The 269374-nt window shown below is 35.9% G+C and overlaps 3 protein-coding genes and 1 non-coding gene across 9 annotated transcripts; 3 read left to right on the top strand and 1 right to left on the bottom strand.

Annotated features, from left to right (window-relative positions):
• The first annotated feature begins 28165 nt into the window (after window positions 1-28165).
• LOC106668794 lies at window positions 28166-31993 on the top strand. Its single transcript, XM_014397895.2, has 3 exons — window positions 28166-28518; window positions 28685-28867; window positions 29235-31993. Exons 1-3 carry the CDS (start codon window positions 28439-28441, stop codon window positions 29362-29364), a joined length of 393 nt encoding a protein of 130 aa, XP_014253381.1. The 5' UTR covers window positions 28166-28438; the 3' UTR covers window positions 29365-31993.
• A 6198-nt stretch (window positions 31994-38191) lies between these two features.
• LOC106668793 (serine/threonine-protein phosphatase 6 regulatory ankyrin repeat subunit B-like) lies at window positions 38192-52990 on the bottom strand. 4 transcript variants are annotated; one of them, XM_014397891.2, is made up of 9 exons: window positions 52507-52990; window positions 47408-47469; window positions 43600-43970; window positions 43137-43344; window positions 42289-42615; window positions 41971-42225; window positions 41724-41899; window positions 40824-40954; window positions 38192-40773 (listed from the first exon to the last, which is right to left on the bottom strand). In XM_014397891.2, exons 3-9 carry the CDS (start codon window positions 43900-43902, stop codon window positions 40467-40469), a joined length of 1707 nt encoding a protein of 568 aa, XP_014253377.1. In that variant the 5' UTR covers window positions 43903-43970; window positions 47408-47469; window positions 52507-52990; the 3' UTR covers window positions 38192-40466. The 4 variants fall into 4 exon arrangements, with proteins under 4 accessions (XP_014253377.1, XP_014253375.1, XP_014253378.1 ...); XM_014397889.2 differs by lacking the exon at window positions 52507-52990 and adding an exon at window positions 47555-47745; XM_014397890.2 differs by lacking the exon at window positions 52507-52990 and adding an exon at window positions 47555-47744 and having other exon boundaries at window positions 40437-40764.
• Window positions 52991-87044: 34054 nt separating this feature from the next.
• LOC106668828 (lachesin-like) lies at window positions 87045-266318 on the top strand. 3 transcript variants are annotated; one of them, XM_014397961.2, is made up of 9 exons: window positions 87045-87084; window positions 203816-203922; window positions 244067-244182; window positions 245083-245268; window positions 245817-246006; window positions 260724-260855; window positions 261009-261128; window positions 265097-265267; window positions 265329-266318. In XM_014397961.2, exons 2-9 carry the CDS (start codon window positions 203862-203864, stop codon window positions 265622-265624), a joined length of 1272 nt encoding a protein of 423 aa, XP_014253447.1. In that variant the 5' UTR covers window positions 87045-87084; window positions 203816-203861; the 3' UTR covers window positions 265625-266318. The 3 variants fall into 3 exon arrangements, with proteins under 3 accessions (XP_014253447.1, XP_024082122.1, XP_024082123.1); XM_024226354.1 differs by lacking the exon at window positions 87045-87084 and adding an exon at window positions 171923-171992; XM_024226355.1 differs by lacking the exons at window positions 87045-87084; window positions 203816-203922 and adding an exon at window positions 236680-236831.
• Trnah-aug lies at window positions 93073-93145 on the top strand. Its single transcript has one exon. It is a non-coding gene; the product is annotated as a tRNA-His (tRNA).
• Window positions 266319-269374: the final 3056 nt, after the last annotated feature.

Here is a 269374-nt window from a genome sequence, read left to right as displayed (position 1 = left end):
TTGTTGTTGTTGTTGTTCGGATATTGGCTGAGCGTGTTCAAACGAATCTTCCTTCCTCTTATTCCTCTCGAAAGATTTTTTATTTTTTGTAAGTAGATTTTAATTTTTATTGTTTTATTCTGGACACATACATCAAAGTTTATTTTTCGTTCAATTCAAATTGTTATTTTTTTATCAATAAAGAGTGTACCGTTTTTATTTTGATTATCTTTTATTTTGGTCTCGTCACAACTTCCTAACTGAAAATTATGGGTAAATCGGTTTTTTGGCTCTCCTGAAAAGTGGAGAAATCCATATTCGTCACTTTAACATGGTGTCAACGATATTGTCACCGCATATCGTCAATTTACCGACATTCTCGGAGCCATTCGCGCCAGATGGTTTGAGTGTCAACATAGTCAACCCTCCCCGACCGCTACTACGCCACTTACTTCCTCCGGAAATTCATTTTCCCTGCCACTCATCACTCTCCCGGACTTTCACGGAAATCTTGAGGAATGGCCGAAATTCAAATATCGCTACGACTCCCTTGTGCATTCTAACTTTTCATTATCGGATACTCAAAAACTTCATTATCTACGATCGTGCCTCCATGGAGAGGCTCTATCCGTTTTCGCTGGTTTTGAAACTGACCCGCTCATGTATTCCGCTGCGTATTTTGCATTAAATAAAAGATATCAAAACCCCCGGCGCATCGCTTCTATGTATGTCCAACAACTTTGTGACTGCCCTTCAGTTAACGCCAAATCGGTCTCTACCATCAAACATCTCGTCAATATAGTCACAACTTCATTAAGCGCGTTGAACACATTAAATATCCCAAATCTAGCTGACTTCTTCGCCCTTTGCATTACTTTAAATCGTTTAGATTCTTCCTTGATAACCGCCTTTGAATCTCAATACACATCGTCCGAACTTCCTACTACCGCCCTTCTCTTGGCTTTCCTTAACCGGCAAATTGATATCGCCGAATCCCATCCTTCTTCCGCCTCTTCTAATGTTCGTCTTACTTCCTCGTCCGCGTCTTCTTCACGCGCGCCACGCTTCAAACCCTCCCCGCCATCATCCCGCCGTACTTCTCCTAGAACTTCGCCAGGCTCTAACATGCATTATAAACCACTTTCATCATCGTCTAAATGCGTTCATTGTCAGCTAGATGATCACACTATTCGCCAATGTTCCATGTTCAGAAGACTCCGTTCCGCTGACCGCCACCGCCGAGTTATCATTATGTTCCAATTGTCTCAGTTCTGGCCACACTTCCCTCTTCTGCCGGTCCGTCAATCGCTACCGTGTGTGCCAACAGTCTCATCATACGCTACTTCATTTAAAGAACCCATCTTCCAGACCTATCGCCCCATCAAGGTCTCCCCCGTCCTCGGACAGTCGCCCTCCTCTTACCTCTTCTAAACCCCCTTCACCCTCAATTCCCTCCTCACCTTCGCTACTACCGCTCATGGTTAGGGAGGTTAGGGATGCATTTACCAACCCTTAAGCGGACTTGGCAACGTTAACTTACCATCGGTTCGTCGCGTGATTCACACCGCCATCCACCATGATCAGGATCCCCCCCCCCGAATCAATGTCCGACCCCTTGTAGTACCAACTATCACCTCTGTTCAACCTATGCGTCGACTTCCGCACGAGCAATGGCCCCATCTACATAAACTTAATCTCGCTGACCCGCACTATCATCAACTAGGTCCCATTGATGTTCTCATGGGAATTGATGTATTCCCTTATCTCCTAAAATCTGGCCTCCTATCATCTCCACATCAATCTCCAGTAGCCTTCAACTCCACGTTAGGTTGGATTATTGCCAGCCCTTATGGCCTTCCCCGACACGTAACATTCGCCTCCGTCGTTACGAATAATGAGGGGAAGACCGTACGTCGCCAACGCCGTCATCTCCACGTATCATTTGACCCAACCGTTACGGACAATGAAGGGAAGACTGTACGTCGCAAACACCGTCACCGCCATAAATCAGACTCATGTGAGTCGATACTCATAAAACCCACTCCTGATGAATCTCCGCACTCGCCAGCCATTCTCGAATCTAATAACTAAACATCGCCTGTAGAGGCCCCGCACGACATTTCCCAGTTGCATACGTCCGCTGTTGTTCCATCCTCGCCTGTCCGCAAATCGATGGATGTCTCCTCAGATTTATATGTTATCATCTCCCGCTTATGGGAATTAGACAAAATTTCCAATACTACCATCTTATCACCCGCAGAAAAGAAATGCGAAGAACTATACGTCGCCTCGATTACTCGCCTTGAGAATGGTCGATACTCACTAGCTCTTCCTTTATCATCCACCGCTTTGGGAAAATCCTATAATGTCGCTCTTCGTCGTTTCTATCGCCTTGAAGCCACTCTACGCCGATCTACTGAAAAACATGAAGCCTACGTCCGATTTATGGACGACTATCTCCAACCTGGACACATGGAACCAGTTGAGCATTCCGATCGCCTTACTTATGAGCCCGGAGCTTATAGTCCACTCTATCCTTTTCTTCTACATATAATTTTCTATCAATCATCCTCATTCAATCAGGAATCTCTCATTCCCGTTGGTGCCGAAATCATTTATTTTCAACTCCTTACAAATTCAATCCCTTTATTCTCGGTGGTGTTCGTCGGCGCCATTTTGGTTTTGGTTGCTGGCGAACAATAGTAAAGCCAATAACAAATATTTACGCAATTTTAATCCTGAAGAAGACAGTAAATTTATTCAATATTTTGACGTGACAAATCTCTATGGTTGGGCAATGTGCGATCCACTTCCATGCGGTGGATTTCAGTATAAATACCCTCGATGAAAACGTGGATTTTGGTTATTTTTTTCAAGTGTCCTTGAATTACCCCACATCATTACACGATGAACATTGCGATTTTCCACTTCTCCCTACAAATTCTATACCACCAGGGGGAAACATAAAAAACTGTTGACCATATTAAATGATAAAGATGATTATGTAATTCATTACAAGTTACTAAAACAGGCTCTTTCTTTGTTTAAAGACTAAGAAAATCCATAAAGTACTTCAGTTCAAACAATCCTGTTGGTTGAAGCCATATATCGAGTTAAATGTCGAGAAAAGAAAACGGGCCTCTAACGAATTTGAAAAATCATTCTTCAAATTGATGATAAATGCAATTTTTGAAAGTCGATGGAGAATATGCGAAAAAGAATAAAAATTGAGTTAGTAAACTCGGAGAGGCGGATAAAAAAAACTTGTAGCAAAACCCACTCTTAAAGACCGCACCATACTCGGAAAATTTGTCAGCTGTTCATTTAGATTTTGATTATATCAACTTAAATAAACCCATATACGTTGGAATGGCGATATTAGACATATCAAAAACGTTAATGAACGATTTTCATTTCAATACAATGAAACCCTATTATCGGGAAAATCTAAAACTGCTGTATATGGATACTGATTCGTTCATTTACGAAATAAAATCACACGACTTTTAGACTCCCTATTAGACGATCATTTTTAACATATTTATTTTAAAAGTTTCTTTTTTCACAATATAACTTTTAATTTAAAGCTTTTTATTTTTTACGCAATATTAAAAAAAAATTCAGAAGAAAACTTTTTCGTTACAAAAGATAAAATGGATTATTTTGTTATAATTTTTTTTTTTTTTAAATTTGAAATGATTTTCGTGTAATAGCATGTGTGTTTATATGGTCACTGGCGAGGTGGTAAAATACCCGTAAACCTGTATTGATGAGAAATATTATATAAATATTACAGTGAAATTTATTTCAAACAAACCTCCTTGATGTATCTACACTTTGACGTAGTGAGGGGGCTTAAACACTAAGAGAGATACGAAGTTATAAAAAAAAAAAAAATATATATATATATTAAACACAACTATTGCTTTGTAAGGGAGTACTGACCATCTATGTTAAAAACCCCAGTGGATCAGGCAGGGATCGAACCCGCGACCGTCAACGAAAAAGTGGTACCTCTCACCTCAGCGACCCCACGATATTATTTTAATGCGATAACAAAGAAACTTCTACGAGTTCAGAAATCCATCCAAGCGAGAAGATGGTTTTCGACCCCTAATAACAGTATATTCCCTATAGGTTAAAATATGGAATTTATTTTATTTAACATTAGCTATTCTTTAATTTAAATTAGATGCCATTTATTAAAATTAATAGTGAAAATTTCTAAAAGAGTTGAAAAATTCAGTCAGAGTTGGCGATCATGTGGTTTGTGTATAGAGGGAGCGACGAGCGCAAAAAAAAAAGGAGTCGGGATTGGCAGGTAAAGGGGGGGGGGTGACGAAATAACTTGTATGATCATGCGTGTCCCCCATGACTCACTATAACAACGACTTTCGAAGTGCGTACACACACCTATAAGTAAGCATTCACTTATTAACACCTTACAATAGTAGAGTTAATAATATTTTTCTATAAATTATCTTATTGTTTATAGGAAAGATCAACAATATATTTAAAAAAAGACAACAACGAGATGCTTTCCTCCCTTTCATCATATTTGTCGACAATTGCGAAAAAAGACAACAACATTGGTAAAATTTCTCAGTTGCGAATTGGAATTGAGATAGACAAATTCCAACGAATAAACACCAAATACGGCAATACCGTCACTGCACATGTAGAATACATTGGACCTTATTCACTGTAAGAAGAGTATCCGAGAAAAATTTTTCTCCCCAGCAGGATCGTCGAAGCCATCACAGATGTCATGATCGATGAATACGAGCATTCACACAGAAAGATTAATATAATATACAATGGGTTTGAAAATAAAATATATAATATAGATTTTGTTAGATAAATTTTAAGTTTGTTATGATGTAATTGTGTTCGGGCGTGTCGCGCTTACGAAGACGCCCGATTTCTGATGCGCTCATCTGTTCTGCTTGCTACCGCCCGGATTATCATCTACGATGCCTATGGATACCCTCACAACATTCGAGCACTCCTTGATTCTGGCAGCTACTCTAGTTTTATCACTGGCAACCTTGTTAAGGCCTTACGAATTACACCTGACCGCATTTACCAACACATAAGCGGCCTTGGCAACATCAACTTACCATCGGCTCGTCGCGATACACACCACCATCCATCATGATCAGGATCCCCCCAGAATCAATGTCCGACTCCTTGTAGTACCAACTATCACCTCTGTTCAACCTATGCGTCGACTTCCGCACGAGCAATGGCCCCATCTACATAAACTTAATCTCGCTGACCCGCACTATCATCAACTAGGTCCCATTGATGTTCTCATGGGAATTGATGTATTCCCTTATCTCCTAAAATCTGGCCTCCTATCATCTCAACATCAATCTCCACTAGCCTTCAACTCCACGTTAGGTTGGATTATTGCCGGCCCTTATGGCCGTCCCCGACGCTCCCGACACGTAACATTCGCCTCCGATTACGGAAGGCCGGGACACACAACCGCACCGAGCCCGTGCCAACATACGGCCGAGTGTTGGACGTGCTACGGCGAGAAAGAAAAACAAAACATTTTAACGTGTAGGGACACATACCACCGCACCGCGTCAGCATCGTCGCCGTGCTTGCATACCGCGCTGAGCTCGCACCGTGACAGACTAGCTCAGTTTACTTTTTAACGGTGACGGTGCGGCCTCGTGCAACATGGAAAGCGAAAAACTCATTGAAGAAGTGCGAAAATTTCCTGTTCTGTACGATCAGAGTGATGCCAAATATCGTCATGTCGAATACAACATGAACACAATACTCGCCTTGAGAATGGTCGACACTCACTAGCTCTTCCTTTATCATCCGCCGCTTTGGGAAAATCCTATAATGTCGCTCTTCGTCTTTTCTATCGCCTTGAAGCCACTCTACGCCGATCTACTGAAAAACGTGAAGCCTACGTCCGATTTATGGACGACTATCTCCAATCTGGACACATGGAACAGTTGAGCATTCCGATCGCCTTACTTATGAGCCCTATTACATTCCGCATCACAGCGTTCACAAGGCCGATGACCAGCCGTCAAAAATCCGAGTGGTTTTCGACTCTTCCTGTCAAACCTCATCCGGAGCTTCCTTGAAAGACATTCTTCTCTGTTTACAAGGCATTGAATTTAAAGTTATAACCGATTGTAACGCATTAAAACAAACACTTACAAAGAAAGATGTATACCCTAGAATATCCAGGTGGCTCACTTTTTTCCAAAACTTCAGTTTCGAAATTGAGCATCGTGTATCTGAACGAATGAAGCATTTTGGTGCATTAAGTCGAAGTGTATTGGTAATTGAAAATGAGTTAGACGTTGCTTTGCAACTTAAGCAACTCGCAGATCCAGAAATATCTAAAATTCAAGATTAACTGGAAACTCAAGAGGGTTCCTCTTATGAACAGAATCTCAACCCGACAGGCAAGTGGAGTCAGCTCCTTGAATGTCAACTGTTGTTACCCCACAAGTGGCTTTTAATAGACTTGTCGCCAGCGTCCCAAAGACCACCGAAATGCGGGGGTATAAAGTCCACTTTATACCGTTTGGGTGGAGGTGATATTAAATTCATGCTTTTGACATCAGTGGAAAAAGGTCCACGGTGTTTACTACATACTTCTGCAGTTAAGATGTGAACTCATTTTCGGACGCACGTATTGGCCAATTGGATTCATAAAACAAGTTACTAGAAAAGTTACAAATTTCAGTTTTGTTAACTCATTCTTTTTCACTTATTTATATTCGTTAAATTTTTTTCATTTTATATTCTTAAAAGTATGAAATAATTTCGTTCNGACTATATCTTTCACCACAGCCCCCTTTGAGCTAGTGGACCCCGTCAGACTTCATGAGGCGGTCCCAGATGTCGATAGTGACGTCACAAGAGCAGGCAATTTTCACATATCTGCACCTCCGAATGCATTGACTATATCTTTCACCACAGCCCCCTTTGAGCTAGTGGACCCCGTCAGACTTCATGAGGCGGTCCCAGGAAATTGGACTTTGACCCTGCGCCAGAACTGTCATTTTCTATCTACTAACGTAATTAATAATGATACGACTTGTGAACCGATCGTTACGAAGGATCCGCCTGAAAGCAATCATGCAAAAATTTGTGAAGAAGCGCACGAATTGTGCACTCAAATCTCAAGTTACTTAATGGACCCCAAGAGCAAATGCCCCAAACCTGCGGCCAATTCATTGGGGAAAGAACTGATAAGCTTATGAGTATCACACAGCAAACATGTATTGTTAATGCACAACTATCCGTTAGCGATGACGCACGGACGTCAAAGATTGCCGCAGCTCTGGCTGTTGAGTTTTCGAGAATCGTAACCCTGCTTAACGCTGGGAAGGCTGTCAAACGAACACCAGCGAGCGCCAAACGGAACAATGGACTACAACAGGCACTGCCTCGCAGGCGGAAGATGGCGGTGTCGCTAGCACCTAGGAGGGCGTAGCAGAGGCGCCTGCGACTGAAACCTGGAGCCGAGTTGTATGTAAAAAAAGCGAGCTTGTATCAATCCACGCCTTACCAAAATCAGACTCGAAGGCATCAGATCGACTGCCAAAGGAGGAGTAGCCATCAGAGTTAACAACCCAGCAGATAAAACTAAAATCCTAGAAATAGTACAATCGGCCAAATTGACAATTAGACAATTGGGGAAAAGATGCCAGCATTTACTCTTGCTCCGAGTTCCTACAGAGACAACGAGACAGTAGTTAACGGAACAGTTAGTCGAAAATAACGACCTTGAATGCCAATGGAAAAAAGAGCATATAAGGCCTTTATTTACGGTCAAATATGGCAATGGCACTCGAGCTGAATCACCTTTTGTATCGTGGGTGATAGAGCTTGAACCCTCAATTTGGAACTTAGCGACAAATTGCGAAAAATTGTTCATTGATTTCCAATCATGTTTCGTCAAAGAGTACCTGGGTGTGACTCGTTGTTATAACTGCCAAGGTTTTATAGCTACCACGTGCTCGAAAAAGCAACCAACATGTGGCAAGCAAGCGCTCGGAAGCACCCAGCACCAAAGAATGCCTGGTAAGCAAAGTTCAGTGCATCAACTGTGCTAAAATAGGAAGCAAGGATGATCACTTCCCAGGCACCCAACATTGCGAAGCTCACGATAGAGCAAAAATTAAACAACCAAGCAGTATTGATTATAGACCAAAATTCGCCGATAGAGGAGAACAAGATATTCTCCTATTTGATCTCAATACGAATGAAAATGGTACTGCATCATGCGATTCACAAGTACCTAAATGAATCGGCCAATGCAGTGTAACCCAAATCATGCAAACACACATGTCAATAAGTATAATATCTTTCACAATAATAAAAGCACAATAAACATTGCCCAAATAAATTGTCACGCATCACAACTTGTTGCTGATGAAGTGATGGTCTCAGCATATGAACACAAAATTGATCTCATGCTCGCCCAAGAACCTTGGTTAAAGGGATCACATAAAGCCACGGGGATCACCTCTCGCATTGCCATGGCCAAAAACACCGAACGACCTATGGCAGAGGTATACATCCAGAACACTGAGATCAAACCTATTGTCCTTCCTGAAAGTACTGAAGACATAGCATGTGTATTGCTGACCAAAAATGGGTACGAATTACTAGTAATATCAATTTATTGTAATCGACATCGCGAAATTAGCCATTATACAAACAACATTAAAAACATCCTACAGAAATATGAACATAAGAACTATCTAATAGGAGGAGATTTTAACGCCCATCATCCAGCCTGGGGAGACCCAAGCTATATATCCTATATCCTTCGTTTGTATTCGTTGTTTGTGTTATTTCATTACATATTATTTCAAAATATGTCGGACAAAAAACGGGCGGCGAATTTCACAAAAACTGAGGAGAATATTTTGTTAGACCTAGTTCGGAAATATGTCCTCATTGTGGAAAACAAAAGGACAGACGCTGTAAGTGCCAAACAACTCTCGCTCTGGCTCTCGAATGAACAACACGCATTGAAAATCGCTCCGCAAACGAACTGATTTTTGACTGGGTTGTTGCGCGCTTTTCTTCACGAAAATTGGAAGTCAGGTCCGGAGTGAGATCTTCTATCAGACTGCAAGGTTTGGTGTTCATATCACGAATCGATCGTAAGTTATTATCGATTTAATTATTACGTATTGATTAACACTTGTGCATGGTAGTTTTTCTCCCTTTAAATTAATAAAAACTAACTTTTATTAAGTAGAACTCCGATTGTAGACGACCATAGCCAGTTTCGTGAAGTTTAGAGTCACGCGCGATTCGAACGAAAGTTTATCGTAATTTTAAAACACGCGATTTCAAAATCGGGAAATTAAATCGTGATTTTTCCTAGTCAAGCGAGGTGTCATTCGTTTGGGCCGGTAGTAAATATTAGGTTAATTTCCGAATAAGGAGACGGGGGAAGCGGACCTATTTGTTTTGATCGGGTCCGCTGGAATCCCTGAAGATCTTGACAGGCGAATAAAGTAGTCGGTCCCTAACCATCCCTAGTCGGTGAGATCGAGAACGGGGAAGAAGTCGACCCGTTTATAAAGGTAGGGATGACGGGAATATCGGTCTCTCTAGACAAGGCGATCGAGGAAGCGGTCGCGAAAATCGATGAACCAACGGAGGCGGAACTGGCCAACATAACAGAAGCCGCCGAGTCGGGAGATATGCCAGCGTCGATTGAAGATACAATCGGCTGGACAGTGGTAAAAAGGAGAAGGAGGCCTAACAGTACGAAGAAAACACGTACTGGGAATAATATCCCCTCAGGCAAGAAACCGTGGCTAGTTGTCCACGGGGTGCCTGAGAGGTTAGAGAAGAATTCCGTTATAAATAGAATAGTGGAACACAGGGGTGTTCAAGAGTCGTGTAAGATTAGGGCCTGGAAAAGACCAGTTGCAGGGAAACGGGATGTAGTAATTGAAGTACATCCCATCACGAGAAATGCTCTCCTCAAGAAGAGGAAAGTTAGAATAGGGAGCAATGCTTGTTGGGTGACAGACAAGGTGCATTTATCGTAGCACAGACAGACAAATTGATAGGCATGCTACATATGGTTGCCAGCGAAAATATGTACCTCAAAGGCCTGAATGAAATCAGGAAGGGCAACCCACCCAAAGAGGCACGGGATACTGCAGAGGTGGTAGTAGAAGCCTTAGTACCGACAATAAGGAATATAACGGAGGAACTAAAGAAGGCCCACAAAACTGGACTCTCCCCAATCAAAAGCATTGTAACGGAACTGAAGCGGTGTGTAGACCGCATACAGGTCCAGGAAGCCCCACACAGCGTGAAAGGACAAACAAGAAAGAAAAGAGTCTCGCACGCGTCACGTCAGTCCGAACCTGAATTAAACAAGCAGAAGGATGCCTTGGCTCCTTCGGAGGAAGCATCATGCCCAGCCGAAGCTGAAGACCAATGGGAGACTATGGCTAAAGGTAAACCTAAGAAGAAGAAAGAACAGCACCCGTCTACAGTGGAGCAAACCTACCCATGATAGAGCCTCCCTATGGAAAAAGGCGAAAGAAGCGGCTGAGAATCAGACTAAAATAGTCTTCATCGACCCGCGCGAAAGAACGGACCCCCAGGAGGTCCTTAAAAAAGTTAAAGAAATCATTAATCCGAGAATTACCCGTATCCGCATTGACGATATAAGGATAACGGCGAAAGGTGGCGTGGCGGTCAAACTGGAAGCCCCTGGCGACAGTCAAAGCTTACTAGCGAGCGAAGCGCTCGATCAGGCTGGCCTTAACGTCAGGGCGGCGGGCAAGCGGAACCCCAGGGTATTGATACTGCGTGTGCCTAAGGAGATCAAGCCAGAAGAACTAGTAGAGCAACTAAATGCAAATAATGAACGGGAGGAGACCTGGAAAAAGGCCAACATTCGACCGCTGTTTACCCTGAAATATGGAAGAGGCACAAGAGCGGAGTCCTCTCACGTATCCTGGGTAGTTGAGCTAGACCCCAGCACATGGAAAGAAGCGACTGCCCTAGGTAAAGCCTACCTGGATTACCAGGTGTGCGCAGCTAAGGACTACACAGGAGTCACCCGCTGCTACAATTGCCAGCAGTATGGGCACGTAGCGGCGGTGTGCCCGAAAGGAGACCCGGTGTGTGGCATCTGTGCCGGGTCCCATGACACACGACAATGCCCGCGTGAAGCGACACGCTGTCCATTGCCATCTCGCGGGCAAAAATAGCAACCACCATGTGAGCTCCGCAAATTGTGAAGCACACGCACGAGCCATCGCGAGAGCTTGGTGTGCTACGGACCGCGGAGAGCCCTCGGATACTGAAGCAAACCACCAGACCTCTGCTGATCAAGACAAACAGGACGCGGCCCCCGATGTCAAGGATATTGACGCAATGGAGAAAGGCCTTGCCCCAATGGCCGAACAATGACGCACAACCGCCACCAAAAACACGTAGTGGCACGGTGCCGCCCAGGGCTGCGGTGTACATCCTCGATAGGGACATTAGGGCCATGTCGCTCGAGGAGTGTACCGCCGATCTGGTCTGCTGTGTGATCTCTCGGGACGAGGAGGAGATAGTGATTGTCTCAGCCTACTGCGATCGCCTGCGATTTTTTTTTTTCGTCCATCCATTTTTCGTCGAAGTGGGGGTAGATTCCCTTCCCTTCCTCTTCTTGCGTGAGTTCGTCTCGGGAAGTGCGTAGTTTGTGTGTTCGCGCGCGTGTGTTAGTGTTAGTGTAAGTGTATGTGCGCGTTCACAAAAGAAGAAATTGAAGAAAATATGAAGCTGAAAGGATAAAGAGGAAACAACTATAATCAATCAAGAATGAAATGCCTCCTCCACCTGAATCATTACATCCCTACGAGCCGCCCATCCCGGACACTAGTAATAGTGACGAAGAGCTCGGCAGATGGAATGGAGATGCGACCGTTTTTACAGAGAATAAAGGAAAAATAAACCTATACAGAGTACAAAAAGAACAAGAGTGGGGAGAGGAATGTGTCCTTTTATTTTTATTATTATTATTGTTGTTTTTATTAAGTTAATTATTTTATTATCTATTTATTATTATCTATTAGCCGTACGGGTACTTTTAAGAGTATACCGGGGTTCGGGATTAAAGATAGGATTATTGTAGGAGACTACGAGGACCGCGGTAGCCATGGCGGCCATTGTGGTTTTAAATAGAGACATCGATGTGTTTTAGTTCGACCACTTGTCTGACCAGTATTGTGTGATAGCAGAGGTAAGTGGTCCGGGAGTACGCCAGTGCGTTTTAGTCAGCGCGTACTTCCAGTATAGGCAGCCCACCACTGAGCATGTGGAACGCCTAGAAAGAGCCATTATAGGAATAGGTAATAGAGAAGGTAGGGTCATCATTGGGGCAGATGTCAATGCACATTCCCAATGGTGGCATAGTAGAAGTAGGCGAAACGACACCGGGGGGGGGGTGGAGGAATTTATATCCTCCCATAACCTGCATGTCATCAACAAGGAGAGATGTTTGGCTACCTTCGCTAACTCGCGGAGGGAGACAAACATCGATGTTACTTTAGCCGGTAGGGAGCTTGTAAACTGGATCGAAAATTGGGATGTCCTGGATACGGACATAACCAGTGATCACAGGCTCATTGTGTTTGAACTCCGAGGGAACTCTGCAAACCCTGGAGGAAGGTCACAAAAAGGCAGAGTTAGGGTAAACTGGGAGAAATTCCGGACTTGCTTGGAAAATACCAAGTCGGACTCCCCGAGAGAGCAACTAGATGAAGAAGTTGCTAAGCTAGAAAATAGGTTCAAGCAGGCTATAGTAGGGTCGGAAATCAAACCGGCGAATAGGAAAAATAGGAAGCAAAAATGGTGGACAAAGGAGCTGGAAAAAACAAAGAAGCTCGTCCACCGGCTTAGGAAGACTAGTCAGCGTACTCGGGACGCCTTCGATGCTAGGGTGTATAGGAATGCCGTCAATGCTTTCATAAAGGAAATCATTGCGCCAAAGAATAAGAGCTGGGGTGGATTCCTCCAGACTGAAAAAAATAAAAATATCTGGGGATTAGGTTATAAAGTAGAATCAGGTAGAATTAGGCGAGATATGGTAGTAAACGAATTGCGGGATAATAATAATAGGACCAGCTCCATAATAGAAAATATGGAGTTATGGTTGCGCGAATTCGTTCTCAAGGACGAAACTGAGAATGAATCTACGTTTCAAAAGTCGATACGCGATGGTGTCAGGGTCAAAGAAGCAGAGCTCGACTCCGAAGACATCACGGATATAGGAGAAGATGAGGCCTGGGAAGCGGTATTTATGAATTTTCATAAAAAGAAAGCCCCAGGTCACGATAGGATTACCATAGAAATGGTACGGGAAGGCTGGAACACGGTCAAAGAGGATATCCTTTGGATATTCAATGAATCAACGCCGTAAAGGCGTCTTCCCCGCCTCATGGAAAATCGGGGAAGTGGTCATGATCCCGAAGGACAATAAGGATCCTAAGGAGGTCAGATCTTATAGACCCGTGTGCCTTCTCCCGGTGTTAGGGAAAATCTTTGAAAAAGTGATACTTGGAAGGGTCGCTGAAATGATAAAATCAAGCGAAGTTCCCGACCAGTATGGCTGCAGGAAAGGTCGCTCGGTAGACGAATTCAACTTTTCATCTGTTTCTAGATTCTAAGGGTAAAACTACGCCTACCAATACCAAAGCTACTTCTGTATTCGGAGGGGGCTCTCATGCTACAGTTAACCCTCAACCAGAACTTCTTGCACCTATTGAAGCGATTGATTCCTCTCAGCCTGCCATTCCTGTTGCTGTTGATTTCACTCATAACGATAATAATAATATTATGATCATTGCTGTAAGTAGCTCAATTTCAAATAACGTAAACTGCTCTGAGTCACCTAAGAAAAGATACAAAGCCGATCCATCAAAATGGAAACGTAATATAAACAGATCTCTCCGTCTTAGTGGTCAATCGTATATGACCGTAAAAGGAAAACTTATTCCCGCAAAACCAATGCATGTTGCAAATTGCGTTAACCGCCGGGGTCATAACGGCTGCTTAGAGATTCCTGAAGAAGGCCGGCAAGAAATTTGCAATAATTTTCATTCTCTTAAAACGTTAAAAGATCAGCGTGAATTTTTCATTAGGAACATTCAAGTAAATGATCCAAAAAGAACTGTTTCTGGCATTTCTCGGAAATTGAAAACAAGCGTTTATGAGCTAACATTCAATAATGAAAAATACACTGTATGCAGGGAGTTCTTTTTACGCACTTTAGGAATTTCAGAAGGACTTGTTAGGGGTGCATTCAAAAAGTTGAATAGTAACGGATTTTTGGATCCAGAAAATAGGGGGCGAAAACAGGGCTTTAATGAGGCGCAGATAAATTTTATCAAGGAACACATCAAGGCATTTCCTGCTGTCCAATCTCATTATTGTAGAAAGTCGAGTGAGTTTAAATACCTGAGTTCGGAACTCAACATTAGAACCATGTACAACTTATACAAGGAAAAGTGTCAAGAACAAAATCAGAAACCTGGTTGTTTTGAGACTTATCGCAAGGTTTTCAGAACTTATAAATTAACCTTTCACAAACCTAAAAAGGATTTGTGTAAAACTTGTGTGAAATTTAATGAAAGCAGCGAAAATGAACAAGAACAAAATCAAGCAGCACACAACGGACATTTGGGTCGTGCCGATTCCGCTAGAATTAGAAGGGATGAAGATAAAAAAAGCAGGGGCTGAGGATCCAAAAACTTTGTCTTTCAATTTTGACCTCCAGGCTGTTTTATATACTCCAAAAGGCGCAGCTGGGCCTTTTTTTACGTTAGAAAGCTTGCTGTGTACAATTTAACAGTGTTCAATTTAGGCAATGCCAAAGTAGACTGCTACACTTGGGATGAAACAGAGGGGAAGAGAGGGAGCGTTGAAATCTCGACATCTATATATAAATACATTTTAGATCACCCTGAGATAGCCCATGTCCGAATGATGTCCGACAGTTGCGGTGGGCAACAAAAAAATTATCATTTCTCTTCCATGTGTTTTTCTGCTTTGGAAGCGCACCCTAACTTACACACAATTGACCACGTATATTTCGAACCTGGTCATTCGGGAATGGAGTCCGATTCGGTCCACTCCAAGATTGAGACTAAGGCCAAAAATAGACCAGTATACATACCCACTGACTGGGAACAATTAATAAGGTTGGCTCGTAGCAAACCCTCTCCCTATATTGTCATTAAGCTTCAACACGATGATTTCCTGAATTTTAATGTTGAGCAAGATCAATTTGTACCTGAAAAAACAATTGAAAAAGGTAGAAAGAAAAACTGTAATATCCCTTATTCCAATTATTCATAAATATTTTATTTCAAAAGCTTTCCCCCTTGCACCGACTCACAAGATAAGACATTACCAACACCCTTTACTCCCACCATTGCTAATTCCCTCCTAGACTCCCACCAGGGTATATAATAGGAATGAATGTAATGTTTGGGGAGCCTGTTTCCCGTAAGCCCTCCACTCCTGTAGCTATTAATTTCTTAATACAGAAGTTGAATTTTTCCTCTGCCCGTGTAAGTTTACTTCTACCCCAGTCTCCACCCCATAATCCTGACGTTGGTCATCACACCAACGAAAATTTTGGTGTCAGAAGCGGGATTGCGGAGATTTGCATGAAATTTCGATTTTGGCCAAACGAAATTTCATTCCATCCAGGAGATCGAGTCTTTACTCTTCCAGAGCAGAAGAACTTGGTTGGACAATACCGTTAATAGGGAGACGTCCCGGCGGGTCCGATCTTTCTGCCTAGAGCTGAGGAGGACGAGTAACTACATTGAGGAATCTACAGGGTGCCGCGATAAGGGAACTAGGCTCCGAGGCAACCAAGGGACACCTCTACCTATCTACCGAGGCAAGAACCAGGGCTCGAGAGATCAGCCCCAGGATGAGCTTCACCGCAACAATCCTGTGAGTGTCGACGACTTTCTTCCTCTTCAAAATTTCTTTCTTTTTCTTATTTTTTTTCATTATCATTTTTATATGTAGCTTCTGGTCCCTTATATAGGTATTCCAATTATTACACACAAAAATAAACAAACAAATAAATAAATAAACAAAAAAAAATTTAAATAATTATATATAAAATATATATATAACATAAAAAAAATACAACAATCATTTCATTGATATAATAATAAAAAAAAAAAAATAATAATAAGTACGTTTTATGTTTGACGGCAAGAATAACTACAAAAAAAAAGCATTTAAAACATTACTATTATTAAATAATTAAATAAACACAGTATCTTAATTACTATATTCCGATAATCATAAGTCAATCAAAATGGAAGAACCTTCATATTTAAGTCTCAGAATAGTCGAAAAACAATTACGGTCGTTCAATGGAAATAAAGAAAGACTTTCAGAATTTTTATCGGTCAATCAGGCAGCCTTAAATCTAGTTGCCCCTGCAGAAAGGGATATGCTTTTTAATCTAATTAAATTAAAAGTTGAAGGGAAGGCTTATCAAAATATTAAATATAGAAATTTTGCTTCATTTGAAGAATTAAAAATTCATTTAGAAGAAGTTTTCGGAGAAAAGCGTTCGCAAGCGCAATGGGAACTAGAGCTTCACTCGTGTAGACAGAAAATTAGTGAAAGTGTAATGGAATTCGCTGAAAGGCTCGAAGATATTATGTACAAACTAATTGACTGTATAACTAGTACTGTTGAAGAGAAATTTAGAAAAACGCATGAGGATTTGATAAAGACGCAGACAAAAAACGTTTTCATTTCCGGAATAAAAGATTCATATTCTTTAATTTTGAAAGCCAGAAATCCACAGACCTTTGAAGAAGCTATTGCTTTCGCAGTAGCTGAAGAGAAGGAAATAAAAAGTAAAGCTGATATTATAAAGTACTACCCTTCTAACGGATCAAGAGGCCAGAAAATGTGGTCATGTTCCCATAGCTGAAAAGAATCTGCGTCGTGAAGTTATGAGTTTGTATCGTTCCACGAGTGCCGCTGAGAAATGTGAACTGGATTTGATGGATAATCCTTTGTTGGCTGATGTTGCTCGTAGAAAATGTAAAGTATCTAGCAAGGCGTTGGTTGGTTTAATTAAGGGTGAGGATGTGTTTTCCAGGGATTTGAATAACGACTATGGAAATAAGGAAAATGCTCTAAGTGTTGGACATCGTAATGTTGTGATTAGGCCTACGAGGACTATATACCCTATTCCGATTACGGTTTTAGCGAGTCAGGTGGCAAGTGTTTCGCACATTCTGGATTACATCGTACAAGATTATGGCGATTTTACGATACATTCGGAATATATAGCAAGGAAGATTTCATCAGGAGAAGTTGAGTCAGTGGGCTCCAGGCATATAGATGACATGGATTTAATTCATCAAAGTGGGTCGCCAAACCTATTTTTCATTGCTTTTGATTATGCAGCTTATGACTCGAGATGTACTTGGAAAAATTTTCGAAAGCCTATGATCGAAAGTCTAAAAGAGGTGATGCAACACGAAGCTGATCTTTTGGGTAAATCTCGCGTTGAACTTGTCGATTTGGCCTACGGTAAAGGTCGCGTACATGAGACGTATTGGAATATTGGAAGAAAAATATATCGATCTAATGCTGAGTTGTTGACTTTATATCATTCAAAGTACGCTCATGGGAGTTGTAATCTTAAAAGGAAATTGGCTGTGCCTCCGGGTGTTGTGGGTTTGCCATGTTATGATGAATGTGTTATTGACAGTGATGGGGATGTCCTAGTGTGTTTTTTGGATGGTTCTGACTTCAGTTTACTGACTTCACATGGTTCTGGTGAATTGTCAACCTTGTGCATGAATTCGTTGGAGAATAAAGCTATTAATTTCTTAATACAGAAGTTGAATTTTTCCTCTGCCCGTGTAAGTTTACTTCTACCCCAGTCTCCACCCCATAATCCTGACGTTGGTCATCACAAAACAGTTCAGATAATAATGATGGAACCAACATTGATGGGAATACAAAAATAAAATTTAATGATTGCGTTTGGTTTCAATACCGTAGATCAGAAAAAAATAAAATATTTGTAAAGACAGATTATGAAGTCAATGGTGAATTCATGACGCTTGTACGAAAACGAAAACGCGGACTTAAAAAAATCGCTCCTGACGATTTACTTCCACCACCTATTATACAATACAATGATCGGCTCTGTATCTCAGATGCAAAAAAAAAAGAACCTGTTACATTTCTGTGAACAGGGACTAGTACCCAGAGCATACAAAAATTTTTTTGAGCTACTTCCATCAAACACTAGCGTGCCAGATAGGCTAGCAGAACCGGATGACAGCGAAGAAGAAGGTTAACTTTTTTAATGTTTTTCAATTTTATTTACTTTTCAATTCTTAATTTTTTTACTTGTAATTTACTTTTAATTCTTTTTAATTTCAATATTTTATTTACGTTTTTATAAAAACTCTTTTTATTATAATAGTACATCTTTTATTTTATATTCTCTGTATTCGTATACTTAAATAAATTTCTACAAATTGTATTTTTCAGTTTTGGAAATAACTTATTTTTTATAGGTTTAACTTGTTTTTGTAAACCTTTTTATGTAAAATAAAACTATTGTAAAAAGCCTACGAGAATTTTCAATTCCACGATCTCCTTATCCATTTTCTAAACTAGTCAATTTTTTTTGGTTTGTAAAATAGCGAATCCTATGCAATGAAAATTCATTGAAAACTAGCGTATCTACTGGAAAATTGCACATTCGATACTCTGCCTTCAATCTGGTGTCATGCCAACACAAATTTCTATACGCAGCAAAGTAACGAATATTTCAAAATAATTTTATATATTAGTTAAAATTATTAAAAACACACAAATGACAATAAACAATAACAGTACACTTTATGAAACCTATTTAAATAAAAATTTAAAAAAGTAAGTAACTTCCTAACTGAAAATTATGGGTAAATCGGTTTTTTGGCTCTCCTGAAAAGTGGAGAAATCCATATTCGTCACTTTAACATGGTGTCAACGAAATGGCAAACGTTTTGGTCTGGACATGGATGAAATAATTATTTTTTCGGATAACCTAGACAACACTTAAACACTTAAAAAGCGTATTTCAAAAATTAAGACAGCATAATTTAAAAATACAACTGGACAAAACTGAATTCTTTAAAAGGGAATTACTTTACTTAGGACATATAATTTCAGAAAAAGGATTCAACCAAAGCCAACAAAACTAGACGCAATAAAAAATTTCCCTATGCCTACAAATCAAAAACAAATTAAACAATTCTTAGGACTTGGGGTCATGATTAACCAACTGACTCCCCTGACGTTCTCTCTTATCACTGAGACCTGGCCTACGGATTGGTCTAGGGAAAAAAAGAAACAGAGTAAGCTGGACATCCGTATAGGAAAGTGCCTTTTAACTGATTAAGGATAGGGTAAGATCAATTACTTTATTAGCTCTCTATATTTTTCTTTTGGCCTTGCACATTACCTTTACCTCCTTATAAAGGATTTAATTAATTTGGAAACTCATTTCAAACATAAAATAGTAATTTTAATCAATGGAAAATTTTGTTTAATAAACGTTAAAAAGGAGAATTGATTTTATTTTATTTTCTTTTAACCCTGGTTTAAAACAGGGGCCCTTGTTACAGGACTTACCGGTTACTACAGATAAATGATCAAAAATTATGCCAAAATTGCAAAACCTTTAACCAACGCTCTAAAAAAAGGACACAAAAATTAATCCAAATGAATACAAAGAGGCTTTCGATCATCTTAAGATTCTACTTCAAAATAATTCGATCCTTCAGTTACCCAACTTTAGCAAACATTTCATTCTCACTACGGAGAGCGAGCATCAAACTTTGCCATAGGTACCGTTCTCTCCCAAAACAACGACGGAAAGGATCTGCCTATAGCCTACGCTTCCAGGACGCTAAACAAAGCAGAAGAAAATCTTTCCACAATAGAGAAAGAACTGCTGGCTATAGTTTGGGCGTGTAAACATTTTCGACCGTATTTATATGGAAGAAAATTGTTGATCCAAACGACCACGCCTTTGCAATGGCTTCAGAGCATAAAGGAACCAAATTCGAAACTCCTGCGATGGAAATCCTCAGATTTCGAAATTGAAATAAAATATGTTCAAGGCAAGACAAATCAGGTGGCCGATGCAGTTGTTGTTGTTGTTGTTACAAACGGCTTCTTGTAATTCATTATTAAATTACATTTATTTAAAATGGTTATTTACTTTCTAATCCTTTTACATTTCAGAAGTGGGATCAAAAGGCGAAGTTAAGGACTCAAAGTTAATAAAGGCGATTCACAGTATGTGGGTTGGCGAGAGATCAGACCGAGAAGATATCTTGAACCGTGAGGCGAGTGAAGTGAGATGGATACGGCTTCTTCAGGCGAATCTCAAGGTCCGGTCCTAAACCAAGTGCTGAACTGCCGGACTGTGCCGGAGCAATCATTAAGGCCGCTGCCAGAGGGCGGTCTAGCGGAGCAGATAAGGCGGATAATTCAGCGACAGACGGCGGTGGTTTTGCGCGAGATGAGCGATTCTTCGAAGCCGAATGGTGAAGGGACTTCCGGTTGTACAAAGGGAAATATTCGGTTCGCGGCCTGTGGCGACACCATCCCTTTGACCCGGATGATTTCGAAGTCAATTCGACAGGTGTTGAATAAAATAGACCAACTTGGCCGAATTCATGGATGGTCTGAAGACGAAAGAACCATTATTATGCAGCAGAAGTTGGCGACAGCTGCTAAGAAATCATCATGATCCCTTGCATCACGGGCTTTGGGCCAAGAGACAAGCAAAGGCTACAGATCAAGATATTGTATGCGCAGGTTGTACCTATCTGTGAAGTGTGATATGAAAGACACATCTCGGTGTTGTTTCTTAAATGTATTGTTCAGGGTCATTGACGTTGCCAAGCACAACTAATTCATTTTCGGACACTCATCCAGGGGTTCAAAGACCAACCACGCTTCCAAGTAGTGAACCCCGGGAAACGTTCGTCACCGTCCTGAAGAGGGGATTCACATTGATCCCCACGGCATGGTACGGTGCGAAAAGGCTAAAGGGGCTCTGGTGTCCTATCCCTAAGCGAGGTACTCGCTTTCCCAACCACTCCTCACTAAACAAACTCCTATCACCAACCCCTCTCCCTCCACCCTATCGACCCCCTAACAAGAGTCTTGGGCTTGGCAGAAAACAGCATCCGCCCCAATCAAAGGTGTCATGCGTTCCGTACCGAGTGATTCACTGGCAGCCGGGGTTAATGTGGCTATCTTGAACGGAGCCTCTCTGACACCGGGCGACATCAGAGAATAATTAGCCTTACTCCATCATGCGGGTCTCTGATAGAGCGTACCTTATAGTTCCTTACCTACTCGTGGGAATCAAATGAGTACAGTAAACAAAAAACCAAACATAGAGCAGGATCTCACTGCTCCAAATACAACAAGCAATCTGGGGACTAAGCCCCAGATGGACACTCAGTCCTTGGAAACAAAGGAGAGACCACCTCTCCCTTCTAAAGATAAACACCAGTCGATACGTGGGAAATTCAACACCACACAAACGAAGGGTTCAACGCCTTCAAGTAGTGACTCTAGAAGATATAGACCTCCTCTTGGGAAACCAAAAGGAAAGAAAAAATTCTCCGTCGAATTGCCAAAGCTGGGAGAACCAGGCGGGAACGACGACCCTCTTAGGACCGGTGCTATGACCAAATGGTACCTGAGAGCAATAAAATCGGGGAAAACACCCGAAGAAGCAAGGACATTGGCCGACGAAAGGAAGGCTAAAATCCAAAAAGAGAAACTGGAGGTACAATCATCTAGCAAGAGGGCAAGAGAGCAATCTCTTACCCGTAAGGAACTAAGAAGAGATAAGAAAGCAAAGCCATCCATTCCTCAGGCGCAGTTTAGAGCAAGGGAGGCTGCTCCAAGCGTAAGCTACGCCGGAGCAGCAAAGATCATAAGAGTGGCTTTGCTACCGGAGAATTAGGAATACCCTCTGGTAACCCTAACAACAGAAGAGCTGACCCATCTGGAGGAGACCCTCATTGAAGAAATTTTAAAAGGATGGGAAGCCAAAATACAGTTTGAAGGCATACGCTCAGGCCGGGTATGATGGTCTTAGACAGACAAGACGGCAAAACTGTTCAATGGCTGCAGGAAATAGCTCCTAAACTGGAGCTAAATAAACAAAAGAAACTGACAGTGAGGGTAGGGGAGGATGTTCCCAAACCTCACTCGATAGTGGTGTTCTTCCCTAGGACAAAACTAGGAGAAGACCAAAGAACCCTAGCACTGGTCAAAGCGCAGAACGATGGGATCTGCGCTGAGGAGTGGAAAGTTCACGCAGTGAAAGCGGAGGGGCCTGGGATTGTCATGATCCTGGGCATCGACGACATCGGGTAAGAGATTTGTCCTTTCAATTATTTAGAAATAAATACCCCTCCCCTCAACATACATAAAATCGTCAGTGAATATGAAAAAGCGTTTAAACAAAAAATTCAAAGTCTCAACAAAAAGAACAAACTTATTTCAAAACAAAATTTATCTGAAAACGATCCATCCCATTCGCTCCCGGAGGAATAGGAAAAATCTAGCCATGATGACAAAACAGAAACAATTAATTTTGCTGCACAAAATTTCCTTGAACCGTCTTCAACATAATGTAAATGGATTATCACAGTGCAATTTATAAGGTCCGTCCAAAGCCTTCCACAAGCCACTAAAAGGAGGAGGCCTGTTGGGGTTTGCGCTGGACTAGAGGCGACACGTTTGATTTTTCTGGCGAGAAAGCAGCAAAGATCAACCTATTTTCATCTAGCGAGAATCATCACGCAAGTGTTTCCATTTTAATTTGTTTTTCGTTGGAAAAGGATTTTTTTTTCTTATAGTTTACAACAAAGAGTCAATTTTTCGTTTGTTTAATCAACACAAAGTCTGTCTTGCAGTTTGTTTATTTTATTTTATTAATGTAAAAAACGCTTTTATTTTTATTTACACTTTATTTTTCGGCTCATCAAACACACTTATTTGTTCTGAAATATATCAAACCAAGTTTCTCAATTTGGAAATGCCGTTGGGCCGCTTGAGAGTAGCCAACGGTCAGGCTTTAGACGTTGTAGGGGTCACTTTGGTTAGAGTTGAAGACAGGTACACAAATTTACCATTGGTTGTAGTCAAGGATTGTCATGTGCTGCGTTACTTGGTCGCAATTCGCTAAATGTTTTAAAACCTGTTGTCTGATATAGCTGAAGGGATTGGGCAAGGCCAGGAGTTCCATGTCAGTCACACGAAAGGACAGCTTAAATCTTGTATTGGACTTGAACGCAAAATATCCTCGCACGTTTTCAGAGAGGGATAATTACCTACCAATTGTTAGTGCCTTTTGACCCGTCTAAGGTGCCCCTACACTATCAAGCGGCTTGATCAAATGCTTGAGTAAAATCGATTGTATCAAGCGTGATTGATAGTGTAGAAACCTGATTGACGCTTGAAGTGATGGTGATTGATAGGAAGTTTGAATGCCTCAGGCAGATGATCAAGCGGCTTAATAGTGTAGGGCAATTTTCATCAAGCATTGCGTCAGTCACTCGGTGGCGTCCACTACCGAAACCGCGCTTCCCGAAAACTCGGAGCGGGAGTTCATCAGTTTGTTGATAGATTTATATCGTGATTGTCCCGAATTGTGGAAAGTAAAAAGTAAAGATTATTTCAATAGAAATAAAAAAAGTGCGGCGCTAGAGAAAATCGTGGGGGCATTGAAAGTGCTAAAACCGGATTACAATGTAAAGCAATTGAAACAAAAAATTAATGTTCTCAGAACAAACTTCAACAAAAAATCAAACAGCGAAACGCACTGCTCCACTTCACGGCTTCCACTGATGAGGGTCGAGGGAGTTTTGACCGAAAGATTGAAGGGTTGATTGAAGCACGCTTGAAGCTCCCATCAATCGGAGGTTCAAGCATTTGATCAAGCCGCTTGATAGTGCAGGGGCACCTTAAGCCCGTCGTGATGACAGTAGATTCTACCTTATGACATCAAATTATACGTCGTTTATTTATATTTTATATGATTAATTATTCCCTGAAAGATTGCAATCAAATTTTAATGTTAACAATAATTTTTTTTTTTTTTGTTAAGTTATTTTATTTTTTATCTCTCATGTTTTGTAAAACTTTAATAACATCACAAGGATATAACGCAAAATTTAGAAAAAGGGTCGGTTAACATTGAACTACTGTTAACAAAAAAGGATAGAGTAATTAAAATTTCGAAGCAATTTGAACAGCTGCAAAATAAAAACTTCGGAGGAAGCTTATGGAGCATATATCATGCGATCTAAAGATGCTAGAGGCCACGTTATGGTAAAATTACTCTGCGCCAAATCAAGGGTAGCTCCCCTTAACCTATTTCACTCCCTCGACTTGAACTCTGTGGTTCACTTCTCCTTGCACGATTGCTTGTAAAGGTTAAAGGCAGTATACCATTCAAGGCAAGTGAGATATACATATGGGCAGGTTCTAATATCGTTCTAGCCTGGCTTAGGTGTCCATCATCATGGAAGACCTTTGTCGCAAATCGCGTCAGTGAAATTCAAGAGGCCACACAGCTTTGTAATTGAAGCCACGTATCATCTCAACCAAATCCTGCAGATTTGGTTTCTCGTGGGCTAACTCCTCTTCACCTCATTGAAAATGAATAATGGTGGCAAGGTCCTGAATGGTTAAAGGATGATCAATTAAGATGGCCTGTTAATGAATCTTCGATTACAGATGCAGAAGAAATTCCTGAAACTCGGATCACTCAAGCTGCTTTACTAGCAGTCAATGTAACTGACGACAGTATACTCATGAAATATTCTACTATTCTACGATTATTTGTATTGCCTTATTGTAAACACTTCATTTCTAACTGTAGAGGCTGTGGAACAACGTAAATTTGGGCCTTTAACTGTCACAGAACTAGAGAACTCTAATCACATGCATCAAGTTGACACAAAGAGCGTGTTACCAACAAGAATATCAGTTATAAAAAGAGAAGATCAAATATTTAAGAAGTCGGCATCATCTGGAGTATGATTTAAAGGTTCTTCTTCATCCTATCTAGATATCCGCTCCGCCCATTTATCCGACGATGATATCGGACTGATAGAGTTTCCAAATGAACAAGCGTCCACTCTAGCCGACCAATTTTCCACTTTTCAAAAGGATATCATCTCCTTTAATAGAAAACTCGCGGATGACCAACGAATTGATATTGTTAATGCATATACACCAGGTGGTTTGATTGCCAACGTAGCCAAGCTCTCACGACCGCCTCTACACCGCCTATCGCTTCCGGAAACGCGTTTTCCCTACCACCCATACCCTACCAAACTTTCACGGAAGCCTTTAAGATTGGCCGAAATCCAAGTATCGATACGATTCACTTGTTCACTCTAACTCTTCACTGTCGATTAGATGTAATGAAGATACAAGATTTGAAGTGACTGGAAATCCCTCTGACGTCATAGATATGACACAATACCATTTGCCTAGGCCCATCGCAGAGTATTTCGCTGGAAGGACAACATTCCTATCAACCGTTGGAGATGTGATATATCACAATCAATCTTCCTTTTGCTGCTATTCCTAGGACATACATAACAGGAAACGCCGGTGCAGAAGCAATACCCAGCGGAAGTTTTGGCGCAGCCGATACCGGCCACCATCATTCGTACGAGTGTTACCACTCCCCCTGGTTACCCGGTAGTATATACGCGCAACAACTGAGGCAAACACCGCAGGAGAAAACATCGGACCATGGCAGCCCCTACCAAATGGAAGATTTCCTCACGGAGGTCAGGTCAATTCCAACATGCTCGGCTACTATCCAACACAACAAACTCTTCTTCATTGTCTGACACCCAAAAACTTCATTATTTATGATCGTGTCTCCATGGAGAGAAGTCCCTATCTGTTAATAAGAAATAAAAGATACCAAAATCCTCGTCGCATAGCGTCTATCCATGTGCAACAACACCGTGATTGCCCCTCGGTTACCGCCAACTCTGTTCCTTCAATCAAGGAGCAAGGGATCTCATCAATGATCTCTTCTTCTTCTCTCGTTCCTTCTTATCTCTCCCCACCATTAGTCGATGCGCTCCTGATCCTGACAGTAGTTACAACTTCATTAAGTGCCTTAAATACTGTTCGGGCGTTCTACACTACCTATCGCCTCCGGAAAACTAGAGTCCCGAGAACTTCGATGGGTAGTAGCCCCCCACCACGGCTCCCCAATCCTTGCCGAAATTCTGAAGCAAAACAACTTATTATCAACGATGACCCAAAAGACATTCAAAAAGACATTCTTTTAAACGATATAAAAAAATCCAATAATAAAAATCCTAACGCACTAGAAAATAAAAAAATGGAAACTATTTCTGAATTCACCTCTCTAATAAATACAGTCGTCTCCGAGGAACAAATGAACATTGTTCAACAACACCTAAAAACTTTAAAAGTCCAACTACTGCAATTATCACCTCATATTTCCTTAATAACATCAACGTCTGCTGTACCATCTAAAAAAAGAGCAATATCTCCTCAGAGGCGATTGTTTTCAACACAAAAAAAGGGAAAATGTCGATACAGTTATTGAAAAACCGACTCCCCCAGGAAAAGGAAATTATAGTGGCCAATTTAATTCTGAAATAATTTTAAAACCTACGATTCTTATTATTTGGAGATCGTGAGGTGCGGTCTGGTGTGACGTAGCTTTTAGAAAAACAACTTTTTAACAAGATAGTTCCTACTCACAGTAAGTTGTTTTGCAACGATCCGGATATCGAGTTTTTAGTTAAAGCTAAGCCGGAGCTAAAAGCTCGAAATCCGGCTCGTTGCAAAACAACTTACTGTGAGTAGGAACTATCTTTTTAAAAAGGATTGAACACCGCACTCACTCCACCATTCATCATTTCTATTTTCCAGACCGCACCTCACGAGCTCATTGTCGGCTAGATGGTCACACCATTCGCCAATGTTCTACCTTTAAACGCTTCCGTCCCGCTGACCGCCGCCGCCAAATTAAAGCTTTATCTTTGTGTTCTAACTGTCTTAGCCCTGGTCACACCTCTCTACTCTGTCGGTCAGTCAATCGCTGCCATGTGTGCCAATAGTCACATCATACTCTACTTCACTCAAGAGAACATCTTCCAGGCCCATCGCACCATCAAAGTCTCCCCCTTCCTCGGATATTCGCCATCCCCCTACCTCCTCTAAACCATCTTCACCGCCACTCCCTTCTTCGCCTTCGCTGCCTCTCCCTCTCGCTCTACCTCCTAAGCCCATCCAACCCGCAGATGTCATGTATCAGATTCTCCGCCTTTCCGAAAAAAAATCCCCAAGCCATGATCTAATTACCCCTAAAATCCTCCGAAATCTACCCAAAAAAGCAATAGTGTACATTACATCTACTTACAATGCAATATTTCGCACAACCTATTTCCCTATCCAGTAGAAACTATCTTTAATAACTCCAATACCAAAGAACACACAAATTCCCAGTGCCCCATCCTCTTATAGACCAATAAGCCTCCTTCCTATTTTATCCAAAATCTTTGAACGTATCCTCCTTGAAAGACTAATTCCTATATTCGACTGAAAACATAATTCCTAATCATCAATTTGGGTTTCGAACTCTCCATTCCACTGTTCAGCAGTGCTTCAGAGTAGTCGGCACGATATCTTCGGCTCTAGAAAACAAACAATACTGCTCAGCCGTATTTCTGGACGTTACGGAAGCATTTGACCGAGTATGGCACCCGGCCTCCTCTATAAGTTAAAATGTATCCTCCCTCATTCCTACTACCTTATCGTGAAATCCTTCCTCTCAGATCGGTGGTTTAAAGTAAGAATCGGCACCGATCTTTCAACTATCACAGCAATCAAAGCAGGCGTTCCACAAGGAAGTATCCTAGGCCCAATCCGCTACACCATCTACACTGCTGACATACCCACACATCCAAACACACAAATCACAACCTACGCGGACGATACCGAAATCTTACACTCCAATCCTATCCTAGCCACAGAAGCACTCCAACACACCTGAACCTTATTACCAACTGGTGGAATCTTTGGCGGATCAGGTTAAACGAACAAAAAAGCCAACAAGTTACATTTACGCTCAAACCTGTCCACCTGCATTCTGGACGGAGTTAACGCAAGAACTCGTTCATATTTTCATTTTCAACAAAGCCCCACGACAATTCAGGATCTAGACCTTCTGATTAATGAAGTGGAGAAACTAGAATTGTCGAATAGGGAAGACCAACATTTTTTAAGTCCAGGGAAGATCTTCCTGACCTAGGGATCTATTATAAAAAAAAATTAATGGCTACAACAAAATATGTCAAAAGTACATGGAGTGGAGTATATCAACTGGTCTGGGAAACAAGTAGCAAGACGTGAAACAGGACCAAACTGCAGGTATATAAAGCTCATTTAATTATTATTTTTGTAATATTGTGAAGTTATGCTAATATCTATCTTTCTATATGCAAAACGGTTAAAAGTGATCAGTGAAGTTAAAATTTAATGGTGAGAGTAAGTACTTGTATAGTAAATTAATGATTGTTTACCATTTTATTTGCAGGTGCCCTAAAAAATGTTTCGAACATTTCACTGTAACTGAGATGAATGATTTTGTGGATAAGATGAACGCCTTCAAAAATAAGGATCAACAAGACCTTTTTCTCCAGCAGCAGATCGAGAAAGCGGACAAAAAATCGTCACGCCCAAGAAAGGAAGTTCCGAAGGCAAGAAGCTGCAATTTCAGGTATTTTGTTCAGGTTATAGGAAAAAGAGTAAATGTTTGCAAAAAAGCTTTTACGAGCTTGTACGGAATTTCTGAAAAACGTGTTCGTCGATTGTGTTTGCTCTTTGTAGAAGGCAAAGTACCAAAAGATTCTCGCGGTCAACAAACAAAAACAAACAATACCATCATCTGTTTGTGAGAATATCCATGCCCATATCGAGCACCATATTTCCCAGCGAAACATTCGCACTAATCGGGGAAATTTATGGCGTATCTAGACGCTCGCCTGGACATAAAAAAAATGTTTTGCTATTTTAAAGAAAAATTTCCAAATACACCTGTACAATATGAGTTCTATTTAAGATATTTCAACAAAAATTTCAATCAGATTTGGTCGGCGACAAGACCTGTATTACTTGCGAAGAACTAGGCATCAAACTCAAGCCTACTTCACAACTTTGCGATGCTGCGAAAAGAAGTGTGTCTGCCGAACTTATTATGCACCAGCGCAGAGCTAAAAATTTTACTCCAAACTCAAGTTGATCACTGAGCTTTGCATGGATAATGAGGAAGTGATGGTAATCTCATTTGATTTTATGCAGAACTTGCCGATTCCCAATATCCCCGTTCAAGACATGGTGGCCAAAGTATTATAAGAAAACTTGCCTTTCTACAGATTCTTATGGAACGGTACCTAAAGATCAAAAAGTAACCTACCAAACTTCAACTTATCAGGCGTTCATATACGCATCTGATAATTCGGGAGTTGTTGAAGTGCAAAAGTTCATTGATGGTTTGATTAATAAATCATTCAAATTGTCAAGGCCGTAAGATTGCCTACAGCAAAGGCATATGAAAACGGCAAGGTTTCTATAAAACCACAGAAGATAAACATCAGGCAAATGAGATTTATTGAGGAACCCTATATCGACTTTTATAAAAATATTCTAGAATGGCCCACAACACAGCCACAGACAACGATGGAGAAGGGGACGAGCTCTAGACAAATTTATTAATTTTTATGATTATTTTCTTGTTAATTTTACACACTAAGTGTATGTACGTTCTTCTTAAGTATTTTATTGTTTTTTAATGCACTATTTCCGTTGGAATAATTGACATACAATTTAATAATGTGGAGAATTGTATGCGACTATGATTGGGAAGGTGCAGAAGAATCCAGCTAGTTACCCTATTTGGAAGGTGGAAGACAATAAGAAACTCTTTAAACGCGTAATTGATAGGAAGGAGAAAATTCTGAGCGACCAACCGAATCCTTGGAAACTAGTAGTTCCTAAACGACAACGTGCGGACCTACTACTGGAATACCACGACAGCCCATTAGCTGGCCATCTTGGGGGATTCAAAACTCTCCGACGGATTAAAGAATTTTATTATTGGCCTGGAATGGAAGCAGATGTAGCACGTTATGTAGCTCGATGTCCTACCTGTCTGCAAAACAAGCCGCTGCAACAACTACCCCCTGGACTTATGGGAAACCAGTTGACGAGCCGTGGCAGTTGGTTTCAGCTGATCTTATTCATTACCGCTGTCCTCCAAGCAGAACCGATATATTCTAGTCGTCGTAGACTACTTTACAAAATAAATAAAAATTTTCGTTTACATTACTGTTCACAATGTTATTTTGACTTTATCACTTTCCACAGTGCCATTGCGTGCAAAAATGGCATGAGTCAAGAAATTTGAAATTTAAATTATTACTATACTAAATATCAGTTTAGGTTGGTTCATGTAGAATAACATTGAACTAAATAATAACAAACAGAAAACCTATAAATGAATCTTATTACACTTGAAATGTGAAATTAGAGGAGTTTTTTTGGTCTCCTGAAAAATTTACAAATTGTGACTCATGCCCTTTCTGCAATCAGTGATTTTTGATATTTAATATAGCGGGCACAGAAAAATTGAAAAATACCCTTTTCGATTATATTATAAACAATATTTTAACAGTAATAGAAACGGTTGGCTCCCTAATAATTATAATCGAAATAAAAATAAAAAAAACGGCATAACTCGAACTTTCATCCTCAGTTTTTCAAAAACGTGACAATTCATTCAATTTCGGAAAATATACAAATGGTAGCAATAGTCAACCAAAGTCCATCGTAAAAGGAAATTTCAAACGGGATAATCCAAATTGGAATAAACACTTTAAAAACGAGTCCAAACATGTAAATTTCATGTCACGAACATTCTATCCTCATTACCCCCCACAATATACTCATCAGTACTCAGCTTTCCCGGTGATCAAGGAGGTTGCACGCACTTTTCGGCCACGTGCTAGCAATACCAAGAATTACCACTTGTTTCTGCTATATTTTTGGTATTTTCCACTCGGATGAGTGGAAAACAGGAAGGAAGAATGGAGGCGGAGTTGGAGAAGGAGAGAAGGATGGAGCAGACGAAGAAGACGGAGGAAAAAGTGGAGAGCACTCCTCTATCCACCGGCTGCACCCCTTTGGTGCGCTGTGAAGGAGATAAGGATAGTAGTAAAAAGAGGTAAGAGAGGCGAGCGATCCAGGAGTATGCACAACAAGGGTCGCTCTAACCCTCGAAGGAGTGGGTCCATATCAACCGTCCAGCCACCGTTTAAGGACAGGTTTAAACATAAAAGAGGCCCACAGGTGAGTATAACCCCAGCTCAAAAGAGACTGGGGACCAGTACTAAAAGAAGTAGGACGGAGTACTTTAATACTCCTCCCTCCGCCACAGGACCTGCCAAAAAACTAAGGCAGGGAAAGGAAAGTGAACAGGTAACAACACCTAAACCAATTTATAAAGTTGTTTTCAGGAAAGCCAACAAGGATTTCTTCACCAACGAAGAGGCACTGAAGTTGAGATCATTGATCTGCAACAGTGCCTTAGACTTAATTGAAGAAGATGAAGACCAAGGCGTAGACTTTATAAACTCTGGCCTGGTAAAAGGAGGCTCCACGTTCCTGATAAGCTGTGGCGATGATTCAACCGTCAAGTTTGTCAGGGACACATTAAAGAAACTATGGGTAGAGAGGGAATACGTGGTGTGCGATATCAATGACCTACCGAGGAAGGCCAAAGTATCCACGTATGTATCGGGTTGTCCGGAAAATAATGCAGGATTTTAAGTTTTCATTAAAAAAAATCTATATAAAATATTCTGTTTACGTTTACAGGATTACTCATTTGTATGAATGNATGGGAAATTATTTTGATTAAAGAACATTGCTTTAAAGTAACTAGTTTCTTTTTTTTTGTTTAATACCAAAATCCTGCATTATTTTCCGGACAACCCAATAGTAGGACTTGAAACCAAAAAAGAGTCCATAAACAAATTACTCAGGATCTCAAACAGAAAGGCAGGTTTGAGCATCAAGGACTGGGAGCTGACTGCCTATACAAAGGAAAGACACAATATCCATGGTGCAATGTAGGAGAATTGTTGGTAGAACATGGGGTATCAAACCTTGGGTGGCCAAATGGATATATACCGCAATTATACTACCAAGATTTCTATTTGCAGCCCTAGTATGGTGGAAAGGGCAGAAAATAAAGGGGCTATTAACAAGCTAAGATCATTTCAAAGACGAAGTTGTACGATGATGACGGGAGCATTTCCCACTACACCAACCCTAGCACTAGAAAGATAACCAATACTACACCTCTACACATAGAGGTCAAGATTACAGCAATAACCAGCTGCTATAGATTAATTAGTGAAGGCAGCTGGAATCATAAGGGAAACAATATAGGACACTCGAAAATTCTATATTTCCTGAGTAAGGTTAATAACCAACTACTAAGTGTTAGTGACAAAAAGGTTAAAACACCATTGGGGAAAAAACACTTTCAGGTAGTTACCCCATGTGATTATAACGATGGCTCACTCATTAAGGATAAGGGAAGCGGTGCTGTAATACATATACCCAAATTAGGAATCAGCATCTCCTCCCCTCTTGGTAATAACACCTCAGTCTTTCAGGCGGAGGTCTGGGCCATCAATGTTTGCTGCAGAGCACTCATGGATAATAATACTAAGGGAAAAGATATTAGAATTTTTTCCGACAGTCAGGCCAGTCTTAAGTCATTACAAAAAGAGTTATCTACATCTAGGCTGGTAGAGGAAACCGTTGAACTTATCAATAGGATTACTACTAGGGACGAGAATAGGGTAACCCTCATATGGATACCAGCTCATAAGGGGCACTATGGCAATGAAGAGGCGGACAGCCTGGCCAAAGAAGGATCAAATACTGCGTTTGTCGGGCCACAACCGGTATTACCCCACTCTATAAGCACAGCGAAAGAGAGTATAAGTAGCTGGGGCATGAAATTATTCCTTAAGGAATGGAATATGTCCCCGGATGCAGGCAATCGAAGGAGTTTCTGAAGGAAATCAAACCAAAAGAAGCGAAATGGTTATTCTCTAACTCTAGGAGGTATTGCCCCTTGAGAAGACACCTCTTCATAATGGGTATTCTACCAGACCCCTTTTGCCGTTTCTGTGAAACAAAGGAAGAAACGGGTCGACACTACCTTGCAGAATGTGATAGGTATGCTAGGGAAAGATTTGAAACTTTCGAAGGAGAGGACATAACCAAAATACTCCCCAAGATAAAATGGTCCAAGATCTTGGGGTTTGTGAATAGGCCCAAGAGGTTTATGCAGGACTCGTGAGCCGACCAGGTCCCGGACCTTTTAGGGATGGGGTACGGGCCTAACTAGGCTTTTAACCCCTCGGGTCCTGGTCGCCCACCCTGCGTAATATATATATATATAACCCAGCTCCCCCCCCCATCAACTCCAATACCAGAAAAATAAAATAAGAAAGAAAATAAGACCGATAAAATGCAGAAAAATGTTTAAAAAAAGGATCAAAAAACTAAATGGGAGGAGCGAATCGAGCAAGTCTACAAATTTAAAAATATTACGGGCTACGAATTCTAATGATATAAAGAGAGAAATTTATTTAGAAGTTAATAAAATTAGCACAAAGGGTTTATTAGATTCTAGCGCGACAATAAGCTGCGTCAGCGAGAATTTTTTAAATGCAATTAAATCAAACATAAAAAAAGAAAAAGTGAAATGTAATACTAAAATAACAGCAGGGAATTCAGAAAAGGTTTTGATACAAAATAGAGTAAAATTAAACATTGAAAAGATGGGAATATTTTTTTTATATTGTGCCAAATTTACCAGTAAATATTTTAATACGTTTTGATTTTTTAAAGAATTCTCAGATGTCAATAAATCCTGCAGAAGGATTTTTTTTTCATTTAATTTTGATAAAAAAAGGGAATAATTTTAGTTTAATACAAGATGAGGAAACATTAGAAAATAAAATGGTAAACTCGATTCACTCCGACCTGGAAAATCTTAAGAAGCAGCATCCCGATTGTTTTGACGAATAAACTAGGGCTTACTACACGTCTAAAACATAAGATAAAATTAATCTCAGGGGCAAAACTGGAATGTAAACGGATTAACAATCAGCTTACATCTCCGAAATTAGTAATTTTACGAAAAAAACTTAATGAACTTTTGGAAAAAAAAAGGGTTACCAAACGTGTACAAACTGATTTTACATCACCATGTTTTTTAGTTTCAAAAAAGAAGATTTTAGATTAGTGGTTGATTATCGCAAATTGAATTCACAAATAAAATATCTCGAATGCCCCACCCCTACTATAGAGAGTGCCCTGTTATATTTAAATAAAGCAAAATATTTGACGGTGTTGGACCTAAATTCGGCATATCATCAGATAGGTCTCACTGCCGAGAGTAAAAACACAGAAGATAAAGAAATCGTCGAAATGCTGACACGATTTTTTGAACAGTACCCGGATATAGCGAATGAAGTTGTCGATAACCCAGTGGATAATCAATCTCTAACAGTTAACGTTAACGAAATTAGCGAAAATGAATCCATAATAGCAAATATCGACCCGGAAGAACAAAATGATCAGTTTGACGATGACGCTACCGTTCATTCAAACGCCGATGGCAATACTGTAATCACAATACCTATAATAGAGGGACCAATTAACCCAACCATAGCTAACAAATATTTTAGCGAATATATTGGGTTGTCCGGAAAATAATGCAGGATTTTAAGTTTTCATTAAAAAAAATCTATATAAAATATTCTGTTTACGTTTACAGGATTACTCATTTGTANGAGTTTCACACAGAATTTGACATACTGCTAAGGATTGACAATTTAAAGTTTAAAATCTAACATAATTGGCGCAGTCGGCAGGACAATTTTCGGGTTCGCGGCATACGAACTTTACTGTTTCATCAGTCAGAAAATTGGGAACACAGTTCATCGAGATCATCGGACGACAATCCTCATGAAGATCTTCTTAATAGTAAATTTGTAAGTTGCTTTCAGAATTCAAAATTTAATTAACAAATTTAAAAGGAATCGAAACATAATAAAATTTTTTATTAAAATAAAAGAAACAATTCATCACTTACAAACATTATTTAATCTAGTAATGAATATATTTGAAGATATTGAGAGTTCCATAACATTTTGCAAACAGGGAACGTTACACCCAAGTATAATAAATACACATCACCTCTATGAGGAACTTCCAAAAATTTCTCTGCATTATGCAACCCAGGTGCCTTTCGAAGTAAAATTAGAAAATATTTTGGAATATGAATATTTAATAAAAGTCAGTTCTAAAATCCATAATAGTGAAATCATTTATAGCTTGTCAATACCTCTTAATTCAAAAGTAGAATACGATATGTATAATTTCTATTCAATACCTTCTAAATTAGGCCTAACTAATGTAACTGTAATTCCTGAAAACAAATTTGTATTGAAAGCAACAAAAAGTAATTCTTTAATTTTAACTAGCTTTTTAACACACTAAGGAAGGCTCAGACATTCATCTAGCCCTTTTGAACAAGCGCAACACTCCCAGGAACGGTATCAGATCCCTTGTGCAAAGACTGATGGGTGAACGAAAAAAAAAAATTGATTCTTTATATACCGTCAGTTCTAATGCCAACAAACCATACTGCCAGGAAAAGTCGCGTAAGTTTTAAAAACTTGGCAAATCGAGCAAAAGAAAATTGTATCTAATAAAATCTATTCAAATTTCACTTTTTTATTTGATTAAGTAAAATAAATATACTTATTAATTAAATTAAATGCTAATTCAAACAAAACCGAAAGTGAATATTTACGAATTCCAAAGATTTTAATTCTATTTTTTCCATACGGTTGTTTTTAATCAATTATTAAATTTTAAATAATGAATCAATAATTTAGTCAATGAATGAAAGACAAAAAAAAAGGGTTTGATTCTATAAAACAAGAAAACCCCAACGACCTCACAAGGGTTTCAGTTACGTCGGGTTCCAACTGGGAATCAAAACGTGCTCCATCTAAACAACTTTCCTTAATAACTACAATTGAATACATACTGCATTATGAATTAAGGTTTTACAGCATAAGAACAGTTTTTTTGCGTTTTCCCTAAATTTGACTTGGGTGGGTTAGAACACATTTTGATTCTAGAAGGCTCGTATGTTAAAGTGGTCATCAAGGTGTATTTTACAAGCGATTACTAAATGTTTAACTGATGATGGGAAGATTTATAAAATAAAATGTCAAATATTGTTTTAAATAGATTTAATATTTGTAAGTAGGATAATAAGAAACAGTGTCGGCAAAAGGGGGACTTAGGTGCTATGTCAGCAACCCGGCCTCGGGTGATTGGAAACAATAGGGGTCAGTAGACGCCGAGCAGTCAGAGGGAACAGTTCAAGATAAAATTTGTGTGATGTGGTGGACTCTCCTTGTGGCAGGAATAAGCGGTGAGTGCCTGTATTGATAAGAGTGGTGGCGCCAATCATTTCCTGTTAAGACCCTAGTAGTTCTATCCAGCTTCCCCCCTTTTGCCGAGTTTTAATTACCTATAAGTAGTTCATAAGAAGACGCTTGATTGTAAATCGCATAGTTCTGTTGAATAAAATAGCATTAGAAATTAGCGCGATTCATTTAGCCCAGACGCCTTCTTCCCGGACCCCGGGGTTACAAATTTGGTGTCAGGTGTGGGGTGGAATGCAACAATTACCACCTTACCCGCCCCCTGTACGTTCGTAAATAGTTCTGTTTTAAAATAAATTATGATGAGTAAATAGATTCAGGATATTATAAAAATTGAATAAATAATCACTATCACTCGTAAAAGAAAAAAAAAAAAAAAATATATATATATATAGGTGTGTGAAACGAAAGATCGAGTTTCTTTACTTCTTTTTCGAGGTCAGTTAAGGCTACCCGATAACAAAATTCGAAGAAAAAAATAAATAAATAATAACAATAAAATAAAGTCAACTAAAGAAAGAAGAAAAAAATATAGCCAAATTTAGTTTCGACAAAGAATGCAAATAATTAGTGTATAGACGGAGCGGCAACGGATTATATTCTTCTTATAATTATATTATATTCTAAGAAGGGGGTATTGTCCCTGGCACGGGGAAGGTTGGATAGCACCTTTTTGTCCCCTTTAGAATTCAGTCAAATTTTTCCAATGTAGCGATTATGTTGCCGCCGCAGCTCCTAATGATTACAGGTACCTCCGCTGCAGAGATGCCCCCGAGGTCCATGCCAACTCCACACTAGACTGCTTGCAGGTGATAGTCGACCTGCCACTGGCCTCAATGGAACGAAGGCTCCGGCTGCTACGCGTGACAACTCTGCCTGTTTGGGACCTGCTACTGGAGTAATACTATCGCTCCAACCGCAGGCAGACAACCGTCTGACAGCAACAACCTATCGGTGGAACTGGAGAAAAGGGTAGTACAGTGGACACCTGTGCCACTGATGAGGTACGCTACCCCACCTGCGGAACAGCGACAAAGGATGGAAGGAGGCGGAGGCAACGCTCTTGCAGGACGGCGATGTATCAAAAGGACGACTCGGGGCTTGGGAAGCTGAGCTCGAAGCCCTATTACGAGCAAACAGTGCGTCGGACTAGGGGACGTACCCTGATTATGGGAATGGGTACAAGCTCCATCGGCGTACTGCTGCTATCGGTCGGACCGGCAGCCTGGTGGTGGAGACATCGCGGGAAGGCGATAAGAGTGCCGGCCAGAGAAAAGATTGGCCAACACCAACCTTGGAAGAGGTCATCAAGTGGAACAGTGGTGAGGTGGAGTAGTGTATAGTGTTAGACTTAATAGTTTAGGAGTGGTTGTTCCAAAGGGAAGCAACCACTTCAAACAGAGGGGAGTGAATTGTAACCGGTGATGGGAAGATTTATAAAATAAAATGTCAAATATTGTTTTAAGTAGATTTAATGTTTGTAAGTAGGATAATAAGAAACAGTGTCGGCAAAAGGGGGACCTAGGTGCTATGTCAGCAACCCGGCCTCGGGTGAACGGAAACAATAGGGGTCAGTAGACGTCGAGAAGTCAGAGGGAACAGTTCGAAATAAAATTTGTGTGATGTGGTGGACTCTCCTCGTGGCAGGAATAAGCGGTGAGTGCCTGTATTGATAAGAGTGGTGGCGCCAATCATTTCCTGTTAAGACCCTAGTAGTTCTATCCAGCTTCCCCCCTTTTGCCGAGTTTTAATTACCTATAAGTAGTTCATAAGAAGACGCTTGATTGTAAATTGCATAGTTCTGTTGAATAAAATAGCATTAGAAATTAGCGCGATTCATTTAGCCCATACCTCTTCTTCCCGGACCCCGGGGTTACAAATGATTACAAGTTTTCAGAAATAAATGATGAGTCTTTCATTTATAATGAAAATATCTTTTTAAAAATGTCAAAACCTACTAAGCACAACTCTGCTAAGTTTCATACTGTGATCACTTTCTCGGAAGACTTGAATAGTTCTAAAACATCTGCCAGAAATTATGCTTAGAAATATTATACGAGGGAAAAATTTTCTCATTCAAACCAAACATTTGAAAGGCCGGAGAGAATTTGAAAACTACATATCTAACATCTGGGAGTTTAAGGTCAATCTATTTGATGTATTAGGCATTTTATTATGATTTCATAACAATTTTCAATCCCCTTATAGCTTAGTTATCATTACAATGATCAGCTCAATTTTTAAAAAGTTACAAACACACACTAAAGTGGCTATATTATTGCGCAATATAGTTGATTGTGTGTAGTCGAAATTGAAAGGTTGTGCAATATATTGTGCTAAATTCAAATCCTTGAAAATATATTGTGCAAACGGGAAAAGGTTGTGCCGTCTGTAGGCAATATTGCGCAATATCCCATCAGTCAGTATCAACACATGGTAGAGTACGCGTCGTCATGGCTGCCAAGGAAGCTGATAGGCAATTCATTTTCGAATTGATTGACGTTTATCGTGGCCTTCCAGCTCTGTGGGATGTGAAGTGTAAAGATTATACTAATCGTGCGAAGAAGGGGGAGCAGTATGAAGTGTTGTTAGAAAAATACCGCGAAAAATATCCGGAGGCTGATAAACAAGAAGTAGTGAAAAAAATTAATTCTTTGAGAACAAACTTCCAAAAAGAACTAAAACGGATATCGTAGGGTTATGGATAACCGTTGACTTGCAGGAATAGCATCATGCATGATAGTGTCATTTTTCTCAATTTGAGGAGTAACCAAAGCGAGCAGTTCATCGAATATTTCGCCGTTCATCCGTAAAAAGTTGCGAAAGTCATCTGGTTCAGACACTCTCAGTTCATTAAGTAATTTTTCGTGGGTGTACTTTTCCCTATCAATTAGCCACTGTTTGGTCCATTTCCTGCCTTTTTGCAAGCTCTACTTCTTTTTCGCACTGGCACCCCCCACAGCAATAATCACACAACACAAATCAATATCACTCAACATGACTTCACTACATGAAATTCTGGTTGGAACTAATTGCACAATATATTGCCTTGAAGGTTGTACATCTGTGCTCGCAATTGTGCAATATATTGCACAACCATCAATATTGCCTGCATACGATACAATTTATTGCACAAATCAAAATATTGTACAGTGTAGGGCCTCCGTCAAAATATTGTGCAATAGTATTGAGCGTATATGGGCCGCTTAAGTCAGTGAATTCAATACAAAGATGCACAGAGAGAAGAGTTAGTTATATGTTATTAGTTATATTCATTCCACTATCACTTAATTGAATTACTGTTTAAAGAATTTATACTGTTATATTACTCACAAAGTTAAATTATTCTGTTTTTCCTTTTTCTCCTTGAAATATACATGGTTGCATTAAACTGTGTAACTTTATATTTTGATAAATATTGATATATAGTGACTAATTTTCTTGTAAATGATCTAACATAGCAAACACCTTTTTACTGAGCCCTGGTAATTGCACTAACTGTAATCGGACAGTTGCATAAGGGATGAATATAACTTTTCCATTTTCATTAGTAATGACCTCGAGAAAATGACCTTAGCCAACAAGGCAAAAATTAGTGAATAGAAATCTAAGTTTCTTCTAAGTTGCTTTTAAAATAAACCTTTTACTCATTGTTACAACAACTCTACGCTGAATTTAATGGACGCTGATCCATTGATAACATCATTTTGTCAATTCAAAAATTTAATATTAATACATGTTACCTCGATTGTAGCCATTGTTTGAAATGTCTCACTGTAATCTAACACTTGGACCATTAATGCCTGGAATTATCCGGATGTCAGACAACATAAGGTAGTTTACAAGTACTGATGGAAGTCCTAACGAAGAAACAAATTTTGGCATGAGCATCTCTTGCGGTTTCAGCAAACGGACTGCTATCCTTGATATTTCGGTGAGTCTCAATGGATTAAATTTGAGATAAAGCAGCCATTCGTGCACACCGGCAGAGCAAGACAATATCGAGTTTGCTGCATGTTGCAAGGCATCATAATTGAAGATAATGTCATCACATTTGCGTAGGTCATACCTGTTAATACTGTTATATTAGATAAAAAAATGCCATTGTTCATAAAGATTTAAACTTACCCGACATATGTCATTGCACGAACAGAATGTACACTGTTAATGGATCGAGCAAAGTTCATTGGATCTGAGCTACCATCTTCAACTATGTCTAAGGATGCACCATAAGCTAAAAGCATTACAGTCACATCTATCTGAAATTTTAGAAATCTATTCTGAAAACCAGCATCTATTAAAATACAGTGTGCTACAAACTATAAAAAGTTTAATTCTGATATTTTCTCTTGAGGTCTCCCCCTTTCTACTACTAGAACACTGTGGGAAAAAGGGCGATTTTTATGCATGTTCCCAAAAAACTACTACATGATGTAATGAGTTTTATTATCAATTACACTAGTAATTCTCAATTGTTTTCTATAAAGCATTGGAGTAGTGTACAAATTATATTTTCTAGCGAGCCCGCCAAAAATTGAGAGAAGTGAAGTTTTTTAGCTTATTTATTTGGAGCTGATGTTTTTTATTTATTTTAAAATACTTCTCTCAATTTTTGGCGGGCTCGCTAGAAAATATAATTTGTATACTACTCCAACGCTTTATAGAAAACAATATGATAATATAATACTAGCAAGGGCTCCGCTCACCAACCCCGGGCTGCCCCATGGCAGCTAGTGAAAGTGTATAAGTGGGCAATGGAAAAAAGAAAAAAGAGGAAAGAAAAAAGTTTAAGAGTTCTTAGTTAATTTATACTATCACTAAAGAATTTTCCAGTGTTTTGGTTTTCTTTCAACCCAACATAATTAAATAGTTTTTATTAAAACTCATTTCATTTCATTTATGTTAAAATTAGAAAATTGTAATTAATATAACAATTAAAAATCCTAATTTTCAATATACAACAAAATATAATTTTTTTTGTCTTTAAGTGTATGTGAATATTTATAAGCAAATCAAAATGAAACATACCTTCTCCAATAAAAGTGCTGTTGCCACAGGGGTCAGAGACCAGCACGATTTATCAATATTAGCACCCCCTTCTATTAGCTCTGGAATTACTCTTAAGTCAGGATTTTCTTTATTTTCAATGGCTGTTATTAATGGTGTTTTCCAAGAAAGCCCACCACAAAAATCCACATATGCACCTACAAGTATGGTATTGCAAGAATTGTAATTCACCAGTTGTAAAAAATAAATAAAATAAAATAAAGCTTACCATAGTTTAATAAAAGTTTTATAATTTCAGGTTGAGCTGTTTTAACAGCTACAATAAGAGGAGTCGAACCTCTGTCATCTCTTATATTTACAATCGCACCAGCATTTAAGAGAACCTTAACCATTTCCAAGTGCCTATGAAGAATTGCATAGTGCAGGAGGTACGGAGTCGGGGTAAGTTTTGCTCCATAGTCAAGCAATAGTTGTGTCATTGGGACATTCTTGTGCCAAACAGCTTCACACAGTGATGTATACCCTACAATGCATATACATAAAATATATTCAATTGATAATAGACAACTTAATTTTAAATTCAAACCTTTTACATCTTCTATATTGACTTTAGCACCTGATTCCACTAACACTTTAACAACATGGTATAGATCTCTCGATGCAGCTAAGGCTAAAGGCGTCCGGTCACCGCTGTCGAGTGAATCCAAACTGGCCCGGAATTTAATAAGAGTCATTACAACATCCGTATGACCCCGGGAAGATGCATAATGAAGAGGGGTTAATTTATCTGTGGACCGTTTATCAACTAGAGCGCCATGCTCAAGAAGAGCTTGAACCACTGGTAATGCACCACGATTTGCTGCCAAATGTAGTGGGGTTAAGTTGTCAAGATCACTGACATCCACCTTTGAACCTAAAAAAAAAAAATAATAATAATAATAATAATAATCACATTTTTAAAAAACTATTTAACAAGAGAACTTTTGGTGTCCATGCCAAATGGTATATTAATTGGGGCAATGCACTGGTTTGGCATGCATTATAAAGTAGTTGACTCAATAGGATGTTTGGCAAACACATATTAACATCATAGCAATTCACCAATAAAAAGCGATCTAAAAGTCATCAAATGATACTTTCTGCTTCAGATTTTTAAATTTATCACTAATTTTTAATAATGCTTTCCACCAGCCTCAAAGCAAGCCATGTATAGTAAACCTTACATGCATAAATATAATATCCTGCAATGGCGATTTCATTAAAATCTCAGGTAAGTTTTCATTAAATTCAGTCCTCTTGCAATACCACAATACATTATAATATAATCAACCTTAAGTCAAATGTTATTAATAGACTTTTAAACATAATGGAACAAGGAAATAAGAGAACACCTATTTCTTAACTAATACTAAAAGATAATGTCCAAGGACTTGCCTGATTTCAGTAGGAGTTTAACTGCCGCTAGATGACCAGCATCTGCTGCATAATGAATAGCACACCGACCCATCTGATCTTGGAAATTGACGTCATTCACATTGGAACATTTTGTTGAATTTGAAGGAGTGTACTCAACATTCTGAGTAATTCTGGCGAGTATTTTTGCATACCATCGATACTGACTAGACCATACATCATCTTGATCCTAAATAAAAAATAAATAATGGATTAATTGAATGAATAGAATAATTTTTTTAAATTTAGAGAAAATTTAATTTACACTCAATTATAAAACTTAATCCTTCAATGAATTCAAACGTACCCACAAAATATCATTATACATATATATAATTTAAAGTAACTGATTGTAATCGTTAAGAATTATTAAATCAATAACCAAATAGATTTCAATTTAGTTAATAAATAAAACAAAAAAATATTAAAAAATGCATAAAATTACTTGTTCAACTGGGTTTTCAACTGACTGCTCCAGTTCCATATCCCACTCGAGCTTGTCCATTCCCTCGGGTGTAGTCGTCTCTTCAGAGCCGTGCCTTTTCAAGCAGGATAGTTCCTGGTTTTGATTTTTATCCTGAAAGGACTTGTCGGAGGTAGTAGAAGTGTCACTGTCATGGACAACAACGAAGTAACCGTGGTTCGCAGTGGACATCTCTTTTCTCCATTTAATTTTGCTCCCAAACTTATTTTTGTTGTTCTTTGGCACTTCTTCATGACTCTCAGCGGAGTTCAGCAGGCGCTTCATCAATTCGATATCACCATTGGAGGCGGCTGTCGACAACTCTGATTTCCCTGAGTGAATTATGCTTTCACCTGATAAAAATGCAAGTTAGTTATGTTGAGATCAGCCTACAATTAATAATTGAGTTTATGAGTATGAGACCTTCCTATCTTCTTAAACTCAAACATTCAAGAAAGAGACCTAGAAATTTTCATTATATAAAATGTTTTGGGGTCTGCGGATGATGAATCTGTCTGATCATTTTCATCTGCCTACCCTTGTTGTTTTCATCTGTCAAAAACATTTCAACTTTTGACTTTATTTGTTAGAAGATATCTTTTTTTCCTATTAATATGTAGTAAGTAATGTTTATTATTCTTTTAATAATTTTTCCCAGACCAGTTTTTCCTCAAGTCTGTTAACTGAACACAATGCACAAGAAAATGGAACCAATCTGTATATACAAAACAGTTCCATGACTGACTGACTAACAGATACTATCCTATGTAAGAAATCGCTGGATCTAAAGGGCAGAAAGTTCAACAGTTCATTCCTATAATGACACGGATAGCCGCAAAGAAAGAAATTTATGAAATTCGATCCCTAAGGGGATCATATGGACAATTTTTTTATAATGTATAGACCGAAGTGAGCTGAATAGGAGAAGAATTTGAGAAACAGGACGTTGTATTAGAAAGCCGTACTAGCTTCTGCATCGCATTAAAATCATACATTAAAATAGAGTCCTGCGTGAACAAAATCGCTGGTAAAAGCTAGTTTTCTTATATATCCAAACACAGAACGGGAACATAAATAACATATTTTATTAATAATAGGGCATGGAACCATAGAAGAGACACATTACCGCTTCCTTTCTTTAAAAAATAATTTTTTAAAAAATCTTTATGAGATCTGGGGATGTCAACCTGTCACTTGATCATTTCCAACCATTTAACACCCAACTAATCCTATACATCAACAAAGACAGCAAATGACGCACTCCTTTCATCGTACACAACCAACATACAAAAAGGACTTGACAAAACAAAATATCACATAAATCCAAACGGGACATGGTAAAAAGTTGAAATGCATTAGACAAAACAAACCTGTTTTAAATGATCAAGCTAAACATAGGTTCTGCAAACTAGGGAGTGTAAAAATTCATATGGGACACAAGTACCTTGAATTGGTTAAAAAAAAAAAAAAAAAAAATCTACATTCACCACAATCTAATTTCGTGTACTACTTACAGTTTTTATTTTTGTTATATATAGGAAGCAATCATATTTAAAATACAATTTCAGAATTGAAGAGGAGCACAATGTTATACAATATAATAATAATAAATAATGTCTACATCTTCATTGCAGCTATTAAGTGTTGAACGAAATTAAACAAAACCTTATTTACTGTTCATTTTGGCTATGATAGCTCTTAATTGCCAGTAACTAATGAAAGATAATGGATTTAATTGTAAATTCAATAAATTGAGTGGTGCGTTAAATTGGTCCATAAGTGTATTTAAGTGGTTTGACAAACTTCAAAACACATCAAATTAAATAAAAGGCCTATATTAAATTTAAAAAATCAATTGTTTCAAAATGTAATATTTCCATTTGTTTTTAAACCCCTTTTATGACATTAATACTGAGAGTGTGCAGACTTTTTTTTTGTAACTGCATGCCACTCTGTACCGTTTGATATGACTTATACGTAAAAAGTGTATTTCATTATTATAATTTTTGTGAATAGTGAGTTACTTCTTGCTGTAAAGTACAAAGTACTTCCACTCAATCAAAGTGTTTGTTTTCTGCGTAATTGATTGAATATAAAAAATAATTTTCTTGCGTTGTATAAATTCACTTAATCCTACATGTATTTGTTAAATTTAAACAATGTTTGTAAATCCCAGGCCCTGAAGATGATCTCAATAAAGATCGAAACGTTGGCACGATAAAGAAAATGTTTTTCTGAAACCTACATCAAACCAGACCGCAACTCACGATTTCTGAATAATCATCGACAAACGTCACTAATCATCACACATTTTAGATTATCTCTGTATTTTTATTTTAAAAAATAATAATAAAAAGGAGAATAACAATCTTTGCGATAGGTTTTGCAAATCCTAAGAAGAAAATTTACATAATGCATAAATCCATATATGTATTTAGTAGTCATAGTTGACTGTATTAATTATTTTAGTTAATTATACTTTTTATATAAGGTCTTGGTGGGATGAAAAAGTCACGAATTCGTGAATTCGAACCCACGACTTGAGGTATTGTGCTACATAGAGAAGCAGCGTATTGAACCAAAAGTTGTAGGTTCGAATCCAGTTTGTGACTTCTCCAACTAAACCAAGACCTTAGATTAGCCCTCCTTTACTACGGTGGGTCGGATCCGACCCAGGTGAAATTTTTATGACTCGCCACGGCCAACATATAGTGCGCTTCAATCTGTCATCCATGGGCACCTCGTCCTCAGTCGTGCGGAAGCTGTTGGCTTGAACACATCGATAAAGTACATACTGTTCTTCACTTATCCCCCCTTTGGTTGGATCAGACCCAACTGTAATAGAAATGTGTAGGTCAGATTCAACCCCACCGTAGTATAACTTATGCTCTAATAATTTTTATTATTTAACCCTTTTTGCATTTTAGCCATACCCTAACACGATACGGTTGACGATTCTCAAAAATTTACCCATTGCGTTGGCTAAGCCATGGATGGAGAAAAGATTCACTAACGAACGTCTTCCGAGGAATTTAAGAGCGATGATAGGTGAACAGCTAGACAAGAGGCTAAAAAGACAGGCAGCATCTTCTGATAATAGTATGACCAAAAAAAGGAGACGGTACGACTTCTGCGTCATCAACAAGAAAGGAAACTCATATTGTGCATACTGTGAAAAATCGATGTGTGGGGAACATAAAGTTTTGATTTGCCCCGACTGTTCCTCGACCTACGATGAAGAAAGTTTGTGATTACGATTTTGAAATTTTGTGATGATTGTGATTATTTTCTTGTCATTTCATGTAAATTTTTTATATGTCGTTCAACTTATGTATTTTCTAACAGAATAACAGAATTGTAATATTTTTTGAGTCTGAAACTCTAAGACTGACTTACCAGAACTGAGAACCGATTTTAATCTGTAAATAAAAATTATATTTGGTTGAAATGCTGTTAATTTTGTGATCTTCTTCCTTTACAGAAACATTAGTATCCATTTTCTACGTGTTCAAAGCGTTTTTTGGGAAAAAATGGTTCAAAAATATGGAGGATCAGATCCGACCCAACAGTATTATATGAGTGATCTAATACCACCGTAGTAGAGAAGGGTTAAAAGTATAATTAATTAAAATAATGTACTCTGTTTTTTAAAAAGAAAATCTAAGTTATGTTGCTGCTAAAAGTGTAAGTTCATTCAAGAAAGGGTTAGTATGTTGGCCCTTAGAAAAGTAAGGCTCGGTTAAAAGATAATCATAAAACAACTTAAATACGTTAAAATAATTAAAAGTACCCAATTTGACAACCCTTCGTATAGATTTATCTCCTTCGGGCTGCGACTGAAACCCGTCGAACCTGAAAAAAACAAAACAAACGATCCGGATTATGGATTAAATAGCGTTTTTTGAATTGTCAGAAGTGAAGACAGTGGTAATATTACATGTTAATTTCACAGATAATGTATCCAGTTAAAATATTCGGCCGGCGAACTGATTCATGTTTGTTTTATTTTAGTTTCAAAGAATTTTTAAAAATTATGCCGCGGATTGCGTTGAAAATGGAAAATAATCCATGCCTGGGGTAGGAGGAAGTAGAGTTAACCATCGGAGAATCTGTTATCACAGACGAAAAAACGTTGGACGATCCCTTTCCCGGCCAAGGCGATTGCAGCGCCTTTCAACCTTGGAACAACGGTTTTTTTATATTTTCTCATTTTTATCAATTCATTTTTATTGTTTCGTTCAATTGGCATTTATTTTATTTTGTTTTATTACATCGCTATTTATAAAACGGCTCAATTTACTCCATAAACGGAGAAGCAATCATCAAATCGAGTCGAGTAATCGAATGTACAATGGAAGTGCCTTCATTCGGCAGATAAGCTACAATAGTAATTCTGTCGTGTCATTTGTCACGTTGGATAGCTTTGTAAAAAATATTTTATTTTATAAACTATAATTTGCGCTACAGTCCATTATATAATTAATAATAAAACCAATAATGGTGTTGAGTTATATAGGTTTCCATTCCATTTAATTATCTATTGAACGGGCACTCTCGACACGACACGCAAGAATGACACAATTACACAGAAGACAAACACTTTGAGCCCTGAAGATGATCTCAATAAAGATCGAAACGTTGGCACGACAAAGAAAATGTTTTTCTGAACCTACATCACACCAGACCGCATCTCACGATTTCTAAATAACAAATTGAACATCAATACATTAATAGATTTGGATTTCAGATAACCCCAATGGACAAATTTAATGCACCACTCAATTTATTGAGTATAAAATTAAATTATTGTCTTTCTGCGTTAGTTAAATGTAATCGGGAGGTACTGTAGTGAGAATAAGCAGTAAATAATGCTTTGTTTACTTCTTTTACTTTTGTACTGAATAATCCCATTTGCACGAAAAGTAGCATTATGCCATTCCATTCTGATACGTCTAAAGATCTATTTCAGTCAATTTTCTTCCTTCGTTCATATCATTTGATTCTTATTATTACAATTAATTATTCTTTTTATCTAAGGTTTTGGTTGAGATGAAAAAATAATTAATATGGTCAATTATGACTACTAAATATGGATTATTGTCACTGGCACTCTCAACACGACACGCAAGAATGGTACAATTACAACAGAAAACAAACACTTCGAGTGAGTAGAAATACTTTGAATGAATATAAAAAAAATATTTTGCATTGTATAAATCCATTTTTTTTTCACATCCTACCAAACACATGTAGGATGTGGAAAAAAGTGAATTTATACAATGCAAAAAAATATTGTTTATATTCAATCAATGTATAAAGATCGAAACGTTGGCAGGATAAAGAAAATGTTTTTCTGAAACCTACATCACACCAGACCGCATCTCACGATTTCTGAATAATCTCGACTAACGGTCACTAATCACTACACACTTATTCTTAAACCTTTTTTTCAATGGCCCAGCATTTGAGTGAATATAAGTGTCAGGGTCATAACATTCTTAGAGGAAGGAGATTCCCAGCATGAAGTCGCCAGGAGACTGAACGTAAATCGCTCTATGATAGGTTGGGTTCTTCGGGGCTAGAGAGAAATAATGCAGGATAAATGCCATGCCCCATAGAGCTCGAATTGTGGATGACTACCTGAATGAAGTTGGAATTGGATGTTTGGTGTGGCCAGCTCGAAGTCCAGATTTGAACCCTATCGAACACATTTGGGACCAACTTAAGCGAACTGTACGGCGGTGAAACCCAGGTCCTACCCATCTAGAAGAGCTGGCAACGGCTGTTCTTGATGAATGGGAAATAATTCTTCTTTCTTTTTGGACGTTTCAGGGTCAATATATACCGTGTAAAATGTCCTGTTAGGTAAAACCTCTTTGTACCTGTTAGGCATACTAACAGGTAAATAAAGTAGTCATTAATTTCATAAGGAATTTCACTCCATAGATGTTGCGCTTCCTACAGGCACTTTCAGCTTCTCCGAATCGGGCTAAAGCCCGGGAGGCCAAGCTCTTTGAAACCCAACTGCCTCTGCGATATCCACTTGCCGGTGACCTCGATGACTCATTCTCACAATAATATTGCTAACGTCGGGTGCAAGATGATGTCTTTCCATGGTTAAAAAGAATACAACTGGATTAAAATGGAGAAAAGGTGTTTGTCTACAAAATTAGTAGTTTACTATTCTTAAGTACATCCGTTATTAAAAATGAGGATTAACGTTAGTTGGTTTTCGGTTTGTATAAAAAATAGAATAAGAATAAATTACAAATATCCTTATTCATTTTTGAGCAGTTTAGTAGTTACTTTCTAACAGAGACAAATGACGAACAAAGCTGTGAATGCGATGAACCCTTTTTCGCATCCCAGCGGCCCTAAATTCCAACCCAAAATACCCCGGGGATTGATACGAGCACTCCTGTCGCAAACCACCTTTAAAAACATCACTTTTTATAGAATGTCATTTGTTTTGCTAATGTATCGACAGTTCTTTTCTGTTACACTCTTCCTCCGAAGTGAGGTCGTCGTTCCATGAGATTGCAGAATTCGACCATAATAGAGGTAGAGGAAGCGTGGAGACTTGTTGATGATAGCTTTATCATTTCGGGGAATGTCAAGGACTTTAAATTGCCGAGTTTCAACATGCCAAGGAGCTGTAGATACGAGGCATAATAACAACTCGGTTATAGTGCATATGTTTCGGTTTATATGGGACGAATCAATACTAGGTACAAAAGTATTTTTATTCCCAGATTGTGGGGAGAGGGATGCAATTTTTAAACGTGACTCCAATAAATATGTTTGAGATGAATTCTCGCTACAAGTTTGCCGATGTGTTCATTGAATGTCGAATTTTTTTTAGTATTGTAGCATCATTTTCAATCTGGTGATGTCATCTGGTGGATCAGCTCATCGTTTATTTATCTATTTATATACAGTAAAACTTTTTCCTTTTTATGGAGTATTTGCCAAGTGGATTTGATTGAGTTTTGGGGGTTCACATTCATTCTCCTTTTATTTTTCCACATCTCGATGTCTCTACACGTGCTTGAAGAATTGTGACACCTGGCTTTGTGTTGGCAAATATAGAATGCTCGCCTGCGAACGTGGTCATATTGGAAGATGCTGGAACGTCTGGCATGTAAATCAAGTAAGGTCCCCAGACGTTACCTTGAGGTACCGACGATATTGCTATTCTTTGGTAGGGGGCTTCGCATGTTCACTCTTTATATGTAATGTCTACCGGTGAGAAAAGACTGAATTCTTTTGTAGTACATGTTTACTAGTAGTTTAATTTATTAGAGTAGACCTGTCTGTCTCCGGGAGAATAATGCCGGGTTATGTCATCTTTTATTCACCTTCAGTCTTAACTCACTAAACAACTCTTTTGTTTTTTCTCAAAAGTTCTGCCTTAACTTCTCAAGAGCAAATTTCTACTACATGAGGTTGAGTTCGCTGCCTCCGGGTTGCCGTCTTCTCCTACAGGCAACGATTTTCTCGATGTCCGTTGCAAGCAGCGTTATTTTCTCAGTCCATTGTCCCAGTCCTCTCCCTTCGAGGACCTCTCCTCGTTGGTATGCAACGGTGCAATGTCTCCTGACTGTCATGCGATAGCAAAGGTTGTAATGCTAAACCCCGTCGTCAGTAGTTGGTGTGGTCAGAGTGAAACCTTTTCCCTGCACATATTAGTCAACGGCTGACCGAAGAAAATTGAACTGATACATGACGCTGAACTTCGTGATTTATATACAATAGTACCAAACCGATAAAACAAGCCAAAAATGTTTAACAAAATATCTATTCAAATATGGAAAATAAAAAATGAATAAGTAAATGGTGCAATGCCTCCTGACTGTCGTGCGATAGCAAAGGTTGTAATGCTAAACCCCGTCGTCAGTAGTTAGTGTGGTCAGGGTGAAACCTTTTCCCTGCACATATTAGTCAATGGCTGACCTAAGAAAATGGAACTGACACATGACACGGAACTTCGTGATTTATATACAATAATACCAAACCGATAAAACAAGCCAAAAATGTTTAACAAAATATCTATTCAAATATGGAAAACAAAAAATGACTAAGTAAATGGTACAAGCCTCCTGACTGTCATGTGATAGCAAAGGTAGTAATGCTAAACCCCGTCGTCAGTAGTTAGTGTGGTCAGAGTGAAACCTTTTCCCTGCACATATTAGTCAATGGCTGACCTAAGAAAATTGAGCTGATACATGACGCTGAACTTCGTGATTTATATACAATAGTACCAAACCGATAAAACAAGCCAAAAATGTTTAACAAAATATCTATTCAAATATGGAAAATAAAAAATGAATAAGTAAATGGTGCAATGCCTCCTGACTGTCATGCGATAGCAAAGGTTGTAATGCTAAACCCCGTCGTCAGTAGTTGGTGTGGTCAGAGTGAACCCTTTTCCCTGCACTATTAGTCAATGGCTGACCTAAGAAATACTGATACATGACACAGAACTTCGTGATTTATATACAATAGTACCAAACCGATAAAACAAGCCAAAAATGTTTACATATCTATTCAAATATGGAAAATAAAAAATGAATAAGTAAATTTAAAGAAGAAAGGGTATTCTTTCTGTTGTATAAACAAGCAAATCAGTTTCGTAATTTAGCACGAGATTTTTTACTGGCTGACATTCGAAAAATTAGTCTGGTAAATATTTATTAAAAGACTTACTATTAATGGAATTGTTCACCAACGCCTAAAAAATGGAGCGCGAACGTCGCCTGGGATAGGAGATTGAATTAATAAAGAAATTTACGTTTCGGCACCAACGGGTATTCCCGATTGATTAGGAGATAGAATAATGGAAAGTGCAACTTAGGAATAATTTAAATAAAGGAATAAGTGAAGACTCACTGTTTTTGTGGGATGTCCTGTAGTCTTGAAGATGAACGGTGATTTAATATGAAGTTCTCAAGGCGAAAGATATTTTCTTCTCGGTGGTAAATAGGACAGTGTACCGGTCTAAAGTCAGCAGCAGAAATGACATTGCGTGGCTGTCTCAGGGGATGAATAGATTTTCAGGAATGGAAGGATAATTTAAAAAAGAGAAAAAGGTTATACTGGAAATAACATAGAACTATAGGGGAGTACGCAGGGGATGATACTAGGAGAAGGAAAGACGATGAACGATCCGGGGCCATGCGGTCGGGAGTAAAATGTTCGAAAGGACATTAAACGATGCAAGTGACAACCCGTCGTGTAAAAATGAGGCGAGTGAAGATGATGTTCACGAACCACGACTCCACAAGTAGAAGAGTACATTGCACAATACTTCGGGAGAGTTGACAAAGAAATCCGAGATGTGGACCCTCCGACAGCAGGCGATGGATTGAAGGCATAAGCGCGGGAAGAGGAGTTTTCCTGTAAATCGGGAGGGAAACTGTTGGTGTTGAGGTAATGGATACGTCACGGTTCGGGAGTTTTGCTAAGGGTGACACACCCGAACAGGAATGTTTTATTGAACGTCGCGAAAAGTTGAAACGCATATGACAGGCCAAATCAGCGAGTCCAGTATAATTAACCAGTTATCACAGATATATGTATACAATTTGTTTGTTAGAAACTATTTTTTATATATTAGTTTTTTAAGATGTTGAGTGTGGCACCGTTCTTGCTGTGGAACTCCATAATGGTGTTTTTTATAAATAAATATAAGCCTTTAGTTCCAGCAGGTTTATTTTAATGGGAAGCTTTTCAATTATTTTATAATCATCTTCAGCCTGTAGCATCATAAAACAATGTCATTTTCTTTCCCCTTCTTAATTCAGATTTATGTACAACTCACCCCTTAACTCACAGCCTTGTTATTTATATTTTGTTCAAATAACACTACTTATCAATTAATAATATGTTAACATTGACGTCTCTTCCTCTATACGAGCTCGTCGTTCCCATTATGCCTCACTCCTGACGTCACGTTAGTGTCCTCCAGCGAGTAAACAATGGTGAATCCACTAAATCCAACTGGTCGTTCAATGTTTCCACTTCTTCGTTGTAATTTGATAAGTTTATTTCTAGGGCTTCCAATGTGTTAAATTTTCTACCAAACTTTTCTTTATGGAGGACTTTAACGTTTTCTTTGAAGGTGTGGCCCGTTTGTAAGGTGTGCCTCGCTATCCTGCCTTCTTCTTTGTATTTTTCCACCTTTCTTTGTAGTCCTTGCAATTCTTTTGTTCTAGGCTGTCTTCGAAGTTTCTTAGTTTTGTTTTCCTTTCCTTTCTTTCCGTTGCTTCTCGTATTTTCTTGGTGAGTGTATTTATTTCTTCCTTCACATTCTCAATTTTCTTTTTGTGGTTTTCTATCCTTGTTAGCACCCCAAAATATTCATCTATTCTGACTTCAATCTTTCTTCCACTTCTCCCAATATACCCAGCCTCTCCCTCTTCACACGTTATTTTGTACACTCCACTGGATTCTAATCTGTTTTTTTTTTTAAATTGTCATTTGTAACTTTCTTTCCAATATTTGGATATATATTCCTGGTGTACCAAGCTGCTTCCACTCATATGTCCTTCAGCGCTTTTTTTACAGGAAGGAATTGTTTATTTAGATAAAGCAGTTTATGTACGTTTTAATTTCTGGTTCCTCACACTTTAGGCCTTCTTGAAATACCCGTTACATTAATGCCTTTTTTATTTTCCCTACAATGTTGCCTATAATACGGTCCTCATAGCCGTTGCCTCTTGCAATTTGTTTAATAACGTTCACCTCCTTAATGAAATCTTCTTCTTCCATAGGAACCGTCAAGGCCCTGTGCACCATGCTTCTTGTGTTGCCACGGGTGGTTGGATGTCCGATTATTAAATTAATTTTTTAAATCAAGATCTTCTATTCGGTTTATGGTTCGATACATACTTCGGAATTATATGTCTTGGTTTGTAATTATAATTTTATTATAAAACAGTTAAAGACAGTAACAACATGTCATATCTTGAAAATAAGTTTTTAGATAACTGAATTTTTGAGATTCCAATGAATTTTAAACGTTCAATGCCATATCAGCAAAATAATGAAACCAAGTTTAGTTATTTTCGTTCTTTCTGTTTTCTTTTTTTTCGCTATGGTAAATAGACAATTTTTCTATGTTCGTATGGGGGAAGCTTTTTTGCTAACATGGGTTACTGACAAGGGTAGTTCCAATTGTTATGTGAAATAGGATTTTCTCCTACACTCTCTTTCATTATCCTTATTCGAGGCGCTCTTCTTGAAGATATAATCCGCTAAAGCCACGAAACAATGAGGCTGGCACCGACAAAGCTCAGTCCATTTCCCTGATTAATATGTCAAAAGACAATGGATTTGGCCTGCCTCGCTTCTCGATACTGCACCAACTGACTACTTCCACAATTTGCTTACCTTTCAAATCGGCAGATCTTGTATAAAAAAAATATCATTTATAAGTGGATTGAGACTATTCTTCCTCATTCAATTGTTTTGTAGTTAAAATGGGTTACATTTTGACAAACATCACACTGGTCAACGATATTTGTGCAAAAACGCGTTTGTAAATTTAAAAATACCTAACATTTATAGTTTGAGAACATATCTTGAAAACGAAGTCACATTATCATAATTTCAAATTGTAAGTATGTAATGTATTTGTTTTAATATAACATTAATTAATATTAAATACCAGTAAAGGGTGTTAACAATCATACGAGAAATGTATCCGTTTTAGGCCATGAAGAAAGTAAATAATATATTTTATTTGATTATACTTTTTCTCTAAGGTTTTGGTTGAAATGAAAAAGTTAGTGTCACAAGCGGGATTCGAACCCATGACCTTCGGCTCAATACGCCGCTCCTCTAACCACTTGAGCTATCGCAACTTCGATCCACTCGGACACCAACTCCCCATCTGAACCTATTATTTTTCGAATTTTCCTTCCTTTTTGCCATTTTTCAAATGTTGTGTAATCAGGATTCGATTCTCGGCAACATATGAAGTGGCAACGGGGAGCTGTTGGTGAAGTAATTCTTCGTTTTACTTATTAAATCCATTATATTTAGTGGTCTATTGACCAAATTACTTCTTTCGATTAATTAATCCTTTTATGTAAGGTTTTACATGAGGCAGTTGACGACTCATGATAAAACTTTTCTTATATATGAATCTTTTGTTATGGAATGGAGAATCAGGTCGCCACAACAAACTGATTGAAACAGCCCCCCATCTCATCTTCCTAACAATTTACGCACATGTTAGTCTGTCAGTTCTCGCAGTCCGTCGGCAATCCCAGCTTTGTGTTTGCAATAAATTGCTGGCAGGCCGTGAGATTCACTCACGCCAGGTTTGGGCAGTCTAGAGTCAGTCCTCCGTCTTGACCGCCCAGGGTATATCAACAGCTAGGTCATTTCAGCACCCGACGCAACTAGTTTTTAGATCCAAACCATTCTTTCCTATATACTTGCCTTTCACCCAGGGTGAGGGGTGCACTCGATATTCATCATCACTCTCCACACATATTATATAACTAATCTATTGATAGTCTATTGGAGCTCAATATTTCTCTCCCACTACACATTCACGCCAATAAATACATTCACTATCGACATACACTAGGGGGAAAAAACAATACAGCTCTCATATATCACTGTATTAATACTAAAACAACCCTGTTTCTAACTAAAATCGAAACAAGGGATCCATACACTAGCTGCAGTGTTCGAGCACAATTGTCATATCGGACAGCTCTCAATATGGAGCCAAGGCATTAAGTAGGACACATCGACTAACTTTCTCTACATGCCGGGCGTATACGCAGACTTTGATTCAAAAGTAAGTGTCCACGTGTCAACCTTACATGGAAGAATATTTAACGGTTAATGGTTATGCTTTAATCTTTATATAAGGCATTGGCTGAAATGAAAAAGTTAGTGTCACAAGCGGGATTCGAACCCACGACCTATGAAGTCACGATAGCTCAAGCGGTAGAACAGCGGCGTATTGAGCCGAAGGCCGTGGGTTCGAATCCCCCTCGTGACACTAACTTTTTCATTTCAACCAATGCCTTATACAAAGATTAATTAATTGAAAGAAGTTATTTGGTTAATTAGACCACCAAATATAATGGGGTTATGCTTTAAGCCAACTGTTCTATGACTTGCCAAACGTACCAAAGAAACAACAAACTATTTGATTCCCAAAGTTATGTAATATTCAAAAACTATATATATTTATAATAATAAAAGCCTTGGAAAAAATATTTACTCTATTTTTCGACAATGAGACAAACGTTATATATAATTTTGAAGACGGTGGATATTATCAGTATATGGGTGAATTTTGTAATTTTTATTACCCATTAAGGTGATAATTATAACATTATTAAGGCCAGTAATTTTTTCAGTCTTCTTAAAATTTATTGGTGTTTGGAATTATTTTAATATGTAAAAAATTAATTAATTTAGAAGGCTTGAAAGAATTAGTCGGGCGATAGAAGAGGAAAACTGACACTTCCCAAACACTGATTTGACGTATTACTTGAACGACTCAAGAGATAAAAGGAATAGAAAGTTTAATCATTTGGGTCGAGGCGTTTAATTCGGGTAGGAAGCGATATCGGGGAGTTGGTCGGGGTAGTTTTAGGCCACCGAGTGTTTCAAGTGATATTAGCTGAATCCGACATCTCTCCCACTTGCCAGCAAGGCCGTGCGAGGTACTCGCACCCTCGCCCTCCGCCAACCCCGACCTCACCCTCACCTTCATCCAGAACGAGGAGGGGAATCCGTGGGCACGAGAGTGTGAAGAGATAAGGCGTCTCCCTTAAACCAACACCGTCACCGCACCCCCTGCTGTTGTTCGCCTCGTGGCTTTCTTAAATATTCGATACCGTACTGTTTACCGTCATATTAAAATTGACCCACCTTTAAATTTGTTTAAGCCAAGCAATCATCGATCAACCAGTAACTGACTTCGCACTACAAATTGTGACTCGTCTAGTGCTCTTAGTAAATAGGGTTACCTATGTACTTATGTGTATTTACTTTTTTTTAATTAAACATTTCTTGTTAGTACGCCTTGTTTTGAAGGTGTTTCAAAACATAAAAAAATCATAATTTTGCGACATTTCGGCGATTCTGTGCCACTTTTAACTTATAAATCTTATTACTGGAAAAGCAGTAATTTTTAAATTTTAACAAGCTTTAATTTTTAACAAAAAGTTAACAAACTTAAAACAAAACGGTGAATAGCCAGTAAGTCTGCATGTTTTTCTATATATATTTTTTTATGTATGGCATGAGAGATTATTATACAAATTAAAATTATTTTTACCCCAGGCCTATTATCTGATTATACAATCATACCTTAAAGAGAGATTTTTCGCAGTAAACCAGGGTACGGAGACTTCTTGGATGGAAGAAGTGTTTGCAGGTGTGCCACAAGGGTCAATACTCGCTCCGCTGTTGTACACAATGTTTACTTCTGATACGCCCACAAATGAGAATACACTTACCGCCACATACGCAGATGACACCGCCATATTAACAAGTTATTCCTCTTCTACACAAGCTTCACTCATGTTACAAAAATACATATCAACAATTGAAAAATGGAGCAATCTTTGAAAAATAAAGTTTAATCACTCGAAGTCACAACATATCATCTTTACACTCCGTCGTGAGACTTGTCCTAGCATATACTTAAACAATGAACCTGTTCCTCAATCCGACAAAGTTAACTATTGAGGTCTTACATTTGATATAAGAATAACTTGGAATCCACGCACACGATTAAAAAAACAGACACTGAACAAACGATTTAAAGTGCTTTATTACCTACTCAACCGACAACCAAAATTACCATTAAAATCAAAACTTTCGACATACACATACCTACTCAAACCTATTTGGATGTACGGGTGCCAAGTATATGGAAAAATCTTCTATCTTGACTGAATTATATGTAACTCCTGGTCGCCAAGCTATGAAAGATCTTGGGACTCTTGTGGATGTAAATATTCAAAATTCAGTGGATGTTACACAATTTTGCAAGAGAGAAAATATATAGTTTGTTATTATTGGTCCAGAACAACCAATAATTGATGGGCTTGCTGATGATTTAGTTGCAGAGGGAATAAACGTTTTTGCTCCGAGTCAAGCAACTGCAAAACCTGAGGGATCAAAGTCTTTGACCAAAGGACTATGCAAGCGATATGGCATACCAACTGCCAAGTACGAGTGTTTTGTTGATGAAGGATTAGCTAAAGATTTTGTACGTAGCAATAAAATAAAGTTTCCACTTGTAGTGAAAGCAAATGGAATTGCGGCAGGGAAAGGCGTGATGATATGTTGCGCAGAAAACGATTTTCAGCAATAGATTCAATGCAAGTGGAGAAAGAATTTGGTGAATCAGGTGAAGAAATAATCATAGAAGAATTTTTAATGGGAGAAGAAGTAAGCTTTTTTGCTCTTGTTGATGGGTTGAAAAAAGTAACTCTTGGGTGCACAAAAGATTATAAGAGAGTGAATGAAAATAATGAAGGCCAAAAGACTGGGGGTATGGGATCGTACTCATCACCTTCAATTATACGTAAGGACATGGGGCAAAAAATAATCCAAAAAATAATGTACCCTACAGCTCAAGCATTGGTTAACATGGGTACGCCTTATAATGGAGTACTCTTTGCTGGTTTAATGATTTGCAGAGATGGCCCAAAACTTCTCGAGTATAACGTTACATTCGGTGATCCAGAAACGTGATCTATATTACCAAGATTTGATTCAAATTGCGATTTGTTAAAATTGATGTTGTCAGTTGCAGAAGGAAAGTTAAATGTTAAAATGGTGGAACTTACCAACAAATATACAGTTTGTGTAGTTGCAAGTAAAGGCTATCCGGGTAAAGGGAGAAGTAATTAAGGGATTAGATAAAATTGAAAGCATTCCTGGTATATTGGTATTTCACGCTGGTACTAAATTAGATGAGAGTGGTAATTGGGTTTCAGATGGCGGAAGAGTGCTAAATATAGTAGCAGAAAGGAGCACTATAGAGGAAGCCAAAAGTAAGGTGTACTCAGCGTTAAATTTTTTAGAATGGCCAGGGGGCTTCTTCAGATACGATATTGGTAGTTAATATTAGCTGTCGGTTAGCAGGTAGCTCACGGAAACGAAAAAACTTCCTTGACAAACTCCGCCAACCCCCTTATCATAAACACTGAAGCTATTTATTTATCTTCTCTGTACAGATTAAATGACAAAAAAACTCACGTATCTGGCGTGCATGAAAATAATAAACAGCGAAGAAAGAGTAAAAATGTTAACAGGTGTGAAGATAGTAATCTTTGGTCCTTATGGAATCGGCAAAACTAGTTTACTTAAAACTCTCGATGAGTCAACAACACTTTGTCTTGATTTTGAAGCAGGACTTCTAGCTGTTCAAGACTGGAAAGGAGATTCAATTAATATGCGCACTTGGAATGAGGCAAGAGATATAGCCTGTCTTATTGGGGGCCTAATCCTGCATTAAAACCTGATCAAGCATATAGTCAAAGGCACTATGAGCATGTATCTCGCAAGTATAAAGATCTTCTTTCTGAAGTTTCTAAATATCGTTACATCTTTATCGACAGCAAGTGTTCCAATATTCAAAGATTACAAAGTTTTCAATCCAAAATTTTAAGACTAATTGTTTCTGCACCTTTTACGTAAACAATAACACATTTCACAGAGATCTTCAAATGCCAAAATTTTTTTCATCCATTAAAATATATTACAGACGTTTTCATAGTAAATCACACTAACACACAATTACTACGATTACTCCATTCCCCACAATTACCACATAAACGTCTGAAAAGAATTTGGATAAGAGACCTCTTAAATTATTAATATCATTTCATTAATCCAGGGCGGCTGCCAATGGGTAGCTTTCTCTATAATGCCCGTAATGCCACTAATACAAATTACGCAATCTGCTGGTTGTATATAATAAATGTACTGTTGTAGATACAAATAAATGAAGTAAAAAATTTTTTTTTCATTTTTGGAACTGGAATCATATGGTGTTAAATTTGCATTCAGTCCTATTTTCATATTATTATCCAAACAATTATACACTCTTTTAATCTTTCTTTTTGTGTTATTATAAAAACAATTTATTATGAAACGTTATATTTTTAAAGATTAATTTATTTATTTTAGCGTTATTTCTTTATTTTCTATATTCTGTAAATAAAATCCCTATTTTATTTTTTGAATAGTTCATTGAATTATTTTATACCGCTTTTGAACATAAAAATGAATATTTGTATTTGTTTAATATAATTTCGGATCACTATCGAAAAATTCTTACACCAAAATTTAGACCTAGATCTCCATGATACAGAGCTCTCGCAGGATTTCTGGACAAACGTTCTGATTTGCTTCTCAAAAACAAAAGTCTGCTTTTTAGTGGATGGACTTGCAGACTGGGAGTGTGGGGTTCAGCAAAACATTCCAACGTCCGCCGCACCCAAACTGCCCAATTCTTCTAATTGCAATTCTACGAAAAATACTAGATACTCTGTTTTATGCATCGAACCTAACTACACATACAGACTTAAATATCCCTTTCGTACAAGATGAAATCGTTCCCGTTACCGCAAATTTCACAAAACCTTGCCAACCACCGTAAATCCCGCATCCCGACGATTTCCCTCTAACCCTCGCCGATTGAAGAGGTCTCCTAGGAAGTAAAGGTGATGATAGTGAAAGTGATAATCACACACACAAAAAAATTTTTGCATTGTATAAATTCACTTTTTTCCACATCCTACATGTATTTGTTAAATTTAAACAATGTTTGTATTTCCCAGGCCCTGAAGATGATCTCAATAACGTTGGCACGATAAAGAAAATTTTTTTTGAAACCTACGTCACAACAGACCGCATCTCACGATTTAAGAATAATAATCACACAAGTATTAATTAAACGGGCAACATTTTAGTAACATTGTTGCGCTGCGTTGCGACTCTATGTGCACTGAGCGATTTATATCTCTACCCTAATTGCTGCTTCGCGTCAAAGACAAAGGTGAATTTGTTTTGGCGGTGTTTTTGCAAAAAGCTGATTTGTATGTTGGGTTCGAACCCAGGGCCCTGGAACCCGGAACCTTTACAGCGATGAGCGCCGTGCCAACGCTTAAACCGTTCCGGTCACCGACGACCCTTCAGATGGATGCTTGATGGAAATGAAATATCTCTACCCGATTTTGCATAGATACATTTGAAATCAAAAGTTCGGATTGACAAAAATAAAGTCAATACCATAATTTAGTAGAATAGAGCGGCTAAGCTTGTTGTGAATGTGCGAGTGAGTTGAGCCACTCTGGGAGGATCGACAAACGGGGATGTGCTGTTAAAACTATAAGTAGTCTCAAGTGAAGCACTCGTGCAAGTAATCCTCACGAGTGTTTGACGGGTTGGAGTAGAGTTCGGGGGAGGCAGAGGGTTTGACCTCCCCATCCCTGATAGGAGATTCACCCTTCTCGACCACTGTCCGATCTTCCAGTTATCAGAGTATGAGGCTAACATTCTCTCATTGGAATAACTGAACATCCAATAGTTTATTTTTATGTGCAATATAAACTATCGAAAATTGGGCCAACAATTATAATACTATATGAAATCATAATGCTAAATAAAAAATAAATGCATTTTATCGTTTCAATAAAATGTAAATATTCCATACTTGAGAGTAGGGGATTTCGCGGAATGAATGTGATTTTTTTTAAAATTAATGAAATTGAATAATAAAAATATTTAAAAAATAAAACATGAAAGATTAAAACTAAAATAATCAAAAAAGGAATGAATGAATGCCATTAAATGCGAAGAAAGAAATGTAACGGAAGAATGTGAGAGGACTTTTCCTTCTGGCTCCGGATCTTACGACGCGCGGGCTGGATGAAGGAATTCAGACCCGAATCCAAAACCTGAGTGAGAGAGAGAGAGAGAGAGAGAGAGAGAGAGAGAGAGAGAGAGAGAGAGAGACGTGAGACTGTTGGCCAAAGGGGTAATGGCGAACAGCTTTAAGATGATTCACTCGCATCAGTGACGTGACAGTGTCTTGACCGGCCCGTATTCCCGGCCAGTATACGGGGCTCTCTATTCACACTCGTTAGTGTTTCATCCATGCCTAGCAATGAAATTGAGTGGCCAAAATGGCAATGTTTTCAGAAAATGAACTTTTGATTATATCATATTTTTTGCTTTTTGACCGCTCTTAGTTTTTTGTTTATGCGAAGATTTTGTGAAGTTGCCCCTAATATTGTTCTAACTAGTTTTACCGACAGACCCTGTAATTTAAACAAACAAATCATTTCAACGAGCTTTATTCGTAGTGAGGAATACATTTTTATAATTCGTTGTAATGAGGTTTTTAACTGTTAGATTATTAATGAAAATGTGATGGAAGAATTGATGCCTACTCCGACAGAGGAAATATGGAGTTTTCAATTAAATATTGCCACTGATTTTCATCAACAATGGAATTTTCCTAACTGTATAGGAGCTAACTGTATGGGAAATACATTGTTATTCTTCTCCTCCTATCACCTGATCTATGTTCTTCAATTTCAAAAGACATTCTCTGTAGTTTTATTAGCTCTTGTAGACGCTCATTGTAAATTTATTGCTGTTGATGTAGGGGCTTATGGGAGACTAGCAATGGGGGAGTTTTGCAAATTCAAAATTAGGAAAACCACTGCAGCAACATTGATGGCGCCAACCAACAAGGTCTACCATATCGAACACAGATATTTCATATGTTATTGCAGCTGGTGAAGCATTTCCTCTGAAAAAGCACTTGATGCGATCGTATCCAGAGGATAAGTTGGATGGCCGGAGCATCTCTTAAATTATAAGTAGTACCATGCAGAACACCAGAAAACACGGGATTTTGGCTCAAAAATTTCGAAGGCCTTGTCCAAATATATACATTATATAATTTTGGCCATTGCTGGAAACCTTCATTAGAAAACACGACATACTTATAATTACGTTACTTCCCAAGTGGATTCGAGGAGTGAAAGTTTACAAAATTTTCATTTACAGGGAGGGAACGGAATGACAGATGGATTTCATGAACGAGAAATGTTCACTGATTATTTCAATTCTGAATCTGAATCTCTCCCGAAATTATCAAGCATCCAAAACCGTAAAAAAAGTTCTAATCGTGGTTCATAATTTATTATGCCCCGTTGCTATTATGTCAACACTACTGAAACATGAACGTACTTTCCTCACCATCTGTTTTCATTTATGCTCTTATTTTCCTCCTGAAAGTATTCTTGAAATCTGAATCCATGGACTTTGAATTTGCCTGAACAAACAGCACGATTATTTCACACCAGCTCAATGAATTTTTCATCATTTATGATTTGTACGGCCAACTGTATAATATCGTCAACAAGAAATCCGACGCTCACGGTCCGGTGACTACGGCAGCACTGCCGGCACGGCCATAATCGCTCGCCGGGCGAATGTGAACAAAGCCATTCAGGATTACAAAAACTTCGTAAACTTTTCCCTCTTTTTATTTTTTACGAAGATGCATTTCGAGGCTCTTTCCGCCAGCGACTAAGTCGTCTGTTGACACTCAAAACAAAAATGAACTGAGGAAAGGGCGGAAAGAGCCTCGAAATGCATCTGCATAAAAAATAAAAAGTTGGCAAAGCTAACAAAGTTTTTATAATACAGATTCTCATCCATATACAACAAAAAAAGCAAGAAAAGCTGTTCAGTTTCTAAGAAGAAATTTACGTTCAAACACGCCGGCGGAACAAAGTGCCGATCACGGCACTGTGAAGTTACTGTTGTAAACCGACCTTGTAGCCGTCGCCCTGTCAACCCGAAAACCTGTTGTGTTCTATGCAGCTGTAGTATTCTAGACAGACAAGTTGCATATTGAGACGCGTTGACACGACGCAATTGAGCCTTGAAATATTATCTAACTGTAATCTAGCATTGATTTAGGCTTTAGCATATCAATTTAAGAAGAAAAGAGATTTGAAACACATCAAAGTATTATCAGATGACCATGAGTAAAGAAATCTGCAACTAACTTGCAGAAAATCGTGTGTAGAAAAGAGCAGAAGAACTGCGTGTAAATTGAAAATTTTGACAAATAAACATGGTAGAACAAGAAGACAACGCCAAATATAACTTAATGTTCTTTAAAAAGTACAACTCTTCTTAATTGTTATGTTATTGTTTAAAAGCGGTTAAAACATAAACATTTAATAAATCTACATATTTTTAACACTCATTTTCTCCATTTTTCTTCAATACTTGTGTTACTGTTCCATATTGTGTTACTGTAATACTGTTCATTGTTTAAAACTATTTCTTTCCTCACAAACATTCTGAACAAATCGCATACTTCGGTTGTAAGTTATTTTGAGGATTTACGAAGAGTATGACGGAACAGCACTTTCGTATGGCGAATCGTGTTTTTTAACCATAGGGATTAAAGTAACTTTTTTTTATTCCATTTACTTAAGCCAGGGTTTTTATTAAACAGAATTAAATTCTTTTTCGAATGAGTCTATGCTCATACATACATGTATGAAGAAGACCTGGCCGTATTACAGATTAAAAACAGGAGAGAAAAAAAAATTGTTTTAGCCCTTTTCCTTCAGTTTTTCGGCCATTTTTCTACTTTCTGTAAGCTTCCTCGTGATTCCTTTCTTGTTTCGATCCTGATGGAAAGGATAAGATGAAATTTAAAAAAATGAATCCTTATACCAAATCCCGTTCCATCTTCGTTAATGCAACTATAATAGTTGAACTGTGTAAAAATGTAAGTATGTATTGTGGAAAAAAGTGACTATGAATTCATCAAAAATACGATTATTTTATAATAAAACTTTTTTTTAAATATTTTTTTACGAGGGTTCGCAACAGCAGAGGTTATATCAACCCTCGGGGTGCCGGTGTTTTTGAATAAAAGCCCATTTGTCAGTATGTCGGGTTCGAACCCGGGACCTTTACCTTACAGTGATGTGCGCCGTGTCAACGCATAAACCGTTGCGGCCACCGACGCCCCTAATAAAACTTATGAATTTATAATACTGATTTCTACTAAGCCAATATTAACAAGCACACCCGCATAAAAAATACACTAAATTCATATTCAACTTAAGACATTTAGATCAAAATGTAATACGATTTTTATTTATCACCCTGTCGGTGAACTACTCACCTATTTTCGAATCCCAATTTCTAACCTTATGGTGAGAAAAATGATATTATTTTGTAGAAATTTCTAACGTTGTCCCATGGTAATTACAATGTACGAGCAATCGAACTGGCTCGTGTAAAATGGATAACCTGATAATGTAAATGTCTGAGTCGCGTCGAGGTTTGTGAAACCCGCACGCCGAGGCAAGTTTAAAGATAATCTTGTAGATATCGAAGGGCTTGCACAGTGGCCGGCGGAGAGTATCCACTACATTTGCTTCGATGACCATCTCCCCTTTTGCACTCCGGCACAAATATCCTGTGACCTCTTTGTCCTTACGTGTGATGGGAGCCGAGATTGCACTACTTCTTTCTGCTTTATTTTAAAATATATTACTTTTTAGTTACAAGTGAAGACGGAGATTTGAATGAAACGTTTTCTGATGAGACTGAATATTTTAACCTACTATACTACATCGCTCTGTGAAAAAATAATTATGTATTACTTTTAAATACATATATATATATATATATATATTTATTTATTTATTTATTTTATTATTATTACATTTATATATACATTTTTATATATTTATATATCAACCCTCGGGGTGCCGGTGTTTTTGAAAAAAAGTCCATTTGTACGTATGTCGGTTGGAATGTAGGGCCGCTGGATTCGAACCCGGGACCTTTACCTTACAGTGGTGAGCGCNTAAACCGTTGCCCCCCCCCCCCCCGAATAACTCTATTATTTTATAATACTACAAGTTATAAACAAAATTAGAAATAGATTTTTTAGATTTATGATTTAAAAATGAAAGAAAATACTAATAAAATGATAATGTTGTAAATATTAAATAAGGTAAATGCTAATTTATAATATTATATTCAACAAATGTTTACTTAATAAGTATTCTTTAAGTTTAATTTTGAATGATTTTATGTTTTTTATTTGACTATGTTTCAGTGTTGAGTTAAAGATTTTTGAAGTTTTTATTTTAAATGAATTGCTGAGTATTTTTGTTCTGTGATGAATTAAGTAGCCGGTGATCTGATATTAATGTAGGATGTTCACCGCCACTACGTCAACGGAGGCCCTTCATGGCGGGAACTCTGTCTCTCCCCTCTATCTGGACCCCAGCTGACAGTTTTAGTTGTTACCACCACGCTGTCCTACGAACACGTTTCTTTTTACGCTAATGTATTTTAATGTTAACTAGTTATCCTTTTACTTTTGTTTATGTGTTCTTTACCAATAAACTTTAAATCTTTATCTTTTTATTTGTGGGAGACCTTTAATTCCCTACATTAATGTTATATAGGATATTGCATTGAAATTTACAATTATAAAAAATGTATGAAGGATTTTTAGTTCGTTGTATTTTGTATACAAAGGTTGCTATTGAATTGAATTATCGGTCATTAATTTTTAATGTTTTAAATATCATAAATTTCAAAAGGAAAGTTTATACTGCCAAAAGTAACACAGGATAAGCTTTATTCTGTTAATTTGCTGAGAGTGACAAATTATAATAGCGTTCAATTTTGAGAGGTTAATTTTTAGATCATGTACGCCACAGTTGGTTAAATTTTTTAATTCATTATTAATTTTAGCAGTATTAGTATTTTAATTTCAGTTTCGATGTAGATATCTAAATCATCTGCGAACAACATCGTTTAGTGAGACGGCCGGGAAAGAGAGAGAGGGGGAGAGGAGAGAGAGAGTGAGAAGGAGAGAGAGAGGAGGGAGAGGGAGGAGGGAGGAGGGAGAGGGAGGAGAGAGAAAGAGGAGAGAGAAAGAGTTGAGAGAGAGGAGAGAGAGAAAGAGAAAGAGAGAGCGAGAGGAGAAAGAGAGAGAGAGAGAGAGAGAAGGAGGAGAGAGAGAGACGGAGGAGAGAGAGAGAGAGAGAGAGAGAGAGAAGAGAGAGAGAGAGAGAGAGAGAGAGAGAGAGAGAGAGAGAGAGAGAGAGAGAGAGAGAGAGAGAGAGACGGAGGAGAGAGAGGGAGGGAGAGGGAGAGAGATAGAGACTAAATCAACGGTTTGAAGAGTAGACACATTTTAAATATCCGTTCATATTTGAAAAATACGATGTAACATTTTTTTTCTTCAAATCAATAAACGAAAATTTTTCCTTTAAGTGAAGGGAGGAATATGAATTCGGCTTCGCACCCGAATCGTACGAAGGGAGGCACTTTTTCATTTATACTATTTGAGTATCGAAGGCTTACAATTTTTATGCTGGTGACGCCCGACGTCAAAATTGTAATGCAAACCGTAACGTTGATTTCGAATGCCGGTTGAGTGTGGCTTTGGATTGTGCTAATATCGAGCTTACAAAAATAAGGTTTACAACTATACTTTGAAAATGACCCTTTCTTTGATTTTCCCCAAGCGACAGCTCGCATTTTTCAACAGCACCTAAGCGAATTTTTCACTGTAACTTTTTCAAAGTACGATTTTAAAGCCAAGTGGAAAATTCAACGGCGAGTCGACCGCCTGTCCGTTTGAAAAATCGAGCCGTTATTTTATATCGCCCAGTTGCCTCTGTTTAGCTCCACGCCAAACCCATGTAATTATTCAAAAGGGTTGCTTAGCGTTTACCACCCACCCCTAGCAGGGCGCCCGTTGTCAAATAAACTCTTCTCACTGAAAGTTAATTCCTTCTCCAGCAATCGGAACACGATTATATTTTGTGCGGTCAGTGATATGGAGAAGAAAAGTTTAGCTTTTTGTAACCATTTCGTTGTTAGTTATGCCACGCGAATAATAATTCCGCTCAAAACGCTATCGTACGTGCGCTATGTGGAAATAGACGTTTTGAGCTAGAAATTAAATCTGTCTGTTTAACAAAGAGAGTGATTCTTTGTCAATTATTGAACAACTCGTATATGATCTCCACATCTATAAGAAAATATTTATACAATTGGAAAATATTTTTCATTTTCTACAAAAAGAATAATTAAATTAAATTTAGAAACTATTGCACAATCCAGTCTTATAAATAGTAACATTATAAAATAAATTATAAAACTGACTCGTTATTACCGACGTAACGCAATATTCTATGGGAAAATAAACTCTCAAAATTCAAGTCTGGTAATGGCAAACTATATAAAACAATAAAAACTGTCAAGAGAAACCTTGGCCTTATTCCTCAAAATATTTAATATTTTAATGAAAATATTACATTTAAGAGGGAACATAGCTAAATTTCTAAAAATGAGGAGATTCCGGGTGAGATTAGGTACCGCTTTACCTAGTACGTCAATTCAAGAAAACGGGATTCCTCAGGGTTCAGTTCTCAGTGTCACTTTATTCGCTATTGCGGTAAACGGTCTGGCTGATAATATAGATGATCGTATAGTCAGGCCTTTATATGTCAATGATCTTTGCTTTTGCTTGTCTGGAAAAAATCTTCAAAATGTGGGAAGGACTTTACAAAACGCCTTTGACACATTGTCACGAAAAGCAGACGATGTCGGTTTCAAATTCTCTTTGTCCAAAACGGTATTTGTACAATTTTGTAAAATAAGAAAACATCATGAAACATCTCGGCTTTTCCTTTCTGGCGTTGAAATAAATGAAGTCGATGCTGTCAAATATTTGGGTGTTTCTTTCGACAAAGCTCTTCGATGGAAACCTCAAATAGCCCAATTGTCTAATTCAGGAAGGAAAATACTAGGCCTGATGAGATTCCTCGCTAATTATAATTTGGGAGCGAATAGAGACATTCCTTTAAGAATATTCAGCATGTACTTAGGAGCAAAGTTTCGATACGGAGCAGCAGGTTACTACTCTTCAGCGCGAATATCAACTTTAAAACCGCTAGATAGAATTTATTACCAAGGTATCACGATTGCAACAGGGGCGTTTAGAACAAGCCCTTCTAACTTTACATAGTCTCTGCAATGATGCCGGTGTCGTTCCTCCGGATCTTTTCAGGGAGGAGGCAATTCTTAGATTTGTTGCTAGACTTTGGTTTAAGCCTTTCCATCCCCTATTTCCTTCAGTTTTACGTAACCCTCACCAAGATATGTATTCGTTCCTACGAACTATGACGAGACCTTTGGGAATCCGCGGTACTGAAATGTTGAGATTAGGAGGGAATATCTTGCCGGCGGTTGAGGAAGGTGGAGTCTCACAATTCACTACTACACTAAACGTTAATTTCATTACAAGTATTCAAGCAATTATTGGGTTGTCCGGAAAATAATGCAGGTTTATGGTTACAAAATAAAAACCCTAAATAAATAATTTTAAACATTTTTTATTAATTAAAACACCCTCCATCACTCTCAATACACTTCTCCCAACGTGGTGGAAACTTCTCTATTATTAAATCTCTTTATGAAAAACAAATCCGATAAACGCATTTTCTATCGACTTTGATCAATAAAGTTTTTACGTAGTAAAACAATGTCTAGGTGTCTGAAAAAATGGTAGTCGGTAGGCGAAAGGTCTTAGAATATAGCGGCTTAGGTAGAACCTCATAATCAAGATCCAACAGTTTTCGTGTGGTCATGTAAAACAAAGATGGGTGCTACAATTTGAGAGCAATACATTTCGGCATTGATTGTTTCGCCAGGATTCAAAACTGTAGTAAATCAGTCCAAATAAGGCCCACCAAAGAGTCATCTTCACCTTTTATTCATGAGTGGGGCTTGGAAAAGTGTCACTGCTTCTCCTTTGTCGAGCCACTGTCCAGAACGTCCGCTGTTATCGTAGAGAATACAGTTTCCATCACATGTAACAATTCTATTCATGAAAACGTTCGTTTCTGTTTCGGCAAAAAAGTGTTGCGCAATTTTCATAACGATGATGCATTTTAGTGCATGAGGAACCCGACTTTCGAGCTTGTTCAGCAAGTTCTGGAACCGGGATTTTCTTTGACCAAAGCTCGCATAACCTCACCATCTTTGGGAGAAATCCTTCCACGACCTTCTTTGTCTTCAAGTCTCTCTCGAAATTTTTTAAACCATCTCTGAACTGTGGCTCTACTCACACTTCAATCGTCGCAGATTTCATTAATGTTTCTGGCCGTTTGGGCACCGTTCCGACGGAGTTTAAACTCGTAAAATGAAATGACGCGAAATTAACTCGTTCGCATCTTCGTAAAGTTTGAATTATTCCCAAGTTATGAAATGCTACTGAGGTAAATAACATTTTTGTTTGGAAGAAGATAAAAAAATGTTGACATTCGTACAAAAGAATAATCCACCAAACGTAGACAATTTATTGTATAGAGGAGTAATTAACAGAAAAAAGGAAAACCTGCATTATTTACCGGACAACCCAACAATTATATACGTTACTATTTCATCGAGAATTATTTGTGAGAGTTTTGATTTAGTCAATTTAATTTAAAAAACGTGAACAAACCAATTGGGAATTATGCTTCATTTTATCGGAGCGTTCCCTTACAAAAATATATCGTAGAACTATTAATTCCGAACGGTATTTCTGGCAGAACGGAAGTGAACGAACGGACAACCGAAAATATGATTTGCACCACCCGTCTGTATACATACGAAACGATAGTGAACGTGACGGAAGTCTGGCTCATATTGACGTCTGCGTAGTGTTGAACGTGTCCGGTTGACATTTCGTTGATGTGACTTAAATTTCGGAGATTCTGCATTTAGTATATATTGTTCTAAAATATTGCACAGGCAAAGTCCAGGAACCATATTGCAATTGTCATTTGTAATTAAAAAATCGATTGAAGCTTACAAATTGCCCTTGAAAGTCTTCTTGAGGCTGCCATAATCATTCAATCTGATACTACAATGGTACAAGTTTTACTTGTTATTCCAATTAGCCTTTTTTATTCCAATTATAATTGTAACAAAACAATATTTGGGTGAAGGTTTCTCTCACAGAGAAGTCGTTTCGAATGATTGCGGTTCGTGGGTACTGTTGCATTAATTTAAGTATTAATGGCGCAATCGGTTGTTAAAGGAAAGCCGGGGGAGGGGTATTAGTTGCGGACCGGAGTTGTGCGTATCGCCGGAGGAGTTGAAGCCACTCAAACAGACGTTCTCCCTCTCTGAAGGGGCGAAAAATATATTGAGGAGTGTTTGACTTTACAACCCGAGAGTATACTCTGATGTCGGCTCCCGGGATGTTTGCCGGTAGATCTGAAGCATTGTAGTATTTGAAGAGACGCGGCAGTCGCTTTGTGGCTTTGACCAAGTCTGAAGAGAGATGTTAGGTGCTTCCCTCATCTCTTCCTGTTATTCAATAATCTATTGTTTGTTTATTTATTAGTAACATAAAAAACTGAGTAGAGGAACTAAAGAAAAGCAGTACTCTCAGATTTTGTTATTGTTATAAACAGTAAAACTAAATAGAGGGCATATTAAAATATCTTTACACGTTATAAAAATAATTAATGAAGTGATTTTCACAAATTTATTGAGCCATAAACAAGAGTCCCCATAATGCGTTATTAAGTAGTTGATCTCTCTGAAGGTCGTGAAAGGCCATGATAATGTTTTGTTTGTTTTGTTCGAAATTTCAATATGTCAATAAAGATGTATTAATACGTGGTTGATTATTTATAATAAATTTTAAAGCGGACAGGGTTGATCTAAAGCTTATCAGTGGATAAATAATTATGACTAACAATAATTTAGGGGGCTGCGGTAGCCGAGTGGTTAAGGCGTCAGACTCTCGTAGATCCCGCGGTCGTGGGTTCGATCCCCACCGTCGCTTCTGGGCGTTTTTCTGTGGCCGCAATTGAAAGAAATTGGCACGAAACTCATCAATGGAAGGGGCGGGATCAGATCTCAGTGATCCTGAATTTGGTCCCAACTCGCTTCAAACTTGAGTTTCATCGATGGAAGAACAAAGGCATACCGGGAGCTCAAATTCACACTCGTATACAACTACGACCAATCCTATTGTAACAGGGGCTGAACCTTGGAGCATTTCTGTTACCCCGTAGTACAGATGCTTATGCACCCTCCCCCGTCTGTGCAGACAGGATCTGGTGCCCTAACCCTCGTGTGCCTCTGATAAGGCACCCGCCGCCCCATGCCGACGCGAGGCCAACACAAGTACAGCTTGTGCTTTAGAGAGGCTGCCAAGCCCTCAGGGCTACACCATTATTTTGCGCCCGGACACCCCCCTTGTAACCTAGGGTTGGGAGGGGTCACAGGAAACAATGAAGGAACCTGGAGTGAGAAAGGGACGTGGATGAGGACACGAGGTACACCTTTCTTGGGCCCCGAGACTTAACGTCGTCGTAGATCCACATTAAGTAGGCCACGACTCCCTTGGTGGATGAGATGAGATGGCCGTTCAAAAGCCGAACGAATCGGCTCCATCCCGACCAGTCATTTCGAGTGGGCGAAGCCGAGACTGCATGGCCTTACGGCCCACAGTTCGGATTGGGATTGTTCACTCTCACGTATTCATTCTCCACAATGGTGAGCTCCAGGTGGGCGACCGGATCCCCAGGCTTTCACAGACTCCCTCTCGAGTGCCCGCTACTCCCCAAGGGCCGACTGCCGCTCTCACCAGGACTAAACAGACTTTCCTCCAAATGTGGCAATTCTTATACGTCATGACGCAAAAACAGAAATAACACAAGGCAACGTTTTAGTACTCTTTCTTTACCTCATTCATATTTCAGCCTCCCCCAAATCAAACCGTCTGGTCACCACTTACATAGTAAAGACGTTTTTACAGACCTGAGCATGGGTTCAAGATAAAATACACTATGACCAGTACTTAATATGTGATCTGACCGTCGGAGATTGTTAGAACTAAAGATACACTTCGGCTATATAATATACAAATATTAATAAATAAAAAATAAACTAAATATGAAATGTGTCGTGTTTATTGACCATTAGTTAATGATTATTTGGTGATCGTGAGATACGGACTGGTGTGACGTAGGTTTTAGAAAAACATTTCCTTTATCGTGCCAACGTTTCGATCTTTATTGAGATCCTCTTCAGGGGCTGGGATTTATAAACATTTTTTCACCTCCTACATGTATTTGTATAATTTAAACAATGTTTATAAATCACAGGCCCTGAAGATGACCTCAATAAAGATCGAAACGTTGGTACGATAAAGAAAATGTTTTTCTAAACCTACGTCACACCAAACCGCATCTCATGATCTCCAAATAATTAGTAAATATGAAATTTGACGTACTTATAACAAACAAACAAAAAAATCAGAAAAAGTTCAAAGGGTTGTAAGATATAACCTATTAATCTTAATATACATGGAAATTAGTAAAAAGATGATCATTGAAGAAAATAAAATACCCTAACAAGTAGATGAAAATTTTGAAGAAAAAAAAAGAAAAAGAGTAAGGAAACTAAAAGAGAACTTCACTCTGCCCTTCTGAACCTACTATCACTAACATATCTTTATCCGTGAAAGGCCAGAGCCACAATTCATAGGATAATGCAGGGACAACCTCCAATAACCTATTCGCAAAACAAAGAGCAACTTCGGGGGGATAGTCTAAAGTTACAATATCGTCCGCATACATCAGTACTTTGATAATAGTACCAATTCGACATCCACATTCAAGAATGGATATACACACTAAGAGCCCTAATCCGATCTGTAAAAGTTGCTAAGTTGGTATAATAAGTGGAGCGTTTTCACTGATGATGAAAAATTAAATCTCGTCCTGCTCACTTGTGGAAAGGATATGGAGCTGCATCCCATCCATAAATGACAAGATTGTGCCTCAGGTGGACTCGCTATCGTGATCTTACTTCAGACATCAGACCGTCTTAGCGTCAATACATTGAAGGCGTCCTTGACGCATTCTCTAAGTAAGGCCGACAACCGCACCATACTTGCTAAAACGACTTTTATGTAGCCTATATGGCAATGCAAATGCAGAATATGGGTTCAGCAGCGTGTAGTCACATAATGTCCGGACCGAACAAAATAGCTATTGCGACTGGCAACAAGCGTTCTGTGTAAGAAATTCGAATATTCGGGATTCGGGAGATCTGGGGATACCTAAAATCGATATCGTTCTCAAGCCCAGTCCCACCCGGCTACTTTATCCTCGCAGGCCACATGATTCCAGCCGTTGTACGACGCACGGTTAATTAGCCAGTGCCTGGAATTGAAGGATGTCCAAAACGTCAAAACTATCTCAAATCGAATCACAATTTAATGCATCATGAATTACAATTGTAGGTATACGTTTATTCAATAAATGTAAATAAAAATGTAATTATTTGACAAATATTGTGAGAAACATTAAGCATTAGCTCATATTTATCATATGTTATTGAACAGTTAAACGTACTTTTGTGTACATTAGCCGTTTTTATTTTTAAAAAAAAACACCCAAAACATGAGCCAAGTTTTTATTTAGTATGTCGTTGTCCGTTTAGACTAAATTACCAGGCATTTATACCGGTCCTTCGGAGTAAAGATGGCCCTTATTGTCTTCAAGGGTGCTGTAGATGTGTAAGTAAAAGTGCTTTGTCCCTGCCGTCGTTGCCTCGGAAACTAGACAATGACACTCTCTCCTAAAAGCAAGACACCTCCTAGCCTGTTCATAAACATGCCTTTGCCCCGGTTAAGCGGAAGAGTCTTTGGTGTACTCTCACTTCCAATTTTTTTGCATTTTTTCAATAAATTATTAAACTAATCTTATACTACTAATTATTATTAGTACTACTTACTAATTATTAAACTAAATTAATGTATTAAAGTTTTTCACTTATGTTGTTATTGAAAGTCGAGCAGATTCGACTTTCAATAACAATAATAATCACCGGGGTACGAATGTAAAAGACAGGAGGTAGTTAAATTGATAAACAATCATTTTAATCTTCTTTAAAATTAATATCAAACTTCCATTATATCAAATACAGACACCCCGAGGGTTTATATAACCTCTGCTGTTGCGAACCTCGTTAAAAAAATAAATAAATAAAAACTTCCATTAATATCAATTATATATTATAAAGGCCAATTTGAAAGAAAATATTCAGTTCCTTCCTTGAGCTTGTGAGGATAAATACAATCTCTTCTTAAGGATTTTGAAATATTACCAATAATTTATAATTCACTAATTTTCGTGGTCCGCTTGACCAATTAATATCTTTCAATTAATTAAGGTTTTTTAGTTGAGATAAAAAAGTCAGTGTCACGAGCGGGATTCGAACCCACGACCTTCGGCTAGATATGCCGCTGCTCTACCACTTGAGCTGTCGTGACTTCGGTTCACTCGAACACTAACTTCCCATCTCAACCCCACCTTTCGAATTTTCTCTCCTTTTTGCCATTTTTCAAATTACCAATAATTTATAATGTTTACGCTTAAAATCAAAAGTTCAATACTTAATTATTATTCAGAAATCGTGAGATGCGGTCTGGTGTGATGTAGGTTTCAGAAAAACATTTTCTTTATCGTACCAACGTTTCGATCTTTATTGAGATCATCTTCAGGGCTCAAAATGTTTGTTTTCTGGGTAATTGTGTCCTCTCAACACGATACGCAAGAATGTCAGGGTCACGAGCGGGATTCGAACCGACGATCTTCGGCTAGATACACCGCTGTTCTACCACTTGAGCTATCGTGACCTCGATCCGCTCGGACACTAACTTCCCATCTCAACCCCACCTTTTGAATTTTCCTTGTTTTTGCCATTTTTCAAATGTCGTGTAATCTATTTGATTCTCGACAAATGAAATGGCCACGGAGAGGTTTAGTGAAAGTATACTTCATTTTAACTTATTAAATTCACTAGTTTTCATTCAGTGGCCATTTGCACTCCCCAGGCACTGCATCCTTCTGGCTTATTGTACCTTCCTAGTTCCTTAGTTCAGTCAATAGACTCAATCCTTCTCCTTAGAAGTATCAGGTCATTGACTGTCGCTGCTGCAATTTGATTCCCTAAGTTTTTTCAGTACGTTAGGTTAAATCTCCATTGAGCTGTTACTTCGCATTCGAAAATGATATGAGTGGCTGTTTCCTCCTCCTCATTACATAATCTGCCAATGGGATCATCGTTGTATATGACATAAGTTTACTATGTCTAGCACCGCTAGAGTTTATCCACTTCTCCTTTTGTTTTGTTTGGATCCATTCTGCGATAGAGGATTCTATATTTGTTTTTGTTATCCAAAGAATAGGTACGGGGCCTATGTATGGTCTTGCAGACCATACCTCTGGCCAGATTGTCTGCTTTCTCGTTATCCAAAATTCCCCTGTGACCTGGCACCCAAATATCATCAGGTTGTTGTTTTCCCAGGTTTTGGAGATTTTGGGTGCATTCACTGACTAATTTTGATGTGATTCTTTTAAATATGATTCTTTTAAATTAAAAGGATTGATGGCATGTATTTCTGCATAAAAGACCGAAGTGTACTTCCCTAATGAGTTTGATTGCTCATGTTTTGGGCTTGTACAGAAAACGCCTGATCCGGTTCCTTCGTTTGTTTTGTATACCACATCATTGTGCCTGATGCTCTCCTGTGTTCTTCCTCTCCTTTATAATCCGTTGAGACATTATAGGAAGTTGTGAAGATTGTTTCCGGGATCATAAAATAAACTAGTAGGAAGTTGGTCAATTTTACTATTTGAGTTGAAAGTATGAAATGTAATTTTGTCAGTTAAGTCACTGCTATCTATAAATGAACGGAAGGAAAACTAAATAAATAGAATTCTCTATTTCACTACTGTTGTTAAATCTTTAAATAAATATATAATAAGAACGGCTTTTATGTTTAGTGTTTATCTTTTTTCTCTTAACGTTAAATAAACCCGCTAGCAACCGAAATTATTCTGTTATTGAAAATCGATGGTTTTATTAGTGGTCAAATGCATTGGATCGTAACAAACGCCACGAAACATGCCCTGAGCCGTGAAGATGATCTCAATAAAGATCGAAACATTGGCACGATAAAGAAAATGTTTTTTTGAAACCTCCATCACACCAGACCGAATCTCACGATTTCTGAATAATCATCGACTAACGGTTACTAATCACCACATATTTCAATACTTAATGTAAGTAGATGTTCATATTTGTTATAATTGCAAATTACTAATAATAATTTCAAAGTCCTGATAAATGGAATAAATATATTCTTCAAAATCTTGACGAAATAATCGAGGGTTTTCTTATCCTTGATGTGTTACTGTAACATTAACCAGTTTAATGCGTAACATTACGGTAGAATTGCAATAATCTTGGCCGGTAATCTCTTTGAAACGAACCGAAGGATATTATGCTTATAGCGGAAGTCTTAGATCCCGATCCTACTCCGACGCGATATCTACGAGTCGCAGGTTGATTAAGAACATGTAGTGGAAGCACTACATTGATATCCATCTGATTCGTATCATGTCAAGTGATCCGAAAAGCAGTCGATGATAAGATGCTTAATGAAACGGTTCGTGGCGTTTGTTACGACCCAATGCATTTGACCACTAACAACACCATCGATTTTCAATAACAGAATAATTTCGGTTGCTAGCGGGTTTATTTAACGTTAAGAGAAAAAAGATAAATACTAAACATAAAAGCCGTTCTTATTATATATTTATTTAAAGATTCAACAACAGTAGTGAAATATAGAATTCTATTTATTTAGTTTTCCTTCCGTTCATTTATAGATAGCAGTGACTTAACTGACAAAATTACATTTCATACTTTCAACTCAAATAATAAAATTGTCCAACTTCCTACTAGTTTATTTTATGATCCCGGAAACAATCTTCACAACTTCCTATAATGTCTCAACGGAATATAAAGGAGAGGAAGAACACAGGAGAGCATCAGACACAGTGATATGGTATACAGATGGCTCCAAAACAAACGAAGGAACCAGATCAGGCGTTTTCTGTACAAGCCCAAAACATGAGCAATCAAACTCATTAGGGAAGCACACTTCTGTCTTTCAAGCGCCATGCCATCAATGCTTGTGTCCCGGAAAATCTTAAAAGAGGTTACACCGACAAAAAAATCCTCATAAGATCAGTTAGCCGAGCAGCCATTAAAGCATTAGCATGTTAAAGGATCACATCAAAATCAGTCAGTGAATGCACCCAAAATCTCCAAAACCTGGGGAAACAGAACAACCTGATGATATTTTGGTTGCCAGGCCACAATTTTCAGTAATGAGAAAGCAGATAGTCTGGTCAGAGGAGGATCTGCAAGACCATAGGCCCCGAACCTATTCTTAGGATAACAAAAACAAATATAGAATCCTCCATCGCAGAATGGATACAAACAAAACGAAAGGAGAAGTGGATAAACTCTAGCGGTGCTAGACATAGTAAACTTATGATGAAACAACCCTCACCAAGACTGGCAAAAGCACTGCTGCAATTGGAGAGGGCCAAACTCGAGAAGAGGTAGGACTACTAACCGGTCACTGGTATCTGAGAAAACATCTACACAACATGGGTATATACAGCGATGATTCCATTTGCAGATTATGTAATGAGGAGGAGGAAGCAGTCACTCATATCATCTTCGAATGCGAAGTAACAGCTAAATGGAGATTTAACCTAACGTACGGAAAAAAAACTTAGGGAATCAAATTCCAGCAGCGACGGTCAATGACCTGATACTTCAAAGGAGAAGGATTGAGTCTATTACACTGATCTAAGGAACTAGGAAGGTACAATAAGCCAGAAGGATGCAGTGCCTGGGGAGTGCAAATGGCCTCTGAATGAAAACTAGTGAATTTAATAAGTTAAAATGAAGTATACCTTCACTAAACCTCTCCGTGGCCATTTCATTTGTCGAGAATCAAATAGATTACACGACATTTGAAAAATGGCAAAAACGAGGGAAATTCAAATGGTGGGGTTGAGATGGGAAGTGTCCGAGCGGATCGAGGTCACGATAGCTCAAGTGGTAGAACAGCGGTGTATATAGCCGAAGATCGTGGGTTCGAATCCAGCTCGTGACCCTGACTTTTTTCTCAACTAAAAACCGTAATTAACTGAAATGTACTTAATATATTATATACAATCAGCGGATTGATTTTAATTTTTGATTGTGACATTAAGAGCGTTATAAATAAAGCTTCCCACTGGCAGCCGCCTTGGATTAATAATATGATATTAATCATTCAAGAGGTCTCTTATCCATCGAGTAATCGTATTTGTAAGTCAGTGTGATCTCGTAATTTATTATGAAAAAAAAAAAAATAGTTGGTGTGTGAAGTGTGTGTCTGTTTTCGTATAAAGGGCAGAAACAATAACAAACTATCAGGAGGTTCAGGAGACGCTACACAACAGTTTTATAATGATAAAAAGATTATTTTTAAGTTATTAATTTATATATAGTTTATTTATTAGTTATATTTTCTAATATTGATTTGCCCATAGATTGCATACAATCGAATCCATGAGGGTGGTAGAATAATAACTACCACCTTCATGGATTTGATTGTATGCAATATGTGGACATATCGATATTAGAGAATAGAATAGACATTCGGAAATGAGCTGAAGGTTATATTGAACGCACTAGTGTCAAAAGTAGCAAGTCCAGTTTTCACGAATCAGAGCGTTTGTCCGATTGAATAGGAGTTCATCCAACTCCTTCTTGGCATTAACTTCGTTACCTTGGAGGGTCTCGTGCTGTCCAGCGGGGCCGATGACGGGCAGACACGACTTTCTCTTTTCAAACTGGATAGAACCGCAAACAAACTAGATTTCCTCTGACTCCACTCCCGCTCTATAATATTTAGGATGTTTCTTACATTTCTAGTACATATGGACGTACAAGGGAAATCAGTTTTGGTCAAAAATTGGCGTGGGAACAGAAGTTTCAGCTTTCTCTTATTTCTTTTCTACGCTTAATGAAAGACATATAAAGCATCCGTGCAATCAAACGAATAAAATTCTTTTAAATCAGACATTAATTTTGGAGTACTTTCTTCAATGACGTTTTCACTAGACTTTGAACACTTTTTAATTTTGTAGTTTAGTGAAGTAGATTAATTGTGTGCTTGATTGAGATTAATGGCAGGCAGTGGGAGAAAATAAGAGGTTATCCGATACCACTATACACCTACAAGGGGGACGACCAGGTTGGTGGGTCGCGGATTTGGACAATACCTTTTTTGATGATTCTACACTCTAAAATAGGAAAAGTGGAGTCTGTTGACAAGTGAGAATAAGGAATTTCATAAATACCCCACTTTTCAAATAACAACGTGTTAATTATAAACAGACTTAAGAGAATCCTTATTAAATCGTCTTAATCGGGTCAATGAAGCTTTTTTCAAAATCTAATTTTAGTCTTTAATTAAAGGAGCATAAATCGTTATTTAAAGATTTAAAAATATTTTTTTTGTTGCATTAATTTCATTGTTGGTTAATATAAAAACAAAAATGTTCTATATAAACAGAATGTTCTCATTTGGTATGATTTAAAAAGTTAATTGAACAAAATACTTTTTTGCAAATTTGAACAAACATTCTGTAAGCCAAGTGGGTCAAAAAACGGTCTAAACTTTAATTTGACCTAATTGTATTGATTTTAGAGTTATAAAACTCTCGGATAACGACTTTTGCGGAAATCTATGTAAATTAATTTTTGACTGATAATTTCGACGCATAACTGGCATAACTACATCATTTTTCCCAAAACCTAGTGGACGATTTTCATGGTTGATAATACGTTTAAAAAAATTGTCAAGTGGATTTTATAACTCTATTAAACATGAAAATCAGACTATTATTTCCATTTAAAAAACGAGGTTAGCACATAATTTGACTATAGTCATACTGACAAGACTACGCATAAGTCATACAAGAATTACGCACGGGCACCTTCTAGCAGAAAAGCGACCGCATAGGTGCCCATTATGCAAGGATAGAGTAACAGTCGAGCACCTTTTCAATTGTAGAAGGCTCGACGTTTATAGGAAATATTTTGGAATATCATCGGACCTGTGTGTAGTCTTGGGGCGTGGCAGCGGGCACAAATCGCTGCACCGGTACCTCAGGGCTGTAGGGATTTTCAAATGTATATAGTTTATATGTGTTTGTGCTGTACTTGTGTTGTGTGTGAAGTGTTTGTGTCGTGTTTCTGTGGTGTTTATGTTAATATATTAGGGTGAATGTAATTTATTATCGTGAAAGGAAGGGGTTATTTACCCCGCACCGAGGAATATCAAGTACTCTGGGGTGAGTGTGTGATATCTGGGAAGCAAAAGTAAGTTATTAGCGCGAATGGAGTGGGTTCGGCCCCGCCCCGAGGAATATCGAGTACTCTGGGGTGAGAGTGTGATGTCTGGGAGGCAAAAGTAAGTTATTAGCGCGAATGGAGTGGGTTCGGCCCCGCCCCGAGGAATATCGAGTACTCTGGGGGAGTGAATGTGACCAGACGTCTATGTTTGTGGCGATATATATGTTATGTATTTTAAAATAACGACGTAATATACAAGTAAAAGCAGAGAGTCAGAAACCAGATCGAGATGCTCAAATGGCTGCAGTTCAATACAAAATACGCGAGAAAGACCGGAAAGAGGAGTGTTTTCTGCGTAAATACAAACACTTTTGAGTGAGTAGAAATGCTTTGATTGAATATAAAAAAAAAAATTTATTTGCATTGTATAAATTCACTTTTTTCCACATCCTACATGTTTTTGTTAAATTTAAACAATGCTTGTGAATCCTAGGCCCTGAAGATGATCTCAATGAAGATCGAAATTTTGGCCGATAAAGAAAATGTTTTTCTAAAATCTACATCACACCAGACCGAATCTCACGATTTCTGAATAATCATGTATAATTTGTTTTCTTTAGAATTATTACATTGTAAGGTGTCATTAAAATACATAAAGTCTAAAATTTTATCCAGATAATTAATACAATTATTTTAAATAAATTAAAATTTAAAATCATAATAAATGCAATTTGCAACACCTTTCGAAACTTGTAAAAATGTACTAAATACAAATTACAGGTTCTTAAAATCGATACGGTTGGCAAATGCTTTAAATTGAGCACATAGTCTCATCCTGTAGAATGGTAATGCGTCCAGGTGGCCGAAGTTGTCCCAGGACAACCACATGTTGAATTCGGGGAGTTCTATTTGATTCCAAGTTGGGGCAGTGGAATAGTAAGCGGCCTACAGTTTAGTCTTGTCTAACATCACACGCTGCACTTGATGAAATTACAAATCTTAGCAGATATGCTTGATACTTTGCATACGCTTCCGTGTAAATTCCAGCTGCTAGCTGCCTCCAGAGCTATCGAATCAGCTCTTTAGTTTCCCTTCGATTCCTACGTCAGCCTGAACCACTTAAAGCTAAACGATGCTTGTCATTTTAACACTAATTCCCGGACGGTGTGAAGTACTCATTGGTGAATTCTGTGGTGATCGTATTCTACAATTGGTTTGTACACTTTTAACTCAAAGATAACTTTATTGTTATTATTTTTTTAATAATTACTATTTTGTTAATAAATAAATATATACAATTCATGACAATAGTCTTATTAAATAGAAAATCAATTAGTTTATATATTTAACTAGTTATGACCATATTAGTTGCCCTCTACCACAATCTATATAAATAACGTGTTTAGCAAAATGTTACAAAAAATTATTAAAAGTAATAATCGAATAAATTTATATAACTAAACCAAGTGTGTGTAAGTACACCTTTAGCAGACGGCGCGGCTGGACGTAAAGTACGTCTAATCCTAGCATAAACATCGAATAGCAACAAAAAAGTCGAATCTTCTTTTCGATTTTACACACCTTTCTGCGTAGTTCAATTAATGTTGTTCATAAAGTTAATGGTGGTGAAACATTATGAACAGTTAAATTTTTTTATATATACACTTGTTCACAATGCCAAAGTAAAATTCTTAAAAAAAAGAAGAAAAAATGGAGTGTTATTTTAACAGGCTAGATCCGGATACACGAAGTACACCTTTAGCAGACGGCGCGGCGGGACGTAAAGTACGTCTAATCCTAGTATTTCCCCATGCCCTGGGCCTTCGCGGACAGTCTTAGTCTTTAAGAGTAGCTGACAGATTTATTTTATATTACTTGTCAATGGTCAATATCTCATTGCCACTTTCTTTATCGTATTATTGAGAAACGAAAATCTAAAGAATAAATAATTGAAGGAATTGACAAATTAAATTTCAAGATTAAATTTAGGTTTGTACGGTATGTAATTTACAGAAATGTAATGTAATGGGTGTTAAGGATATCGAGTTCCTTTGTTTTTGTTGTTAATTTTTCTCTACCTATGTTAAATTGATTAAAAGTCCTGCTTTGAGTACAATTCGTCAAATTTTGTATTAAAACAAAAATCTTCTATATGTCTTCCTTTAATCCATATTTATAATTTATCTTTTAAACTTAAAGATTTTCCCACTGAATTAAAAAAAAAAAATCTATTTCTAGATCTTTTTATCTAGATTTAGATCTTTATTTCTAGATCTATTTCTAAATAATCTATTTTCTTTCTAATTCTATTTCATAATTCGGGCCCATAAGTGATGCTTATCTATCTCCTTCAGATTATCACTAAGGTATTGGTTGTGATAAAAAGTCAGTGTCACGAGCGGGATTGGAACCCACGACCTTCGGCTCAACACTAGAGCAGCGGCGTGTTGAGCCGAAGGTCGTGGGTTCGAATCCGTTCGTGACACTGACTTTTTTATCTCAACCAATACTTTTCATAAAGATTAATTAATTGAAAAAAGTTAATTGGTGAATCGGACCACGAACTCTAATGGATTATCACTAAGTAAATTTTTTGAAAAAATTATGGATTCTCTTTCTGATAACAAAATAATTGCCCCAAACCAATATGAATTTCAATCATGCAAATCTGCAGAAGATGCACTTTTTGGGGCTTCTGATTTTACAATTAATTAACGTTTTTAGTTGAGATAAAAACGTCAATGGCACGAGCGGGATTCGAACTCACGATCTTCAGCTATGTACGCCGCTGCTCAACCACTTGAGCTATCGTGACCTCGATCCACTCGGACACTAACTTCCCACCTCAACCCCGTTGCACCTCAACTTGCAAGTGTTATTCATCGTCCTCTTCAAATCCGGGGTTGTATCGCTGGCTTTTTCGAGGTATTTCAAAATGTCTTTATCTGATAGGTAAATTGTCCACACCTCATCCAGTCTTTCTCTACTGTTCTTTCTCAGCGGATTTACGGTTACTGGAATTAAACATTACGAATTAGACTAGTGGGTCTACAGACCAGGCAAATTCTCGTGGAGTGAAGAAGCCCAGAGGCGAGGTGGGAAATAACAGCTGTCTTCGATGTAAGTGGTTAACACGTAGTAGGTGAATTCATTGGTAATTAAGGGCGCATCCATCATCAAACTGGTAAAGGCGTTGTAAACTAGGGCCAGTGGGAGAAAGCATAACGCAAAAACATTATTGAACCATATGCCTACTGTGTCCCATTTACGGAAGTGGGTGCGCAGTTGTTTGTTTTCTTTTATCTTGCGATACCAGGCTTGTCATAAATGGGATGTGCAGGCATAAATCTTGGCATCTGGGAATTATTCCATTATTGCAATATGATCCGCTTTCTCGAATTCCACGTGAAATTTTTAACACCTGAAATTTTGACGAGTCCCAATTTCAAAGTCTTCACGTTCAACCAGAATGTAACGTACAACTCTTTGGTTTTTCCAGGAAGAAAGGCGGAAAACACAGGAATGTGGAATCCATTCACATGAACGTGTACAGCATACATTTGGTAGAAATTTTGGGAGCATAAGAGAAGGTGTCTACCATTATATGCCATACATGCTGACCATCGATGTGTTTTTTTTCGATGTTCATCCCTACTAAACACACAGCCTTTCGAGCTTATCGCGTTGAAGATAACATTGCTCATATTTGCCATAACCCATCGCGCTTTCGGCGACCTTTCACATTCGATTTTCCCAATCTCATGACGCCCGAAATAAATGAGAAGAAGAAAGAAAAAGTGCGGTGAATTTCACCAACTGTGTGTAGGACTTCGAAATGTCACGAGAGCAGCTCGAAATTACAGATCCATTTATTTTTTCTCCTTATGATGGCTTTATTTTTGGGTCAATAGTTACGAATAGATTTTGTGTTTTTGCATTTAGTGAATTGCTAATTATTCATGCCGAGAGACATGTTTGTAGAAACCCTTCAACTGATGATGAGCTAAAGGGCTCGAAATCCGGATTGTTGCGAAACAACTTACTGTGAGTAGAAACCATCTTTTTAAAAAGGATTGAACGCCACGCCCACTCCATCATTCATAATTTCTATTGCTAATTATTTGTTATATTTTTGTTAATGGCCCTTTCTAACTTTCTAAGAATAATGAAGCGTCATAATTTAATACTATTACATAGGTTTGGTTTTATCAAAAGATGTCACGACACTTCGAGTTCTAAACAAACTCGATTTAGTTTCCAAATTCCCATAATCACCTCGGCCAAGGATAATACAAAACCTCCGTCACCTACTTTATTTATTAAAAATGGATTTGAACCTCCCGTCACGATTTATAAAAGTTAACGATTTAACGTCAGCAGGAAGCCAGGCAAAGATCAGTGTTATAGTGTCCGATCATTTAAGTTTGATTGCTCATCCTACCTGTTTTTAAATGTGAAACGCGTTTAGCATTTCACCACTTCAATTGTGGGTGTATGGCCTATACATTTGATACGTAGAATTCAAGAAACAGGAAAAGTGAACAGAGAGGAAAAAATAAAATAAAAAACCTATCAAACATTCAAAGCCATTTTTTTATAATAAAAAGGTCATAAAAGAACCCCTACATGTACAAGAAGAAAAAAAGAGTAATGAATGAAAGAATTAACTAAGTACAAAACAACGGCAGTTGGCCGAAACAGTCAGTATCCTTTGACGGTCATACGGATTTTCTTTTAAGCCTAATAAATGTGTAATCGATCTTTTCCGTACCTGCTTTTTTTTTTTTTAAATCGATTATATATTCATATCCTAAAAAAGCCGCTATCCACGGTTCAACATGTTTTGTAAGTAATTTGAAATTATTCATTTGTTTCTCTTAGTATAGTTTAGTGATTTGGTGGATTGGATAATTGGTTTGCCGATCGGACGTAGGTCCTTTTGAGGTTCCGCCACCCCTGAAGACGGTTCACCCCCACTGCTCCGTGGCCCCCGCCACAAACCCGCTATCGCAGTGGGGAGGCGCAACAGGGGTGCGTCCAACCCTTACAACAGCCACTTCGCTTTCGAACTCCGATAAGGCGCTTTTCTTCTTCCCGCTCTTTTCAACTATTCACGTAAGTATTGCAAAAATATTATTTAGATAGCAATTAATTTTCTAAGAGTTGTTCCCCTCAAGTAGTCACCAAAGTCAGGACTTTTAGCAATTTTTAATCAATTTTATCACGTTATTTAGTCCATATAATTCTTTTAAATCCACTTAATTATAGTTACAAATAAAGGGAATATTTTGCTAGTGGAGTCCATATAAATACGTTTCAATTCCAGTTTTTAGGTGGGTTGTGTTGAAAGAAATTATCACAAGAACCGAACAGAACCAACACATGATATTTATCGCTCATTTCGGATTAAGTACTGTATATAAGTTTATTTAAAATACCTTCTAACATTTATAAAAATAACTCAGTCTGTAGATAAATGTATAACGTACTAATAATGTCTTTAAATGAAGAATTTACGTTCAATGTAGTGTAATGGAATTATAAAAAGGATTACAAGATATTTGTTTATAATACAAATCAATCTGCTATTATAAATGAACCATCTTTATGCTGGCCGCCTTACTGAATGGGGTATAGGATATTGTGTGTATCCTGAAAATTAAAAAATGAAACAGTACTGTGAAAAAATAATAACAAAAATATAGAACTGATGTGAGTCAAATCAGATCGACTCCATAACAACTTTCCAATTGAGAAAAAGTAGAGTTTTTTTTAAATTAAGCTTTTATCTTTTGATATTAGCCGACGATTGAGTATTAAAATAAAATCCGTATTTCCTATGACGTCTAATTTTGTTGATTATGAATATATAATTAACTAATATTTGTGTATTATATTGTGATAATTATACCAAATAAAAAATTGCCTTTTTTAACGCAATGCTCTCGACTTATATTTACTACTTACATATAAATAATGTAAGTCAATGTACATGTATACTATATGATGTGATGTAAATGTATTCGCTAACAAACTTCTCTTGTGGGAATAATTTTTTTATTTGTTTAATAATGTTGATGTTTTTCAATCATTACAAAATGATTAAATTGTATTCTTCTTGTCATATCTTCGTATGATGTTTTATTGTTTTCTTCGGACGAAATTGCATTAAATCAGTCTCACGTTGAGTCATTATCAATTTGCTATTTGCGCAAGAATTAAAAAAAATTTGTTAAAGTATTTCCTTACAACATCCCGATATTGAAAAATAAAAATAATATATTTAAAAAAATTAAATTAAAAATAAAATAAAACTTAAAAATAATATATTTTAAAAAATTATATCTAAACAATAAATGTATGAATAAGTTAACAAATAAAAACACAAAATCGTAGTCAAGCTTTCGGCGTATTTGATGCCTTCAACAGGACTACAATGTACAACGTAAATTCAAACAAATAGCACCAAAAGAATTTTTTAGCGGAGTTGAAACAATAAACTAATGTACTATTATAGCAACTGCCAATCAGGTGAACCACGACAGTAGTTCTGTATGTGGTTTTTGACTTTATGATTTTAATTCTTGTAAAAAACACAATTGTAAATAGGATGACATAGAAAAGAAATAGCTGTTCCAGCTGATATGAATAAGAAAACGTTTAAATATAGATTTCTTAAGTAAATGATGATACACATTTTGATAAGGAATTTTTTTAAATCGATTTTGTATCGTTCCTTGTGCGTAATTCGTTCACATGAAACTTATGAAATAAATGATAACAGGGTTTAATTAAAAGGCCTTTGCTAATAATGAAATTTAAATAAACTGAAGAATATGACTATTATTGAACCGCCGTTGGTCACAATTTTTTAACAGAAAAATGCAAGCGTTTTCTGTTCATAACTAATTTTCACTCTACACTTACGAATCAATGGCGTTAAACAATGAAGTTATTGCGTTCATAAAAAGCTTCCTACCCAGGCAGACACTATAAGCAAACAGGTGGCGCCTACTATCTTTGAACTGTTTATACAATTTTTAAGTATTGTTTTATAGTTTATAGTCTGCCTATCTTCGCTGATTTTTGCTAATTGAAACGCGTTTCGGCATATCGCCATCTTTCAGATTTTTGAAATCGCCCAAATACTGAAGATGGCGAAATGCAGAAATCACAAATTCAGCGGGGATAAGTAGGCCAGTTTTTCAGCAGACCGCAGGAGGAAATCTCATAATTTTTAGCTAGTTTTATCTTTTTTGAGCAATAGTTATCTCAATATAAAAATATCATTATTTTGACTAGTTAGATTTCTTTCTTTCTATTTTTATCATTTCTAATTTACAATTTATTTATTTTTTTATTTTTGGAGAGAATCAAATTTTTAAACTGGTTTGAAGAAAATATATAATTTATTGGACATATGTGATCTTACGTGAGACAAATTTACCCGAGTTGTACCCGTTGGACTTCAGGTTAAAAACAGATTAGAACAATTTGAATCAAACCTCTACCTAGTAAGATGTTGACGCTCCTTACTTCATGCTATTAATACAAGATAAAAATGAATTTATTTACTGTGCATAATACATTGTTTTGAGAAAAAATTAAATCCTAATTTAGAACGAAATAATGTTAAATGAACAGCCTGCTCTCAGTAAGTTTAACTTGTGCTTGAGAGCTGTTGTGAGTTCTCAAATAATTATATCATTAAAAAAATAAATAACAAAAACAGATTTATACCCTTTAGTGGTAGCAGTATACATTCAATTTATTTGACTATTGTCATGTATGAATTTTTTTAAATAATTATTACATTAATATATTACTTTTGAACATTTCTCTTCTCCAATTGTATAGTTTAAAAAAATTAAATGTATCATAAGAGGAAAAGAAATATCAATTTTGTTTTGATATGTGTATTTTAATGGGAAATTATATGCATTGTTATAATGCATGGAAGTGTTCACTTTAGGAACAATAAATTTATTAACGCATTTGTTCTTGAAATGTAATTGAAGTGCTTAATAGGCATTTGGCATGTCATATGCGAGTAAAATGTCTATGCTTGTCACATCATGGTATTACTGACCCTCTGAATACAATCTCAAAAAAATATTCCCTTTGATCTGTCCATTAACAAGTTAGATCTCAAATAAGAAAATTTTCAGTTGTTTAAAGTAAAATTTTCTTTTCTTTTGTTTATTATTATTAGTAAAAGTTACATTCTTTCATTTTGTATTTTGTAAAATCAATAAAATAAATACTTATACAAATAAAACATAAAATTCTTTTTTTTATAAATTCAACAGTTGAATTTCTTTAAACTTTAACCTAGTCAAAAATATCAATTTTATAATTCTTAAAATTATAGTCAGACCGACCAAGGGATGTCCTCTTGAAACCTGGATATCTTTTAAAAATCTAGGCTGGGCGTATCCCTTCTTTTGGAGCAATTAAAATTTAATTGTGAGAAACATACAACTTGTACATGACTACTTGTAACATCCAGTACAGACTGCAAAAAGTGAAATAGGCATTCGGTTTCGTAGATACTGTTAATATACTGTTACCTTTAAAGCGAGATCTACTCTAGCATATCAGCTCTAACGTTAATCATTCTTATTCCTTCAATTTTAGTATTATTATTATGTAAATATTTGTTGATTCATAAGTGGTACTCTAATTTTTATAAAGCGGAAATATTTTACTATTTTAACTCATTTTGCCCATGCGTTTTCCCTGTTTACAAAAAGAAGATTATAGATTGCTATATAGAGGATTCCCATCATCCTATGAGATGTGCATGGTCTCTCTGAACCATCCCGTCTTCATCTTTAAACATTGTCTCGCAACAATATTTATTTACCTGTTACATTCATTGTAAGCGGTTTGACAATGTAGTTGCAATACATTTTAAGGCTGTGCATGTGAATGGGCGCGGTGTTCTATCGCTTATTTGAAAAAAAAAAGTCAAAATAAAAAACATTCTTATAGATCCACAACAGAAAAAAAAGAAATAAAAGAAAATAATCAAAAAATTTGAGTAGTATAAAAAATGCAATAATCCTATGATTTTCCAGTCTTGTTGCAGCAGGAATGTTAATCCACCAGTTAGTATGTATACATTATTTATCCACCAGGTTTTGGTTTTTGAATTCGATCCAATTACTCTTCTTTTATGACTCTTTGAAATGTTGGCAAGTGTATGCTGTATTGCTGAGAAATCTTTCTAGAACTATCAATCTCTGAACTACCCTTCTGTATAGTATACTCTGGGACCCAGACGGGAGATGATGTGTTTTTGCTCCTATTTTCCCTGTACACTCTCGCAGCAATGAACTGTTCTTAATCTTACTGCAGTTAAGGCGAGTGCTTTGAGCGCAGCTTGGCTATCAGGGTAGATATTATCTTCTTACTTTCTAGACCATCCCTCTAATCTCCTTAACCAAAGCCAAATTGTAAACCCAGGGAATTTATGGGATACAAAAATGGGCTTTTTCTTTCAGAAATGCCATATTCCAGTGCCCTGTGGGAATTTTCAGTCATCCTGTACTACATAGTCAAAGTTAGTGGAACTTTCTCATATACTCTTTTTTTTGACGTCTAAAGTCATGCCCAATATTGTATCTTTTTGAAGTTCCTCGCCAACTACTAGTTATTTGCCATCATGGAGTCAGCTTTCAGTTGTGCACAATCTTGTCCCTTGATCAGCCATGAAATAGCTGAATTCATTTGTCGGACCTCGGGCTATTCCCATCCTTAAGCATTTCGAACTATTTTTCAATATCCCGTAATAATTACTGTCGGTATCACTGCAGTAATTTAAATTATTGTTCGTTAAATCGTTGTAAAGTCTCGCTTTTTCATAATTCAGTATATTTTATTGAAATGTAAAATAAATACATGTACATTAAACTGACAAGTTATATGAATTTAGTCTTTAAATATTTCAATTAATTATTCTTTTTATGTAAGGTCTTGGTTGAGATGAACCCATGACCCTTGGCTCAATTCGCCGCTGCACTTAGATCCGGACACCAATGGCACCAATCTCAACCATGACCTTACATAAAGAGGTTAATTATGGGGCGTCGGTGGCCGCAAGGTTTAGTCTTTGACACGGAGCTCATCACTGTAAGGTAAAGGTCCCGGGTTCGAATGCTGCGGCCCTACATTCCAACCGACATTTTCAAAAAAAAAAAAAAAGAGAGAGAGGTTAATTAATTGAAATAAGTAATTTGGTCAATTACTAATCTAGAATAATGACAAACGAATGTTTTTTATAATCTTCCGGTAAATTAGCTTTAACATTAATATGCAGTTAGATACGAGTTATTCGCGTTTTTTGAAAAGGGAAAAAATTTAAAACTAAAGTTTCAATAAATAAAAAATAACACCATAAATGTAATCTTATAGTATTACGTTGTAATTTGTTTCCAATACTGACTTTTGCATATCAACACTTGTAGTTTACTCCAAATCTATTGAGCAATGAATTGAAAGCAATGAAAATAAGATGTGGCGTTTCGATGTTATGTACGAACAATACAGTACAATTTATAATCCGTATCTTTTTGATTCATAATGTTAAATGAAATTCATGAGCCCGAGTTCTATAATTTAAGAAACAAACCTTTTTAATCGGACAAAACTTGATAATCGAGATCAATGCAAGTGATTCTGATGATTTCATGCTGAACAAAACATCGCAATATTTTACATGAAATAATTATTAGTATTTTGTTATTGCGGGCTTTTGTTATTATTATTATATCTGATTTACCAGGTGAAGAAAATAGATGGAATGAAATACATTCCGAGAATCGTATTACTTACTTTCTAAGATTATAATTTACATGAGGAAAACTGCATTTTATCTGATATTTTGTTAAATTTGGCAATTTCAACCAAATCTATGGGAGTTTTTCTCTTTTCAGTAAAATAAGGATCTACGAATTTGACTTAAAGCGACTGATTTTTTTACTTTGCTGGATATTAATTAAGGTCTGGCAAATATTTTCCAACGATGCGCCTGTTAAAGTACGAAACGTCAACTAATCTCAACCTCTCTGAGATGGGAAGTTGATGTCCGAGTGGATCGAAGTCACGATAGCTCAAGTGGTAGAGCAGCGGCGTATGTAGCCGAAGGTCGCGGGTACGAATCCCGCTCGTGACACTGACTTTTTATCTCAACCAATACCTTACATAAAGATTAATTAATTGAAATAATTGATTAACTCTCATATTCTTTGCCCTAGACGCGGTTTAAAAAAAAAATGCTTACTGTGTTATTATCAATTATTGTATAGTGATTTTACCAATAATTTTTAACTATTTTCAGTGAGTATTTTAACATTACACATAAAGTCCGTTGAGGTTTAGGGTTTAGAAGGGATTTGAAAAAATCGTAAGTGGGACATGGCACAAGAAAGGTTGGGAAACACTGCTTTGGATGAAGATTTTTAGAGGTGGTAAATTATTGACATCTCTCTATGGTCCATTATTTGGGTACTAGTTGTGAGCTTATCTATTCCTGGCTGTAGAGTTATTTCCTATCTCATATTCGTCCAGTACCTTATCATCGCCTCTATGCACTAGTACAAAATCAGAGGGTCATTTTGGGGTTTAAACTCCAAACCTTTAACATAACTTTTGATCCAGCTCAGGTCGAGGTCAGGTGTTATTTCTAGACACATATAGATATATTCGTTTGGTATGTGGTGTGACTTGTGTTTAAATGTCAGCGATATGACGTCTCTGCTCGTAAATATGAGTCATCGCAATAATCGTTCAATTAAGCCCAAGCAACTATTTCTGGCATGTTAAAACAAAATGTCGATCGATTCTTTATTACAATTGCTGATCCAGAATCCGTTCTTACTTCTACTCTTTACGTATGACTGCAGACCACTCGACTGTGTTACTGTCAACGATTAATAAGTTAGCTGAGTATTGCCAACTGTGGAACCTTACACATGCCAGGTCTAAACATTGGAAGCGTAATGGCGTCGCTTTTAATATTGTAAATAAATATAAATATCTGGGGGAATTTTAACACCCAAACTTCCATTCAATTCCCATTTTGAGTACAAGTTGAACTTAGCAAAGTTTGGCATTATGTCTACTTTTAAAAATATTTGAATAAAAAATAATATTTCTTTCTCGGTTAAATTAGTAATGTTTTACCCAGTTTCAACATCTATAAATTGCTATGCAGCCCAGGTTTGGGTTTTTTTACGTTTTGATGCACTAGATAAGGTGTTATTATTTTTCATTAAAAGAATATTGCACCTCATATATAATACTCCAAATTATGTTATATATTTAGAAACAGGCTTAGCTCCGATCTTTGTTTATGCTCTCCGCTTGTACTGTAAGTACATTGAAAAAAATTATCATTACCGGATTTTAGATTGCAAACATTTTAGCCGAAGAGGTAATTCGAAAGAATAAACTGTGGTAGAAAGAGCTCATGAGTACTTGTGATCGTTTGCCGCTTGGCGCTTTTGATTATTAAATAAAGAAAAATCAAATTGTTATTGGAAAAATTTGTGAGCAAGAATTTAAAAATAGACAGAGGCAAAAAGCGCAACATTCTCTTTTCCATAATTTGTACTGGGATCTGAATTCAGAACTAGGGAACAATCATATTTCTGATAACAATCGTTTTAATTTTATGAGTGCCATTTTTAAACTTTTTAAGAGTGTTTGAATTATGTCAACCGTTCTGAAGAAAGACATTTATGCTTTATATGTAATAGAAAAGAAATAGAAGAATTGTACAATCCTTTTTAAAAAAAGATAGTTCCTACTCATACTAAGTTATTTTCCAACGATCCGGATTTCGAGCCCTTAGCTCATCATCAGGTTGAAGGATTTCGAAGTAGTAGTAGTTGTCACTTTTGCAATTCATGTCGAGAGACGTGGTTGTAGAAATCCTTCAACCTTTTGGATTGAGGAAGGATTTCTACAACCACGTCTCTCGACATGAATTGCAAAAGTGACTACTACTACTACTACTACTACTTCGAAATCCTTCAACCTGACGATGAGCTAAGGGCTCGTAATTCGGATCGTTGGAAAACAACTTACTGTGTGTAGGAACTATCTTTTTAAAAAAAGGATTTAACACCGCACTCACTCCATCATTCATCATTTCTATTGACTTGTACTATTATGTGCGGTGTGCCCTATCTTACGAGAGTTCGGGGACAGATGGTTTGGCAAAAATACTTTGGAAAAAAAGGAATTGGTTGAACTCTTAAACGGTTCTGCTTGGAAGTACAGCTATCACGTTCAAGCTGGCAAATAGAGATTTTTAGTGGAAAGTTTAGTTATGGATCTCATCACTTCTTATAAATATGTATGAATGTATGTAACTTAATGGCTACAAGCTAACTTATGCAGATCCACTCTGTCATGTATTAGTGTCTCTGAATCGAATTGTTAAACTTTGAACTATATTTCAATAAACACTTTATTATTATTAAGAAAGAACAATGGTTGACAAAAGGGGAAAGTACTGAAATACTATTATCCATTGTACATAGTTTACTCGTTTTCCTACTTGTTTGTGCTGAGTGTGACGTGAAATTTTATGGCGGGGAAGGGTGTCTGGTCAGTGTGGGTAGTTGTGATGATACAGAACTGATTAATGCCGAGCACCTTCCTGTCCTGCCGACTTCCGTTTGAGATGGAATCACGTTGGTCCCTGTCCCCCTGCCTGTTTCAATACTTTTTTACCTCCATGAATCACAGAATGGAATTTTTTTTAACCAACAGCAATGGGCAGGTAGTAATTTCTCAATATTACATTGTTGTCATTTCTCAACCAATTACGGAGGATATAATCGTTTTTATAAATCACGTGCATTTATATCACAAACATTTTAGTAGAAATGATTTTATGTTGTTAAACATTGTTGTTTTACTATTATTCTCTGTTTTGTAAGGTAATTGAAGCTGGTAGATTTACTGACTCGTTAGCGTCAACGCTAAATTAAAAAAAAAAAAAACTTCCTAGAGCTTTGAGATACCACATTCACAAGCGATGAGCAGTCTAGATAAGAAGCCTAGATAGAACAGAGGCTCTGTAGAAGAGGTGGCAGCTTATAATGTTCTACAGGCTGACTGAGGCCAAAAGAAAGCAGTTGCCTGGCAGATACCAAGCTCAACAATGACGACAGTGAACTGGAGATTCCGAGGCTGACTTCGTCTAGGAAAATTGCACCATGAAACAGGGTTTCGGCAGGCAATCCAAGACACAAGGTCCCCTAGGACTTAAGGGAAATAAATTTGTCTTAGAGGAGGAACTGTCAGAAAATTGTATAATGTGCAATAAAGTATTCAGCACCACACGGGAGGATGTTCGGTAATAGCCCCCTACAATTTACCTCAAAAGACACGATAACGTTGCCAAAATTATTCATTTAGCAGTATGGGCCTCTAGTCGAGGCCTCTAGGGCACTGTGTATATCGGCGGGCTTGATTCGGGTAGCTCAAAAATCGAGTTTTCTTGATACATCCAGAACAATAAGACCTGGTACTCCAGCAATCGTAACCTACAAAATGTCTATATCAGTTGTACAAACGAGTGCTGTTCCATCTGCCTTAATTTGTCACTTCACGTCATTTTTACGTTCATAGTGGATTTTTTTCTTCCAATCATAGTACTGACACTGTGGCCAGCACTGCACTTGGAGGACATCTGTTAAGGGAAACCAACCACTGCCGGCACTTAAACCGACGGAGTTGGTTATCGGGATATAAGTTGATTTGAAATATCAGCTTGGTACGAAACTTTTTATCTATTATTGTTTATTTTGGCCTTATGAACGCGTATTAGGCAAAGTACATAGTTGATTGTTTCAATGTAATGGGGGGGGTACCGTTAAAAAAAGGCCAGGGGCGACGGTGGAATCGAGCCCATGATGGATGTATCACGCTGAGAATCAATCACGCTAACCATTCGGCTACTGCGGTCCACCAAGTTAATATGTTCAGAGTCATTGTTTGGAATGTATAACTTCACTTTTAATTATAAGATTTCGTGAGGTATACTTGGTCGTTTACCGTCATTTCGTTCTGCCGGTTTAACATCATAGAGTTGGTGAAATTCAAGTGAGGGGAGAGTGAATTTGGTTTTTTGTATTTGTTGGATTTCGTTTGTCTCCCCCCATTTTTACAATACATATTGTCCAAACAGATTTTGGTAATATTGCGTTCAATGGTGACGAAAACCGCAAGGCAGTCCAAAATGATAGGAAACCGCCAAGTTTAATTTCAAATTCAATAGTTTTCGTGGTCCGCTTGACTAATTAATATCTTTCAATTAATTAAGGTTTTTTTAGTTGAGATAAAAAGCCAGTGGCACGAGCGGGATTCGAACCCACGATCTTCGGCTAGATACGCCGCTGCTCTACCACTTGAGCTATCGTGACCTCGATCCACTCGGACACCAACTCCCCATCTGAACCCCACCTTTTGAATTTTCCCTCCTTTTTGTTTTCAAATGTCGTGTAATCTATTTGATTCTCGGCGACAAATGAAATGGCCACGGAGAGCTTTAGTGAAGGTATACTTCATTTTAACTTATTAAAACTCACTAGTTTTCCTGGTCCGCTTATAATTATATCTTTCAATTAATTAAGGTTTTTTAGTTGAAATAGCCTGCTCGTGACACTGACGTTTTTATCTCAACCAATACCTTTTATAAATATTGATTAATTGATGATATTATTTGGTCAAGCGTACCACGAAAACTAGTGAATTTATTAAGTTAAATGAAGTTTATCTTCACGATCTTCACTTCAGCTCAAGTGGTAGAGCAGCGGCGTATTTAGCCGAAGATCGTGGGTTCGAATCCCGCTCGTGACACTGACTTTTTTATCTCAACTAAAAAAACCTTAATTAATTGAAAGATTTTAATTTCAGTCTCCCAGAATTTTTAAACAACTCAAGCCACTCAAGGGAGCCAGATTTACACTACTTTCACCCTATCTCGGTCATAGTGACTTTGAAGCCGGTCTTTATAATGTCTCAATACCGTTAGAAATTTGTTTGTTTTTGAAATATGGTTGTTGCAATGTTACAACTTTCCGTTAACAAAAGATGATAGGGAAAAATACCTACTTTGAATCTGCGATTTCTACAGTTTTCTCTCGGTCTCTTGAGTACAAAAATTTCGAACTAGATGACAAGTTAGATTTACTTCCTCGTATTTCCAGTTATATACAAATAACTCTCTGTTGTTAAAATTCTTATATTCACGAGAAGGCGACAATGAGAGATGCGTTAGTGATAATTAGTTTTGGAATGTTAGAGAAGGGGGTTGAGCGGAGAGACTTGAGTGGCTCGCCTCAGATAATTGTTTATGTAGATTGGAGGAGTTAGGGGAGCCCACGACTGAGGCAAGAATGCTCCCAGATTGAGTTGTCGACTCGACTAATGATTAAACCATAGACCACCCCCTGCCCGGAGGCTAATGGTCTAAACATTTCCAGCTCGTCCCTGGTAAGCGCTCTATATTTTTACTCTTTCCACCCATTCACTCCATGGAGGAGGGATGCCCCAAGAATTTCCACCTCGTGAAATAAATATGTTTGAAATGTTTACGGGGTTTAAATTCTTGCAATTGGAGTGGAGTTTTAACTTTGTGAACATTCCTTCGGGAATATATTTTTTGAATGCCTGCAGGGGTTTTTGAGTTAGTCAAGCGAAAAATATTTCTATAATAGGAGATCTGAGGTATTTTTCCAAATCCCGTTTTATCCATAACACCTTTAAATTAATCGAATATTGATAAATTTGCACACAAAAAATCCATTCGTGAAATACTCTTTTGAAATAATATTAACTACGATAATTTAATAAATAGCAAGAAAAAAGAAACTGATATACATAGATACGGAAATTTCTATACGGTCTATGATCTGTTGGACCGGTTCACATTGCTTAAATGGATATCTTTCTAGGAAAAATATAACCTTAATGTGGAACTCAAGTACAACAAAGTTATTTTTAAATATAATATATATAATTTTAAATAAATGATAAATGATTAATAAGTGATAAATATATAAATCTTCAAATACATTATTATTGTATCCATACTACACTTGTTTTTCTTAAATCTAGACAGGTCAAATTCTTGAGTTTCTACTTTCTTCTTAGTATTTTTTAAAAAGATGTTCTAATGCAAAGAATCTCAAGACATTTTTACAAAACTAAGTTCTTTTGAAATATATTTTTTAAAATATTTTTTGTCAGTAGCTTGGCCGTTACAAGACCTATGTGGACCTACGGAGTCGAGCTGGAGGCTCGGCCAAATCATCCAATATCCAACGAATTCAATTTTTTCAATCTAAAGTTCTCCACCGTATCCTCAATACTCCCTTCTTTGTCACTGATCATAAAGATCTTAAAATCCCTTTCGTGAAAGATCTTATCCGAAAGATTCTTCACTTTCCACTCTAAACTATCCCTCCACCCTACCCACTAGCCCTAACTCTTTCCTCAACATCTCACATTTACAATCCTCCGCGCCGTTTAAAACGACGATGGCCTCGTGACCTTCTATCTAACCCACCGAATTAACTTAACCCCCCCCCATTAAATAAAAGAGGGTTCCAGCACTGGTTGGTTTCTCTCCCCACTGCCTCCTGGTATGACAGGTCTGTCAGTTTTGTTATAACTAAACTATTTGCTCAATGTATATTATGTATATTATAAATAAAATAAATAAAGATCTGTCCATTAACCTGAAACCTAACGACTAATCTGAGCTGAGCTGAACATGGCACGCCGGTCACAAGGCTGCATTGCTACAAAATACACAAATCCTATTAACGCTTCCTTAAAAGAAGCTGACAAATATTTCCAATTGACTGTTATACCTCAGATGGGAGTCAACTACTGCGTACCACCGTAACTTGAACCGAAATTCGAACTGAACCTCACTACTATGTTTGTCTATTTAAAGGACCGACATGCTCTTCCTGTCTGGGAGTAGCGGGGTAAGATTGGACCACGGCGTTGCAAGTACCCACATGGGTAAGCCATCTGACGATTGGTTTAAACGGATTGATAAAGTTATCTCAAATGCCGACAAGTGCCATAAACGCGCCACATAGCGTGGTAATCTGAGGCAATATAATGCAACTACTGGTTCTAGCGTAAGGAGGAGCTGGAATCAAACGTCGATTTCAAGAAGACGGCAACTCTGCAAAAAAATGTGACTAATATTTTTTAGCACAAATTCCATTACACGAAGAAACTACCTAACACGTTTTTACGACACTACATGCGTCAACGTTTCTTAAAAACCTAGGGTCATTGAGGACAGAAGACCAGCGCCTGGTATGAACCAGTTTGTGATGAATCGTCTGTGAATATTCAAAGAGATCCGATTTGAAAAGGAACAGGAGGCTTCTAAGGAGTCCAATGGAGTGTTTGAGAGAGGCTTTTCAAAACTAATGAGTGGATACTACGGCTTTCCTTCTCTGAGGGGAGGGTCAGGCTCTTTTCATCTCTGCCATGTCGACCTCCTTATCTTGGCCGTGACCATTCAACGGCTTCCCTTCATCAAAAAATGCACTGTCTAATCTATCTAATAATTCTCTTGTACCTTTTATAAACATCCTTCTGTATAAAAGTCCCTATTATATCGAACGTGCAAATTTTTTTAATATTAACATAAATGCTTTCTTTTCTAATTGACAGACGAATTGTAGGCTTTCTATTTACCTTTGACTACACATTTGTACTGAAAACCGTAAAAATTATGTGTTTCTGTACTGTAGAATTAACAACCGCTGAACCAAAAACTCCACCCCATCTCTAGTGCCGAGTTTCCTGAATAAAAATCAAGTAGAAAATGAAGTTTAAAAAAATGAGGAAACTACCAATGTTTGACACGAATATTTAGCTATAATTCAAAGTATAATAAGCCAAAAGTTTTCCGAGATTTTATTTATTCATAACTTAATTTAAGACATGCAAACAGGTTTGGTAAAAAAATTTACAAAGTTCCCGAAGTATATTATCATTGCGTGATATTCAGAGTGGTACATTGTTGATAAAAAATTTATACAACAGAAACAGGATTTTTAAAATTTTTACGAGATTTAGAAAAATTTAAATGAAGAGAAACTAGAGAACGAGAGGCTTTAAAACCTTAATACCATCATCACCACCTACGCGGACGACTCCGCTATTTTCCCACTCTACTCGAATCTTATCCAAGCTATCTCCAACATCCAAGAGCACCTTGAACTTATTGAAGACTGGTGCAAAAAGTGGAGGATAAGACTGAATGAAGAATAATGTACTCAGTGCACGTTTATATTAAAAAAATATTCTTGCCCTCCATTGTATCAACGACTAATAGATTCAGAGAGACCGACTACGATTCAAGTCAAATACTTACGATTGTACCTAGACAGCCGATTGACGTGGAATCCCACAGAAGATTTAAAGGGACAACAACTCAAGAGAAGACTTGAACAAATAGGAAGAATCTAGGACCAAAATCTGACTTCACCGTCAAAACCATCCTAACCTTATAAAAGACTTTACTGCGACGACTTTGGGCTTATGGAGTGAAACTATAGGGTTCTGCCAAGCAATCTAATATCCAATACTTCAAATCAAAAGTCCTCTGACAAATTGACAAAGCTCTTTATTACATCAATAAACTCACTATCTACAACGACCTCAATATTTCTTTCTTTCAACGAACTGATTCGTTCCCGATTCCAAGTTTCACACCACATCCAGCGTAACCGTACTGCAGGAACCACCCTCTCTTCACAAGGGCTTCTACATCCTCTCTACATCCCGAGAATCCGCCACTTCGCCTTAATCGATGATGGCCTAGGGACCTCCTTGCCCCTTAATCCCTCACATTGCTAGTGCCAGGCTCTCATGGCATATGTCCTAGGGTGCAGCGCTGGCATTAGTGTTACTGGTGTGACGATATGAAAAATTCACTAGCTTCGTGGTCCGCTTGACCAATTGATATCTTTCAATTAATTAAGGTTTTCAGTTGAGATAAAAAAGTCAGGGTCACGAGCGGGATTCGAACCCACGATCTACGGCTAGATACGCCGCTGCGATAGATATTTGATTCTCGGCGATAAATGAAATGGCCACGGAGAGCTTTAGTTTGTCGCTGTGAATCAAATATATTACACGACATTTGAAAAATGGCAAAAAGGAGGGAAAATTCAAAAGGTGGGGTTCAGATGGGGAGTTGGTGTCCGAGTGGATCGAGGTCACGATAGCTCAAGTGGTAGAGCGCGGACTTTTTTATCTCAACTAAAAACCTTAATTAATTGAAAGATATGAAAAATGTTTTGTAATCACATTGAAAGCAAAACAAAAAACCTGAATTAATTTGAAAAATGCAGATCCGGACAGTAATAAAGGGCTTTCTGCAAAAATGTGGATGTGTGGATAGTTTTTTAATTGAATACAATTTAATTTACGATATGGGACAAATGTTAGAAATGGAATCAATGGTGTAATGGATGAAATGATATGCCCAGCATATATTAAGAAAAATCCTACTGGGCACAGTTCTCTTCCCTTAAATTACTACACGTTATGGCGGTACCTAAGGAATCTAAAATTGTACGTATAATTCTAATGAACGAATAATAATAAAATAGTACCTATAATAATGAAAATCCAAGCCACCGCTAAGATATCGTATTGACAACATTCAGTCCGAAAACATCGTCCTGGCGTTTGTGAACCTAATTAATTTCCTCAATGTGTTGTGTATCGAGACACTTTCAAGATTTGTACAGCCACGCACAGTAGGCGGAAGGAATGCTAACAGACACTTGTGGTGGCTTAAGTACTTCGCCTAAAACAAACTTTGCGATTCAGGAGTTGGCGCCCGTTGCTTTGTAAAACGAGCGTGGGGTGAGGGGACACTCACGACTCGGCGCATCTTTTTCAGACGCAGTTTAGATGGATGGTACTAAATCAAACACGTGTAGTTCATTGTAATTCCTGCAATCGGAGTTACTCGCTAACTGGAAGACATTCGTCAGGCTTTGCCGCTCTTGCTCGATTCAAGCAAGCTCCTTTGTCTTTTGTTGTCGCTAGCTGACATCCAAACAAACATTGACTGATGACCCGGTGTTCATTCAAATATTTAACTCTTAAGTGGTCGATATGGTACGAGCAACGAGATAAACCGGTCTGCAGGATTTCACTGGCTGAAAAGTGGTGTGTGAAACATTTTTTAAACTTTTTATAACGCAATCTAAGACACTTTGTAGGATGACAACAATGTTTAATACCTTAAAAAATTTGTATTTTATTGTAATCCGAGAGTGTGTCAGCCAATTAGTTTTGGATTTTTGATTTTTATTTGTTTTAGATATGGAATATGTAGGTGAGTCGATAAGAAAATTGACCATCTGCAAATTATCGGGTTGTCCGGAAAATAATGCAGGATTTTAAGTTTTCATTAAAAAAAATCTATATAAAATATTCTGTTTACGTTTACAGGATTACTCATTTGTATGNGGGAAATTATTTTGATTAAAGAACATTGCTTTAAAGTAACTAGTTTCTTTTTTTTTGTTTAATACCAAAATCCTGCATTATTTTCCGGACAACCCAATATTATTTCTCTATTACAAAGAAAAGATATTTTTAAAATCGGATGTTGCACTTGTCCGCATGCGGACTACCTGGCTGTGAAGCGTTCTCGAACTTGTGTTAAAATTTCATATGAGTATTACATTAATAGCGATGGAATTATTATCAAATAGAAAATATTAACATATCGCAACCAAATGTTTATTCGGTTAAAATAATTAAATTTTTGCCTAAATACCGTATTGTCTCATATTAGCCAAGTATTTAGTTCAAACCCTTGTGTACGGTTACGGATTAAAGGATGCCAATATTGGATGCGTCAAAGTGTATAAATTCCTCCACCCTCCCTCTGATTTTGGCCCAGACGCGACATAATAACATGATCGGGAAGGTTAACCGGGTGGGGGTGGTTTTGAACTAAGGTGTTTGCCCCGACCCCAGTATTCTGAGGTAATTATGATATGCGGGGACGGTGGGTGAAACGTGAGCTACAACACTGCATATTTCAAGTGACTACTTGGGGAAGGCGCTGAAGACGAGATTCCTGGAGCACCTCCCGGCTGGGGGAAACGCAGGGGGCTGTGTTGGGAAAGGGGTCCTACCGCGGACGGGGTGCAGAAACGTGAGGAATCTCTCTCGGGAACGTAGCCCGACCCACAAAGGACAACAGACTTTCAAGCTATGCTAATAAAACTGGATTTTTATTACGCTTTATTTCGTTAACAACAAAAAATACAATTTTGTGGTTTTACGATGTTCCTTGTAGTGAGCGTGTCACTCTACAAAAGAATAGTTGGCTCGTAAGTTTTACAACATTCGACAAAGTTTTACAGTTTTAAGAGAAATCCTTAAAATGATGAAACTGTGTAATTTTAACTCGTCATTGTAAAACTGACGAAAATATCTGAGCTGTTATTGTTAAATGTGTGGCAAATCTCAAATTAGAGATGAGGTCAGCCATATTTCTAATAGGGCTGTTCATTTTAACAAAAACGTTTACTCTTTTAAATAATTTAAACATTAGATGACGGAAGTTATCCACAAACAGCACACGATTTAAACAATGGAAAATCACGGATAATGAAAATAAAACAAAACGCAAATTAACATTACTTAAGATTATTACTTAACACAATTTTAAAAATGAAATCCAGCAGATACGTGAGTATCTACTTCAACCACAGTTTCTGACAAGACGCATTGCTGACTGCCCTTTGTTCACCACCACCACCACCACCTTTATCGTTTTTTGGCCATTCTTACCAATAACCTGTGACTAAGTTCGAAAGCATTCAGCTGCTCATTCCTAACTTAGCTGCCTTGACAACAATGTTTGTAAATATAAAATGTAAATATAACGTAATTATTAATTAATTTCAAGAGCGACAATACAGTAAATCATGTGTTTATTTCTATCTAATAATTATACTGTCCTGGATGTAGATGTCGAAGTATTAATCGGGTGACCTGTTAAGAATCCAATTATGATTCGCAGATTTTTCCTTCCTCCTTTGGTGCATTCTATGTTTTCTTTCTTTCCAAAATTTGGAAGAAGGTTCTTGGATCGTTTGTGTCCAATGAGTGAATTCCACTGTTACCTCATTTTCATTTTGTCCATTTGGTCTAAGGTACTCATTGATAGGGGATTCCTATGTAATAAAACGCCCCAAGCCTGATTATCAATGTACAACAGCCCGTTTTCTTGCAAGGCCATCTGCTCTTTCGTTGCCCTCTTCTCCCATATCTCCCCAGCAGAAGGTGACTGACGCAGTCTTGCAAGTAGTTTTTTCTGTTTAGTTTAGTTTTGCAATTCAGCTCTATCTTTGAGCTAACGATGTTTGAGCTTAGGGCTTTGATGGCTGCTTGACTTTTGACATGATAGCTATATTCTCGTTTTTCTACCCTTTGTTCAAATTGAACAGGCTACATGGATTTCAGACTGGAAGTTACTAGTGTATTTTTTCATGGGTTCTGAATATTTGGTTCCAAGACCGAATACTCCTTCTTTTATCTCGGATCCAGCAGTGTACCAGCATTGTTGGCAGTCCAGCAGTCCTTGCTATTGTTAAGGAGGGGTTTCTCTATCTTTTCCATTATTTTTTTGGTACTTAAGTTTGTTTGGAAATTTTGTTTGAATTCAAATATCGTCTCTTAGAGCCAGTATCGGATGTTCTTTCGTAATGTTGTTTCTACGCCTCCATTGCTTTAGTCCTGTTGGAGGATTATCTTTGATTAGTTTTCTATTAGTTTTCTTTTATTTATTAGTTTTCTGTGCTGTCCTCATTACCATACGGTGGAGGGAGGTTGATCCCAACATTTTCTCCATACCAGTTGTGGGCCATGTTCTCATCGCTTCCGTTATACAAACGCATGCGAGTCTTTGTATTTTCGTGAGTTCTCTCTGTTTTGTTCTCTTTTCTACTTTATCGGGCAAGACTATTTGGCCTTATGTGAAGATAGGTCTCATCATGGTGTACATCCAGAGCAGAGTTCTTGGTCTGCAATTCCAGTTCTTTCCTACTTTTATTCTGCTAGCATCAATGCTCGTGTCATTTTTCTGAAAGTTGTACCGGTATGTTCCTTAATGGAAGTGTTTTGTCTAGTGACACCTAGATATTTGGCTTCTTTTTCATTTCTATCATACTATTATTGAATTTTATCTCCCTCGTGAGATTCATTTTTCTTTTGCGTGTAAAAGCGACTATGGTTGGGTTAATCCCTAGTTCAGCGGTTTTACACCATTCACCTGTAACTTTTAGCCTTTCTTGGATTATGCTAACACAGAGATTCTTCTAATTTTCCTTTGGCAATCAGGGTGGCCGTATAGCCCTGGCACTATCCCTCTATGGACAAGAGTTTCAAGTTCATTAACAGTTAGGCTCCACAGTAGTGTTGATAGTACCCCTCCTTGCGGGCACCCTTTGATTGAACCAGCTTGATTATGAAAGGGTTTTTGCCAATTTTCATCAATTGGAATGGACTTGATGGATTATAAATGAAAATGAAGGTTACGATTTGAATAACAAAAAATCATTTTTTTCATTTTTGTAAGAAATTGAAAACATTCCCCCTAATTTTCGCAATGTTTAACAGTAGAGCGTATTGTCAAAAAAAAATTGTCATTAAAAACGTTATTTGTTGGGGGACCGCGGTAGTCGATTGGTCCACGTGATAGATTCTCGGTTCTAGACGGCGGTCGTGGGTTCGAGTCCTGCTGTCACCTCTGGCCATTACTTCACGCAACCCCTCCCCCTCACTAAAAAACCCGCATCGCACATGAGATATAACGTTCCTTGGCTAATATGCAAATTTCATAAGGCTATTAAAAAAGTGATTTATTGTAATTTTTATCACTATTAGTTAATTGATTATATGCCAGGTGTATACGGTATCTATTATCCGTATTGTATAGGATAACCGGCTGGAGATTTTATTTCCGATGTTGAAAGGTAGGGTCATTTGACGAAGGACAACTTATAACTCCCGAAATCTTGAGAGAAGAAGAATACTCCTATGGACCCTCTGGCTTAACTAACATCAAGGCAAAATCTCTTGACCAGCTTGACTTACTCGATGCAAGAATTGTCTTTTACGCCGAGGACTCCCCTGCAAGGGAACCGGGATCAACATTCGTCTGATATTGGTAAAAGCTGATTATTTGGAGATCGTAAGGTGCGGTCTTGTGTGACGTATGTTTAGAAAAACATTTTGTTTTTTTGTCGGTCTTTATTGAGATCATCTTCAGGGCCTGAGATTTGTAAACATTGTTTAAATTTTACAAATACATGCAGGATGTGAAAAAAAGAATTTATGCAATGCTAGAAATTTTAGACTTGATCAAACTCAAAGTGTTTGTTTTCTGGATAGGTATGTCATTATTGTGTGTCGTGTTGAGAGTGCCCGTGAAATATTGATGTTTTGTGTTTACATATATATACGTTGGATTTTGAAGGAGTGGGGAAGGAAGTAGGGATACATAAACATTTTTATATGAGGAGTCGGTTTCTTTGAGGCGAAAGGAGCCGACAATGGGGAATAACGTGGGTTAGGCCGTTCAGGATTATATAGACGGGGATAATTAGGGAAAGGAAGGCCAAATTGTTGAAAAATTAGACTATGTAGAAATGTTTGATGTGTGGAATGTGATGATTATTTTATATGTTATATTATATGTTTTGTGTGATGTGATCTATCTACGTTATCGATATTGAATTTGATTATAGATATTGGCGTAGCTGCGACTGAGTTTACATGTGTCCGTTCTGTAATTGATGCTGTGTTTATCTCTGTTGATGTGAACCATTTCTAACTTAACTAACTTTCTAGAAATGGTTTTTTAAACTCTAAACACCACGCATTGGGAAGAGCCCTCAGAAAGGATGCCATGGACGTAAAAAATACTACCTTCTGTCTATTAGCACTTCAGCCCTTCTACTTTCTTACCCCAAAATCATCCGGCAGGCCTGGTCGCTCCAACGCTTCGTTGCCAGAGAAACCCGGTCCGCCTGGTAGCCCCGAATTCTCCCTTGGGTGTTGGGTAACCAATGGAGTCATTTTGACCCGGTCGTTTGTGTGCAGCCGATACTCTAAATTTAATTCATAATTTCTTTGAAACCTTGAAACCAATTTTTTTAAACTCAAAAACCAATATTTTAAATGGATGCTCATTTTTTTAACTTTTTAAATTATTAACGATAATTTTTAAGCCTGGATGAAAGCTCAACGAAGAAACTGAATGTTTCCTTTCAAATTAGCCTTATCCACGATTATTAATGTAAAATTACAATATTGAAGGCAGATATTAATTTGAGTGAGAATATTTGGCAACTAGCTTTATGGAATAAACTCTTATTTGGAGTGGAGTTGTCAGGAGTGTCTGAAAAAGGGAAAGAGGGGACTATTGATGGCAATTTAGTGCCAACCCCCCAACGGACGGGATAGACAATTGGAAGCCTTTCGTGTGACGGATCTACATAGACTGTCTACCGTCCTTCCTCATCCCACCGATGCTCGTACTCCACTTCAACCAGACCTCCCTACCGACGCCACATCCCGTTCAAAAAGAAGTGCCGGAGGAATCCTTAATTTTGCAGTAGAATTTATATCAAGAGCTGTCGCCAAACCCTTATTGCTTTTCTTCTCTAGACAATATTATGAATTAGTTTTTTTAAATATAAAACGTGCCTCCTGCTTTTGTCATTGACTGTGAGAAATAATTTGTGCATTATCGTTTTAGAGAAGGAGAGTTTTCATAAATATATGTCCAAAACATTTTCACGAAAAGAGGGTTAGAGGAGTGAGCTTTTTCGTCTACACTCGTAACCTAAACAACTCGCTTTTATAAATATTCAAACGGTTACATTCTGCCATAGTTTAGACGCATATATTGATCTGTCAAACGTCAAACGACTCACACACGATTTTTTTAAAATTACATTTCGTACCAGAATTAATTATCAAAGCGTATGTCGGAAGGGCCGTATTTTTTCTTTGAATAATGGTCGAAATTATCTCTGTTCGTGAATGTATGTAATTAAACGTACATGATACAAAAATCACTAACAGGCAGACATTCTACGTTTATATTTCTTGTAAATTTATTTTTTAACTGATTATAAAATTAAAATTTTTGAAGAAAATTGTGGAATTTTTAGAATATTGTGGTTTGGGTAGTCAGTGGCCGATTGATTTTTATCGTTGGTTGTACTCACAAGGAAGGATATGTTGAGAAACCGATGCATATTACGATAATTTTATGTTATATACGTGCATTTAGTGCAATCATTATCTATTTTTAAGAGAAGTGTAAAACACAATGGTTTGATGGCAATATAAAAAATATTTTGTAAATAATTTGGTTTCGCATCAGTGCATTTACCAAACACAGTTAAAACACACACACACACACACACACACACACACACACACACACACACAAACACACACACACACACACACACACATATATATATATATATATATATATATATATCTTTTGCTGGGAAATGTACTTATAATGTCATTGGATTTAAATAAGGACAAAATCAACGTAATCAACAATAGTATGCTTATGTCGCTCACATACTAAACTTATCTGAAAATGAATCGATTTAGTAAGTCCTTTATTTACACTCGTTCATTATTTAATATTATTAACTCTTTCTGATAATGTTAGTACTTCAAGTAATTGTCTGACTAACTTCACGATACTTCCTTTTTTTGTTTAATTTGACTATAGAGTTCACCTTCGTGAATCGACTGTATAACTTTTTTAAGATATAAATACTGTGCGTGTGCGTGTGCGCGTGTGTGTGACTGTGAAATTCACGAGTGTGTATTTGAGCCCCCTGTGTGACGGTGTTCTTCCATTGAAGAAATTCATGTTTGTCTGATCTGATACCGCCCCTTCCATTGATGAGTGCCGTGTCAATTTCTTTCAATTGCGGCCACCGGTCCCCTTAGGCGTTAGAAAATAGTCCAAAGGCGACGATGGGGATCGAACCCACGACCGCGGGATCTATTGGGTTGTCCGGAAAATAATGCAGGATTTTGGTATTAAACAAAAAAAAAGAAACTAGTTACTTTAAAGCAATGTTCTTTAATCAAAATAATTTCCCATACNAATGAGTAATCCTGTAAACGTAAACAGAATATTTTATATAGATTTTTTTTAATGAAAACTTAAAATCCTGCATTATTTTCCGGACAACCCAATACTAGCCGACAGCCTGACGCCTTAACCACTCGGCTACCGCGGCCCCCGAGGTGAACTCATAATTTTAGGGTTGGCATCTTGGAAATTAAAACGGATTTATAATGTGCTGGATTTAGACAATGACAAAACCAATGTATTCCTGAAAAACTTAATTTCTTTACAGAATTCCTTTAAGGTATACAATATTATGCTTATATACAAAGTCTAACTGAAAATGAATCGATTTTATAAATTCATTATAATTTCACTATAAATTCGTAAATTCATTATAAAATTCCCTCGTTTACTATTTAATATTATTAACTCTTTCTGATAAAACTTCATGCCGTTGTCTGATGCTGCCTCCACGATACGTGGCCATTACAATCGCGCGGAGCGATCATGTCAACGGGACGTTGTTACAAACTTTTTGATATTTTGAGAGGTCAATTTTGCAAATAAAATAACATTTAATTTGTGAATCAAAAACCTGAAGTCAATGGGAAAAGGTATTAGATTCGGTTCTTTTAAATAACCCTTGATTAATATCGATGAACCGATTAGAAATGCGCAGCAATGGTTTTTATAGCATAGCAAACAGAAATCGCTATCGCGCCTTTGAAAATTACTAAGAACAGAAAGGAAGAAACTGTTAAAAATAAAACCATAAAGAAAGTAGAAAAGTGGAGTTAAATGTAGGAAACTGTTTTAATTAAAAGGCCACAAAGCCAGTTCGTGGGCTCGTCCCTATAAATCACGTCGCAAAAAATGTTTTCTCGGCAGTGTGGATCGTGTGGAGCAATGGGAGGGAGAAGAAAGAAACAAAAGTATGAAACGGTGAAATACTGTAAAAATAGGGAGTTGGTGGAATGGTGGTGGCTGACATGAGCAGCAAACATTGGGGGATGCTTGTAGGAAATTATGAATGCAAGTGGCGGTGAGCTGTCCCTTTCAGCCCTATCCGCCTCGATTTCCAAACGGGGCGCGTTACCACCATGAACTGCGGCTTATTTATTTTTACCCGTCTTCGTTGTGTAATTAAACTACAAATAAATGTAAAAACGTTACAAAAGGACGAAAGAAAACTTTAAAATATTTAATACTAGAACAAATGTTTACGATTTTTTAATTGATTTCTTTGTATTCAAAGTAAATTATGTAATAACTGATAACTTGTAAGTTGAATATATTTACATTTTTTTATTTATATTTTTATAAAAATCTATTTAGTGACGCTGAGAGGCAGAAATATGTGTTTGCTTCCGCCGAGAAACCGTGAAATTATGTATGCTGAGTTAAAGGAAGGCCCATAAATCTCTTTGGTGTTGATAAGAGATAGGAATTCAGAACTCTAGGAGTGTGTCAAATTTTTTTATTTGTCCAAAGTTTCATCGTTTCCGTCACATTATGCGACATGCCGAAAATCTCTCATGGCCTACTCTATAAAGATTGACGGACAAGGTCGATCGGTAACTACAGAACTTCGGATTAATTCAAAATGTCCCACAGACCTTTTAATGTTCTAATATGAACATCGACATCTTTACTGTTTAGTTTAGAAGATACTATTTGGGTAGGTTTAAATGGGGTTTTTCGTACATAGGTAATTAAGTCAAGGCTGTACTGAGTGTGATCTTAAAACATTTACTTTTTTATTACATTTATTTGATATTTACAACTACAAATTTAGTATTAAGTAAATATGTTCATATACGTTGAATTTGTCATTTGAGTCTCTTGTAGGAGAATTTGCCCAGTGGCAACATTCCTTGACACTGAAACCTTCATATCTTCCCTCAATGAGAATGATTCGGGGCCACTTTCGCTTCAATCGTCTTGGAAGATTTTCGGGTAGGATTGAAAGTGTTATATTAATGTTATATTAATAGATTATTATGTATTTTCAGTGATTGATTACCTTTTTATTGCGGGTTTTGATGTACAAACGGGATGTGTAGGTCGTTACGAATAATATTTGAAACATAAAAAGGAACATTTATAATTTGACGAAGATTTTAGATTGAAATTATTGAGTATTTGGAGATCGTGAGATTCAGTCTGGTGTGAGTAGGTGTAGAAAAACATTTTCTTTGCCGTGTCACGTTTCGACCTTTATTGAAATCATCCTCAGGGCCTGGTTTAAATTATACGAATACATGTAAGATGTGAAAAAAATTAATTTCTATCATTGTATAAATTTACTTTTTCACATCTTACAAGTATTCGTATAATTTAAACAATGTTTATAAATCCCAGGCCCTGAAGATGATCTCAATAAAGATCGAAACGTTGGCACGATAAAGAAAATATTTTCTAAACCTACGTCACACCAGCCGCATCTCAAGATCTCCAAATAATCATTAATTAATGGTCACTAAACACCACATATTGAGGAGACGTTGAGAACTGGAATGCTTGGTTGAGCTCCACACTTCGCAACCTTACGCCCAGAGGTCTTATCATTGCCTTTTAAGTTAAAAGTTTGGTTTCAATGTCCAATTTTGATCGTGAGTCAAGTAGTATTTTTAATCATAGTGTAAGTTTTTTCTTGTCTTTTCAGTCTTGAGTTGGGCTTCCAACGCAGTCTTTTATCCATGAAAAGTCTAAGATAACGCACAAGGTCAGTTGTTGGCAATGAGGTTCGTTATACTCACTGCAGGACAGGTATTTTACGTATGGTAAAATTTATCAGTACGCTTTTTGTTAAGTTTGTCTTCATTCTCATTTGTGAACCTTAGTGTTAAATCATTCAGGTGTTGTTAACATGAAATGTGTAGAGGAGGAAATTTACGATGCAGTCTGCAAATTCTTTAGGCGTATGAGTGTCTCCTCAAATCCCATTTGAAGATCCATAGGTGACTATCCAAGAAATGCAAATTGGAAACGTAAGAGGATAAAACACAATGTACCTGGCTTATAAACTTATAATAGTTATCAAATTTATAGTAATAAGAATATTTATATACCCATTTATGTATTTAATTATTTACTTAATTTATTTATTTATTCACTTCTCATCTACACTTTTTATATGCATTTATTTAATTTATAAATAGATTTCATCCCTCTGCATGTGGTTTTTTGTTGACATAAATTCTTTTCCCCACTGTTAGTTGTTCCTATTGTTTAAACTGTTATGGAATTTCTCTTACCGATTTGTGTAAAAAAAATTATTAGTGTAAATAGTAGGAAGCCATAGAGAAATGTCACTTTCCCTACATTCTAAAATTATTGTATATATTTTTATGCACATGTACAAATAAAAATTTATTCTATTCTATTCAGGTGTTGTTGTAACTGTTGAGTGTTAATTGAGGGGTTCAAATTACGAGTAAGAAACGGTGTATCATGAGCGAATTCATGTGTTGAAATGTTAACGCGTGTAGAAAAATTTGCAGTTCATATTGACAATTGAAATGGGGCAAGGATGTTTCCCTGAGGAACCCGCCCCGATGTGTATTAAGTGAGAATTCGGTTGCCGGACCGGACTTGGAAATATCGGTCCGTCAGATAATATCTCCGATTGAGTACGCTTGAGGTATGTTCGTCAGTTTCTAAAGTAAGCCCGAGTACCAGACTCAGTCAAAGGCCTGTTCTAAATTGAGAAAGGCATCCAAAATCATTGCTGTTTTTCTTCAAGAGAATAGGCGATATTTTCAGCAACACGATACAATTTTTGAGTTGTCTGGTGAAATGAGTGAAATTCAAACTGATGATCTGAAATCATATTGAAATTTTCAAAGCAATAATAGTCGAATTATTTTTTCTAGAATTTTGGCAAGGATAGAAAGGAGACTATTGGGTCGTTAGGAACTAGGAAGATCAGAAGGTTACTTTGGCTTATGATCCATTTTAATTGAGAACTTCTATTGCATTGGAAAATATGTGGTCATGTGTAGGTATGTTAAGTAAAGTAAGCCCAGAGACTACGCCGATGTAGAGAGCTGTGAAGTAGCTCCATAAAATTTTATCATTGCCGCTGATCAATTTGGCCGAGCTGGTTACATTTTCTTTAGCTTCGTTTTTCCTCAATCGATATAGACGAGTATCCGAAAGAGATTTTCGATATATCGTTCGAACTCGGCGTGTACCTTCCCGGCGATGTAAAGTTTGTATTTATAATTCAGATCTATTATTTCTACTATTAAACGTTAGTTAATACTGCTTAATAAAGTTTATTTCGTCCAAATCCATCGACTGGTTTGGGCACTATTCCATGTAAGAGTGTGCGCGCGGTACAGGTACAGGTGAAGTGAAGGCGGTGAGTATGAGTGATTTTTAGATAATCGCCGTTTACTTTTAAACTTTAGATGTACGAGCCTCTCGAAAGTACTCATTTTTCGTGATGCAACTTTTCCGAAGTGGAAGATGTTCATTGATGAATACACGTCGAAAAATAATGAAAATTTGTATGCAATTGTGCCGACTTTTCAAACATCAAATATTTTGGAATCACAACCAAATGAAATTAGAAGGATAATCTGAGAATCTGTTAACATATGAAATACTGTTTTACGGGCGTCCCACAAACCAAAACAACGAAGATAGATGGGAAGAGCAATATTATATACATATTACATATATACATTTTTGAGTTTATATTTTTAAACAATTTTGATAGCATTATGCTGCTTATAGTAATAACACAAAATATGTCTATACTTACATAAAACACAAGCTTTTGAACTTGAAATGAATTCTATCTTAAATTCTACGAAAAACATTAAATACTCAATCACGTTTCAGCATATGTTCATTTCCCCTCAGACAGATATCTAACCATTATGAAAAATGCGATTTCTAACGTTCTCACAGAATGTATAGGCACATAGAATTAAAAGACATTTAACTAATTTGTCAATAGTGGTTAAATAAATGTGAATGTTGCTGCGAATGTATCTGTATAGACCTTTTTATACACAAATTTTATAAAAATGTATTTAGCTTATATTCGGCAATGATGTACGTTTTCAACTTTCTATTATTGGTTATTCACAGTTGAAATTATAACTTTTTGGCTTATATTTGAAGGTAGGCTATTTTATTTTTCAATTTTTTTAATTTTTTATAAAATACAATCTTCCTTATTTTTAAAAATAAAATCAGTAAAGTCCCAAAACGTCAAAGAATGAAGTAAATGTTTTGTCTACATCTTTCCATATCCCTGACTGACCTCGATCCACCTTACGTTGGAACCACCTCACCGATCCTTAAAAAACCTTTAAATTGATATGGATAAATACAATATTATTGTGAGAATGTGTCATCGAGGTCACCGGCAAGAGGCAGTTGGTGTTTCTCACGGCGTGGTCTGCCATCTTTTGCCCGATTCCGAGAAGTGCCTATAGGAGGCCTGGTTGTGAATCGAAGCGCATTACGACGATGTTTCTTTTACGGAAAAAACCTTACAGTATATAAATTGTCCTAACTGAAAATAATGGAACTAATGTACTTGTTCGAATAAAACAACTTTAAGCCAATAGGACTAATCGATCTTGTGATATGATGAAGGCAGTATATTTTCTCTTTTTATACACCGTTATATACCGCTGTACATAGTGGCAGTAAAGCTTTGGGTTCTTTGCCCTGTGTGGGAAGTTTTGAAGTCGTACATTCAATTATGTGGAAGCGTCAGGTAGCTCTTTTTGCAAGTTTGCAAGTTTTTTTGACAATGATATAAATCAAGACACTATATTATTTTTGCTATTATTATTATTATAAATATTTTTTTATGCGTGCAAGGGTAAGAAAGGGTTAAAAATTATTGTCGAATAATTAAATGAATGGTCATTTACTTCATATGCCATTGACCGTTAGGAACTCTTTTTGTCGCTTGAGTTTTTTCATCAAAAAGTTCCATTCGGTTGGCGGTGTGCTTCACTTCTTATAAAAAATCGTATTTTTCTCCTCCCTTGTTTCATTTCTCCATCTAATTAAAATGGTATGAATTGTTGTACATATAGCCTTGAGAGTTCTGTTTTAAGTGAGAACCTAATGGAGTATATTGAATGAGACTGAAAAGGCCGATAAAAGTAGGAATGAGCTTGAGAAAAGCTAAGGCCCCGGTTTACGACATATTTAAGCCTCAAAATAACGCCTAGATTCCTTTCTTCTCCCGGAACGGAATAACCCCTTGAGAATAATTTCATTTAACGTTTTTGTATATAATGCTTTTATTAGAGCGTAAAGAAAAATTATTTTTAGAAATATCAAGAGCTAATCTGAAGAACGAATTAACTGAATTACACAGACACACTGTGAAAAAGACAGTGCGATGTGATGGATATTTAGTTCGAAAGCCTCCGATTATATGGGATGGATGCTGCTTATCCGAGGAAAAATCGCTGACAAGCGAGGATGTGATCGGGAACGACCAAACCTAAAATATTTTTTGTTACTTGAAGAGAAAGATTTTCAAATAATAGCACTTTTATATAATCCTCTTAATTGTTACAAAGGAAAAATAAATGTTATGCCTTAACCGATGTCGCTTGAGTTGTTAGTTATCACTATCGCTCAATGGGTTTACTATAACGAGTAGCAATGTGTGGTGATTAGTGCCCGTTTGTCGATGATTATTCAGAAATCGTGAGATGCGGTCTGGTGTGATGTAGGTTTCAGAAAAACATTTTCTTTATCGTGCCAACGTTTCGATCTTTATTGAGNAAAAAAAAAAAAAAAACTATGATCTCAATAAAGATCGAAACGTTGGCCCGATAAAGAAAATGTTTTTTTCTGAAACCTACAATCACACTAGACAGCATCTCACGATTTCTGAATAATTACGAGTAGCCCTCTTGACTCTGCCACGCTATCGGTTCTGGGTTCGAATCCCGGCATAAGCCACGGTTTTTGAATTGATCATAAAAAATTGTTGTTACAGAAATTATTTTACTTTACTTTTTAACGATTACAAACGCGTTGGAGATACTGAACATTTTATTCTTTTATTTGTAGACTAATGAATTTAAGTTCACGAAAAATGGTATGGAGAAGTTGAATTTCCGTACTTGTTCGCAAGAAAATGACGCCATGTTACGTATTAGAAGTACCACCAGACAATTTTCTCCGATTTGTTTGTTTATGTTAATTATGTAAATGTAGTTTTGTTTTTAAGTTTATTTTTTTCGCTCCGCCATAAGTCCCAAGTTTAGAGGTGTAGGAAGGTAAAAGCCAAAAAGAATCTGAAGTATTATTTAAAAAAAAATGGTATCCTGAAATTCTTGTATTCGATTAAATAAAATTCATTTTTCTTAAACAAAAACTTTCTAATTTAACAATATGCACGAAATAAAATAGGTCTTACTTGAAAAACAAAAGTTCATTGTGTACCGTATATCTCTGCGATAGTAAATATTGGTTTTTCTTAAATTTTATTAAATTCATACCTTTCAAAAATAATGAGGGTTTACAATTTAACTTTTTTTATATAGAGCTTTGTTTACAATAAAAGTGGCTGGTCCGTGAGAAAAAAGACACCTTGTATATTAAATATATATTATGTTATAGTATGTATGTATTATATATAATATATACATAATATTATATAATATATTATATATATTACATTACATATATAGCACATATATACAAACTGCGCATACACTTTCATTCTTTGTGAAGAATGGTGTTGGTCGGTTCGACCAGTGCGACTGTTGCTATTTTGAAATGCGGAGCACACCGCGGAACAAAGTGGACATCGGTCATGAAGGGGGTGGCGAACCTCGAGTGGAAAGCAGATGCCTGTGACAGAGGGTGATTTTATGACCGAGGTTATCAGTTATACCTGTTCGCCAGGGTAAGAGCTCCACTTAGCGGCTATATCAGTAACTGACTTTCCACTTTTCTAGTTTTGATAGTGACGCAGGGACCTCTCAACCTTAAAGACATTCATCACTTCGCTATGTTTTTGATCGAGATTTTGGAAACTGCATTACCGGAAGATATAAATTCTCACCAAATGCTTAACCTCTTTTATTTATAAGAAATACTTTATTAACGAGATAATTACTGGTAGTACACACATTTTTGCATTTGTTTAGACTACAAATTCAAGAAATTAATTATCTATTAATTGTACGGTTGCCGTAGCAAAAATTAATACAGTTTTCTAGCAGCAATGAAAATGCATATATATAAGTTAAATAATTTCGTTTGCTGAATCCGTTTTTAAAAATTTTTATTCAAGAAATTACAAAATAGTACTGGTTCAGTTTCTTAATTTACCATTCTAAATCGAATTTCTCCGATATGCCTTCGGGAAAATCTAACTTAAGACTATCTAGTTGGTTAATAAAAATGAATATAAACTCTTTGGAGTGGGAGAGAGTGCTGATGACATTTCTAGGAGCAACACCTGCATCCTAGCATTGTCATCACCTTATTTATTTAATAAAATAGTTATATTCGTCTATAATTAATATAGAATGCATATATACAAGCCCATAAAATGATAGTTAATGAAAGTTAGTTCATTCACATTGCTAATTTTTATTATTGCTCTGATCATTATAATATCCCCTCCCTCTCTCTCCCCCCTCACTCACACTCTCTCCTCTCTCTCACTCCCTCTCATTGCCTCTCCCTCTCATCCCCTTTCTCGCCCCTCTCACCCTCCTCACTCTTTCTCCCCCCCCCTCTCCACTCTCTCTCTCCTCTCTCACTCCCTCTCATTGCCTCTCCCTCTCTCTCTATCACCCCCTCTCTCTCCCTCCTTTTCTCTCACCCCTTCCCTCTCCCCCTCTCTCTCTCTCCTTTCTCTCTCTCTCTCTATCACTCTCCCTCTCCCTGCCTCTTCCTACCTCTCTCTCTCTCTATCTCCACACTTCCTCTCTCTCTCCCCCCTCTCTCTCTCCTCACTCACTCACACTCACACTCACTCTCTCCCTCTCTCTCTCTCTCTCTCTCTCTCTCTCTCTCTCTCTCTCTCTCTCTTTCTCTCTCTATCTATCTATCTATCTATCTATCTCCTCACTCACTCTCTCTCTTCTCTGTCTCTCTCTCTTCTCTGTCTCTCTCTCTCTCTCTCTCTCTCTCTTCCTCTCTCTCTATCTCTCCACTCACTCACTCTCTCTCTTTCTATCTATCTATCTCCTCACTCACTCTCTCTCTTCTCTGTCTCTCTCTCTTCTCTGTCTCTCTCTCTCTCTCTCTCTCTCTCTCTTCCTCTCTCTCTATCTCTCCACTCACTCACTCTCTCTCTTTCTCTCTCGCTCTCTCACTCTCTCTCTCTCTCTCTCTATCTATCTATCTATCTATCTATCTATCTATCTATCTATCTACTCACTCACTCACTCTCTCTCTTCTCTGTCTCTCTCTCTCTCTCTTCCTCTCTATCACTCTCCCTCTCCCTGCCTCTTCCTACCTCTCTCTCTCTCTCTATCTCCACTCTTCCTCTCTCTCTCCCCCCTCTCTCTCTCCTCACTCACTCACTCACACTCACTCTCTCTCTCTCTCTCTCTCTCTCTCTCTCTCTCTCTCTATCTCTATCTATCTATCTATCTCCTCACTCACTCTCTCTCTTCTCTCTCTCTCTATCTCTCTCTCTCTCCCTCCCTCCCTCTCTCCCCCTCACCCTCTCCCGCTCCCTGCCTCTTCCTCACTCTCTCTCTCTCTCTCTCTCTCTCTCTCTCTCTCTCTCTCTCTCTCTCTCTCTCTCTCCCTCTCTCCCTCCCTCTCTGTCTCTCTCTCTCCCTCTCTCTCTCTCTGTCTCTCTCTCTCTCTTCCTCTCTCTCTATCTCTCTCTTCCTCTCTCTCTATCTCTCTCCTCACTCACTCACTCTCTCTCTTTCTCTCTCGCTCTCTCACTCTCTCTCTCTCTCTCTCTCTCTCTCTCTCTCTCTCTCTCCCTTGGACTGGTAAATGTTTGAAATTCAATATAAAAAGAACATCGTATTTTAAATTTGTATAATATACAGACCTGACCGCATGGTTCAAAACTCCACAGTTACTCAACCAATCTGAACAACACAAATGATTAGGATCTTGTGCTGATATTCCGTAGTTATTTAATATGGCGGCTTGTATTTGAACCTGCTATGACAGGTAATACATGCCTGTTAATATACGATTTCCGGATTATATTCCATTAATTAGAGATTTACAAATAATTAAGCGTCATCGATCAATGAAGGCCGAGTGAAGCTCATCTTAAAGACTGATAGGACATCTAATTTTAAATAACAATTAAGGATAAAAAGAGGTCGAAAAGTGAGATCACAAAATCAACAATTAAAAAAGAAGCAATTTTGCTTTCTATGTTAAATTGAATTTATTGTAATCTAACATCGGGCTGGGCTCTTTGTTTGTTTTTTTGAAATAGACAAAAGCTTATTCGTCAACACACGTTGAAAATCTTATTTAACCTGCATAACGACACTTCGGTCTAAGGCAAGGTTTAGTTGAGCAATGAAGGGGTTCACATTAAGTTTTCGGCCAAACACAGGCAGTGCTCGAACAGAGGACAGAAGAGCTTCCTTCACACACAATACATGGGTTGGGGACCCGTATATCACCCAAGGCGGTGAGCCTTAACATTATTGTCCCCAGTAAAAATTACACTTAGCCAAGATTTTCTCTGCTTTAGCTTGTTCGAAACAAAAGTCTGGGTCCCGAGAGGTAGGGTCTTTTCTGAGGGAGCAAAGTGACGGAGCAAGCGTTTCGCATCCTTTCTTTGTCCCTGACCTTTTATCACATCTCTTCACGTTATATATTATGGAAAACTTGCCTAAACCTTTATTCTGAGAAATTAAAAGAGTAATTTAAAGCGGGTAACTATTTCCTTAACATATTCCTGCATGATAACGATATTATATAATACGATATAATAAAAGGTTTGAAAATAATCTTACTAACTGAAACTGGTTGTATTAACAAAATTTGTGGTATTATTTAACGATTTACTTGCATCCACGTGCAATTCAATTAGTACTGGATCTTGCAGTTGCAGTCAGTGTTTTGCCTTGATTAGATATTCCGCTTGGTTCTCTTAACACCAGTTACAAAGCTTTCAATTCCAATCTTGTAAGTTAAGAAAACGTGTTTTTATGCTTATATATAACTGCATTACACCACACTTGTTCATCAATTTTGTCTCCATCAATGCAGATCCTTTGGCACGTCTTTGGCACTTTTCCTCTTTTTTTTCCTGCATGATAGCTTTCGTAGAGTAGGCCGATTTTGTTGACAATACATTGATGGACGGCGCTTCTTCGTTGTTTAATAATTATATATTTTTCTGAAGATGTCGCCCAAGCAGGAGGGATAAGTAGTACCTCGTACATTATACTTTAGGCGTCTGATCCCATTCTCGAATATACACCAGCAGAACGGGCAAGTACATGCAATGATTGACGGCTTGTATGGTCCAAATGATTGTCCCTTCGAATATTACGCTAAGTACTTCATTTCCCCGTAAATTTTGTCGGTTTTCCTTTCACGTACAGCCCGATCTTATTGTTCTGACTCCACTTGGAGATGGACCTCGGATTTATCACAGCTAACGGTTATGTTGTTTTCCTCTTGTCAATTTTTAATTACCCTTAAGCATTTTATCCCCTAATAATTACAGTTTTAATTTTACGCTACCCGACAGAACAGTGAGAAAGTTGTATACAATACGTAAAACTCCACATTCCAGGATTAGGAAGCTGCAATATAGAATCGAAATCTACAGTCTAGTATTCTGGGCCGCAGCATAAGCCTTGAGGGTATCCTTTTTCTGGAATTCAGTAGCTTAGAAAGAGTGTATGTGCAGTGTCGCAGAACGGTGAGAAATTTACCCATTGACAGTCTAAAAAGGTTTGAGGTCCTCCAAAACGGATAAAAGCCGAAATATTGTTCACCAAGGGGCAGCATCAATGCGCCATAAACATCTAGAAATGTCGTTAACCACTTAGAATTTTTCTCTCAGTGCGTATAGGCTTATGGGATTCAAAAGAGTCCGAAAATGTTAGCCCGCAACACACCAGATTCAACGGAACAATGAGTCGGGGCAGCCCGGACTAAGACTAGTCGCAGCCGAGACTCTCCGGAGATTCAAAGAGTCGACTCAAAGAATCCCAGTGCGTACTAGGCCTAAATAAGGTAATTCGCTACTTGACGCTAAAATAAATATACGGTTGGTTTTAACTTTGTTTACATTTTTTCTTGAATACAGGTTTCGCAATGATTTTGATCACAACGCCTAATTTCATGTTTGCCGGTGAATTGCGGACGCGTTAGTTGTTCGTGCATCTGTCCTCCGTGAAAGCATTTACTGACGAACAAATAGTCTTCCACATTTTATATGACCAAAGCAATTTCAATTTATTATTAAGTAAAGCCTTCCTCTAGGTAGGGTCGACCTCGATCACAGCGTGTTTTGTTTCTCTCTTCTCTTGATTGTCTTTCTTACTGTTTTTTTTTTAATTTTTTATACGAGGGTTCGCAACAGCAGAGGTTATATAAACCCTCAGGGTGCCGGTGTTTTTAAAAAAATGCCCATTTGTAAGTATGTCGGGTTTGAATGCAGGACTGCTGGATTCGAACCCGGGACCTTTACCTTACAGTGATGAGCGCCATGTCAACGCCTAAACCGTTGCGGCCACCGACGCCCCCTTTCTTATTGTTATTATCGTTGTAGTATTCGAGTAGCATTTCTCTTGAAATAATTCATTATTTCGATAATAAAGTAATATTGTTTTTTGGTAAATCAATACCCGTTTGGACGCACGTCGTAAAATTCCAAACCCTAACATTCTGCTCAACGTTTACTTAATTATTATTCTGTTATTTTTATTTTTTTTCGTGTTATGTTTATTTTTATTTACTGATGCTGGGCTTCTTGGGGAAATGAACTTGTAAATTTGTTTTCAATATATCACAACTCCTTTGTTCACTCCTGGGTGGTTAAATACGTCGATGGTTTATTTTGTTCTGTACCACGATAAAATTATGAACGAGAAAGTTGACTACAGTTTCTTACGCCGAAGTGAATGTATAATTGTTTAAAAAAATATTAGTTGATTTTTGATGATACGCCTTTTATAACCGAAATTTTGCTCTTATCATAAATGATAAGACATACACATAATACATTATCAGAAATAGGATACATATTTTTTAGGTAAGGCAATTCATAATTTGGTATTGGATATGGCTTATGATTTCCCTTGTATGACTTTTACCTGAATTAATTAAATTGAATATTTTTTTATCTAAACAGTTAGTTAAAGTTGGTTTCCTAATTGTCACCGATTTTTTATTAAAATCTTCTAAACACAATATCGTAATGTGTACCCATTTGTGTAAATTTAGTACTAATTACAGTTAGTTAATTGTTTTAAGTGTGATGTTCTATGTCTCAATTCTGTTTCTCATTTACGAGGTACATCGAAACGGGCCGTGATTAGGGAAACTGGTGTCCAAACGGATCGTAATGTACTCGAAATAAGTACGACCAAATGGGCGTTATTTGTACATCCAAACGGGTAACACCCTTTTGTTGTATATTGTAAATAATAAGTCGCAGTTTGTATTTAGTACGAATCTCAGCCTGTATTTTATTTACACAATTTTTGTTACTTCTAGGCGGATGATTTCAGAGCTTTCGAATTTAGTTGAATTAACTCGGTTATTTGATATCGACAGACCTTTCTTAACTCCAATTTTCTGCGTCATTGGGTCTATGTTTTTCTTTATTATTCTCTTTACATCCTGAGTCGTTATATCCTTTCCATTACAAGGCGAACAATAACTTTCTATGACGGCATTGGAATTAAATACCTTTTTTGGTTGCGCCGTTAAGGCTAGTGCTACAGGAGGCTTGGCTGGGCCGATGTCTTTCCAGCGATCAATTCAGCCTTCAATCCGTTGTAGGCTTTCGTAAGCTTTTGTAAGCTCGTTTTATATTATTCTTTAAGTCCCGCCGCAAGTCACTACCCTCCCGAATTACTTCATGTAGCAAATGTACCAATCTCTGAAATTCGTATGTGTATATTTAAAACGTTATTGTGGAAGTACGAAATGAAATTATAAGACTCCTCAAACATTTTAGGGTTATTGAAGACTTTAGCAGTACGAAAAGGCTAAAAAATAATAATGGATTACTTATGTATCTGCTGTAAGAAAACTAAATTGGTGATGGGTTCAATGAAAGTTTAAAATGAGAATTAAAATATTGTGAGTGGTATGTTTGAAAATCTTAGAAATCAAAATGGAATACTGAGGATTTGCCGAGATCAGTTGTTGGACAGACTCTAGTAAGGTTGTTTTACTTACGCCCGATAGCAATATTCGAATCGCTACTTCTGTCTGGTTATTCTAAAGGAGCGAATAATATGTCCCTCAGGAATGGGAATAGAGGGTAGGATTAAGCCATAATGTGGCGGGTACCTAAAGCTACTACTTATGTATTCTTGCAGCACCAAAAAATTGGTTCAAACTTATTTATAAAGTTATCAGAAATGTGTGGTGATTAGGGACCGTTAGTCGATGATTAATCGGAAATCGAGAGATGCGGTCTGATGTGATGGTGGGCACTCTCAACACGACACGCAATAATGGCACAATTACGCAGAAAACAAACAATTTGAGCCCTGAAGATGATCTCAATAAAGATCGAAACGTTGGCACGGTAAAGAAAATGTTTTTCTGGAACCTACATCACACCAGACCGCATCTCACGATTTCCGAATAGTTATCAGAAATGTTGGAAACTTTGTCCCATATAGCTTTGTCTGGTAACCCGAGGCAATGAGTGCATTTATGTGATCAAGCGTTTTTGGCGTTTGGCGAGCCGGAGCCAAACAAACAACGGTTTCAAGTAAACGCGAGACTGGTGTTTGGCGGCAGATCTTTGTAGTTCGTGACTTCAGAGATCTTAAGATCCCTATGTAAGTACCAAAACTCACGTACCAAGTGCATTGGCCATGTTGCGAAGATTTTATTTGAGAATGTTTGCATCATTTTAATATTGCTGTACCAAACACACCACTCCATAGTTGAATACCATATGTCAATAGAGGCTTTTTTCCCCTGGTCACAGTAATACTCTAGCCAGGGAGTTTATTCATAACTATGTGCCACCAATTTGTTTGCACGAATTTAACATACATATCCATGTAATTGCATATTACGTTAACTATATAAAGACAACATTTTTTCCCTAGACGCTATCAATGTAGAATGTATCAAAATTTAAATTATTTGCAAAAGTTAAGAATGCACTCAGGTGCCGTTCCACTAACACTCTATGCTGTACCGGACTCTTGCAGTAGTACTTCCCTCCAAAGCCTGTTCCTGGTTCTTTCCTGTAGCTCGCAATCAAAAAACAAATGGCCCCTCGTCTGTACCAAACCTTAAACCTATTTTTGTCCTTTTTTCTTCACGTACTCTTTCCACCTCACCTTGGCAACTAAGATCATTCCCAGGTATTTGGCTGTATCGCTGTATGATATAACAGTTCCGTCGATTGTGAGAGACGGAACATGGTCCATTTATTTGTTTGTAAAATTTATGTATACTGTTTTATTCTGAGTGAGTTTGATTCTCCATTTTTTGTCATCTTAGTACAAGCTTGTTGAATGGTTGATGGTCGGTGTACTGGTATTACCGCTGTATCTGCAAACGTAATTTTTACTCCATCTATTTTCGGAAAATCACTGGTGTATAACAAGTTATGTAGTAGACCTAATATGCTACCTTGTAGCACTCCTGGGTTTATTGCTTTTAATTCTGAATATTATGGTGTGAAAAATGTATTGTAAAGTGATTTACAATACATTTTACCTCGCCCGCGACGCCCAACCGGTAGTTGGACGTTAAGCCCACCTGAATGACAGGAATTGCATTTTAATTATTATTATTTATTGTTTTTTACATTATTGAGGGGATCAATGCTTTATGTCCTTTTCTATTTAAATTGGTCTAAAATTACTTCTTGTTCTAAATCACTACAATCATAAAGAAATTGTAAGATTTCACTGCGCGGTCTGCTGGATTAATAGCTTCATCATAACTGAGTGATGAACTTGTAATTTTGTAGTTAGCGGTCAATATGGTGTGCATATCCTCGCTGTATTCCTGCCTGTCAGCCAGGTTTCGCCGTCTTCAGTGTTGGGTCTTTATGACGAGAAGTCAAGACTTTTATAAGGTCGTGGTTCATTCAAGGTGGTGGAGTGAATGTGTCGGCGTTCTTTTCCTTTTATATAATTAGTTATCTGTTTATTATTAATTATTATTCCCAATTTTTAAGCAAGGCCGGTTGAGAAGAAGAATTATTGGCACGAGCGGGATTCGAACCCATGACCTTCGGCTGAATGCGAAGTTCGTGAGTTGGAATCCCGCTCGTACACTTATTTTTTCCTCAACTTTTTGCTTCGAGTGATTTTAAGATCTTTGTCCTTAGTTATTTGAATTGCGATAGTGTTTTGTATGCTGTAAATGATGCATGAGAAAAAATGTCCTGGACTGCATTAACATCATGTATGGGATGTGAAACAAAAACAATAAAAAATAATCAATAAATGTTACTGGGCCTAATATAACTCAAAAATTTATTTTTCAACATTGATAAAATTGAATGTTGAAGTATATTTTGTTGTTCAGGATTGGTCTAGTCTTCAAATAATAAACTTAAAATTAATTAAATGCTTTTATTACCTACTTGAATTTTTTTTAATAAAGTCAAAACATATGTAATGACGAGACTTGTTAACTCAGATCCGAATGAGCTTAGAAAAGAGTCGTACTTAGTTTCTCATCGAAAGCGGTTGACAATTTCCTAGAACTGCTGGCCTCGGATGTCTTTAACAATATTTGTTCGGTTTAATTAAAAGAATGCGATGTGTTCATGGTTCCTATAAAACTTTACTGCTCCGACTTTATACAATCTTATCCAGTGATAGCATTCTTAAAATTATTATCCAATCTATATTCTGCTAATTCAACCAATTACCGCATTGTAATAATCACCTTAACACAGGTATGTTATAACTTATTTAAGTACAGTATTCTTTGTAATAGATGTGTAGATAAGCTTGGAAAGAAACGTCTATTTCGATAATATATTATGTTCATCAGTTGTACAAATAAATAATTATAAAATTTTTTTCTATAAATAAAGCAAGACTAAAATTTCATTTGCAAAATTAAGTAATCCGAAAAAAACACTTTTACCATAAACTTAATTAATAGCTTTCCATTTTCGATCATTTTTAATTGGCTTCAAAATTTAAACTCGGTGTCATAACTGTCCAACTATGTAACTTCACGTCAGTTTTTAGCGAGTTGAACCATTTAGTGATTTCATGGGTTTTTGATAGCAATCTTTCACTGCGCATTTTGGAAAGAGGAAAACTAAACTTCTTTTGTACTTAAAGCAAGCACAGTCTAAGTTTCGTTCAAAACTGCTGTTTTTAGTGCGCGACGTGTGCCGCCGTATGGTACGCGAATCTGCTATTGCTTACTGTATATCTGGAGGGAAGGCATTTTTCAGAAAAGGTCCGATTATGCTACATTCGGTATACGGCTGAACATTTTTGGCACCAGGAAGGCCATTCTTAACAAAGCGCATAACTTTTTTTTTTCAATTTTAACATAAATATTGTCCATGGCAGCAGTAAGTTTGTATGTGTGTTATGGTAATATTTAAGTGAGTACATTTTTTAAAGCTATAATGGCAATCTTATGTTTGGATAAACTTGAAATAAATGTAGATTGGTTTTTTGTTATGGAATTTAACAACGAATTTTGTTTTTATTTTTCGGGACTACCACTTTTTCTTAGACTACTTTCAGCGTTCTTACAAACTCGAGGAAGGTTGTTGCTTTAACGTTTAACGTGACGCCTTAAACTATCTGAAACGCAGGAATATCTAGAGGAGTTATACAACGGTGTTTTTTCGGTCCTTCTTTGTTTGCGCTTTGTATTAACGATTTAGTGGGTGAGAGGAAAGGGCAGTTCTCGTGAGTCATGAGAAAGTACCTTTTCCTCCTTTTCTGATTTTGAGTCGTAGGGATCCCCCTTTAGCACTTAAACTAAACTGAGAGAGGTATTAAGATGTTTCTGAAGAGTATAACATTTGGATATCGCTAAGAATCTACGGGATCTGCAACGCAAGATGCCTAACAATAAGTTAGAGAAGTTCTGGGACACCTGGAATATTTTTATGAATCTAAACAAGAAGAAACATAATAAAATAACATTCTCAAAACTGTCCAGCGGTAGATATCTAGAGAAAGAACCAACTGCCAAGAACTATCTATAATATTGTCACCTTTTTTTTATAAATCTTTTGAAGTTATACTAACACAATAACCCTAATTACCCAATGCTTGGTCACTTTTTGATTTGGATTTTAGATAAACGGTGATTTATGCTTTCAGATCACCGCAAACTCTTTACCTATCAAATAATGTTACCAATAGAACATTAACTCTTTACGTCTAAATATATTTTTTCCATTTTCATTCATAAATAAACTGAAGTTATTGTAATTGATAATTGAAAATATCTTATACATGATTATTCGGAAATCGTGAGATGCGGTCTGGTGTGATGTAGGTTTCAGAAAAACATTTTCTTTATCGTGCCAATGTTTCGATCTTTATAGAGATCATCTTCAGAGCCTGGGATTTACAAACATTGTTTAAATTTAACAAATACATGTAGGATGTGGAAAAAAGTGAATTTATACAATGCAAAAAAAGTATTTTTTATATTCAATCAAAGTATGGAATAAATTATATATAATAAATTATAAAAAATATAATTATATAAAATATAATACTTTTTTTGCATTGTATAAATTCACTTTTTTCCACATCCTACATGCATTTGTTAAATTTAAACAATGTTTGTAAATCCCAGGTCCTGAAGATGATCTCAATAAAGATCGAAACATTGGTACGATAAAGAAAATGTTTTTCTGAAACCTACATCACACCAGACCGCATCTCACGATTTCCGAATAATCATCGACTAACGTTCACTAATCACCACACATATCTTATACAATTTAAACTGCAATAAAATAATAATAAAATCTTGCTTCAAAACCCCAATCATAACGCATAATATGTATTATCTGGACGTGATTGGACGAGATCGCCTAATTTTCGAGCGAGATCCACGTGCTACAGATTTCGGTTCCCAAACTTGCTCTTATACTTTGATACATATCTTGAAATTTTAGTGCTGTTATCACCTTGCGTATCTCTTTTTAACCACAGGATTGTTGTCTCAAATATGAAATTTTTCTCTTGGTGATGTGAAAATTTATCGAACCATGCAAAGTAGTCGAAGGCTATTTAAAAATAATGACTATAAAAAATTACTGGAAATCGGGTTATCACATATTTTTGATTATGTATGCAATATTTTCGGTAAATTGTAAATGTTCGTTATGAAAATGTTTAGCCTATAAACTGTATCAATCCGTATTACCACTTCCAATCTGCAGATTTAAATATAAAAAGAGCACAGCGTTTTGAGGATTGAGAAAAAATGAGATTGGTTAGGTTATGGACAAGGAGAAGTGGAGCAATGGTTAGGGATAGAGATTTAAAGGGTGGGTCTGGTGGAGGCAGTCAACGGCCACCGACTCCGGACTCCACAAGTCACCCTGAAGAGCCTGAACCGGACATCGGGGTCGATATAAGACGTAACCACCCAGAACCAAATCCAAACCACGAGTGATATTTCATACTTTACAACCGGAGGGGGATTGGCCGTCCAATATCAAACGACTTTTCTTCGTCGAAGAAAATACCTACAGCTTCTATAGTTATTTAAAGAATGAAACAGTTTTCTAAAAAGCGGTAACGCTTCACGACATTCACTTTAATACACATATATCATAAATACAAGGGAATTGGAAAGGAAAAATGAAAACATGATATTAATGACGGTAATAACAATAATGATTATGTAATATAATAAAGAAAATTGTATAATAATAGGCAGATGTCAATTGAATATAACGATACTGATGGACAAAATAAACGCACAACCCATACATTTTAATGTATTTAGGTTTATTTATATTTTGCATACCAAAATACGCAAACCAAAACCCCTTTCCGTTCTTTGGAATTCTGATAAAATCCAGAGGAATCTTTTCCCATTCATCGAGATAAGCCGTTTTCAACTCTTTTGGGATGGTCCTAAATGTGTTCGATAACTGGACTTCGATCTGGATATACCAAGCACACCATTCCAACCTCATTCAGGAAGCCTACCACAATATGTGCTCTATGGAACTGGCATTATTAAGAATCTCTCACCGATATGGGGGCAAATGGCACTCCAAGTTCTTCGATTATGTCTTTGAGTTAGAGCTATTCCTAGCACAACAACCGATTCGGTGCGGGCGTCCAAGGAAATGCCGCCACAGAACATCAATGACCCTCCACGGCCTGCCACCTGAGAAACCATACAGCATGGCGTATGTACGCCATCTCCTGAGCGTAAGATGAAATTACACCAATCTGAAGGTTAGAGGCGAATTCTCGCCTCATCTGTAAAGAAAACTTGTCCCAAATCCACTGCCCAATTCATATGTTCCTGAGCCAATTGAGCCTAGCCATTTTCTGAGGAGTGGTAAGAGGTGGTCCACGTGCCGGGTGCAGAGCCCTGAGGTTATTTTCATCGAGCCTTCTTCTTATAGACTTGGAGAAAATCGAAACATTTCGGACCCGTCTTATCAGATTTTTTAATCTCATTTCACTTCATGGAGTCTAATGACGATGATTCTATCATCTCTCTCCTGTCTATTGACCTAGGAAGACCCTGTCCTGGCCTTCTAGTGTGAAGCCCTGTTTCTCTGAAGTGCCGAAGATTCCTTCCTATTGTAGAGTGATTTATATTCAGTCTACTGGCGACTTGGCGTTAGCTGTATCTTTCTAATAATGTTTCGGTTCCCACCGTCGCCTCTGGCCCTTTTTTCACGATAACCCCTAAATATACCACAATTAAGGTCCTGCATATCACCTCTCGCTTTCATTATCCAACATGTAATTAATTGGTATTTTGCCATTTATGCAATTTATGTCAAAATTCAATTCTTTATAAACCCAGCCGGAAGGAGAATTCAAGGCTCTTGAAATACATTTTTCCCTAAAGGATTATCTTATTTTAAATTCCATAAATTTTAAATTTGTTTGCCAACTATTCAGATAACTTAAACTAAAATCAATGTCTAGATCTAATTCTGATATTCTATTTTACAATTGTTTTTGATCAAAGTAAACTACATTGTATAATTTCAGGAGTAACTAATTTCGGATAGCTACGCTCTGGGTATAAAATACAATAATATCTGTTTTTTGGCGTTAAACATGATTTCGCGAGTGTAAAATGTATTCCTTTAAAACATTTTTTTCCGAATACGACACGACGTTACTAGTAGAGAAAATGTATTTATTTAATTTTTATTACAGTTTTGTGATAATGGAAGATAACATGAGGCCCGCCTCGATGTAATGAACTGCGCCAAATCCCTGCCCTTCCAAGGGGGAAAGCCTTAAGCATTCCGGAGGTTCCTCTTGGAATGTCGCTTCATTCCCTTCTTCTCCCCCTTTGGATCCCCTTGACTTTACTCTTCTGCATGCCTCCCCTGTCTTTTACAAAGTGTTATTACTAGGGAAGCATCCACAAACTAACAATTCTCTCCTTCGTAGCACTCTTTTCGGAAAGATTTAAAACTGTCTGAACCACAGTTCATTTAAATTCCTCATTGACTAAACCTTCCAAATACCTCACCGGAGGCCAACCCATCCGTTTAAAATTGAAGACAAGTATTCTAAAAATTTTATGATGGTTCGTGATGGTTTTCTGTGAAGTGAGAATTATAGGTTTATCGCATTTATGTTCATTTTTAATTTTGTCGAACATCAACCTCGATGGGTCGAACTTTTTTAGTATGTTGAATTGTAGATAAGTAGAACAATTTTACCCAGACGCTTGACTTTGTCACTCAAACCGGACACTCGTATTTTGTTATTTAATTCAACTATGTGTATTTTTATCGTTACATTAGGAACAACATACTTATTCTAATGTAAACCAAATTAAACGAGAACAAAAGTTCATGTTTTAATAAAAATTAATTCATTATGACGGTGCGAAAGAAAATTCACCAAAACGCCAGATAATCATTATGGGATAAATTAAAATTTAACTAACAATTTATTACGTAGTTTTGCGTCTACTAGCCGCGTATTTTAATTTCATTTTTTTCCGGCTGACTATCTGCCTGGGCTATTGCCGGCACCTCACATTACTTCCACCTGACGTTTTAAAAATTTAGTTATTTTTATTTATTTATTTTAAGTTAGCTTTTCTGAGGAAGTCTGGCGATCTTTCTGGTTGTGTTCTGGGACGTTATTTATACATTTTAGCCCTCCCACACGTGGTGGAAAGGCTCTGAAACTATCTCACTCACTAACATTCAATACTAGCCTAGCCTATATGCGGGTAGTTCGATGTTCCTCTGAAGACTCGCACTCATTCACGCTAATAAATACATCCATGCATTATGTACAATTAAAATTACAATTAATCTAAAATATTAACTTAGGTTGGTTGGTTTATGGGGTACTTGATATTCCACCATAGACCCACCCATGCATACACTACTATCGCACTAATATATACATTCATTCAAATAGTAACCAATCATTCTGTATTTACAAATAAAAAAAATTCGGAGCCACTGGCCCATTTAATATTACAACAGTGCCTCCGCCCATTCACTCTAAAATATATTATAGCCTAACACTAACCCAAAGCGGTGGGTCTGTGGGGTACTCGATATTCCTGCACAACCCACCCATACACACTCGCTTTCGCGCCAATAAATACATTCATTCTACCCAAAACACACAAAGAGATATCTATCCTAGTTTGGTGGGTTTGTGGTGTACTCGATATTCCGACCACTACCCACCCATACACTCGCACATTCTCGCCAATAAATACACTCACTTCAGGAAGGGAAAACGAAACCACGTGTGGAGAAACATTAAAGGCGACCATATGCATTTATTTGCTTCAGATATTCGATTACTTTCTTGCTGTTGTCATTGCTGTGATGTAAAACCTCTTTCAAACTCTTATGATTAGTTTGCACACCATGTGAAAAAGTATTTTGCTGCTTTTTTAACATATTGCAATGTTATTATCTCGTATTTTCTATTTCTCGATGTTCGGAATTTATTTATTTAATTTAAAATTATCCTACGTTTTAAGAAATTAAGGCAATGTTCAGACTTGAGCTCACATTAGCAGGTTTAAAATAATCGGATGTACTCTCTTTTAAATTGAATAAGTGGAGGTCTTAATATTTCTCAAGCGGAGAATTACTTGAGCAACTATAAATTGAATTCTCCAGTAATCCAATGATGCAGTAAAGCTGACTTAAAGGGCCCCAGCGGGTTGTATTGTATGTTAATGCACGAAATTACTCCCTATTTATGGTCCCGCTGGCTAGACTTGACTCAAACTGCTACCCTTTCTATTGATTAGATGTAATTTTTTTTAAATAATCGGTCAGAATCCATTGGACTATGGAATTATCAAATTATATTTCTTTGCACTTTCATCAATTATAAAGTAAACCTTCTTGGTAAGCAACGTTTTTTATTCAATTCAACACTTTTTTTATAATTCGTTTCCTTATTGTATAGTTTACATTTTTTTTTAAATTTTTAAAAAATGAATAATAGACTGATGTTGGGACGAGTCAGACTTCAAAGAAAATTGAAATTATCTGTGAAAAACTTAATTATGTCAATCTGTAGACACATTTAAGATGGTTTTGTTTAGGTCCAGTTTTGTTTGTTCCCTTCTTCAATGACCTTCCTTCCATTTTTTATTCTGTAATATCATTACTATTTGCAGACGATCTAAAATTATTCCACTCCATCTCTAAAATGGAAGATTATCTTACTCTTCATCAATCACTTGACAACTTATACAAATGGCGCTATGAAAATAACATCTCCTCGAAGTTGGACAAATGATCTATTATCACTTATTGCCGTAAAGTTACAAATGTTTCTTTTCAATATGTGATTAATATAATAAAACACAACACGACTATCCGACATTAAAGATTCGGGAATCTGGCATGATACTAAATTAACATTCAACCTTCACATTTAAGCCATCTGCAAAAGGGCGTACAAACTATTAGGATTGCTTTATAGATCCTTGACTTAACATTAACCACTCCTTTAATCTGCCTTTAAATTTCAATAGTTCGACAAATTCAGTACGAACTAGTATGCTAGTTCTGTTTGGTCTCCACATACCGACAAAAACATCCAAATATTAGGAAAATACAAGCGAAATTCCTGAAATTAGACCCCTTCAACAAATGCGCCCTTCCTTGTATGCAGGAAGAAATATGCCCGATATAATACTTAATGCCTTCTTAATAATAATTACTCCCCAGAATTGCTATCATACCACAATTTTCCCACCCCATCTGTCCACAACATCAGTAAAAGTGTATTCTACCATCAGTTTTCCCGTACTTATCGCTCTCCCCTATACAGGATGACGGATCTGGTCAATATGCTATCCAGCAGTATAGATATTAATAAAATAATACACCTAAAGGCAGAGTAAAGAGAAATTTGTGAGGAAGTTGTAAAACAACGGTCAGTTGGAACGTCTGGTGAATGTGTACATATAATATTTACGTGTATGTATACCGGATGTGCAGGTTGATTGTTGTTGTGTACTATTGTGTATAATTATTCTTATTTACTAGTCAAATTCAAATATTTTTTATTTATTTATTTATTTTTTGACTGGGGCTTCCAACATCTAGGTCATTTCAGCCCCCAACTAAGTCTATATTCTATTTACCCTTTCAAACACTACATTCATACATTCTGAAAGTGGTTATGATTATTATTTTCAACACTGTTTTTATTTCTCTAGGCCAAATCAGCAAATATTGTAAATATACTTAAGCCCTCTGCCACAAGGATGTATAATGTCCTAGACATTTCCTCTTGTATTCACTTTGTACAAAATGTATGTAAAAGTATCTAATAAATAAACTCGAAACTCAACATTCATACAAATAAATACATTCATACACATAAACACATCCATACAGTACACTCATTCCCTTTGGTCGGTGGAGTACTTGATATTCTTCCACTGACCTATATTCAAAATAATCTAGATTGGGGTCGATGGAGTACTTTATAAATATTCTGCCATCGACCCTGAACACACACTCATACGCTCTCAAAGTTGGAGGGGCGATGATGATTTATATTTCACCATCACCCCTCGCCATTCCCGCTAATAAATACATGCACTCGGACAAAACATATAGACACACAAGACATAAGACATTATATACAATTAAAAAAAAAACACAGTTTCCCCTAAAAAGCGGAACAGGGGACCCAGAAACCCGCTGCAGTGCTCGAGTACCATTTTCAGATTGGATGGCATGCCTACACGCTCCCTGTAGGGAGCCAAGGCATGACATGTTTCCAGTATGTGGGACACATCGAGCAACCTTTCTCTGCATAAGGAGCACCTGCGCGGGCTTTGGCCCAAGATATTATTTTATTATTGTCAATTTTTACCATTTAAATATATATATATATTTTTTTTTTAATGTTCTTTGTTTTTGTGATTATTGTAATAAAATGGGCTATTGCCCTTAAAGAAATAAATAAAAGACGATACCGTGATCAAGAGTATTCCTACAATAGAGTAATAATTGACTTTTAGGGCTCCATTGGCCAATAACGGGGTCTTATTTAAAACTTATAATTTATGTCGAGGAAAAATATTACATTATTTTCAACAGAAATAATGAAAATTCGTCATTTCTTGAGACTTCATTTTAAAAGAGTAACAGAACGGATTTTGGGCATCTGGGCTCCGAAAGATAATTCATTTCTTTATATATTGTTATGGAAATTTGAACATGCTACTGAACGAAATTATGAAATGAGCAATTCTAACTGTTTTCTAATTTCAGTTTTCATTTAATAATCGTTCCCAGACATCATTTTGTGATTTAAGTGCAGTCATATATTATAAGTTTAGTGAAATGAGTTTACCCTGCAAATCTGTCGAACTACATAGTTATGACTGAAGAAGATTCTACATTCCATTGTACTCCACATTTCAAATAAAAATATAATTTAAAATCCACACTTTATTAAATTTACAATTAAAAAATAGATAGGTCCGGTATGAAGAGAAAATGATTATTAAAAAAATATATTCTTATATTTCCCTAACTGTTAAAATCGGAACAACACATACTGTTCGAAATTTGACATGAGAAAGTCTTCTTGGTTTAATTGTTAACAACAGTTTTGATATACTTGCAAAGAAGGGATTAGAAGTAAAATAGCAAGAAAAAGCATAATATTGGTAGTTTAATCGGTGTAGATTCATTCAGAACGATGCCAGGGTGCCAGTGAATTCGTAATCCTCTTAGGGCGTCCCCTCATCCATGGGTCCTGGAAGTCTCTGAAAGCCCGTTACACCAAAAGTGAAGAGGGTTCCAGTCTGCACAACACGCCAGGATTTAATGACATAGTCGACCCAACTCGGCTACAAGCAAACACCATCAACAAATCTTCCTCAAACATTTTTTTTTCTCCTTACACTTTTCAATTAAACATAAGGCACAGTGATGCTTCAATGAAACGACCTGTGAAATAGATTTCATTGAAAAAGTAATAACTTTCTGTCTAAAAGCCAAAAGTCGTTTCTCGAAAGACCGCCTTTGAACATTTCAGTGTTTTCCTGAGCGCAGATAAGCCCCTTTTTATGATCGGTTTTGATTACCCATCACGCCTGCCAAGGCTCATACTAGCTCTTGTATAGGCCTACATGGAATCATACGTTTCTTTAAAGCTGTTGCTCATATTTTTGTAGATATGATTGAAATATTTATAATCCCAGGGTAGGTATAAGTCGAATTTGAAGGAAAAAAAATTAGTTCCTTCGTAAAGCTCACCTTCGTAACTCAACCCCACCTTTTGAATTTTCCCTCCTTTTTGGGACACTGACTTTTTTTATCTCAACCAACACCTTAATTAATTGAAAGATATTAATTGGTCAAGCGGACCACGAAAACTAGTGAACATAATTTTTATGTAAAGAGTGTTGAGATGAAAAATTAATAGCGGGCCTTTTTACATAATAATTATAAATCAATTAAAATCATTAATTTGGTTAAATAGGACCAACAAAAAATGATACATATTGCCTATCCTACCCATAGTAGATGGGTAATGAAAATTATGGGAGAAAATCTAACTAAATTTTTATTTTTTGAATACATGCTAGCAATGTCGTTTCTCCAGGCTGACTAGTCTGAATATGGCTCCATTTCTCCCCATTCCCTACTATTTTATGACGTCCCGTTTGCTATTTTATTGCGTCTAAATTACAATGCCTTTGAGATTTGTTATAGAGCATTCCATGTATTTAGATTAGTATCGGCTTGCATTAGCTGATCGCTCAGGTTTCTCGCACTCACCATATTTCAACGTTATTACTGCGTCTTTAAATTGGTTAAATAAATAAAAAATCTGTTAAAACTCGTTAAAGTGTAAAAAAAATCGTCGTTGGGTATTTTTAATATATGTTTGGTAAACCGGAAGAATGGATGGGACGAATCGGAACGTAGCACGATTGGCATGTAACTCACGTGTATGTAGACGAATTCGGTTGACAGGAATCCCAGATGACGAAATTTATCATCCGATATCTGGACTGATTCCGTGTTCCCTTTACGTGGCTTATCTATTAATAAATGAATATAAACTCGCCAATTTCAATAAAATAGAAAACATAAAAAATATAACATGTATACGTTATAGACAGCTTGTTCTACATCTAGTTGAACTCTTATTTACAACTATTTATACGGAACAAGGAAAAAAGCTTGTAGCAAATAAAGAGAATTAATGACATCTTCATAATAATAATAATAATAATAATAATAATGGTTTGGATGTTAGGGCGTGAAATGACCTTAGCCGTTAAAACGCCCTTAAAAATTAATAATAATAATAATAATAATAATAATAATAATATAAATAGCAATAGTAAAACAAACCCTTTGAAATTTATAATAATAAAATAAATACATGATTACTTATATATAAGTAGAAGGTTATATAAAGTAGAAGGTTTATGGAGCGACACATCGCCGGCCCTATGCGTGTTTTGCTTTTTTCCGTTCTTTCGCGCGTATTTGATTTGGACTGCAGCTATCGAGCGTTACTATCTGGTTCCTGACTTTCTGATTATAAATGTATCCTACCTCGATTTTGCATGCTAGCCTCCGGTTGACAAATTTAGAAGAGAAACAAAACATACAATACGTACATTTACATCACCGCAAACATAGATGTCGTGTCATATTCACTCTTCCAGAGTAGTGGGTTATTCCTCGGGGTGTGGTTGAATCCACTCTCCTCTCGCTAATAATTGACTTTTACTCTCCAGAGGACACACACTCACTCCTTAGTATTCGATATTCCTCGAGGCGAGGTTATAGCAACCCTCTTCCTTTCATTACAGTTACATTCATTCCAATAAATTAACGTATAGTCAATATAGACACAACACAAACATACAGATAATACAAACAGACAGACAACACAAACACACAGACAACACAAACGCACATAAACACTCTATACATTTTTTATAAATCCCTGTAGTCTTGAGGTACCCGAACAACAATCTGTGCCGAACGCCGTGTCGCAAGCTACTCACAGGCCCAATGATATGTCAAAACATACTTCTATTAGATTTTTTTTTTCATTGTTTACAATATTCACCATTTGTACATGATTATTTGAAATTTATTTAAATACTCAACGAAACTAAAAACTCAACGTCAAAAATCAAACGGAGTCAAATAAAACGATCACAAAGATGGCGGGAAAATAAATGTGAATTTCGTTTGTCTGGCTTCTGCGCAACAAGTCGATGCTTTTAATACGCTTTTAATTTTGTACCTAGAGTAAAATGTAACATTATACAATTATATTAACCCATATATTTATTTAGTGGTCGTAATTGACCATATTAATTATTTAAATTGGTTATACTTTGTATCTAAAATCTTTGTTGGGATGAAAAGGCAAGTGACAGGAGCGGAATGCGAACAACCGACCTTCGACTCAATACGCCGCTGTTCTAACAATTTGAGCTCAAGTGACATCAGAACTCGCGTATTGAGCCGGAGGTCGTGGGTTCGAATCCCGCTCGTGACACTTGCTTTTTCATTTCAACCAAGACCTACATAAAAAGTATAAATAATCTCAATTATACAATTACTTTGTCCAATACAACCATGTACAATTTAGTCTTATATAACCAGAAACGAAAAATAATTAGTCAGTGAAGAAGATAATTAGTCTTTATCATTTAACGTCTTTTTTGCAATTCATTCAACTGAGCACAACTACAAAAGTATTAAGTCTTAACTCTCACAGATTATTTATTTTTCCAAGGACATTTGAAATAAGTATTTAAGCAAAAAATTTATTCCTCTATTCTTTTTTTGTCTATTTCATTTTAATACTCGGTAATAAGGGCAGTAAGCCAAAATAAAGGAGAGCGAGTTGTGTCCTTTTGAAACAGTAAGATAAGTCCTGTTAAATCCTCCCTGATGGAATCCACAGAGCGCCTAGCACCGGCCTGTACGGTCTTAGCTGTTATTTACTACCGGGACACCTCTCTCCATGTCTCGACTTACCTCCTTGTTGATAATTGAATATCTCATGTGTCGCAAAGCGAAACAGGAAAGTAATTATTTTTTCTTCTTACGCGCACGTACCGCTTTAACAAAAAGACGGCGTGAGTCGGCGATATGCTCTGTACCCCTGAAAATACTACAGCCCTTCGATATGGTCCTTAAAATAGCCATTTTATTTACATTCTTTTCTACTACACAGTGATTGAATAAATTAATAGTTGAATGTATGTAAGTGTAATTAATAGGTTATAATTAATAGGTTGTAATTAATAGTGATGTACCTGCTATAAGAATCTGTGTAAAAAAATCTAAAATAGACAATACCTGATGTAGGCCTATGCCCAATGGCAGCGGATTTAATCTCGTAAATGATAAAACAATGCTTAACATGAAGTAATATAATATTTGACTAAGGATGAGGTGAATGTGAGTGAAATGGACATCGGACGAAGAAAACACCAAAAACGTGCCGAGCTATCGTCGTACATTATATCTTCAGGATAGAAATGGTCCAGATTGAAATTTACAAAAGACGAAATTAACAAGCATTCTTAATGAGTCAGAGAATGGAAAACACCTTTATTTTATATTACCTTTTTTAAAATATTAATTAACCCTTTTTAACGATACTTTAAATTTTCAGATTTTCAATTAATTAAGGTTTTTAGTTGAGATAAAAAAAGTCAGTGTGACGAGCGGGATTCGAACCCACGAGCTTCGGCTAGATACGCCGCTGCTCTCCCACTTGAGCTATCGTGACCTCGATCCACTCGGACACTAACTTCCCATCTCAACTCCATCTTTTGGATTTTCCCTCCTTTTTGCCATTTTTCAAATGTCGTGTAATCTATTTGAAAAATCGCAAAAAGGAGAGAAAATTCAAAAGGTTGGGGTTGAAATGGGAAGTTAGTGTCTGAATGAGTCGAGGTCACGATAGCTCAAGTGGTAGAGGAGCGGCGTATCTAGCCGAAGATCGTGGGTTCGAATCCCGCTCGTCACACCGACTTTTTTGAATCTCAACTAAAAAACATAGTTAATTGAAAAATATTAATTGGTCAAGCGGATCACGAAAACTAGTGAATTACATTGAATATTTTAAACTTGAAATTATCCTTTTTGTTTAATTTCAAATGTACCCTTTTAATGTTAAATTAACATTTTTTTAACTTGAAATAAATCTTTTTTAATTAACCTATTTAACTTCAAATTAGCCATTTATTTAAAAATAAACCTTTTTAACATTAAATAACACTTCTAAATTTCAAATTAACCCTTTTTAGCATTAAGTTAACCGTTTCTAACTGTTAATGGCCTTATGAACCTCTTGACTCATCTATAAAAACCCTTTTTTAATGACTTCACACATTTGTATTTAAAATATGTTTTTCCCCGTTTCGGGGCCTGTAAAGAACGCTTGTACTGACGATGTTGTAATATATGACGAAAGCTCGCTCGTCACGTTTTGATGTTTTCTTCGATGATGAGACGCTCACCAATAATTCCACTGGTCGATCTTAACTTCATCTTTATATATTGATTTATATCAAATGTTATTAAATTTATTTTTAGAGTATATTCACGATAAAATAATGTACATAAATGTGTGGTGTTTAGTGACCTTTATTATTATAACCGTTATTTAATGATTATAAGGAGATCGTGAGGTGTGGTCTGGTGTGACGTAGGTTTCAGAAAAACAGTTTCTTTATCGTGCCAACATTTCGATCATTATTGAGATCATCTTCAGGGCTCAAAGTGTTTGTTCACTTTGTACACGGAAAACAAACCCTTTGCGCCCTGAAGATGATCTCAATAAACATCGAAACGTTGGCACGATAAAAAAAATGTTTTTCTGAAACCTACGTCACACCAGACCGCATCTCACGATTTCCGAATAATCATATGTATGTATTAAAAGTATTGAACAATTAGAATGAGGATATTCAAATGTCGAAACGCTCATTTCGTGTATTCTTTGGACGCTCTAGAATATCCTCCAATGAAAATCTCAAAAAATGCAAAATGATGAAGCACCTAATAGAATCCTTTGGAGAGGTTTACAAAAGGTCGGCGCTACTGGTCAGTTGGTCAAAAATGGAGACGAGTGGCCGTTATGGAGTGAGACAGCTTTGATGGGGTATGTCTGCTTCAGCTTAGATACCTCCTTGTTCGATTTTAAGCAGTAAATATACGTTATTTTGGAAATTATTAAGAAAATTATTATTCACCCAGACAGCACGGTGGCAATGAGATCAATAAGGAATCCGAAGAACTATGGACAGTTATGCCATGACATCAGGGTTCAAGCCAAGCATTTAACGGAACGATCTTCACTTCACACACATTTATACCAAAATATTATTAAATGTATTTTTAGAGTTAATTCACGATAAAATAATGTACATAAATGTGTGGTGTTTAGTGACCGTTATTTAATGATTATAAAGAGATCGTGAGATGTGGTCTGGTGTGACGTAGGTTTTATAAAACCATTTTCTTTATCGTGTCAACCTTTCGATTTTTATTGAGATCATCTTCAGGGCCTGGGAAAACAGACACTTTTAGCCCTGAAGACGATCTCAATGAAGATCGAAACGTTGACACGATAAAGAAAATGTTTTTCTAAAACCTACGTCACACCAGACCGCATCTCACGATCTCCATATAATCATAAGTACAAATATGAACTAGGTAGAGTTTTATGGTTATTAGTATATAATTTTTGCAGTGCATACTAGCAAATAATTTTCATTTTACTTTTGCCCGCAGCTTAATCGTCTCAGCTATGCACCGACTCTCGCAGTATGTGTCAGTCAAGGCTCGTCTCGAAACCAACAGGCTTGGCTACTTTATTATGTACCTGATAATATTAGAAAACACATTAATAATTACTCTGAGTTTATGAACAATACACAATTGTTTTTCGTGTATTTAACGGGATATGTAATCGTTGTTCTACAGCATAAGGCAAACGAATAAATTGGCCCATTAGACTTCGGCATATCACGAGGGCAAATAGGCGAAAGGCTGAAGAGAGGCTTCTTTCCCAGAAACGTCGCACATAATAAAGGTACTGGGAAATTCAAAATGGACAATGCCTCATAAGTGTTCATTATATCTGTTTTAAATATGAATAGGCTTCTATACCATTGCCAATATTGCTTCCGTCTAATTTTTGAGACGTCTGTTCCACTTGACCCCTCCACTTAGAATAAAATCCTCGGAAGTAATAAACAAGTAAAAAACACCTCGAGGCACTTTTATTTTAATAATGTTCGGTATTGTACAATTTTACGTTATAATCTTAAATAAACTGGTCAAAAGTGAAAAGGGAAGTTGCCAATTTTGTAGTATTTACTGTTCCTAGCATTTTTATATTTTTTATTAACAATTGCATTAAACTTATTAGAATTTATGACGTTTTTTGCTGAAGGAAAATTTAATTAAGGGATTTTGAAAAATACAAAACTAAAGGTTTTAATTATATAATTTTGTTGATTGGGTACAATAATTTTTTTAAACAATTAATAACGTGTTCAACCCTCTGTTAGCTAAAACCTCTGTGTACCTACCTTAGTACTGTTAATAAGGTCGTCACTAATTTCATAAGGAATTTCACTCCTTAGATGTTGCAACGCTGCAGTCAGATGTTGCAGGTAACTGGGTATGGATGGTGATCGAAAAGCATTCTCTGCAAAGCATCCCACATGTGCTCAATGGGAGTGAGGTCTGGTGGCAATGGGGGAAGGGGCAGATGGGAAATTCGCAGGTTTTCTAAACATTGATGAACATCTGTCTCCATGAGGACTGGCATTGTCATCCAGAAATCGAAAATCCTTGCCAGTGTGATCCCTGGTTTGAGGGATGTATTTCTCGATAATTTCTTGAACATAACGGACTGCAGTGAGGTTGCCTTCTACCATTGTAAATCCCAGCCTAGACCGCCTCCTCCAAGGGGCTACTGAAGGGAGCACGAACTTGGGCATTGTACTCATCCCCTGTTCTCAGTAGACTCTTCGGCGCCTTCTGTCAATATACAAACAGTAACGCGACTCATCAGCAAACGTAACAACATTCCGATTACGAATCGTTTGTGTTGATAAAGGTCTTGCCAAAACATCTTGTACTTTATTTAGGATCTGGCCGGCACTATTGAAAGGGTTCTGTCTTGCAGCAATGATAATATTTCTGTCTTCTCTTAGCGCGATCCACTACCAGGCCTCTTATCGGCATGTCCAGTCGCGGAATCGGGCTAAAGCCTGGGAGACCACCAGAAAAGACGAGAAAAGGTGTTTATTTACAAAATGAGTTCTTAAATATGATTCTTAAGAAGGATTAATATTTTTTTATTTTATATTTTGTTTTATCTAACTAACAAGAATATACAGGTTAATTTAAGTAAAGTTAATAGAAAAGTTTATAAAACGATTAAAGTGGACGAAAATGTGGTTTATTATATTTCCATTTAATTCTTTGAATCAACACGAAATTAGCGCCCTGGTCTAACCATGGGCTTAGTTAAGTCTAATCAGAAAATGTCGATGAAAGAACCATCGAAGACTAGAATCTAATAGACTAGAAAATACTTGACTATATACAGTAATTTACTTCACCCCAGTGAATCTTATTAACAACCAAACGTCATAAGATTGATCGAACCCCTGATGACCTTAACCCCAGGTCCTATTAAAGGGTAATCTAGCTGCAGTCGTTTGGTTTGAAATGTTTTGACATTGCAAGTCGGGGAGTGAGTTTAACACCTAAACATTTATATTCGTTGGCGAAGTCGATCCGGTCCCATTGGAAATACCATTTGTCAGAACACTTTTCTGCCACTTTTCCTAAATACTAATATTTTTGATTTTATAAGGTTTACTGTTAATTCTCAATTAATTATCCACAAATTTTCATTTCGAAAAAATTGTGGATAATTAATTGAGTATATGTGTCATTAAGAAAGCATGGTAAAAATAATAAAAGTTGTTTTCTACTGTTAAGTTCAGTGTTAACAATAAGTTTACTAGTTTCGTGGTCCGTTTGACCAAGTAATATCTTTCAATTAATTAAGGTGTTTAGTTAAGATAAAAAAGTCAATGGCAACGAGCGGGATTCAAACCCACTATCTTCGGCTAGATACAAGCTGCTCTACCACTTGAGCTATCGTGACCTCGATCCACTCGGACACCAACTTCCTACCTCAACCCCACCTTTTGAATTTCCCTAAGTTGTTTTGATTTGAAAGACTAAATTTAAAAATTTTAGTTTTAAGTGTATTTAATAGTAAGATATTACAATCCAACCATTTTTTTTTTAATTACTACTATTTCATCATTATTATTTTTTATTGTAACATCAAAATTCTTGCGAGAAAAAAAGAGTATCATCAGCTAATCCCAATAATTTACCTAAAAGTTTTAGTTCAAGTAAATCGTTATTGTAAAATAAAAATACAACAGACCCTAAAACATTTCCCAGTAGAATACCTTAATCAAATTAAGTAGTTTTACTAAAATTTTGACTTATTTTGTTTTTGGACTCCTATTTATGAAATAAGATTTAATGAAATTATAAACTGATCCTTTGATACCAATATTGAAAAGTTTTTGTTGTAAAGTCAAGCAATATTGCAGAATCTAAACCTCGATCCAAAAAGGAGGGAAAACTCAGAAGGAAGGGTTGAGATAGGAAGTTGGTGTCCGAGTGGATCGAGGTCACGATAACTCAAGAGGTAGAGCAGAGGCGTATCTAGCCGAAGATCGTGGGTTCGAATCCCGCTCGTGCCATTGACGTTTTTATCTCAACTAAAAACCTTAATTAATTGTAATATATTAATTGGTCAAGCGGACCACGAAATTAGTGAATTTAATGAATTAAAATGAAGTATACTTCACTAAAGCTCTCCGTGGCCATTTCATTTGTCGCCGAGAATCCAATCCGATTACACGACATTTGAAAAATGGCAAAAAGGAGGGAAATTCAAAGGGTGGGGTTGAGGTAGGAAGTTGGTGTCCGAGTGGATCGAGGTCACGATAGCTCAAGTGGTAGAGGAGCGGCGTATCTAGCCGAAAATCATGGGTTCGAATCCCGCTCGTGCCATTGACTTTTTTGTCTCAACTAAAAACCTTAATTAATTGTAAGTTAACAATAAGGCTCAAGCAACTGAATCAGCTAGAATTACAATATCGTCCGCTTTAAGAAAAATTTTTATGGTGAGGCTTGCTATTTTTACATCGCATTTTAAAAGCTGGGGAAGGTCATCTGAGGACAAAGCAAACAATAAAAAACTTAGGAGGCAACCCTGCTTAACAACACATTCCACTTTAAAAACCTCGGATAATCCTATCTGATCTCTATTCTTGACACCGTCATATCAAAAACTGATTTTAAGACTGAGAGGAATTTCGCTGAGATTTCTAGATTGCTTAATTTTAAGTGACCCTCTTTGATTTGAAATCAACAAAAAAGCGGTACGCTTTTTGATTAGGTTTCGTTCATATCAAATTAATTAAATGAAACAGAATAAAGATGTCGAACATTTATTATACAGCATTACCCCTTTCTAACCCCAATCTGGTATTCACTGGACAAATTATTCCCCAATTCGTAAGAAGCTGTGCGATTAACCAGCAGGATAGAAGAAATGAAATGTCGCCATGTTGAAAAAAGGGAATATAATTTGTTTTCCAAAAGATGTATAATGTAATTAAAATCGAGGACAGTTTGTAGAAACTCTCGGGGGGGGGGGGTGAGAAAGTAAAGTGTTAAATGTGTTAGCGTGTGTTGTTGCAGATAGTGGTACATATCTCTACGATATTTTCCATTTGATCCTTAACGTTTCAAAAGCATAGATGTACATATTCTATTAAGATCAGAGTAGGTGGATGTTAGAATAAACAAAAGAGAGAGGTGAATATAACTTGAAAGATCGTCAGGTCTGGCTAACTGAAGATAAATTGTTAATTAAACCAAGACAAGTGACAATGGTGTCATTGTAATGGCCTTCCTTCAGTTCTTTATGTGACCTTCGCATTTGTAGTCTCGACCTAATTGAACCTTTTTCCTTCACCAACGAACTTCTCCAAATATCACAAGTGGCATATTTACATATTTATGTGCTATGTTTTTTGAGTATTTCTCTAATTGTTTTACATTTAGTACTTATTAATTTATGGTGAGTATTTCATAAATAATAGGCAGAACAAAGCCGTAATTTGTAAAACAAAAGTTGTTGCACTATTATTAATGTGTTTGTTTAGTTACCGGTTGTTTAATAATTTATTGGATTCGTAAGGAACGGTTAATAATGAGGTAGTTTAAAGAAAAACATTTTTTTTTTTGCCGGCGTTTTGACGTTTATTCCGGTCATCTTGAGGGCATAAGTGTGATACTATTTTTGTGCTGTTACAACAAAACCAATATGACACCACAAGAATAGCACCGCAATTTATGCCCTGAAGATGACCCGATTATTTCTCTTGACTGCTGCTAAAAAGAAATATATATTTTGGCAGAAGATCGGGAGAGTGCAGAGCCGACCAATCTACTCGTCTGGGATTGCCTTTCTTCCAAATCCTTCATTGGGGCTATGAACAAAAAGTAGTTCAGGTCGTCACTTTTAAAATGTTAAAGAGGTTATATAAGCCGAAGCCGGAAGGCCCAAAGCCTTTTCTTTTGATGCATTCCGGTAAGCCATTTGTTTATAGGTATATTGACCCTTTAGGCATTGTGCTACTACAATAAAGTGAAAGAGTCATTTTAGACACTTGTTGTAAACAATTTAATTGTAATGCTCTTCTATTACAATAAGATTGGTACAGTATAGCTGCAGGTTTTGCTCAAAAGCATTGCTATAAGGTCTACGGAATTTCTTTACACGTCTAACATGTTGATTGTCCATCCAAATAATAATCAAGGAAGACCTAAGGTAGATGAAAAGAAGGTAGCAGTATAAAATTAGGTGGTAGATGAAATTAAGAATGCCCTTACACAAAAAGTCAGGGTACCGGGCGTAAGATAAACGGAAATAAGTTTCTTGGATGTGTTGGGATCGGGGTTGATGATGGTTAAGACATAGACGTAGACATAATTAAGACGATTGGTCAAGGCGAAAAAGCATCTGCAGCAACTGATTTGACGCATGATCTGTCAATGACGATGAAAGTGGTTACTTTGTAATGTGAATGGAATTTCTCATATACTACTATTGTCACTGATTGATATGATTACTCTGGCTAGGTCAAAATGTCAACCTTGAAAAATCTATTCGCAATTGATGTTGTAACTATTTTTGTTTGTCTAATCATTGCCAGGGTTTGCTGGCTTCTTATAGAGCTTATGAGGTGCGGTTAATATCCTGAGAAAAATGGTTGGCTTGTGTGAGTACAGTGGGTAAATTATTCCGTTTCAGAGTTTGTTTTGTCCTACGTTGGAGTGCTAGAAAGATTGGGTAAAGTCTCGTCGGTAGGAATTGGAAAACATGAATTGTTGAGATTAGAAAATTAAGGAAGGACGTTAACGCGATACGAATCATTATTGCATTATTAACATAAACGACATTATACCTGGGATAGTGGAAGGGTTCTGAAGTATTGCAATTTCAAATGTAAAAATTAGATCTTGACGGAAAGCACATTTTTCAATCACTTCTACCAGTAATCAATTTGCGTTGTTTATTAAGTATTTTCAGTTCTTTGCAGAGGAAAATCAATCCATATGAAATCTATAACAGGACAATATGGAGGACGTTAAGGTAAAGCTCGTGAAAGGAATGGGACAAGCTTCTCAACTCTTCTACTGCTGTCAGCGCAAGATCCCTTCTTCCTAAATGTTCGTTCCGTGTTATTTAATACGATACAAAACCTTTTTTTTTTTCATTTTTGTAAAGTGACAATTTAAAAATTACTGAGGATGAACAACTTAAACGAGCTCTATCAGTGTTAAACCTATTTAATGAATGCAAATACCATTTAAATTGGAGCAAGGAAATATTCAAATAGTTTAGAACTTGTTCAATGATTAGGCTCGCCCTTAGGACAGTTAAACTGAATTAAATCGCAATTATCAGAGTTCTGGCCAGAACTAATTTAGTCATTTAATTGGAAGATACAGTCAGTAAGAAATTAGTCAAAACTATTCATAACAAATTCAAATAAATGACCTCAGTTTTATAAATATGTTTTGACAAATGATTGATTATTAGTGTTCGTCCACTACAGAGAAAATAGATCGATTTAGATTTATATAATAATAATAATAATAATATAATATACTTGATGTATTGAAAGATGTGCAGTTAGTTTTGGAACCAGATGGGTAAGAATTCAGAGTACAATATTAGAATCTAGAGCTTTTCCCGTTCTTCTATTCCAATTGAAATTTATTATATATAAAAAAAGTTTATTTTCCAAAACCACTTAGACACAGATTCGGGGATCGTGCATTTGAGGTAATTTTTCCCAATTCAACTCGACCAAGCGTTCTCAGGCCAGGATAAATCAGGGGTCAAAACCACCAGGGTCGTCAAATGCATGCCGCGTTCTTTTTAATTGCCTGTAGAACGGAGCGGACCTTTACAAAGTCTGATTGTCTGCCCCAGAAATAACAGCAGTCCTTTTATTGAACTTCAACCGATTCCTAACTCCTCCGGTACATTATTTCATAATTATTTGACAGCAGGTGTTAGGAATGTGCAAAATGTGGACTAAATGCAGTGAAGTGGCTTGCTTATTAATTTATCAAATTCGTCTTCCGCGACAACTGAAAGAAGGGGCTCTTAATTTTGCTTCTTGGTTATTTAAGTATATTCGTTTCAATGACTTCCATATTTTTCATTAAAAATGTACTTTGATAATCAATAAGTTTAATTGAATACTAATTAATTACTACTGGCCTTAAAAAAGAGAATATAGAGAGGATAACTACGCAGAAAAAAACTAATTAACCAAAATTTCTAACTGAATTTTAATATACTATTAACATTAGTCTTGACTCAAGCGCTAAAAAAATGTATTTTGTTCATCGATTTTATGTCAGCTTTCGACATGATTGATAGGCATGCACTTGTGGACAAGCTTCACAACGATAATGCAGAATTTTTTAACCAAGACAGCAAGATCTATCTGGTGCAGAGAAGGAATAAGCGAGGAATTCGGTATTAAAACGGGGGTCAAACAAGGTTACGAGCCTAATATCGGTTATCATTTTCTTAAACGACCTGGAAGAGTGAGTTCATTGATTCAAAAGGATTCAACATATCACAATATCCGGATCGAAGTCACGATAACTCAAGTGGCTCTCAAACAATATCTTCCATAAATATTAATTAATTGAACAAAATAAAAGGTTAAACTTAAATAATTCAATGGAATGGAATTCTAGAGATGTGCAAGTAGCACTAAACATTTATTACAAAAAATTGATTCAACATAATTATAAATGAAAACAAAAAGTATACATTGCACATTCGTTTCCCATTGGGGCCACAATGTCATGTAACATTGAGGTTCTTCAGTGTGCGCAAGTATATATTGCACAAAGAAATAAATTTTAACTTAGGTAGAACCACTATATTTAAGGCATTTCAAACATGCTACTATTAACTATACTTAAAAATTGAAAGTTGTATTTAGAACCCCAGATTCTATTGTGTACTAGGTCAGTCTGGAACACGTGAAAGTTGGTTTCATTTCTAGCCACATACCATAGGGCAACGAGTTATTTAAACATTATGCTTTAGATTGCAAGTAGAATATGGCGCTGGAAATGTTGAATGGCAAAAGTAAGCCCTAGCAAGCTACTGTAAAGAGATAAGTTAATAAACAACCACTTTGATACAATACACTTTTTGTTTTAAATTGTTAAATGTATAAAATTAAATATAGTATTAAATATTATATATATATTGTAAATCGAGGGTAACATATAGAGAGACGGATATCTTGAAGAGTTGATCATTCGTCAGGATTTGCTTTTCTTCTGAATCCGTCTTTGGGGCGATAAAAAGTAATCAACGTTTTCACATTTCAAAACCTTTTTTACCTGGACCACTTGTAATGTAGAAATATTTTCATTATTAACTTTTACATTATTTTACATATCTTATTTATAAAATTAAATTTAACATTAATTATATCCACTAATTTCGTGGTCCGCTTGAGCAATTAATACATTACAATTAATTAAGGTTTTTAGTTGATATAAAAAAGTCAATGGCACGAGCGGGATTCGAACCCAATTCGGTGGGGTTGAGATGGGAAATTAGTGTCCGAGTGGATCGAGGTTACGATAGCTCAGGTGGTAGAGCAGCGGCGTATCTAGCCGAAGATCGTGGGTTCGAATCCCGCTCGTGCCATTGACTTTTTTTATCTCAACTAAAAACCTTAATTAATTGTAATGTATTAATTGGTCAAGCGGACCACGAAATTAGTGAATTTAATGATTTAAAATGAAGTATACTTCATTAAAGCTCTCCGTGGCCATTTCAATTGTCGTCGAGAATCCAATCCGATTACACGACATTTGAAAAATGGCAAAAAGGAGGAAAATTAAAAAGGTGGGGTTGAAATGGGAAGTTAGTGTCCGAGTGGATCGAGGTCACGATAGCGCAAGGTGGTAGAGCAGCGGCGTATCTAGCCGAAGATCGTGGGTTCGAATCCCGCTCGTGGCATTGACTTTTTTATCTCAACTAAAAGCCTTAATTAATTGTAATTAATTATATTATTTATTGTTCGTTTCCCCCAAGTTACAATTTTTAACGAATTGTTCAAACACTGTTAATTTGTATTCACTGAGGAGGTTTATTCGAGTGACACGGCCAGTCCGATCCATTCCGCAGAAGGTTTCCTATCGTATTTTCTCTCCAAAATACAGCACAAGGAAGTGTAACAATAGATGATCCACGTGCTGCACCTAATTGCCGCAAATGCACGCCGGTGATGTTGTCACTTTAATTCTCCGCAGATATTTCATGTTGGTCAAATGTCCAGTGAGAGAGCTTTGCCGTTATATTGAGAATCAATCCGATCCTGTTTTCTGTCTTTTGAGAAAAAAAATTTCTCTTCTCTCCTTAGGTTGATTTTCTCCATGCAAGATCACATTTTATAAGGGTATTTTCGAAAAGGCATTTTTTTAATAGCGATGACGGTATTTATTATTCTCTATTGGTAGTGAATGCCATCAGCAGTTTCATTATCAGTCAGTCGCTTCTTCGTTGTCTTGGATTCCGACGTGTTCTTTCATCCAACGCCAATTGTTTTTCAGCTTCCGTTAAATGCTTGGCTTGAACCCTGATGTCATGGCATAACTGTCCATAGTTCTTCGGATTCCTAATTGATCTGATTGCCACCGTGCTGTCTGGGTGAATAATAATTTTCTTACTAATTTCCAAAAATTGATTACTAATACCTGCTTAAAATCTAACAAGGAGGTATCTAAGCCGAAGCAGACTTCAAAGCTCTCTCACTCCATCAAGGTCCACTCGTCTCAATTTTTGACCAACTGACCAGTGTCAACTCAGTTCCACTCACTTAATAACTACCCATTTAGTAGCGCCGACCTTTTGTAAACCTCTCCACAGGGTTCTACTAGGGGCTTCATCATTTTGCATTTATTGAGATTTTCTTTGGAGGATATTCTAGAGCGTTCAACGAAGACACAAAATGTGTGTTTCGACATTTGAATATCCTCATTCTAATTTTTCAATACTTTTAATACAATAATGATTTCGCAATTAATTATAATTGTTTACACAACAAATGAGCTAAACAAAATTGTCCCCTTCTTTTATGTATCTATTTCGCTTTCAATTGTCATCGGTTGTATGGTCGACTTCATGTTGTCTAAAATTTCCTCTTCGGTTAAAGTAATTTGTACGTCTCTGATAACACCTTTCTTTTTAATTGTGAAGTCTGGTATATATGCAAACAGCTTAATTTCTCTCATTACCTCACAACTTGTCAGATAATTAGCTGTTTCTCTTTTGTAAGTTCTTATTCTCACCCAGTTTCTACCAGTTATTCGTATCTCAGAGATAAAATTATTTACCTGGTTACCCTGAATACCCATTTTGCAAAACGCATGCGATGGGCATTACCTATGTTTCCCTCTAGACGTTCAACAAATACAAGATAGGGGCCAGTGGCTTCTTTTCCGTAACGATTTAATGACAATTGATGCTTTATTGTTTGTCGTTTATTTTCTCTTTCTGTTTTAATATCTTCTGAACTAAGTATTACCGTTTGGTGTATGATTTTAAATTTTCTTCTGTTGCTAGTCGTTTGGCGCTGTTTCTTCCCTCTACGAGTCTGTTATAAGATCTCATTGTATCGTGGAAAGTTAAAACATTGAGGCAAGGCTTATTTCCCAGTTGGTATATTTTTGGACATTGGGGGGAGGGTCAGGAGGCTTGTGGCTTCCTGCAATTGTGGATATATTGTTGAGGATTCTTTATCCGGAAGAATAAAGATAATTTGAATAGATTAATGAATTAATCAATGAAAAAAGTGAAATGTTTAAATAAAAGAAGTAACTGCGTTGAAAACTTGTCACTACCGTAGATCGTTAATCCTCTAGAATAAGAAAGCACGCCCGAACTGTTCAGAGGCACGATAACGAATTCAAAAAAATTGAAAAAAATATGAGGGTGGACGAGATAAACCCCCCTGCAAATATGTCTTTGTTTGTGAGTATGTATTTATGTATAAGTAAGTTTATTGCCATATTTATGTACAATGGACTCCATTGACGGAAATATTTTCTAAAACGATCGCTTTATTACTTTGCTCCATTAGCTAAGTATATAACGATTATTTAGAGATCGTGAGACGCGGTCTGGAGTGATGTTGTTTTACAAAATCATTTTCTTCACCGTGTCAACGTTTCTATCTTCATTGAGATCATCTTCAGGGCCTGGGATTTATAAACATTGTTTAAATTATACAAATACATACTATATAAAATATGAATATGAATTTATATAATGGTGTACACAGTATAGAAATTTTAGGCGTGGCCTGTTGTTTTAGGCTAACCAGGCCCGAACGACAAACCAATACCCCTTTTTTTCCATTGTCTGACCCTTTCATCTCAAAGAAGCCGATTCCTCATAGAAAATGGATTTCTATCCCCACTCCTTCAAAATCCAACGTACATGTATAAACAAAAAACATTAATATCTCACTGGCAACACGGCACACAGTAATGACACATCTACACAGAAAACAAACACTTTGAGCGAGTGCAAATATTTACTTTGAGTCTAAAATTTCTATCATTGTATAAATTTGTATACTACTTTGTACTGTAGTATTGTATCATTGTATACAAATACATTTTTTCACATCCTACATGTATTTGTAAAATTTAAACAATGTTTATAAATCCCAGGCCCTGAAGATGATCTCAATAAAGATCGAAACGTTGGCACGATAAAGAAAATGTTTTTCTGAAACTTACGTCACACCAAACCGCATCTCACGATTTCCAAATAATCAATAATTAACGGTCACTAAACATCACATGTTTTCTTAAAACCTTGGTTTTACGTAACACTGAAAAAAACGGGATTGATGTTGAAAAACTATAATACTACAGCCAAATTGATTTTATTTTAGACTATTGTTGTTCATTAAAAAAAAGGTTAAAAGTTATGGAGAATTTCTGAAAATTCTGAGAATAAAGTAAAGTAGTGAAACTAGAAAACCTTTGCCAGAGGTTGGGTTATTTGCCTCCTATAATATAATATTTATAAAAAGAGTTTTGTTATTATTTAATTTACATTTTTGTTTTATGTTGCTTATAGATGAGTTTGATCCAAATTTTTGTGATTAATAATTATCGTATGATGGTAAATATCTCCAGATTCCTGTTTAACTTTTTGGTTAAGCATTTAAATAGTGTTGTTAGCGCTAAACATCTATTTCGAAACATTAGTTATATGACATATGAAAGTTTTTATCGTGTAACATGAAAATCGTGCTCATTTAAAAATTGGCCATCAACGCCAAACAAGGAAAACACATTCGACATAACAATCTATTCGATAAGGTTTGTGAGTGTGTATTATATCCAAATTTAATCAATAAGCGCGACAAAGGTTGAAAGCATCTCCAATCACTACGTTTGCTTAATTCAATATCATTGAGAAACAATTTGAAAATATACCTAGCATTAAAATCGTCTAATAATCTCTGCGGTAACTGTGTACGAATGAAGTTGGAATGGAGTTGGGTTGTATTGTAGTAATTAAATGTTACCTGATTTAACGAATGGCCATGTTCGACCTAAAGAAAAACTTTACGTATAAAAATAAGATTACGAGTTAGAAGAATCTTGTTTCCTTGTAGCATTTGTATTACGGGCTAGGTTTAACCCTCCCGAATAACCGAAAGGAGCACACGAGTGAGCTATTAACTTGTCTAATTGTCTTGTAGCGGTCACAACTATAAATCAAGGCAACCCCACACAGTCGTCACTTCCAGGCAACCAATTTCGGCCACCACATCAGGCTTAAACTTTTGATGTTGACTTAAAATAAATAAATTAATCGTGAAAGGTAGTTAGTCTAAAGTCTTCCAGTTAAAAAGGATTTTCATCCTGATCCACTTTACACAAATTACGTTCGAAAAAAATATTACAATATTATAACAATACAACATTCTCTAAAAAGTGATTAAAATCTGCACAGTGGGACGGGTCTTCAACTCATAATTTAAAAAGAATTGAGGACGAAACAAAAACCAATAAACATATTTCCTCAATTAAAACTCAGTTAATTAGGCAAGAGTTGGGTAAAAACATAAAAGAACCTCAAACTTCAAAAGTGTCTTTTATATGTATTTTCTTTTTGTATCTTAAAAAATATTAACTTTTTCACCTCACTTTTTGTCAAATAGACGTAAAAATTTATTTTTAGGTTTGAATAAAAATTTAAGGTGAGGATTAATAAAGTTTATATGCAATATATTTAGACAATTTGTAATTCGTACTGTCTTTGGCGTATTTTATTCTCATTCTACTACACAAAAAGTTGATTGTAACTCGTAGATTCGTATAAAATATTAATCAAGTATCTGATTTTAGGCTTAGCTTTATCTGATTACTGATTGTTGATTAACATAGGCTCACATTTGCACAAGCATGTTCTTACATACAAGCTGCACAGAGTTGAGCCTACTACTTCTCGCAGTCCACCGGCAATTACATCTTTTATAATTTACAATAAATTACCGGTAGGTCTTGAGAATCACCCTCCCCGGGAGTTAGCAGTACGGGGTCAGACATCATCAGACACCAAGGTTGGGCCCTGGGTCTACCAACAACTGTCATTTCAGCCTCCATCGCATTCAGCTCCTAAATCCAAACTCACTCACTCTTAAATATATTCTTTCTTATTTACATACTATTTAACTCAGGATGGTGTGGTACTCGAAATTCCCCCATCATTCTCCATACCTATAACTAATCTAATTGAGGGTTGTTGGGGTACTCAATATTCCGCCATCTACCCTACAATAATGATAAGCATTCACGCTAATAAATACATAATAATAATAATGCTTTATTAAACTTAAGAAAAAAAGACAATTGTGATTACAAAGCATGAAGGACATGGATCTTGGATCCGTCTGCCACAGGTCGTTGGTAAAACAATCAGAAACGAAAAAATACACAATAAGTAAGATAATAATTATAGCCGAGGCAATAAATTGAAAGAAAAGAGAAATAACAACTGCTAAAAGGAGAAAGAATAGAAAAACAGGTTATACAATACAAATCAAAAATTAAACTCCTTAATTAACTCATATCTTTAGTTCCATGCATGCCTAGCGTAACGAATTAAGGGCCGCGAATTTGAGCCACTCAAAAACCGTAACAGGTCAACTCTGGGAAGAGTGAAACATCCGAAATGCAATAACCGAATCTCACCCAGGGATGATCACTCCGCCAAGAAGTGGGATACAATTTCAATAGAACGCGAATTACACAAAGAATATATTCCCAATTCCCCTCTAATCCAATGCAAACCATGAAATAGTAGACTTTATTACCGCCAAAGATGTTATTTTTGTGTATCTAGTATCAGGACTTTCACAATATAGGAGAAGTGAAGCTTGAGTCTATACACCAAAATTAAATCCATGTTGGTCTCCAAATATAATATATAGTTTGGAGTACCAGATGGCAAAAAAAAAAAAAAAAAAAAACAACACTTTTTCTACTGTTTGGAACTTCTGATATTCTCACATTTGACAGCCATAACAGAATTGCACGACTTATCGCCTTAAAAATATTAAACGACTTTAATAGGGATAGATTCTTGAAGTGTAAAGGCTGACCATGTGTTATTTAGACCTAATTTAGCCACTGACGCTTTCCAAGAGAAGTGCTTTGTCCAAGAGAGTCTCGGGGTAAATATGACTCCTAAATATTTGTATTCATTTACAATCTCGATGAGATTGCCCCTGAAAAAAAGCGATCCAGAGAACTCAATCTACCCCTCTCCTAAATACTATGATGTTGGACTTCTCTAAATTCACCTTAACTGTGAGGTTCCACTGTCTACAGTAATGATCAAATAGTTTGATATTTTTTTAAGCCAGTTGCACTATTCGATAGGATAACTATATCGTCAGCATACAGCAATATTTTAATTGTCGTATTACTTATACGATTTCCATATCCCAGGACATTTGGAAGGTCATGTAAAAAGAGAGCTTAACTTAAAAAACTAAGAAATACCCTCATTTCCACGCATACTCGCAGAAGCCACAGAGAATAAGGCGTTTAAAGTGTTGACCATCTTAGAGAAAAATCCTAAGTGACTGAGTTTTAACAACAATCCCCGATGACCATCAAAAGCAGCTCTCAAATCCACAAAGAAGCAATACGTCTTCTGCTTTGGTTTCAACAGTCTTAAATTGACTATGTTGGCCAAAACTGTCAGATTGTCACTAGTCGAAAACCCTTTTCTAAACCCCATTTGACCTTCAAGTAAATCCTTGGCATCAACATAAACTTATAACTTTCTAAGCAGTAGGCAAGAAAAAATCTTGGCCGTACCATTCAGACAAGAAATACCTCTGTATTTAGAGGGATCATTTCTATCCCCTTGCTTAAATAGAGGGAAAATAATCGATTTGCCAAATGAAGAACCATATTCATAAATATAGTTATAAAAGCAAAGGAGATTTTCTTAGAATTGACGTGGAGCATATTTAAAAAACTCATAAGGAATTCTATCTCGGCCCGCTGCCTTGTGATCTTTTAACTTCTTTTGTACCGTGAGTAGTTCCCCAAGTGTGAATGGTGCCTCTAGAGAACAGTTAAAAATCATAGGTTCTGCATAGAAATACTTTGTCAGGTTTTAACGGATTGAGAAGGAAACGGAAGTGCTGAACCCATGCATCCATAGATACCTCACCACAAATGAAAGTCTTTCCTTTAAAACTATTTATAAATTGCCAAAACTTCTTTGAAACTTTTACCTAATTGCTAATTGTGAGGCAGTGAACGAAGTATGCCTTGTTTTTCTTTTTACAGAGATTCTTATAAAAACCGCTCGCCCTCATATAACTTTGTCACACCATTTTTATGCTGAGCAACATTTTCCATATTTGGTAATGAAAATTAATTATAATGTATTAATAATAATAATCATAATAATTATAATATAATAATAATAACATAATAATAATATAATAATTAAATAATCAATGAAAATAATCCTTGGTTATTCATTTATCCATTGTCACCGATTAAGTTTGTTCGATATTTTCCGTGTACACCGTTTGATTTATTTAACATTATTGATATCTCAATTAATTAATCTAAAGTCTTGGTTGAGATGGAAAAGTCAGTGCCACGAGCGGTATTCGAACCTACGGCTAATAAGCCGCTGCTCTAATCACTTGAGCTATCTTGATTTCTATCCACTCAGACACCAACTCCGCATCTCAACCTACAACCTTTCGAATTTTCCCTCTTTTTGACGTTTTTCAATGGGGGCTCAATGGGAGAAAAGAATTGGATTCGAATCCTGCTTGTGACACAGATTCTTTCATCTTAACCAAGCCTGGTTTTAAAAGCCTGCTAGTCTAATTAAAAAGAATAATTAATTGAAATAATTAATATTGTCAATTATGACTTCTAAACATATATGGGTTATTAATATTGAGGGATGCATAGCTTTTCCTGTCTTACAAACAAAATTCCAAGGCTTTAGTTTAATGGTACAATAGTTTCTCAGAATATTTTTCATGATTCAGTCTTTACGTATACATTTATTTTTCCGGGTACTTTATTTTTTGTGTATATTGTGTATTCATTATATTTTAGTGTCACACTCTTGTTTTCGCGAATTTTTTCTTATTCTTTTCTTTATTTTGGTTGGCTACTTTTTTCACATCCATTACATATCTTGTGTATAATTCGGCATTGATTTCAGGGTCTTCAGATGCCATGAGAAGCATAAGGATTTCATCCAGGTGGTGTTATCCAGTTCCCTGTTCTTTTTTTCTTGTCGAATTTTCTTCTTCTATTTTTTTTTTTTTTTTTTTGAATTTTTCCAATAATTAATAGTCATTACAGCAATATCTATTAGGACGGGCTAAACCCGTATTATATTTGAGTTGCGCGTTAGGGTATCATAACGCCGTACGTTTTCAACATTTTAAACTACACAGTTGATTTAGAAGGTGGAAAAAATATTATTGATGACTGATAAGTTTACGAATTGTATTTGTAGTTTTATGTTACGATTTCTTTTCAACTATTAACATTTAGGACCCATCGAACGTCAAGTCTGTTAAAATCAATGACGAAAATGTGACTAGTATAGTTGGTTTGGTGTTTTCCTGGAACGCATGTAATCGGCCAATTTTTTTTTCTTTTTTGACGCCATTGAAGCATTTTTCCTTGAGTGGGTGTAAAAAAAGAAAGGGAAGAAGAACGAACGAGTAAAACTGAGTCCTTTGAGAGTAATGAGGGACCGGAACCTAGGTCTCTCAGTTTCCTCTTCCGGGACCCCGGTAGGATCCCGCCAACCCCTTTTTAATTTGTGCAAACGAGCATGGATCGTACCAGGGGCGCCGCGTGCATTGTCCAGGAGATGCCTTTGTCTATGAGGAGACAACAAAAACAGCCGCCCAAAGATAGGTGTGGGTGCGTCTGCACGCGGGCGTTTGTGTGTGTGTGTCTGTGTGTGTTTTGTGCTTTTTTCAAACATTTCATTTCAACCTGCACCGAATACGATTATAGGTTTTTCTTTTAAATTATTTTTGGTATAAAATATGTTAAAAATTCATTTAATATACATTTTCATATATGTACTTAGTTCGTTTTAATTTCATATAAAGCGTATTAACAACAACCCTTAAATGTATAAATTTGATACTATTTAGTGTAGTCTTGTATTAAACCCTCAAATGATGGTGGCCAATTTCCTCTCATGAGAAGTATTTTTCTTGGCAGATTACATTTGGCTTTATCGTGTGGAGGGCACTGGAACAATATACCCTCCCAACTTTATGATTCTCCAATTACGCAATCACATAGATCGTTGTCTATCACTTTAAGTCTTTACAGGTATTCTTTTTTTTCCGACGATTTGTTGTGTTGGGTGAGACCAAACTGTAACAATATCTAAGTTCTAGAATTTTTTAAATTTCTTTTATCTTTTTGTGCTCATTGATTCATTGCTCTATTCTAAGATCAATCGGTATTTCATTAGCCAATATGCAGGCTTCTTGGAATGAAATAGTCCTCAATCTCTTCAAAACTCATAGCAACATCAGGCTTTGTGCAGATAGAAATTTTTTCAAATTATTGCATTTTTGAGCGACTCTCCCCCTACTGAAGCACCAAATATCATGAACGGTAGTATCAGTTTATAAATTATTTTAGAGTTTATTATCTAGCCCCATTTTGATGAAGTGTGAAAGTTTATTTATTAGTTGAAGGTCTTTATTTGTCACATGCGACTGTACCAACAGAGTCGCGATCAAATCTACACCCAATTTCATTCACAATATTTAAACTATTTTTAGTCAATCCTTTATTTTCCTGAACATAATGGTGGAACAGTTCAAAAACTAAAGGAGTTAAGCAAAATTAATTAAACAAAACACCGCCATATCTTCAGGCTGAACATATTCAGGAATGTGGGAATAGAAGTATTTTCATATTTCCTCGAAATAATCAAACAAGACGATTTGCAACATTATTATTACTGAACCTTTGCTCTACCACCCCCCACCCTCACGCAAGCATTCCCCAGGGACTGCTCTCACAGCGATCATTGGGTATTCGCAAAAGCTTCCTCTGGAGAGTAAGTGGGAAATTTTCTTTTCATAATGAATTGTCAAATTGGCCAAAACAAGAGCCTTGTTGACAGCCTAGGTTATTTTCCTACTCATAGTTAGGGCGAGTGTATTAATTACGGATTCTCTTGTCATTAAGTACACGAATTTTGGATAAATTCTTTTTTGCAATGTGCTCCCTTGAAGTTTTCAACTTCCGAAGCCTAGAATTTTTCAGCATTCCATGTTTTTATTGTGTGTCTTTAGTCATGGCTCGTGAGTATTAAATTTAGTATAAGCTTCCTTCGATAAGTAAAATCGACTATTGCTATCAATAGGCAGCTGGAACGTAGGGACGCGCGTTTATAATTTAAAGAAGTTAAGCATTGCGCGGGCAATTTTTTAGCGATTAATTGTGACTATTTAATAACTTTTGTGTCAAAAATGCGTGGATAAACCACTTAAAGTCGATAGGAAGCCCTTGGCATTTGTTCTAGATGTAACAGAAGGAAAAGCAAAGTTGAGATCGAGTTTCTTTGTTCTGCACTTTACCAGAATGATCTCAAAATGGCCAAAACTCGGGGACTCTTCTTTAAAAGGAATAATCACAGAATTAAACCCGGTTCTCCCAACTCCCCGACCCCGTTCCAGAGCTCGCAGCTCCCCTCGCTTAATACATTTGGTTTTTCAAGCAGTAGAGTAAAACAAACATTCTCCCTTTATCGACTGCCCAGTTGAACGCTCTCGGATCCGTTTAATACGAGTTTTGCAACAAATTAAATTGTTCCGCCAGTTTTCTCAGACAATCGTCCACTCTTTCTCTTCTTGTTAATTAAAACGAAATATTGGGTTGTCCGGAAAATAATGCAGGATTTTGGTATTAAACAAAAAAAAAGAAACTAGTTACTTTAAAGCAATGTTCTTTAATCAAAATAATTTCCCATACTCTCAATACATTTCTCCCAACGTGTTGGTAACTTATTAATTCCGTCTGAGTAGAATTCAGAATTTTTAGAATTGATAAAGTCAATAAATGCATTTTCCANCAGATTATCCTTTCAGGATTATATAGAAAGGGATAAATAGGAAAAGGAAAGCTAAATTGTTGGACAATTAGACTATGTGAAAAATATTTGATGTGTGGAATGTAATGTAATGATATATGTATGTTATGTATATTGAATTTGATTAATGATTGGCGTAGCTGCGACTGAGTTTACATGTATCTGTTCTGTAATTGATGCTGTGTTTATCTCTGTTGATATAAATCATTTCTAAGAAATTAAGTTTATGTTCGTTTTGTTCTGTATGTAATATTTTTGGATTTTTGAAGTCGAAATTGTGTTGGTGTTCAAAATGGTGGGTAGCGTGTGCTGTAGGATTTTGCTTGGGTTTTTTCAATCATAGATATGTTGCTTTACTCTCTTATCCTAAAAAATATAAAAAATATATTTTGCATTGTATAAATTCACTTTTTTCCACATCCTAGATGTATTTGTTAAATGTAAACAATGTTTGTAAATCCCAGGCCCTGAAGATGATCTCTATAAAGATCGAAACAATAGATATGTTGCTTTACTCTCTTGTCCAGGTTTGGGATGTAAAACCGATGTAAGTTGCCGGACAGTTTAAATAAGATCAACTGTTTAAACTGTCCGGCAACTTAAATCAGTCTTACATCCCAATATCTGGACAAGAGAGTAAAGCAACATATCTATTGTTTCGATCTTTATAGAGATCATCTTCAGGGCCTGGGATTTACAAACATTGTTTACATTTAACAAATACATCTAGGATGTGGAAAAAAGTGAATTTATACAATGCAAAATATATTTTTTTATATATTCAATCAAAATAAAATATATATTGTTTCCTTATATTGCTAATTATGTAATATTTAGAAAAACAAAATCCGTACGTAAGCAATATTGATTTTTGTCCGTTTTCAACATACTGAAAAACCAAGATTTTTTTAATATTTTTACTGGCGATTTCTTATTGAAGGGAGAAGAAGAAAAGTGAACAAAATGCCGAATGGGCAGGATACATAGTTAAGTTCAATTAGAGAACCTCAGATGTCAATTGGCCGGTTGTAGGGTCTTTTTTAGTTAATGATGTTTTAACGACGAAACCGCAGCATTACGGGAAATGAGATGAGAAATCTGGTAAAACAAGTCCGAAATGTTTCGATTTTCTCTAGTACTGTAAAAAGAAGGGACAACGAAAATAACATCAGGCATAGCACACGGCTCGTGGTACTCTTCTTACCACACCTCAGAAAATGGCCACCTTCAATTCAACAATATGTGAATTGGACATTGGAAGATTGGGAAAGAGTTCTCTTTACAGACGAGGCGAAAATTGGCCTCAAATCTTCACATGGGCGTAATTTTATATGGAGACGCTCAGGTGGCATTTCAATGATAAGTCATTGATGTGTTTCCTTGGGCCACCGCACCGAATTGGTTGTTGTGCGAGATTTTTTAACAACCAAACCTATTGTTGGTAGCAAAATATGATTATACCTAAATACATTAACTTTAGTAAAAGGGTGGTGCGTTTATTTTGTCCATTAGCGTATTACAGTGCCAAAGATGTAAATTTTAGAAAGACATTCATTTCAAGAAAATAATGAAAAAGGGTTATTGTTTCAAAAGACGTGTTATTGAAGCCCGATTAAATCTCACAGCTATAACAGTAGCCTCACTTTTTCAATTGTGGATGTAACTGCTGTGTAAACGTACAATGTAATGTCTGTGCCATTCGCTTTTGGGTCTTGTATTCCAAAATATGGGAACCTGACGTAACTACCATAAATTCGACGCATCTAGATCAGAGTTACACCTGAGCTATGTGCGACCTGATTGATTGAAATTTTTAATCGTTATTATCGAACAGTTCCGTTCTTAAGGTACACTGGTGAGTCAATCAATGAAATATATTATTTTACCCTGTTTTAATGGTTGTATTTCTTCCCATTTTTTGTGATTTTATTCTCTAATACAAGTGCAAAATAATTCGCAAACAACAGCTAATGTACATGCATAATTATAAGAATTAGATAAAATGTTTAATAATAACGATTAACTAGGCGGCGGGTTTTTCAATACACCATAGTCGCAACTTACTCCTTCTCTCCTGTGGGGATGTGTAGCACCTCGATCAGTCAGTGGGGACGTTGAGGTTTCCTTTGCTTCTTTACAGAATTTACACACGATCTTGTTGAGGTCAATGTTTCTCAGATGTCCGTTAATTTTGCAGTTCCCATTTCAGGAATACTCTCACGATTCAGAGTTTCTTCCGTACATACATACATTCTGCAGCTTCTTTTGAAAACGCGCAATGAGCTTCATGGATTTTTCAGTTCAGTTCATGGTACTGCTTGGGTCTAGCGAGTGATTTCCTTCGTTTTCTCAGACTCAGGTACATCGGCTGCAGTGCCTGAGGAGCACAAACCCCGCTTTTTAGTATCCTTTCCTTCTTCAGACTCACTTTGTATTCTCTTTTAGACGAACTCTGATATTATTCCAGAAAGCCCAGTAGAGGGTGAAGAGCCCCGTATTAATATTGCCTCATTGATAGGACTGTATTGTGACGATCATTTGTTCGACCGCCTTACTATTAGGCCGATATTCTGACTCGAATATCTGCCCTAAGTGATACTCCTGTCACTGTTGTATTATCAAAGGTATAAAAGGTATAACACAAAATATAACTAAAATTAAACAAACTATTTATTCCAAAACTAAAATAAAATATAATTGGTTTCTTCCCGATAACAAAAATATAACAAACGTAAAACAAATCTATATACAGAATTGAGTGACAAACATAGATCCCGTCACCAAGATTGTGGCCTCCACTCAAACTTACTTGTATTAATACAATTATGATTTCTATTGATTTCCCTACGTCCCTCGCCCTTGGCTGCAGAAGTACACCTGAGCCCAAACCTCCCACGATCTTACCGGCGCTAGGTCGCCTCTTGATGGGAGGGGGCAATGGACAATGTGTGATAGTAGCGCTCAGTCACACTACCCACCCCTGAAGCTGGAACACTCCGTCAAGGGGTGTTTCTGTCGACATTGTTCATACAAGTTCCTTTACCAAGTGTAGGTAACGAGTTTCGAGGGGAAAGGCGCTAGAGAAACCAATATATTAAAGGTGACGTCCCTCTTCGTCCACCAATATGCTATAATGAACAAAGGAGCGAAATGAGCCATCAATGTATGCCACAACCTTGGTTTCATGACCCTATTTGTTAAAATTTTGAAATCTAACTATGTATATTTATTTTTATTTATTTATTTTTATATGAATAGCCTTAATGCACAATAACTTGATTGAGTACTGCAGATGTTTGCAATTTAAAAAAAATTAAAACACAAGTTAACCTGCTGGTAAATAAGCGCAGTAATTTTCTTATTACTTTCTTAGCTTGGAATATATTTATCTGTTTGTTATTTATTTATTTATTTTTTTTTTTTTTTGATCAGTAAAATTAATTTAAAATAAAACTTTATCTTCTGTTCAAATATTTGAACAAATTATTTTAGATTTAACAATTAAATTCATTTTATTCTTGTTTCGGTACTTAGACGTCGTGGCGTAGGATTATTATTACATATTTACACATTTCCTTATATTTAATGAACATCAAACATTTAATTTTATGCTTAAGAAATAAACAATAAATAAATCTTTTTTTTTTATTATTGAAAAAAAAAATTTAAATTCATTTTTTTTTTTTTTTTTTTTAAATCCATTTAAAATGTTTGTATTGTTTGTTGAGATATTTCGGTTGAACTCAGGTGATGCCAGACGAGCTTTGTTTACGCCAGGCCATAGCGTCTTATCAGAAGGCTCGGTCCAGTAGAGAGGTGTTTGCCTTGATAACATCAGATTAGTGAATTAGCGTCTACACTAAATGCTGATTCAAAATAAATGAAAAGAAATTAAAAAATAAAGATAATATGAATCGAAGAAATTAAAAAATGAGGTGTATTCCTGGCTGGCGAAGGTGATTGAAATTGCTAAAAACATTTTTTTTTTTTTTTTTTTTTTTTTTTTTTTTAAGTAGAGGCCGTAGTGTTAGTTTCCGACACCAGTGAACTATTGTTAGAATTAAGTTATTAATTACTTATTTATTTTTTATTATTTTAATATTATATTATTATTAGTTTATTTTATTATTAGGCTGTTTTGGTACAAATCGTTTTATTTGGGATACGTGAGCCTTTTTAATATCCGCAGGATTATTAACGTTTTGCAGAAGATATGTGACGTCTGATGATTTTTTTGTAATTTTATAAGGTCCGCTATATCTGTACGCAAGTTTTGCGGTAAACTGTTTTCCTTTGTCGGATAGATTGTAGGCTTTGAGAAGTACTGTTTCGCCTATGGAAAATTGAACATCCTTGTGTCGCCTGTCATAATAATGCTTAGATTTTAGTCTTGCCTTCTGGATGTTTTTTAAGGCTAATTCCCACAGTTCTGTGTTTGTTCTGTTAGGATCGTCATAATAAATATCCCATTCTAAGTTCAATGGTGTAACTAAATCTCGCCCAAGAAATAAGCGTCCGGGAGTTGTCTTTGACGAAGAGTGGTATGCCGAGTTTATTGCAAGCTGTAAATAATTCAGGCCTTCGGACCAATTTTTTTGATTTTCTCCGTAAAAGGCTACTAATGCTGTTTTCAAATCCCTGAGAACTCTTTCTGCTTTGCTGGGGTTGGGATAATGACGAATTAGATATTCGGGTTGTACCGCGTGCGTCATTAAAGATTCTCTATATATTTTGGAGCGAAATATAGATGCATTGTCCGACACGACCTTTCCCCAGAATCCAAAGCATGGAAATATTTTGGTATGTATGATATTAACGACTGTTTGAGCAGTTGCAGTCCTGGTTTGGGTAATAATCGTGTACCGCGAAAAATCGTCAACAGCGATAAAAATATATCTGTACCCGAAACTATTAGGTAGTGGGCCGGCGAAATCAATAAAAAGTTTTTCACAAGGTCGTTCTGAACTAAAGCTTGACATTTTCCCTTGCGGTAATGTTTGAGGAATTTTAGTACGTGCACATTGTAAACATTGATTGACCCGATCAATCACAAAGCGTTTCATCCCCTGAAAAAAGAAAAGGTCTCTAATTTTGTTAAGTGTCCTTGAAATTCCAAGGTGGCCACCAATTAATGAGGAATGATAATATTTAAATATTAGATCTTGAAGTGACTTAGGAACGACAGCTCTTAATCTATTTTTTTCTAGGACATAATATAACCTTGCATTTTTTAAAACATATTTTTCATGATTTTTGCCCTCTTTAATATTTTCAATTAATGTTTTAAGTTCTGGGTCTAGTTTTTGCTCCCTGTTGAAATCTTTGAAGCATTCGGGAATTGTATGTAAAATGTTTATTTCTGTCTTATTTTTGTTATCTACGTCCTCAACCGGATTACGTGATAAATAATCGGCAATTGTATTTTGTTTTCCATTTATGTGCTTAACTTTGTATCTAAACGACATTAAACGAATCGCAAACCGCGCATGTCGACCGCCCTGATGTTGCATGTTAATAACACTGGTAAGGGCCTTATGGTCTGTGTATAAATCGAATTCATCGTGTTCTAGAAAAACGCGGAACTTTTCAAGGGCAAAGATAATGGCTAGAGCTTCTAAGTCATAAGCTCCATAGTTTTCTTCGGCTTGTTTAAGCTTTCTCGAGGCGAACGCTATTGGCTTCCAAGCCCGATCGACCTCTTGTGCTAAACATGCCGAAACTCCGAGTTTACATCCATCGGTGAAAAGGCAGAATCTTTTGGTAAAGTCAGGGGTAGATAAAATAGGGGGAGTCGTTATTCTATGCCGCAAATTTTCCCATGCCTGTTGGCATTCTTGGGTCCAAATTAGTTGAGACTTCTTTTTTCTCAGTTCATTAAGAGGCTGAGCAATTTTCGCTAAGTCCGGTATAAAGCGAGAGAAAAAATTGATAGAGCCCATAAATTGGGCTACTCCACGAGGTGTCTTGGGTCTAGGTATTTCTAGGATAGCGCGAATGCGTTCTGGGTCGATAGATACCTCTTTATGTTTTATTTTGTGCCCTAAAAAGTTAATTTCGGACTGCGCAAGTTGTATTTTCTGAGGGTTAACGGTTAGCCCCGATTTCCTTAACCGATTAAAAAATACTGTTAAATGATTAATGTGCTCCTCGTAGCTGTTTGAATAAATAACTAAATCATCAAAATAAAAAAATAAAAATTTAAATATTAGATCACCGAAAATCTTTTCGAGTAACATGGACAAAACTTGTCCCCCTGTGGCTAAGCCGAAAGGTACCCGTCTAAAGGCATAAGTACCCCACGGGACTTGGAATGAAGTTAACCTTTGGGAATTTTCGCTAATAGGGATTTGGTTGTAGGCGCTATTTAAGTCAAAAACAGAGAAATATTTTCCGGAGCGTAAATGGATGATGGCCTCCTCTATAGTGGGGATTTGGTGAGCAATGTAATTCATTTTTGAATTAAGTTCTCTATAGTCGATGACAAGCCTGAAATTCTTTTGACCATCTCCTGTTGGTTTTTTTGGGACAAGGAAGCAGGGTGAAGTAAAATGTGACGTCACGGGTACAATAACTGAATCTTTCAGGAGTTGGTCGATCTTAGATTTAAGAATCTGGTACCGCTCGGGCCCTGAGCGGTAGCAGACCCTCGATTTGCGAGAATCCAAGACGACTCCTTCCTTCAGAGTGATATCGTATGTCATGACGTTCGTACAACCCAATTTAGGAGTGAGGATATCCGGATAAGATTCTTGAAAGAGTTTATAAACATTTTCGGGCCTCACCCTTGTGAATACGTTTACGTTTTGGTGGTCGGGTGGGGTGAGCGGGATTGTAATTAAAGGGTTAAATTTGAAGAAAACTTTTGCATTTGCCGGGTCTATGGACATATGAGTTTTTCCTAAAAAGTCTAAGCCTAGGATAATTTGTGATGGTAAATTAGGTACAATTAAGAGTTCATGATTCCATGAAAATTTGCCAACTTTTATGTGCGCGTTTACTTTATGGTTGATTCTAATTTTTTCGGAATTTCCTACAATTATTGACATTGAGCAGGGTGATTTTTTAATAAATTGTATGTGATTTAGAATTTTTAAAAATTGTGGTTGAATGCAAGATATACCCGCACCTGTATCTAAGAGAGCATTGACTCTATAATTATTTACTTTGACAAAAATATGATTGTAATAGATGCTTTTTTTACTTATGTTCATAATTGATTCATTTAATGTAGCATAGACCCGGTTTTCTAGTTTTTTGGTTCTTGAAAAGAGTGATTTTGTTCTTCCGTGCACGGATTATATTTATTTTTAGATCGGGGTTCAGTTTTGGGTTGAGAGTATGATTGTTGAGGTCGTGTCCGTGTAAATTGTTTATCAGGCGAATTATTTACGTAGTACGGCTTAGGAGCGTTATCACTTAAATGCCTATTTCTTTCAATTATTTTTGAATTGTCCTTGCTTTCTTGGATTGAAAACTGTGTACCTTGATTTTTATTTTTTCTAGTAACTTGTTATTGCACTGAGGGTTATTTTTCTTTGAACAATTGAGTCTTGAAATTTGTCTGAACAGTTGGAAAATGTTCCTTGTTTTGACCAGATCCATTCTTATTAAATTGAAATTTTGGGATTACATTATTTCCCCGGCTCCCCGGAGAAGGAGTTGCTGTATTTTGATTATATAGATTTGCCCGGAAATTTCTATAGCGGAAGTTACTGTAATTTGATCTTTGCCAGTCCGTCTTAACTGCTACTTCGAGCCGTTCTACTTGTAAAATTAAATTCTCTAATTCCTGCAAATTGTTTGGCTTTTCCATAAATTGAAAACGAGTTCGCGTGTTAAGGTTTACTCCCGATATAATAATATCCAAAATCTCGGATTCTGAGTAATTTCCTAGTATACTTGCAGATTTTCTTATGTCATAAACATAGTCCCTAAAAGATTCGTTATTCTTTTGTGGTCTCAAAACTTTACGGGATATTAAAAAGGTACGAGTACGGACATTAATTAATTGGGTAATTACATAATTTGAAACATATGGAAATTTTATTTCATTGTCGCCCGCACAACTTAAAATCTGCGTTAGGATTGAATTCGATTGGATTACTCCGATTCGCCGAAAGATTTCATTGAACCATTGCGCGTTATTGATATTTAAATCGTACATTTTTTCGATGAACGATATGATGGACCATGGATCGTTGGTTTTAAACTGTGGAACGTCGTTTATTAGGCTCTCGAGATATCTAGGGAACTTATGGTTGGAAACTGCTGAAGGCATGTGTACTGTGGCTTCGTCCTGTAGGGAATTATCTAAAGTGACGTTCTGATCGGGGGTACTTTCAAATTTGGGATCTGTGTTTTTTGGTAGTTTTTGTGTTTTTTTATTTAACTGTTGTTTTATTGCTTCGTTTTGTTCTTGCAGCGATTTTATTAACTCTAGAGCCTGGTTTAATTGTCTCGTCAAGTCGGCTATTTGTTTGTGTGATGAGTTACCTTTGCAATTATTACATTTCCAAGAGTCGCGCCTGGCCATTGACATTTTTATCCATGCCTCCCTCTTTCCAATGTTATCACATGCAAAATGAAACATATCTTTACAAACCGAACAGATAGAAGAATCATCCGCAATGGCTGGTATTGCACATGCTTTACATAAATTAGCATTTACATCATGGGTTTGGGGGAGTGGATCTTGAGTTTGTATATTTGATGTCATTTTGCAAATTATTTTAATTTTAGAATCGGTTGCTTTTGTTTATTCTACAGAGGATTAACTGATAGGCGTTCAACAGGCGCCGCTCCGGTTAATTCCTTCTTAAACATTTCAATTTCTGTATTCGAAAATAAATTTACGTGGATTTAAAGGATAGGAATAATAAAATTAACGAAATTAAAAGTTATTAAAGTTGGCGCATGCAGTAGGCAAAATGATAAAAACAAAATAACAATAACAGTAGGAACATAGGAAAATACAAATTATTTTTTTTATTAATTTATCCTTAAACCAGAGTTCGCAGATCGCAACTATTAGTAGGTGTATTACTGAAAATGATATCTCTGCTACCATGTGTGACGATCATTTGTTCGACCGCCTTACTATTAGGCCGATATTCTGACTCGAATATCTGCCCTAAGTGATACTCCTGTCACTGTTGTATTATCAAAGGTATAAAAGGTATAACACAAAATATAACTAAAATTAAACAAACTATTTATTCCAAAACTAAAATAAAATATAATTGGTTTCTTCCCGATAACAAAAATATAACAAACGTAAAACAAATCTATATACAGAATTGAGTGACAAACATAGATCCCGTCACCAAGATTGTGGCCTCCACTCAAACTTACTTGTATTAATACAATTATGATTTCTATTGATTTCCCTACGTCCCTCGCCCTTGGCTGCAGAAGTACACCTGAGCCCAAACCTCCCACGATCTTACCGGCGCTAGGTCGCCTCTTGATGGGAGGGGGCAATGGACAATGTGTGATAGTAGCGCTCAGTCACAGTATAATACTCAATAAAAGTGCTATACATACTTAAGACTTGGGGGCGTCGGTGGCCGCAATGGTTTAGGCGTTGACACGGCGCTCATCACTGTAAGGTAAAGGTCCCGGGTTCGAATCCAGCGGCCCTGCATTCGAACCCGACATACATACAAATGGGCTTCTTTTTTTTTTTCTTTTTTTTTTTCAAAAACACCGGCATCCTGAGTGTTTATATGACCTCTGCTGTTGCGAACCCTCGTAAAAAAATAATACTACGAAATTAATTCATAACTTGTATGCTTTAATGTTTTACCAAATCTCGGAAAAAATGAACGGAAAAATGTTAAAGGAATAATCGATCATCGGTCAAAATATAAAACTATACTCGGGCAATCCCATACCACTGTAATGCAAGAATGGAAAGAATGAAGCTTCTTGTTTGAGTTTTAGTCGACTTAAGTTGACTTTACTTTGTTATCAATGATTTCGTTCTATTTATCCTGTTACTAAAGATTTTAAGGTTACAATTTATTTCTCAGCATAAAATTTAGATTCGGATATGGTTGGTAGACTAACGTTTCGGATAATGTCTCATAAAAGGTATAATAAATTGTTTGTGTGTTGTTTTGACTGTAAGACCAGTCCAGACCAACAAACAGGAAAGGATTGTATGGGAATGGCGCAGCTGGTTCTACTTACACTTGAGCCAGACAGAGGGCGTTTAATTAAAAACTTGTCCTTATCCCCGGTTGTTACAGTTGGGATGGAAAGGAGGGCAGAATGTTGGGAGCCTTCGTACTGTTGGTATATTCTATTTACATTTAGCTCGGGCCCGTTTCCGGAGCGGGAGACCTCGTCTTCCTCCGGCAATTAGCAATAATTCTCCACAAATCCTTCTCAACTCCAAGATTTCTTCAACGGAATTCATTCTGCAAGGATCTCGCACAAACCGATTCAAATGAGCACCGATCATTCTTCAACTAGGCCACTTAATAAATATAAGAGTTAGAAGAGATTCGATTTAAATCATTTCGAGCCATGAGTTTGAGGTCCTCTTTTTACGTTCGTTCTGTTTTCTTTTTACTTGCTTTATTTTTAATTCTTGCGGATTTCCTTTCCTGAACCGTCATACCACCGCCTTAATTTATTTCTTAATTACTCGCATTCTTCAATCGTAGAGTTTGGACTATAACGACATGGTGTAACATATTTCTTCCTAATTATGCATACACGTTCCTCACACCTCTGACCTTTTGGTCTCTTCATAATGGTAAAGGCTTTGATAAGTTTTGAAATGAAACAACAATTTATGTATGTTCCTTTCTCAATATACTGAAACGTTTTTAAAAATTGTAGTTTATACTATAAAAAGAAAAACAGAAAATTCAGTCTTATAATTTTTCATTCATCCCTTCACAAAGCATCACCTTGTTTTAACTCCAAAATTTAAAAAAGTGGCTTAGTTAAGGTTATCTCATACATCGATAGTCAATATTTATTAACAATTTTTATAAATCTTTAAAGTAATTGTAATGTTAACTTAAATTTCTTAAGAGTACGTAATATTATTTAAATTTGTAAATTGAATTTACTTTAAATTTTAATAATAATGATGTTGATAAGAATCATCATCATCTTTTTGCAGCGAGTCATTCATTCTTCGTTAATAAGGTCAATTTAAGTTATAATTAATGAGTAATCTATATCGAATATAAGTTCGTTCAACTACGAGATTAAATGAATCCTCGGTGTGCGAGTATTCTTGAAAAAAACAAATATTTCCTAAGTATGTTCTGTTCATTTCAGGGATTCGAACCCGGGACCTTTAGCTTACAGTGCTGGGTTGTCGTGACAACGCTGTAATCGTTGCGTCCACCTATGTGGACTCCCTTAATTTCAAAGATGAATCTAATGTAGCTTTGTTTTCAATAAATGTGATGATAATATTAATAACTTGATAGTCACTGTATTGCAGGAGGTGAGCTAATGGTGACACTCCCGCCCAATGAATCAACGTTAGCAGATGTATGAGCTGTCGCCTCAAACGGTCGAGACGTGGAAAATTAATAATAATAATAATCTGATGAAATATTGATAAGAAATAGTGAAATTGTCAATAAAATATAACAATATTCTCTGTTTTATAATATAATCAGAAAAAAAAAAAACTTTTTTTTAAAGAGATATTGAAGGGAGTATTACGAATTTGTCTTAGCATTCTGCATCGGAAAGACCAGTTGACTCCCGAACTTTAGAACTTAGGTGTAATGAAAGTTTTGTAAATATGTACTAATTTTGTACGTTAAATTCGACTTTCGTCTTGTCTCACAGTTCCCAAATCTCTTGTCGGTTACCACAGTCCGAAGTAGCATGCAGTCGAGGTATGATCGATCTTTGTGTTAATCCTTTTAGCTCTGTTTGGTCCTGTTAGATCGAGAAAAATGTTGACGTAGACTTGTAAGAATCGGCTCGTTAACATCGCTCGATCTAACAGGCCACGGCCAATGTTAGATGTTAGGTCGAAAATGTAGTCGCATTGCCTCCGTTAGGGCGTAGGTAACCAACATGGCAGCCATGAATTTAACAGCTGTTTTTTGTTTACACGTATTTTTATTTTTAAATACACATTAATTACATCTGGCCAATACATTTCTTTTGTTGATTTCTGACCTGTCATTATACTCCCATTCACAGTAGATACATCTCCTATCCTACAAAATTGTAGGCTGTTAGACGTTAGGATACAAGTTAGGTATGTCGGCAAGACTTGAAGCGTGTCATTGTTAGTACTTATCGAGTGCATATATAGCATTTTGAATGAAAGGGTTGATTAATTTTCCCTTTTTATTAACTTCTGGCATCTGACAATTTAACACAAAACAAAACCAAAACGCCACGTTCAGTATTGCGGAACAATTAACGTTTAAAATGCTAAGATAAGAAGGGGGCATCAGTTTACGATCTTACTGAACATTTCTCTATTCGAATTAACACGGGTTAACATCTTACAAACATCGTGAATACAGTCGTTGTAAGGATTGCATTCATACGTAAAGGAGGCAAACCGATCATCTTAATATAAATTGTGACCTATGCAAACTTGTCTTCATTTCCGAGATCCAGATTTTATGTGAATAAATGAGAGTTTTATAGAATAAAAGTATGAAATCTATTTTAACTTTGCAATGAAACTATTCATTTTTAATTCTTTCATGGAGATACAGTAGTATAAACTTGGAGTAATACGAAAGAAAATGCACACAACGATTTACAAAATTAAACCTAATATTTGAATTAAACAACATCTATTCCAACTCTTCGGAAAATACCATGTTCTTCTTCATGTTTTCTCACGCGTGAGCGTCTATTAGTTTATACCGAAGATTTTTCCTCAAATAATTTGTATATTTTAAGTTCTTTCAAAGTGTCTACCTTATACTGGATTGCTTTGAGTTTGAGGCACCGGTCTGGAAATGACAAATGGCGCTACTTTTGAATCATCAACAGGTCCGAGCTTTTGTGGCCAGTTCATATTTCTAGGGACTTGCCTACAGGTGGTTCCCCAAGAAACCCAATACTCCGTCTACTAACCTTTCCCGTCTTGTGGCACCCGCTTGTGGATTAAACGGATTCCCACTAACTTTATGGCAATCTACAACAATTTTGCTTAAGTACACCTGATCATTTAATACGTTCAATAAACATATTTGTAACATTCATATTTTTCAACTATAATATACTTTAAAAAAATAAACAGGCACTCGTATTTTGTTGTTTATTTCAAACAATATATATTTGTATCACTATATTTATTACAACATTCTTGTTTTTATGTAAACCAAATTAAACGAGATCAGAAATTCATGATTTTAATATAAATGTCTTAATGATGATGGTTTGAAAGAAAATTCACCATACACCAGAGTGATAGAGTCAATTTACCTAATAATTTATTGCCTGATTTTGCCCATATTAAAGAATTAAGAGCATAATTTGGTAATAAATTGTTAGTTAAATTTTAATCTACCACTACATTTTTGCCGGTGAATTTTCTTTCAAACATCATAACATACGTATGTTGTAATTAATATAACGATAAAAATGCAAACAATTTGAAATAAACAAAATACGTACGGTGTATGGTTTTTTGTCTTTCAGTATATATAATACAACTTATATACCAAATACAAATTTAAAAATTGTAATAAAGTTGTTCACAAAATTGTTGGTAGGTTTAATATCAGAATGATAACAGATTTGTTCGAACTTTCACCCCCAAGAGTTGTCACTCCCCGATATGCTGACCCTACACAATTAGGGTATACTTCTTAACCCAGATGCCCAGGAGATCGTCGCTTCCCTACCAACGGGGCCATCAACAACTAGATCATTTCAGCCCCAAAACAGTGCAAACTATAATCTAGTCTAGTAACTACTTAACCGGATAAATCAATCGCACAAATAATTTCATTCATACTGATTAACCTACTCACAGCATTACTAATATAATTTAAATTATGGTCGATGGGGCACTTTAATAAACATTCCGCCATCGACTCTAAACACACACAATGTTGGAGACGCTATATTTCACCATAACCCCTCATCACCTACACTAATAAATACACTCATTCAAACAAAACACTTAATGACAAGGCATATAGACTATAACTATTTACAATTATAAAAAAAACCACGTTCTCTAAACAGATTTATTAATAACGAGTTTTCTGTTTTTAGGTAAAGGATTATATGTATAATTTCTCTACCGTCTTGACATTCATAACACTCATCATGAAATAGCAGAATAAATGTTGAAAAGAAATGAAATCGTAGAAAATTCTACAATTATACATTACGTTTAAATTTAATTTACATTTAAGCTACATTTAATAAAAATATGACCACACAGATTTAATTTTAATAATAATCAAGTTAACGTTTTCTATGATGTTTGTAAAAGTTCGGTATAGAAAAGGCGAAATATCGGTCCGTTGAATTTTTGGTTCTAATGGAAATTAAACATAACGGGTTATAAAAATCATTCAAATAAAACTTAAAGGCAGGTTGATTGAAACAGTCTGTTCCATCAAAGTCTAACAGAATGGAGGCTTTGCCCAATTCTTATTAAAACAACAACAAAATTTAGGACTAATGGTACTATATGTTGCTATATTACATCGGTTAAAAATAAAGTGTCTTTATATATGTTTGATCTATCAGAAGAGTTTTAACTTCTCGTCATCTTCAGTGGTGGGTCTGGGTGATTTCCTTTTAGTCTATTGATTCGGCCACAAGTTTATTATTCATATATGTGATTATATTATTTATGTATTTATCTATTTATGTTTGCTTATAGATGCTTATTGGATAATCCAGATATTGCTTTTCGGTTAAATAGCAACTAACAGGCTTATGCTAAGTAATCCCATCTACAAGCCCTTTGTATTGTCGGAATGAGATTCCTTCCACCTGGCACGTCTTGTTAGGAAACATGTTAAATCGCTTTTTAACTCGTGGAGAAGTCTTAGCGCGGATAACCCGTCGGGCGCTCAGGTGGCTCTTCCTGATTAGTTTCACAACACATCCTACCCCGACACTCGTCTTCCTTATTTCCAATCTCCTCTAACGCACTCACTTAACCCATTCAATTCTAGCAACAACGTATTCCAATAATTAAATGCGTGGACGTTCTCCTAGTCGGGGAATAAATTCATTTATACTTATTTAATAAAAAAAAATCAACTGTTAAACATTTGAATCCATTTAAACTAGAAAGCCTTTTTGAAATTATAATTTTAATTAATTGATTAATTAATTAAAATATAAATAGCGTGCCGGATGTTTGCACAAAGGCAGATTTATATTTTCCAATTACCATAACATTATGATCCGGCGAGGTAAGACATAATAGTCGAGTGTCCAAAGGATTGGCAGACCTCGGCAATAACATGCTTATACCTTGGCGACCGGCCAACCGACAACCCTGAGAGGTAGAACAGCGAGAAAATCCGAGTTTATTTGTCCACTTTCAATGGAGAAGGAACATAAAAAATAAATTACTTCCTCTCACCCCAAATGTCAAAACCAAATGGTTGGTTATGTTAATCCTATTTTTTTCTCGCTCTCGACCTCGTATCGGTCGCCTCCTGTCCAACCTCGGCATTCTCTCTTTTGTCAGGATAAAGATATTTTTTCTCATTTTTACGAGTAACAACGTATGTGCAAAGTATTTCATTAGAAAAAAATTAATGCCAACTCACTACCAATTTTAATTCTACAATGAAATAAATCCAAAACATAAATACTTATAAAATAATCAAATACTACAAAACATCAGAATACTTTAATTAAATAATTTCAACTATTAATTTAAAAAGTGAGGAATAGGTGTGCAATTGTAATATGATTTTTTTACACTTAAGTCTCTAAAGTCTTTAGAGCCGCTAAATGCATAACCAAATAATAACGCTTCATTCATTGATTGATGATAAGTAAAAACCAGCACCACGCCTCTTGTAGTAAAAACTTCATGAATTAAACCTTAAGATATTCTAGCTTGTTACACATAGCCAGAATAGTAGAAGACATAACGCTAGCGTTTAACTTACGAAAGCATACTGGTATGTTTTTGATAGGGACGGCCTATCGCACTGTTTGGCATGATCAGTAGGATGACGGAGTATAGAGTTTCCTTTCGATCCTTTCCCAACCGAGAGACAATGTTGCCGGTGTTCCTCCAGGCTCTATCCTTGGACCCATTCTGTTCCTCCTATATTTTAACAAAATCCCTCGCCCCACGAATGTAAAATTGGCACTCTACGCTGACGATATCGGTCTTTATTCCTGTTCTTTGAGGTTAAGCAATATATCGACCAGATTAGACAACGCAATGCGCTACACGAGAAGTTTCTGCAACCATTAGAAAATTAAAATTAATCGATGCAATACTTTTCAAGCGTAGATCGTTGCTTCATAAAAAGATTCGATTTGAAACTGTCGTTCAAATATCTCAATATCTTGGGGTGATATTGGAATGTAAACTCACTTTCACTCCCCATATCCAGTGATAAAGTGAACAAGGGCAAAGGGTCTACCCGCGTACTTTGCCTTCTGCTACGTCGCCTGCCAATAAGCTTCGTTTGTACAAAGTAGTGGTCAGACTGATGCTTCTGTACGCGTGCCCTCCTGGGCGGCAGCATATGCTGCAGGTTGAGCAGAAGTTTTTGAGGCTTGCGTCAGACTGGCCATCATTACAAACGCATATCGGAACTGCACAATGCGACAAACACGTTGATGGTGGTGGGAATACATCAGAGATGCAACCTTTAAATTTTTTAAGCAATGCGAACTTGTACCAGTACAATCTGCTGTCTAATAGGCATTGCTTGGACGAACGACTAGTACTTTCACAGGAGAATAAAGAACGCTCTGAACCAACCAAACGGAAATTTGGTCATGATAGCTGGGGTTTTTAATCTAATATTTTTCCCTCAATAGATAATATTGTAAATAATAAAAATTTCGTTTTATCCCTACCAACTGGAGGCAATTTCACTAAAGAGAAACTCCACTAAACCATTGTACATAATGCATTAAAATTTCTGTTCTGTTCCAGTTTAGATTTAGACAATGCAATAGATTAACCGATGGTTAGTTTTACAGTAGCATAATAAACTTTCCGACTTGAGAGAATGTTAAGCCGAATTAATTGCCGCCGTAGTTGACTGCAGTTATCATCAAACTTTCTTCGAGTTGAGCTTAGATCTATCTAACAGCTAGAGAGAGGATGAAAGGGATGGAGAGTAAGTGAGAGTGTTGGGGGAGGGGAGGGAGTAAGAGAGAGATGACATTAGGATTCAGATAGCGTTTATGTGTACCTGAATTGTGTAAACGGAAATCTTTTCATCGCGCAAACAATTCTAGATTGTTTAAAGCCGCATAATATGTACGTAATACGTCTACAATGGGATAGAATTAGTGATAACAGTATTTAAAATATTATAAAATGTACAACTACTCATTTATAACAAAAAGTATTGGTAACAAAGTATTTTAGGTCAAGTAATAAATGCATTAAAAAAAATTAAATCTTGCAGATTGAATTAAACTTACATATTCTAAGGCAAATCTGTTATCTAAAAAAATATATTCATTTGGAGGTATTTTTATTGATCTGAAAGAAATTCGTTTTGCCAAGTTAAAACATTATATTTTAATATTTTTCTAATCAATTAAAAAGGAGCAAGACATACACGCGTTAAACCAGAAAATCTTAGAAAGTTGTTTAATGGGATTTGAGTGGGATTCATTTGTTCAAGAGACGGGTTTATTAAAGTTTTAATAGGTAGGACTTCGGAAGCAGAAGAGTTCTAGCAATAAAAACTTTGTTCGTGGGTTTCTCTATCAATCTGGGTTCGCTTCGGCTCAAACGAATTAGCCGTGAATGTCGAGTTTGAGTAATCGGCTAAATCAGTCAAGCCGCTACATTTAGGAAGCTACATTTTTCACAGTTACTTCTTCTACCTGCAGACTACCGAATCAGAGGCAACAACAATTCAGTAATCACGAAAATAAATTGGGGGCACTAATAAATGAGAGATTAATAAATTAGACACGTATTTTTTTTAACTAAACCAATAGTACCACTAGTAACTTTGCCTCATACCACAATTTATAAAAAAATCTTAATCTCGTGAAATTAATTTTCCTCTCACACGCTACATATTTTAATATTGTTTACTTCTCCAATTGACCGTCATTAAAATCATATATGATCGCTTCAAACAATATATGAAAATAAAATTCGAACGTCGTAGTATAATATTGTCCTTCTTCGTCTGTTCTAACCAGATGAAACTTTAAATAACAAACATAATATACATATATAAGAGTAAATAAATGAAAAAATCGTTTGACCTTATACATTTTATCCGGCCATTCAAGTGTCAAAACGTTTAAGCGAAATACTCGTAGCCTTAAATTGCATCTGAAATTAAATCAAAAGCGTAAACACATTGTACCTACCATCTAGGTCATTTATTGATTTCATCCTACTAGTTTCGGCGGTTTTTAAACTGGCATTAGGCTGGTAGTCCGGGGTCGGATTTCAAACAGATATATTATGGTGAAACAAGTTGCGATAATAACTCATTATAGGCAAAATTATGTTAAAAGAGTTGTTAGTTTAATTTGAATATATCACTAAATGATTTTCTGGTGTTTTAGGTAAATTCTTTCAAACAATCATAATTAAATAGTTTTACCCAAATAGTACCATAAGTATCAAATACGAAGAAAATTTTAGAATTATTTCAGCACACAGCGCATGCAGTTTTAACATGGTCTGAATCAACTACCATATCTCACACTCTCCGAAATTTTTAAATCAATATCGTTTTTTAGCGTTCAGCGTTCACTCATATACAACGATGAAGAATTCGGTTTTCCTGGTTTTCCTGTACCACCCTTTACACAAACTATACATCCAATCTAATTGAGAGTCAACGAGATAGACATTATTTCGCCATCGTCCACTCACATTACGCAAAATCGTCAATAAATGCATTTTTACAGTAGATTTAAGACAAATTGTATATAACTATATTCAGAAATTTCTTTTTGCCAAAAAATGGAAATTTGTGACTTTCTGCCGTGGTTAAGCCCAGTTCTCTTGTAGGTTGGCATGCCTATTCGTTTTCGAGTTTGAACCAAGGTGTGACGCGCCATCCTTTTACAGGGACGGATCGAGCAATCATCCTCTGCCTTCCTGTAATACTACATTTACCACATTTCGAATAATATAAACTGTGCTTCTCAAAAAGGAAGAATTAGTTGCATTAGAAACAAAATGCTGAAATATTATGCGAGAAAATGGGGAAGGCCGTATCATTTCTCAAGTAAGACTGTTTTCGACCCTAACTCTAGAGAATGATACGCCCTCCTGAGGAGTCAGTTGTACGAGGCCGCTGACCATAAGAGGCAAGGAAATATTAGCGGCTCGCGGAGTAGAGTTGAACCAGGTGGAGACAGAAAAGCTACCTGAAACTCACTCCTTTCCTTGGGATATGCACAATTAAAATAAATAAATAAATAAATTTTTACAACGTGAGGTGGAAGGAATGTGAAATGCCAATAGCCCAGACAGCTAGCCGGCCGGGGGGGGGGGAACAAGGCACACTACTTACTATACAGTCATGTTTCAAGTCCTAAAGGATGCGTAGAGATGCCAGACCCGTCTGAAAAGGCGCCCAAAACGACGGAGAGCGAGTGGTGAGCCGTTTACATGAAGGGAGAAATTAAAAAATTGTCTCTTCTACACGGCGAACTAAACGCCATATCGCTTGCACTGAGCATAAAAAACAACAACTCTGTTCTAATATGCACCGACTAGCTCTTCAGCGCGGTCCAGACACTTAAGAAAAGACCCTCCGTCGCCCTTCTAATAAATAAGATAAAAGAACAATTAAAAGGGATCCATGCAGTTGAGAAGAAGGTGGTGCTAGGTTTCCCAGCCACATACAGATAGCTAGGAAAGAAGAAGCAGACAGGGTGGCCAAAGAAGACGTCGGAAGCCCCCACGACACTTCCCAACTTATACGCCCAGCGGATTTAAAACTATTTATCTCAAATACAGTAAAACGAGAATGGAAAAACCGCTGGGTTTGTAAAAATAGAATAATCCTGCTAAACTGTGTCCTAAATGTGGTGAGGTTGCCTTCAACCATTGCAAACCCAGTCCAGACCATCAGACCGCCTCCTGAAAACTGCACGCCATGAACTGAGGCATTGTACGCATCCCCTGTTCTCAGTAGACTCTTCGGCGCCTATCACTATACAGCAGAAACGTGACTAATCATTAAACATAACAGCATTCCGATTACGAATCGTTTGTGTTGATAAAGTCCTTGCCAAAACATCTACTGATTTAGGATCTGGCAGGTACTATGGAAAGGGTTCCGTCTTGCAGCGATGGCAATATTTCTGTTCTCTCGCGTCGTAATGCGCTGAGATTCCCTACCAGGACTCCTGAATTGGCACTTCCATTCTCTCGGAATCATGCTAAAGCTCGGAAGATCAAGGTCTGAGAACCGTCAACTCCTCTGCGATATCCACTTGTCGGTGACCTCGATGACTCATTCTTACAATAATATTGCGAACTTCGGGTTCAAGAAGATGTCTTTCCATGGTTATAGAGAATACTACTGGATTAAAATGGAGAAAAGACGAGAAAAGGTGTTTCTTTACAAAATGAGTACTCTTCATAGTTACTGTTCTTAAGTAAACCCGTGATTAAAAATGAGGATCAGTATTTGTTTGTTTTTGATTTGTATTTTCTATTTTGTTTTAACAAGCTAACAAGAATATGTAGGTTAATTTAGTTAAAATTAATAAAATAAGAATAAGTTACAAAAATTCCTAATCATTTTTGAGCAATTTAGTAAATCCGATCCCATCGACGATCCTCCCGATCCGTAGTCGTCTTTAAGTTATTCTCTATTTTGTGAACATTTTTTTAATGTGTTTACATAATAATAAATAAACTCCTTCGCGTAATATCTGTAAGTACTCACACCTCTTTAAATAAAATATTAATAAATCCTGTATTGAATGGACGACTCAAATCGATGGAAAAACAGAATTAAAGTATCCTTTTGATTAATTATACATAGTTCTCAATCGGTATTTTCATCAGTGTGCATGTTGATATAGCGATCACTGATTAATGTTCCTACAGGAGGATTAAAGAGATTTTTAACTACCGAGAGGAAAACCGTAAAAAACAATTTATTAAAATGGTTGGTATCTTCCCCGGGGGGCGGAATAAAAACGTATACGATAAAACAATTGGAGTAAATGCTAAATAGATGAAATTGTTTAGGGGCGGCCTATGGGGACGCTTTGCTCCCATTATTCGACCTAATCCTACTAGATTCCACTGAAAATTACTCTATACATCACAAGGGTTGGGCTGGGGCCGTGCAGCAGCGGGACCCTTGCCCGTGCCACACCCCACCCTGCCAGCACACCATCCAAGACTTCTATTCTTTCTTTTATAGAAGGAACGGATCGCCTCAGTGCTAATCTTTAATTAGTATAACGGCGTTTGTACTAAAACACGACGATATTCTTATTGAATTGCCTGTATTTCGTATTTAAATGTAAAGGAATGGGCGGATTAAGCTCTGCAATTTTGTAGAAGACAAGACAAAATGATATGGGTAACCATATGAAATGGGTTCTTAACAAGACTTTTAATTTAGGTTTAGAGCTCACCGAATTAAACTAAAGTTATTAAAATTGTGTAAATTTCAATTATTCCGATTTGATATGAAAAATCATTTCACAAAGTTGAACCAAATATCGTCATCTTAAAGGGTAAAAAGATGTTTGATATCTAGTACAATTCATCTGGTAATCAGAAATTATTTTCGATGTTTTTGTACCGATTCGGCTTTCTTTCATATGCACGCGATTTGTGCTCAATATTTTAGCTGGTGTTAATTGTTATCTATTAATACTTACGCTTTTTTAGAAAGTATACGTTCATTCACTACCTTTGAAAGCTATGTTTCCACATTTTCGCTTTAGCCATTTCTATTTTATTTGAAACCAATACACATTATGACATAACCACCCATGTAGTAGGTACAAAAATTAAAGATTTTAGATTAGTTTTCATGTTACGTAGGCAATTATGGTTTTTTACATATGTGTTATAGCCATAAAAAAGTGGTGAGATCGTGTCTTCTATAAAACGCCAAAGATGGTACTATGTATAATAAAAATTAGTTACAATACATCAACTCAACATGTTCCGATCCGCCAGAAACTTTTCGGCTTCTACCTTTACAAAACTAAACTAACATTAAAATAACAATCAAACTATCGTGTTATAAAGGAATATTCACATTTAAATTAATTTTTTTCAATTAATTAATATTTATGGATTAATAAAAAAGTCAGTGTCACGAGCGGGATTCGAACCCCGATCGGAGGATCTGACTCATTGGAAAATGGTTTTCCTTACACAAATACGATTAGGCAATTCAAGGTTGTCACACGGACGCTGACTTTTGAATCAAAGCCCGCGTATAGGTCAGACATGTGTCACACTTAATTCAAGGGTGCTATTCCTCGACTTCATACAGAGAGCGCGTTGGAATGCTACCCGATATGAGAAATGTGCTTATGCATTGTAGGGAGTATTTCGATCCCCGGATTCGGCTAAATACTTTGCACTTAAGCTATCGTGACTTCGATCCGCTCGGACACTAACTTCCCATCTCAACCTCACCTCTCGAATTTTCCCTCCTTTTGCCATTTTTCAAGCAACCACGAACTGCAATGGATTTAAATTAATATTACGCCCTTCATGTTATAAAGACGTACAAGTATAAGTGCATGGTTTAGAAATAAACAAATTATTGGAATGTCTGTCGCATTAAAACAAAGACGACATTAAATGCAGACGCTACTGTTAAAAATGCCTGGCCTAACTGTGCAGGTGCATTCTGTATAGAAAGAAAAGCCTAAAACGCGTCCTATAAATAATATACGTGTTTTATACAAGTGCCAATAGATTAAGTAAAATAAATAAATTTATAATAAAATTTGAAAACTATATATGCCTGCAAAAGGGTTGAAAATTAATTTGATTTTATTCAAAGATGACGAAGGGCCTTAATTTCAATGCTTCTTTTAAAGAGGCTAGCACTAATTTGTTTATAGCCATAGCTGTTAATAAACTGATCAACTGGTCTTCTGGAAGTCTTTTAGATAACGAGTAGAATAATGCCTTCTTTACACAAAGACGCCACTATCATCCTCTGCATACGTATTAAAGAGCCTTACAGATACATGTTTGTCTAAGGAGGGAAGAAACACAGTGTTCAGTATGAATGTGAAACTAGGTTCTCTTCTCACCCCTTGCTTGGAAATTGTAAATCTCTCGGGAAGAAATGTTTATGTTCTTAAACGGTCCTAACTTGGTGTTGTTGTCTAATTACTATAAAAACGCTTTAATCTATGGAATGGACTTTGTATTATTTATTTGTTAACAAAATAATTTAAGTTTCAGTTAACATAGAATCATTATTTTCTTCTTGCATTTACTGAAAGTTAAGTTATTTTATTACGTGCACTATTTGTTTTATGCATTCAACAACTTTTCTAATCAACTAATTAAGGTGTTGGTTGAGATAAAAAAGTCAGTGTCACAAGCGGGATTCGTACGCACGACCTTCGGCTAAATACGCCGCAGCTCTACCACTTGAGCTAACGTGACTTCGATCCACTCGGATACCAACCTCCCATCTCAACTCCACCGTTTTGAATGTTCCCTCCTTTTTGCCATTTTTCAAATGTCGTGAAATCTATTTGATTCTCGGCGACAAATGAAATGGCCACGGAGAGCTATAGTGAAGTATACTTCATTTAGTTTATTACATTTTATTAGGTTTCGTGGTCCGCTTGACCAAATAAATTCTTTTCAATTAATTAAGGTTTTGGTTGAGATAACAAAGTCAGTGTCACGAGCGGGATTCGAACCCCGATCGGAGGATCTGACTCATTGGAACATGGTTTTCCTTACACAAATACGATTAGGCAATTCAAGGTTGTCACACGGACGCTTACTTTTGAACCAAAGCCCGCGTATGGGTCAGACATGTGTCACATTTAATTCAAGGGTGCTATTCCTCGACTTCATACAGAGAGCGCATTTGGAATGCTACCCGAAATGAGATGCATTGTAGGGAGTATTTGGATCCCCTGTTCAGATTTTTTAGGAAATAGACTTGTTTTCTGTTCAGGGGGCCGATTAGGGTAGAAAGTGAGGAAATATTATAAAATAGAAAAACATTAAGGGGAAAAACAGATATTATGTTCTTATGATTCAAGGATCAATACAGTAGGAGAATCTCGAAAACCGTCTTTTAGTCTCGGTCTCTCCCCGAGACCAAGGGTCACTCGTGCATAGCCGTGGCAGTATGTAAAATCCCAACATTATTAATGATGTCCATTTACCAACGATTGAAATTATTAACTAACAATTATGAAGTATGACCAGTCAAGTTTTCGGAATAGGAATGTTGTTGAGGAATACGGAGTGCGGGGTTTTGTTTCTGAGTAAATGTCACATGGGTGTATTTGTTTTCATTAATTTTTATCCTCCAATGTCCACTCAATTCGGCTATTCGTTGGACTCGTGGACTGGAGCTTCTCCGAGGCGATTGCAGGATCGAGAACAGAGCATGCTTGGCTGTGGGGTCTGCAAAGGTTAAAAGGAGGGCAGAGAGTCTGAAGTGAGGAGGAGGTACTTGAGTGGTCCGAGCACATTGCTCTGTGGCACACCCGCTACCACAGGACAGTAGTCAGTGGTCCGACCTGTGGCCAACTCCGAAGAATCATTCTGTGAAGTAGGAGCGAAGGATTAGGTATAGGTGAGTAATGTTTCAAAATGACTTTATTTGTTATTACACGAAGTAAAAGGTGTTTGGAAGGATGCGCATTAGTTTGAATAGTTCTTTACCTAATCCTCCGCTCTTATCTAACAGAGCGGTTCTTTCGGGTCCGACAAGGATCAGATTACTCCGAATACTGCTCTCTGGCCGCGGGAGTACCGCAGGGCAGTGTGCTCGGACCAATCCTCTTCATCCTTATACTGCAGATATTCCCATTAAACCTACCACCCTACTTGCATCCTTCGCCGATGATACAGCCGTACTATCCTCCAATTCCGATCCTGCGGTTGCTTCGGAAGATCTGCAGGAACATATCTCATGTATAGCAGATTGGTGTAGACAATGGCAAATGAAGATAAACGAAAGCAAGAGCGTCCATGTCACATTTACACTCCGAAGCAAACCTCCTCTCACTATATACTGCAATAACGTCCCCATCCCCAAATCCGACTGCGTTCGCTACCTTGGGTTCCACCTAGATTCACGACTAACGTGGAATCAACATACTCGACTGACACGACAAAACCTAAACAGACGATATGGTCTACTGCACAGACTTATAAGACGACAGTCTAAACTATCGACAAAAAACAAACTTACAATTTACAAAACATTACTACAACCGATTTGGACGTACGGGATAGAACTGTGGGGAACCGCTAAACCTTCCAATATCCAACGCCTCCAATCCTTTCAATCTAAAGTCCTCAGATCCATTGTAAATGCTCCTTATTATAATGCTACCCTCCACAACGACCTTCAAATTCCTTATATCCAAAAATTTATTCCCCAAAAATTTACCAAAAAACTTTCCCACCATCCAAATAGAAACAAAAACCGATCCGATAGAACCCATCCCTACAACCCCATAAGGCGTCTTAAGAGGAAATGGCCCCGCGACCTCCTTTCCGAGTGAACTGTAAAAAAAAAAAAAGTGAAGAGGGAGGATAGCACTGACTATTTTCTCCCCTCAATGTAAATAGTTGTACATATATATAGTTGTTCATGTATCCGCAAATTACATATTGTAAATAATAATTGCAGATTGTAATAAAAAAAATAATAAATTTAAAAAAAAAAATTTTGAATAGAAGACCCTCTGCCTCATGCGGTCAAAGGCTTGTGATACGTCTAGGAAGGTCCCCATATATATTCATTACGCCCTAAGGATGAGGATATCTGGTTTACAACGCGAAGCACCCTTCAAAATGTTCACTGTCAGAAATAATGTATGTAAAAATGTCACCTCATAATAAAAATTAGCTTTTTTTGTTTTAAGAGTAATAGGACTTAAAAATACAATTACACGGGATAAATTTCTTACGATACAAATGGCAAGATCACATATCAAAGAAATGTCTTAATTCTAATTCCACTATTAAAACGGTGCAAACTAGAAGCACATCACCTAGCACACCCCAAGAGAAAAGCTCTCTAAATATCTAAAATTTATGTCGTTTAATTTTCAGAGAAAGATGAAAGGAGATATACATATTTGGTAGATTGAATTTCTATTTTAATAATATACAAAAGTTTTTACAGTTTACTGTACGCATACCACGTTAATCTGTCGCGGTTATAAGATTTGTTGAAAACCTGCTTTTCTCATGGTTGGATGTCCACAAATTAATTGCTAAATTTTTGCATTCGATTAAGAAAAATTGTTTTGAAAGTAATTAAAGATTTTTAAAGGGTACAATAAGAAGTACCAAAGCTCTTTGAAACGATTTTCCGCCAGCCAGTCAAAACACTCGAGAGTTTTGGCTTCCATTTATTCCTGTAATTAGCCCAGAGCATTCGATAAAAGGCACTCTTCATACTTTAACAACAATATTTAATGAATCACGTTCGCCATTTTCATTTTTCCTAACGATATCCATGAAGTAGAAAATATAGGTTGTACAGTAGTAGAAAACATTCAACACGTTCCGTAGGTAAAGGTTACGTTTAAGTACGAAAGATCGTGCCGCCCGAAGGCTTTTAATGTATTTAGGTCTACTCGTAAATATTTTATTCATAAATAAAAAATAAGGAATTTAAAAAGGAAATAGTTATTGCCTAATTCTTACCAAAAATAATAATAATAATAAAATAAAGTAAAAAATAAAAACTTGAAGCAAACTTTTTGTCCCCTTTAATATCGTGTATTTCCTCCTATGGCAAGAAACACGTTCGTTAAACGTCTAGCATTCCACAGAAAAGATTTCTGGTAAAATCCTGAGGAATTCTTTCCCATTCATCAAGACCAGCCATTTTCAACTCTTCTAGGGAGGTAGGAACTGGGTTAGTACCGACTAGTAATACCATCCACATACGTGCTCTATGAGGCCTGGCATTATCCTGCTTGAGCAAAAATTTCTCACATATGTGGAGGGTAAATGGAACTTCATGTTCTTCGATTATATCTTTCCTGTTTTTCCTCTGTTTTCCTGTAAATACCTCTGTGAAGTAAGATCTTCCCATCGTCCCCAAATGAAATTATCCCCATCTGAAGATTTGAGGCCAACTGTGACCACATCTGTAAAGAGAATTGAAGTTCCGATGTCCAATTCACATGTACCCGTACGAATTTAGCCAGCCATATTCTGATATCTTTAAGAAAAAGTCCACGAGCCGTGGGCCGCGCCTTAGGTCATTTTCATTGAGTCTTCTTCTTCCTCCCCTCATACTGCAATTTCGTAGAGTCTTATGACGGATGAATTTGTCGTCCATCTCGTCTGTAGATCTAGGTCGACCCTGTCTTGGCCTTTTATAGAGAAGCCTTATTTTTCTGAAGCGCCAAAGAACTCTTCCTATTGTTGAGGATTTACATTCCGTCTCCTGGCGACTTCTCGCTGGCTGAATCCTGTATCTCTAAAATGTTATGACCCTGAGACTGTCATACCCACTCAAATGCCTGTTTGGAGATTGAAAAAGTTTAAGAATAAGAATAATATCAAATAAAATCAACGAAGGAAAAAGATTAACTGAAAGCGATCTTTAGGTGTAGCAGAATGGACCAATGTAGAAGGATAATGGATTTAATTTTAAACTAAATAATTGAGTGGCGAGCTCATCAGTGTATTTTGTAAACAATAAAACTTTTTCACTGCTAAATTGAACACCCAACTATATGTTATATCTCGAAACCTCCACAAAACTGATTTTTATTTTTTACCAAAAACATTCTTTTTCGTACACCCAAGAAACCTGCTTGCTCAAAAAAAATTAACCCAACTCAGCCACAGAGGTTAACAACTCATCCGGGCAAAACATCAGCAGTTGCAATTAGTGTTGATCAAATCGCTTATCGAGGATCTCCAGCCGACACCGTTGCGAATGTTTACGTTGGCCAAATTTAGTCAGTTGATTTATAGTAGTCTTCAAGCAAAGACAAGTAAGGTTACTTTAAGAAAGTATAATTTGATTAAAGGATGTTAGATGTTTGTATGAATGCAGCAAAATGCTGTACCTGAATGGTGGGAATTGGTGTGTCCGATTCTGAAATTATCTGATAAATAAAAAATAAATAATATAATCTGATCGAGAAAAAATAAATATTTTTGTACTTATATTTATTTATAAATTGAGGTTAAATGTGTTGGGAAAAGGTGGAACTGGTTTTTAGAAAAATGTTCAATACGAGAAGAACAACTATTAACCACGAATACAAGTACGCCTTAACACAGCATGACATAATAATAAAAACAATAAAACCTTTTTTTAAAAAGGATTGAACTCCACACTCACCCCATCATTTATAATCTCTATAAAACCTCCTTCTATCCCAACTAAAGACCGTGGCGCCACATCCGTATGCCATCGTACTACCACACATTCTTACTAATGTTTATTGTTGCATACATAAGCACACATTGAAATTTTCCAAAGTTGATTTATTAAAAACAATTATTTTCATCACGAAGATAGTATGTGAGAGTGTGAGGAAACGATTGTTTTAAGTAGCTTCCGACACGGGTACCGGATCAAAAGTTCAATTTCACAGATCGGTTAACCACTGAATTAGGTAACTGCTTGGAAAATGCTGTAGTGCACATTCACCTTCAGTCGTGTTAACAGTATTGCACTATAAATAACTCTTTATTTTGTACTGTGCAACATACGATATGAATCACTTCTGTCATTTTACCTACTCCCAGCATCCTATTTGGATTGTATGTAAAATATAAATTGATTGAGTCGATTGCAAATGTTAAGTAATTATAGTTGTTCAATTTGAAAAAATACAAATCATATATTTTCAAGAGTGATTCTCTATTATTCCCCTTCGAGCAGTATCTTTAAAAGGTACTGTAATAAATTAGTTAAGAGAATAAAATAAAGTTTTAATAAATTTCGCTGAAATTACACAGCAGTGATGAGACTGACATTTTCATGAAATAGAGTACCAAAACTGCCATAAAAAATGCGTTTTCCATTGTTCTCAAAAGAAAGCGCCCTTTTGAAATTTGTAGCAAAAATATATATTTCCATTTAAAAATCATTAAAGAAAAATTATTTTTTCAATCGTATTTCATTTTTTCTTCGGCGATTTAAAAATCGTTTGATAAAAATTTGTCGATGCTACGCAATTGAATATTTTCCCGTTAGATAGACAATTATTATTATTATGTTTTCAGATTCACACTTCTACAAAAAAAAAGCTTATAAAAAATATATTTATTTTGATAACTCTTATTATGAAATAATTTTCATAACAGGGGGAAAGAAAGAGCATTCTTTAAATCGAAATGCAGGCACATCTCCTCTTTATAATTAGAACTTTATCCTTGTAATGTTCCTCCAAGTTTCCACGTATGGTTTACCTCCTTGCATCCCTAATTTTCTTCAATTTTTTTCGAGTTTATGTTCCGCGGGCTGTGTTTTGTCAACGAATTCTTGCTATTGGTCACTTTGGAAAATCATTTAAACAAAGGACACCAGGCCACATTGAAAACCACTTCATGATTTTTTTAAAATAAAACTGATATTCATTTTAACATTTTATTTATTTCCACTTTCTTATTATTTATGTTTCAAGTAAGCACAATTTTCCATCCACTTGATAATTCGAATTATTTTTGTGTTCTCTTGGGTATCAAATTATCAAGAGTTGAATTTATTTCTTTAAAATAAAATGAACATTGCAGCCCCCCATTTGTCAAAAATATTTTTGAAAAGCTTAAAGGAAAAGTGAGGAGAAAAACGACTAAAAATCGCCCGTGCGCTCATTCAAATGTAAATTTGAGATTTATTCGGAATGCGATTTGTAGGCATAGTTGCGCCGCTCAAAAATCGTTCTTGCGACATTTTAAAATTGGTCTATTCGAAATCGCTAGATGAGCTGACTTATTACTCTGTACATGTTGTATTTATAAAAATTTCAGCTTTTACAGGGTGTGGAGCCAAAGGCAAAATACAATAGAGCATGTGTAATATATCTAATTACAGTACAACATTTATAAGTAGGGTATTTTCCAAATTAAATGTATTCTGATACTGAGAAACGTAAAGAAATATAAATAAAAATAAACAATAATTCTTAAATATGAATATTTACATGTATAATGAATTTAAAAAAATCAGTCTCTCGATTTCATTACTTAATAATAGATTAGTTTCAATGCTTTCCAACAGTTAATTCGGATTTTTTGAAAAAATGTTGGTCGAGCATATAACAAGAACATGAGGATCAGGTATGGTCGTGAAGAAAGAAGCAAATCCAGTGGTAATAACTACTGAATTTGCTTCTTTCTTGTCTGACAAGCTGTCAAGCTGCCTATTTTAAGGTCATTCAGGGCCTATACTAATTTTCCATTTTGAAAAACATGTTTGTACAATATGTCTATATTCTGGTTTGATCAAAGTGTTAGTCAGTGAAAAAGTGATCCATACTTCTAACACTGGGAGTATATAACTGTGAACACCCAGTGTACCGAGTTTATTCTTTATATATGGTGTTTGATGTTTAAAAAACAAATACTCGCACTTTAAAATGGAATGTTGTTTCTCAAATTCTGGCTACTCTACTCTCGATTTGTTTCTGGGACACAGTAGAGTTTTATAATCTTTTGTTATGAAGCTCTCAAAAGTTTTCTTTCTAACTTTTTAATGCCTAATGTGACTTTAATCATTTTTGCAACAAAATATCTATACTAATCGTACATCCTAGTAATTTGCAATTAAGTCTTTTAGAAATCACTGCTCTATTGGTAAATTTAATATTAAGTTACTTAATAAATAGACTTTATTGGCAAAAGTATAAAGTTTATTTATAGTAACACTAGAATATAAACTAAAATTTTACACATCAATCAAAAAGAAACGAAAATGAGTAAATAAAAGTAATGTCATTCATATCACATAGCAGAATTTTTAACGTCCAACTACGCGTTGTGTTTCGTGGACGGAGTGATGAAACCATTTTACAATACGTACTGCATATTTTGAAATAAAATCCCACAGGCTATGCCGGGATTCGATCCCATAACCGACAGTTTGGGAAATACGAGTCGGGTACCACAATCACTGGATAACCGCTGTTATTATTTTCAGTGGGAAAATCTCAACCTTGATCGACATAAGGAGAATAATCAGCCTAAACACAACAACATATAGCACAATAACAATATACCTATCTAACCCCTACCCTCTCCCCATTCGACTGATTATTTAATTGGGAACGATGGAGAACGAAAGGCTAACCAAAAATAATTTCAAATATAGCAGCCGGGATTCTAGTTAATTATGAAAAACGGCCAATGAGGTGCTTTAAGAAGGATCAAGTCTAGAAGTATTACAGCACTGGAACTTTGTAAATGCTTTTATACCCAAGGACTTAAACAATTAGCTTTAGTACAGCTTAAGTCGGATTAGAACGCTCGGAACACTATGCGTATATTATCTAATCTCTAACCGTACTTTTGCTATCTCCATCCAACGACCCCTGGAAAAATTTCACTTCTTTTATCCCTGCACCACTCAACGCTTGAACCACACATGGACATGTTACAAATTCCTTCAGTTCTTCTAGATCTCATAACTGTATTTTTAAAATATATGTCACATTTTAAGAATCGATATTTTATCCGGTATATTATTATAAGCACATAAACATTATATATGTTTATTTATAAAATTATGTGGTCATTTATTACATCTTATAACACGTATGTAGGAAACGTGGGACAACTCAATTCTTCCTCCTACTTGAGGACGGAGGTTCAGAGCTAAAAGGACTCAGAGAATTCTGATTCTTCCCAGGTATTTAGGCAAGCCAATAGAGACAGTAATAAAAACAGCGTTTGAAATAAAGCGTATTTTCAAAGTTTGAAGAGTATATAAATGTATATTATATTTCTAAAGAGTACAAAAAAATTAATAACAAAGAAACCTTAAATATATTTTTTAAATACGCACATAAATTAAATTCAATTAAAATGAAAACCTTGTAAATTTAAGTGAAGTAATAATCAAGCAAACAAAATAGATTAACTTGTCGTTTAAAATGAATAGATATTCTTTTAGAATTAAACATAAAATGAAATGTAAAGCCTTTACGAACAAATGTAACAAGTTTGTTTGGGTTTGATTAAAGTTATTAAGCTTTTCCAATTGTGTTTTACAATTTTTATTGTATATGCATTTCGATGCTCATTTATACCTTCTCTTTAGTACATTACTTGTAAAACATATAATAAAATGATTTCACATCAGATTAGCACAACTGATCTGTGCTGTTCACAAAAAAACAAATCGTGTCCTTACTTTTATTAGTCTCGACATATGACTGGCTTATTTTTATAATTCTACGTCTCGTCAGATAGGACTGTTGAGTCATTTTTACGCTTATTTTCAAACTTCTAAATGTATTTATTAGATTTTGATATTGGATGCATATTTTGTCTTTATCAATTTGAAAGTTTATATTACAGATATAAATATTCACTAGTTTTCTTGGTCCGCTTGACAAATTAATATCTTTCAATTAATTAAGGTTTTTAGTTGAGATAAAAAATAGTTGAGGTCACGATAGCTCAAGTGGTAGAGGAGCGGCGTATCTAGCCGAAGATCATGGGTTCGAATCCCGCTCGTGACACTGATTTTTTTATCTCAACTAAAAACCTTAATTAATTGAAAGTTATAAATATTAATAAATGTCGTTTCCAGCATTCTAGATTTCTGTTGTTATTTTCTTGCTGTACAACTTTTACATTATCGAAATCATGTTATATGACCAGTTTTGCTTAAATGTTTTGATAGACCTATTTTTTCTGATTTCTTTCTTGCATCTGTTGTCTGGTTTTTAACAGTTGTGCTGTTTTTCCCACGATAACATCAAAACAACCAATAAACATTTATAACAAATAACACAAATGATACACATATATTTTCTTCACTGTTCAATTTCGCGAGAGGAAATAACTAACTATCTGATTTGCCACGGTAACTGACTAGCTTGGCAAGTTGGTGAGTTGCTGTCAATAGGTGTATATTGCGCTCTGCCTTCTAACATTGCATTCTCAGCATCAAACTGTTTTTCTCATCTTCTTTTATTTGTTAATCGTGCTATATGTGCTGCTTATTGAACACCTATCATTTCTGCAAGCTGTCTATGAACGGGACTATTTCCATTTCAACGTTTTCGTCAACTCAACAGCATTCCCCTTTTCTTATCCGTATATTAATTTAACAAAAATCGATTAGTATTGTCACATTGTTCTTTGACGTGCGATAAACTGGAATTAAACCATCTCTTACCTACATATTGTAATTTATGTGGCATTTTGTTAAATGATTTTGAAGATTTTTAATTTAAACGATTTATCACTTGACACTTGTGGCGAGAGCTTCAATCCTTCGGGTGGCGGGTTGAAGAGGCCATTCGTACTTTAGTGTCCATGGGAGGGAGATATGGGTACTTTAAAATGAAGGCAGTTAACCATTAAAGCCTGGCCGGCCAACTATGGTTGTGGGGTGAGAGCGTTTGGGTTGGGGGAGGGGCTTTGCGTTGCCACTGACGCTCTTTGATTTATCTTCAAATGAATCTCATACATATACAGAACCTTTAGGGCCGGCAAGAGACGGGTGATTGTAATTGTCTAAATATTTCAATACAAAGATTGTTTAAAAATTATCTTAAGGAATAAAACGTAAAAAAAAATTGATCCGGCCGAGTTTCATCCCAAAATGTTTCAGATCCTGAGGCAGAGACGACAGTGATAACACAAAACCTGTTTGCAAACCATTTATAATCTAACTTTCCTATGCACCAAAATATAAACGATGCACTTCATGCACAACAAGTAATTCATATCCTTGATTTACCACTTCCTAGTAATCTGCCTAATAAATCTTTCCATCCTTCTTTAGTTAAGTAGTACAAACACAAATTACCAATTAGAAAATCACCTGGATAAGATCTATTTACCTACATTATACTTCGAATTGTTAATTTCCATCTCTCAGCTCATAAAACTCCCAACATATCTTTCTATATATCCCATCAGCTTTCTTACATTTAATACGCATTCTAGATCCACATGGAATCAGTCGTCGCTAATTCAAATTCCATCCCCATCATTCCATGATACAGCAACGTTTCTGAGTTTTGCTTTGGTACGTTTCTGGTTGGCCTGTCATCTAGGCACTCTCTAAACTTAAATGATTCCTACCCGTACCAAATTAACTTTTTATTGAATCCAATTTAATTGACCGCCGCTCCAGAGTGGGTGCGGCAACGAGTTTTAGATATCAGACCTATACAAGCCGGCATCCAACAAGGGAACATTCCTGGTCCCATCCCTTATACCATTTCTGCTGACTGTCCTGTAGATCCCAATACCATCTTTGTCACCTAAGTGGATGATACAGCAATTTTCTTTTATCGCGAATCATATCCAATCGGCTTTCAGCATCCAAGAACACCTTCGACTTATCAATGATCGGTGCAGCAATTGAAGGAAAAGATTAAATAAGGAAAAATGTTCACCGTGCATATTTACATTGAAAAAACCCTCTTGACCTCCACTGTACACCAATAACAAAGAGCTACCAATTTCCACTCGCGTCATATCGTTAGGGTATACAGATACCTAGACTTAACTCTGTACTCGAATCTCAACACAAGACTTGAGAGATAACAACTTAACAGAAGACTTAAACAATTACGAAGACTTTTAGGAGTGAAATCTTTACTGACTATCAAAACATAATTAACTGTGTACAAGACATTACTGTGACAGTTTGGACATTCGGAATGGACTGTCGAGCTCCGCTCTAGCTCAATTTAATTCGAAAAAATTATCAAGAGTTGATATGCATTTTTCCAAATAATTCCAACTGTACATACATAAAACATAGTAAAAATAAAATAAAAAGCGGAAATAGATCAATTGTACAATTGAACATTGGTAAGCATTATTAAAAACATCGCCAAGTGGTTTTTGTTTCAAAGTGACCTGGCGTCCTTTGTTTAAATGATTTTGACAACATATTGAAAAAACACTGACCTCAGAACATAACAAAGTAGAGGAAAAAAGATCCTAAGGAAGTAACCAAGTGGAAATTTAGAAAAATATAGCAAAGATAAGATGGGAAGTGGCTTAATTGCGATTAATAGCATGCTTTTTCTCCCCATGTTACAAAACATTTCGTATTACTGTTATTATTTTCGTTTTACCGAGGTGCCCGCTGAGGGGTAAGTATTATCAAGAAATTCGAATTATCAAGTTTCCTATTAACAAGAGTCGATTGTAGTAGGTACTGATTTTTGTTTTTGTTTTTAGTCACATACTCAAATAGCATACACTTTACTTTTTTAGAAATTGTTTTGGGATTTACTTCACATTTGATATCATTAGGGATCAAATGGAACCACTTAGGGGCAACATACCGAAAACATTTCAATATAACTGTTAATTTTGATTGGGTAACATTCTTATTTATAGGACATCTCATATGATATATAATTTTTTTTATTTGTCGTTTATTTCCACCTCTATTAAAAAAACTCCCTCGCGGTTCAGTATTTTTAATTCCAGTATAAAATTTCCGAGAAATCCCATCCACATACCACCATGGCAGATATATTACAGAATAAATGTTTAATTGACTTTATTATTTTATATGTAAGACCAAAATCGTTTAATTTACTTTAAGAGAATGCCGGCCAACGCTATCGAACGCCTACTGAGATAACTGATTAAATCAACTAGCCTGTCGTATATTTGAGCAAATGTGTACAAATAGAAAGTGTACGTAATGAACTGTCGTACCAACTCTATGTACGTAAATAAAATTGAGATTTATATATTCCTTTACACTTTTTTAAATTAATTTAATTTTTTATAAAGACTCTAGGGTCATGTCCCACACCCCTCCAAGAACCACAGTACTCGCGCCCAATGGCCCACTCCCATGAACCCTAACTGCGCCGGCACCCGTGACCTGTGGCTCTCCTTTGTTTTTCTATGAACCTCTGAACCACTTCGAAAGCAGTTTACAATTGTTTACGAAGTCATATGTATTCTTTCTATAAAGAATGCAAATGCATAATTATTCACATTTTACACGTTTATTCATAGACATGTTTACAGACAGGTATTCCATTGCACCCTTTCCATTCACAGTAATCCTTTTCTTTTTCAACGCGCTTCCAAGTCACCTTTTAGCAATTCCTCAGGACTTATAAAAAGAAAATAGGCTAGCCATGAAGTGTAATGTAATACTTTATATTGGAGTATCACTATTCGGTAATAACTCTGACATGAAAACAAATCGTGTTATTTTATTTCAGTTGCAAATACATATATGTAAATTTTACACAATATAATCAGTTTAACTTGACTACCTATTTTTATATTATTACACTTAGCTCGGAATTATAATTAAATGCATTGTTAACAGGTGAACCACTTTTTGATTCTTTCTAATTTACGATAAGAATATTTGGGTCACTGTAGGAAGTATTTCATAAGGGGGCTGTTAGAGAGAAGCATGCAAATACAGTAGCGAAGGGTTGGTCGCTGGAAGCAGTGTAGGATGGGGAGAGAGTAAAAACTGAGTCGGGTCACATCTGTGTGGCGAGTCAGCAGCAACCACCCCTTAATATCCGGACTTCTTTCACTCATTTTTCATTCCATTGAACGGGTGTGGGGCGGGAATGTCGACACCTAATTCGAAGGTTATTGAATCTTTTACGGCCCTCCTCATCCTGACATCAACAACGGAAGGTTCCACGAGCTCTTCATCGTGGTTTGGAAATGCAGTTGTGCGTTATTGGTGAACTACTGAGCAATCAAATGTGCCCCTAATAAAAGATGAGAAAATCCCTCGATCATCATTCCTAATATTACTTTTACAAATTATACGTAACGCTGTGTTGTATGTACGAAATGTTGAGCCCAATTTTCTTATTTTGATTTTTAAATAATTAAATACTATCAATTCAAAGTCTATAAAAATTGTTATCGGATTGCTTTGCCCATTATAAACTGTACATTCCATGTACAAATTGTTTGATTAAACGATACCAGCCAGTAAGCTGATGCAGTAAAAATTCCTAGTCTAGAAACTAACAAAGCAATATATTCTAATCGCACCACGGGTCCAATAACGAACATTAACTACTCTGTATTAAAATGTATGACTGTATTAAACTTGAATTCAAATGTCACAACATACTCCACGTTTCACCCCTCGTTTCCACCCAGCATAATTCATTCGTTGAAAGTCCGCGGAGCTCGAGATACCCCAATAAGATATTACTCTCCCCTCTCGCTTCCACTCCCAAGATACAATCTTAAACTCATTCCCTTCTTTAGATCCAGCTCTAGACTCAAAAGTGGAAACCAGCTAACTCCTTTACTTTCCCTTGCCCCCAACACTGATTTGGTTAAAGCTCCTCCGCGACCACCTACATTTACAACCCTTTTGCCCCTGGTTTCCATGCACGAAACTTTCGCTCTATTATTTAGCCATGTTCAGTAATTGTATGTAGTTAAATTAAAAGTGATTTTTGAATGAATTATCTATATTATGAAAAGACGTACCGACAAAAAGTTACTTCGGTTAAATGAAATAAATAAATTTAAAAGAACTCTTATATGTTAAGAGTGAGCTGCAGTGTTTATACTGATGGCCAAAGTACCACCCATAAATTTTAATATATTTGGGTAAATTAATATTTTGCATAAAAATAGGTTTGGTCGTAAAAATAATACATTTAAAAAGAAAATGTTTATTACCTAATTCTAAAACAAAACACTTTTGCGTTTTTTTGGAAATGATTTTTGATAAAATCCTGAGGAATTCTTGCTCATTCATCAAGGACATTATTATTGTTGTTATTTTCATTGTGCCTTCTTTACAGTCCTGGAGAAAATCGAAACATTTCGTACTTGCCTTATCATATTTCTTATCACATTTCCCGTAATGCTGTAGTTCCGAAAAGCCTGATGGCGGGTAAACTTATATCTCTCTCGTTTATAGTCAGAGTTGACCATGTCCTGGGCTTCCAAGTAAAGCCCATGTTTCTCTGAAGCGCCGAAGAGCACTTCCTATCGTAGAGTAATGTACGTTCAGTCTCCAGGCGACTTCGCGCTTTATGTATCCATTATCTAATAATGTTATAACCCTGACAGACACTCACTCAAATGCCTGACTGGAGCCATTGAAAAAGGTTTAAGAATAAGAATAATCCATTAGGTTTCGTGGTCGTTAGGTGAGTGGTGCGTTAAATTTGCCCATCAGTGTATTTGATTGAAGTATATTGAAGTGTATTGCCGTAGCATGGAACAGACGGTGAGGCTTAAGCCGGGAACATACCCGATGCAACGCTATTTTGATTTGTGATACACGTTGTGTGACTGTACCTGGCGTGCGCTTGACGTTGCATAGATGTGCACACCCTACCAAAACGTGGCAAGGCGTCGGGTAGCGTCGCATAGCGTTCCATCGGGTAAGAGTGTTTCGGCTTTAGGCAGTTTGGTTTGTTTATGTACGGTGTATGTATTGTGTTATAATAACTAATTATTGCTTTGTTTCAAATTGCAAAAAGTACTATAAGTTATTCTAATTAAGTAACTGTACATATTCAATGCGCTAATAATAGTAATAACAGTGATTATTTTTTTGGTAAATACATTTTTATCATATTTTTCAAAACACATTATTTACAAGAAATTAATAGTAGTCTTTCTTGTGTTCAGTCGACCATCTTACGGATTTAGCCTATTTTTGAAGCAAAATGCCACAAATGACATCCAATAAAATACGTTCAACTTGTTTTATGTATGTAACATAAAATGGATTTATAAGAGATTATAAATTAATGTATTTACAGAAATTACTGGCAATTTCACAACCAAAGTGAACCGACACGTACATCCTAGTTTACAATATTTCAATACTTTTTCCAATCTTCACCATTCAAGTATTAAATAAATTTGCTAAAGTTTAATTCGCCTTTGTTGAGGCACAAGAAATTCGAGATTTTTTTTGTTTGCGACACAGCCACAAAACGATTTACCACTGTTTCTTCTGTTCGGTTACATGGCGAGCAAAGTTTGATTTTTTTATTATCATTTATTTAAGTACCATCACTCTCCTTTAACTTTAAATTGCCCACTTATTACATATCTGTTTAAATTACTATATATGAAGTTATTATCCTAAATAAACCGCTTATAAACGGTGAACCTTGAACTATTGTGTACATTTAGTTTATATTCTTCCATTATGTGGTCAGCAAATTTAAAACAAAGGATGTATAAATGTTGTTATTTGAAAAATCTGCTATATTGACAGAAAATTTGTTGCAAACATTTTGTAACTGTGAGTACACAATCATTTAATTAATCCATTGGGTTTGTATCACACACTAAGCTTAGGCATAATATAATTAAAATGGAATATTCATATGCACTAATCTTATCTATAATAGTAAGAAATAATCTTGCTGTAGTTATTAATTGGGACTGAAAAAATTCAATCATAATTTTAAAAAAATGCAATTTGCCGACGCTGTAGGATGTACCAATAAAAGAGAAACGTTGTCGCCATTCGAAAAGCATAATGGCAAGATTTCGTCCTTTGGAAATTGAGAGTGAAAAATATCTATAGAACCCCGTGCCTTAATTCGATACGAAAACTAGCTTTGGAGGTCGGTTTACAACCAACCACAGTAAAACAAAACTGTATCAACGCCACTACGTCGAAACTGTTCAGATTTATCGCTCCCACCCTACAAAGAGTTCTTATCCTCTTTGCAAAAGAATTCTTTTTGCTCCCAATGCCAGTAAAAGCTGCCCTACGAAATTATTCGTTGCTCAGACTTCTTTCAAATAGAGTACATAAATAGAAACAGTAATACATATCACATTTTGTACAATTTGAGCATAATATTTTATATCGATTGGGGAAAAAAAGTAAAATTGTAAATTATTAAAATTATTGAGGGAAATTTTTTAGTTTTATTTGTTTAATGTTATTATTCGGTTGAGTGTATCTAATACGTTTTTTACATTGTTCAGATGTCTTTTTCGTAAAATGTAGTTAATTATTGGAAGGACCATTGATCAAACACTGTAGACTCACTTAAATCTATTTTCCTCCCAAAATTGATTTATTCGAAAAACGACTGTCCTATTTTTGGAATGTATCCTGTCTGGTATTTGTACAAATAATTAAATGTTCGTCAGGCTGTTGGTTGTCTGTCACGTCAATTTCCAAGCAAGGCTGAGGCAATTAAATATATTTCTGAGACGAGTCTTGTTTTCTTGCCGCCAGAGTACACCACTCTCTTTAGAGAAATTTATATATATATATATTATGCAGGGTGGGCGACCAAGACCCGAGGGGTAAAATGCCTGGGTAGACTCGTACCCTAAAAGGTCCGGGACTTGGTCGGCTCACGCGTTCTGCATAAATCTCTTGGACCTGTTCACAAACCCCAAGATTTTGGACCAATTATCTCGGGGAGTGATTTGTTGATGTCCTCTCCTTCAAAGATTTCAAATCTAGACCTAGCATACCTATCACACTCTGCGAGGTGCTTTGCTGTTTCTTCTTTTTTCGCAAAAACGGCAAAAGGGATCTGGTAGAATACCCATTACGCCAGTAGAGAAATGATACTTCTGACCAAATTACTCAACCTGTAGAGCAATTCGGTAATATTCCAACCAGTGCACACAACTTCATAAATCACCGATTTGTAGGACCTAATAAATACGTAAAGCAATTCTCCTCTGTACCATTATATATATAATATATTTCGATCAATATGAAATAATCTGGTTTTAACCTGATACTCATAATAATAAAGATAAAATCTCAATGCAGTGAGAACGATCAAAATATAAACCCCGCATAAATTGCGTCCTATTGCAATGTAATAACAGGAAATGTGGCAAATCCTTAGATAACTGAGCTATTTGGCTTTTGTCCCATCATTGGGATTACCGTAATCGGAGCTGACCCTTTTTCTATGCTTGCAGGTCGTGTCATCTGCATGTACTCAGATGGGCGCTCGCTAGCCACAGAATGATATCAAGGCTCCGATTCGTGTTATTCGCCTTGGCTACGATCGTACCCACCATTACTGGTAAGTCACCCATCATTATTGCGTTTAAGGCATGGTACTGACTTTAGTGCAATTTTTAGCGCAGGTAATATCTAACAAAATTTAATATGCATTTCGAATAACACTACCTTAATGTAACATTTAGTATTTTTAGACTGGTTGTTAATATAATTATCTGAAATTAACTAATTTATTATTGAAAATAGAATTGCATTTGTAATTGCAACTTTTGGAAATCGTAAAAATTAGAAAATGAAGTATGTGTCCTATCTACGCTGGCTCAAGCAAACCTCATTTGAAATTATAGGAGGCATATTAATTGAAGTGTAATTTCAGATAGCATTAAAACCGGATCGGTTTAATCCTTTACGTTTTACTGTACACTGAACTAAATACGGTGTGATAATATTTTTGCGTTTCTGCTAGAAACCACAATTTTCTTTTTGTTGAATGCCGACGTTTAGTCCGGCCAATCTATTTTGTTTTCAAAAACAGAGACAGTTTAAATGGATTTTGTTTTATCATAAGCTCTCTTTTCAAACATTCCTATAATTACTCCATCAAATTCGTTCGATTTTGGTGTGGGAGAAAACTATTTCAAAAAAACGTTACATATTTAAGAAATAAAGTGTTAAATCGGGGGCGGCGGTGGCCGCAACGGTTTAGGCGTTGACACGGCGTTCACTGTAAGGTAAAGGTCCCGGGTTGGAATCCAGCGGCCCTGCATTTGAACCCGACATACTTACAAATGGGCTTTTTTTCAAAAACACCGGCACCCCGAGGGTTCAAATAACCTCGTAGTTGAAAATAAAAAAATAAAAGTGTTAAATCCTGCAAACAACTTTCCCATTGTTTTTTAAGTAAAAAATTATTTTTTGTTTAGTTTTTTACATTTGGTTTATACTATTTATGCCTACTGGAATATTAAACAAATTAATTTAATTAAGTTTTAATTTAAGTTAATAAAAATTTAACGCCCATAACAAACGTGGAAGATGGGCGTGTGACAGAACCTTCAGAAGTTCTAAACAGATCTGGTTACTTTAACACAATGAAGGCGAAAAGTTATTGTAAATAATGTTTTTTTAAGCTTTGTAATTTATCTAAATTAATTTTGAATTCCAAATAAATCGTTTTACGTAAAATTAAATCAAATGCCAAAAGCTACCTTTTAAGTCTTTTATTGCTGCATGGCGGTGTTCGGCCACCGTTAGGTAGTCATGGAAGAGTTCAATCGTTTGTAACAATCCGATACCATATTCGAAACTTTGGGGAGACAGAGATCGTAGTGCGTGATCGAGTTAAGCACGAACCTTGGTATCCGTAATAATTCTTAAAACACGATTTTGTATGGTTTTGACTTGAGTATTAACTGCTGATCCCCAGAGATTGTATGCTTGTTGACAAATCGGCCATACGAGTGGTGACTACAGTGGTCTTTTAAGAGGAAATGGCAATTGACAAAAAAAGTAACAATACTGGATTCGCTGTGATTTATTATTATATTCCATTTATTGCACCATTGGTTCACCGCATCAAAGACATGTTGGAAATGTCATTCTACTTGTCTGGTTTCAGCTGCTTTGCTCAAAGCTTCAACATCATCAGCGAATTGTGCAATCATTAAATTTACTAAAGAATGAAATTCGCTTGTATATTAGTAGGAGGTAAAGAATGACCCAAGAACTGGATGCTCCTAGCATAATTGCCTTGGACGCTGAGAATTCATTTCCACCCCTAAGTGAGTAAGGGTTAACCTGTTTGAAAGGTTTGATTGCCTTGTCATTTCGAAGAAGAGAATCCGAGTATTGGTTATATATTGTCCCCGATCCCCGATCTAGGTGGTAAGGAGATTGCAAGCAAGTCAGTCAACGCACAAGGTCAGTTGTAGGCAATGGGGTTTTTCTCTGCAGGACAGATGTTTTATAAAAGGTAAAATTTATCTGTACGCTTTTCGTTAGATTTATCTTCATTCTCCACTTTATGAACCATATTGTTAATTCATTCAAGTGTTGTTGTGTGTTGAGGGTTAATTGAGGGGTCCGAATTACGTGTAAGAATCGCTCTACCAACATCGGATGTATGTGTTGAAATGTTACCGTGTGTAGAAATATCTGCAGTGTATATTCAAAAAAGAGATGGGGCAAGCATATTTCCCTGAGGTCGCCCTAATGCGTATATAAGGTGACAATTCGGTCAGATAAGATCTCAATATGCAATAGTACGTATAAGAGAGGATGTTCTTCAGTTTCCAAAGTTCACGTTTTTTAAAGTCAAATATTTTACAACTTGCTATTGAAATTTGTGAAATTTAAAAGAAATTTAAAACGTTAGTGTTACACGTATTGGGGTAAATTAAACTTTATTATACCTTTTCTTCATTTTCCCTATTTGTATCACATATTTTACCATATTGTGATATAGGAATAAAAGTATGGCATTAAAAGAATAAAAAACTAACGACCATTTTTATTTTAAAAACAACCGATCTAAGTTTCCAGGAATCCGTCTTCAAACACTGTTAGAAGAAAAAAGCAGTCTGAGCAATATTTGTAAATGCACGAAAAATCCATAAATAAACCTATCCAGGCTTGTGCCTTCCTCTTCAGCATATAGTTAGGAAATTGGTTACATGGTGAGAGGCAGATGAATATTATTGCGAGAATTTCTACTCTCATTTTATATTTTATATTACGTATTGTTCTAAAAATAAACTATATAAATACATTTATGTACATAATTTTCCCTTTTTTAATGTCAAAAAACGCACGCTAGTCATAACGAACGCAGTCTCGCACCTCTATCATTAGATAGCATTGTTGAATAGTATTTCTGGCTTATATGAAAACTATACTAGAACATTTTTGAGGGGACAAAATCGGGCATCAAATCAAAACAATTACAAAGCTATTGCTAGGATAGCTTACATTTATCGGCACAAAAAACGAAGGTTTGAGCGCTAAAGGGAGCACTCTAATATTGGGTATGTTGCTGTGCTATTATATCGTCAAGTGAATATTATTTTTTAGCAAGCAACAGTAATTAACAGATGTTACGTATTGATTAGTGTAACTACAAATGTATTTTTATAGTCCGTCAGTTTCCTGTTTTAAAAGAAGATGGCAAGTTAAGTTGGTGTAAAGGGCAGTTGCTTGTGCTAAATCAATGAACTGCTGACAAGGCAAAGTAGCGGCGGTAAATAATCACATGACGTTTATTACTGCAAATATCGAACGCTGTTGTGCCAGTCAGTCCTCTTCTAGTACTTCACTTCGTTAGAAAAGAAAATAAAAAATTTAAAATTATCAGTGTGTGTACATTGTGTAACAGTAGTTCCAGTTTACCCATATTCATTATACAAAAATTGCAATCTCCGGATTTCAAAAACGCTTTTTAAAATTAATTGTTTAATTTCCAACTGCACTTGAAATATGCAACAAGCAAAAATATTGTAAATTCCCCTACATACAACATGACAAAATACCTAACCAACATACTCAACAACATCACAGATAACACATATAACATAAAAGATTCATTTCATTTCATTAACAAAATTAATAATATTCACATCCCCTCACACTACTCTCTCATATCCCTAGATGTTTCATCATTGTTCACCAACATTCCAATAGACCCAACACTGAACATTATTAAGGATAAATGGCCACACATAACACCATACACAAACACGTTCATAACAATGGTTCGACACTACTGTATTAACGGATATTTCACATATAACAATCATTTTTACAAACAATTATTTGGCATAGCCACCTAGGCCCGATACTTGCAGACATAATTATGACACATCTACTAAACACAGTTATACCACAACTTCCTTTCACATTACCCTTCCTCACCAAATATGTAGATGATATATTGACAGCAGTTTCCACAGATCAAATTCAAACTACATTAGATACATTTAATAGCTTTCACCCACGCCTACAATTTACACATGAAATCGAAAACAACAAAACAATACCATTTTTATATACACTGGTAATAAAACAACCAGATGGCATATTAATCACAGATTGGTATCAAAAACCAAGAAACACAGATCACTACCTCAACTTTACACCTCACCATCCTCTCCATATAATAAACACGGCCAAAGGGCTACTTCACAGAATTATTAGCCTAAGCCAAGAATCATTTCACCACAAGAACATAAAGATATACAAGCAGATCCTCCATAACAATCACTACCCTAAACACATAATCAACAGAATAATCAACCAACTATGTTGGTTTGTCTGTATTTGATAGATTTGATGTAGTATTATTAGTAATAGTGGATGGTGTTAGTCGACACATTTCCATGCCATTCATTCACGGCGTATCACATAAATTAAACACTTCTCTCTCTTCCGATAACTTTAAAATAGCTTTCAAAAACTATAAAACAATTCACACACTTTTTTTCCAAAATACCACACCAGTAACAAATAAATCTGACGTAATTTACAAAATCAGTTGTTTAAATTGTCCGTCAACTTACATTAGTATTACGTCCCAATATCTGGAAAAGAGAGTAAAGCAACATATCTGTGAGTGCAAAAACCCCAAACAAAGCACTGGCTACCCACCATTTTGTACACCAACACAATTTCTACTTCAACAATCCAAAAATATTACACATAGAACAAAACAAACATAAACGTAACTTTTTAGAAATAGTTTACCTCAACGGAGATAAACACAGCATCAATTACAGAACAGGCACATGTAAACTCAATCGAAGCTACGCCAATATCTATAATCAAATTCAATATCGATAACGTAGATAGATCACATCACACAAAACATATAATATAACATAAAATAATCACCACATTCCACACATCAAACATTTCTACATAGTCTAATTTTTCAACAATTTGGCCTTCCTTTCCCTAATTATCCCCATCTATATAATCCTAAAAGGATATTCTGGCCTTTCACCTCAAAGAAGCCGACTCCTCATAGTATAAAATCGTCTTTCTATACAGACTTTCTTCCCCACCTCTTCAAAATCCTACGTATTTAAACATAAAACAGGAATATCTCACTGGTACTCTCAACACGGCCCACAAGAATGGCACAATTACGCAGAAAACAAACAGTTTGGGTGAATAGAAATACTTATGAACATAAAAAATATTTTTTTGCATTGTATAAATTCACTTTTTTCCACATCCTACGTGTATTTGTTACATTTAAACAATATTTGTAAATCCCAGGCCCTGAAGATGATCTCAATAAATAAAATAAAGAGACACGATAAAGAAAATGATTTTCTGAAACCTACATCACACCAGACCGCATCTCACAATTTCCGAATAATACATATTTTGTTTAGTCGAATTTTAACAATTAATTCAAAATGTCCCTCTTAATTACAATAGGTTTAGCCGATAGTGTTACACCAGAAATCATGTAATGAAACGTAGCAATATCAACATTTTGGTACGATTGAAAATTCGTGATCTTATTGGTGTTGATTACAGAAAGATAAAATCCTTAGAATTTAATAATTTCAATATGTACGATTATGCTTCATGAGCAAGTGAGGAATAGATTTGTTACCCCGTACCGTACATCACGTTGCAACCATAGCAAAGTCTCTACTGATAATGTATTCAAAACGCATCATGGATATAAATAGGGAGAAACTCAGCTAGACGGACAAAATAGGGGGACGACTTTGGCAAACTAAACCGCTTAACTTAGTAACGCAGCCTTCCTAGGGACTATATTTTTGACCGTCCTCTATTTCAGAACGCTTCCACTGAGTACTTTCTTTGTATGGGACAATTCAACCTCATAAGTGGTTAAATTTGAACGTTAGTTAAGTAAACGTCTAACGCGATCTAATGATAAAATTCTGTCATACAATGCATTATTTATTAGTAAATTTTAAGTACTTGTACAATTTATTTTATAACTTTAAATTTTAGCACTAGGAGAGCTGCAAATCAATATAAAATTTCACCTCAATAGCACACTCTATAGGATTGTTCATACTTGTCAAACCGCACTTTTGATGTGCAATGTTATCCACTGTCGTTAATATAGAGCTGGTATACTACAAAGAAACAATTTATATTTACTTTCTGTCACATAGTTATGTGAGAAGTAGGTTTTGGTGGGGACTATATACAAACGTAACATACCGGGAGACTTCTTAGTCTTAATAATTTTAAAAAAGTTGACAGTAAAATGAACCTGGCAGATGGGATATTAATTAAATAAGAAAAAAAATCATGGCCTCAGAAAGCGCAGTTTATTTTTATGGACTTTTGCGGTGTTACGTTTTTAATTCGAAATGGTCCGTGCTCTAGAGGAAGGGCACTGACAAGAGGACGACCAGATTGCTGTGTCACGGATTTGGACTAAACTTTTTTGGTGATTCTACACTCTAAAATAATGGACAACACACTTCTTGTGAATAGACCCACGTTTCGCCAAAAAATTTGGAAAGTTGAAATTGCACTAAATTTTTTAATATTTTTATTTTGCCGTTCTACTTATTCAAATAAACAATGTAAATATATCATTTTACGGAACAAAATTCCAAAATATTTTTTAAGTAAACTAGGCCATAACGTTTTTGAAACTAATATTTCGTTTTAGCACCTCTAGAGCCCCCTAAATTAAATTTTTGTTTGAATTTAAATTTATCGATTTTTTGACCCCTAAAATTGTTTTCTATTTTTAAGAAGTCATTCTCGGAATATCTGATTGAAACGGCTGTAATGAAAAAATGGCTAAAAGGACTTTAACCTCAAACATATCATAAAGAAAAGAAATGTAGCTTTTTAACGGGGTATGAACCATGATACAAATATACTTATACAAAATAATTAATTCATATGCAAAAGATTTCTATAAGAAAATACATAAAATAAGAAAATAGTTTTGTACGAAATTAACCTTCGTTTTTTAAATGTAAATAATAGACCGATTTTAATATTTTTATAGTTAAGGAAGTGGTATTTAAAATGTACTTGACAATTTCTTTAAAACGAATTATCAACCTTGAAAATCCTGCGAATTGACAAAAAATATGTTATAGCTTGCACCAAGAACGTCAGACAGAAGGTCGTTGAAATTATCATTCAAAAAATTTATTTACACCGATTTCCCGAAAGTTGATATCTAAGAGTTTAATAACCCTAGTCACGACAATGAGGTCAAATCCAAGTTTTGACCATTTTCTGACCTGTTTTGCTTACAGAATGTTTATTAAAATATACAAAAAAAGCAGTATTTTCTTGATTTTTATTTTTAAATCATACCAAATTAGAATATTCTGCGTCATAGTACAGTTTTGTTTTATCTTAAGTAACAATGAAATTAATACACCAAAAACAATATTTTTGTTAATCTATAAATAACAATTTATGTGAAACTGAGACAATACAGCTAACGTCACTCGGAGCGATCCGTGTGTCGTAAATACTTCAGGGATTTAATGGATAATTTGAAAGGACCGACAATATTCATGCAAATTACATAACAAAGCACAAATCTCTTCACCGTAATTCACATAGTTACTACAATTACTATTTACTAAAATCACTCATGATACCCTGCGATTTGCGCATTTCATTTTGCACCCAACTGTGCAACCCAAATCACAACTGTGTGAGATCTCTCAAACAACTGATGAGAGTGTCGACGTCCAGCGATTCAAGCCGTACAATATCCATTTCGTGCCAGAATTACTCTAGTTCCACAAAGATCGAAGAATAGGTTTTTGCGGAAAAAATGGAGCAACTTTTGGTGTGATTTGTGGACAAAACATTTTGTTGTTTAATCGTCCACCAACTAAAACTACAATTTTAACATTTTAACAACGTTCTCGGAAAATAGTCAAATCAGTTATTCAATTAGAGGGCGCCAATGCCACAACGGTTAAGCATTGACACGGCGCTTATCACTGTACATACGAATGGGCATTTTTTATACACCGGAACCTCGAGGGTTGGTATGACCTGCGCTGTTACGAACTCTCGTGAAAAAAGTTTTTCAATTGACCTGTAAGTCATAAAGCGATTTCAAAATTAAAAACTGATTTGTTCAATGAATCCAAAGTTAAAAAAACCTGTTACAAATTATAAATAACGAAGTTTACATTCTTATTTAAAATTTTAAAGATGCTATTAAGTGCAGACTTCCTTCAAGTCAAAATAGTTTACAAAAACTAATTAAACATTAAAAACTGTCATGTTTCAGGAAATTTATAAAAAATGCTTCGGGTAAAAAATTGTGGGTAGGGAGAAGTAACTCACTCTGTGCTAACTATACAGACCAGGCAAAATCTTGTTGTTGCTGAGTATAATAAGAAGAGAACCTTCGTATGTACGATTTAGTCAAGGACCACGTACCTAAACACGACAGAACCGTACCTCAAAAAATACCTTCCAACGAAATATCTCAGTGACCCACTGCATTCTGGTCAATGTATTAGCAACTAAGACCTATAATAAAACATTGATGTATAGCAGTTAATTTAATTTCAGTATGCGTAAAATTAATACATAATGTACAATACCGTATGACAGCTAGTTTATTGAATTAACTAACTTCAGGACAGCTAATGGGATGCAAACTTATAGTACGTTCCAACTCAGTGAACATATTACTAATTTACGCAAATGTACATGAAAATGATTTTAAATAATTTTATTTAAAGTTAAGTATAAATAAACGGAATGAAGAGAACGGAAATTTCCCTGCGATGATCGTTGATTTATGCATAAATATTTGGGTGCGAGCGAATCGTTTGGTGAGCAGAGCATTTTCAATCAGAAATCATTGATTCTTGTTGAATCGAACAACTGACAAATGTCAATAATATTTTGCCTAAATTATATAAACTGAAAGGTTCAGACTTCCCTACAGTAGTACGATTGAGAAGATCGAAACTAGCAGCGGTAAGAAGAGCTACTACAACTAATTTATCAAGTTTGATAGTACTGCCAGAAATTATGCAGAGTGATTCTATGCAGTTCTACTAAAGAAAATTAGTAATGTAACGGACTGTAACCAGTTCTGGGAATCCGTAAAATCCTTCGAAAGCAATAACTTCAGGAGCAGTGAGGAAATCGATCCGAATATTAGGAAGCAGAACTTTGTAGACCTTATTACTACTATTAGACAACGAGTTTGAATTATCGGAACTGAATTTAGTTTAAACAAAAACTAAAAGCAATAAGGCGCCTGGTCCTGATAGGGTATGCTATGAATTTTACAATAACAGCAAAAATAATTACACATCTACATGCCAAACCCACATCACCTTCTTCACGGTTTGTATGGTTTATTTTAATTTTATTCATGTTTTTTTTGTCTCTGTACGTATGTTTTTACAATATTGTTGTTCTGCTTCTACTAAAATTAATTTTATTTTACTTTTTATAAATTACAGTAACGTTTATAAGACACAAGCTTTACTGTAATTAATTATTTTGTACGATTCTTTTGTACATTGTTTTTAAATTGATGTAGTATCATTTATTTTAGGCATTTTGGTAATAATTCATTCAATATTTGATTTATAAACCAAGAAGTTATTCTCAGACTGTGTTTTTACAAAAATTTTCAAAACTATGGTACATTGCTTATTGTTTTGTTAAACTTTCTTAAAACCTTTATATTACGATATAAAATACAAAATTGTAGTTTTCTTTATTTTAACATCTGTTTCGTTTACCGTTTGAACAAAGTGATTTGTTTGTATACAATGCAATCGTTACTAACTAATGTGGAAGTTATAATTGGATGGCGATTCACGTCCGAAGCGTAAAACGCATTTAACGATCTCGGATTTATACAACATTAATGATCTTTCAGCAGCTCGGTTTTACGTCGTCGCGCTTTTCGCTAATTTGAGGAAATTATGAAGCATGAATACGCCCTACCTTCGGCTTATTACGTTTGATTTACGCGGCTGCAGTTTATTAATCCAGCATCCGAGCACCCTTTAAATTGTGATTTAAACTCCAGGCCTCGTTTTCGATTTGCAACAGATGTTGATCAAGCGTTGGATCTGTACATTCGTTAATGCTGGTGGAGGAACGACTGTGTTTTGCGAGTTCGACATGGAAGAACCTAAAACTTGTTTCCATAATTTCGAATTAATTACAATAACGCTCGGCTGTGATAATGTCCTTTGTTCAAAGAATATTGATCGAAATGATAATTCATAGCATTCCATTCCTTACTATTACTCTCAGTACTTAAAACTACTTTAATCTATTTAAATACCGTTCCATCCGTTCGGTTACACAAACGCATAATATTGCTCTCGCAATCGAGTCAATATCATAATCAATTAAATAATAATTATGAGTCTTTGTGAACTCACTTGTTTTTGTGAAATCGATGTCAACCTATTTCAACAAAGATAAATATCATGACCACTGAGAAACACACAGGAAGGATATTGATAAAATAGAAATATGAACTATCACCACAATTGTTAATTGAATAAATCAAACTAAACATTAAAAACATCTGAAAGGCTGCCAATCGAGTCGTTCTTCGAGAACTCCCTAAAGGCGCGTGATTCGTTACGATATAAAATTATAATTTTTATTACCTTTTTTAAATTAATCTATTCATGTTAAATACACGGAAAGTATCCAGTCAAACGTAACTATTTTACAGTGATATTATACAGGGTGTTACAGGGTTAAATGTCAATACTGTCATGGTGGATTCAGTAAACAAAACATAGTTCAATGCCACCAGAATGAGGTGTTTATCTTGACTCTTTCGTCAGATATTAACATTTTTGTGATTTTAGTCTAAAATCAGATTTTTTCACATATAGTCGTAATTTCTCAACTTTAACGGCATTAAAATACAAATCTGACCATTATTTTGCAAACTATATTATTTTTCATTATTTAACCTTTTTTTTTAATACTCAATTGTGGCTCGTGCAATGACTTTTTCGGGATTTCACCAATGTTGCCTCATTTTATAAGGATTACAAAGACATATTCACTTACAATTTTTAGTCTTGTTATTAGTGAAACCTCCTTTGCAAGGTTGAAAAACGTGATATCGAACACAAGGAAAGCTACAACCCGAGAAAATCGTACATGTCCATTTTTCTAATAAAAACATTTATTAGTTGGTAACAACTCATATCAAAAACCTATTATGTATACTATTGGGTTGTCCGGAAAATAATGCAGGATTTTAAGTTTTCATTTAAAAAAATCTATATAAAATATTCTGTTTACGTTTACAGGATTACTCATTTGTATGAATGTCAACACTTATTAATCCTCTTCCAAATGATATTGTCATTCCGCTACTTGGAAATAATTCAGTCATCCTTATAATGTCAAAGCGAGAATTTCGTACGATTTTCTTTTACGAGTTTAAACTCGGCCGAAGCGGAGCCCAAACGGCTAGAAACATTAACCAAGTCTGGGGCGAGGGTTGTGTTAATGAGTGCACTGTGCAAAGGTGGTTTAAAAAATTTCGGGAGGGAGATTTCAGCCTTGAAGATGAAGAAGGTCGTGGAAGGCCTTCCTCTCTTAATGATGATGTTCTGCTATCAGTGGTGGAAGAAAACCCCAAAACAACTGTTCGAGAACTTGCAGAGCAACTCAAAGTCAGTAAAACGACCGTCGCTGACCACCTCAAGGCGATTGGAAAAGTGAAAAAACTCGAAAATTGGGTTCCACACTCATTAAACGATCGCCAAAAAAATCAGCGCTTTGATGTTTGTGCATCACTTCTTTGTCGAAACAAAAATGACCCATTTCTGGCCAGAATTGTTACATGTGACGAAAAGTGGATTCTCTACGATAACACTAGACGTTCTGGACAGTGGCTCGACAAAGGAGAAGCTCCAATACATTTTCCAAAGCCCCCAACTCATCAAAAAAAGGTAATGGTTACGGTATGGTGGGCTTCATTTGGTTTAATACACTACAGCTTCTTAAATCCTGGCGAAACCATCAATGCTGAATCATACTGTAACCAAATTAATACCATGCATCAGAAATTGGCAGTAATGAAGCCCTCTTTGGTCAATCGGAAAGGGCCCATTTTGTTGCATGACAACGCTCGACCACATGTGTCACGTGTAACGTCACAAAAATTATTGGAGCTTGGCTATGAAACTTTGCCTCACCCACCCTACTCTCCGGACCTCTCGCCTACTGACTACCATTTTTTTAGACACCTGGACCACTACTTACAACACATAATATTCAAAAATCAAACGGAACTGGAAAATGCATTTATTGACTTTATCAATTCTAAAAATTCTGAATTCTACTCAGACGGAATTAATAAGTTACCAACACGTTGGGAGAAATGTATTGAGAGTATGGGAAATTATTTTGATTAAAGAACATTGCTTTAAAGTAACTAGTTTATTTTTTTTTGTTTAATACCAAAATCCTGCATTATTTTCCGGACAACCCAATAATATGTACAATAAAACTGACTGTCCTATAATGCGGTATGAATGATTGTCATATTAACAAGAAGTACCATTCTTTCGATAATTTTATAATTTATGTATTATTAGATTTTTTATATGAATATTTTTATTAGAAGCCATTTTTGAAATTCTAAGTTACAGTACTGCAACATGTTTAACGGACGTTTAAGTTTACCATGGACTTAAATCATGAAATAATAAAGACTTTCCGAGGTATGAAAGATTTGGCGAGGATGTACTCTCCTACAAATTATTGTACTCTTGGAATTGCCTTCACATATGATTCTTTCTTAGCAGGCATTTTATCTGAGTGAGATTTCTTATTTTTTTATGTATTGCGGAGGTTATTCATGTATTCCGAGAGAGGTAAACATAAATTAAAATTTGCATAACATGTCAGATTTGACCCAAGAAATCGGCGGTGAAATTTGAAAGAAGGCAAACTTGGCAATTTCGGTCAGTTGCCTGCATTGGCTATGAAACACAGCGTGTCATAGCCAATCCTCTTTGCAAATTTCCCTAAGTTGAAACTTCCTAGGCGCAGAATTGTCTACGTGTATACTTCCATGAGGCGATAAGGGAATTCTAATCCCTTTTATATTACCCTTAGAACTTAGACCTGCCGATGGAGAATAAACACTTTAAATTCCTTCGTACCTTAACCTTTGTTAGTTCAATGAGTCATTTCAAATAAGATATTTACAGAAATTACGCTTAAATTAACAAAAAATAGCCTGACATAACTGAAATATAAAAATATGAATATAAATACTACCAAAAATGGGATATTACAAAATAATAATAATGGGTATATGACACATATTTTAGAAGAAAAACCGACAATTTAATTTAAAAATATAAAAATTGTAGTACTGGTCAGTAATGAAAATATATTTGAATGGCGAGAAAACATGAACTGTACATAAATTTTTACAATAATAGTGCAAAAATAGTGTGTGTAAACGTAAAGAAGAATAGATATATGGCCATTGCAAAGTGCAAAAATATAATAAAAATAATTAAAATAAATAAATAAAATAACTAAAAATAAATAATATATTAACAACGTATAACAACAATTGTTTACCAAAATCAAGTATAGAGGTGAAAATGACATGACCGGGCAGACATGTATTGGATAACGAACGATCTTGGGAAAGAAAAATAGAGGAAGGACAATAAAACAGCCAAACAAGTACCACACACACGTACACCAGTACATATCTATATGTACTTTACTACATGTACTTATATGTAAGCATTATATCATATTTTTTAAAGTTTAAGAAGTTTTCAATTAAATGTCACGATAGCTCAAGTGGTAGAGAAGCGGCGTATTTAGCCGAAGGTCGTGGGTTCGAATCCCGCTCGTGACACTGTCTTTTTTATCTCAACCAATACCTTAAATACAGATTAATTAATTGATAGATATTATTTGGTCAAGCGGACCACTAAAACTGGGGAATGTAAAAACTGATAAAAATTGTATAATGTAGTAGATTGGCTGAGGAAGAGGAGCTCAGAGAGCTTAAAAAGGCGGTCCCATAAGAAAAATAAATAATGTAAACAAGAGCTATACATTTTAATAAGAAGTAACTACCAATCCCAAATTAAAATAAAATAAAAGCCAAAAGAAGACAACAAAAGTAAAACATTAATTGCTGGTTAAAACCTGCATCGTGAATCCACGGCCCCTTCCTGCCGCCTCAATCTTCCAAACTGAATTCCCTGAGACACCTGTTGGATCAGAACAATCTCACTCTTGCAATAATGAAGAAATAAAACTGGTGATCTTTACCCTGTTGTTATTCACATACAACAGTGTTAATCGATTTGAATGTTTAAGTTGAAGTTTTTTAATTTTTAATTTATTTCTTTATTCATTCGTAGAACACACTATTCCTTAGAGGTTTAGAATATTAAAGTTAGTCTATATCAGGGCTTCGCAAACGTTTTAGCCAGCGGACCCCTTTCACAGACAAAATTCAGGGCGGACCCTCTCATTTAAGTATTTCAAATTAGGTACTTATAGTATGTAGTAAATGAAAGTTTTATAAATTAACCAGCCGATTCCTATTTAGACGATGCAGGGGGATATCACCATAAACACAAACATTAGATTGATATGCTTAATTTTATTTACAAAATCCAAAAATCAAATTGGACAGAACGGAGTCGATAGGTAGGTAAAACGAGCCAAATTCAAAAGTAACAATTGGAACTAATGCGAAGAGTGGCCAGTCATTGGTTTTTCACCATCTGTACGCAGGTCAATGCAATTAGATTGTGAAATATCGTCAGTTGTAACAAAATCGTCCAAAAACCTCGTCAATTCGACTACCTGGCTATGTAGATGATGTACGAATATCGAGTAATCCATGTACCAAACAGAAAGAGTGTGATCAATGTATGTTGGTGTGAATGTATTTATTGGTGTGAATGGGAGGGGCTGATGGTGAAGTAGCATCTACTTCGCCCCTCATGTTGCGTGCGTGACTTGTGGCGGAAAACATTTAAAGTACCCCATCTTCCCCAAATTAGAGTAGTTTATTGTAGTGAACAGGTAGATGGAGAAATATCGAGTAGTACATTCACACCAACATACATTGATCACACTCTTTCTGTTTGGCAGATGGATTACTCGATATTCCGCCATCTATCTGTTCCCCATAATAATCTAATCTAAATTGTGGTCCATCGACAATCACAATTTAGATCGGGCATTTTTATAAAATTTCCGTCAACGGCCCAAGTCATACACACAACCTGAGAGGCGATGGAGAAGCTACCTCGCCATCAGCCCCTCCCCATTCACACCAATAAATACATTCACTCATACAAGACACATCTACCAAACAGTATGATTGCGAGCAATGTATATAGGTATGAATGTATTTATTGGTGTGATTGTATATCGAGTGTGTAGCAATATGTTGCTAGTGCTTCGGGGCTGAAATGACCAAGCTGTCGGATGCCCCTGTCGAGAAAAAAACATGTTATTTAGTCCGACTAATATGTTATTCTATTCTCGCTGGTCGGATCAAAACAATGATTTCAAGAAGAGGAGCTTGACTAAAGCATGTGACGCCCTAAATAATATAATATTTATCACAAGTTCCATTACGCCAAATGACAAGGTAATTTCATTACAACACCCAAAAGAAGGCCACTTTACAACACGTTTTCAAATTATTATGTATACAAATACTTTTGTCAAACGCTGTTTCAATAAGAATTCAAATTATCAATTCGGTTCTGGTAGGGTGGATAAATTTAAAAGTGTTTCATTAAGGGTGAGCCCTTCAAAGATCCAACAGGTGTCAGAGGAAATTCAGATTAGAAGATTCAGTTCGGAGAAAGGGGTGTCGAACCACGATCCAGCTTGTTTTTAATTATTGACTTCATCGCTTTATGATATTGGGCTAATTTCATTTGCCTTTTATTTTCTTAATTGAGATATTACAAAATTAACATTATTATTATGCAAATGTTTCGAATTTTTAATTTTACTTACATTATTGCCATGTTTTACTTTAAAAAATCTAGAAATTAAACAGACTAGTAGTAGAGGGCATTATCTTCAATTATTGAAGATAATTACTTGAGGAATGCTATGCAATCTGAGCACTTTCTTCTGTATAGAACCCTGTTGGAGTCAGATATAGAATTCAGTGTTTTTGGCTGCAGTGAATCTGGATTGAATTTTGACGATAGAGGTGGTTTTTTCAAGCTGAGAGGGAAATTACTATTTCTCAATTATTTGCCCCGGTTGAGAAAGGAACCTCTCAGGGAAAGATGTTCTATGTGCAATTTGAACGCCAGGGAGGATCTTCAACTTTTATCTTCAACTTTTTTTTCGTGAATGCACTGAAATGGACGATTTTCGCCATCTATACATGGGAAGTAGTTCTCTAGGAATACAAGTACAACGTAATATAAGGGAGTTTAATTACTAATTTTGTTGTCCGTTGTTAAATTGGGTATATTAGAGTTTTTTAAACATTATTTCATGTTCTAAGATTAACTTTGTATTACTAGATGGAAAAGAATACTATTTTCAGTTTAGATTATTATTTTAGCTTATGAATTTTGCATAAAAATAAAACCAACACCAATTACGAACATCTTCTTCTGATAAAACCTCTTCAATTATAGCGCAACTATTAGGGAACCCTCGGTGAAGATCCAGTTTGTGTGACCTTCCATAGAAAGTCTAATTTGCTGAGCTTAAAATTTATTGAAAATATATTGGAAACTGTTACTTATGTTTAATAATAAATATATTCTTCGTCTTTTTCTTCTTCTTCTTATTATTATTCGCAGTTGCCATACGACCATTCGATCAAGCTCATCACGTTGCAAACTCCATTGCCGCCGGTATTGAGCTAAGCAATATTGGCCAGATGTCTTCCTGGACATATCGCAATCCTTTCCCAAATTTGACATTGTATGGCACCCGGTGCGTGTGGAAGGCTTGATGGCATCCCACCATCTACATTACTACTCAAATTATAGCTTACGGAGGTCACTTCCAAATTGTACAAAACAATTTTTTTCCTCGACTCACCCGAGCGTATGCGACATCAATCCTCATTCGTTACAGCTTCACATAATTCACAAAATCACTTATACAATCGAATCCTAGCTTGCTAGGAGATAACCAAGGTTCACTAATCTAATTCGAAATATAAATATTCACTAAGGGGCAAATATGGCCCCCCTCTTTTTTTTTTTTTTTTGTAAATACTTGCAATCGTTATAATTTTATTTTTTTGTTGTTCATTGGCTATTTAAAAAAAAATACAGCCAATTTATAGAAAAATAAACAAACTGGCTGATTAAAAAAATTAAATAAACAATTAAACTTAGTGAAACAATTGTCCCAAAAATGTTGCTTTGCGGGAAGAAAATATTCAATGCAGTACGGAGTATTTCCTCCGTTGCATTCGATGTGTCGTCGATTTTATGAGGTTTAGAATGTAGTGCTGTGACTATTTCCATACTCCTCCAACATTCTTGGATACTATTCTCAATTCCTGCAAACTCTCTTTACAACTCGTCCCAAAGGTCGGGACTACTTGCTGGCCCTCCAAACATTGAATTGAAGCAAGTAGTCATCAACCCTTCTAGCTATAAGGGGCCTTTCATTATCATGCATAAAAATAAAACCATCACCAATTAGGGGCATATAAAGAACAACATCTTCTGATAAAACCTTTTCAATTATAGCGCAACTATTAGGGAACCCTCGGTGAAGATCCAGTTTGTGCGACCTTCCATAGAAATACCTGCCCAAATCGTAACTCCACCACCTCCACAGCTTCTCCGTAATGGAAATGTTTCGGGGATATATTGCGGGGTTTTTTCTAAACCCTCTCTTGGATGTCAGAAGACTTCAAACGAAACCTTGACTCATCTGAAAACAAGATTTTAATCCAATCTTACTCAGACGAATTGATGTGATTTTTCGCGAAACCTAACCGAGCTGTTCTCTGCTTGTCAGAAGTACTGGGCGAGTGGCAGGCCTCCTCGCACAAAATCCAGCTTCTGAAAGTCTTCGCCTTACAGTATGTAAAATGGCATTAACATTTCTAACTTTTTGAAGTTTTGATGTATCTCAACAGTGATAGAATGCCGATTACGGAGTTCTACTATGGCCCCGCGACCTCTTAGTTGCGTAACGTTGTCGTCTCGGGATGGTCGCAAAGAGATCGCAACTCTTTGGCAAACTGTCATCACTGGATGGCCGCCTTACACGTCCGTTTGTATGTACGTTTGTACATTCTGCGTGTTGTTTCAACTCTTTTACTTGTCACATTATTTGAAGTGTAAAAAAATAAATAAGAAAAATTGCAGCATTCAAATCAACCTAGTCTGGTCTGTCAGATGCGATCTGGTTGATTTCCATGAAGTAAATGTTATTATTACGGTCAAGAGAGGAGGGGCGTGTGGCGGAATTATCTTGGTTTGTTGATGGATTTGGTGGTTAGACCCAGCACTGAAGTTGGTGAAATGCCGAAATTCGTTTGACAAACCAAACCAGCTAGAGGATGAATCGGTGAGAGCTAAATTACAGGTTCATCAATCTCAGATCACACGGAGAAATTCACGATTCTTGTCATACAAGAGGGCTTAACGTCTAACTACGCGCCGATTGTACAAAGATTATACATTAAACTAAATACAATACACTGTTTCACGCGAAACAACTTATTTTGCAGAAACAGACTAAACCCGTAGTACATATCATGTAAGGTTCTTATGATCGCACTTTTTTTATACCTGTTATCACTGTGAATAACAATACTTCTTACAACTAGACGCTTTGTTTGAAAGCTGTGAAAATTTGGGCAAATATCATGATTTTATGAAATATAGTTACGGCGTTATTCGCTACTATCGACGCAAAGTAGCAAAGCCGACAAGTGTTGCAGGTAATGGACTCCATGTTGGAGATAAAATCTTCGAGGAAAGTTATAAGGATAGATAAGCGTCTAGTCTCATCTGAGACAATGGCTGTATTGTTCGACTTCTTATCAACGCAAAACTAATCCATTAATAACTAGACATGTGCATTTCATTCTTGTGGCCTACTTTACGTTCGCATTTCTCCTCATACCTATCGATTCGAGCTGACAAAATTATCTGTATCATCTTCAACTTATCCAACTATTTATAATATAAAATGGACCATAAAATAGTAGTAAAACATACTTAAAAAAGATAAACATGGCTGGCCGCTGGATTCGAACCCGGGACCTTTACCTTACATTGATGAGCGCCGTGTCAACGCCTAAACCGTTGCGGCCACCGACGCCCCTAACATGGCTATTATAATTTATAAGTTTTGGCAAGCTTTCGGTGTATGTATTTCACCTTCCACAAGGCAATTAATCTAATTTAATTTTTGTTGAAATATATGGTAATATTTTTCTTTTAAAAAATGTTCTTTTTTACCAATTGTAAAGTGCTGATAAAGGCGAAAGGAATACGGCGAAAGCTTGGCAAACTTATCACAGTTATCTTTCGATAGCCACATCCCTGATCTACTTAGATCTAATACCATAATTAAGCACAAGAATATATATATTCTTTAACTACAGTACATTAACTTCACATGAAATGTTCACATAAAGAGAACGTAACTGGAAGTAGCACTTACTAATAAATTATAATTGTACCATTAATTTAAGTGTCTTGCTGCTACATTTGTTTTTGAGCAATCGACTTTTCTCTGTGAATCTCTCCGCGTATCCTTATTAATTTTGCCAGAGAAAGAGGGGTTGGGAGGCAAGGTTTCATGTACACAAGGAAGGGATGATGGTTGTGATATTGAGGCGGGGTGTTTACCTTCACAAGACAAATCCTACAATTACGAATCCTACCAAACGCCCCCCACCACCGAGCCTTTGCATATTAACTAGAACACTTTTCATCACCCTTCTACGGTCTGCCTAGTTGGTCCAGAAGTCCAAAAACATTATGAAAAGCAGGATAAGGTTTAGAACCAATTCATTAAAAATAACTACAAGCGAGTCTGCAGTAAACACATACGTACGAAATAAATTACGTAAAAACTGTAGAACCCACATGCTTACAGACTAACCGTTATTGGGTATTTCGTATTACATGGGACATCTAGAATATTATCATCCAATATTCTTACAATTATGATTCGTTAAACAGGTGATTAAACAGATATTATTAAACAATTTAGTCAATTATATAACAGTTTAGAATTCTATGTAATCATCATCAGCATTTTTTTGAAAAGTCAAGCTAAAATTACTAAAATAAATACGCATTACTTTTGCTCGAAAGATTCTGTGAGAGATGTAGCAAGATATAAAGAGATTTCCACAGAGGCTAATTAATAGCTTGGAGGAAGTACTGTTATCGAACAGTTTACAAAGTGCTTCAAAATAATATTTTTCTCTCTTCAGGCACCATCGCGGCGTAGTTTCTAAGGATGCTATTTTTTGTTTATAGATTTTTTTTTACAATTTAAATGACTTGCTAAGTTTGGTTTATCCGATTAAAAGAAAACAATAAAATAAAAGTGCAGTACATTATAAATAATATTTATTGAAAAATATGCCCGTCGAGTTTCAGATAGCCGTGAAAGGTAAGTATGTGTCGTAATTATTATAAATAGTTACAGCATTATGCATTAAAAAAAGTGTTGTAAAAACTCCAAATGTTCATTTAAAACGATCGGGCTACTGACAAACGATTTAAAGTTGATTATCATAAGATAAGGTTATCTTAAATTTAATATCATAATATACTAAATTTTCATCATAATTAGACAAATTTCCAGTGATAAAAGTGGACTAAAATATTCTAGACCTATCTGTCTCAAAGCCATCTTGTCATTACACACTCTTGCCTAGAACTAGTCACAATACTGAGGAATTTTCCAATTAAATACCCCGGGTTGACTGATGTAGCAAAGGACTGGATAACCAACGTCCAATGCAGCCCGGCCACCGTTCACCCTCGGTCATTTGTCAGCCACCATGGGTAACATACCTACCTAGTGTTTTAATTCACTTCACTCCACGCGTTATCTATTCTCTTTCACAATTTTTTTTCCCTGGAGGACTGTAAAAAAAGCGACTAAACGTTATTAACCTCATTTATTTCCTTCCATGTTCAACAAATTGAATTGATTATATTTTTCCTCACCTCAAACGGTGTTTTTAGCAGAATAGAAAATAATGATAACACTCGGTATAATTAAAAATGCCCTTAAATGTATTGACTTTTATTTAAGAAGGGTATGTATCACGCAATCTATGGTAATCGTGTTCTTCGACAATTTTGGTGTCGCAATTTGTACAAGTTATATTTCAGAACTAACAGCACATCCTACACTAGCACAATCGGGGGATCGGCTAATCTGATGTCTACTATTTCATAACCTCATTTATGGTTAGGATTTACTTCTCTTAGCACGGGGCATTTGATTATAAAGAAAGTTTTCACAATAGAAAAGAAAATTGGAATGGGAAATTTAGGATTAAAAATGGTAAAAGGTAGTCGAAGCAAGATAAAATTCAATTTCATCAAAATATTTCTATCAATCACACTTTTTAACAGATTTAATCTACCAGCCTGCTTCTTTATTTATCTTTGGTTTTAGCAAAACTAATTAATCACGAACAAGAGCTTATTACCTGTATTGACCTTATGACCTTATTGACAGGCTTATGAATTATATTATATTATTTATGAGCTAATTATTATTCATACTTTCTTGAAAAAATTAGTACATTAGTAGTTTATCAACATTATCAACAAAAAAAAATGTTGACCAGAGAATAACAAAACTGGGCCCTGCGGTCCCATGAAATATATTATTTTTATTATTATTTGGAGATCGTGAGATGGGTCTAATGCCAGACCGCATCTCACGATCTCCAAATAATCATTAACTAACGGTCACTAAACACCGAAAAAAAGGCAAAAACAATAAAGAAATACATAATATTTAAAAATATTAAAATATCCCAGTTTCGGTAAAATCGTTACCAGAGATAATTGGTATTTTTAAGAACGAGAGATAAATTTCATTTCCTAAGCTATAACGTCAATGAAAACAAGATATATACGACATTCTTAAACGATTTAAAGGGAACGTTTGACCCTTTATAATTACCATCGCGGTTCTTCTTTTTTATTCTGTTTATAAACTTAACTCTTTTTTTTTTTCAAATTAATTGTTCTCTCACCATTCCCGTTCACGGTGGCTTTTCTGCTCGTCATATCTCCCTCCATTCCAAAGGGTCAGGGTTGGAACGGAAGTGAAAAGAAAAATGATAAATACGGGTGGGCGGTATTGTCCCTTTTCCAGGGTGTTTATGTTGAATTAATGAACTGTTTGGTGTCTGCTAGGCGGAAATTTGTGGCAGGGGGAGCGGTAGAATGAAATGATCTCCTCCAGAGGGCCGGATGATGGATGAATGGCCGTGAAAAACGAGGGCACCGTCGAAAATACCAAGTATTTGACGTAACGGGCCTATTGTGTTCGAATATTGTTAGTTTTAAGAAATAGAAGTGACTCCTCATTATTGTTAAAACTAGAAATTATAATCCAAACAACCAATGTATATAATGTAATATGGTTAGTAATCCCCAGGAGCAGAGATCCCATCTCAACCCCATAAGATACCTCGTCCAGGCTACAGGCCTAAAGTTTGAAAAGAAATTACTGTAGAGGGCAGATTTTAACATTGGGGGGAGTTTGTTACATTCCCTCCTCGGTGAAGACTCTTCTACATTATTCTATACTCGTCAGTAGAGCATTGTCCGCTTTTAATCAAAAAGGTCTTACACGTGGAAAATACAAAGCAAATCAGTATATGCTTTTAGGAGTTCTTTGGGTTTCATAATCTTCGTTGGTTGTCTTTGTTTTTGATTGTTAATAATCAAGTTAATTATTTGCAAATTTATAATAACTAAATAATAATTAAAGTATTTACTTATATTACTAGGCGACAAATTACAGAATGATTTAATATATGTTTGGATAGATTTTAACAAAAATACTATCGTGAGATATCCTCTTGCGTGCTGCAGGGTGTGAATTTGTGTGGCTTGGTGGTTTCCGAATAATTATGGTTCACCTATCCTAAATGCTTTTGTCTTTCAAACGTATTCGCTTATACCCTATCATCAGTGGGTAATTATGTGATTTTTTTTTAAAGATGGTTCCTACTCACATTAAGTTAATATGAGTAGGAACCATCTTTAAAAAAAAAGGATTGAACTCCACACTCATCATTCATAATTTCTAGTAAGGTATTAAGCTCAAAACATGTTTCTTCCTTTGAAGTATGGAGTAAAGTTAACCTTAAGAGTTATTTCTTGTGATATTTCTCAATATGTGGTGATGAACCAGTACCTTCATCGTTACCGATTATTTCGATCTGCCGATACAGATTTATTTATTTTTTATTTTTTGAGATCGTAAGAGGTGGTGGCATTTGCGTGTCGTTATTATCTTAGCCTCTCGGTGTGTTATGTTTGTATATTTTCACTTATATTCATTTTTCGACTTTTTGGTACGTTGTAAGTAGCTTCGTTTTATGAGGGTTCATGATGGTTTTCTGTGAAGATAGTCTGGTAGTTTCATTTTCCATTGTTGTCTACAAATGACCATTTATGTTCATTGCAACTATCTGCGGTTTGCCCAGTGTTGTTTTTTCTACACTTGCATATTACTGTGTTATGCTTTTTTTGTCTAGTAGTCCAGAAAAAATTTTGTCTCAGCAGTTTTCCGCTTGTGTTTGTAGTCTTTAGTGCAGTTTTTTTGCCTAATTTGTTAATAATTTGGCTAATTTGTTCTCACCTTCAACTATGTGTGAGAATGCGGTCCGTTTAATGTCCGTTTTTGAGATGTCATTTGATTTTTGTGGATGTCTCTTTTTTTTCTTTCTTTTTTTTGTAAAAGTATTTCTGAGTATATGACTAGAGTAAGGTTGCCTATCTAGTACGCCTTTTGTCCATTATATTTACAACAGTTACGCATTAATAATAGTAATAGCATGATTACTAGATAATGCGTATATAGGTAAAAGTCACCTTAATATTAATTTTAAGGGACGATCATTTTTTTAACAATCCAGTGGGTTTTATCTCGGTTCATGGATCGTTCGCTCCGAGAGAAACATCGCTGTCAAAAGACGAAACGGGAAAAACGTAAAGTATTAACGCGATTCAGTTATTCATGACAAAAGCACAACTTTGTTTACCGCAGGAAAGAGGGAATAAATCAAGCTCTGTTGTTATCAGACGTCTGATAGCGTATCTGGCCACTTCCTCTAACTCGGTAAATCTAAATATCGAATCCGCTGTCGGGTGCAGGTCTTGTAAACTTTCATAATGTGAACTCGTAATTTTTGGCGCAAAATCAAAATTTCATTTTATATTAAATGATATAGTAATGTGAATTCCCCGAGGTTTTATAAATTCTGGTATGTAATTATATAATTTAATGTCAATACCAAAACTATTTCAATGTACGCCAGTTTTTATTATATTATTTTTCTTTATTTTTTTTCTACTATAATTAATTGTCTTCATAATTTCTGTCTAGCCAGAAAGTTTCATGTAATAATATCATTCATGTTTAAATTAATCAGATTATTAAAATAAATTTGTGAATGAAGAAATGAATCTTAGTACGAAAGGGTCTTAAGCCTCAGCTCGTTGCTACTACTAAAGAAGGAACAACATTCGTTGTAATAATACATATATGACAAGCTTGTATTTAAATTAAATTATGGCGCTGGTTCTTTAAAGAAAAACATTCTGAAGAAGCCAAATATTGAAGTGAAACAAAACTGTCCTCTCACCCCTGTGTTCCTAATCTTTTTAAATGACATTATGACGTTCAACATGGTCTAGATAGTGGAGGATAAAATCCTTTCCTATGCTGACAATATATATGTCAAGTTCATGATACAGATTGATTATTTTCTTTGAGCAGTATACTGCTTTCTAAAACTTGAGGATAAATATGAACACACAAAAACACTAACTAAAATCATGGTACTTTTTCTTTGAGCAGTATACTGCTTTCTAAAACTTGAGGATAAATATGAACACACAAAAACACTAACTAAAATCATGGTACACAGGAACGAAAGTAGGGTAGCGAGGAATAAAAAGTGTTTTTTCCGGAATGCTCGAATAAATATGTTTAATTAGTGTGTCTGAGGCCTGATTTACATGTTCCCAGTAAGGGTGCCAGTTGATCTTGCCCAGTCTCTGGCAAGTAGCGACTGGGAAGGCGAAAACACCTTGTTTCCAGGGGCGCAATGTCTCCTTGCCAGTGAAACTAAAATGTTTGATTTGCTTCAAGAAATCTTCAGTTTTTTGTTCTCTAAAGTAATAAAGTATTGTTAAAATAGTTTCTGATGCTCCCATCGCTTTATTATAAAACATCCAACCTCGTACCCGCGTCCTTTTCCCTTTACTTCTCTTCCCTTCTTGTATTCTTGTAAAAGTTCTTCAGACACAACTGATGTATACATATAAACAAGAAGCCAAACTGATGTATTTTTGAAACACTTGTCTATGTGCATACAATATTTTAGTCTGTAAACTAAAACTGTAACTGTCGCACGAGGAGAGGACAGCTGTCAGCTGTTTTGAATACTACTTGCGCAATGTAAACGAATATTACAAGTTAATTGCCCGTAGCTGGCACAAGTCAAAAAGTGTACCTCAAGTTCCAATCCAATTACTAGTACCGTGTAAACAGCTACTTCGCTAGTGTTGAGGTAAATAACTCAATTGGCATGCAACAGCTGGCAACGTGTAAATCAGGCTTAAATGTAATCAGGGTATTCACTATGACACGGTATTCTTTGTGGTAAATAATTATATAAATTTTTGTTCGAAACTAAGAGTATTTAAATTTTTTTAGCAGAGCCATAGCTTGTTATGGTGCCCAGGTTTGGAATTCTACTGTTACGCTTTGGAAAGATTGTTTCGGTTGTTCTTCAACATATTTTAAATTATTTATACTTTTAATTAAAGGTCTCGGTTGAGATGAAAATCAAGAGTCACGAGCGAAATTCGAACCCAAGACCTTCTGCAAAATTAATACGGTCAATTATGGCAACTAAATACATATATGAATTATTTAAATTGGCATAGGCGAAAAATGCTAAGTTCTTGTTTGTTTCGTTTTGCTCGGCAGGAAATATTGTGTGACTACTCATAAACCCTGTTTGACAATAGAATGGGGGGATCTAAAACCAAATTGATGGGTAAGGATGGTTTTGTAATAGTTGAATATTGGTTCTTTTAATGAGGAAGTGTTCGAACATTTTAATAAGAATTGGAATAAGGCTTATAGCTCTGTTTGAGAATACAATGGTTCGCTGGAGAATTTGTTAGGTTTGTCAAGTGGGGTTATTATAGAACGTTTCCTCTTGATAGGGAAGTGTCTCGGTCGAATTATTACAATAAAAATATGTGTGGTGATTAGTGGCCTTAATCGATAATTGTTCAGAAATTGTGAGATGATTAGAGGAGTAGAAATGTAAATATATCGGTAATACTATTTTTTTACTGCCTCCACATTAAAAAAATATATTGTTTTTTAACGAAAAGACTTTCTGGAGTATTTTAAATAAAAGCTGTGTAACTAAACGTGTAATCGATTAAACATTCAACTGGCATTCCCTGGAGGTTAAAATTGTAGTTAACCTGCTTGAGAGAGTTCTGTTAGGACGGAAACCGAGAGATAAGCTGGGCCTGTCTGTAGGGCCTTCTTCGTCCCCAGGCGGAGGAGAAGGCAATTGTTTTGGTTAATAACCGACGGGTTATCAAAGGCTGTGCTTACACACACGCGGAAGATTTTGTCGGGGTAATTAACAGGATAATGACGACTTAGTTAACCAATACATTGTAAGATCCTCCTGGACTCCAGGAGATACCCTTTCACCTCTTCTTAGTCTCCCAAGAGGTATTTGACGACAGATATCAAGTTTACTCAATGTCACATAATTCATAACGGTTTATAATATATATAATAACTGCTTTTCATTTGCTACTATAATTTTTAGCAAGTTAAATATTAGTTTGTAAACCCAAAAATATATTCAATGTTTGTGTTCTACAGTACGAAGTTGCCGATATTTTTTTTTTGTTTATTTTGTGATTACACAAAGGTTTTGTTCACAATTTAATATAGAAATATTTTTTAGAAATTGAACATCATATTTTTATAAAAACTGGTCATTTAGTCAGCATGTTCCACCTAGGTTCAGAAAAATTAATTACAAACTGTTAAGATAGTGATTATTTAATAAAAATATTAATATAATTATATCATTATCGTAATTGCTATGGCAGATTAATAACTGTAATGCATATTTACTTCTTGTGCAGCATTACGAAGTTACAGGCACATTTTTCATTCAGGAATTATTTATAGTCCAGGAAGAATTTCGATTTTTTGTCGTCTTTAGGTTAAGAGAAAATGTATGGCGTTTATGTTAACTTCACTGTTAACTGTGTTAACTGTTCACTTTCTAAATAACAGTCATTTAAATCAGCAAAATAATAAGAAACTACCTGGATAATCAGTGGTTAAAAGAAGCAGAATTTATACTAAAAATTATGATTACATACACCTATTATTCGCAAAAAAATACAAAAAGAAAAGAGCGGAAGCGATACCAAAACCAAATGACAAACAACTTACGAGAACGTGAAATAATTTCATGATACCAGATCATCAGAAGAGAAAAAACATGGGGATTTCCCAATCCAGTGTGCCGTGTGTTCAAAAAATCAAATGGGCTAAATGGTTAATAGGCTTATGCTGCTGTTTGTTTATATATAATAAGCACAAAACCGAAGAGGAAATGGTGTAAGAAGTGGCTCATGAACAGAAGCCGTAATACCATCACTTTGATGCAAGAACCCGCTGATTGGAGGAACTATTTAATTGTCCACCAATTTCCATAAACATGGTAAACATTTATACAATTCAATAACCTCAACAATAAAATCTCGATTGGATGTCATTGCGGTAGCCGAGTGGTTAGCATGAGAGACTCTCACGCCGCGGTCGTGGGTTCGATTCCCACCGTCGCCTCTGGCGCTTTTTCACAATAACCCTCCCAAATTTGAACACATAAATATGAATTTTCACATGGCTAATATGCATAGTTCATAACGCAAAAAAAAAAAAAAAACTTCGTGTGTCGTGCCGGTCTTCCAAAGAAAGCCTTGCGTAAACCACCCAAGGTATGTAAATTGCAATGGGCCGCACCATCCAAGATCGAGTGCATGCCCAGAATTCACAAGAATGACATATCTACACAGAAAACGAACACTTTGAGCCCTGAAGATGGTCACTAAGCACCACACATTTACACACGTTTTTTATCTTTGTTTTATGTACAACTAATCGCACTTTAAATCTCGATGTCAATAAAGTTTTTTTTTCCAGTTTTTCCTCCAATACCCTTCATATTCTTTTCATACAAATCGAAGAAAGTCAAGAACCAGGCAATAAACAATACACAGATAACTCGTTTTATAATTTGCTTATGTTCAAAATGGAAAATAGCAGAAAAGAAACTGCAATCAGAAAATAACAAGAGTTCGAATCTTTATAATGTGAAACCTATCTTAACGGACCATTTTTGTAATCCTCGGAAAAAAAAGGATTTCTGTGTAGTTCAAATCCGTATATAAGAAACCCCTCAGTACTGGTCGCGACATGGCCGTCAGTCCCCATCAGAGTAATTCACCCCGATGGAATGGACGTACATAATAAAAAACATTAAATTTTCATGTGAAAAAATATTTGTTACGACTAGGGGGGCATCACCGAAGACTTTTTTCATTGCCCACTCATCCACTCGCGATTTTTTTTTTTTTTACTACGGTTCGCAACAGCAGAGGTCATATCAATCCTTGGGGTTCCGATGTTTTTGAAAAAGAAATCCCATTTGTAAGTATGTCTGGTTCGAATCCAAAAGATAATAGGCGCGAGCTGCCGTGGGGGCGGCCAGGTGGTTGGCGATTGAAACTCCCGCTAGTTTTTTATTATCATATTTTTTAAATAAGTAAAAAAGAGCAACTTCAAATAAATAAACTCAAAAACCTCCGCGCCTCTCGATTTTTGGTAGGATCGCTAGAAAAAATAATTTGTACACTACTCCAACGCCTCGTCAAAAACAATGTTTTCTACGCATTTTTCTTTCAATTTTCATTATATTTTAATCCCCATTTGAGTCATACACTTCGACAAGGACAACTGTCAATGTGTAAATATTGTATTTTTTGAATTTATAATTAAACCTGTTTTCTCGAAAATTTGTCCTTGAGACTTGTTTATTGTCATAGCAAATGCTAGACAGAGTGGGAATTGCAACCGTTTCAAAACAAAGGGCATTTCGGTATTTCCTTTTGTGCCTACATAAACTATATTATGGATATTTGTAATTAAATATTAATTTTAATTAAATTAACCGATATATTCTTGTTAGTTGGATAAAACAAAACAAAAGCAAACGAATTTTAATCCTCGTTTTTATGGTATGTCTACCACCAGTTACCAGTTCATATTTTCATATAAATTCATCAGACGTACATGAATTTGTAAAGTGAAAACCAATAAAATCTAAAATATTCGAAGTGTAACTTGTACAAAACTTTTTTCCATGTCTTTATCATTTTTTTTAATAATTTAAAAGGCGATTGTTTTCAGCATAAAAAATCCTTCAAAACGATGTGTCAGTATGTATTTGCAATTTGAAGTTGAATAAAGGTAAAAATTTGAAACTAAACTAAAAAATATTAAACACGTTTTTTTTTAAATTTATTTATTTATTTTATTTATTTATTTTATTTATTTATTTTTTTGACAATGACGTTGGTTTAAGAGAAATTAAGCCGGGCCATCTAAAAAGGAGACTCTGAATAATTAGGGAAGGATTTAGTAAAGCGAAGTAACTAAAGAATCGAAAATATTCTGATCTTTGATCAACCTAACGAAGAAGAATAATTGTTTTAAATATCTCGCAATTGGTACGTTAGAGTTACCTAATAGAGGACGAGAGAGATGATTGAAAAGGGCATTGGACAGAGTAGACCTAATTCACAAGAGAAAGCCTAACTCCTTGTAATTGCTCTCTGGCTGTTTCGTTCCCCTTACGCCCTTTGTCCTTCAAGGCCTATCCAGAGCTCTTCCTCCCTGCATAGTGGAGGGATAGAATGGAAAGGGCACTCTACTACTCGAAGGATTACCTCGTTTCCATGGCTATTAGCTTTATCAACCAAGAGATTGGCTAACTACTATCTCTACAGCTTTTACCAGTTGGACAATTTCTCTAAGTTTATTTAAGCAGCCTCTGTACTCAGACCTGACGCGAAGAGTAATCAGAAGTTTTATTATTACCTGAAAAAAAAATCAAAATTTCAAAATGGACGTAACCGTGATATTCATGATTGGAGCGGCCCGTTGCATATTTATGAAAAACTACCAACAACAGTAGTTTTAAGGTGATATTCCTTTTACTATGAACTACAACAATGAACTGTGCACTAAATTTAATAATTTGAAACTATGTTTATCAACGTTTATCTGTGGTTTATGATTTCAATAAATTTACTAAGTAAATCTTTTGATGATTGCTGATTTAATGTCGTAGGAATTGCTTGTGGAAAAGTCGCAAAGTGACAAAGTTCCCTCATGCTTACTCCTTATTTATTATCACAGGGAGGGTCTTGGTATCACTTTTGTTTTTATCGTCTTGGAACATTATACTATGGTAGAATTGGATAACTGTCCACCAAGGAGATTGAATTTTTTATAACGGGAATTAATTAGTCCATCTTCAAGCGGGATGTAATTGTGGACGCATAAAAGCATTTACTATTTTAAGAACAATTTTGGATGAGGAATGGAGATATAGGGAATATTTAGCCCAACCATACGGTGGAACAAAGGCTTCATTGATATTCAACCTTTCATGTCATGTCCAGACATGTTTTATCCTTTTCATGTAGTAGTTTGTTTTCAATACCTAATATGTTTTTACCATGTAGTTCAGTTGTTTGTCGTGGATAGTAGGTAATAATTGATTCTTGCTTATAATTGTCCTACTGTTAAGTTCTTTTGACAACCACCATATTTCTTTAATACAGGAGATAATTGATTAATAATAATAATAAAAATAAATGTATAATAAATAAAACTGGACTTAAATTCAAACGCGAAATTAACATTTCTTCTTTTTTTTAAACATGGATAATACATAAAATACATACATATTAATAACTTTTTATCGTGTCGGGTCCGTATACAATTTACTCAATACGTACGTACATAGAATTACATAGTCACTAAAGAAGCATATTATAACGCTATTATTTTAATAATTTATAATTCGGAATAGATATGAGCGAAAATCATATCTTTGATGTTAATTCTTCAAAACAGACAGAAACCGGTTTTGTCGACCAAGCTGAAAGAAACCCCTTTGATTTCAGCCGACGCCCTGATGTCGCCGATCTCTGTCAAAGCAGTTTAGTGATAGGACAAATCGCTAAGGAAGCCCCATTTCACACATTGGAACACAAAAGCGTTGATCAAATACCGTTCTCTTTCTCTAACTTCTTATAATTTATAACAAATAAATCTGGTCTTTTTTGTCTTTGAGTGTATATGTATATATTGATGTAGTATTACTAATCCTTTTACACTAATTAAATTAAAAGTAAACTAAGTCAATCCTTTCCAGACCCAGACTTGTCGAGTGAGTTAATTGGTTTTAAAAATTGTTGTATTTGGTGAAAAAATAAACTTGTGTAAAAAATTAACTTTTTTTCTTTTCTTAAAAGGTTTTAAGACAAGGAGATATCGCCCTGCTCAGGCAGACGCTTTGGCCAACGACGGACTTAGCCATTGTTATATCCTGCCTTCTACCATTCACAATGGTCTTCAGCGGTTTAGGGCCACCGGGAGAGAAGGTAGTGGTCGACCTCGATGTACGACAGCTAGAAACGATCATTTTATTGCTCTTATCGTACTATGGAGCCGTTATTTAACGGCTTCCTTGATAAGTTGTGCACTCTAAACGGTCCGTAATACAAGGGTGGACTCTAAGGCATCGTAAGAATAGCATAGCCATCCCACATCAATTCTCTAATTCTCTACTATGTGAGGCATCGTGTAGAAAAGCGACTTAAGCAAACAACATCTCACTTGGACACTTGAACAATGGAGTGCTTTCTCTTCAGAGATGAGTGTTAGTTTTTGGTTGCAATCAGATGACCGGGACCGTGTGTGGAGAACGCTTTGCTCAATGTGCCGTATGCGAGTCAAAGCTTTTTCAAAAGCAGTGAGTTATGGTATGGGGTGGAATCAACGTCCATTTCCGTATCGAATTAATTATCATACAGAATGGATCTTTATTTGCACTTAAGGTAAATTGAGGTAATTCTTCTAGAAGCTGTAGTCCCAAATGCTCCATTTATCGAAAACAACTTCTTGTTAAACCTTGACAATGCTTGACCGCATGTACCTCGAGTTGTCACCCATTACTTAAAGGATGTAGGGATACCACAATGAATTGGCCCCACACGTACTCCTGACATGAATCATATAGAACACTCATGGAATGATAAAGAGACGGATTAGATATCGTTCGTCGTTGAAAAGCTTAAAACCGTTCTTGTCGAAAAATAGGGTTCAGTTTGCTATGAAACTCAATCGACTTCTCAAAGGTTTTTAGCTCGCCTCGCATCGATCTGTTGTTAGTGATAACAAACCATCAAATTTGCTGTTCAGTAGAACCAGTTTCGGACTCACGACGGTAGATCTCTATTAGGTATTCCACACAGTTCCAGGCTTCCTTGGGTTCCATACGTTTGCAGCTCGATTCCTTGTCAACAGTCCACTCACATCCCGAACGTCTGAAGAAATTATGTAATATGTAATAATTCATAAGAAAGTATGACATGTATTGAAGCTCGTTATGATTCTTTCTCTAATCACTTAAGCATATACTAAAACATGTTCCCCCGCTCTGTGTGAACCGATATATATATATATATATATCCACCCAACATGGAAAAATTATAGACTTTTTAACGACATTATATTAGATCATAGCTGCTTGTGAGACTTGACGCCTTTATAATAGAATAATATTTACTATATATTGATTATTTTATTTTCGACATTGATGCCCAGTTGCAGTTAATATTGTACATTTGAGAATGTAAAACGCTTTTAGAATTCTCATCTCAAAAAGAACATTTATATTTTGCGAAATTTGCGATTAATTCCGTTTGTCCGACCTTCTCTCAAAATTTTCTATTCTAATACCTAAGTTCCAGAGTTTTAAGGCAATGTGTCGCTCGATGGTATGCTATGCTTACCAAGTTTTGATGGTATCAGCGTTTCGATTTAGTCGAATCGTTTCTGCCTTTTTGTTTGATTTTGGTTCGTACACTTAAAACACTGTAGTTAAATAACAGATTAATATACTAACGGCTACGTTAAAAAAAAAAACATTGTAATTAAAGATTACATAACCTCACCAACAAAATCCACAATTATAACTACCTTTTTTTTAATTATGAGGAGAAGACATGTGGGTATTTCGGAACAGTATTTACTTGAACTGCGTTAGAGCATAAAACGAACCTGTCGGCTGAGAGGATTACAGCGTGGATCGTGGATCGGCATAAAAATCTTTTACTCCAATGAATATTAACACCACGTACGAATCGTTCCGATTTAGCAATCGTCCACTCGCCTCTTCAAACTGAAATAGCCACCGCATTGTTCTGTACTAAAAACCAGTTTATATCTTATTTACACTTTAACCACATCAGGCTTGGAATAAAAAAAAAAATAATTGAATTTGTAATTTATGTATTGAAATTTGATATTCATAGTTCGCACAAACGTTCGTGCACATTCCTAATACGATTTCTATAAGCGAATTTTCATAGGTTAGTTTTAGTAACCTCAAATACTTATGATTTCTATTTTTCTTCATCAAATAACGATCAACTCCCAAACTTACTCGATTCATTTATAAAATAAATTCACTTCCTTTAGAGGAAAATACTTTTTTATAGAAATTTTCAACAATAGTGACTTAATTTCTTAATAATTTGCGTGCATTGTTTTATCATTAGTGCGATTCTAAGATTCATGAAAAATTATACGCAGTAGCTATTAATGGGAATTTAATTGCTATTGTTAAAGTTATATATGTAACAATGATAAAATGGTTTTGAATAGTGATCACTGTAACTAGTACATATCTGAAAGAGTCATGCGGGGTGAAATTTTAGGCCTATTTCTGTTTTTCTGTTGAATAGTGGACTATAAATAGTAGTATATAGTAGACTGACCATTCGACTACCACGGCCTTCCAAAATATACATAAAAATTAATTCTGTTTCTGACAGCTTACAATTTCAACGTGCCTTAGTAAAATTTAATAAATGATGTTTAACAAATACTATACTTTTTAATTTACCGAAAAATATTAGCTATGACTTTTCAATACAATAAAATCTTTAAAAAATTTAACTGTGCTATATTTTGTTCGCTCCTAATTGGACCTGAAACTGTTAAAGATCTTGGCATCATTATTGACAGTTGATTAACTTTCATACACACATTGCTAAAGCAAATGAAACTTTAGGGTTTATTACACGTAATACTAAACACTAATTTAATCATTATTCGGAAATCGTGAGATGCGGTCTGGTGTGACGTAGGTTCAGAAAAACATTTTCTTTGTCGTGCCAACTTTTCGATCTTTATTGAGCCCTGAAGATGATCTAAATAAAGATCGAAACGTTGGCACGATAAAGAAAATGTTTTTCTGAAGCCTACGTCACACCAGACCGCATCTCACGATTTCCGAATAATCATAGACTGACGGTCACTAATCACCACACACTAATTAATCACTAAATTGATTTCCATGATGATACAGGCACTTAAAATTTTATATACTTCCACTATAAGACCAATATTTGATTAATGTTCACCTCTTTAGGCACCTTTTCAACCCATTCATATCAGTCGCATAGAAGCAGTTCCGAAAAGATTTTAAAACCTGATCCGGTATGTACAGTGATACGCCTTATGTGAGTAATTGAAATTGACAACCATTTTTTACATTACTGACGGAAATTCTTTGATTTCATATTCATATACTATATAACTTATTACATTCCTTAACTGATTGTTACCTAATTAACTTTCTGTTCCATCTTATCATTCAAAAAATCAAATAACACTCCATTGATTGCTATTGAAATTCAGTATTATACCAAGAACCACAAATACGTCGCCCTTTCAAAACGTAGATATATTTAATATAAATTTAAGCAATTTGTATCATTTTAAATCGTGTATTATTATAGATTTGATGCAAATTTCAAATTGTTTTGTTTTTATTGTAAATATTTTTAAATTTATATATAGCTAAAAACTTTATATTTTTATTTTATACAATTGTAATTGAAAAATCGTTAAATAAATAATGCAAAAATATCTATAAAAGTGAAGCTTTACCATTTCCGGATTGCAAGTGTGTCCTGATAATTACCTGATGGTTAATATAATTATTTTTTAACTTATTTATTATTTTATTATTATTTTTTGGCATTAGCATATATGGCTTTATCGAAATAAAAATTTCTCCGATCAAATCCCTTCTTACAGCCAATTAATGGAATTTGTTGTCAATCGAGTTTGTATTTTGGAACTGTCGGACTGTAGAACGGCCAACTATTCGGTGCAACTCAAAGACTAAATCCCAAGACGTATCCTCGCCTAAAGTTAAAGATGCAACACGGCTTCCTCACAATTACAAGTTTTTGTTTGTCCGTATTGCGAAGGTACATATTACACCTTTTATTCAATTGGATACGTTTTGGAAAGTTTACGGAGATTACAAATATATTTTTTACGCACTAACCAGAGTTATTTCAATTGTTTGGGGAATGGGACCGCGGCTTCCGACTAGATTTTGCCATGCTGGTGTTCTGTTCAAATACGGCACATCCTGTTTTAAGGTGTGTTTTGTAATTAGAAACCAAGTTATTTTAAGCTTTAAAAAATAATGTAGTTCTCGTACAAAACCCCACAATATTCCTAAATCCAACCCCAGATATGCATCTTGATTAATTTATGCTAACGATGTTAAATCGGCTGTTGTATTTCGCTGTTTTGAATCCTGAAATTGACATAATTCGTTGCTTTTTTTTCCTTTGCCGGCATAAAAATGCATTCATAACACAGGTTATGAATATGATTGAAACAAAGAACAGAATAAACAGAAAAACAGACACCGATGTGCGAATAAATATACGACAGTTTAGAGGTAGAGATAAGAGAGTTAAGGTGTGAATAAACTGGTGAGTCTCTGGTCAGAAATTTCTCCCGGGAAACCTGCATAAGATGTTAGCAAGGTATTGTGAAGGATGGTAGGTTGTATTAGACTAGTTTGGAAGGTTTGTTAGAGGCATTGTGTAAGCAAGGCTTTATCTAAGGGATTTCAGCCCTATTGAATAGGAAGAGCGAGGTTATTCTCCAATCAATCACTGCGGGTTTGACTTTTAAATTATACGAATATCTTTGCACGGACAGGGTAAGAACACTTGTCGAATAGTACGTTGAAAATTAATTTGGTAATCAAAACATTTTTCTATTTACGAGATATATCGAGTTCTCAATACATGGATACAAACTTTTTATGAATTTAATTTTAACTTAATTTGAGGATAGAAAAACATTTTGGAAAAATCAACCCAAAATTTCCGTTTTGTCTACATATTAAACTTGTTTCTATAAAAACCCTATTAATGAAACTAATTTGTAAAAAATGCATTAAAACAATAAGAAGAAGAAACCTACTTTTACATAATTATCTCATAGTACTATTTTTTATTTTTTTTATTCATTTTATTGCAGTTCAAACGCGTCAAATGAACCAAAACTGAACAGTCAAGAGCACAAAAAACATACGAATTTACAATTTAAAACCTTAAGATTACATAAAATTAATAGAATTACAATTAGATAATTACTGTAATAGATAACAATAAAACTTGAGTGCAATTTTATGTTATGTGTACGCAAAATAAATGACTAAAAAAATTTAAATTATGCAGTTATTAATATGGTAATTTTGTGATGAACTCAATGTAAAATACGGTGTAAAAATTACAATTAATTAGAAAATCTATGATAAGGGATAAATCGACGAGCATCCGCGGATAAACTAAGCGCATAGATCCTCCAAGAATGCCACGCCGCCTTTATGGTTCTGCTACTGCTTTACACTCTGATATGAATAAAAGTTGTTGAGGGGAGTCTAAGCTGACTCATATAACCGAAACTGGGGATCCCTAAGAAGGATTTGATGTGACACTTCTTCTTGGAACTTTTTGCATTGAAGGTTCCCATAGTAAAAACATATTGAGCCATGTGATTAAATGAGGATTTCCCCATTTTCTATTTAAATCATAATATATTTTTAACGAAGAAATACAATTTAAATTATATGTGGTTCATGCAGCAAATAATGATCATTTAAATAGTAAAAATGTAATCACGATCATTGTGAAAATGTAACTCAAATAAATATATAAAAGTTTTACGGAAGTAGTGGATAGATAATTCAGCCCTCGACGTGAAATGAGCCAATTGTACATTTTGTAAAAAAAAGTAATTCAAATAAATAATATAAAAGTTTTACGGAAGTAGTGGATAGATAGTTCAGCCCTCGGCTATGGATGAAGGGGTCTCTTTTGCTAAGAACAGGGATTTACAAAGCAAACAATAGGATTAAAGGAGAGTTTACGCTTGGAATGTTCTGAACCTAGGGAGTCTGAAAGGAAGGGATAATTCTCAGGGATTCAGACTGGAGGTCCGTGCAGGTTGGTTGAGCGAGGATCAACTTGTCAAGGTACTCCAAAGGATATTAAACCGAGATGATATCCAGGAGACAGCCTGACTGACAGTTGAACGATCCTTTTATATTATGGCATTAATACCTTGTCATCTTTTAATAACCATTAAACTGGAGTTAGTTATGGTCGAAGGTTGGTTTCTTGGTGAAGAATATGATAAATATCACCTCACAAAAGAATACTGTGATGCAGTGTTACATTGAGCACATACTGAGGTTTTCAACTACGTAAATTAAAATTTTCAATGACAATATAAAGCAATGCATATAATACAATAATAATGCTTTATTTTTTGTATATTCTAAAGTTATGAGAGTAGAATTTTGTTTAGACGTCAGTGTTATGCAAGGGCAACAAAGATCAATAGATGGTCTGGCCAAAAATTTAGCGAAGTTTGGACAAGGTTGGCAATCATTAAGAAGAACATTGAATGACGTTTTTTGTAGGTTTACATATATTGTTTTAGAAAAGTTGAGAAACTCAGTCATATTACTATAGACATTAGCTGTGGGTATACATTATAGGTATGTAAGGAAGAGGAAGGTTAATAAAATGAGGACGTTGTATGGACTCTGAATATAAAGAGAACGAAAAAAATTCAAGTATAATGGATGGGTTCTCGATTGAATTTTGGGTCAAGATCAGTGTGGATATAGAATCGGCTGAATTGCTAGTATGTATATTTAATAAGCTATTTAGTTGATGATATTTTCCTCAAACATGTGGTACAGGTCTTATAGTGGCTTCTGAAAGAGATAAATAGTTTAAATGGCTAAAGAGGAGTTACATTGTACCAACGTTAAGTAAAGTGTACATGAAAATTTTGCAGGACAGGTTAAAAGAATTTAGATCTAATAATTACAACTGATATCATGTTTATATTAGACACAATTGTTAAGTATGATATCTGCATTAGAATGGGGAACTTGTTTCTAGCTTTTATCAACATGGAAACGCCTTCGAAAGAGTAAGTAGAAATATTTTATGGTGAATGGGCGTTTATAAAACATAATTAATGCAATTTTTAAAATAAACAAACATGTCAAGATAAATATAAAAACGAGGGATAATTTGCTTTTGGAGTTCATTCAAATGGACGAGAAATTACACAATCGCACTAACCGGAGGTAGACAAGTGCTGTAAACTTTCACCTATAAGCTTAAACAACCAGCGCAACTCTGACTGTTGAAGCCCTTCAAAATTGTTATTCCGGAAATCAAAGGAAGCTGGTGAAATCTGTAGTTTCTTGTAGATGAATCAATGCTTTGACACGTGCTTAAATATCATTACGTTGTTTTTCGTTAATTTTACTTAAAGCGACAGACAAGTACTCAAGCCACTCACAAATATTTTCTACGGAAAAAGAAACGATTGAATTGAACTTTCAAACAAAGACTTATAATGGATGAACCAATAGATATTTGACAGAATTATATGCAGTGCAGTAATTTTTGAAGATTTAAGGTGTGGTGATATCAGTACTTTTACGACAGAGGAGAGTTAAAGCTTGAGGGTATAGGCAATGACAAATCAGCAGTTTCATGTATTCAATGTACATACCATTTCAATGTATATAAAAGTTGTTAGGAGTACTAGAGGGACTAAATATGATGATGTTTCTTATGAAATTTCTTTTTCTAATGCCTCGAATACAAATTACATTTAGCAATCAGACCGCGGTATTACCTCGTTAAAACTATTAACACACTGATAAACTAATTAGCTGGTAGTTTAAATGTCGTTTAAGTCCTTGTTTGTGTAATCCTTGTTGAATTTACAGAGAGACTCCATTATAATACTGTATTGTTTTTTCTTTTTTCTGAGGGAATTTTATCATCTTTGTTTTCTTTTGGATATGTTTCTGTATGTTGAACACTCTTCTCCTAAAGTGTTGGGTTCATTGTTTTCACTTCAGTGCATGTGCACACGCACACACACACACACACACACACACAACCGTATACTATAGAATCCCTAGCTCTAAAACATGTAAAACAAATACAGTTTGAGAATAGTAGAAATAGAGTTTTTAACTTTACAAAACGGGAATGTTATTTAAAGTTTATAGCCTAGGTTTCACCTTGCTTATAAGCTAAGAATTAAGTTTAAAATATTGGCAATTGCGCGTGAAAATGGCCAACGTTTTTATTTTAAACGAATAAGTACATTTGGTATTATTTTACATGAAAATTAGCATTTTATTATTGTTTCAGGACAAGTGCCAATGGAATATGAGCCTGAATTTTTAGAAAATTTGGAAAATCATACTGTCACGCAGGGAAGGGACGTCAGCTTTACTTGTGTCGTCAACCACTTAGGATCGTACAAGGTGAGGATAAATGCTTACTTTAATTCAAACAATTTACTAACTTTATCTAAATTAATTTTCTTAGCAACGATGTTACTTAATCAGCCAGCTCTCTTTCTCTTTCTCTCTCTCACACTCTCACACTCTCTCACTCTCTCTCTCACACACACTCTCTCTCTCTCTCTCTCTCTCTCTCTCTCTCTCTCTCTCTCTCTCTCGCTCTCTCTCTTTCTCTCTCCCTCCCTCCCCCTCTCCCTCTTCCTCTCTCTCTCGCCCTCTCAACTCATTCTCCTTGTACCCCTACTTCTCTTTACTAACTTATCACCGTCAAAAAAATTTTCTCTACTATTTATTAGATTGAATTCGTTATAACCTTTTCCAACATGAAATCATGGAACTGCTTATTTATTCAAAGGAACATGGAACCACTATCTGGGATCCATGGCTACACTTGATAACAGGATGAATGTGGTGGAAAATCGATAACGCACATAGCGATCGTCTTAAATTTTTGTACAAGAAATTCCATCCAATTTAAGGAAAATAAAAAACACAGCTCGGAATGAAATATGAATACTTGCAGTAATAGTATAAAACACTTTTTCAACACATTGAAATAATAAATTAACTATACTTTAAAAGCAGTTATCAATTATCTCGTATGCAATCAATGCATTAACATTAAAAGTAGTAATAATTATTAAAGTCAGTAGCCTATATCTATGCAGTGTTCCTTATTCCTTTAGCCATTTCATAAAGCTTCGTTATCAGCCTAACTTCTGAGTTTTCGGAGTTTGGTTCTGTCTAATTAGTAATACTAATCAACCTTACATAATCTAAGGGGGAGGTGATTTTAAAGTTGCATCGATCGCTAATAAATTTACGTTTTTAATACATGATCTTTACGTGTTTCGTTTGCAGGTGGCATGGATTAAATCCGACTCGAAAGCAATTCTCGCCATACATACACATCTCGTTGCTCACAACAATAGACTTTCGGTGACTCATAATGGCCACAACACATGGAAGTTGAAGGTTTCCAATGTACAAAAAAACGATTCTGGAACATACATGTGTCAGATTAACACAGACCCAATGCGAAGTCAGGTAAAAGATAACTATATAGGCATATATTTTATTCGCCTTTTTTTCTACAAACCTGCGTTTTTTATTATTTGTTTAAATTGTCATTTTGTAACTTACTACAATAAAGTCAAGCTCGCTAACTCACAATAACAATTTTGAAAAATTATTTAAAATGGTGCAGGCAAATTGAAAAGTAAATGCGCCTGTTCGTTAGACGATTTACGAGATTTTTGTCATTGTTTTTGCCACTCGGGATCGCGGTTGGTAATTGGTCAGCATCTGGAACAAGTTGCCGGCGCCAGACGGGAAGATACCCCAGGACTAGCCACTTTTAATTATACAGTTGTCTCTGAGTGTGCCGCTAACCACATCCCTCTGATGTACTGTAATCGACGCAACATTGCTTTTGTCTTTGTGACAGTCCTGGGAGCAGAGGCGCTCGCCCCTGATCAGCCCTTCGTTGTAATTCTTATTTTCGTGTATATTACGTTACTATTAATTAATTAAACTGTTGTTTATCTGAATAACAAAATTGCGATGCCACAATTCTAAAAAGAAATATTTTCTAGATGGGTCATCTCGAGGTTGTGATTCCCCCAGATGTCCTAAATGAAGACGGTGGGGACGATCACGTTACCACGGAAGGGGGTAGCATAAGACTGAGATGCAGAGCCACTGGGATTCCAGAGCCCAAAGTTACTTGGCGGAGGGAAGATTCGAGGAATATCATCATCCGCCACGATGGATCTTCAAAAGAAGGTGCTTGCCTATGCCAAACCTTTCTTTTTTTTAACTCAATTAATATTTTGTAAATAAAAAAATTCTCCAGAAAGGTAAAGAAAAGTCTTCGAGTTAAATTTCAATTTTGTGTGAAAATGTAAGCTTCTACCTTTTAAGTAGAAATCTTAAGTAATGCTTCCTAATGTTTAACTCAGTTTGGAATCGCCCCGCTCATGCCTTTTATTAAGCTACCAACCCAAAACCTCTTCGCCAGGTCGCGAAATGTTATTATCAGCTAGTTAGCTAATATCTTCCATATTCTATGCTGTTGTTTAGGGATGGTTAGCTAAAATCTTCCATATTCTATGCTGTTGTTGTGCTCAGGATTGTCTCTCTCCATAGTGAAATTATACATTGATGACGAGATAATATGAATGAAGATACGGTAATATATGGCGTTTACCCGTTTTTGGAATCTATTAGGACACAAGGGCATTAACTATCCTGATGAGCCGTTAGATTGTTTATTTGTTTTTATAATCATATTACAATATTTACAATATGTATTACTAAAAATGCATTAAATCCCCAGTAAATGTATGTTAAGAAAACAGTGTGAAGAAATGTTTGGATTGATATCATTATAACCGTTCCAGTATTCTTACTCCTGCATGTTTCGTAAGACAGTGCCGTTATCATTGTTTATAGAATTTGTTTCTTTAAAAATCAGAAAGAAAAAATGAGAAAGAAATTACATGGTGGTGTCGCATGCCAAAAGAAGTAAGGTTAGGGGGCTTATGTTTTGTTATGCGTTTAGTTTGTTGTCAGCATTAATAATTTCATTAATTGATGAATCCAAACGAAGTTGTTTTTAACATGGCCATTTTGGTTCAGCTACGAATTTTGCTTACTCATATAAAATCCAGAGAATATCAGGAGAATAAAAAGATAGGAAGAGTTTATCAGACCGATATGAGGGTAATCAGTCGGTTCATTCGAAGGGAATACATCAAGTTGTAGCAGGGAAACGACCACTCTCCTCCTTAGTGTAAGTGGTACAAGCCCCTCACTAAAGTCGCTACCGAGCATGTAATTATTCTATTTTCGCGAAACGTTCCCGTATACTAATCACCATGAAACATTTTATATGTTTTGGTTTATTTCAAAAGTAAAAATCTGTGGAAGTATGAAAATATTTTTATGAGTAATGAGAAATAACACCCACCCTCCTACCAGCCTTAAGTTAGCACTCCCCCTTCCCCTCTTATTCAGTAATTACACAGTTTTGCTCTAAAAGGATCCACCCGTCCCATCTCTATGCATGCGAATTACCCCATTACGACCGCCTACCCCTCTTTTACCGTTCTGCCCGGATTTGATTTTATTGCTTACTTAAGAAGACGAGAGAAGGGAAAGAAGATGTGCAGTAGTCATAATTATTTGTATCTTTAAAAACAGTGGATAGCTGTATCTCTAAATATTAACCGTGGTTTGGGTGGGATCATTCAGCCAGAAAGAATTATATGTTTCGTCACCTTTTTTCAAAAGTAAAAATCTCTAAAAGGATGAAAATTTTTATTAGTAATTTTAGTATTAGTAATAATCATTATTTTTACACAAAGTGTCGAAGTGTTTAGCTCCTGTTTCAGTGTCTGTAACATTTTTTTTTCAACAAAGGTATTTTAACTACGCCCTCGGGGTACGGGTGTTTCTGAAAAAATGACCATCTGTAAGTATGTCGGGTTGGAATGCAGGGCCGCTGGATTCGAACTCGGGACCTTCACCTTACAGTGACGAGCGCAGTGTCAACGCCTTAACCGTTGCTGCCACTGACGCCCCCATTAGTTTTCCAGTTTTTATCGTTCTTAGCCTTTCTCTAATCCATTGGGATGTGGTGTGATCTTGTTCTCGAGAGAAGCCTTCATTGATTCATATGATCTCTTTCAGTGACGCACAGATTCCCATTATAATGTCTTCCAATGTCTCCTTCAGGTCACTGGTTAGCTGTTACAGAGCAGTTTCAGTTGATCCTCCTGTCGTGTATGAATGTTGACAGTGACGAAGTGGTTTATCTGTCAACATTGTCATTCTGATATTTTATCACCACCCCCGTCAGTGGCCTCAACAGCTTGTTGACACGTCGCTCATCACATTTAACGCTATAAGATAAAGGTCCCTGGTTGGAATGCAGGGTCGCTGGATTCGAATTCGACATACAGATGGGCCTTTTTAACAAACCAACAAATATATATATTGATCTGTAGGATTTGAGTACTGTTTGTCCGAGAGAGTCTTTCTTATATCCTTGGTATAAGTTGATCCTATGTTTAGGATTTCCAGTTTTTCTTTCGTATAAAATTCTAAGAGTGCCTCGTTTAATGTTGATCAGTGCTCCCCCAGGCTTCGCTATGTGCGTTAGCATAACATCCTATGAGTAGGGGAAGATTCTTCCTGCTGCAGTAGTCTGACAATCCCCGTAGTTCCTCTGGAGGCCTTAGGTTGCTGCTGCTGTTTAACTGCTTCTAGTTTCTTCCAAACTGTTAATGTTTCTATTTTGATGGGGACTACATCTCTTGACATGAAATTGAATTGTGCGGAGGTTTTTCATCCCACAATACCCTTCCATATTGTAAGGCAAACCTTTGATTTGCCCTTTCCGCAGCAAGAGGTGAGACTTGCCGTTGATACTGTCCAAGTACCTTTGGATGTTTAGCTGGGCCGTCAAGTCTTCCATGTTATTATTTTTTGATATCTCCTTGCCTAATCTTGATCTTCCAGATTAGCCTGGTCAATATACCTCTCAGCGTTTTGTAGGTAGTAACCTCTGAAGAAGTTAGCTCCTTTTAATCGATGTATCGAGGGGGGGTTATTAGGGGTGGGAGAGGAGGATTTCTCTCCTTTTGGTGTATCATACTCCAACTCCCTTCGTCAAACCTTTGCAGGTATCCTTCCGAGATGTCATCTAAGCCCCTCCGTCTTTACTCTTCTTTCCTCAATGCAACCCTTCATTTTGCTTTTACTGGAGAGGGCTAGACCATCTTGACAGTCTATAACTATCATTCCGAGGGGGCGTCGGTGGCCGCAGCGGTTAGGCGTTGACACGGCGCTCATCACTGTAAGATAAAGGTCCCGGGTTCGAACCCGACATACATACAAATGGGCTTTTTTTCAAAAACACAGGCACCCTGAGGGTTTATATGACCTCTGCTGTTGCGAACCCTCGTTAAAAAAATAAATTTAAAAAAACTATCATTCCTGGTATGAAGTGTGTTCTTCTATCTACAGTTTGGCTTCCTATCCTTTCGCAACTTCGTCTATGAGGGTTTTCTCTAGATGCGTCAGCTCTGTTTAGAGCTGAGCCAATTTATCATTAATATTAAGGCAGTCCTTTATGCAACAGTATCGGTTAAACTCCATCTCATTCCTGATTATTTAAATGGGAGGAGTACCTTAATTTTATCTGATTATACCATTACAACGCCAGAAGATGCCAACAGACAAAGACGACACATTCCTTTCACATTTGACGACAAAAATATAAAAGGGACCTGACTGAACAGAACAACACATCATCTGATCTGGTACAAATCTGAAACATGAAAGACAAAACCAGCCGTCTAGATGATTCAAGATGATGAAAAAAATCAATGTTTCCAATTAATCCTCTGGAAAGTAAAAATTCTGCCAGTTGTTAACAGATTTTAGCGAATCATATTTTTACATTAAATTTTGGTCGAGCAGAAAATAAATTTTATCATTTTAATTTTAATTAAATTGAGACTCGTTAGCACATAGTATAAAACGGCTTAAATTTTTTTTAAGTTTCTTGTCATTTATTGTATTAAAACTTTTAAATTAGTAAGAAGTAAGTAAGAATTTTAATTTTAAACTATCTGGACTTTATGAGCTGCTCATTACAGCTCAAAATGGGAGTAAAACAACAAGAACGGATCGTTGTGAGGTTAGTACCTTAAATTAACTCAACTTACAGATGAATGACACAAGGTTTTTGGGAGAAAAAGACCTTGTCCACAAATTGCTAACTGGGGCCCGAGGAAAGTGCAATGTATCCAGACTACTATGAGTAATTCAATCCCTATAAGCAATCAATTTCAACAATTTTCTGACACTGAGATGGCAAATACAGATAATACCGAAACAAAAGATAGGAAACCCACACCGATTTCCATTAAAAATTAATGAATAATGAATCCTCATTCACTTATAACAATTTTAGAAAACATAGGAGGCGTCAATTCCTTCATTATAAAAAACACCATTACCAAACAAAATTATATTAAAATTCTCTACCCCCCACAGTATTAATAGTGCAAGAATTAAGCGACAAAGGATATAAAATAGTTAATGACATTAACGCTCTATCACTGTTTAAACTACCATTGAACTCGTTTTTTGTACACGTAGACCGAAACACATGCACTGAAAAACTATGATATCACGACGCTTTTATACACCAAAATAAAAATTGAAGAACCTTTTAAGCGTAGAGAAATAATAATATATATTTTACGGAATTAATCCAATTTAAAAAAATATTTAAATATAGAAATATACAGAAATCGTGAGATGCCGTCAGGTGTGATATAGGTTTCAGAAAAACATTTTCTTTATCGTGCCAACGTTTCGATCTTTATGATATCATCTTCAGGGCCTGGTATTGTTTGAGAAATTGATTGTTTAAACATTGTTTAAATTTACCAAACACATGTAGGAAGTGGAAAAAAGTTAATTTATACAATGAAAAAAAAATTTTTTTATATTCAATCAAAGTATTTCAATCAAGTGTTCAATACTTTGATTGAATATAAATTTTTTTTTGCATTGTATAAATTTACTTTTTTCCACATCCTACATGTGTATGGTAAATTTAAACAATGTTTGTAAATTCCAGGCCCTGAAGATGATATCAATAAAGATTGAAACGTTGGCACGATAAAGAAAATGTTTTTCTGAAATCTACATCACACCAGACCGCATCTCACGATTTCTCAATAATCATCGACTAACGGTCACTAATCACCACACATAGAAATAAACAATATAAAAAATATAACAATATAAAAGCAAAATTAAGAAAACAAATGGAAAATTACTTAAGTATTAACAATATTTAAGTAATAAATATCTTAAAAGAACATTTCTTAAAATGTACCTAAAAATATAAATTTTTAAATTGTAAATGTAAAATAATATTATATAAATAATATTAGAAAACAGTATCATAAAAACATGTTGATTAAGTAATGAAAAACCAGAGTATTCTGTGCTATTGTAATTTAGATTAATTATATTCAGTAAATATTTCAATTAGAAAAAAAATGGAAATATACAGGTACAGAAATGCAAGTATTGGTATAGAAATAATGAAAGATAATTTAACTTAAAATATACATAATAATTCAAAATTTAACATGTCTGCACATTTGTCTGTGGAATAAAGAAAAAGAAGAATTAAAAATTGTAAGATTTGGAAAGTTATTGGCTTAGGAATCATTCTGTCACTAGGAGTATTTTTACTACAATTAGCAGAATGGTAAAAATATGAAAAAGTCAAGTAGCTCGGTACAAAAAAGTTAATTTAACTAAGTAAAAAAGGACGGTCAATACAATAGTTAATTATTTTGTAAAGAGTTAAATTAAAGCGCGAACTCTAAGTGTCTCTGGGAGAAAGAAGTAAAGTGAAGTACTGTTCAAATTGTCTATAGTCAGTAAAAGTTACTCCTATTTTGTAGGCAAGAATTCTGAGAAATTGAAATTGTAACGATTGAAGTTTATAAATATGTTTTGTAGTGTAGGCATTCCAGACAGCTGAACAGTATTCAAGCACTGATCTACAAGTGATATGTAAAGAATGACTATGGCATTTGGGATGAGATCAGAAGTGTAACTGGATAAAAACTCAGCATTTTTAAACTAGAGGATTTAAGATCTATGTGGGCAATAAAATTTAATTTGTGGTCAAAAATAACACCAAGATCTTTAGAAGTTGTTCTAAACGGAAGAACAGTAGTATGAATAAAGGATATATTTAGTGTGTGTGGTGTTTTGTGACCGTTAGTTAATGATTATTTGGAGATCGTGAGATTCGGTCTGGTGTGACGTAGGTTTTAGGAAAACATTTTCTTTGGCACGATAAAGAAAATGTTTTTCCTAAAACCTAAGTCACTTCAGACCGCATCTCACGATCTCCAAATAATGATATATTTAGCTTTAGCCCGGTAAATCGTGCAATGCACGTTGCCAAGGCGTCGGGCACACCAAAGCCTATTGTAAATATTAGCATCGTTGCTTTATATGTAGAGATCACTGGAGTTTGCAGAAGCGACATGCGCAAACTGCTGATTACCGTACGAACTGCAGAAGGTGCATAGACTTCAAAGTCTTACAAGCGAAATACACAACAAGAAACACGGAACAAGTACAACAAGGAAGAAAGAACAAGAGCACAACACCGAAACTACCCCAAGTAGATGACGCCAATTTTCCGTCGCTCTCTTACAAGATGAACGAAGCCCTACCGCATCCAATATCGGTGAAGACTCAAACAAGAACTATGGAGAATCAACGGGCTGACGAAGCTACCTATAGGACAACATTAGTTGGTATGCCGTCTGGTCTCCAACATTTACTTACACAAATTAACGCGTTTATCCATCTATCTTCTTTTCAATATACTCACTCAAATCTCTATTATGATCTAGGCCCTCTATTCACAATATTCTAATGGAAACTCCTACATTTGTCACATTATTAATCCTTTAATGGAATGCAAATGGTTTCTCACAACATAAATTGGAACTCCGATTTTTATTACACCGAGACCGAATATTGCCCTGTCCTCGGAAACACACATGGCAACCGAATCTCGTTTCTACATTATAGATACACTGTTTGTATAGTTTGGTCACCCAGATGGCATGTCTCACGGTGGCACTACAGTGATTATAAATGCTTCACTTTTACATTACGTCCTACCATCTTAAACAACACCACAATTGTAGAATATTAGGCTTTCGAACCCATCATCCCACTACTCATTAACTTCACAACAGATTTCATTACGTCATGTCTCTAGCAGAAACTGCACGCGACCGGATAGTTGTTAAATGTTTCTCAGCCTTCGACAAACAGGTGGCAAGAGGAATTATTATACAAATTAAAAATATTTTTACCCCAGGCCTCTGATTGTACAATCATACCTCAAGGAGAGAATTTTCGCAGGAAACGAGGGATCGAAGACTTCTGTGATGGAAGACGTGCTTGCGGGTGTGCCACAGGGTCAATCTCCGCTGTTGTACTCAATTTTTACTTCTGAATACTGACAAATGATATTGCACTTCTGCACCACATATGCAGAAGTCACTACCATATTAACTAGTCACCCCTCTTCTACGCAAGATTCACTGTTACAAAACGACATGTCAGCAATTGAAAAATGGATCAATCTTTGGGAAATAAAATTTAACTCCTCAAAGTAACAATATATCACCTACTTGTACAATGAACCGGTTCCTCAATCCGACAAAGTTAACTATTTAGGACTTACATTTCATAAACGACTAACTTGGAATCCCCACACACGATTAATAAAACAGACACTTAACAATTTAAAAAGCTTTATTACCTACTAAACCGACAATCAAAATTACCGTTAAAGTCAAAATTTTCGGCATTGCCATCTAAAACCTCTTTGGAAGTACGGGTACTTTATGGATCGGTAAAATATTTCAATATTCAAAAATTACAATAATTTTTTTGTTTCTGCTCCTTCTTACGTAAACAATAATACACTTCACAGAGATCTTCACTTGCCATTTGTATTTCTATTCATCAAAACATATTATAGATGTTTCAACAGAAAATTACAAGAACACACTTTCACACACATACGCCACAATTACCACTTAGGCGACTGAAAAGAAATAGATAAAAAAAGCCTTCTTAATTGATTAATATCATATTAATTCAGAGCTGCTGCCAATGTGTAGCTTTCTCTATAACGCCCGTAATGACACAGTCATAAATTGAAATCCAATCTGCTGGTTGTATATAATAAATATACAGTTGTAGATGAAAAAATCTTTTTAATTTAGGAAATAAAAGTTAATTTCGTCTTTAGAGATAAGTATCATATTAACAGCTCTCCACTTTTAGGAAATAACGGCCAGAGAATAGCTATGGCTGTAGATAATTGTGAGATAAAGGAGAATGATTTGCAGCTCTTCTACCAGTACTAAGAATATCGTTTTTTCTGTACAGTTGAAACACGAATACATAATTAACTAGATCTAGTCAAGCATATTAAGTAAAAAGGTTTATATTTTGGTAATATTTGTTTCTGAACAAACATAGATAAAATTTTGCTTCATTACTGTTTTTAATTATAAATACCTATTATTCCGAATTATTCTGAACTTCTATGAGTTTATGATTTTAGTTTATATAAAATGTTTCTTTATTTTTAAAACGTTATTTATGTCAACTAGTAAGAAAGTAAAATATTTTTCACTTAGTTTACTATTTACTATATCTTCTATACGTTAGACAGGACCTGAAATCTTGGGTCTAAATAAACTGTAACCACTATTATTTATGATTTATAAATTACACTTATTAATGTCTAATTAACTGAAAAAACTCTTGTAGTTGCGAAAAGCGAACGGATGCAATATCAAAATATTGGGTTGTCCGGAAAATAATGCACGTTTATGGTTATAAAATAATTAAATAAATGATTTTAAACATGTTTTATCAATAAAATTTCATTACTCTCAATGCACTTCTCCCAATGATGATGGCACTTCTCTATACGCTCTGAATAAAATTTTGAGTATTTATTATTAACTAAATTTGTAACCACATTTTCTAACAACTTTTGACCAATAAATTTTTATGTTGTAAAACCTTGTCCAGATGTCTGAAAAAATGGTAGTCGGTAGGCGAGTGGTCTGGAGAATAATAAAAATATAAAAATTTGCAAAATATCTCTTGCAGATCGATCTCTCGTAATTCCTATATGAGAACTGTCTGCAAAAATTGTTTGCAATTCGCAGTCATTCTCACCAGAACCGATAAACTCTTCAACCGCCGCGTGTGTCGTTATCCTAATAGACTTGCTATGTCATTACATTGTATTTCAAAACGCGTTTATTTACACAGTATTTATTTATAATGTTTATATTGTCCTTCTGGGAATGCATCTGTGTAATGCTGTAGCAGCGTGTGATAATTTCTGTGTGTGTTGTGTCCATCGATTCCGTCACCTATTGTGTAGCGTTTGAGGGTCGGCGTTAGGAAGTGGAATCGATTTGGTTAAGATTGGATGCATTCTGTTTCAAGGAAGAGTAAAACGGCGAGGGCAACTGCAGCTGATCGGAAGGAAAGATGATTAGTTTTGTAAATGTCACTGCTAACATTTTAAACAATTTTCTTTTTGTACTACTAAAGTGATTTTTTATGAACTCACGGGGTGCCGGTGTCTTGAAAAAATGACCATTTGTAAGTAGGAATGCAGGGCCGCTGGATTCGAACTCCGTATCTTTACGTTACAGTCATGAGCGCCGTGTCAACTCCTAAACCGTTGCGGCCACCGACGCCCCCTAAAATTATTTGTATGTGTCCGCTGATTGAACCATTTGAGACAATTGTAAAAGAAGTTGTTTTTTTGGGATTAAGTGATTAGGTCAAGTACGAACGGGATTTGAAGGTAATTGTGAATAGTATAGAAATTTAAAAAAATAGCATTTATACAATTAATTAAGGTTTTTAGTTGAGATAAAAAAGTCAATGGCACGAGCGAGATTCGAACCCACGATCTTCGGCTAGATACGCTGCTGCTCTACTACTTGAGCTATCGTGACCTCGATCCACTCGGACACCAACTTCCCATCTCAACCCCACCTTTTGAATTTTCCCTCCTTTTTGCCATTTTTCAAATGTCGTGTAATCGGATTGGATTCTCGACGATAAATGAAATGGCCACGGAGAGCTTTAGTGAAGTGCCATTAACTTTTTTATCTCAACTAAAAACCTTAATTTATTGTAATATATTAATTGGTCAAGCGGACCACGAAATTAGTGAATTTAATAGCATTTAGAATTTGACGGAGAATTTTGGACTAAATAGATTGGAGAGGATGGGATTGAGTTGAGCCCGTACTTCACTACGCCCAGAGATGTTTTATCTAAATTAGTTTCAATTATTCATTGAGATCTAAATAACGTTCTTCAAAAACTACTCACAGCACTCACCCACTTAATGCACTCCACTTCTGAAGACTTTATATCAGCAAATCCGTTATATGTGATGAATCAAAACGATGGACTACTAACAATTGAATCAAAAAACGGGAAAAGCAAGATCTTAATCTCAGTACGAATATATTAGTTAATTGGATTCAGGAGAGGAAAAACGAAGAGTACGAATCTCTATCGGACCACAGAATGCTGACCTATATAATATACAATAACGTAAACGCGACAGAAAAACCACCTCTTCCGAGATTTAACGTATGGCAGCTAACTGGAATCTATTCGAGCAGACAAATCAGATATCAATTCAGAATTTGCAACGGAAATTAAGACATCAAATAAACTAGACGAAATGGTTCATAAAGTGAACAATATTCTTAACTTAGTATTATGTAGCAGTATACCCAAGCAAACACGATTTTGCAAGAAAAACTTTAAAAGGAGCGTGCCATGGTGGTCAAGGGAATTAATAGAACCAAGTAAGAATTTACATAAAGCGCGAAAAACTTACAAAGAGATGACTACTATTTGCGAGCTACCAAAAGAGAAGAATATTGGAGTCTAAAACAAAACTACGAAGAAAAAATAAAAAAGTCAAGAACGAAGCATGAAAAAATTAATGCAATTATTGTAAACATGAAGCTGAAGTGTAATGAAGGGCTTTCGGACGATTTCTTATAATGCAGCATCTGTTGTTACTGGAACTCTTCCAATAGATATAAAAATTAAAGAAAAGATTTAACAGAATGCATGAAACGCAATACTTGGAACATCTACTGAGGCCTGAGGAGTGGTCACTCAAATTGGCTTCCAATTATTCCAAATTATCCTTGGTGTCCAATCTAAAACGCCGCGTCAGAAAAATTACATATCCGCTCACTATTTCCTCTGTTATAAAAACCGATGGAAATTACACAAAATATTTAAACGGTACCCTTAGAAATTATGAATACTTGTGTTCCCCTAAGCATAATACTGCTTACAAAACGCCAAAACCCAGTGAAAAATTAAATTCATAAATATGATCAGTCAGTTAACGATATCCAATACACCCAAAGTGAACTCGAAGCAACACTTCTAAATATGGGAAAAGGGAACCCCCCCGCGAAAATGGTTTCACCATTGAAATTCTAGCCCGAGTAGTTAATTGCATCCCTAAATCAATGCTAGCTCGGTATACTGAATGCTTGGGGACCAGCACCTTTACAGGCAGTGGAAGACTTCACAAATCATTCTGACTGGGCAACCAGGAAAAGAAAACGCGAACCAAATCGAACTATCGCCCAATTATAATTAGCTTATTACCAATTAGGGGAAAGGTTTTAGAAAAAATATTTGTTGAAAGAATTATACACGATTTCAGAAAAAGAAAACAACTTTCAAAAAACCAATTTGGCTTTACACCACAGAAAAATACAGAAGATGCTTTGACGAAAGCAACTTTTGGACAGTACGTCAATACAAACTTCAATTTAAATAATATACATTGCTTTTCGCATTGGATGTTTAAGGAGCCTTCAACGGGGCAATATTTAAGTAGTTAAGATAAAAACAAAATCCTAAGAACTTATATAATTTAGCCAAATCTTATTTTGCGGAAAGAGTTTCAACAAACAACTACCATGAAGATTTCCAAAGAACATGGATCATGCTGGGGACCTGGATTCTGATCAATAATGTACGGCCCCTTATTAAAGGTGATTGTACGCAGCAAGCACTAAAGTACTTTTGCTACTGTTCACTAGCTTTTGTTCGTGTTACCCATATGAGGCATAAACAACAGCTAAAAAAGTTGTATGTTATCGAGAAATGGGCTCCGATCACAATCTTTTCTTTAACTCCGATTAAAATAAAGTTCTTCTAATCACAAGAAGACATATCACCAATATCATGCAAGTCTATTTCTGGGGTGAATTACTATTTCAAGTAGATGACCTGAAATATCTTGGCGTTATCTTTGATAAGAAACTTCGATGAAAATATCACAATGAGTTTATACGTAAACGATCGTTACAATTCATTAATTCCTTACATGGGCAGCAATTGGGAGGCGATACTCTTAAAACTATAATTCCCCGATTCTCATGGTTGGCGCAGCATGCGCCAATTCGGGCTGAAGCGTAATGAAGGGCTTTCGGACGATTTCTTATCATGCAGCATGTGTTGTTACTGGAATTCTTCCAATAGATATAAAAATTAAAGAAACGGTTTAACGGAATGTATGAAATGCAAGACTTGTTACATCTACTGAGGCCTGAGGAGTGATCACAGCAAAGCATCCTGTTCTTACGAAATTGAACCTTCTTTCAAAATCGTAGGATACGCCAACGTCTTATCGATTCAAAATCAGGTTCTACGGTATTACGACAACGATTTACACTAGCGGAACACAAATAACCAAGTTGAGCAGTTCGCCCTTCTACATGCAGCGAAATGGGTGTATCAGTAACCAAAGGGAACTCACAAAAAGGCAAGTTTCATTTGCACAGACAGATAATCCTTGACGTGATAGAAGATTCTAAGATCTTTAAATCGTTATATACCTAAGATCGTTAAAGACCTGATTTCACATGCACATAAGCTTATATACTTTTTAAAAAGATAGTTCCTACTCACAGTAAGCTGCAACTTACTGTAAATAGGAACTATCTTTTTAAAAAGGACTCTCTCCACCATTCATCATTTCTCTTAAGCTTATACGTTATATACCTCACTTTAAAAAACTAAATTAGTACATTAAGTTTATATACTTATAATAATAATGTAATATAAATCTTGAAAGTAGTTTTAATAATGTTCCATATTAGAATGGAATTACTTCCTTCTTACAATCTACCATGGCACGACACAAACATTTCAGTCTAACAATAGAATATTTAATTGATTCAAAGGTTTAATGACTCAAACTTTACCATTTTAACTAGTACAAACAAGTTATTATTCGCGTTTTATGAATATAAAAATTACAGGAAATTGAAAGTTGCATTTGCAAAGTGGCTGGCCATGTTTTCTAAAAAATGAAATCTTCATCAAAGATCAACAAAAGGAAAAAATGTTCATCGATTTCTTGTTACAATGTTTTAAGATAGTGTTTTCCTTGGAGGAATGTATGAGGACGCGAGAAAGGGTCGACTAATGATTCAGTTATCAAAACATCTATGGAATCATCTGCCGCTTAACGTAACACCCTCTCATCTTCTATGTTAACCATCATTCTTCACTTTAAAACGATAGAAGTAAGCAGGAAACTATTTTTAACAGCAGTAGTTCAAATTTTGTCGTCCACCTAACCGATTCATTATAACTATATTGTTTTAGCGCCGTGATAAATTAACGTTGAGCATGTTCCAGGCCATATGCAAGTGGAAAGTAGTGCACATTCTGAATGCCCACCTAACCATTAATTATAATTAACATATGTAAATAATATAATCAATGGTAGTATAATTAAGTTACATTGGTGATTGCCTTTAGTAAGTTAATTATAACTTTAAAAAAATATCTGAAAACCATTGACGTTGGTGACGAAGGACTTATAATAACGAATTATGTTTTGGAAGTAGTAACAGAGAAAAAAAAGAGGAAATGTAATGGCAGTATTAGTCAGACCGGTGACCGGAAAGAAGTTGATTTGTCTTGGACCACTTCACCGTGACTTCCTGTCCAGACCACACTCGCCAACCCTCCACCCCGGCAGGGTTGTAGCTTTGGTTTGTCATCGCCGTTTTGGCTGTATTCTCTGGCGATAAGCCTCGTGCAACAAAATAAACCTCCGCTATATCTATCGTATCATGTACAAGACAACCATATAATGTGTGGTGTTTAGTGACCGTTAGTTAATGATTATTTGGAGATCGTGAGATGAGGACTGGTATGAAGTAGGTTTTAGAAAAACATTTTCTTTATCGTGCCAACGTTTCGATCTTTATTGAGATCATCTTCAGGGCCTGGGATTTATAAACATTGTTTACATTTTACAAATACATGTAGGATGTGAAAAAAATGAATTTATACAATGCTAGAAATTTTAGATTCAATCAAATTATTTGTACTCTCTCAAAGTGTTTGTTTTCTGTGTAGATGTGTCATTCTTGTGTGTCGTGTTGAGAGTGCCTGTGAGATATCTCCGTTTTATGTCTATATAGGTTGGATTTTGAAGGTGTGGGGAGGAAGTAAGGATAGAAAGACATTTTTATATGAGGAGTCGGCTTCTTTGAGGTGAAAGGAGCCGACAAATACTTTGAATCTAAAATTTCTAGTATTGTATATTTTTTTTCACATCCTACATGTATTTGTAAAATTTAAACAATGTTTATAAATCCCAGGCACTGAAGATGATCGAAACGTTGGCACGATAAAGAAAATGTTTTTCTAAAACCTACGTCACACCAGATCCGATCTCACGATCTCCAAATAATCACAACGATGTAATGTTGAAATTGTGTAAGAAAGAAAAATTCATCGTAATTTATTTGTTCCTACAGTAGTGCGTACGTTTGAAGGTGAACTTCTCGAACTTTCGAACATCCAAAGAACAGAAATGGGATCTTATCTTTGCATCGCTTCCAATGGCGTACCACCAAGTGTGAGCAAAAGAATTATCGTCCAGGTGCATTGTGAGTATATCTTTATGAACATTAAAATTAATCAGTTATACGTAAATTACTTAGGATTATTAAATTACGGAATTGACACTGCCAGATATTCATTGCAAATTTAATTGAAAAACAGAAGATAATTCAATTAGATTTTTAATCTCAATTTTTCAGTTCATCCTATGGTAAAAGTGCCGAATCAGCTCGTTGCTGCCCCAATAGGCAGCGATGTCAACATACAATGCTACGTGGAAACGTCTCCTAAAGCTATGCACAACTGGCATAAAGAATCAGGTATCATTTACATTTTAAGTGAGTTAAAAAATAAGGAAACCTGGTGGCCGAGTGGTTTGGGCGTCCGACTCATTTGCCACACTAATCCCGGCAGAGCCCATACCTTTTTAATTGATAATAGTATAAAAAATGTATTGTGAAGTGGTTTGACCCTTCGTCCGCGACAGTTAACACAAGTAGTAGGGCGTTGAGCCCATCGCTCTAACAGAATTTACTTTACATTTACAATAAAAAAATGTCTGCCAAGTGGGTGGGCAGTAGAGCTTCCACATATTTTTATGCATGCGCATTCGCATATGTTAATTCATAGAGGATCATGTAGAAAGCGATCCACATTCTTGAAAAATGCATAAGAATCTGACCAATGCTTTCAGATATAGCTGAGTACGGAATTTTACGTTTGTGCATGCGCATGCTTATCCACGTCGTTATCCGGTTGGTATAAAATTCATAGGGGATCATCTAGAAAGCAATCCGCAACTAAAAATGTCAAGACCCAACAATTTTTGTATGCATGCGCATGCACGTATGTTAATTCATACGGGATCATCTAGAAAGTAATCAGCATAACCACTGAAAATTTCATAAGAATCCAAAATCAAAATTTCCACTCGCATTTTGCGAGTATTCTTGTCTGTCTGTGGTCAATACCTTGTAACCGGCAGAACTCCGAAAAACAATAAGACTAATTTTTATGAAATTTTCAGGGATTATACGGGTTGGTTTCTAGATGGACCCGTGTGAATTTCATCGTATTGTTTCCACGGTATCGCCTGCGCATGCTCAAAAGTACAGTCGCAACGCATACACAACTAATTTGTGTAATGGTTTCAGAGACAGATGTGTTTGTCGGATTCTTATGCAATTTTCAGGGTTATGCGGACTGCTTTCTATATAAACCCTTATGAATTTTATACCAATAGGATTAACATATGCGCATGCGTATGCACAAAATGTGAGGAATTTATATTGCCCACCTAATTGGCAGACGTTTTTTACACGTACCTTAAGCCAATACTCCAAGAATCCAGCGGAATCACACAAACTTTTGATACTTCATTGTGAAGCAACTTAAGTTTTGGAATTGGAACACCAGTTTCTCTAACAATTTTGTTGAAACATACTTATAGTATGCTCGTTACCGATCATGTCTATTCACGCTGATTTGGTCATTGTCAGACATGTTTCGGCATTTCGCCATCTATTGGGTCGGGTGATTTCAGTTATGTCAAGGAGGTCGTGTGTCGTTATCTTTGATATGGTGAAAATACTTAATAAACGAAAAAACAGATCACTGCAAGACCAATTTGTGAATAGTACAGCTCGCGTTATTTACTATTTCAAAGTTAAGAGTCAAGTAGTTGTCGTCTGTTGTAGAGTAGAAGTTTTATGTTTGGTTACTTTCTGAGGATTACTAAAGTAGTCACCAGTCACCAATACTTCAGCAATGCTTCCACCTTCCCAGCAACAGCCAATGAACCTGTAGCATTGGTCGACGAGATCTACTAGAGAAAAGACTACTATGAATTTAAAGCTCAATACGATAAAGGTGGCCATTCACGATCGCTCCAAATGGAACCGCGCCAAGCCGTATAGCTTCATTATTTGGAGTGCCTGAAACTTGAGGGGGCATTCAGGCTCCACAGCCAGTCAGTCGCCCCGAACGTCATCTAGTGAATTACCTTCTCAAAATGGATGACGATCTCTTGTGCTACGCTGTTATTTGTTTATATATTAAAAGCAAAAAACCGAAGAGGAAATGGTGTTAGAAGTGGCTCCTGAACAGAAGCCGTAATACACACATCAATTTGATGCAAGATCTTTCCCTTTCAGTTCATGAAGTTTCATGAAAGAACCCGCTGATTGGAGGAACTATTTAAGGATGGATGAAACGTCTTATTGTGTTCATTTTTAGTGTTCTATTGACCAAATTACTTCTTTCAATTAATCTTTTTTTGTAAGGTTTTGGATGAAATGAAAAGCTAGTGCCACGAGCGGGATTTGAATCCATAACCTTCGGATAAATACGTCGCTGCTCTACCACTTGAGCTATCGTGAGTTCAATCCTCTCGAGTGGATCGAACTATCGAAGTCACGATAGCTCAAGTGGTAGAGCAGCGGCGTATTTAGCCAAATGTCGTGGATTCGAATCCCCTCGTGACACTATTTTTTCATTTCAACCAAAATCTTACAAAATAAAGATTAACGTCTTATTTATATTTACTCCAACTTGTTACCCCCTTGATTAGAAAACAAAAGAAATCATCACTCTTCATGAAAGGTTAGCAGCCATATTACGTTCTCTAAGTTCACTTAAGTTCTCTACTAGGATTAGCTGCTCAGCGCTTAGGGGTTATCAATACTACATCTCTCGTTGCATTTGTATCCTTTGTTTTGAAAACGTCGATCGACCAACTGGTTGCGGACCGAATTTCTTTTATTAATATCGTGGTAATCATTGTCCACCACTTTCCATAAACATGGTAAACTTTTGACAAAACGTTTTTGACTTTTTGAGAATGTAGGACGGAGATGTTTGCTCAGTGACAGAAAGACGGAGACTGCGCCAAAAAAAAAAAAAAAAAAAAAAATTAAACAAGAGTCGTGGAAGAACAATTATTCCGATCATAAGATAATAAGCCTTTCACATGGAATGAAATAAAAAAAACTGTTTCCACCTTTATTTAATTTATTAAAATTAGGGAAAATAAGGCTCCGGGAAATGAATTTATGAACTGCATAGTGATGCAGGTAATAAATAAATACCTTTCGTAACGCGATTTATGCTTTTCTCAATTTCTGTCTTAAAAAATGGGTTTTCCCAGCAAACTGGAAGGAATCGAAAATGTTATTATGTAATAATTAAACCTGGTAAAGAAGCGAGAGATAACGCCACAAAATACAGACCCATCACTTTACAGCCAATTTTTGGAAAATATTGAAAAGGCTTTTGATAGATGAATATTGTATGGTTTTCGAAGCGAAAAGAATGCATGCAAAAACGGTGCATTCAAAAAATCACTATATATTCGTTCCTCAGAAAGGAGTAGTAGATGTTGGAATGTAAATTTGAATTGTTATGAAAAAGGCGGAACATGCGCACTAACGCTTGTTCTCGTACAACGTTATGTACTTGAATTAATTAAGGTTTTTTAAAAACCGTTTTAGTTGAGATAAAAAAGTCAGTGTCACGAGCAGGATTCGAACCCACGATCTTAGCCGAAGATATACCTCAACAATTTTCCCATCCCTATTGTGAACCATGGGACTCTAAGTCCATACCTTGGACTCTACCTGGACTAACGACTGTCATAGAACCCCCATACACAACTTATGCATACAGATTGCAATGTACGGTTCATGTTAAATGACTGCTCAACAGATGATCTAAACTCACGCAGACAAACAAAAGATAACTTAATGGCCCCTCTTCACTATGGCCCAACATAGTCGGCCCCTGTGAAGAGGGAGTATGGCCTGTAGTGTTCTATATTGGCAAAGGTTGGAAATAGTGATAGGGAACATTGGCTTATGTCTCAACATTTGCATGTTATGGCACATGTGTATTTTTACTTTTGTGAGTTGGTCTTGTCATGATGGGTATGTTTGGTCTCAGGAGTTTACTAATTGTGTTTATTGTCTTTGGTGCAGTTACGCAATTTTTTAAATAGTTCGTAGGTTATACTTCTATAAATATAATTTTATAATTTATAATATTAATAGGTTGTACTTTTACAAACAAAACCAAAGCTATGCTGCAAAGTCAGGCATTAAACTGAATTAAAAGGAAGAAACAACATAGACCATTATTAGACTGAACCCTTCAAATATCTAGATTTTATTTGGGATTTGTAATGGAAGTTAATAAAAAATAAACTGCAATTTGATAGAAAAAAAGAAAAATGAAATGTTTATAAGTTTATTTTAACATTAACCAATTAAGTTAGTATTAATATTTTTCATTCTAGGTGAAAAATTAATGGATAGTAACAAATATGAAATGGAGGAAGTTATCATAAATGAATATACACTGATTATGAATCTGACAATAAGGACATTAGAGAAAAGGGATTTTGGAAGTTATTTGTGTTCATCTGTTAATGCACTGGGAAAAGCTGAAGGAATTGTACGTTTACAAGGTACTAAAAGTAGTTTTACCTTAAATATTGGACAACAGAAGACACTAATGTGAATTTTCAGAATTGTTCGTTATGAAAACTACTGCTGCTCCAATTGCAAATATTCCGGAAGGTAGTGGAACCCGCAATAGAAAGAAACACAAAGAAAAAACTACACCGCTTCCAAAGAAAAAGAAAAAGCTGAGACATGAGGAGATAGAAGTGACCTCACCACTTACAGAGGCGGTAGTCACAATCACCACCACCTCTACTCAAAAAACGCCCCCTTGGATACTACACCAAAACAGCAAGTCCAAATGTCAGTCTTTTCCACCTTTTGTCTTGGCTGCTGCTGCCACCATATTTCTGATTCAGTAATAGCCTATGTTGTTACTACTTTCTTTCCACACTTCTTAAACAATATTGTTGATTGAATATTGGACAATACCGAATTTATCGCATAAAAAATTATTTCAATTGTTTTAGAACTAGTTATACTTTTAATTGTTGCTCAATTAATTTAAACAGTGGGAAATAAAGTAATATGTATTAGAATGATGCTCTAATCACCGATCAATCACATTTCTCTCCCTTTCCTTCTCTCTCTCTCTCTCACTCTCTCTCACTCTCTCTCTCTCTCTCTCTCTCTCTCTCTCTCTCTCTCTCTCTCTTTTGTTCTTTACTTCCTTCCTTCTTCCTTTCCTTTCTCCCTCCCCACTGCAACTCCCTCACATTTTTCCCAGGCAGAGAGAGTATAACCCAAAAACTGCATCCAGTCACCATATGTAGATTATAGTTCAGAATCTGTACATAATATGTATTTTAATATGAATTTCGGAAGTTTTAAAGATAATATATATACATATTGTATAAATACTATTTGTTTTAGAAGTAGGAAAGTTTTAAGGCTGAAAGTCATAAAACTGAAAAAACATGAAGTCTTCCCTCAATTCTCATATATCAATAATTGAGATTAAAAACTTTTATGATGATAATGGTTGAAACTAAACATTTGTAGTAATAATGTAATTAAAAACATCTCTCATTACCATATCTTAACCTATATCCTACTGAAAAAGACACACACACCATTTCATATTACCAAAAAAAGATAGTATGAAAAAATTAAATGATTATGTTATTATTTCTTTTATAATGTGTTATTTATATAAAACAAGAGACTGTGATTTATTTATGTTTAGATATCTGTTGCAGCATTGTTTAATTTATTTTCTTTGGAATGTAAATATTTATAATATAATAGACTCAGTATTATTCTAATATTTGGTTCAATATTAAATTTCATACAAAGCCATCACTATAACCCTGCTTTAATTGGTGAAGCTTATGCCAGGTTTTTTTGCCCAAACTATAAAAATTGCATTCAACTTCCTTCACCTTCATTTATATTTAAAATTTAAGTAAAAAAAATAAAGTATTATGCAAGAAAGAAAAGAGTGAGTATCTAACTAAAATATATATCATTACTTTCAATAGTAATATTTATTTATTTGTTAGGAAAATGACGCAAAATACTTAAAGTAAGGAAGACAGGGTTGGGTATTACCGGTCACTTAACTTCTAGGCATGACCATGGACATAGAAAGTTGTCAATACTGTGATTCAGTAGGAAAATTATTCAAGTTTCAGTTGATTTTTTTTTTTTAATACAATTTGAAAATTGTAAACAAGTGGTTTGACCGGCATTACCCTGTTCTCCACTCTTTGTTTAACTTTTAACAAACACCAGTTTTAATTTGTAATTATCAGTGGTGTTGCTAGTGTTGCTGTTGTTAAAAACAGGCAACTTTTATGGGAGTAAACAACTTCAATAATTCAGCCTAGATACATCAAACGAAAATTGTGTCCAGGAATTAAGAAATATTGTTCACTTGTTGTTAAAGAATATTGTATAAGACAATTTTTTTGTTTTATGAGATTGTTATTTAATATAATTGTAAATTATTTAGTTCATATCAAAATTGAAGGTGTAATCTGAAGAAAACACCAAGAATGCACAAAAGTGTATGTTTTCACATGTGTTCATTTTGTGTGTGTGTTTTGCCTGTGGATGTGTGGGTAAGCTTGAAATGAACACAATTGGAACTCATTGAAATCTCAAAATAATAGGCTGCGACGAATATAGTCAATAATGTAATAATAATGTCAAAGCTGACAATAATTAATTTAAAAATATAGGATATTTAATTTATTATAGAAGCTATTATATGGAAACCATTGGGTAGGTTTAACAGAGTTTGTCTTTTATTTTTTAAAATACAATGTTTTCGTGACCAACAGAACGAATATATTTGTTATATGCTACAATTGTATTCAAACAAAATTTTTAACAATATTTAAGTTAACAAAACACAGAACTGAACGTCTTTCGTAATTTTATTATTAACGATTGATGAATATAAATATTTGGTTACAATAGTTTGTTGGAAAGAAAATTGGCAAATCAAATTAAGAGTTGTATTATTATATAAATACTATATTATTTTTGCATAATATACAACATTACTATAAAGACAATACAAATATTATGTTATATAACATATGTGTATGTACTTACTTTCATTCTGTTGATATTATCAGGAAAGTATAGTATCACTAAACATTGTTCCTATGGTACATAAATCTATGACAATACTTGATCTACGGTAAATCTAATGGTCAACATGCCTTTTTTTAATTGTTAATTAAGACTTTCATTTAGTGTAATTTGTACAATTATGGTAGTATGTTTTGTACAAATGAAATATAAATTAATATAGTATTTGTAAGTTGTATAATGATAAAAATAAATATTATAATATTCTAAATAAATTTATGTCAATGTTGTTAAAATTAAATTATTTTACTGAAGCATTTTTATTACAACAAAATGATAGCCTCTATTTCTTTATAAACTTATAAAGTTTGATTAAATTGAAATACTACTTAAAAATTACAAAAATCATTAATAATCGGAGAGTTACCATTTAACATGTAATTCTTCCAATTTGAAATAATGTGTTTGAATCATTATGACTGAAACACAAGCAATTTAGATATTTGTTATTGATTAAAAAAATAAAATAAATAAAATAAAAAATGTTGCTTTTATAAGTACTCTTTACTATTTACTCTACTCTGGTTAGGTGATACAATTGCCAGACTGCAAGAGGATGTAGGGTGTGGATCCTTCCCAGAGCTCAGCTCTGTTGTTATTATAAGATAATAATTTTACAACAAACAAAAAAAATAGATAAAAACTCTCAGTTCAGTTAGACAGTCTTTACATTTAAGATTAAAAATATTTAATTCAAAATGGTCATAATAATAAAGTGTAACATCTACAATTATTAGGGGTATATCACATACTATCCCCTTTAATACTAATTATTCACTCCACTATCATCAACAAACCAAATCGGACTTTGTAACAAGTTTCAAAAAAATAGAGGTTCAGAAACATTTCAAAAGTGGCCACCCTTAATATTTTTAATTGTCTCTAGGACAATCCTCCATTGTTTATCTTACAACAGTATTTGGTCCATTTCCAAGGATTAAAAGTAAATAAAACATAGATAAAATCTCCGACTTGGTTTTACGATTGGATTTTATAAATAAATTTTTTGAAGTCAATTTTTTTTTTTCTACGAAGCTTTTAATGTTTCAGTAGTTTGATTTTTTAAGATGTACCGTTTTTAAATTTCAAATTTGTTTGAGTGATGGTTTTAAGTGATACGGATTAGGCCAGATTCATAGCATTGTTGGAAAGTGGAAGAAGTCCCACGTGGCCTGGGTGCTTAATATTTTTAGAAAAACTGTCCGAATGGTCTACCATCGCTACCAAGATACTGGTGGTTACTTAAGAAGGCATAGATCAGGTTGCCATAATGCCACATCTCTGAGAGATGATTGTTTTAATGTTTAGATTGCGACATTCTATTCTGTTGAGATCAAGCAATGACTTTAACAAGTTAGAAATGGTAATGTCAGTTTATGCACTGTAAAGGTGGCTCCAGACATGTGATATTCACTGAACGTCAATTGCTGCCTAACGTTTGCCAAGTTTTGAGATGCTCATGTGTGCCTATGTATACACACATGTTGGGTTCATACAACTAGCCAGTTGGT

The sequence above is a fragment of the Cimex lectularius genome, unplaced genomic scaffold (genome assembly GCF_000648675.2).
Source record: "Cimex lectularius strain Harlan isolate CLEC.00 unplaced genomic scaffold, Clec_2.1 scaffold155, whole genome shotgun sequence".
Lineage (NCBI taxonomy): Eukaryota > Metazoa > Arthropoda > Insecta > Hemiptera > Cimicidae > Cimex > Cimex lectularius.
The sequence above is the reverse complement of the archived record's forward strand: the minus strand, read 5'-3'. Positions and strand labels throughout refer to the sequence as shown.

Excerpts from the sequence above, each read along its gene's own strand:
- LOC106668794 (XM_014397895.2), top strand. The coding sequence starts at position 28,439 with ATGTCAAAAGTACATGGAGTGGAGTATATCAACTGGTCTGGGAAACAA. Across the intron at positions 28,519-28,684 it reads GAAACAGGACCAAACTGCAG|GTGCCCTAAAAAATGTTTCG; the intron begins GTATATAAAGCT and ends TTTTATTTGCAG. Across the intron at positions 28,868-29,234 it reads GCAAGAAGCTGCAATTTCAG|ATTTGGTCGGCGACAAGACC; the intron begins GTATTTTGTTCA and ends AATTTCAATCAG.
- LOC106668793 (XM_014397889.2), bottom strand. Across the intron at positions 43,971-47,407 it reads ACGAAGGGTTGTCAAATTGG|GTGAAAGCATAATTCACTCA; the intron begins GTACTTTTAATT and ends CATTTTTATCAG. Across the intron at positions 40,774-40,823 it reads CGTGCAATGACATATGTCGG|TATTAACAGGTATGACCTAC; the intron begins GTAAGTTTAAAT and ends CTAATATAACAG.
- LOC106668828 (XM_014397961.2), top strand. The coding sequence starts at position 203,862 with ATGATATCAAGGCTCCGATTCGTGTTATTCGCCTTGGCTACGATCGTA. Across the intron at positions 203,923-244,066 it reads GATCGTACCCACCATTACTG|GACAAGTGCCAATGGAATAT; the intron begins GTAAGTCACCCA and ends TTATTGTTTCAG. Across the intron at positions 246,007-260,723 it reads CGATGGATCTTCAAAAGAAG|TAGTGCGTACGTTTGAAGGT; the intron begins GTGCTTGCCTAT and ends TTGTTCCTACAG.